General features: G+C 39.9%; 1 protein-coding gene across 1 annotated transcript; it reads left to right on the top strand.

Moving 5' to 3' along the window:
- Positions 1-10,892: 10,892 nt before the first annotated feature.
- On the top strand, positions 10,893-190,126 carry ANO2 (anoctamin 2). The gene is made up of 25 exons (XM_072335289.1): positions 10,893-11,064; positions 22,615-22,802; positions 25,667-26,041; positions 33,659-33,757; positions 35,706-35,854; positions 37,483-37,537; positions 38,337-38,385; positions 52,654-52,709; positions 53,508-53,549; positions 59,580-59,644; positions 78,353-78,487; positions 82,094-82,254; positions 85,350-85,432; positions 103,733-103,816; positions 137,704-137,778; positions 142,795-142,996; positions 144,955-145,066; positions 146,394-146,451; positions 147,287-147,387; positions 163,630-163,778; positions 178,721-178,873; positions 178,991-179,043; positions 180,609-180,790; positions 188,675-188,780; positions 189,845-190,126. The coding sequence occupies exons 1-25, from the start codon at positions 10,893-10,895 to the stop codon at positions 190,124-190,126; spliced, it is 3,186 nt and encodes a 1,061-aa protein (XP_072191390.1).
- The last annotated feature ends 43,888 nt before the right edge of the window (positions 190,127-234,014 follow it).

Genomic DNA, 234,014 nt, shown 5'->3' with positions numbered 1-234,014 from the left:
TGAAATTGTCAGGTGGCAGGTTTAACTTACTTCTTGCTCCCCAGGGAAAAATTTAACAAGATTTAAATTTCATTTGATCTAGTCAGGTCACAGAATTAAAAATATTTTCCAGAGAGTGGTTTTTGATAGAATCTAGTGCCAGTGAAGCACTTTTATTGAGAAATACTAAAAAATAAAAGTATAGAAGAGAGAACTCTTCATTTCAGTTGCATTTTTTGAAAGACAAGAAGTATTACAACTTCTTATTGAACCAAGTTAACTTCTTTATAAATTAGCTGGGAGGCTGGAGATATGTTTTGTGTTTTTTAAAAAAGAAAGCAAAGCCAAAATATCCTTATTTTTGTGATGACATTAGTAAAGCCTGTAAATAGACTATGGGTTCAAAAGCATTGTTTCTCCAGTTCAACAAGTAGTGTTCTTGAAATGATGGAAAGTTTATACAGAAGTCCTTAAGGATAAGAGTGTTCCTGAGAAGTCTAGCTGAAATGGTTAGGAAATGGTTGTGTGCCTCCGGTGGCGCAGTGGTAGAATTGCTGCTTGCAACACCAGAGGCCCGGGGTTCGAATCCCCCCTGTGGTGCAAGTGGCAGAAATGCTGCTCTGCTACTCAGAAGGGCTCGAATCCCGGGAGCTGGACTCGATGATCTCTAAGGTCCCTTCCAACTCGCACGATACTATGATACTATGAAATCAGGTTGTCCCCGTGTAGTTTTATGTTGTCATCTATAGAAGGCATTTCAGAGGACATAGACACTCTTATCTCACAGATAACCAGGAGGAAAATTCTGTGATAAAGAACCATTCCTCTTCATATGAATATTAATTTCTCATGATTATATAGGTGAAATCTCACCTTATTTGCATAATTGTCTCTCTTTATGCACATCTGTTTTGAGAGCATCCTCTTTTGTCAATCTCATTCTGTGCTTAGGCAAGTTATGCTCCTTTTAGAGAGGAAACAGATTGATCCCTGCTTTTTTTCTTTTGCTATTCATCTGTGAATTCAGTGCATACAACATGCATGCCCTTTCTTTCCTTGTTATTCATTACAGATATCCTCTATTGCTTTCAAACCTCTGTTTCTTCTGCTATAAGACCAAAATGCACATAGAACGCATAAAATAACATCCTTATTAGGAAGCTTAGAAAGTGTGGTATGATGCGTGACATGGGATGAGAACTGGCTGACTTGTAATGAGTAGCACGGAGTCTGACTGGGAGCCTGTAACACTGGTGTTCCCCAGAGGTCAGTGCTGGGTCCACTCTTGTTTGGCATCTTCATTAATGACCTGGATGAAGGGATAGAATCTACCCTCAGGGAGTGTGTGGAAGATATAAAGCTGTGAGGAGCTGTGCTGCCTTTTAACAAGACTTAAGCTGGAGAGTTGGATGGAGAGGTACCTGATAATATTCAATAAGAGCAATTGTGGATTCTTGCACCTGGGGAGGAATAGCTGCATGCATCAATACAGGTGGAGAGGAGCTCTGCAGAGAAGGACCTAGGGGTCCTAGTGGACAATGGGATGGCCAGCAGTGTGCCCCTGCCAGTGATAAAAACAGTGTGGCTAGCGTGTTCAGGGAGGTGATCCTCCTCATCTACTCTTCCCTGGCAAGGCCGCATGTGGAATACTGTGCCCAGTCCTGGGCGACCCAGTTCAATGAAGATGAACATCATCCAGAAGGAGTGAAGTGGAAGGCCAAAGGGATGATTCAGATCCTATAGCCTCTCTCTAATGAGGAAAGGCTGAGTCTGGGTTTCTTCAGTGTGGAGAAGAGAAAGCTGGGAGTGGATCTCATCAATTTTTATGAACACCTGAAGTGTGGGAGTCTAGTGAATGGGGGGAGACTCATCTCAGTGGCAAGCACCAGTAGATAAGGAGCAATGGGCAAAAACTGGAACACAACACAAAGAAGATTTTCTTCTCCGTCAGAGTGATGGAGCACTGAAGCAGGCTGCCCAGAGAGGTTGTGGGGTCTCTTTGGAAATATTCAACACACATGTGGATGCCTACCTCTGTGACCTGCTGTAGGAAACCTGCTGTAGTAGAGGGGTTGGACCCTAGAAGTCCCATCCAACTCCTACATTTTTGTGATTTGGTGAAATGTACAATAACCCCAGAGATAAAAACAAACAAACAAAAAACAAAAAAGAAACAACAAGAAAACAAAACACAAAAAACATGTCCTTATTAGTACCATCCTCACTTATTGCAGTAGATCTGTCACCACTTTTCCTCCTTCCAATGTAGCTGTCTCTGGATGTTGACCATCCTGACAGAAGGATTTGAGTCCCCAAGGTAATGAGGTGCACAGAAGCTCATCTGAAACTGTAAACAAGTAAATGTCAAACATCAGAGCCTGTAACAGAGAGGTCCAGAGCAAAGGAGTACATAGATGGTGAAAGGCAATACCTTCATCTTTCTTTTCCCATTACTTCATTTCCGTTAGGACTTTCACCCAGACTGACCTTTTTTAGCTTGCAAGAACTGGAAGGATTGCAGTCGAGGGCTTCATGGATTGAGACAGATCTAATCACATAATTGTGTAAGTCAAGCACAGGCTTGTTGACATGGGAAGGACAAGGACACACAAGGCCATCCACAGGACAAAAACGGAGCTACTGTCTTCTGCAATCTTTGAAATATCAGATGAGCATAGCTAGTATTTGCGGGCAGAGAAACACCACCAAACTAAGCACGGGGAAGCAGGTAGCTGACTCAATATGAGTGATAAAGAAGCTTCAACTTTATTGCCCCAAAAGCCATATTTTAATAGCAGACCGACGAGGGTGTTTGAATATCACACACTAATTGGAAGAAAGCTACTGCAATAACAACCCTAAAACCCCCCTTCAAAGCCGTGAGCCACATTCTTTTCCTAGAGATGTCCTTGGTTCTCATACTGTTTATCCTGCTCCACAGCGTCTGTTCTGTGAAGTCCTTATCTTGATCCATAGCTGCTGCTCTGTAAAATACTTCTTGTACTGCAACAATTCCTCCCCGCCCCCCCCCCCTTTTTTTATTAATTAGCAAGCTACTACCTATAGAATAACAACACTACTTATATTAATAACATAACCATTATAACTCAATCAAGGCCTTGATTGTCTATACTCTAAACGTGAGAAAAGAGACAAGTCAAACACAGCATAACAACAATACTATTAAACCCACTAAAAAGAACAAACACATTTGCTCTGCAGCCTAACTTTCTGCAATCTGGAAATAAATCCCTAAGGGTCCCGTTCAGTGTTAATCTGTAATTGGTTAGAGAAAAATCTTCAACCTTCATAAACTCTGATATATTGATTTTGAATGATCACTAAAATTTATGCAACAAATGCTTTTAGGGTGCTCATAACCATGCCTTTGGCCTAATAAATGATTAATGGTTATGCAACTTTATGAAGTTGCATGTCAAATAGAACCAATATTAGAAAACAAGTGTGCTAGAGTATCATTAGGGGCATAATTACTTATTGACCCTTGAGAAACAGCAAACTGTGTTGGTGGTAGATGCGATAGGTAGTGCCAGCAGGGCGCCTCCTGCTTCAAAGTGCATTTTTCCTCTCTCACCCACCACAGATTCTCTCCTGCTTTCAGGAACTGAAGGGTTTTTTCCATTTGTACACCATATCCGCATGACCAGTGGGTGATACAGTGCCCAAGTGGAACACCTGCTTGGAAAACAGAATAAACTATCAAATTTAGCTCTCTTAGCATGCACCTTTGTCTCAAGTGATGAATGATCATATTTTAAGAATTCTGGGATGTAAGAGAGGTAATCATTCTATGATACAAGATCATCCCTTTGCCTGGGATTCCATTCCAGGTTTTGTCTTTGCAAATTAAGAAAAAAGCCAATTAATAGGCTAATAGAAGGTAAGAAACACACAATCCCAGTTACTATAAAGGCTGGATGCTATTTTCTGCCTTGAGATGAGGCTGAAATTCCATCATGCTGGAACCCATGTAGGGCCAGTCCCTGTGGAGGTACAAGCATATCTACAACTTCCAAGTTATCAGTGGTAAGGGACCTTCCCAAAGTCCTGTGGCCATATTCCAAACATGAACCATAAGTTGTTCCTTGAGCACTGGGGAGGCCCCAAAATGACAATCCATATGAACTGTATCTGAATGATCATGATTCAAAAAATTCAGCACAAGCAAAACCTTACATAATCTTTCTTGTGATGTGTCTTCCATATTCCCCCTTTTTCGTTTACTAAGAATGGATTTCAGTGTTTAATGAGTGTGTTCAATGATAGCTTGTCCAGTGGGAGAATGAGCAATGCCTGTAATATGTTTAACACCCCATTCCTGGAGGAAAGTTCGACTAGCCGGTCCATTCTTTTCTTCAGCGAAGTTATGTGCAAGCTGCAGAGATGCAGCAGCAGACGACGTAGACGCAGCGGAAAGAGACAGCGCCACTGCGAGTGATGTGGGCGGGGAGGAAGGCGGTAGTGGCACCGCCCGTGCCGGGGCGGGAGCGGAGGGCGGGGGCATGCGGGTGTTCTCGACTTCCCCCTAGCCCGGGGACGGGTCAGAGCCGTGAATCTAAACCGGGTAGAGGCAGCCCCAGGCACCGAGGGGCAGCAGCGAGGGTGGGAGGGAGGACAATGGGGAACAGTCAGAAGAATCCCCTCCTTGTCTAATTTGTTCAAGCCCTTCTGTCCATTCCAGAATAAACAACAAATGTTCTGTGTTAGTAATAATCACGCAAGATTATGAGAGTTTGGCAGCATTTGCACATCCACAGTGAAAATCCATTGAATAATTTGCTTAGAAGCTTTGGATTTTATACCATAGTCAGTCACAGTCATACAAGCTTGTTGTGACAGTTTCCAGTCATGTACTTCCCACTGAGCAGCTCTCTGCTGATCTTACATTGCCAGGCAAGCAAGCTGAGACACAGGTTGACACTGTCCCTCCAATATTGCATCTCTGGTAGCCCCAGACCAATGCAAAGATGGCGGACTGCTATGTGGTGGGGGAAGTGGCATAGGCAGGGGCTGTAAAGACATCGGTGGAGCACTCAGAGAAATCAGTGCCTCCTTTGTACGCAGTTCCAAGTCCTGCATCTTCTCAGTTAATGTTTTAATATCTTCCTCTAACACTTACCCATTCCCACCACCATCCAAGTCGCTTTCTCTCTCAGGAGCTTCTTGCTGTTTGGCACACCCCTCAGCCCACCCCTCAGCCCACCCCACCCCACCCCCTCGCCATACCTTCCTCACTTGCCACCACTGTACTTGCCAGGGACCTCAAAGAGGTCAAGGTCAGGGGAGTATTCGGGGCTCCTGTGGCAGCCCTAACTTGTGATGCTGATGAGCAAATGGAGTATGAGACTCCTGGTAACAGGGAATCAAATTCTGGCCTTGGCCAAGCACTGTGTCTGGAGAGGGCTTGTACTGCAGCAGCAACGACCTTGCTTGCATATTCTTCAATATATTTATAATCAGCCTCCACGTAGAATCCAAGCCTCACAAGTGCTGATGTTCCTTATTTTCCAAGATAACAGAGTCCCGTGGCTGTCCACTTAACTGCTGCGTGGCTACCACTGCTACTTGCTGTTCTACCTTATATTTTTTCAAACTATTTATGACCTCTTGCCACAGCTTCATCAGTTTCTTTATTGTCTTATCATCGTTGATTACTAAATTCCACAAACAGTCCCCGAAATTCCTCCATTCATCTACCTCGGAATACAATTCAATGTTCTTAAAAAACCCCTTTGCAGCACCAAAGGCTATAAGCCCTGGTGCATGCTTAACCCCTTCAACTCCCCACTTTTCTAAAAAGCATTTTAATAAGGTGAGGGCTACCTCCTTATCCATGGCACCATTTTACCCCCTTTATCCATGTCTATCTGTGAATTGCAGCTCCGTGTTTATCTTCGCTGGTAGCCCTCCAGACTGTGCATACCCTTCTTGGTCGGTCTAGGCTGGTTGATCAGACAACTTCACTCTCTGGCATGCTGATAGCCGGTGCTTGTCTCCTCCGTGCTTCTCAGTTTCAGGTGGTCCCTGTTTGAGCACCACTGTGGGTGGAGAAATGCTCCAGGCTAAGCATGGGGAAGCACGTAGCCTACACAATATGAGTGATAAACAAGTTTCAACTTTATTGCCCCAAAAGCTATATTTTAATAGCAGACCGACGAGGGTGTTTGAATATCACAGACACTAATTGGAAGAAAGCTACTGCAATAACAACCCTAAAACCCCCCTTCAAAGCCAGGAGCCATTCATTCTTTTCCTAGAGGTGTCCTTGGTTCTCATGCTGTTTCTCTTGCTCCACAGCGTCTGCTCTGTGAAGTCCTTATCTTGATCCATAGCTGCTGCTCTGTAAAATCCTTCTTGTAATGCAACAAGTATTTTCATTAACTGCAAAGTGGATAGATAATAATTAATTAAAGATCTGTCCAATGAACAAGCAAACATTCCATTTTTTGTTAATTCTAGTTCATTTAACAAGAAGTCTAATGAATCTAATATTTTAGAGGGAAAACCAACTAAAATAAAAACATCAGCCTTCTAACTAGAGCAATTTTTATTTTTCTTCAAGGAGAGACAAGAGATTAATTGAAAAAATATATTTAGATTCAAACTCGCAGTAGCTGTACTTCAATATAATTGTAACAACAGAGCTGTATTAAAATGCTATACCCATTCAAAAATGACCATACTACGTGGCTTCTCTTTACCTTCCTCTGCTGCAAGTTTATTTTCATGTGTATGAAGGTTGTCACCTCCCAATCCAGCAACAAATTAAGGCTGCCAAGTGAAAGTACAATGCCTCCACACATGGGGAACAGATGGGACTCACACAGTGTGTAATGCCGAAAGTCTGTTTTAATGCTGCACAACAAACCTTATATACTGGTACAAGTGACCACCCCAGATACTCATGACCTCCCTGACTCCATCCCTGGTGCACACAGGCACCTCCTACCCAATACCCCACATCTCCCCCCTCTTTATCATCTGCAAGTCCCTGTAAAGGTTCCCCCGCATACTCCCTCTTACCCCAAAGGTGGTTTGCACATCTAAGGCTCCTCTGCAAACAAATCAAACATTAAACATACGCAAAAACAATTAAGCTGGCATAATAACATATCAAAGAGATGAGGCTGTGGTGCCTACAAACTTGAAAACACACAACAACAGCTACCTGCCTTACTTTTGAAATGATGTATGGCAACACTTAGTCAGCTTGGAGAGAACAGTGCATTCAAGTTCAAGATAACAGCACAGTACACAATGGAGTTATAATTTTTCCAAGTTCAATATAACACAGAACATGTACAGAATCCTTGTGGCATTTCAGTTCAGTCCAGTGTACATTATAAATGTCACACTCCATAACCAAATGACAAGACAAAAACATATTCATTGTGCAGAATCGTTCCTACTGTCCGCCACTGGGGGATTATCCAGGAACAAGGTCTCCACTGCTCATGAACTATCAGTCCGGCATGAAGGCTAGATTCACACTTTGTACCTTCAGGCACATCAGGAGCAACACTGTCCCATGTGCTGCTACCAGCAAGCCACTGGCCAGTACTGACATCACAGACAGATGTCCAAATCACTGGCTGCACTGGAGACATTAACCAAGGAGGTGCTGACTGGAACTGGTGCTGAAATGTTCGGCTCCTCACAGCGCACAGGATGGCTCATCATTTGGTGCCGGTTTAAAACAATGTCCTGGCAATCAATGGGGCCCTCTTGGGGTCCTGACACAGATGTATCCCCTGCCCATGACGAGGAGTGGCATAGGGTCTGGGAGCCATGGCCCTCCATTACGTCTGATCAGGACCTGTCCTATTGGTGTTTGTTCGATCAGCTGATGGTCTCCCATCCAATTCTCTAGATGATTTAAACTAAACAGTGCACGCAGGAGAGCGTGCGGGCACAGCTCAGGCCCCTCCAGTCCCTCCTTCCCCCCCCCCCCCCTCTTTAAGCACACAAAGATGCCCCTTCAATGTCTGATGTGCATGCTCCACAATAGCTTGGCTGGTGCTGTTGCCAGGGATGCTGAAGGTATGCTTAATACACAAGCTGTACACCAGCGTCCAAAACATACACTTCTTTATCCTGGGCCATTGTCAGTCTTTAACTCCTGAGGTGCACCCATGACAGTGACAGCCATGCGCAACGCTTTTATGCAATGCATGGCAGTCTGTCCAGATTGTGCCACAGCCCAGAGAAAACCACTGCATGTGTCAATTGTGACATGCAAGTGACAGAAGCACCCAGACTCCAGGAAATCCATGACATCCATCTGTCAAACCTCATTTGGTCTCAAACTTCTGGGGTTCACCCCTACAGAAAATGGGTTAGCTGAATGGCAACCTGGTAAATTCTGTACAATGTCACACGCGACAGCAATTGGAATGTGAAACATCCTGTGTAGTGACAATGCTGACTGACGGAACTGCTTATGTGACATTTTGCATAGACCAACTGTAGTCACATAGCAAGCGGCATCAGCATACTGATTCCATTCAACAGTCCCGGATGTTGTTCCGCCCACCCCTCCCATAAGCTGCACTGTTGGTTCCAGCGGCCATTTTCCTGGCCAAGACCGCAATGGGAGTGTGCATGGGGAATAGATGGGATTCACACACAGTGTGTAATGCTGAAAGTCTGAATTTAATGCCACGCAACAAACCTTATATACAGGTACATGTGACCACCCCAAATACTCTTGACCTCCCTGACTCCACCCCTGGTGCACGCAGGCACTACCTACCCAATACCCCACAAAAGTAAAGTATGTGCTAGTATATGAACTAAAGTGGGCATACAATGATGAGAACCTGGTGTTTTTGTCATGTAGAATGGAATTCTGTGGACTTTTGTATAGTCAATACTTTTATTTATGATGACTAGCTAATGCCAGTGCATTCCAAACAAAGCCAAGGTACTGTTGCACTTCATGTACAATGCTAGAAGAAGCATCTCCCTTGAAAACTGCTTCACAGAAACAGACAAGTGCGAAAGAGCATGAGGAAGAAAATGAAATAGCATCTCACAATAGACTGAGAAGGCACACAAATTTTTTATGCTGAACTGGTGACATAAGAAACTACTTTTTTTCAGTCAGCCTATTCCAGAAGAGCTGTCTTTCTTGATGAGATCACATGGCACATGCAAAACAACAGGGATCAGTCCCAGCCAGCATGGGTTTGTGAAAATCCTGCTTAACCAACCTGATCTTCTATGGCTGTGTGACCTACCTGGTGGATGAGGGAAAGGTTGTTGATGTAGTCTACCTAGAATTCAGCAAAGCCTTTGGCACTGTCTCCCACAGTAGTCTCCTGGAAAATCCAGCAGCCCATGGCTTGGACAGGTACATTCTTTGATGGATAAAGAACTGACTGGAGGGCTTGGCCCAGAGAATGGTGGTGGATGGAGTTTAATTCACTTGGTGATTGATCATGAATGGTATTCCCCAGCAGTCTTGTTTAATATCTTTATTGATGACCTGAACAAGGGAATTAAGTACACCTTCAGGAAGTTTGCAGAACACACAAAATTGGGAGGAAACATTGATCTGTCTGAGGGTAGGAAGGCCCTAGACAAGCTGTATTGCCAGGCTGAGTCCAAAGGAATGAACAAGCAACATGACCACATGCTGGGTGCACTTTGGCCACAACAACCTCATGCAATGCTACAGGTATGGATCAGAGTGACTGGAAGGTTGTGTGGAGAAAATGGTCCTGGGGGTATTGGTTAGCATTCATCTGAACATGAGCCAGCAGTGTTCCCAGGTAGCAAAAAGGCCAGTGGCATTCTGGATGGTATTAGAAATACAGGACCAGGGAAATGATCATCCTGCTGTACTCAGCTCTAGTGAGGCCACACCTTGTGTATTGTGTTCAGTTTTGGGCCCTTCACTACAAGAAAGACACTGTGACCCTGGAGGGTGCCCACTGAAGGGCAACAAAGCTGATGAAGGATCTGAAGCATAAGTCTTATGAGAAATGGCTGAGGGAACTGGAATCATTTAGTCTGGAGAAGAGGAGGTTCCAGGGAGACCATACCTGAAGGGAGGTTGTGGTGAAGTGGGAGTCAGCTTCTTCTCCCATGTAACTAGTGAGGGACTAGAAGAAATAGCTTCAGGTTGTGCCATGGGAGGTTCAGGGTGGATATTAGGAAATAAATCTTCTCTGGAAGAGTGGTCAGGCACTGGAACAGGTAGAGTCACCATCCTTTGGAGGCATTCAAGAAACATTTAGATGTGGTCATGTTTTAATTGTGAAATATTGGTGGTGGGTAGACAGTTGGACTAGATGATCTCGGAGACCTTTTTCAACCTTGGGGATTCTATTATTCTATGAAACAGATTTGGATTCCCACCCTGCAGGTTACAAGTGTCTTTTGCACAGCCCAGTTTCAATGTAAAACTAACACTTACCTACAGAATACAGGCTTTGAGGAATATGGTCTTTAACTTGCAGATACATCTTGCAAGTCTTGTCTTGAGCTATCTTTGGCTTTCCACCACTGTTTCACCTCTGATTGCTTCAGAAGACCAGTTAGATTAGTGGACACACAACAAGACAGATTTACATGAACAGTAAATGGATTTGGGGAGGAGTCTTTATTATTAAAAGCATGTAATCAGCTGTCTCATCCCAATTTACAGGAATCAAGGTTCATTTGATATATTATGCCTGGTGTGAGATTAAGAAATAATAGTTCAAATGTTGTTCCGACCAGTTTATTAGAAATAATAGTCAGCTGAGAAGATGAGGAAGGGAGAGCGGCGACTACCAAAAATTAGGGTGACGGGGACAGAAAAGCGGGTGATAGGAAAAGGTAGAGAAAGGACAAAAATTGCATAAAGTGTGGATAGTCACCACCTGGAAGCAGCAGCATCCTGTCACATGTCGTTTCGTTGGTCTGAAGCAAAAAGGCGGAGGGGAGAGCAGCAGCAGAGTGGCAGGCCACAAGCAACAGACCGGTGCAGCACAGAGCAGGTGGTGGAAGAAGCAGAAGCAGCAAGGTCTACCAGAGCAGGGTCTCGAGCAACTAGCCCAAGAGAGTCTGTTGGCAACAGTAGGGCGACAGTAGAGGAATCTGAAGCCAGATACCTATCTCGTTTTTCAGCATGCAAGCATCTTAAGCATGCAGGCATCTTCTTCAGCATGCAGTTGTCACGTAGTGAGGCATCTAATGTCAGAAAACCTCCTTCTTCACATAGTGAGGCATCTGATGTCAGAAAAACTAACTTCATGGTTTGTCTATGCCCTTTTTATCCTACTTCTTTCCTGCCTACGTGACATTCCTGGGGGCTTGGGTCAGAGTCATGTGAGTACCCCTGAGATGGCCATCTTCCTTGAGATAAGCCCACACAAAAGATGACTTCAGGGCCATTCATCTGCAGCTTATCTCTCTCTCCTTGCCCCTGGACTTGTCCATCTGTGTCTCTCAGACAAAGGATTTCTCAATCCCTGACCAGGGCTTGCCTGGACTTGTCCATCTTCAGCAAACTTTGAGGCACTAGTGTAAAATGCATGGCCTCTGACATCTGCCTGGTAATTTTTACAAACTTCCAAGATCCTCTACAGCAGGTGAAACAATCTGGTTCATTGCAGTTATTTTTTTGCAGTTTTGCACTGTCAATCAACACCATACTCACCTACCATAGGAAACAAGGTTGTTTAGATATCATTGTCCTAAAACAAACAACAAAAAGCAAAACTCAAACCCATCATCATTTTAACCAACTAGATATTGTTTTCTATCATACTGCCTTCTTTGTATATTATTTATTATTTGTACTGGATGTATTATAATATGTAATATATATGTACATACACATGCATATATAATACATATTATATATTACATTATATTATAAGCATGTATGAAATACATACTTGGAGCACTTTGCCCAAGAGGAGTGGCTGAGAGAGTGTGAGCTATTCAGCCTGGGGAAATCTCTGGGGAGACCTGATAGCAGCCTTTCAATATCTAAAGGGGGCCTGTATGAAAGAAGGAGATAGACTTTGTAACAGGGTCTGTTGTGATAGGATAAGGAAAACTGGTTTCAAACTAAAAGAGGGGAGATTCAGGCTGGACATAAGAAAAAAGTTTTATATGATAAGGGTAGTGAAGCACCGCAAAGGTGGTGGATACCCTCTTCCTGCAGACATTCAAGGAAGGCTGGACAGGGCTCTGAGTAACCTGATCTAGCTCTAGGTGTCCCTCTACATTGCAGGGGAGCTGGACAAGATGACCTTTGCAGATCCCTTCCAGTTCAAATGATTTTACAGTTTTATGAAGTACAGCTGTACAGTTCTGGTCATTTGATCAAAGTGATCAAGCAAAGAGGGATTCATTTGTTCAAATGGATGGGGTACTCATGTAATTAAAAAACAACAGAACAGCAACAACAAAATTACAGGCATCATCTCAAAACTAGTGGGCATTTGTTTGTATGCAAAGAAGCATCCCACCTGGTAGAGCAAATCACAGAGCAAAACTTTTTATTTTTATTTTTTATTTTTTTTATTTCTGCAATCTAATACTTTCAAGAATAATCAGTTCAGAAGCTCTGGCAGTAAGTATGCCTACTTCTTTATAACTGAATTTAGTCTCTAAGTTGAAGCTCTGATTTTATTAATATAAAATACTAGCAGGGTAAGAAGGACAAATATTTGATATCTGTTGATATTAAGAGAATTAAGAAATGCCATTCCAAATGAAGAAATGAAGAAGAGTGGCATGATTTTTTTTTTTTTTTTTTTTTGCATCTGAAGACATTATTTTACGTGAATACTAAAGCAAGTATTAAAAAGTTATCGTAACGTCTAATGTACTCCTCTTACTTGCTGAGAGATAAACTAATTGTTATTTCTCTGCTTTTGTCAAGTGTTAAAATGTAGCACAGAATAGCTTTACTAACCTGTTAAAATATAGTCAAAAATCCTGACTCCCATGACTTTTAGGTAAAATCTGGAATGTGGTTTGTGTCTAGGTTACAAATAAAACTGTTAAAGTGGCACTTCAGATGAAGTAAACAAATTAACTGGATGTAATTGTTGTCTCAGTCTCTTCAGTCTTCCTGAAACTTTCACTAGAAAGACAAACACCAGATTTCAGCCAGCATATGTATTTCTCCAGCTTTCTAAGAAAGTTTTACAGCACCTGGGCCAAGTACTTGCACTGCTGTCCATATAAATGCACTGCTGTGGTATATATATATAACTTGCATCACATTTTGCTCTGTAATATAAATGAATATGAAGCTAATGACACAGTATGCAATCCCAATTTGCATGCCACTGGAAATACTGAACTTTATTGTCATTTAACAAATCCACTTCCCCCTTACGCTAAAACCAACAAATCAAACAAAACCTGTTGTAATATCATATATAAATATGAAAGGAGAAAAAGATTTGAATGCCATGTAATTACACCTTCTTCCAATTATCATTAAAAAATGTATGTCTTTTCTCAGAAGGTCAGTAACAACTTTATACCCAACAAATAGTTTATATCAAAAGACTGAAGCAAGCTTGATCACCTGGTCTGACTATATACTTAATTACAAAATAATCCCCTGACTTTTTCCATGCATGAATTTAGGCAGTGTGGCATCCAGGCAGTAAGGTAACTTAAGTACAGCTGAGATACAGCTATATTAAAAGCTTGCCACACTTACCTCCTCTATGGAAGCACTGGAAGGCTGTGGAGATACAGAAACTCTTACTCACAGAAACCACTCCCAGGAAATTTTTATCCTTGAAATAATGGCTTTCTGGTAGCATTGTGGAGTCCCATTTTCTTTTCTTCCTTCTCTTCTTTACTCTATTCATCTACCTTCTGAGGAGCTAGGATGAGGAGCTAGGACAAAATAAATAGTTAAGTTTCTTGTTGAAGAGAAACTTTTTTTTTTTTTTCTTTTTTCTTTTTTCTTTTTTCCTGTGATGGTAATAATCAAAACAGAAGGGCTAGCTAATTAGTTTCAATCTGCGGTTTGCTTAAAGCAGGATCAGGCAAGAATGGAAATAGCTGCTAGCTTGTCACAGCTTAAGCCAGTGCAGAAACAGATTGTGCACATGATCAGCATAGCTACATCCTATTAGTGCTGTTGCAACTTCTAGCCAAACCTCTCAATGACATGGAAATTCATGTACCTGGTAAGTTTGTTCTCTACTTCACTGTTAATTGCTATCTATGAATATGAATAGATAAACGGGGAAGAGAGACAGGATTGCTCTGAAAGGTCAGTGTCTTCTTTCAGGGCATTTTCAAAAAAAAGAAAAAAACTATATATTAAAAAAGAAAGGTTTGTGGCCCAAGTTGCATACAGACAGCTCAGAGACAAAACGTGCAGAATTTGTTTCTTTTAAAGGTCCAGGACTACAGCTGTGGGGAAACATCATGATCCATTTGGAAAAGGCAGTAAAGAGGGAAATGCTAGACTTCTGCTCCTTTTCTCTGAATTTACCTTATGGCAGTGAAACTTGGGCAAAGGGCAATATCCTTTTATTAGAAAACAGTGTGCAAAAGTGAGATTTTAGTTCCTAGAAGCAAGGAATAAATCTGCCCAGTGTGTAAAACGTTTTTCTGTTCGAGTTCCTAGAATAAAAGTTTAGAATGAGGTTCCATGATAACATTGTGGCATTCTATTGCTACAGGTCAGAGCTCTGTAATTGTTCTCAGGTTAGCTTATTGTTTCTGGGACCTGTAGCTCTACTGTGAATTCTGAACTATCTTGGAGTTCTGCTGTGTCTCTGTTCTTCCACCCGATCCTCTTCATAAAATTGTGTACCAAGTCACAGAGTACAAACAATTATTAGAAACAAGGCTTGTCTTTGTAATGTCACTTCAGTGCCCGTTTGCTATCCCTGATCCTTGACTGTTTGAGTTAACCCTGATACACATTTTATGTGGGAAAAAATCAGGTGCTTTCTGTAACCTCTATATTTAAAGAAGCATTAAGAAAAATAAAAATAATAAAAATAAATAAATAAATCAGAGCCTGTGAATCTATTATAAAAATACAGCTCAATTAGCTCTTCAGTTAATGCTACTACTCAGAAAGTGGCTCAGGTTTTTAGTTTGTACTTTTGTTTCCCACATCTTTCTTCTCTGGTCTGCTCTGTTTCCTACATGCTTTGTGACTGATGTTCATATTCTCCTATCCCTTAAAAGACTCTCATAGTATGTGCCAGAGGCGAGTATTTACCTTAACTCAGGTGTGTTCTCTTCCTGCTCCTAATACCAGAGATGAGATACGAGTGTCAACCAAAGGTGTGCAACCACACGCTTTTACATTTGTGTCTGTGACTAGAGTTATTTGGGCAGGTCCATGACAGCTAGGATGTGTATTCCTACTTTTCTGCTACTGTCTGTCTGAGGTGCTTCTATGTCAGACCCTGTTAACTCTGGCTCTGAATCTGATCAAGTCTTGCTGCTCTGCACCATGTTGATGGTGTCACACACTTTGCTCCATCACAGACTGCTCTTTGCTCACCTCACCCTTCTGGAGCAAGTGTAATTCACTGCTCTCTGCCTCATTTTTTTTTCCCCCAAGATGTCTTTATAGGTATTGTTATCATTTGCATCAGTAACACTTCAGAGAATCAGTGCTCTCCTTCTATGACCAGGTGACCAGACTAGTGGATGAGGAAAAGGCTGTCAACATAGTCCAGCTAGAGTTTAATATATATTATACATAATACCCTTTGTCTCCCACAGTATTCTGCCAGAGAAGCTGGCAGCCAATGGCTTAGACAGGAGTACTCTCTGCTGGGTAAAGAATTGAATGGGCAGCTGGGACCTGAGTGTGGTTGTTAATGGAATTAAATTCAACTGGCAACCAGTCACTAGTGGTGTTTCTCAGGGGTCAGTATAGAGGCCAGCAATGCTTAGTATCTTTACTGATGATCCAAATAAGGGGACTGAGTGCAACCTCAGTAAGTTTGCAGATGACACCAAGACAGCTGGAAGAGTTGATCTGTCTGAGTGCAGGAAAGACTTATGGAGGAATCTATGTAAGCTGGATTGTTGGGCTGAGGTCAGATGTATGAGCTTCTCCACTTTGGTCGCAATAACTTCATGCAATGCTACAGGCTTGGGGCAAAGTGGCTGGAAAATCAGTCTATGATGATTCTGTGAAAAAGGTCTGGAGGAGCTGGTTGACAGCTGTCTGGACATGAGCAAATAGTGTGCCCAGATCACAGAATCATGGAATGGCCTGGGTTGAAAAGAACCATGATGATCATCTAGTTTCAACCCCCCTGCCATGGGAAGGGTTGCCAACCACCAGACCAGGCTGACCAGAGCCACATCCAGCCTGGCCTTGAATGCCTCCAGGGGTGGGGCATCCACAGCTTCCTTGGGCAAACTGCTCCAGTGCTTCACCACCCTCTGGGTTCAAAACTTCCTCCTAATACCTAACCTAAACCTCCCCTGAGATAGTTTAAAACCATTGTCCTATCACTACCCACCCATGTCAGCAGTCACACCCCGTTCCTGTTTATATGCTCCCTTCAAGTGCTGGAAGGCCACAATGAGGTCTTCCCAGAGCCTTCTTTTCTCCAAGCTAAATAAGCCCAGTTTCCTCAACCTTTCTTCATAGGAGAGGTGCTCAAACCCTCTAATCATCTTAATGGCCCTTCTCTGGACCCTCTCCAAAAGCTCCACATCTTTCTTATGCTGGGGACGCCAGGCCTGGATTCAGTACTCCAGATAGGGCCTCACAAGAGCTGAGTAAAGGGGAAAAATCACCTCCTCCCTGCTATCCACTTCACTTTTAATGCAGCCCAGAACATAGTTGGCCTTCTGGGCTGCAGACGCACACTGCTGGCTCATGTCCAGCTTCTCACCCACCAGGACAACCAAGTCCTTCTACGCAGGGCTGCTCTCAAGGAAATCTTCCCCCAGTTTGTATAAATAGCATTGGCTTGTATAAGAAAAAGTGTAGTCAGCAAGACTAGAGCTGATTGTCCCTCTGTACTCACCACAGCTGAGGCCACATCTCAAGTACTATGTTCACGACAAGAAGGACCTGGGGCATGCCCAAAGAAGCGCAGCAATGCTGGTAAAGGGTCTGGAGAACAAGTTTTATGAAGAGTGGCTGAGAGAACTGGAACTACTTAGTCTGGAGAAGAGGAGGTTCAGGGTAGGCCTTATGCTTTCTACAACTATTTGAAAGGAGGTTGTAATGAGCTGATAAGACAAGATGAAATGAGGTTTTCAAGAAATGAGAAAATGTGGCACTTAGGAGCATGGTTTTCATGGTTTTGTAATTTTTGCTATTGGTATTCCACATCATAACATCATGTGGAGCACAGAGAAGAATGTCCCAGAGGACCTCACAGTCGGAGAGGAAAATGCATTGTGAAAGTGACGCTCTCTCTCTCTCTCACTGCCTGGCAGTGGGTGTGGGTTTGCTTCCAAGCCATGTGCCTTCAGTTTCAAAGTAGGCTTCTAGGTCTTAGGAAACCTCTCTCTCTCTCTTATTGTACTTGATTTATTAGCTCAATTTCAATTAGATTGTATTATAGTGTGTTATCTTGCACTCCAGTATCAGAGTAAAATAAGTTTTCCTCCATAGATCCCTTAGATCGTTGCTGCTGCTCTGTTTGCTTCCTTGAGCCTAGCTCCCATCTCCCTACCCCTTTTCCCTTTTTCTCTTCACATTTTTTTTCCAGTGTAAGCCTCAAGTTAAATCTGATAATCCTTGTGGGTCTCTCCCAACTCAGGATATTCTGTGATTCTGTTTTTGAGGTAACCCTGATGTATTTGGAGCATTTTTTTTTTTTTTTTTCCCCCTTGAAGTTCAAGTTATATATAGCTGTACATACTCTCTTTTTTGCTACTCTTTCTTTTCCTCCATTGTGATATCACAACACATATCTCTGTGGAGTTGATGAGGTGACATTATTACTTGTCTTGCATGTTTTCTGAAAGTCTCTTTGTAGGCTTGATCACTTACGTGCAGATAACTGCATTCTATGTTTACATACATTATGCATGGTCAAGTGGTGCTCAAGTGTTGAACCAGGTGTCCTCCCTCATTTATTACAGCACCTTGCTTGATCCGGTATTGTGGTCACTATCTATCAAGAGTAAGACCTTGAGTGTAACTTAGTACTGAGCTCATTATCAAAATGATCTGGGCCTGGAGAGCAACAGCCAGACCAAAGGAGGAAACAATGTCACAGGTAGGAGGAAGAGGCAGGAACTAGAGATTGTTTTTCAGGTTCGCCACTTCAGGTTTCAACCAAAAGACAAGATATGTAGCTTTGCAGCATGCAGATCAGGTATTTATGCAGAACCTCTCTAACTGTAGGTGGCAAGTGCAAAGAATGTATTTTAGGGAAAAGGCAGAGTTGGGAAAATATAGGTCTGCTGTGGAGTTTGATGGAGTGTGTTGAGAAGGCACAGTTACTGAACGTCTTCTTTGCTGTAGTCTCTACATCTATGACTGTCCCTTGGGAATCGCAGGCCCTGGAGGTAAGAGAGAGAGTCTGGAAAAAGTAAGACTTCCCCTTGTTTGCGGAGGATTTGATTAGAGAGTGTACAGCCAAAATGAATGCACTTAACTCCATGGGTTCCTGTAGGATGCACCTTTGTGTTCTGAGAGGGCTGGCAGAAGTGATTGCTAAAACTCTATCATCAGTAGAGGTGTCTGAAGATTGGATGGATAGCCATTGTTACTCCAGCCTTCAAAAAGGGCAAGAAGGCCAGTCTGCCTCACCCCTGCCCTTGGGAAGGTAATGGAACATGTTCTGGATGCTACCTTCAGAAAATTATTGGAAAATAAGGTAATCAGGAGAACTCAATGTGGATTCACCATGGGGAAATCATATTTGGTCAACCCTGTAGACTTCTATGATATCATGCCCAGCTGGCTAGATAAGAGGAGAGCAGTGGATGTTGTGTACCTTGACTTCAGGAAAGGCGTTTGACACTGTTTCCAATAACATCCTTGTAAGTAAGTGTCATGGGTTAACTTAAAATCTACCTTCACCCATGACAAGGGGGCAGTCGGCTTGCAGGCCACTGGCCCAGAAGGAAAAGAAAACAGGGAAAAAGGAAATAAATACAGCGGCAACGATCTAAGGAGGCACACTTATTTACTAAATACTATATCGGAATACAGAATAACACAATATAATACAATATAATTGGAATTAAGGCTAATGAATCAAGTAAAATAAGAGAGAGAGTGAGTCCTGAAACCGAGAGGCCTACTGTAATTCTAGGCGAAACGCCTGGAACGCTCCCACACGGCTCTCCCCCCGGCTGGCAAGGTCCAAGAGAGCGAGTCCAGCACTGAAGTGAGATTATATAGAGTCCGTGTCATATGACTGACCGTGGTGTTCCCTAGGACATTCAGTCTTCTTTCTGTGAGCAGCAGATTCATCAAAATTATCTATGCTTAACATGATGTTATGATGTGGAATACTGATAGCAAAATTACAAAATTGCAAAACCATGACAGTAAGCTTAGTGTTTGTGTGATAGATGAGTGAATGGTGAAGTGGATCTGTCTGACTAGCAGAGCTTGGAGAGTTATGATCAGTGGCACAGTGTCTGATTAGAGGCCTGTAACTAGTGGTTCTCCTGAGGGGTCTGTACTAAGTCCAGTTCATTTTCAGTGTCTTCATCAATGACCTGAATGAGGGGATAGAGTCTACTGCTAACAGTGTTTCCTGGGAGGAGTAGCTGACACACCAGAAGGCTGTGCAGCCTTTCAGCAAGACATAGACAGACTGGAGAGCTGGGCAGGGAGAAACCTAATGAGGTTCAACAGGAGCAACTGTTGATAGTCTTGCACCTGGGGAGGAATAACTGCATGCATCAATACAGGTGAAAAGGAGCTCTGCAAAGAAGGACCTAGTTGTCTTGATCTACAACAGGGTGGCTATGGGCCAGACCAGGATTTTTTCTGAGGTGTGCAGTGACAGGACAAGGGGAAATGACAAAAACTGCAACATACAAAATAACATTTTTTACTGTGAGGGTAACAGAGCACTGGAACAGACTGCCCGGTAAGGCTGTGGAGTCTTCTTCTCTGGAAATGTGCAAGACTCACCTGTACTCTTTCCTGTTCAACCTACTGTTGTCCTTGAAGATACCCTCCTCAGCCCTTCCACTTCTGGTGGTGTTCTTAATTATTACACTTTAGACAAGGAACTGGGAATTGAAATTGTGAAGCCAATTGGCACACATGTGGCCAACCCCTACATTTGCAAAAAACATAAGAAACTGAGTGCAAAGAGACTAACTGGGCAAAGAAATGATTACTGGCTATGACATGGTGGTTCTGAGAAACATGCTCAAAATCAAAGATTTCTAGTCAGGCAAAGATCTTTGAGAAAACAGCAGATTATTCATTATTGCAAAAGTGGGTGCACACCCCCTACTGACAAGGGAGAAATTGCATGCCTAATCATGAAATCCACTCTGTTGTATGCCCTGGGTTTAATGCAGGTAATACCTCTCCTGGCACTTACTGATTGAGCACTACAAGCTCACAATCTTCTCGACACTGTTGCTATGATAGTTTTCCCTATAAAGTCTGTTACCAACCTATTGTTTAAAGGTATGTTCTATACTTTTCTGTGGAAATAGGAGGACAGTGCTGCATGATGTCACACAGTATGGAATATCCCTTTTGACTCTTCAGGTCAGCTGTCCTGGTTCTGACACCTCCCAGCTCCTTGTGTGTCCCAGACTCCCTGCTGGCAAGGCAATATGAGAAGCTGGGAGACTGAAATGTCTTTGGCTCTGTAAGGCACTACTCAACAACACCTAAAACACTGATGTGTTACCAACATTGTTTTGCTTCTAAATCTACAGAGCATCACACCAGACATCATAACTGAGGCTGTACCAGCTAAAATCACAATAAATCTGTATTGCAGGTATAGAAGATTAACAGTAATACACAGTGCCTGCCTTGGACTGTTGAAAAACTGAAGAAATTCAGAAATTAAGACAATAAATCTGACTTTTTTTTTTTTTTTTTTTTTTTTTTTTTTTTTTTAAGCAATTCTTCCTCCTCCACCGCAAAGAAGAGGAATATGCAGATTTAGTTATCATCACCTTCAAGAATGATGCTCTTAGATTTTCCTTTAATTATTTTAATTTAATGAACTCTGTACAACTCCGTTGGTTTACTGCATACTGTTATCTCCCCAGTTCTTTCTCTTTTGATATGTAGTATAGGTTCACTGATTTTGACACCAGTTGGATGTTTCAGCCATGTAGAAGAAAGACTATTCTGTCTCATGAGAACTAAATGAGAGTGAGAATTGTTCCTGCCTTCAGACGTGCCTAATCTCCAACACCATGAGGAAGGTCTGGAGAAAACTGCTGGAATTTCCCAGCATTTTCTTACGGCACACAAGGATTCTGACACAGCTCCTGACACAGAGCAGCAAATCTCATTGGACATTTCCTCTTAGACTGCAAAGTCTAACATTAGTTTTTATAGTGTATATGTATATGGGTATATGGATGGGAGTTGATGATTGTTGACTATTCAGTTATTTCCTCTTTGTAGGGAAGACAAAGTCCTTAATAGAGAGACATAGTGATTCATCTCTTTAAACACAGTGGGGCCAGACATATGAGGAAGAGAGGAAGGTGGATCATCGCTTTGTTAGAATATACTAACAAACTTGAAAGACCAAGCTATAATTCCTCAGTCCAATAAGCATCTCAAATAAAATATTGGTAAAATTCAGACAATTTTCATTTACAGCTACGGTACCACTAGAGGGGGAAAGAATATGAAACATCTGTAAATTGCACAGGTTTCTGTACCCATTACTTTTTACCTTTATCCTTGCATTGTGTTATTGATTCTGCTGACTATCTACCTTTGTTGCTTGTGATCAAAAATTGTGTCTACATTGTTATTGTACAATGCTGTACAGCAAAGAAGAAGTTACTGATTGAACTGGTAGTGAATAGGGAATGGTATGCAACTACTGCCTCCCTTCAATTATGCTGCCTTGTGGCCATGACATTTTTTTATACTGGAGATGGGGTCTAAAACTAAAATTCTCATGTCACTAGACCCCCAGAATAAAATATTTAATGTTGAACTTTGATGTACTTTATAAGAATTTCACACTCTTACTTGTCCAGAGGTTGAGTTCTTAGAAGAGAATTACTGTTAGCCAGAAGCTTCTACCTGAATGCACTAGATTTTGATCTTGTTATACTAGAACTGAAACACATTCCCTTCAAGTCTAGTTGGAAGTCACAAGCAAATTTGACTCACTTCAGTTCTAGTAATTTAATTTCCATGCAGCACGAATGATTCACCCAGAGAGCCCTGATGCAATCACAACACACAACATACAGCTTCCTCATGTTCAGGAGGGAGGTCTATGGGTAGCTGCAATGCACTTAATTTCCAAATCCTAGTTTTCTGACTAAAGGGAATACAAATGGTACTGAACAATGAGGCTAAGTATAGTACCTGATATTCCTCTGCAGATGTAGGTATCCTTCTCCAAATACTCTAGTTCAGTATCTGAAGTCTGATAGTGTCCATTAATTATCCTACTTCCTATTCCTTTAGGAAACTACCTGAACAAAAAACCATATTTATATAACACTAATCAACTTTCGTTCCTCTAGCCTCCTCACACTCAAGTCTGAAGAGGCAGAAGGCAGCAACATCATCAAGAGAGTATTTCTTGGGATGTAACAGCAAATACCTAACAGTTCCTCAAAACATGCCTTCCTTACACAGCAGAAGGATCAGTGGATCTTTAGAAGCACCTAGCTGTGTGGGTACCAACTGCAGTTCTGTAAGTAGGATTTTATGTTCACTAACATAACTCTAATAACTTCAGGATGAAGAAAAGATATGGAGTCGGATGAACAGAGTATGATGCATTCGTTCTTTGTTAAACAAATCCAAGCTGTACTGAGAAAAGTAACAGTACAAGTAGACATATCCTACAACTTTAGATAGTTCAGTAGGTTCTTGCATTGTAATTTCTGTCCTAATAAAGGGTGTTCTTGTGGTATCAGCAAGATTCTATTGATCATTTACTTGAGTCAAAATTATTTGAAAAAGAGTACAGAGGTTGCTATTACCTTGGTGAAGAAATAGATCTACAGGTTGATGACAGAATTGGCTAACCCTCTTTGAACTGTGGGCCAGCACATATCCAGGTGTTAATGTGAACAAGATTGGAAGTGGAAGTGGGGTGGCTACAGTCTTCCTAGCAAAGCCAACACTAGAAGAGAGATCTCCTGGGGTATATATGTAGTGACGTTTTCTATTAGAGGATTAGAATTAATTGAATGTTGATACTACTGTCCCATATTCTTATTGCTTGGTGTGCTTGTTACTTATCTTGGAAATATTATGAAGCAGTGAATCTGGGACTGAAAATGGTGGTTTAGAACACTCTAACTTCTAGAAGAAGTGAGGGAGGAAAGATATTGATGGCTCTTCCAGAAACTTTGCAAATTGCAATTCACTTGATAGGCTTTACTCTCCAATAATGTCTTCTTGTTCCAAAATGTGAAAGTGGTGCAAATTTAGGGAAAAAAAAAAAAATCTCACAAAAATTTATGGGAATTTTGTCCTGTTCTCTCAGAAATAGAAACTCACTGTAATTGGAATGGCATTTTGCCACCAAAAGTCTGTGGAGAGGAAAAAGCGGGAGAGGGAAAAAGGGAGAAGGACACAATGGTATCTCTTCATCCTTTTATTTTGTGTAGCTCCAGCAACACATAATGTTGCTATGGTGATCTGTCAGGTGACTGGGATGTGGCAGCTGGCTGCACGCAGGTAATAAACAAGAAAACCTATTAGCAACTTTCCATGTTCTCCAACTTCCTTGTTCCTTCTCCTGTGATGTTTTTTTTTTTTGGGTGAATCTCATTTCGGCCTGCACTTGCCTATAAGGGAGGAGAGAATGCTTAGAGTTCATGTTCTCTAGATACATCTAAGCATTGCATTGTGCCAGTAAGCAGGTGGTAGTGGCATCATTACTTCTGTGTTGTACTGTGTGAAACCCTCTGAAAGGGAACATATTTTTCTTCACTGTGGCAGAAATGGATCCAGAAGGCTTGCATGGACTGCCTGTGAGTACTTTATGAAATAGAACCTACCTAGGACATGGGGAATTGCAATAAAATGCTATCTATCTCTCAAATAGATTTATATTCCATCAGAATGCATTGTTAAGTGTAGGTTTATAAGTGCCTAGAGGGACTGCAATAATGCCCTACACATAAGTTTAAGGCAAGTGTAATATGTGGAACAGATTATCTGGTGATAATTTCAGGAAATTGGATGGAGTGTGCATATTAAAATAAATATTTAGAGATATAGTGACTGAAAGCTGCTTTATGGGAAACTGAGATGTAAAGCAAAACAATGAAAATCAGGATTTGGGGCAATATTAGTAATATACGCATTTATATAATGTCTTGAAGTATTCATGTTATATTAACAAATGAGAAAACTGAAAAAAAGTACATTTGGTTAACTTTGAAGTGCTACCAGTACATGTAATAGAAAGGCAGGTAGGAAAGAGAAAGACATTTTTAACAGTACTTGGCTAAATGTTACTTGTGTAGACACCTATGGGAGCCATAAATAGCTGGATTTATGGGTTGATTGATTTGAATTAGTGTGACTATTTATTTGCTTTCATGTAGTTTCCCAGTCCCTGGAGGGCTGGTATCACAGTAATGAATGACACTGTAGAGAGTTAGGTGAAGGTTTATAAGATACAGCATTGAGCAGGATGTGGTGGTTGTTAAAAATTTTGGAAAATATACAAGCTACCTCAGTGAAAGAATCAGAAGTTAATGCCTAAAATTTAATTTCAGTGCTCAACAAATGTACTGCAGATTTGCTGTCCCCACAAGTGCAGGGTGGCAGTGGTTAGAACAGAAGTAGTTCTGTGCCGGGATTTGAATAGTGGGGACAAGGTAGCAGAGACGGTCCACAAGGGAAGTTGAATAGAACATAGGTGATCTTAATGGTTTTAGTCATTAATTTCTTTTTGTAGTGCTACTGTTCAGTCACATACTCTTCTCTTATTAAAATACACATTAACTGTATTTTCTCCCTAATCCCTATTATTTGACAAATAATCTGTGTCCAGCTCTGCCCTTCTTGACCTTGTACTACTTGGAGGGATATTTTCCTGTTCTACCTTGAATCAGTTTTTTCCTTCCTGTACAAATTTGTCTGATTCACTTCCCTGTCCAACTTTTCTCCACAGTTCATCCTTTTCCATGTCATGAACTGTAATGTGATCCTTTTTTCTTAAACTTCAAGCCCATTTTAAAATGCTGATGTGGTCTCTTATGTCCTGTTTATACAGAGGCCAAAGAGACAATGCAGACATGCTTAACCATACCATATCAGAGAGGATGTTTTTGTGATACACTATCTATCTTGTACATTTCAAGGAGCAAGATGAAGCTGCTATATTTAGGTACTCTTGTCTGCTTGCAGTCAAAGAATCTCAACATGACCTAATTTGAACTATATAGTCCAAATGTATAGCTCATTTGTAATCTCAGTTAATCTCAAATTTTTACTCTGCTCAACTAGTGCTTTTAAATACCTGTGTAAATTCAGACCCCAGGTCTAGCTTCTCCTTGGACTTTCTGATTTTCCATCCATGTATTTCCCTCCCAGATTATAAACAATTACCTGGATGGGACTGAAAGAGAGTCCATGGACTCCATGAGTGGCATGCACTTCAGAGATAGCAACAGAAAGGTTGACTATGTTTTAGTCTATCACTACCGGAAACTCCTCACCCAGCACCAGCCTGGGGCTGGATCTCAAGGACCAATGCACAGGGCAGCCTCCATGACCATTGCTTCGAGTGGAGAGACCAAGAAGGGCTGTCTCAAGCTGCAGCGAGACAATGGCCAGCATGCCCCTCAGGAGGCTCAAGTGATTGAGCTGGACCCACTGGACACCCTGGAGGAGGAAAAACGGCAGCAGAGGGAAGAGTATGAATGCAATCTAGTGGCAGCAGGACTGGAGATCGAGAAGGATGTTGAGGTAAGAGGGTGAAAATTGTGCATTCTGCATGGTGCTCGATGGGTAATGGCCACCAGGTTGCATAACATGGTCATGCAGGAAGCATAAAGACTGGTGAGCAGGAGCATGGCTGTAGCCCTGCACCAGGGCCAGGTCTATCTTTATACTTTCTCTGGTTTAATGTTAACCAATAGGAGAATCACAAGCGTTATGTGTACTATTCCTGACTTACCTCAGAGCCAGTTTAAGAAGCTAATCCTAAACCTTGTCACTGCTGTTCACTGCTGAACATCTCAGTATTTAAAGCTGTTGCTGTAACCCCAAATTAGGAATCATCAGAAATAAATTATCTGAGCTATTTTATACATGCCTGTCAATGGTTTATGGGTTGGTTTGGACCAGTTCCATGACTAGTGATTTGGGGGGACCCACACCCCAGGAAAAGAAAAAGATGGAGAGAAGGGCCTAAAAACATAACAGCAGCAACAATCTGAGGAGAAACTAAACTATTTCACTAAGTATGATATCAGAATGCAAGATAACACATTATAATACAATATAATACAATTGAAGCTAATAAATTAAATAAAATGGGAGAGAGTGTCTGAAAAACCAAAGGCCTTACTCTAATGCTGAGATGTGACTCCTAGTAGGGCTGAGCAGAAGAGAAAAGAGAGGGCATTTCATGATATGCTAACAGTTTTATTTTTCTCTCTGAATGGAAAACAGAAACAGAATGCAAAGTCTTCTGGAGTAGTATGTAGTTCTCTTCTGAGAACCAGGTACCCAGAACCATCCACAATCCATGGAACCGGAGCTTTAACGTTATAATTCCCAGTGCACTACACAATGTTATGAGGTGGAGTACCTTTAACAGAAAACATAAAACCATGACAGTTCCTAAAATATGGAGTGAAACCAAAAAGATGATGGAGAAGGACTGGTTAAGTCTTTTCTCCTGAGAAATATTTGTTTGTATAATGTGGTATTGAGTAGAAATTTCAGTTCTACTTCAGTGGAAAAGATATTTCTATATCTTAATATCCTTAGGGCACTAATTATTAATTATGCACTAAATAAGTGCATTTTTCTTGCAAAGAAATGATTTTACATTTTACTTATTTGTTTATTTAATTTTTAATGAAAATATCTATCTTAAGTAATTTCCTGAAATAAAGAATTTTGTCAGGAATTTCATGTTTCTTTTTCAGTGTGACCCTTAACTTTTATCCCAACAATACATTAGATTTGTGTCATTTTCTTCATTCCATCTATAGAATCATAGAAACATAGAATGGCCTGGGTTGAAAAGGACCACAGTGATTATCTAGGTTCAACCCCCCTGCTATGTGCAGGGTTGCCAACCACTATACCAGGCTGCCCAGAGCCACATCCAGCCTGGCTTTGAATGCCTCCAGGGATGGGGCATCCACAACCTCTTTGGGCAACCTTCTCCAGTGCCTCAGCACCCTCAGTGTGAAAAACGTCCTCCTAACACCTAACCTAAATCTCCCCTGTCTCAATTTCAGATCATTCCCCCTTGTCCTATCACTGTCCACTCTTGTAAACAGCTGTTCTCCCTCCTGTTTGTACACTCCCTTCACTTACTGGAAGGCTGCAATGAAGTCTCCCTGGAGCCTTCTTTTCTCCAGGTTAATCAAGCTCAGTTTCCTCAACCTTTCTTCATAGGAGAGGTGCTCCAGCCCTCTAATCATCATAATGGCCCTCCTCTGGACCCACTCCAAGAGCTCTACATCTTTCCTGTACTGGGGGCACTAGACAATACTCCAGATAGGGCCTCACAAGAGCTGAGTAGGGGACAATCACCTTCCTCTCCCTGCTGGCCATCCCTTTTTTAATGCAGCCCACCACACAGTTGGTCTTCTGGGCTGCAAGTTCATACTGCTGGCTCATGTTCAGCTTCTTGTCCACCAGGACCCTGGTCCTTCTCCACAGGGCTGCTCACAAGGAGTTCTTCCACTGCAATAGGAGAACCTCACATCCTTTATTGTATTTCTCACTGCCCATGACATATTGTAAAGCACTATAATCATATCTGTTTGTAGTTTTGGTTAAGTCACTTCATGACAATGATGCAGACTGCAGTACATCAGTGAGCATAGGTCTTCCAAACCCCTTGCTGATGAACTGAGCTTTTACCATCCCTTTGGAAAGTAATTGATGTATATTTGAAATCCACGAGTATTTCCTTCTGTTGAAGAAAAGTCCCTTCTGGTTTCAAGTTTTAGGTACTCCATGATTTTGTCAAAAAACTGTAAACTGTTTAGACTAGTGGTGGCTGAACAGCAGTTTCACAAAAGTAATGTAGTTAAATATAAGACAGTTTGGGGATTTGGGTCCTGGAATTTGTTGCTTTTCTGATCCTTTAAGGACAGAAACCATACTGCTGCTTACTGGGTTGAGGGAGAAACTCCCACAGTTACTGGATGAAAACTTCTCCAGCAGCAATACCTGCTGCTTGATGTGTCTCAGCTTGTTCTTTGGCAGAAAAATTTTGAATTTTGGATATTTGGTATTAGAAAGAACAGGACTATCCTCAGATAACTGCCTTCTTTGTAGTAATAAGCAGCCCTACTATAATTTCCATACCAAGTAAGCAATCACTTCCATACGCTTGTTGACTGAGTATCTATCGTTTGAACTCTAATATTTGGAGATATCTCTTCCTAGTCTTGGTTTCATGCCACACATGAAGGAAACAGAAGAGACCTTATACAACTCCCTTGTGTAAGTGATAGACATTGGAAATTTGTGTGGGAGTGAATACAGCACTGCAGAGAAGTGCTCCCTGATTTTAATGTTGCTATTGTAAATATGTACATTAGTTTATATATCTTTGTGTATTTTATGTTGTTGCTGTACAAGACAAAGATTAGATGACTGATCTTCATTCAGAGTTTTTTATCTGTATGAAAACAAATTAAAAGGCAGTCTAAGTCTGAAAATTCTGTTTCTCATTGACCAAAACAGCTAGAAGGGCAACGGTGGTGCAGTGGTAGAATTGCTGCTTGCAACACTGGTGGCCTGGGGTTCGAATCCCCCCTGTGGTGCAGGGGGTAGAAGTGCCGCTTCGCTACACAGAGGGCTCGAAACCCGGGAGTTGGACTCGATGATCTCTAAGGTCCCTTCCAACTCGCACGATACTGTGATACTGTGAAAAAGGAACAAACTTATTTTGACATAGAATCACAAGGTTGGAAAGAATCTACAAGATCATCTAGTCCAACCATCCTCCTATCACATTTCAATGACAATATTTAATCAATAATTCTTGTAAAAATGTAATAATATTAATAATAAAAAGTCTGATATTTCAGCTGTCAATATAGAATCATTGCTATCCACAAGCTACTAAACCATATCTCATAGCTCCTCATCCAGATGCCTCTTGAACACTGCCAAGGATGGCAGCTCCACCACCTCCCTGGGCAACCCATTCCAGTGCCTGACCATGCTGTGAGAGAAATAGTGTTTTTTTATGTCTAATCTAAACTTCTTCTGGTACGACTTGTGGCCATTTCCTCAGGTCCTGTTTGTTGCCTGGGAGAAGAGACCAATCCCCTCCTCATCACAACTTCCCCTCAGGAAGATGTAGAGTGCAATTATGTCTCCCCTGAGTCTCCTCTTCTCTAGACTAAATAACCCTAGCTCCCTCAGCCACTCCTCATAAGATTTATGTTCCAGACCCCTCTCCGGTTTTGTTGCCAGTTTGTTCTCTAGACACGTTCCATGGCCTTGATGTCTTTCTTGTAGTGAGGAGTCCAAAACTGAACACAGTACTCGAGGTGTGGCCTCACCAGAGCTGAGTACAGGGGGATTATTACCTCCCTGCTCCTGTCAACCACACTATTTCTATTGCAGGCCAGGATGGCACTGGACCTCTTTGCCACCTGGGCACACTGTCAGCTCATGTTAACCTGTGCATGTACCAACATCCCCAGGTCCCTTTCCTCTTCACAGTCATCCAGCCACTCAGCCCCAAGTCTATAGCGCTGCATGGGGTTACTGTGGCCAAAGTGCAGGACGCAGCACTTGGCCTTGTTGAACCTCATCCCATTCACCTCAGCCCAGTGATCCAGTTTATCTAGATCCCTATGAAGGGCCTCCCTACCCTCAGGCAGATAGACACCACCTCCCAGACCCTCTGCAACCCTGCAACCCTCTGCAAACTTACTGAGGGTACGCTCAATCCCCTCATCTAGGTCATTGATAAAGATATTAAACAAGATGAGCCCCAGTACCAACAAATCAGACTTTTCTGTTCCATCTGAGCTACTGTCTGCATTCCTCTTCCAGCACAGTATCCTCAGAGGGGTGGGGGTAGAGAGGCTGCCTGGTCCCCAGTGCCCCCAGCTCATGAGGCAGTGGTGGATGCCATGTTAGTGCCAGCAGGCTCCATGGTGATGACTGTGTTGCCAGCCCTGCAGCATGTCTGCTCCAGCGGCACTAGCATGCTCTCCGCTCATTCCTATTTTATGTTGATGAAGAAAAGTAGGAAATATATAATAAGATCAGTTTTACTGTGAGACAGAAAGAATTTGAATCAATATGTGTGTGCATATACTATATGTATGGAATACATGTATATAGATAAATATAAACATATCTAGAGAGCAATAAATATACAACACAGTTCATATATATACTCCAATCTGGCACTTCTGAAGTGCATGTTCTAACAGGTGTTATTTTTCTCTAATCCCTTCCAAATGAGTGAAAAACATTTCTGTTCAGATTCTATGGTTAGGGTGTTTCTTGAAATCAGAGTGTAGACTCTGCTCCCACTGAAACTGGTCATAGTTTGTGGAGAACTACTAATCTTTCATGATTCTGTGAAGAATAGTTTATATTCTAGTGCAGTTTAAGATTCAGTTTTTCTGGATTTGTGTGTGATTCTTTATATAGATTTTTGCCTTTCTCATCTGCTGTTGTTCTCACTTTTTTTTTTTTTTCCAAATGATATTCTTCTATGGCTGTTTTAAAAACTGTTGACATTCACACTCTCTTTTCAGTTCTCATGTTGCACGCAATTTAGAGACTTTAAATAATCATTCTTTGTCTTTTTTTTTTAACATTGACATGTTCAATTGCCACGGGACCCAATTAGGAAATCATGATAAGTAGCATCCTGAAGATCCTGCTCAGCTTTCACATGTCAGTGCACACTGCTTCACCTAATCAGTGATTGACCTGCTTACCTGTCTCAGGCCTCTGAGTATTTGCTAATGTATCTTCACATCAGCCTTTCTTAGTACTCTTGACACAGGACTGCTCTGTCCAGAGTGTTGTCATCAGTGGTGCAAATTCTTGTTGGAGGCCTGTAAATAGTGGTATTGCCCAGTAGTCAGTTCTGGGTCCAACTTTGCTCAACATCTTCATCAGTGACTTGGATGGAGGAACAGGGTCCACCCTCTGCAAGTTTGTTGATGGCACAAAGCTGGGGGAATTGACTGACACACCTGAAGGTTGTGCTACCATTCAACAGGACCAGGACAGACAGGAGATTTGGGCAGAAAAGAACCTAATGAGGTTTAACAAAAGCAGGTATAGAGTCTTGCACCTGGAGAGGAATCACTACATGCATCAGTACAGGTTAGTGGATGACTTGCTGGAGAGGAGCTATGCAGAGAAGGACTTGGGGGTCCTGATGAACAATGGATTGGCTGTGAGCCAGCAGTGTGACCTTCTAACCAAGAAGGCCAGTTGTGTCCTGCAGTGTATTAAAAAGAGCATGGCCAGCAGGTCAAAGGAGGGTATCCTACTCCTCTACTCTGACCTGGTAAGGTCGCATTTAGTCTACTGTGTCCAACTCTGGACTTTCCATTTCAAAAAATATTGAGTTTTCCTAGAAGGAGTCCAGAGGAGGGCCAAAAGATGATTAAGGGTCTGAAGCATCTCCCTTGCAAGGAAAGGCTGAATAACCTCAGTCTGTTCAGCCTGGGAAAAGAAGACAGAGAGAGGATGTGAGAAATGTTTATACATCTCAAAAAGGCAGTGGGAGTCAGATGGATCAGGCCAAGATCTTCTTAGTGTTGTGTAGTGATAGGACAAGGAGTAATGGCTAAAACCTGAATATAGAAAGATCCATACTAACATTTAGAAGGGCTTGTGTATGGTAAGTGTGATGGAGCATTGGAACAGTGTTATGGTTTTATGATTTTTTTATTGTCGATATTCCACATTGTAACATCATGTAGTGCACTGGGAGTTAAAGAGTTATTCCTCCAGTTTCATGGATCGTGGTTTTTTTTTTTTTTTAGGTTTACTGTCATTCCCCTTCTTAATTTTTTTCTTAAAGTTTTGCAAAAGAGTACTTGAACTGAATTTCCAACAGAACACATTGAGTCTCTATAGATAAGGCCTATGTTCCCAGCTTTCTAGAGTCTGACTACTTAATGATTAGTGGGCAGTTTTCTAGTTATCTTCAATTGCTTACACTTGTAATTGTCACCTGCTTCCAAGGGGGCCACACAAGTTTCACATTTTAAACCAGCACATAACATAGCTGTGTCCTCTATCAATGTGGAAAACTTGCTTCAGTTTTCTTGCATCCCTGCTAGATTTCAGAATATATGAGGGATTAAAAATAGACTTCCAGGGTATTAGAAGATTTGGCTTTTAGAGCATCAGATCAGACATGTCCAACCTGTGGCCCATGGGACACCTTGTACAGTGGCCCACCCCCTGTCCCGTACTATCACAGCAGTGTCCCTTTCCTGACAAGAAGCCTGGCATGTCCTGGCCCTGAGAGTGCACCCATTCCTCAGCAACAACCAAACTACTGGCATGCAAATGGCAGTGACTGGAGGGAAACCAGGACACAGAATGGGCAAAGTGCAGTGTTAATTCAAGTTATGAAAAATAGTTTTTATGTATTTTGATATATTAATTAAACAGTCTTGTGAACAGAAAAAAAAAAAAAATCCTTTCTGTTCTGATAAATTAATTTGAGAATAGGTTTCAAGATAGCCAAAATAATAGACAACTTTTTTTTTTTTTTTTTTTTGTGTATTTGCAACTCCACTTCCAGTTGACATAAATATATTTTCTGCAAATTTTCAAACTGAATGTATAGAGTTGCAATTAGATATTCAACTCAAAAATTTCATCTTGTCTCTATTATACTTTTATCCTACGAGATACCTATGTTACCAGAGAAAAATATCCCTCACTTCACAGTCACACATTACTCATTTTATCAAATTTTTTGCAGAAGAATTGCAGCCACTTCCACTGAACAAGACTGATGCATTAGTTTCACAAAGATGTCAAATGTCTTAGTAGTTCTAAGTTCTTTTTTTAAGTTGTAATTAAAAATGTATGTATAATAAACTTTTTTACTTATATACATTAACTATGCTACATATTTTATCTGTGGTCAAAGACAGTTCCTCTTCTCTCATTGTGGACCAAGCAAGCCAAACGGTTGGACACCCAAGCATTAAATAGTCCAGCTTTTAAAGAAAAAGTCACATTTAATCTTTGTTGTAATTGAAGTTGGTTATTCACTATGATTGCTCTCTGTCACAAGATTTAGTTATACGTGCCATCTTGAAACTTGATTACTATATTCTGTTCAGTAATGCTGAAATTTGTTATTTTCACTACATATTTCAGAATAAGAGCCAAGGACTAAATTTTGTTCGTATTCATGCAACTTGGCAAGTACTTAGCCGAGAAGCGGAACTCCTTAAAATAAAAATGCCCACTAAAAAGGTAAACTTCTTCTGTTCTATATCAACTAGTTTTATGCCTGGAGGAAGACTGATCAGAAATATAAATGTTTTGTAGCTTTTAGAAATACATTATTCTAAATCACTCCACATAACATGTAATGCTTATTCTTTCATCTTACCATTTTGTGATGATATAGTTTTCAGAGTTGAATTTAAGATGGAAATTTCTGATGGGATTTCAAAGGCCCCAGGGGCAGCTTACTGGTAGACCATGTTCTGTTGAGTAACAACAGAGGAGAGTTTTGAGGAGGGATTTGAAACTGAGAAGGCAGAATTTTGTCAAGGAACTTACTTCAAAGGTAAGTTGCAGTACATTATGATAGTGAAGGCAAGTCCATAGTGTTTTGATTTTAACCGATCAGTTATTTTCACCCAGTAAAGGATGTCCACACCTTAGAATTTTACTGTCTATCAGCGTCAGAGATTTGGCCAAGCTAGTCTTGCACATTCTTACTCTGTGTAAAGTAAGATTAAAAAGTCTCCCTCAACTGTTTACCTGTTATCAGCCTCTGAAAATGAATAGGCTTTGGAAAGCTACTGTAAGTTGTCCTTTCTGGTTTTATCCTATTTTTTTTTTTTTTTTTTTTTTCTCAGTTGAAGAAATTGAATGTTAACAGTTGAATTCAACAGGCATGGCATGAAAATTCTGTTACTGTCATAAAACTTTTGCAAAGACAGTCAAGAGATGAACTTCCTGTGGGGGCAAAGACCCACTTTGAAATACTGAAACCTTGAATTTCAGAGATTTAGCAATAAAAACTGGAAAAAAAAAAAAAAATCAGCCAGTAACAACAAAAAGAACATAATTTTTTTTTTATTTTATTTTAATAGCATTTTTTTTTCTGTGATGTTATCTTTATTTATCCAAACAACCAATAAAAACATAAAAAAGGATTTTCATTGGAAATTATTCATTTCTAAACATGATAACTTGGTTGTAAAAAAGTCTTTTGAATCATTCAATTTTAAAATATCGTTCAGGTACATTCTGGTAAAAGTTGCCTTCTGAGCAAATTCGTCTACATTTATAATTCTGTATAGGACTGAATTGATACTTTTGATGAATGAGAATGCACCACACTGAAACAAATTAGATACATCAAATATAATCAGGTGTATAACAACTTCAAACAAGAAAATAATTCCCAAAAAATACTTTAGGTTAAAGGATGTCCAAGTTTTCAAGGAACCTAACTGCAGACCTTGAGAAAAGTTAATAATGTGCTGAAGGTAGAGGACGAGATGATCTAAAAACTATGAAGCATTGAGGTACTTAATTAAGGTACTTAATATCATTTCAATTTGAAATGATAATAAAAATACTTTGTCATAGGCTCATGCAGGTGTTACATAAAGTTTATTTATTTAATTTGATTAATCAGATTGCAAATAAACACGATTGGTAAGTTTGTTTGTATTTCAAGAAAAATGTTACTTCTATATTTCTGAGAGGCACTGTTACTCAACATGTCAATCTGAATCAACAAAACCTACATCCTTGGAATTGCCATAAAGCCACGAGCCAGGCATCCTCACTTTTAATGGCGTATGTATGTGTGTGTGTGTCATTAGACACAACTAGCAATTATTATCCAAAAATAACATACTTACTCTTAGCAGTATTAATGACAGCGAGTAAAGTTTTTTCTTGCTTTGTCTGCCCCCTTATTTCCAGTTACAGTTACAAAGTCAAAATCATTGCTCTACCTGAGATGAATTACTAAGGATTTTTCTTGTACTATGTGTTTTCTTCTGGAAGAAGCTTGCGTCCTTGGAACTGAAACCTTTGCAGATTCTGGCATTACATTACACTAGAATTTATATTAAGGCGTTTATTTTAAACATGGAATGTGCATAAAAATTGTGGGTTTTTTCATTTTAGTGTATTTTCGGAAGTCATGTTCATGTGTGAAATTTTATTTACTCAGATGTATAAAATCAAAGAAGAAGGGGGAATACTCAAAAAGTTAAATGAAATATGGTGCAAATTGTCTGAACCCCTACAACCCCAGGTGCCACAAGAAGATACCAAGATGAAAAGCCTGTCTTACCCATTTTCCAGGGAGAAAATATATTTGTGAGTACTTTAAATTCTAAAGAGCAGTTAACAAAGCTAGGAAAAAATGACATAAAAAAATTATAAGTGATTTTCAATCAAAAAGCAGAAATCTGTTAAGCTTGCACCATTTCTGGAATTTCTGAGGAAATATGTATTGACAGTGAATTCAGTTTCAGATCATTAACAGAAGTCTAAGTTGAAAAGAATTTTGTCAATGTTCTTCTTTCTGCTAGGTAAGGCACCTGAAGTAGTGCAAAAAATAAATTCACTATGTTCTTATAATGAACTGTAAAAATGTAGCAACAAATTTGTTGTTAACAGGATAGCAATATTACTGCTTGTTTTGAGACAAGAAAGATTAAATAGGGATTTGGTAATATATTTCCTCTTGCAAGATTTATTGTACCATGAGAGCTCTTCCAAAAGTAATACCTCCTATTTTACTATGTTGGCTCAAAGCATCAGAGGCAGATATTGGTGGTAAGTAGGTAGAGGTTGAAATTTCCCAACAATATTCCATTACATTTTGTTGCTGTAAGATAGATGGTATTGGAGGTGCAGTCTGACAAAATAGTGTCTGTTGTGTAAGTGTGTATGAAGCAAAAGTGTGGAAATGAATTCCTCCACATGGAAAAAAATTAAACACATTGACATTTATTGACACTTGCTGAACAGTTATGGAGATGAGACAGTGGATATGAGCACAGTGAGGTTATAGGTTGCGTGTTTCAGCAGAGGCAACAGCAACAAGAATCAAAAAACATCTGAGTAGCCAAATAATTTTTTACGAGCACGGCATGCAGGCTCTTGTTCATTGTTGGCAAAAATACACAGTTAATGGTGGTGACTATGTTGAAAAATTATGTTTTGTATCTAAGAATTTATTCTATGAAATAGTGTTGTTGTGCTTTTCATAACTTTTGTAGCTTCCACATAAATAAATAGGAGGCGTTGTTTCCAGGGTGACTACATAAATAAAACTTGGCTAGAAGATAAGAAATTCTTAACACTTCCTCCCTCACTCAGAATAATATCTGGGACCAGTTTGATGCTAAATATTTCCCCAGCTCTTTTTTTTTTTTTTTTTTTTTTCCCCCTATATTTAAGTTTATATTAAATTCAGTAAAAAATCAAACATATCCCCATATCATCTATTGTCCTCTTTGAAATTTTATTAATACAAAATACACCAAAAGTGACTGAGGGGAATGAACTGTGAAGACTAATTTCACAAATGATGATTCCAGTGGAACTGTTATTTTCAAGCAAGTGAAATGTTGGCTGGTTAGACACCTGGAGAAGAGTAATAAGCATCTGCATTAGGCAAATTAAAACAGTCACATAATTGTGTAGGATTGAGAGTATTTTATAAAGAAAAGATTGAAATGTCAGTTTGTGTAAAAAATAAACATTCTCCTTGAAAGAAAGGAACTTTACATTAGTTAATATTTATGTATCTTTTGTGCCCACCATTACTGCCATACCCAGTAGAATTCTGAATGAAGGGGCACAGTATGCAGTACTATTTCATCTTCATTTCCTTAAAACATTTGTTTATCTTACTCGTTTGTAAGTTAGTTCTAAATCAAATTGTCTCACTCACTTCCAAAAACATACCTGATTTTTTTTTCTATTAATATTTTCAGGTACAACATCAGAGATAAAGACACATTTTTTGACAATGCTACGCGCAGTCGAATAGTAAGTAAGCAAAAATAACTTCTTGTGCTGAATGAGATTTAATAGTGTTGACTACTTTGCTAATCCTGTTATTTCTCTTTTTCTATAAAGCACTAAACAGTCGTATGTGTGTAAGTACATATATGTAGGAAATGCTCTGCTGTAGCTGCACAGTACTCCATAAATCTTGGAGGGAGTAGGTGCTATGGAAAAATATACTGCCGACTCAAGTCCACTGGTAAAAGTTGTCAATAAAAGTCTTACTTCATGCTGTTTAGCCAGATCTTCTTCCATGAACATACCTCTTCTGAATCCTATAGTAATTTACCTGCTCTGGTAGTCTTTGATGAGAAGCTTTTATCATGCTCCTGACATTCTGTTTAGTCTCCAGTGTGTTAGCAAGGCAGGATTTCTCTTTATGGATGCTATGCAACTCCTCTCCAGCATACTATGTTTGCCATATACACTTTGGCTTCATAGATACAGTGTATGTACTATACAGCTTAATATTACAGTACTGTGCAGCTTAATATTATGCTTCCAAACATGATTGCTTTTTTATTATTATTATTATTTTTTTTTTTTTTAATCTTGTTTAAAACACTCATTATACCTGAACTCCTTACACTTCTGATAGTTTTATAAGGATGAGACATAGCAGAACACAGACTCTACAGTAGCGTCAAAAAATCAAGTAGTATGAATTACTGTATCATTGTCAGATTTTAATTTTTAAAGTTCCATTCTATTTCTCCCTCTACGAGGAAGATAATTTTAACAAACAATTTTCAGGTTATATCCCTGTTATTCTTTTCCATAGGTATATGAAATTTTGAAGCGCACTTCTACAAAGACAAGAAACAGCATGGGTAAGAAGGGAAGATAACTATAAATGTTCTATTGAAAGGAATTGCTTAAGTATCTCATTGAATAATTTGTGAAGAACAGGTAAGTGAGGATGCTGAAGAATGTCCTTCTAGAGGGTTTTAAACACTGAGTCAGACACTCTCATGCCTCAAGATTGCCTCTGCCAAAAGCAAGGTAGTTGTCATAGGTGACTCCCTTCTGAGGGGAACAGAGAGCTCAGTATGCTGTCAGGACCCTACTCACAGGAAAGTCTACTGCCTCTCTTGGGCCTGGCTTAGGGACATTACTAGTGTTGATCCTAGGAAGCAGCAAAACTAGTTCTGAAAGTTCTTTGTGATACCAAAGTATCATTGGGGAAACCAATGATCAGATATAGGAAAAGGTTGACTGATTCAGCTGGTGGTGAGATTCCCTGGTTGTAGACCTTCCTTCTCAGGAAGTGACATTTGTCCAGAAGACATTCTTCCTCTAGAGGCTAACCCTCAGCTGAGCCCAGGACCCCTTCCAGTCTCAGGGAAAGTGCAGGTAAACTGTTTGCACATGATCTTCCCAGCCTAGGCACTCCCTTCACAAGGTATTCAATCATCAGTTCAGGCCATGATGTAACAGTTCCCTTACATTCCACCCCTTCACAGCTTGAAAAGTGATTAAACATATTCATACATTTCAGTGACAATATTTAATCAATAATTCTTGTAAAAATGTAATAATAATAAAAAGTCTGATATTTCAGCTGTCTATATAGAATCATAGAATCACAAGGTTGGAAAGAATCTACAAGATCATCTAGTCCAACCATCCTCCTATCACCATTACTATCCACAAGCTACCAAACCATATCTCATAGCTCCTCATCCAGGTGCCTCTTGAACACTGCCACACAGTACCAACCCCTGGGGGCACCACTTGTAGTGGGTCACTAGCTGGACTTAACTCCATTAACCACTACCCAGTGGCATGACCCTCTAGCCAGTTCCCTACCCAAAGAAGGGTATACCTACCTAGGTCATGGGCACCCAGTTTTTCCAAGAGAATACTGTGAGAGACCATGTTAAATGCTTTGCTGAAGATTAGGTAGACTACATCAACAGCCTTTCCCCCATCTACCAGTGTGGTCACCCAGTTGTAGAAGGAGGTGAGGTTTGTTAAGCATGACCTGCATTTCATGAACCTGTGCTGACTGGGCCTGATTCCCTGAATGCCACACACATGCCTGTTCTTGTGTCTTTAAGATTTCCACTTTGAGGAGCATCCAGACTTCCTGGACTTTACCCTTAAGGAGTGACTCCCAAGAGAGCCCTGCAACAAGTGTCCTGAACAGATCAAATTCCACCCTCTGGAAGTTCAAGATAGCAGTTTTGGTAGTCACCCTACTGAAATTTCCAAGAATTGAGAATTTCTCAATTTCGTGGTTCCTCTGCCCAAGACAGTCCCCAACCTTCACATCTCCCACCAGTCCTTCTCTGTTAGTGAAGAGCAGGTCTAGCAAGGCACCACCCCTGGTAGGCTCTCATACCAGCTGGGTAAGGAAGCAATCTTCCACGCACTGCATCTTCTATGCTGTGTTATATTTCCAACATATATCAGGGAAGTTGAAGTCTCCCAAGAGAATGAGTGCTGGTGATTATATGACTTCCTGAAGCTGTTCATAGAATGCCTCATCCATCTCTTCATCCTGATTGGGCGGCCTATAACAGACCCCCACCAAGATGTCAACCCTACAGGCCTTACCCCTGATCCCTACCCACAGACACTTAGCTTTATCATTCCCAATCCCAACCTCTTCAGCATCAAAATACTCATTACTATAAAGGGCTATACCATCTCCCTTCCTTCCTTGTCCATCTTTTCTGAAGTGCTTGTAACCATCCCGAACAGCTACATTTCTGGACAGGCCCTCCATCTTGGTTGCTGGAATAAGCCCACTGTCTGGTGGAGACCATGTTTAGGCCAGCAATGTCAGAGACTGTCAAGAGGAAAGCCGGAAGATTATTTACTGTTCCAACCTGGGGTTTTAGAAATGCTTTAATTTGAATCCTAAGTGGGGAAGCCCAAGTAGTTTATAATAGAAACAGGGCACTGGATTGACCATCTCTGGGTCCTTCATTTAAATCTCTCAGTGTCTCATGCACTCTCTTGGTCCACCACTGCAGGAGCTGGGAGTCAGTCATCAGAAAGGCCTTTAGAATGCCATTGTACTGCTCTAACAGGTGTGCTCCCAGTGAATTACAGGGCAGGTGAAATTACCATTCATTGTTTTTTTCAGCAATTTCTGTATTGTCACACCTGTGAAATGCATTCCCTACTTGTTCTCAATAACCTGAAGAGTACCATATGTCTTTAGTTTGGTGAGTACTTTGGTGGTATAGGATTTATTTGCCTGTAGTATTGGATAGGCCTGTATTAATTTGCTTGCTGAATCACACAGGTCAAGGCTTCTTCCTTCAGGCTGAGGGAGGAGACCTGTGTGGTTGATTTGCCATCTCTGCAGGTTGTTTTGTCCTCTGATGTGGTGGACGGTTGTCTCTGGTAGAGGTTTCAGTCACATTCTGGAGCAGGCTTCGCATTCATAACATGCCTGGATGATATCTGACGTTTGAACAGGCAGCCCTCATGCTTTTACTGCTGTCCACATTGTCTTTTGTTCAGCATGCTGTAACTTCTTATGTAACCATTAGGCAACGTTCTCTGCTGACAAATCTTTCAGCCACCTAATCTAAGCCAGTCTGTTGGCTTCATCATTTCTCAGTGACTGCATGTGCTGATGTCTGTATACATGGTAGGCACATACTGTACTATGCTTAACCAGGTTCCATATACTCAGACACATGTTTCTGGGCATGGATAGTCCAGTCCTGAGAAGCCCACTGGGCAATCTAAAGTGTAAGTCAGGACACAGCCCAGCTATCCAAGCTGAAATTCAGTGCACTGTTGCCTGGTTCCTAGGTTATGACCATCCACTCTGCTCATAGCTCAGCCCACTAACTACTTTGTCCATCATCTTCTTCAAACCAGATTATCTTGATTGAGGGATGATATGTAGCCGCACATCATTTACTTGGATTCCCCTTGCAAGACCCATCACTGTACCAGGCATCTTCTGAAATTGTTATTTTCCCTCCTGTACAGGACTCCTCTCAGGTGGAATGACAGTGTTTTCTCTAGGTGCATCACTGTGATACGCCACTGGGCCAAGTATGTTCTGTAATTCTTCTTTTAAAGATGAAGAGGACAAGTAACTGTGTTGTCCCACATAGCACTTGCCACTGTTTGAAATTGGGCCACCTCATCTTAGAAACACACATCAGATCTTTCATTTGCTCTTTAGTAGATAGTATTGTTTTTACTACTACTTTTGCTGTTTGTGTTATTGGCTCACATGTTATGCAAAATAGGTAGCCAATAATTGCTTTCCAGTCATTCTGTATCTTTTTACTGCACCATGCTACACCTGAGACTAGAACCCAATTGGAGTCCAAATGGAACCTTACCACTGCTGTAGTACCCAACCAAACCCTTCTTGGGTCACATATACATCTAGCTCAGTGGGGAGAGCGTGATCAAATACACTGAACACCTGAGGTTGTTTGACAACTATCTTTGCTCGATCTATTTGTCTATCTTTTTGTTCCATTTGTCCCAAGTCCCAGAACTGGCCTTTCTTTGTTTATGCAAGGGCCTCAGGTTCTGTGCAAGAGGGAGTATAAATGTCCTCCAGTATTCCAAGACATCTAAGAATTCTTGTAAATGTTTTGTGGGGTTAATACTGGACATCCTTGTATTTGTCAATAGTGGCATTAGTTAATACTAAGTCTTCTCTGACCACTCAAAATCTTGGCTGATAATCTGGGCCCTTGTACTTTTTGTGTTAACAGCCACCCTTGGAGGCAGGCCAGGAATGAGCCTGCCGTCTTTTCAAGCATTTCCAAAGAAGCTGACATTAACATTAGGTCATTGATATAGCAATATAATTTGACATATCAGGCTTATTGCACCTCACCAAATAATCAAATTGTGGCAAAAGGCTGGCAAATGAATGTACCCTTGGAGTATGAATCATAGAATCATAGAATCACAAGGTTGGAAAGGTCCAATAAGATCATCTAGTCCAACCGTCCTCCCTTTACTATACCTACAGAAAACCACTAAACCATATCTCCTAGCCCCCTATCCAGATGCCTCTTGAACACTGCCAGTGATGGTGACTCCACCACCTCCCTGGACAGGCTATTCCAGTGCCTGACCACTCTCTGAGAAAAAAAGTTCCTTCTTATGTCCATACAACTTGTGGCCATTTCCTCGGGTCTTGTTTGTAGCCTGGCAGAAGAGGCCAAGCCCTTCCTCATTACAGCCTCCCTTCAGGAAGTTGTAAAGTGCAATGAGGTCTCCCCTGAGCCTCCTCTTCTCCAGGCTAGACAAACCCTGCTCCCTGAGCCGCTCCTCATAAGACTTGTGCTCCAGACCCCTCACCAGTTATGTTGCCCTTCTCTGGGCATGTTCCAGGGCCTCAATGTCTTTCTAGTAGTGAGGAGCCCAAAACTCTACACAGTACTCATGGTGTGGCCTCACCAGAGCTGAGTACAGAGGAATGATCACCTCTCTGCTCCTCCTGGCCACACTATTTCTTATGCTGTTGGCCTTCTTGGCCACCTGGGCACACTGTCAGCTCATGTTCAGCCAAGCATCGTCCAACACCCCCAGGTCCCTTTCACAGTCATCCAGCCACTCAGCCCCAAGCCTATAGCACTACATGGGGTTATTGTGGCCAAAGTGCAGGACCCAGCACTTGGCCTTGTTGAACATCATCTCATTAACCTTAGCCCAGCGATTCAGCCTATTCCCTTTGGAGGGCCTCCCAACCCTCACGCAGATCAACACCACCTCCCAGCTTGGTGTCATCTGCAGACTTACTTAGTGTGCACTCAATTCCCTCTTCCAGGTCATCAATGAAGATGTTAAACAAGATGGGCCCTAGTACAGACCCCTGGGGGACACCACTTGTAATGTGTCACCAGCCGGACTTAATTCCATTAACCACTACCCTCTGGGCACAACCCTCCAGCCAGTTCCTTACCCAAAGAATGGTATACCTGTCTAGGCCACGGGCAGCCAGTTTCCCCAGGAGAATACTGTGAGAAACCATGTCAATGGCCTTGCTGAAGTCCAGGTAGACTACATCAACTGCCTTACCCTCATATACTAGCCTGGTCACCCAATCATAGAAGGAGATGAGATTGGTTAAGCACAACCTGCCTTTCATGAACCCAAGCTGTCTAGGCCTGATCCCCTGGATGCCACGCATGTGCCGTGTGATCTCACCCAAGATGATTTGCTCCATAATTTTACCTGGTACCAAGGTCAGGATGACAGGCCTGTAGTTCCCCTGATCCTCCTTACTACCCTTCTTGCAGATGGGAATCACATTGGCCTCCAATCCTCTGAGACCACTCCAGTTAACCAGGAGAACTGGTGGATGGTGGAGAGCAGCTCAGCAATCACCCCCACCAACTCCCTCAGCACCTGAGGGTGGAGTCCGTCTGGTCCCATGGACTTGTGACATTCCAGGTGGAAGAGGAGCTCTTTAACTGTCTCCACCTGAATCACTGGGGATGTATTCTGCATTCCATCCCAGACTTTCAGATCCGGGTATAAAGTGCCCTGAGGACAACTGTTCTGCCCATTGAAGGCATTGAGGACCTCAGCCTTCCCCTTATCCTCAGATAATGATCCTCAGAATGATCCACTGCCTGCCCTCCCATGTAAGTGCAAATTCATCTTGTGATTCTTTGACAGTCAGAATAGTAAAGAATGCATTGACTAAATCAAGTACACACTGGTAGTTTTCTAACAACTCCTTATTCAGTGTGTTCAGGTGAGTGGCAATGCTGGGTACCACTGCATGAACTGGTGGGGTGAATTTTTTAGTTCTCTACAATCTTACACACTATGTCCCATCCCTTTATGTCATTAGTGCAGCTAGACCTAGATCTTCTTTCAACAGGAGACCCAGTAGTAGCCAGTTGGACTATGTAGGGAAATTGCCTTCCCGTGGCAGGTTCTAGAATGTCCTCCAAATTCCCTTAAACCCTCCTTCCTCATAGGGTAGGGCTTAAAACATTTATTGTTATTAAGTTGTCACCATAGGTTTAGTGAGAAGTGATTTGGTTATTTATTAATTTTTTTATATTGGACACATTTTTGTTAGGTCATTCCACATTTCCTGGCAACTCTTACCAGCCCTGATTGTGGAGCCCTTCAGACTAGTTTACAAGGGCAAATTTCTCTGGATTCTACAAGATGTACATTTCCCCTAGATCTTAAGCATTCCGTCTCTCCTAAGTCAGACAATGAAAATACTTGCATGCTTTTACAGGTCTGACAGACTGCACTGAAATCAGTCTTTCTTGATGTGCACCTGCAGAGCTGAGTTCAGTGGGAACCTAAAGAACACACGTATCACCATACTATACCCGCTTATTTATACATATGAGGACTGTACCTAAAGTAATGCCTCTTTTTAATATTGGCCCACAATGTCAGAGGTGAATGTTGGTGGTAAAGAGGTAGAGGATCAAGCTTCCCAACAATATTTCATTCATTTTTGTTGCTGTGTGACAGATGGTAACAGGGGGGGTTGTTTTTGGGATAGGAAAGGGGTGATCCTTTTGGATTTCCTGGAACCAGGACAAAGCATCATTTATGACCTCTACATTGTGATACTGACTAAGCTGAAGGCTCAAACTTCCAGATTCAAGCTGGTGAAGAAGACAGCCTTTTACTTGCAACACAGTAACAGTTAGGACCTATATTAGTTTGAAGACTCTGGAGCATATTGCCTGTCTTGGCTGCTCTGTCCTACTCCGTGCACTGTGCATTCTGTGTTTACGCCTTCTGACTTCCATCTGTTGAGACTAATAGAAGACTGGCTGTGCATGTAAGATTACCCTAACAACACTTTCACATCAGCTGTGGAGCAGAGGTTCACCTTCACTGGTGCAGTTTTATGAGGGAAGTATAAAGGCTCTTGTTTATCCTAGCAGAAAGACATAGCTAATGGTGGTGACAAATAGCATTCTGTAGCTGGGGATTTGCTCTATCAAATAGTGTTATTGTGTATTTTGTTGTAGTTTCCATGGAAATAAACAGGAGGCATTACATTCTGAGTGACCTATACACTTGCAAAGAATAGCTGTGCTGGGTATAGTGTTTTCCTGCATAGTCTTGGTATAACTGTATGGTGAAGCTGCTGTAACAGATTTTTTTGTTACAGCTGCTGGAGTGGAAAATAGATTTATTTCTACAACCTGAAACAGAAATTTTATGTGGCTTTCTTGTTTGTTTGTTTGTATGTTTTGTTTTGTTTTTAATCATATGAGAGGGGGAAAAAGAACACACCAAAAACCTTTGCCATTTTCAGTTGAGTGGGTGCTTTCAGAATACAGAATTTTGGGGACAAGTATGTTCAAGGCAGATTAGACAAGAAGCCTTGACTGCAGCAGGGACACAAAGTTTGTTGAAATAAAAGCCACTTCTCAAAGGTGACACTTTGCTATGGGATAAGAAAGTGGTATAAGAACACTTAATAAGTGCTTTCATTTTAGCCTCTTATTCAAAGTTCTGTATTTAATAGCTTGTTCTAGTTTTCTAGTTTATGATGTAATAAATGCTGCCTTTAGAGATCAAAATATTATTAAAGAGTTTTTTATGCTTCTTTATGCATGATCAACTTCAAGCTTAGGTCAACTCGAGGTTCCATTTAACAACAAGGAAATGTTTTACCCTTTCTAGACTATAGCCTGAACATGATTGTACATCACATTTGAACTATATTCAGTAATTGTTCTGGTCCTTTGAGATTGTCCCCCAAAAGTTCTTTGCTTCATGCATCACTAAGATTCTCTGTTTTCACTAGTGTTAGGAATACTCATCTTGAGTAGCTCAAAAGATTTCTTCAAGCATTCACAGAACCATAGATCCATAGAATGGCTTAGATTGGAGGGGATCTTACAGATCACCAATTTCCAATGCCACTGCCATGGGCAGTGTTGCTGACCAGGATGCCCAGGGCCTCTTCCAACCTGGTCTTTGGCAGCTTGAGGGATGACTCATCCACAGTTTCTCTGGGCAACTTGTTCCAGTGCCTCACCGCATTCTAAGTAAATAAATTCTTCCTTATATCTTATGTAAATTTTCCCTCTTTTACTTTAAAGACAGTCCTCCTTGTCCAATCACTATCAGACAGTGTAAAAAGTCAGTCCTTCTGCTTATAAGCTTTCTTCAAGTGCTGGGAGCACAAACTGAGATATCCCCAAAGCCTTTCCCCGAAGCTAAACAACCACAATTCCTTCAACCTTTCTTAATAGGAGAGGTGCTCCAGCCCTCTGACCATCTTAGTGGCCCTCTGGACCCATTCTGAGAGCTCCAAATCCTTCTGGTACTGGAAGCCCCAGGCCTGGACTCATTACTCCAGATGGGGACTTACGGGGACAGGGTAGGAGGGGACAAACACTTCTCTCAACCTGCTGGCTTATCCCCTTTTGATGCAGTTGGGGATACTGTTGGCCTTCTGGGCTGCAAGGGCACACTGTTAGCTCATGTCCTGCTTTTTGTTCACCAGAACCCCTAAGTCCTTCACTGCAGAGCTGCATTCAGTGTGTTTTCCTCCCAGTCTGCACTCATATCTGGGATCGTCCCATCTCGAGTGCATGTAGTGTCCACTTTTTGAGCCTGTCCAGGTCCCTCTGGATGGCATTCCTTTCTCATATTTTCAGCTGCACCACTCAGCCATGTGTCATCAGCAAACCTGTTGAGAGTACACTTGATATCACTGTCAACATCATTAATAAAGATGTGAAAGACAGACGCTGGGGGGTATCACTCATCACTGGCCTCTACCTGGACAGAAAACTGTTGACAACAACCCTTTTGACTATGACCTCCTACCTATCTAGATGTAAACGTTCCTGTTCATTGCAGGGGGATTGGACTAGATGACCTTTAAAGGTCCATCTAGTCCCTTCCAACTCTAGGGATTCTATGATTCTATGAATTATTTTTCTAGCTAGTAGTCCAGCCTTCAAATTAATCTCTCTCTAATTTGGTGATAAGAATGTGGTGCAAGACCAGATCAAAGGCCTGACACAGTTCCAGGTAGATGACATCTGTTGACCTTCTTTTGTCCACCAATGCCATCAGTCCATCATAGAAGACCACCAGATTTGTGAGGCATAATCTTTCCTCAGTGAAGCTGTTCTGGCTGTCTTGGATCACGTTCTTTGTTTTGTGTCTTAACATCTCTTCCAGGAGGATTCACTGCCTGAACTTCCACAGACCAGAGGTGAAGCTCACAGGCCTGTAATTCCCTGGGTTTCAATTTTTCAAATATGATGGAGAGTTACTTGGCAACAACATTGGCCATTTTTTTCCAGAACCCTGGGATGAATATCTTCTGGCCCCATAAACTTGTACACATTCAGCCCATGATGTGGTCTCAGACTTGCTATACTCTTATACTGAGAAAGATTTTGTTCCCTTGGTTTCCAGGGACATGAGAGGCATGGGAAACCTGAATAACAGTGAAGGCTGAGACAAATAACTTGTTAAGTAAAGTGTCTCATCTTTCTCCATGCCTGAGGAAGCCAGTTCTTTCTTTTCAGTTATCAGAGGGGGTACACTCTCTTTTGCCCATCTGTTCTGCACAATGGATCTAAAGAATCCCTTTGTTTTTGTTTTTTTTTTTTATATCCCTCTTCAATTTCATCTGCACCTTGGCTTTCCTGATCCCACCCATACATACCCAGACAGCATCCCCATATTCTTCCCAGGCCACCCATCCCTGATTCCATTGCTTATACTTTTTTTTCCCCTCAGACTGACCAGCAGGCCCTTGTTGTCTTGTTTGCCTGATTTCTTATTCTGGATGATGGGATTTCTTTCTGGGTTCTCAGAAAGGTACTCTCAGAAAGTCTCCTTGAAGTGCTGCCATATCTGTTCTGTATGTTTTTCCCTAAGAACAGTTTCCCAGGGTATTTCATCCAACAATTCCTGAAACAGTCTGAAGCTTGCTCTCCCGAAGCTTGGGGTCCTGACTCCACTCTAAGCCAGGCCTGCATTCCTCAAGATCAGTGACCACCAGGGCATGGTCACTGCAGCCCAGGCTGCCTCCAGTCTTAACATCTTTAACAGCCCATGTTAGTGATCATCAGATCCAACAGTGTTTCATCTCTGGTGGATTTGTCTAATGCCCAAACCAGCAAGTTACAGTGAACCCAGGAGTCTCATGGATTGCTTGCAGCTCTCTGTGTTGTTTTCCCAGCAGATGTCTGGGTGGATGAAATTTTCCATCAGGATAGAGCTTATGAATGCACCATCTTTTGTAACTGAAGGAAGAATGCCTTGTCAACAGGTTCCCCATTGATCAGACACCCCCAACAACTAGATGACTGTTACTGGTCTGGCCCCTAATTTTAACCCACAAGCTCTCAACCTGTTCATGACTTTCTCAGAGGCAGTTCTTCACAGTCTGTCAATTTCTTAACATAGAGTGCAACACCTCCTACCATGCTTATACATTCTAAGAAGTTCATAGCTCTCAGTCATAATGCTCCAGTTATGTGAGTTATCTCACAGTGTTTCCATGACAGCAATAACATGGTAGTTTTCCAATTGCACCATGGTTTTCAATTCTTCCTGCCTTATTCCCATACTGTGTACATTGGTATAGAGGCACTTCAGCTGGGCTTTCGGCCACATTACTTTCTTGTTAAGAGACCCTCCCAAAAACCTCTAGTCAAATCTAAGGTTTTCCCTTACTGCTTCCTAAAGTGACAGTGTTCCCTGACTCTTCTATTACTCATCAGTACAAACCCTTCCCTCATGAAATCTAGTTTGAAGCCATGGTGATAAACCCAGCCAGCTTGCTTCCTAGAATATTCTTGACCCTCCCATGTCAACATTCCCTGTTTATTGAAGTTGTGCCCTTCACAGAAGTCAAAGCCATGGATATGACACCACCCATTCAGCCATTCATTCAGCTGGTCTGTTCTCTTCCTTCTGCCCTAATGCCAGCCTCCAGCTTGGGAGGGTTGTGGAGAGCACTACCTGCACTCCTGATCCCTTCAGCGTATCCCCAAGGAATGTAAAGTCCATTCTGATTTTTTTTTAATTTCCTAGTTGCAGCCTCATGTGAACCAGCTTGAAAGACCAAGTGTAGTCCTCAGTCTGTCTTTATGATACCTGATATCCTCTTACTGATGTTCTGAATGTAGACCCCTGTCAGGCAGCAAACCTTTCTAGAGAAAATATCTGGGCAGTACATGGGTGCCTCAGTGACTCAGCACAGACCTTTCACCTTTTTTTAGTGGCACTAGTTGTGACTTGGGTTCTTGTTTGGATCTTCTCAACATGGTTGCCCTTTTTGTGGTTCTAAATCACTGTCAATACTTTCTTCTCTTTCCATCTCTGCAGCTTCATGCCTGTTGGTTAGGGAGACTTAAAGGGCAAGGGGAAGGCTTCTCTTTCTGCCCTGAACAGGGAAAGGGGTCCAAACTCTCTCTTCCTGCATGTTTTCTCTCTGTCAGGTTGGAAGCCTGCTTACTTTCTTCCCCTTGCTGGGACCTAAGGCAAGGCTTTATTCTGTTCTCTGATTTTGTTACTTATTTTGCATAGGAAGTAGGATCATAGAATCACAGAATCACAGAATTGTAGGAGTTGGAAGGGACCTCCAGAGATCATCTAGTCCAACCGCCCTGCCAAAGCAGGTTCCCTACACCAGGTCACACAGGTAGGCATCCAGGCGGGTTTTGAATATCTCCAGAGAAGGAGACTCCACAACCCCCCTGGGCAGCCTGTTCCAGTGCTCTGTCACCCTCACTGTAAAGAAGTTCTTGCACACATTCGTGCGGAACTTCCTATGCTCCAGTTTCTGCCCCTTTCCCCTTGTCCTGTCTCCACACACTGCTGATAAGAATCCGGCCTCGCCACTTTGCCCCCCACACCTTAGACATTTATAGACCTGGATCAAGTCCCCTCTCAGCCTTTTTTTCTCAAAACTAAACAGACCCAGTTCACTTAGCCTTTCTTCATAGGAGAGATGCTCCAGGTCCTTCATCATCTTTGTGATCACCAAGTGATCCCTGACTTTTTTGTACTGGGGAGCCCAGAACTGGATACAGTACTCCAGATGAGGCCTTACCAGGGCAGAATAGAGGGGGGGATCACCTTCCTCGACCTGCTGGTCACAATCTTTTTAATGCACCCCAGAATGCCATTGACCTTTTTGGCCAAGAGGGCACACTGCTGGCTCATGGCCAACCTGTCATCCACCAGGACACCCAGGATCCTCTCTGCAGAGCTCCTCTCTAGCAGCTCATCCCCCAGCCTCTACTGGTGCATGCACTTATTCCTCCCTAGGTGCAAGACTCTACACTTGATTTTTTTAAACCTAATCCAGTTTCTTACCGCCTAGCTCTCCAGACTGTCCAGGTCTCACTGAATGACAGCACAGCTTTCAGGCATGTCAGCCAATCCTCCCAACTTTGTACCATCAGCAAACTTGCTGAGGGTGGCCACTATCCCCTCATCAAAGTCATTGATGAAGATGTTGAACAAGACTGGACCCAGCATCAACCCCTGGGGAACACCGCTAGTAACAGACTCTACTCTGCCAGTGATGACCCCCTGTTCCCTGCCAGTCAACCAGTTCTCAACCCACCTCACTGTCCACTCATCTATTACACACTTCCTCAGTTTTTTTATAAGAAAGTCATGGGAGACACTATCAAATGCCTTGCTGAAATCAAGGTTGACTACATCCACTGCTTTACCCTCATCCACCCAGCCAGCAGAAGACTACCAGGTTGGTCAAGCATGACCTCCCCTTGGTGAACCTATGCTGACTACTCCTGATAACGTCCCTTTCTTCCAATTGTCTGGAGATGGCATCCAGCACAAGATGTTCCATCACCTTTCCAGGGACAGAGGTGAGGCTGACTGTCCTGTTATTACCTGGATCTTCCTTCTTGCCCTTTTTGAAGACTGGAGTGACACTGGCTATCCTCAGTCTTCAGGCACCCCCCTATTCTCCAAGACCTCTCAAAGATGATAGAGAGTGGTTCAGCAATCACCTCTGCCAGCTCCCTCAGCACCCATGGATGCACCCCATCAGGACCTGTGGATTTATGAACACTGGTGTTGCCCAGGTGCTCACAGATCACCTCTTCTCTGACTATAGGGAAGTCTTCCATTCCCCAGACTCTCTCAGTAACCTCCAGGGTCTGGGATTCCCAAGGGAGAGCTTTTTCACTTAAGGCAGAAGCAAAGAAGGCATTCAGTATCTCTGCCTTCTCAGTATCCCCCATTACCAGAACACCCTTCTCATTTAGTAGCCTTTTTTATTATCCTTTATCACTTTTGCCATATTCAATACCAGGTGAGCTTTAGCCTTCCTTGTCACATCCCTGCAGGCCCTGACAACATTTCTATATTTTTCCCAAATGTTCAGACCCTTTTTCCACATTTCATGGACATTCTTCTTCCCTTTGAGTTTGTGTATGAGCTCCTTGCTCATCCACACAGGTCTCCTGCCACCCTTTCCTGACTTCTTGCTCACAGGGGATGCACTCATCCTGAGCTTGGATGAAGAGCTGTTTAAACACAGATCAGCTCTCACAGGCTCCTTTACCTTCTAACACCCTAGCCCATGGGATAGTTCCTAGTAGATTGTGGAAGAGATCAAAGTTGTCTGTCCTAAAGACATGACAAAAAAAACCCCATGACACCAGGGTAGCAATCCTACTTTTTGCTTTGCTTCTTCCACTCAGGATCGTCCATGAAAATATTCAGTTCCATGAAAAATAAACGCAATGTAATATTAGTCAGTGGAGAGAAGGAAACCGGAAACTTTTGTAAATATTTTTTGTGTGTTTGTGTATTAGTAGGGATCTATGATTCTGATCATTATCAAGCTTCAGAAAGGACTTCCCAGATACTTCCCTTCTTATTCACATGCTACTTTTATATTAGAATGATAAAGTAATCAAAACTGACTTTATATCATACTAGTTCATTCAAGAAAAAGCACCATAGAAAAATGAGTTTTTCTATGAAAATGTTTACCATAGCTGGATACCTCTATGTTAGTAGATACTAATTTACATGATTTTGATCATTTTCAGTAAAATGTAAATGTGTCAGTCTTTTATGTGATGTCATCAAACATCAAATGAAATCAATAATCTTTTCTCCTTTTTTTTTTATTTTTTTTTTTTTAGGTATTAGCACATTAATAGCAAACAACGTTTATGATGCAGCATACCCACTTCACGATGTATGTATATCCTATTAAAAATCTAGTTCTCTCATGGTATCACTCAATAGCATGAAAGATGTTCCAAAATGAATACCTCCTGTTTTATTATATTGGCCCACTACATCAGAGACAGATGTTAGTTGTATGGCAGTAGAGACTGAACACTTCTTCCAACATTCCATTAAATTTTGTTGCCTTGTGGCAGAAGGCAGAAGAGGGGCAATCTGACAAAATGATGTCTGGAATGGTACATATATGAAGAAAGCATGTGGAACTGAATTCCTCCATATGGAAAAAACTGCACCCACTGTCATTTATTGACACTTGCTGAACATTTAATGGAGATGCGGATGTCAGCACAGTGAGGAGGTGGGAGGTGCATTTCCACACTGACGATAACAACGTGAAAGACAAACCATTTTACAGATGGCCGTGCAGATAAGTGTGGAATTCAGGCTCTTGTTCATTGCTGGCAAAAATGCATAGCTAGTTGTGGTGACTATATTTAAAAACAATGTTCTGCAGCTCAGAATTTGCTCTATTGAACAATGTTATTGTGCTCTTTGTATCTTTTGTAGTTTCTGTAGAAATAAATAGAAGGCTTATGGACTGACCTACGTACCTTAAAGATTATTTCCTGTGACAATGAAAATATATTCTATTATTTTTAGTGCACAATTCTAGCATTAAAACCTTCGTAGAAATGTGTTTCAGACTGTGACTTAAAATTAGAATCTACACTGTAATAACAGCTGAACAATCTATTATTGAATTTACAGCTTTTACTTTGGCTATTGAAACATTTTCTTTTTCTAGGGTGAATATGAATACCAAAATGATGGCATGAATGAAAGAAAGGTACAGTACATTACAAAATTAGTGTAATGTTAGTTTTAATTTTCTATGTTAATTAATGTCTGAAATGTTATCATAGAATAGCAGCCAACATTTAGTCAAACAAATGCCTTTTCAATGCATTTATTTATTATTATTTATTAATTATTATTATTAATATTTATTTTCAGTGCATTTATTACACTGCTTACTTTTCTGTCCTTTTGCACATTACATTTGCTTGTAAGACTTTCTACCATATTTCATTGTGTTTCAGTGAATTTTATGTATATGACATGAACTGCTTCAAGTTTTGCTCCACATGCACAGAGAATGTTTTTCAATCTATTGAAATGCAAAATTAGTTCAATCATTTACCTAATTATTCTCCTTCCATAACCAAATGATGGTATAGATGAATAACTATGAAACTATAACATAATTGTGTTATTCATTTTACTGTACATTTACCTAAATTACATACAATTTCTAAAAATCTGCTTCCAGTTAATTTGTAAAGAAAATGGTTCTAGTTGTCAAATGACTTTTGAAAATGCATCACCCACTGTCTGCACAAGAGAAATGGATACATGATCTATTCAGACTACATTTAGTACATATGCTTACTAGTAGGAATGAATTAAAAACATTTAATTAATTGAATCCACTAAGAGGCATACCATTCTTTACTGTTTGCATTTTTTCCTCGACATTCAATCAAGAAGAATGTAGGTAAGGAGGGACAGTCATGGGGAAATGGAAAAGGGAAGGATAAAGATAATGAGAATATCTGGATGCCTGACGTATTTGCTATAATAGAAGTTAAGTTACATGTACCCATGATAACTTTTAAACAATTTCATAAGTGCTTTTGAATCTTTGATATTACATGTTGGCAGTTGTTATGTGAAGGAGAGTTAAGAAAATGCCATTTACTTGGATAAATACTCAGTGTAGTTTCTGGGTGTAATTGCCACAAGTAATGATCATTTGAACTCTGGAAATTAAGAACGAGTTCATACAGGTAAATTTATCTCTCCAATATCAGTTAGGTAAAAATCTGAAACCATGATCTTTATTGTTTTTGTTAAACAGTGTTAATATTCAGCCACAAGATGTCTTCATGAAACCTATACAATTTCATTTACTATTTAGACAAAATTTGATAGCAAACTGTGCAAAAGCTTGTGTACTTATGTCTACAATTTTGAACCTTTTGTTTGTGAAGGAATTGTCTTTGAGTAAGTGTAGTGGTTTTATGCATGACAGGAGGGGAGAAGGGAGGAGGAGGCCCCCCTTGCACCTTTAACTCTCCCACCCCCTTTTTGGTGAGAAGAAAATAAAAAAATGACCCAACTAAAATAGGGAGAGATATGAATTTACTACAAGTGGTAAAAGAATGTAAGATAATGATATAAAAAAAAGAGTTACAGCTAATAAATCAAACAAATGGAGATAAAGGTGTTTCAACCATACTGCGACTCTACTGCCCAGATGTGAAAAGAGGTTAGTTCACCTCCATCAGAGATCATGCAGGGTGTACTGGAAACTCCTGGGAACTGTAGTATGTCTCTTCTCAGTGTATCTTCCTCTTGGAGAGACAGATCTCATGTAAGAATAGCTGACACTGCCAGTAGCTGAGACACAGAAAATGCAGCTTCCTGCACCATATTCCAGCACTAAGCAGCTTCCTGCATGATGACACGATATAAAATACTGATAAAACCAGGATGGTGATACGTTGATGGACTCTGAAAGTCAGATGCATAGCTTACTTCTAAGATTAGTAAATTTTTTAGAGAGAAGTAAGGTAAATGACTAGTAGTCAATGTAGGAAGATTGGGTAATGAGAGAGGAGGGAAAAGAGGGCCTAAAAGCACCAATACCTAGAAAAGTATTCACCATACTACTTGTATTTTGTGCTGCCTTCTTTTTATCCCGCCAATTAACTCAGGTATGAAGTGTTAAGTATTAAAATGTAAAAGGGTCTTTCCAGAAATAATTATTCACGTATGTTTCTGCTGCCTATACACTGAATCAGCTGTAGTATTTCTATGCATAAAATTGTATATTTTCTATCTGAATCTCATAGTCTCAGTGTTTAATTTCCTGAAAGGTCTTGATCAGATTTAAAGGATTTAAAGGAAAGGGGGGAAATCTGTGCTTTATTCCTCTCTCTCTCTCTCTCTCTTTTTTTTTTTTTTTTTTTTTTTTCTCCATTTTAACTTATCTGGATCTTTTGTTTCACTTGTCTGTAGCGTAAGCCCAAAGAATGATGAACAGAGCCTGTCTGGAATATATATGCCAGTAGAGCAGCAGTAATTAACACTTATATAACCCTCTTCAACATTTCCTTGGAGAAAATGCACTATTTTCATGTGACTGTTTATGTCACATCCTACGAGAATTAGAACTGTCAGTGAAACATTTTCACTTCCTAACACTACCATAATCTTTTCCTAAGACTACGGTAAAGAAATTTCTCTGCTTCAGTGTGATTTCTGCTGTAGGAAAAAAAAAAAAAAATCCTTTCAAGAAACATATTGCACAGCAACATGGTAATAACATGCAATGATAATAAACACTGACTTTTTTTTTTTTTTTTTTTTTTTTAAGCTTCTAACTCAGCAGTAACTTTTAACTTTTCAATGCTAGCAATATGTTTGACACTGAGAAATACACACGGGGTTCATTACCTGTCTGGGAATTACATAATTGTCATATATTATAGCATTTAATATAACAACATCCACAGATTATTAGAAGCAGATGGAAAAAATGTTATCATAAATCTACACAAAGTTCTGCTTTAAGTGAAATTGATAAAATACAACAGACTATATTAGGAAACACATTTTAGAATTCATTTCAATTTAATAAAAATCAGGAAAAGAAGCCCATTCCATCTTTGATACTAGTATTAATCTTATAAAATTGTATTGCCAAGTCTAAGGGTTAGTGTGTGTGACACATGAGTAGAAAATATCCATACCATAAACTCACCTTCTGTCTCTTAGAATCAAAATAACCACCGTGATTCTGCTGCCTGATAAAATGCTGATAAAATTTCTTAGACTGTCTATGGTCCTTTCACAGCATATAAATGTGAAAGAATATAAAGAAATCAGGTGTTTCCATAGAAAATGTTGTTTTGTTTTGTGTTTTTTAGTTAGTTTTTGTTGTTGTGGTTTTGTTGTTGTTGTTTGTTTTGCCTGGAACTGCCCTGTTCTTTATTTCCTCTGAAGTTAAAATATGATGAACAGTCATCTAAATTTGTTAAATCCTTCTGATACGTCCTCTAAACTTCCATTAGTCTTCACCTAATTCTGAAAATCTTGATGAAAGTCCTTTCTGAATTATTAATAAACATGTACACAGTTATAAAATGCACTTCTATAATATGAAATCTTTTGCCAAATTATTAATCGGATGGTGATTTCTATCCAGCAGCTGTCATTGGTTTCAGAACAATGTAATTCCTTTCATACCATAATTACTGATTTCTTTTCCAGGAAGTCCTTCTGAAAGACTGTCACAGGTTTCTTTTCTAAAGTCCAACAAATTTGTATCATATAGATCACAGCAACAAAACAGAGAGTGCGGAAGTCTATCACAAGTACCTACCTTGCCTATGGTAGCTGAGTGTATTGGGGTTAATACGGGGTTCTGAAACGTTTCCTCTTATCCCTGACTCAACAGTCAGGGGATAGAAGTTTTGTTCCTCTTTTTGTAAGAGGTTTCTGGAGGATCTGCACCTCCCTTTCATAGAATCATAGAACAGCTTGTGTTGGACAGGACCCCAGGGATCATGAAGTTCCAAGCCACCTGCCACAGGCGGGGCCACCAGATCTGGTACTAGACCAGATTGCCCAGAGCCCCATCCAACCAGGGATGGAGCATCCAGAACCTCTCTGGGCAGCCTATTCCACCTCACCACTCTCTCTGTGCTTGAGCTTGAAACCATTCCCCCTTGTCTTATCACTGTCTGCCCAAGTAAAAGGTTGAATCCCCTTTTAAATACTGGAAGGCTGCAATGATGTCTCCTTGCAGCCTTCTCTTCTCCAGGCTGAACAAGCCAGTCTCCTTCAGCTTGTCTTTGCAGGGGAGTTGCTCCAGCCCTCTGATCATCTTAGTGGTCCTCCAGTGGCCTGTTCCAAGAGTTTCACATCTTTTCTGTATTTGGAGCCCCAGACCAGGGTGCAGTACTCCAGGTGGTGCTTCAAGAGAGCAGAGCAGTGAGAGACAATCGCCTCCCTCTTCTGATGGTGCCTTGGATGCCATTGGCCTTCTAAGCTGAAAGAGCACACTACTGCATCATATTAAGTTTTTCATCCACCAGGACTCACACGATCTTCTCTACAGGGCTACTCTCAAGGAGTTCTTCTTCCAGTCTGTATATATACCTGGGGTTATTCTGACTAAAGTGCAGCACCTTGTGCTTTGCAATATTGAACCTCATTAGGTTCACACGAGGCCACCTTTCATGTTTGTTGATCTCTCTCTGGATTGCGTCCTTCTAACTTATTAACCACACCACACAGTTGGTGTCATCAGCAAACTTGCTGAGGTTGCACTCAAGACTGTAATCAATGCCATTGATGAAGACATTGAGGAGCACCAGCCCCCAGGCAGATCTCTGGGGTACACTGCTTGTCATCAGTCTCCGCCTGGATATAGTGCCATTCACCACAACCCTCTGTCTACAGCCTTCCAACCAATTCCTCATCCACCAAATAGTCCACCCCTCAAAACTGTGTCTCTCCAATTTAGAGATAATGTATGTGGTGGGGGACCATGTCAAAGTCCTTGTACAAGTCCAGGCAGTCTAGATACCTTCCCTTTGTCCACCAATGTTGTCACCCCATCACAGAAGGCTACCAGAAACTGGTCAGGCATGACCTTCCCTTCATAAAGCCATGCTGGCTGCCTCAGTTCACCTGCTGATCTGCTCCATTATATGCTTTAACATGCCTTCTAGGAGGACCTGTTCCATGATTTTCCCAGACAGAGGTGAAGCTCACTAGCCTGTAGTTCCCCAGGTCCTTCGTCCTCCCTTTCTTGTTACTGGGAGTGATATTTTCTTTATTCCAGTCCCAAGGGACTTCACCCAACAGCCACAACTTCTCAAATATGATGGAGAGCAGCTCAGCAACCACATCAGCCAGCTCCTTTAGGACCTTCCCTTGGCTTTCTTAATCCCCTCTCTGCAATTCTGTACAGCATCCCTGTATTCTCCCCAGGTGATATGCCCTTATTTCCAACAGACAGTCAAATCCCTTCTTCTCACTCAGTCTGACCAGCAGGTCCTTGCCCAGCCATGCCTATTTCCTGACTCCCCTGACTGCCTTCTTATTCTGAGGGACTAAGATCTCTTGTGCTCTCAGAAAGGCATCTTTTTGTGCTGCTTGAAAGTGGTGGGTGAATTTGGAGTTCCAACACTAAATGTTTAAAGTTGTGTGTGCATGAGCAGCATGGGCAGAGAAGGAGCTGTTATCTAGTGTCAACTGGACACAGTAGTCTCAATAGTTGAAGAAAAAACTTGCCACTTCTCTTACATCTTGTTATGTTTTTACTTATCAGCTTACCAGTTTTGAACTCTTCTTGGATCACTTCACCTTTTAGCTGAAAATGCTGTACCATACTTACTTGTGGTATAATTCTGGACACTAAATAAATTATATTAAAGAACAATTTTAGTCTAGGAGTAGAATTGTTTCTTTCTGAAGATTTTCATAAGGCTATGGCAATTTTTTTTTCTTCTCTTTAAACACTTGTTTTTAACATCACAGTCCCATAAATATGATGTCAAGGAAGTAGGTGTATGGAGAAAAAGCTTCTGTACCCCATACTTGAATTTCTGGCATGGCTGAAGTCTTCTACAGCTGTTCAAAAAATATATTTGGAAGTTTGTACTGAATAACAGAAAATGGTGTGTATTTTTTTTTCTTTTTTTTGCTCTATTTATTTATCTTTTTGACAATGTCTGTAAAAACAAACAAGAACAGTTATCTCAACTTAATTTTTGTTTTGTTTTGTTTTTATTTTATTATTTAGTTGCTGTATCGAGAATGGGCAAGATATGGAGTATTTTACAAGTTTCAGCCTATTGATCTCATAAGGTAATATGGACTTATAAGAACACCAGGGGACCCTGTTGCTCTCTGATACAGATTAATGGAGTTCCTGTAGTTACTTCAGCAAATGAAATCTTGGATTGATTGATACATAAGTAAAATTTCTCACTGCTTTTCTATAGTTCTGACGATACTTTTCTTTACATATACTGGGTTATCCTGGAGAAGTATAATATTTCTGATTAGTTTCATGACTTTTTGTTGGATTGTGATCAAAGCTGTCAATAACAAGAAGCAGGTTTCCACATGTTGTCAAAGTATTTGCCAGTTTTGAAATTGATTTGTTATGCTTTAGTTCTGATTTAACAAATTTTATTTACATGAAACCACCCGTGTATTCACAGTGTTTTTTCTATTGTTTAAATTTTAAAATTTATGTCACGCTTCAAACAGAGAAGTTGGACTTATACATAGGCAAAGCAAAAGCACCATGCTTCTTGGGAACTTCCACAATACCTATTAAAGCATAAATAAAAGGAAAAAAATTCCACGATACTTGTTGTATATGAGAAATATTAGATTATTAAAAAGTAAATGTACTGTGATATTAGAAAACAAAAAATGGAAAAAAAAATGCTATTTGATTAAATTCCTTAAATTACTTGATATTGTTTATACTTAAGAAAAAAGTATTTATTTCTGAATTATCATACTATAACTGGTCTTTATTACACAATCTACCCCAAAGTGATTAGCTGCAAGAGCTAGTGTTAGTAATATTGAGAAGCAACAACATTTACAAAATATAATAATTAAGTTTTGAAAAGTTGGAGTCCTGCATATAATTTATCACAGACTGAAGTATTAAATTTATAATAAGCAGAACTGATCTTTACTGTCTGTGAGATGTTTCAAATTGGCAAATGGAAGGGAGGCTGTTAGATCTTAATGAAGTTCTGCTAAACCAAAATTTCCCTTTGTGCCATAATATTTCCATGCAGGATTTACATACTTTTTGACAACCAATCAGTCTAAGCCAGGATACTGGATGAACTATCTAAATTCAAAACTAGATTACAGTACCTGCTACATTCTTAGTAAATATTAAAAAACTTACCTTAAACCATGACTGACGAAATTCTTTAAGTTTTACCAGGCTCAGCAGCCTAGCTGAATTAAAAACAGAGTCACGTCTGTTTCATCTTCATTTGCATCTTGCTGTCCTCATTATGATGTTATATTATATGATTTCATAAAAATTCTGTGGGAAAGAAAAAGAAGTCCAGACAAAAAATTGAATTCTCTGTTCTCAGTGATGATTATTCCTTCTTTTATCTTTTCTTTGCTTGATCGCAAGTTTGACAATTACCTGTAAAATAAATATTTTTATTTTCTGGGTAAAATTAGAGCTTTATACACATGAGAAATTACCACACTTTTCTTTCTGCAGCCGGACTAGGTATTTTACATCTCTGTATTGTGGCAGGGAGGAGGAAAATGATTACTGTTACAACATGTCTAAAAATTGCCTATTGACCTCATATTTAAAAAAAATCTTGTAATTCTTCTTTTTCAGACTGATTGGACTATACTTTTTTTTAATTTTTATTTTTTTTCTTGTTATGAAACACTGTGTAAATTCACAAATTTAAATTCAGAATCTGATGAACAGAAACAGCATTTATTTTACCTTCTATCAAAGATCAGTTTAGTCTTATATTTTCCAGTCCATTAAATCTTTTGGAGTATGTTGTTTAATCAGTATTCACATCCTCAAATTAACTGGCCTTTTTAAGTCTGAATTATCTGTTTTAAGTAGAATTATCTGTTCCTTTGGTTCCTTGCTACTGTTCAAGTTTACTGGTTTACTGGTTTCCAAGCAACTGTATACCAACACTAGAAATTGTGTATTTGTTATGGTCACTCTTGGCACAGGCTGGGATTCTTTGAGGTCCTTGCTAAGGATGATATTCTAAAGGAGTGATAATTGTATGATTGGTGTTAGAATGTTTTCACATTCTTAAAAATGTAAAATTAAACAATAATAATAATAATAAAAAAGAATGATAAAGAGAGGCACTGCAATATTTGCTGACAGTTCAGTTGATTCCTATGTTCTTATCATTAGAAGTGTTTTGCTCTGGCTAATATGCATTTCTTGGGGGGTACAGGAGACAAGTCATTTTTAATTATAAATTAAGAAATCCAGTGATGAATGGGGAGAGCTTCACCAAATGAGGATACAGTAAAAGTTCTACGTTTTTATGCAGAACAATTCCAAGTAAAAATTTTAAGGGGGGTATATAGAACAGGTTGTGTAGATAGTAAAGTGTAAAGTGAGGCTTGAATTATATCAGTTTTTGCTTATTATTTTTAACTAAGATGGATTGAATGAGACTTTTTTTGAGAAGGAGTTTTTTAATTATTTTCTAACTGATATTCCTGGCTTAAAAAGTAGAAAACACAAGTTGAAATTCTAACATGTGCAGAATCCTAGAGATTTGTCTGTAATAATTTAAGTATTGATTTATAGTTATCCAGTGTAGGTGTCTTGTAGGAGTGCCATTATCAATTCTAGTTCCCCTTAATCCTTGTAATGTAATTTAAAAAGAGCTATACAATATACCTGTGTTTATTTATTTATTTCTAATGTATGCTTGGTGCTCTTTTCTTAGTTAAACATATGCCCAGAGTTTTACTAATTTTTGTAGTTAATGATAATAAATTTGTCATTTTCCTAAGAAAACCAGTGTTGATCTGGAGATAGGATAGGACACTCCCTAGAAGTTCTATGAACCTTTTTTATGAAGACTATAGTATGTTAAGCAGACTTTTGTTTTAATTATGTGCTTCTAATATGAGTAAGTTTTGCATAGGGACCTCTGGATGTCCCTGACCTTAATCCATGATCAAAGCAGGGCTGATTTGAAAGCTAGATCAAATGACTTGCAAGTTTGAAAATTGTGTGAAAGGATATTCAATAGTTCCATCTCCAGCACTGCAGCCCTCTCAAGGGGGAGAAAGATTTGCCTTTGAATAACATCCAGTCTTGTCCTTTAGCAGGGTACCTCTGATGCAAGCAAGAAAGCAAATTGAAGTTATAATGAATTATATCACAGTACCACAGTATCGTGCGAGTTGGAAGGGACCTTAGAGATCATCGAGTCCAACTCCCGGGTTTCGAGCCCTCTGTGTAGTGAAGCGGCACTTCTACCCCTTGTGCCACAGGGGACATGTCTGGTTCAATGTAACCTTCATCACTAAATGACGGATGAAGTGACTATGCCGAGGTTACTGATATCACAAAGAGGTGGCTATCTTTCTGAGACAAAAACATACTTAATGAGTATCTCGAAACACCTGCAGATAAGTGTCTGTTTATGAACTGAAATACTGGATAGGAGATCATCCCTGTTTTGTTGTATTGTTATTAATGTAAAATTACCTCACCCTGAGTAAGTACTGGAGTCATAGAATATTCTAAGTTGGAAAGAACCCAAAGGAATCAAGTCCAGCTCCTGGCTCTACACAGGACTACTCAAGATCCAAACAGTGTTTCTAAGTGCTTTTTGAACTTCAGCAAGCTCAGTGCCATGACCACTGTTTGGGTGCCCTCAGGTCCTGTTGCTGTCACCAAAGAGCAGAGATCAGCACCTGTCTCTCCACTCATCTTGTGAGGAAGCTGTAGGACACCACAGTCTCTTCTTGACTATGCTGAACAAACCAAAGTATCTCAGTTTCTCCTCATATATTTTCCTTTCCAGTTCTTTCACCATCTTTGTTGTCCTCTGGGTGCTCTCTAATAGCCTAATCTATAGAATTATTACTTATTTGCATCAGAGAAAAGCTGAAAGAGTATCAATAGGTGCTAAGGGCCATAAATAATTAAATAAATATGAATATATAAAGAAGGAAGAAAAAAGTAGTTAAACTTTCTTCCAGTCTGAAAGAAAGGCTGATTCACTGTGTCACTTTAAATAGGTTACTCAATTTTAGAGTTTCTTATGAGTGAAGAAGGATGATATGTGTAACCGAATGAATTACTTATTCCTTTTATACAACTTCATATAGTGAGCTGGAATGTTTCTGTTGTGAAACTGTACTCCCTGCCCCATAGGTAACGTTTGTTGATTCAGAGTGTTGACTCCGCCTCATGTATCTGAGGTACCTGTTGTGAATTCTAAGTTTGCCAGATTTAGAGTGCCATTTTTGATTGGCAGTGTTTGATTTATGTATCAAGAGAGACAATGAATGTTTATAGGCTGTATTGCATTAGTTCTCAAAGCTAAGTGATAGGACACACATTGCTTTCCTCGTCTTGCTAAAAGTGTCCGTCTTTAGTAAGTGCCTTGTTACTGCATGGATTCATGGGTATGTAGAGTTTTTGTAGGCAAAAAATGTGACATCCAAATCCAGATATCAACTGAATAATGCAATCAGCATCTTAATCCTTTCAAACACTGTGTAAAGTTAAATATTGCTGCTACTGCATCTAAAAAACCATACGGATTATCATTTTTATAGTTCTGCACATCACATCCACTTTGTGCCTAGCTTTCCAGTAAGAGATCTCTTCATCCATGAAGAACATTCTACTAAGTATTTGCACAAATCCAAAGATGCTCTGTGGAAGCCCTTAAAGATTAGTATTTTTCCATAGGAAAGTAGCAAATTTGATTACAGTGTTTTTGACTAACCAGCATCCCATTGTTTACTTGCTTCTATTGTTCCTTTGTAAGCAGTCCAATAGAATTTTTAGTTTATAATCCACCACCACCTCATAATCTCCTCTCTAACCTGCATTCTGAAAACTTCCTGGAATGCAAACAATAACATTAGTAAAGCTGTGAAGTTCAGTGAACAGTTTATTTTCATTTTGTTTCTTTACAGGAAGAAGTTTATAATTTGCTATTTTAAATTATTGTTAAAACTAGAATCCTTTGTTTTTATTCAAAACATTTTTTGCCAGGTTTTTGAATACATTAAGATTTGGGAACTGGATGATGACCTCTCCTCCACACAGATTATCTCCTTAAACAATGCCATTTTACTTTTAGCTATTATTTCTAAAGAGTCAAGAAACTGGAGGAAAAAGTCTTACAGCTATTCTCTAAGGGATTCTGGTCTTCATTAAGAGGTTTTTTCATCCTATCACAGATACACACACACAAGAAAAAACAAAACAAAACAAACAAGCAAACAAAAAAAAAACATTCATGACATCCTTTTCCATGCTACTTTCTGGCTAAAAGAGTCACATTTGTAAGTTCTCTCTTGGTCTTTTGTGAACAGTCTCCCTCAGAGTCACTGAAGATGATTCAGTGCATTACTTCTTAGAAGACATACACAGGACAGGAAATTTTTTGTAGAAATAAATGCCCTGTCTTGGCTCTGAACTTATTTCTACATCTTACCAGTGTTGTCAAGTGTTACAAAATGGTTGAGGAACATTTGCAGATGCGTGTACAAACATTAAGGTTAGAGATAGCTTTCAGTATTAGGAGTTTGATTCAGGGCTCTAGCGCTGGTTTATCCAATCTCTTGACAAGCACTCTCATATTCATTTTATATTGGATAGTCTTGAGCTTTATCTTCAGCCTAAGCAGCACTTTGGGCAAACTCCTTTCATTGCTTTCTATATACAGAATCATTTGGAATTTTTTTCTGAGAATCATCTGCAGCATAGCCGAGGTTCTCTCACAGTTCTGAAAACCTTAATTAAAGAATTTCTCAGTCTGATGTCAAAGTGGGGCTGCTTTCTGCCAGGAGCCTTACTTGGCTTGCATTATGCTCCATTTTGTGTACTCTCTGTAGATCTGGATTTAGCAATAATCCTGGGACTGTCTAGACAGAGTATGTGCATATAGGCTGTCAGGCACTTACATGTTAGAAATCTTTAGGATCTTTGGATGCACAGCAGCCCTGGTGCTGCTGCTGAGCAATAATTCTACCCAGATGTCCCAGATAGTTTCAATAAGTGATTGAATCCTGCCCTGAAAAATCTTTCAAGTGGGGAAAATATGTTAAGTCCAGAAAAATCTGGACACAAGTAACTACCTGGGATGAAATAATGAGGTACACAGAAATGTTTTGTCTTATTCTTGATTCTATTATGGAATTTTATCTATACTCCAGCAGTGTTTCTGAAATAACTGTACAGTTCTCAGAACTTCAAGTGGAAATATCAATGTGCTGGAAACTATTACCTGAGTAATAATGAAACTCTTGTGTTCTGAGATAATTAAATTATTGTTTTCTGAGATAAAAAATATATGAGAAATTAGTATTTATGTGGATAATCATATATGGGTAAGCCTTGTTTATGGACAGATTTTCTTCACTTGACCTAGTCTGTTGTTCCTGACTCTGGCACCATTTTCTCCAATGATCTGTCACTGCTGTACATAGGTGGCACACGGTGGAAGAACTGCCGCTTGCAACACCGGAGGCCCGGGTTTGAATCCCCCCTGTGGCACAAGTGGTAGAAGCGCTGCGCTGCTACACAGAGGGCTCGAATCCTGGAGGTTGGACTCAATGATCTCTAAGGTCCCTTCCAACTCGCACGATACTATGATACTATGATACTACACTATAAGCTGGCTTACTGAGGAGGTGGATATGTCCCTTTGGGGGTTTAATTATATATTTTTAATAGCACTCAGGTTTATGCTTCATCAGTACAACTAGGGAGATAGATTAGAGAGAAAGTAGGTCAGAGAGAGCATGAAGCTGGGGATGGGAAGTAAGCTTTTAAACTAGCTCTGGTAACAGATATTTTTACATGAAATCATACCTCGAGAGCACTACTTGTTTATAACAGAGATAAAAACCTATAATCCTTTTTTTTATTTGTTTTTTGTTTTTTGTTTGTATGTTTGTTTTTGGTTTTTTTTTGTGAGTAAATTCATTTGAAGACATACAACTTTTGATCATTTGCCTACTGTAATGCAGTTCAAGTTTTGCGTAGAAAATATTGACTTATTTGAGATTATTCTGTGGGAAATGAATTGTGGCATGAATGAAATAACAACTGGCTTACAGTAGAGTACAGAAAATAAAAAACTGAAATTTTTTGAGCAGATTTCCCAATTCTTGATGTCTAAAACATATATATTTTCATATATTTATATGTATATATTATTTATATTTATGAGGAGAGGTTGAGGGAATGGGGCTTATTTAGCCTGGAGAAAAGAAGGCTCCAGGGAGAGCTCATTGTGGCCTTCCAGTATTTGAAAGGAGCATATAAACAGAAGGGGGGATGACAGTTTTTTGAGGATGGATAGTGATAGGTCAAGGGGGAATGGTTTTAAACTAGGACAGGGTAGGTTTAGGTTAGATATTAGGAGGAAGTTTTTCATACAGAAGGTGGTGACACACTGAAACACGTTGCTCAAAGATGTTGTGGATGCTCCATCCCTGGAGGTATTCAGCACTAGGCTGGATGTAGCTCTGGGCAGCCTGGTCTAGTGGCTGATGGCCCTGCACATAGTAGGGGGGTTGAAACTAGATGATCATTATGGTCCTTTTCAACCCAGGCCATCCTATGATTCTAGGATTATTTTTGTTTCCTTTCTTCTTTTTTTCTTTTTTAACATTGTTCTTGAATGCTTCCAGTTTTTTTGTTTGTTTGTTTGTTTGTTTGTTTTTTGTTTTGTATTTCCAAAACGTGTATTCACTTTTCCAGTATATCACATTCATTTTTGGAAAGTCAAAACCATATAAAAAGCATATAATTTAAATATTAGTTATTTTTTTTATATTGGTTTAGCAACCAGACAGACAGAATCACACTGCAGATACATGGATTCAAATATTACATGAGCTAAGCAGGGGGAATTAAGTAAACATTTTCACTGTACCCTTCCCAACATTTCTTATTCTAACTTTGATGGTAGAGAAAATACAGTTTTTGCAGAATTTTTATTTCTTTATTTTTATTTTTATTTTTTTTTTTTTTTTTTATATTTTTAGAACATTGTTTAGATTTACTCAACCTAGGGCTGTTAGGAGAAACTGCAATTTTAGTTTATCTCCTGAAGGAGTTATGGAGGATCTGATTGAATCTTTCTTTAGGTACATGACTCTTAAAAAAAACAAAAACAAAAACAAAACAGTGCTTGGTAGGTGAGCTGGCCATTTGAATAGCAATCAAAACATTTTCCAGATTGAACTCAAAAATTCAACTCAGAATGTAACAAGGTACAGAAAAAAATGTTTGATTGCTGCTTCTGATAGAAGAGGTACACACTCATTATCAAAATCATTTGCTTTGAATGAGAACTGCTGTCTTTATTGAGCATAAGTATATAAAAAAGGACACATCTTAGATCATGACTAAAGAGAAAGCAAAATACATGTAACACAGCAGGCATATTCCTTCTGTTCAGTGGGCCATCTATTCTCAAACTCTGAAAAGGATTAGTGGATACATATGGGCTGGATGCAAGTTAGTTACTAAGGCAGGGCAAACTCTGGTCTCGATGCTCCTCCTTTACCAGATCAGTGTAGATCATGAGTAGTGTCTTGCCTGTAAGAGAAAAATTCTAGTCTGACCCCAGTGTAGATGAGAGAAGATACAAAAACTTCTGCAGATTCCTTTTCTTATCATGTTTCTTACCTTTTGAAGAATGTGGGTTTTTTGTTGTTGTTGTTGTTTTGTTTTGTTTTTTTGTTTGTTTTTGGTTTTTTTGGTTGTTGTTGTTTTTTTTTTTTTTTCTCTTAATTATCATAGCATCTTAGGATATCCCAAGTTGGAAAGGACCCATGAGGATCATCTAGTCCAACTTCTGGCTTCACACAAGATCATCAAAAAATAAGACCACATATCTGAGAGTGTTGTCCAGTTGCTTTTTGAACTCCAGGAAACTTGGTACCATGACCACTTCCCTGGGGATCCTGTTTCAATCAGATCACCTTCTCACTGAAGAATCTTTCCTGACTTGCATCTCAAACCTTCCTTGTCAATCTTCATACCACTCCCTTGGGATATGGCATGGGATAACAGAGAGAGGTGATTAGCATATTCCCCTCCACTACCTCTCATGATGAAGCCATAGCTTTGATTGAGGTCTCCCCTCAGTCTCCTCTTGTCTAGGCTGAAACCAAGGTATCTCAGCTGTTCCTCACGTCTTTCCCCGTAGAACCTTCACCATCTTCAAAGCTCTCCTTTGGACACTCTGTAATAGTTTTATAACCTTTTTGTACTCTGGCACCCAAAACTGTGCATAGTACTCAAGGTGGGGTGACACTGCACTGTAGAATTTGACAGTCACTTCCCTTGACTGGCTAACAGTACTGTGCCTGGTTGCACACTGTTGACTCATGTTCAGCTTGCTATTGAGCAGTACCCCCAAATCCCTTACAGCAGGGCTGCTCTCCAGCTTCTCATCCCCCAGACTTTATGTATAGCCAAGAAGCAGAATATGGCATTTCTTACTCTTACTACATTTCATATGGGTGGTGATTGCCCAGCTAATTTTTCCAGATCTCTCTGCAAGGCCTTTCCGCCCTCAAGGTAGTCAACAGCTCTGCTCACTTAGCATCACCAACAAACTTTCTCAAAACACCCCTAGTCCTACATCTATGTAATTCATGAAAATGTTAACAAGAACTGTCACTAAAATGAAGCACTTGACTTCTGATGTCTGGCTGCCAACCTGATATAACCCCATTAATGTATAAACCCTTAGGGTGTTATATCTAACCCTTTGGACCTGACTTGCCAGCCAGTTGCTTACATTATGTTTTTGTCTAGCTGTATGCTGGACATTTTGGCTAGAAGATTACTGTGGTAAACAGCATCAAAAACTTCATTGAAATCCAAAAAGATAACTTCAAATGGCTTCCCTTGATCAACTAGATGGGCAACCTTGTCATAAAAGGAAACTGAGCTAGTGAAAAAAGACCTTCCCTAATGAATTCGTGTTGGCTGTGACCAGTGATCACATTGTCATACAGGTGTTTTTCAGTAACTCTCAGCATAATTTTCTCTGTAATTTTGCCAGGCAAGTAAGACTGCCAGGCACTGAAGAGAGGCTTGTAATTACCAGGGTCTTCTTTCTTGATCTTCCTGAAAACTGGAACATTTGCCAGCTTCCAATCAACTGAGATATCTCCAGATTTACAAGACCAAGTCCCAGTTATTGAAAAATAATTGTAAGGGATCTTGCATGGCATTGGCCAGCTCCCTGAGTGCCCTGGGATGAATTACTTTGGGTCCCATGTGCATCCAGGTGAAGCAGCAAATCCTGCAGAAGTTTTGAATTGGCTGAGAGTTGATTCTTACTGCGGCTGCGGTCCTCCAAGGTGGGGCACATGAGCCAGAGCCTATCACCAATGTTGAAGACAGAGGCAAAGAAGGCATTAAATGTTTTGTTTATGATGTTCCAGTTTGTAAGATGACCATCCTCATCACATAGTGAATCCATCTTCTCTGCTCCTCCCTTTTTTATTAACAAATTTAAAAATAATAATAATTAACTAAAAAACCAACTTTGTATGGTCCCACACAATATTTGCCCTTCACCACAATTCTCTTTTTCTCTTCTAGTACTACAGTATAGAATCATAGGATGGTTTGGATTGGAAGGGACCATAAAGATCATCTAGTTCCAACTCCTTATCATAGGCAGGAACACATTTCACCAGACCAGGTCATCCAAAGCCTCATCCAAACTAGTCTTAGACACGCTGAAGGTTGGAACAACCTGTTCTGGTACTTCTCTACTGCTGTTGTGAAGAATTTATTCCTTATACCTAATCTATCCTTTTAAAATTCCTCCCCCCTGTCCTCTGTCTGCAATCCCTGATAGGGATTTTCTTCTGACTTTCTTGTAGGCACCATTTAAGTATTAAAAGACTGCTATAAATTCTCTCAGGAACCTTATCTTCTCTAGGCTAAATAATCCTGCCTTTCATAATCCTGTTTTTCTCAGTCTTTCTTCATAGGAGAGATGCTTCAGCCCTCTGATCTTCATTTTCAGCCAATCTCTGGACCTGCTGCAAGCAGGTCCAGGTCCTTCTTATGTTGGGGCCCTGGAGCTGAACACAGTACAGCAGATGGGGTCCCACAAGAGCAGAGAAGTGTGTGGGAGTCACCTCCTTCAATCTGCCAGCTACAAGTATGTAAGAATGTAACATATTCACACCTGAGAAAACATAGCATCCTGCTATTCATAGAATCAGAATTACAGAATCACTCAAGTTGGAAAAGACCTTAAAGATCAAGCAGTCCAATCTCAGCCTAACCATAGTCCCCTAACTCTAACAACCCTCTGCTAAATCATACCTCTGAGCACCACATCCAAATGGCTCTTAAACACGTCCAGGGATGGTGACCCAACCACCTCCCTGGGGAGCCTATTCCAGTGTTTAACTACCCTTCCTGTAAAGAAGTGTTTCCTAACGTCCAACCTAAACTTACCCTGGTGCAACTTGAGGCCATTTCCTCTCGTCCTGTCACCTGTCACCAGTGAGAAGAGACCAGCCCTGATCTCAATGTAAGCACCTTTCAAGTATTTGAAGAGAGTGATAAGGTCTCCCCTCAGCCTTCTTTTCCCCAGTCTGTACAGCCCCAGCTCCCTCAGTCTCTCCTCATAGGGTTGATTTTTCAAGCCCTTCACAAGCCTCATTGCTCTTCTCTGGACCTGCTTCAGTACCTCCATGTTCTTTTTGTACTGAGATAACAAAAACTGAACGGAGTACTCAAGGTGAGGCCTCACCAATGCTGAGTACAGGGGCAGGATTACTTTCCTAGTGCAAATGTGATAGACTTATCTTCCAAGTGGTTTAAAAGCAATGTAATGATGTGAATATGGTGTATATACTGGTATTTGCTGATTGTCACTGAGACAGGAAGGGGATCTTAAAACTGAAGGATTTGAAGTGTGGAATACAAAATAGAAATTCTCTTGCAATTCCAATCAATTGTGGATTGTGCCAGGCCAATAGAAACTTCAGCAAATGCTCTTTAGCTGCCTTCCATGATGTGAGTCATAAAGCCAGCTTGCTCAACAGTGATTATAGCTATGAGGAATATTTTTGCTTTTCCCTATGGATACACAGTCTGTTCTATTTTCTTAAAATTCCTGTACATCAGTGTATGCAATATAGGAAATGAACAGGAAGAACTAGAGACTTGAAGGGGCCTACTGGAAAGATGGGGAGAGATAATACGGATGAGAGGAAAAGGTTTTAAAGTGGATATTAGGAAGAAGTTCTTTACTGTGTGGGTGGTGAGAAACTGGAACAGGTTTTCCAGTGAGGTTGTGAATACCACCCCTGGAAGTATTCAAGGCCAGGATGGATATGGCTTTGAGCTACCTGGTCTAGAGGGTTATGTTCTTGCCATATATAGCAGGGAGGCTGGAACTAGATGATCATAATTGTCCCTTCCAACCTAAACCATTTTATGAGTGGTATCTGTGTGCAGTCAAAGATACTGTGGGACAGCTTGCATGACCAGAGTGCTATCATGGATGGTTATGCCTTTAGTAAAGACAGGCCAGCAAGGCAGTGTAATAGACTTGTTCTTCATGTGACGATACAATTGGAATTTATTGAGCTCTGCCTGGGGATTAACATCAAATGAGTAGAGAGTTCGTGAGTGAGAAGTAAGGGGACACAAATACAGTGATACTGCTGTGGGTATTTACTACAGGCCACCTGATCAAGAGGAGGAAGTTGATGAAGACTTATAAAGACAGCTGAACATAGTCTAATGATCTCAGGCACTCATTCTTGTGGACACGCTGAAAGAACTATGCTCTTAGGCACTCATGGTCCAACAGGTACCTGCGATGTACTGAGAATAACTTTTTGATGCAAGTGGTAGAAGAGACAATGAAAAGAGTTGTGTTGGTGAACCTCGTTCTTACTAACAAGTAAAAGCTGGGTGGGGATGTGAAACCGGTTTAAGTCATCTGTCCTAACATTATTTCCTCCTAGCTCCTTAAGGCCTTTTCTGAGAGCGGTCTTGGCTCTGTACAATACTTTGTAGCAGCAACTGTAAACATTGGTATGTTATCAACATTATTTTTCTCCTACAACCAAAATCAGACATCATACCAGACACTCTGAAGAAAACAATTCAATTCCAGATGAAATAAAGACGTGAAGAAACACTGAGAGAGCCGGAACTGTTCAGCCTGGAAAAAATAAGACTGAGAGGGGATCTCATAGCTGAAGTGAAGGAGTCAAAATGGTGGGACTTGTCTTTTTTCAGTGCTGTGCAGCAACAAGACAAGGGAGAAAAGGTAAAAACTTAAATACAGGAAGTTCCATACAAAAATGAAGAAGAAATTTACTGTGAGATTTACAGGGCACTAGAACAGGCTGCCCAGAGAGGTTGTGGAGTTTCCTTCTCTGGAGAAATTCAAGACCCACTTGAATGCTTTTCTGTGCAACCTGCTGTAGAGAACCTACCAGAGCAAGAGGTTGGACTTGATGATCCCCAGAGGTCTCTTCCAATAGATATGAATCTGTGATATTTACATCCCTTGTTTAAAATTCTTCACTTTCTCTGATCTTTTCATAAATGAAGGAACTTGGTTTTCTTGGATTGCAGATGTGAATAGTTATGAAACCTGAACTAATGCATAATAGAATATTAATTATCTACTGGACTATAGAATGTATAGATTGTCTATCCTGGAAAGAAAACTAAGCCAACCAGGGTAAGAAGTTGAAGCCGGTGAGGTGGTATTAACATTAATATAAAAATGAGTAGTCTAATGGATAGTACTCTGGATTTCACTTTCAAACACTGGGAATGCCTGTTTTTCATCACTTATAGAAGTCTAGATTTTATGCCAGTCATCACAGAATCACAGAATCACAGAATTATAGGGGTTGGAAGGGACCTCTAGAGATCATCGAGTCCAACCCCCCTGCCAAAGCAGGCTCCCTACACCACGTCGCACAGGTAGGCGTCCAGGCGAGTCTTGAATATCTCCAGAGAAGGAGACTCCACCACCTCCCTGGGCAGCCTGTTCCAGTGCTCCGTCACCCTCACTGTAAAGAAGTTCTTGCGCACATTCGTGCGGAACTTCCTATGCTGGAGTTTCAGCCCATTGCCCCTAGTCCTGTCCCCACGCACTACTGAAAAGAGACCAGCCTCGCCACTATAGCTCCCACACCTCAGGTATTTATAAACCTGGATCAAGTCCCCTCTCAGCCTTCTTTTCTCAAGGCTAAACAGACCCAGTTCCCTAAGTCTCTCCTCGTAGGGGAGATGGTCCAGGCCCTTCACCATCTTTGTGGCCCTCCGCTGGACTCTTTCCAAGAGATCCCTGTCTTTTTTGTACTGGGGAGCCCAGAACTGGACACAGTATTCCAGATGAGGCCTCACCAGGGCAGAGTAGAGGGGGAGGATCACCTCCCTCGACCTGCTGGCTACGCTCTTTTTAATGCACCCCAGAATGCCATTGGCCTTTTTGGCTACAAGGGCACACTGCTGGCTCATGGCCAACCTGTCGTCCACCAGGACGCCCAGGTCCCTCTCAGCAGAGCTCCTCTCCAGCAGGTCTTCCCCCAACCTGTACTGGTGTATGCAATTATTTCTACCGAGATGCAAGACTCTACACTTGCTTATGTTAAACCTCATCCGGTTTCTTACTGCCCAGCTCTCCAGTCTGTCCAGGTCTCTCTGAATGGCCGCACAGCCTTCAGGCGTGTCAGCCAATCCTCCCAGCTTCGTGTCATCAGCAAACTTGCTGAGGGTGGCCACTATCCCCTCATCAAGGTCGTTGATGAAGATGTTGAACAAGACTGGACCCAGCACAGACCCCTGGGGGACACCACTAGTCACAGGCCTCCAGCCAGACACCGCACCGCCAAGGACAACCCTCTGCACTCTGCCAGTCAGCCAATTCTCGATCCACTTCACCGTCCACTCATCTATCCCATACTTCCTCAGCTTTGTTATAAGGATGTCATGGGGGACCGTATCAAAAGCCTTACTGAAATCAAGGTAGACTACATCTACCGCTCTCCCCCCGTCCACCCAGCTAGTGACATCTTCATAAAAGGCCACCAGGTTGGTCGAGCACGACCTCCCCTTGGTGAACCCATGCTGAGTCATTAGTTTTTGTGGCATGATATTTAAGCTTATTCTTGGAGTCTTACAAGAAAAGTAGAGCAAGTGCTTTAGAAGGCACTAGTTGTTCATTTTCCTAACTAGTCTGTCATTCTGCTCATAAAGTTTATAATGTTTTGTTCAAAGAGTGTATGTTTTTTTTTTTTTGTTTTGTTTTGGTTTGGTTTGGTTTTTTGGCAATATGTACATAAGAGAGGGAAAGTATTGAAGAATGTGATGATTTTATGAATTTTCAATGATGACCTTTGTAGTATATGGAACTTCTAGTCTTGATTTCTTTTTTTTTTTTCTAAATTTTTCTTGCTTTGAGTTCTATCAACTAAAATTAAATATGGCTCCTCTGTTTCTTCTAAATTCACTGAGAGTCTGCAATTTTCTGACAAACAATTAGTGTAACAATTTATTTAGGGAGAAAACAAAATGTTCAGAAGTATTTTTTCTGGAAAACTACTTTTAAACTAAATGGTGAAGTAATGGACCTGAGAGGCAAGGTGATAAAACAATACTGAGTAATTATGGTAAGGTTTGCACATTTAAGAACCATCAGTATCTACAGGTTCATACAATTGATAATTCATTATTCATAGCTAATTTTTATTTTAACAAGCACATTTGCAAAGATGAAAAGTGTTGCATATGCTGTTTGTTTGAAATAGGACTGATGAGGCTAATGTTGCTGAAGAAAGATCTGCAAGAGGCATGATGTTTTTACTAGCACCTTTTTTTGTACACCTCATTCTCTGCAAAAACAAAAATCAAGGACAAGAAGAAAAACAAAAAAGGAGCTGCATGCAGTAGATGCTGAAGATCACTCCTGAGAGGTTGATCACTCCCAATTGTATTTATCTAAAAAGATTTATCTAAAAAGATGCTGGTAGTAACCAGCAACGTGTGCATTTGGAAAAATATGTATTAGTAGCTAACAGAGAAATACAAGTTTTTAAAAACAAAACAAAAAAATCACCATTGCTTAGTGATATATTATTTATTCAGTAGCAGCACTTCTGTTTACCACAGAGGGTTAACATCTGTACTGCCCCTAGCAGTACATTAATAATACATTTAAAATTACTGGTATTTCTATAACTGTTAGCAGTGTACTATGCTGTAATGGAAGTGTTGATATGAGCCTATGTGAAGACAATAACAGACCTTTTCCTGGGTGCATGTGTGTGTGTAATTGTGTACACACATGCATATTCCTGCACCACTTTGGGACCTGGGGCAGTTCCTGGAGTCTGCAGGAAACAGCAGCACCTTTCCTGCTTCAGCATCTTTCCCAGAGAACTCAGTGGGGCTGTGTTTCACCTCCCTTGCCTGCCTCTGTTGCCTGTACAACAGCATTAAGCTATGTGAGGAACTGTAACGTCACTCATCTTGTTAATTTCTCCCCTCTGGAGGCAAGAGACTGGCTCCCCTGCACTCCATTCATCATTTCTGAAGGCAAAAATGGGTTTCACACTTCCATGGAAGCCTGGGGCTGGGACTTTTCTTTAGTCGATCCAATCCATCATCAAGAAATGAATGATGTGCCTTTGCCTTCACTGCAGCTTTACGATAATGTTATCTGAAATACTGGAACAGTTACCTAGAGAGGTGTTGAATACCCTATCCCAGGGCCCATTCAGGATCAGGCTGGACTGGTATCTGAGTAACTTGATCTAACTATAGATGATCCTGTTTATAGCAGAGGATCTGGCCTAGATGACTTTTAAAGGTCCCTTCCAATTCAAATGATTCTATGATTTTTAAATGAGGCATTCAAGCCAAAGGTGAATTAGACAGATAACTATACTTGTGGAAACTGTTATTTGGACTGAAAAACATACCTAGTTACCCTGGTGCCACTGGAGTCATTCTGTCATGACAATTCATGATAATTCACACAGTCCGTCGCTTACTACAATCTTGCAAATTTCAGGTGTAATGGCTATATGTCTTTCATGGAAATGAAATTTGCCTTGCTTTTGCACATGTTTTCCAAACTACGGCATTCTCTCATGCTGAAGATGAACACTGTCTATGCACCACCTTTAAGTCCTTTTATTTGGTTCTCCCTTTTAGGATTGTGTATTTCCTCCCTTAGTGATAAGCTAGATCTGTTGAAACAAATAAAATATAGACATTCATGTACGGCCACACTGAAATAAGTATGACAGCACTGCCCTCTCTCCTACTGTGAGAGTGAATGGGAATTTAGCTGCAGCTGTGATGGTATGAGAACAGCAGCAGGAACAGTAGTAAAGAAAACAGTAGTAAAGAAAAACATCCACTGTTACAAGCATTAGTCCTTTCATGGGAGCAGTTAATTTGACTGCAGGAACAGGCTTGCCGTAAGAGTTAGTTTCTGGAATAGAATATTTCAGCATAGAAAATTTCAGCATCACCTATGTTGTTGAAAGGCATTTACCTTGTCTCCATATGCATGAATTTTTGGTATTAATTTCTGTCAGAATAGAGTTTTTTTTCTGCAGACTCATTCTCAGACCTGCAAATATCTCATTTTCTGTTAGGAGTAACTTAAATAAGGAATACAAAGTCTGAATAAAATTTTCCAAGTGTCAGGAAATTTAGAGTCAGTTTACAAGTGGGATTAAACTTAGTGCTTCTCAGGAGCAAGTCTTGTCTATTTTTTAATTAGACATATTATGTAAAAAATATTTTTGTTCATTCCACCCCACTTGATGAATGCATGTTTTTCTGGCTAAATGCAATGACATGCCCTGTGTACATAACTGTCTTCTGACCAGCACTCTTCCATCTTATTATCTGGCTTGTCATATGTTTTAAACCAGGATGTATTTTGTGTAAATTTAGTCTCATTTTAATGTTGTTATTGTCATTGATGAGTTCTTGAGCTCTTTGAATTTCTTGGTGTTTTGAAATGTTTGTAATCAGTCCTAGCAGTATTTTGGTAAGACCAGTGATTTTCATCCATGATTACTTTGCTGCTTTCAGTGTGAGTCATGAAGATGTTGAATTGAGTAACAACATATTTATCAGTATCAACAATAATCTGTTCCTCAGAGCAGTAGGTTTTTTGTTTGTTTGTTTGTTTGTTTGTTTTTAAACTAACTGTATGGTCTGCACATTTGTAAAAAATATTTATCCTTTATAAAAAGAAAATGACAGATATGCAAGTAAACCTTCCTGTTTTAATTGAAATTCAAGTTTATTAATCTATAAAGGTATCAGAGGATGTTGTCAGTATAGTCCTAGAGATCTTATTTCCACATTAGTCTCCAAATGAATCCAGGATTTATAGAGGCAAAAAATGATGGCTCAGCTGGATGTGCTTTTGGAGAACTGAATCCTTTCCAACATTTTCTGCCAAACATTTGGGTGAAATACTGTTATTTTTTATGGAAGTAAGGAATATTTCACTGATGTTGAAGATGTAAGAAGTACTTTTTCCAAGCAGATCTTGAGTACACATTATACAGAAACAGAATTCTCTTTAACTTCTCAGAGCTAAGTGCTTCAAACTACTCAAATCATCCACTTCATTTGGTGGTACTAACTTCAAGATACTCTGAGTTTTCATTTGTGTCTTTGGCAGTTCTTGTTTTAAATTTTGGAGATTGTTAAGAAATTAAAATACATTTCAAAAATGTATTGGCATATGTTTTTTGTCCTTCTGTTTGTTTCTCTTTCAGGAAGTATTTTGGAGAAAAAATAGGACTTTATTTTGCATGGCTGGGCTTATATACAGAATTCCTCATTCCATCTTCAGTCGTTGGGATTATTGTATTTCTTTACGGATGTATAACCATTGAGAGTGACATTCCTAGGTAAGCTTCTCTATGAAAAGATTTTGTTACTTGAAAGTTATGACTACACTTTTTTTTCTATTGTAAACCTTAGTGAGAAGAGTTGCTTTTAACAGGTCTGAAGTACAGTCATGCAGCATCAGCAACACTTAGCATTAGCACATAAGCAACTGGAAATGCACATCCATTGAGTAGATATTTGAATGATTAACATTCATTTGTCTGTTCAGTATTGCAGATTCTGGTGTAAAAATGATTAGTAAGTCCACAGCATTGTTATAAGAAACATGTATCAAAATATCAGACTACTTGTAAGTTCTTTTTTATGCCACCCAATTGTTTTCTGTGAATGCATATTTATGTACAATTGGGAAAGTTCAGAACTCACAGAAGCTAATGGAAATACCATGTCTTGGACAGGTTTGTTCATCTTAGTAAAACCAAGTTATTTGCACAAGACAGATGAATGTTATTTAGCAGATCAGATATCCACAGAATTGATCTTGACAATTAGAAAAAATAAAAATAAATAAAAATAATAAATAAAAAAAGTTTAGTGTTGGTCTTTGTGTCAAGATACAACACTACAAGGTGATAGAAAGAGTAACAAGATGGAAGCAAAGTGTTAGTTAGGCTGGTAACGAGTGGTGTCCCCCAAGGGTCTGTCTTGGGCCCGGTGCTCTTTAACATCTTTATTAATGACATCGATGAGGGAATTGCGTTCACCCTCAGCAAATTTGCTGATGACACTAAGCTGAGTGGTGCGGTTGATACAGTGGAAGGAAGGGATGCCATCAAGAGGGACCTCGACAGGCTGGAAAGCTGGTCTCAGGTGAACCTAATGAGGTTCAACACAGCAAAGTGCAAGGTTTTGCACTTGGGCCAGAAGAACCCCAGGCACCTGTACAGGCTGGGAGGAGTAGTCCTTGAGAGCAGCTCGGCAGAGAAGGACCTGGGGGTCCTGGTGGACGAGAGACTCAACATGAGCCAGCAGTGTGCTCTGGCGGCTCGGAAGGCAAATGGGATCCTGGGCTCCATCAGGAGAGGGGTGGTCAGCAGGGATAGGGAGGTGATTGTCCCTCTCTACTCGGCTCTTGTGAGGCCCCATCTGGAGTACTGTGTCCAGATGTGGAGCCCTCAGTACAAGAAAGACATAGAGATTTTGGAAAGGGTCCAGAGGAGGGCCATGAAGATGATCAGGGGGCTGGAGCATTACTGCATGCAGTTTTAGGCACCATATTACAAGACATTAAACTACTACAGAGTGTCTAAAGGAGGGGTACGAGAATCTAGAGAGCAAGACCTATGAGAGGGGATGAGGTCCATTTGTTTGGCCAGCCTAGAGAAGATGAGATTGACAGGAGGCCTCATAGCTGTCTACAGCTTCCTCATGGGAGGAGAAGGGTGATAGATGCTTGTATCTTCTGTCTGGTAACAGCAACAGTACATGGTGTTTTCTCAGGAGAAAAAGGCTGGGTATTAGAAAAAGGTTCATCATTGTGAGTGTGGTCAGGCACTGATAGAGGCTCCCCAGGACAGTCCTGCTGAAGTTCAAGAAGCTTTTAAACAGCTCTCTTGGACATAATGCTTCAGTTCTGGGTGGTCCTGTGTGGGGAGTGGGAGTTGGACTCAACAATCCTTTGATTTCCTTCAAGTCAGGAATTCTATGATTCTATGAAAATTGATAAAGTTATGTCTGCTTCACAGTAAAAAAAAATAAAAAAAATACACTAGCTTAATAGAGCTGTTGGTCACATTTATTGGGGTAGTTCTTGCATTCATTCAAGTGAATTAGCAACCTTAGAAGCAAATCACTCTGCAGTAGGACATTATGGCTAATAGGTAATGGATGAATGACAGTACATCTAAGTTAGGTTGTATTTTCTCATTCTACATAAATAATGATGAGCTATGTTTGTCTATGGGAAAGCTTGTGGTAACATTAAAAATGAAGTGAGATTTATCTCAAAGATGTATCTGAAGTACCCTCTAATGCCTTTCAAATTAGAGCAGTATTTTAATTATATGATAACTGCTAACAGCTGTATACATTCAAATTATATGATAGAAAACATACTGATGCTACAATTTGAGTAGCTCTTTTTCATTTAAGGTAATAGAAACAGTACTATCTAATGCTGGTTGATTTAGAAGTAGCTATTATCACAACATACCAGCCACCACTGAAAATGCTGCAAGTTTTACCTTAGGTCACAGTCTGGGGTAAGAACACTTGTAGTTTTCATTAGTCAATTTATTTGAGTGAGACTGTGCAGGTAGTTCTTTCACATATAAACCTTATAAAAAAAATTGAAAGCATATTCAGGAGTGTCAAGTAAGGTTTGGTGTATTAAAGAAATAGTGATAATGATTTTTAAATTATTTGTAGACACTGAGGAAATGCATAGTAAATAAGGCTAGAAATTAAAATGGCTTTAAAGAAAAGTTTTTTCCTTATTTTTAGTCTCTTATTTCATGTTTTTTGGAAGGCAGATGAACAAATATTGTAAAGTAAGGAGGGAAAGGAAATGCTCCTTAGCAAATGAATAAATAGGGCAGAAATGAAATACGGTTTTACGAGATTTACAACTTTTATTTATTTATTTAAATTTGAAAATTAGATTAGCATTCTACACTAGAAAAACAAGGAGCTATTCAGCCCAAGAGCTCTGTAACTGTGGGGAAATTGTGTTGAGGACCCTTAAAAGTGAAGGAACCTCATTTTCTGAAACCACTGTGGACACACTATCTGAATACCTTTAAAACATATTTGTTTAGGTGCACTTTAAGAACTTAGCCAAAACCTTATGGTAAATGGCAGTACAGTCCAGAATTTGTGTTAAATCCTATCTCAGGTGAACACCCACTGCTTTTATAAATATCCTTCAAGATAAAAAGCAGAATGTAGACAAATTTTAAAGCAAATGGAAAATATCATTCCTAAAAAATGAGACTCTTGAACTGTGTACAATGCCTGTCACTTCTACAACCTAGTGTATATTTCTTGCAAAAGATATTGTAGATGTAATCTATACTCATGACATAGAACAACTAAAATGCCTGTATGTTGGATCTGGCTTTTATGCAGAATAATGTGGCCAGTAATATGCACAAACATGCATGTAGTAATATGACATTTAATGTGGATTTTTGTGCCATCATATGAAAATGTATTTTGTCAGGGGGAAATGAGATAAGAACCCATAGAATTTCCATTCCAGCCACTAAAAAATTCTTTTTCTTTAATTCAAATCTGGTCTATGTAAAATCATGTAGCTGAACACAGAGATGGCAAATTCCACTTTAACTGTATTTTAATTATTTTCTTCTAGTATTGTTAATCCCAATTTTTAGTGCTGTCTTAAGAGAATCACTAATAAAAGATATGTTGATTCATTAGACTGGATGCTGATTTAATTTCTGTTGGTAAGGTGTTCATCAGTATTTTGATATTACAGAGGTTGGGAATGTGCTGTTAAGAGACACAGTGCTGATGGGCTTTTCCTCCCTGAAAGCCACATATCAAAAATATCTTGTAATTGCTATGAATTGTTTCTTGATATCACTACTGTACAATGCTTTCCTGAACAGTAATATTCTAAGAACTCATGCACTTATCATTCACAGTAAGGAAATGTGTGACCAGCATAATACCTTCACCATGTGCCCTCTCTGTGACAAGTTCTGTGATTACTGGAACCTCAGCTCTGCATGTTCTACAGCTCGAGCTAGCCACTTATTTGACAACCCTGCCACAGTCTTCTTCTCCATCTTTATGGCTCTCTGGGGTGAGTATGATTTCCAAAGCTTGACTGTTGGACTCTGTCTCGCTCCAATTTATATGAAGGAGGTTCTTTTAGTATCATATCATAGTATCATAGTATCATAGTATTGTGCGAGTTGGAAGGGACCTTAGAGATCATCGAGTCCAACTCCCGGGATTCGAGCCCTCTGTGTAGCAGAGCGGCACTTCTACCCCCTGCTCCACAGGGGGGATTCGAACCTGGGCCCCCTGGTGTTGCAGACGGGAATACCCGATTATGAGATGAAGACACAATGGGTCAAGTGCTAGCCTGACTAGCTTGTTACAAATCCTCGTTGCTTAGGGATATGGGGATGGGAAGATAGGTGACAGAAAAGAGATGGGAAATAAAAACAAAGAGTCTTTCTAGAAAGCAAGAGGGAGATAGTCATCACCATGGGTCCAACATGGTCTGTAGTGCATTTGATCTCAGGAACTCATCCAGTCACCATGGGGGATGGGAAAAAGCCAGGAAGATTTTCAGAAAGCAGGCCCTGGGAGGTTCTTCCAAAGAGTTTTTTTTCCCTCATGAAATTCTTCCATCAAAGGCTTCTTTGGCAGTTCTTCTCTGAAGTCCTCAGTTCAGTGAGGGCCTTTTATTACCCATGTCTCTGGTTGTTTTATTTTATTTTTTTTCTACTCCTACTTTTTTTCTGTTAGTGTGACATACCTGGTTCAACAGATAAGCCAGCAGGGAGTGGTGCCTTCATTGCCATGCACAAACTTTACTGCCTTTTGCAGTGGTTCAGCTCCTCCAAGCCACCCCTGATAAGACTGCTTGTTTGCTTCTGCTTATCTTTACAATCCTAAGAAGTACTGCGGCATGGTGACAGCCACCACTTGCCCCCCTAGATAATTCACAGATGTCATTTAGAGTCTTATCACCAGAAAGGCCTCACAAAGCAAGCTTTGAGACAAAAAAAAAGAATAATAGTTTTGTCTTTCACAGAATCTTCAATGAAATTAAAGCTGACAAATGGCAGTAGAAAGCAGTATCCTTACACAGGATAGAGTGATACTAGAGTGAGTGTAATGCATATAGCTTACTGAAGTCGGCAAGCCTCAGAAGGCAAATGATAGAATCTCTGTGCTGAAACTGGAGAAAGAATTATTACAATACTTTCTTTAGTCAACTGAAAGGTTTGAAATAAATGAAGAACAGCTGGGTAGTCCAGGGAGGAAAACTGCATCTTTTATCCCTTTATTTCCTTGTTTGATTTCACTACTAATCTCTGGCACGCTTTCCCTCATTTTCTATTGAAATGGCAAGTCCTATTCAGCTCTTCTGCATTTGGGACTGGAGTGTATTTCAGTTTCCCTATGTGGTATGCAACTAAAAGGGTTTAATTTAAGCCCTCCCACTTCCGTGTGGGAAAACTTAGTGACACAATTGTATCAAAACTGTATTGGATTCTGAGAACAATGGAACTATTATTATTTTTGTATTTATAATATATTATTAATGCAGGCTTGGTTTTTTTAATGACAAAAATTCTCTGCCTCACTGAGGGGTCAAAACACTTCATAAACACCATTGAATATATTCTAGTATTATTGAGTCTGACCTCACCTCAGCCACGTGTCTCACTGCTGGTGCTATGCTCTCATTCACATTAGATCTTGTTATTGTGAGACTTAGAGGCGTAGTTGCTACTGTAAAATGATTTTTTTAATTTTCTTATTCATTTTTCATATAAGGAAATTTTAATTCTTAATAGGTAATTGAGCAAACATATTGCTCTGAAGCTATCACTCAGCAGTGTGCAACTCTATTTAGATTTCATAGCTTGTTTTAGAAAAGACTATTATCTTGGGACTGAGCAAAATCAGCATAGGATTTTTTTTGTTTTGTAAGACTCGGACTGCTTTAATAGCAATGCAACTTCTCCCACTGTTACCATGTAGCTCACACCAAGTGTAGATGCAAATGAAGGAAGCTAAATCTGAATTTCTTCTGTGTCTTAGGGAGTTATCTACAAAGTAGTCAAAGTGATTTAAATACTGCTGTGATCAAACAACCTCTTTGAAACAACTGAAAAGAGGACAAGAACCATAAGGAAATGGAAAACAGTGTCCATAATTGTTTATTAATATAGTTTTTATTTATACACATATATATTTATTTGACATATTCTGGAATAACATTGCTATAATTTTCTGGAAATGGGTATCCACAAGTCAACAGTAAGAAATGCTATTTCTAATAAATCCAGAAGTACACAAATTATGACAAACTAGGCAAAGGAGTATCTAGAGGAAACAGCACTCATAAGAAGAAGGTCAAGAGACTAAATACAAGACAAGCACTACATGATCGGTTATTTCAACTTAATGAAAAAGGAAAAGCAGGAGACTGAACTACTGGTCCACGCCTTAGTGCAAAACCCTAAGGTCACGTGCTTACACAGTGCAAAACCATTCAACCATCCCTTTATAATGTATTTCAAAGAGATTATTTTCTACACATCAGTACAATAATGGGTCATAATTTACATGTATGTATCAGTGACTGATTTCAGAAGCAGGTGATACTGCTTTCTTCTCATGTTTCTGACTGAAAGACTGTTTGGATAGTTATAGTGTTAATATTAATATTTAGACCTAAGTTTTGTTTCATGATATGCTTTGTGACTCACAATAAATTAAGAGAGATGATGTTCTTGGGGTGGATATCAGGGTTCAGTTCCAATTCCTGACAAGAACTATCCAGTGCTTTTGGCCAATCTGTGGAGTCTCTTTTCTGTATTTTGTTTGTAAAAATACAGTAATTACTGTTTCTGTACTTGTACTGTGGCCTTCTTTTAGAATTGGAATGGATCTCTTTCTTATTTTTAAAGGGTCTAGAATAATGGGCATTAAATATCAAATCATCATCATAGTATCATAGTATCGTGTGAGTTGGAAGGGACCTTAGAGATCATTGAGTCCAACTCCCAGGATTCGAGCCCTCTAGTGTAGCAGAGCGGCACTTCTACCACCAGATGGTGCTTCCAAGAAACAAAAACATTCACAATAGTAAATTTTTATTTTTTTTTTTAATTATTATTACTTATTTATTTATTTATTTATTTATTTTTAAAGCCACTATGTTCCTAGAGCAGTGGAAGCGTTTACAGATGAGACTGAGTTACTTCTGGGATCTGACTGGACTGGATGAAGAAGAAGTAAGTTTCTTCTCCCTGAATTAATTCACTGTATAAATTATTCTCAGTCTGAGGGTACTTTCTCAGGACTGTTCTCTTAGTGCTATAACTGGCACAATTTTGAATGTCAATGTGTCCTTCAGGAAATGGTCACATATGTACTAGCACGCTAATTTTAACAATCAGTGTTGAAAAGGACTTCAAGATGCCAGCAGGTGATTCTTTGTTGAAAATGCCATATGCCATTTTACAGAGTATGATAACAGAACAAGGTTAATACCTTGCCATACACATGCCACATCATTAACAAAAATTCTCTGTGATGTCAACTGTAACATGTTAAGATAACATAAAGAATATCTGCATCTAGGTCTGTCCTGTATCTATGATGACATATTTAAAACATCCTGAGCTTCGTGTACTCTCTCACAAAGCCCTTTAAAGCAAGCAATATGTTTGATTACTCAAAAAAATTTTTGAAATGCCTTGCAATAAACTGATAGGTCTTCAAACTGTACCTGAGTTGTCTGAAAAGTGAGAGATTGTAGTTTATTACTATTCACAACATCCCTAGTACATTTTTAGTTTTATTTCTCAGATATTGTTTTATGTGCCATAGTGTATTGTCTGTTTAAATTGCTGAATGTCATCACAGGATTAATTTCAAACTCTGACAAAAAAGAGAGGAGTTACTATCCCTAAATATCCCTTAATATCCTCTACTGTAACTATGTATGTGCATTACATATGCCATACTGATATATATTGCCATGGCATTGAAATAGGGTCAGATTCAGCATCATGCTGATCAAAATGCAAAGTAGTTTAGAACTAGAGCAATTAAATTATCTTTTAGCATTTCTAGCAAGCTGTGTACCTACAAATAATAATTTGTTGTTGATTGCTCTCTTCATTGGCTTCAAGAAATGAATTCAAATTCTCCTATCAGATAAAGGCAATCCTACAACTCCCATTCCAGAAATCTAATCACATTTTGTTGTGTTCCATCACAGTTCCTCTAATATCAGACCACATACAAAGCTAGAATAGGGCCACTTTCCAGTTCTGTTTCTTAAACTCGGCTCAAATAGAAAGTAGAGTTCAAATAAATGAGAAGGAAACTAAGCTTTACTAATGAACCTTACTCTGTAGTATGGTTCTATTTTGCACTCTGCAGCGTGCTTGATGAACCCTGTAGATTTACTGAATTTCAAGTTAATCCCTTGCACTAAAAAATACTGAGGCTATACTCAGTATTTGCAAAATGCAGTGAAAAAATCTATAGATTTGTGAGCCCTGTGATGAAGAGTTCTGAAGTGTTAAAATCTTGTGTACAGGAACCATAAGATCACAAGAATCCTTTGTTTATTACAAATAAAGGAGTTCTAGATACATCTCAACACAGCTGAAGAACTAGGAGTGCAAAACCATAAAAAATAAAAAGGCTGGAGAGGACTGTGAGGGGCTGCCCCTTGTGTATGGTAGAATCAGCTCTACTTAAATCACTATAAAAAGTTGTTTGTCTTATTTATTCTTAAAGAAATCTTTAAGTGAAGATTTCACATCCTCCCTAGGCAATCCATTCTGATACTACTGATTCTCGTTGTTCTCTTACTGCTGATAAGCTTTTCCTAATGCGTAATTTAAACATACTTCCTTGTTCATTATCTCCTTTCATTCATGCAAAGATAAAAAGCTTACCCCATCCTCAGCAAAATTCAACATAATTCTCTCTCTCTCTCTTTTTTTTTTTTTTAAATTATTTTTTTTTTAATTTTTATGAACTTAAGAAAAACAATTCTGCTTTTTCAGTCTTTACCCCTAGATCTTATTTTCTAGATGTCTTTTTGTTCTTGTTCTCTTCTGGACTTTTTCTACATGACCCAGATCTTTTGTAAAAAGTAATGCTCAAAATGGACATTTGAACTGACATCTTACTTAAACAGGAAGTCAGAATATCATTTTGTCATTCTCTTGGTATAAATGAAGAAATGAAAAGGATAAGATTTTCTCACCTTTTATCCTTTAAATTAATGGAGATGAAGATAAATTTATCCACAAGACAGATCTTGAAATGATGTTACATCAGCGTGCTAATCACTTCAGGCAGTGAAGTGTTTACAGATGACTTGATATACTGATGAAAATAATGTTGAAATATGGAAAATTGTGTCTGATCAGGTTAGGCTAGAGGGAAGTAACAGGACCCTGAGGAACACTCGGGATCACTTAACAGAGCATGAAGGAAAGGGACAAGATGTTCAGGAGTGTTAACAGTTTTAAGACAAGCTAGGATTAAATTACTTGTTATTGAAAGTCTCATGGTAAAGGGAAGTAATGGAACCAAAACATGAAAGAAAATGATCATAAGAGTTGATGAGTTTAGAAGGGCATTTTGAAAATTATATTGAAATAAATGTGTTCTGTGTAATTTTTGTGGACTCTTGACTACAAAAAATTCAGTAAAATTACTTTATTTAAACATGCTAGGCCAAATCTTTTTCTTCAAAAGAGTAACACAACAGATTCATTTAGCAATAGACATTTGAGGAAGCAGACTCCCCAAGGCTTACGTGCATACGTGCATTTGGCAGCTATACAGGCTTAGAGGATTTGAGATATAGAAACATCATAAATGAATAACATAAATAGTAGATGTCATTGAGTATTGGACTGCTAAATGGGTAATTGTCTTGAAAAGCAGTTGAATGATTAATAACTATATGGGTGAGGAAAAGAAGAAAGGAAGGAAGGAAGGAAGGAAGGAAGGAAGGAAGGAAGGAAGGAAGGAAGGAAGGAAGGAAGGAAGGAAGGAAGGAAGGAAGGAAGGAAGGAAGGAAGGAAGGAAGGAAGGAAGGAAGGAAGGAAGGAAGGAAGGAAGGAAGGAAGGAAGGAAGGAAGGAAGGAAGGAAGGAAGGAAGGAAGGAAGGAAGGAAGGAAGGAAGGAAGGAAGGAAGGAAGGAAGGAAGGAAGGAAGGAAGGAAGGAAGGAAGGAAGGAAGGAAGGAAGGAAGGAAGGAAGGAAGGAAGGAAGGAAGGAAATTTTAGAACTCGGAACAGAGGTTGGAATAACAAATGGACAGACAGAAAAGTCCACACTGATTGAAGTGCAAATTAGAGAACACATTATTACTCAAATAATCAAGCTGTTATACTGTTTCAGTACATGTCTTTGTTAGAAATATATCTGGTGAGTGACAATTTTAAGTTTAGATCCTCTGTTCTGTAAAATAATGGTTTTTTGTTTGTTTGTTTTTTGTTTTTGTGTGTATGCATGAGTGTGTGCGTGTGTATTTCAATTCCCAAGTTTCTTTTCTCTTTTTCTATTTGATGATTTTTAACAGATATTTATTGAATACTTACGGAAAACTTTAAGATACTCTGTGGATTCTGAGTTTATATAAAACAATAAGGAAGGCAGACTGGATAATAGAATTAAATATTGAACAACCTTGTGGATATTAATTATGTTTACAGATATATCCTATTTTCCCCTCATTTTGGGTCATGTTTTAATTTGAATTACTCTACTAAATTTTTGTAAATTCTCATAAGCTGATTGATATGAAGTTTTCATCTTGTCTTCCACATTGCGAAGTATGGAGGCAGACTCTTTTTAAGTTCTAACAATGTCTACTAAAAAAACCTTCATATTTTATTTGTTTAAAATGAGGAGTGAAACAGACTCTAATGAAATAACTAATAACTAATATAATAATTTGCAGTATAGGCCTCTTGGGAAAAATGATCAATGATGTCAAAGAAGAAATATGTAGCTAGAGTAATTTGTACTGCCTAAAATTTCTCCCTTTCAACTTCACTACTTTTCAGGTCTTTTTGTACTGATAAGATCTATGTTTTGGGTTACTTTCCTCATATGTTTTCTTACACTTTTTCTCATACCTATTCTGTAACTGGAATAAGGTTGGAAGACCTGAAGTCATTGTTGATCAGGGCATGGTGATTGCATGGATGATGGGAAATAAGAGATACTGCTAGAAGAGAGGGTGACGAGGAAGAAAATCTTCCTTTCCAACAGTTCTCTGTCTTGGCCTACTACATCTTCTATTCGACACTGAACACCATTAGGAAAAGGGAGCATTTCCATGCTCTTCCTTCCTCCTCTTTTACAGTGACTCAAAAGATCCAGGTAGTTTAGCAGTTTGTCAGCAATGTGTTTCTTGCAGAGCAGAGAAACAGGTTAGAGGCAGCTGGCTTTTTGGAAGAAAGGTGTGGAATGAGGGGGGAGGATCTTGAGCTGCCAGGGAGTACGTAATATGTGGGAGACAGGTCTGAGGAGCAGGAGAGTGAATCTTCTCCATTCCCAGAGTGTCACAAGTTCTGCCTGCACTTTTCAGGTCCCACAGTGAAGTATTACTCTCTCTCCCAGAACTACCCTCAATCAAGATCTCTTAGGCACCATTTGCAATTTTTTAATTTTTTTTTTTTCTCAGTCCCATTATTCCTCCTTTCTGTTCTCCTCTGTTGCACCTAAGAAGGTCAGTTTTATTGTATACTAAGGATACTATATATACTATACTACTATTGTGTGCCTCCGGTGGCGCAGCGGTAGAATTCCCGTCTGCAACACCAGGGGGCCCGGGTTCGAATCCCCCCCTGTGGAGCAGGGGGTAGAAGTGCCGCTCTGCTACACAGAGGGCTCGAATCCCGGGAGTTGGACTCGATGATCTCTAAGGTCCCTTCCAACTCGCACGATACTATGATACTATGATGATACTATGAAAGGCTTATTCACTGTTAAATAAATTAGCCACACTGGCAGCTTGCAAGAGTAATATTTTGGCAGTTCACAAGGTTAACCTATTGACGTTAACGGGGCAGTCAGTCTAGTCCTGACTCAGGAACCTCAGCACTGTATTGCTCTAGTCCTTGTATTTGAACAGAGGTTGCTATTTTTTAACACCAAATGAATATGCAAATCACGTGGATGAAACTCTTGTTTTAATGAACTGGAATAAAGAGGTGTAAATTTCAATCTTTTGTAAAGTCTTCTATTTTACTGTTATTTATCTTATGATTTTTATTTCCATAAAGTCACAGAAAGAATAAGCCAGACAAAAACAAGATGGGAGGAGAAATAGCTTTTCTCTCAATCTGCACAAATTACTAACCTCAGTGGAAGCTATTTGTAGAAGTGCTTGTGAAGTTGAAAAAGAAAAGATTTTAAAACTTTGTGATATTGTTTACTGACATCCAAAATTTATAATTGCTTATATGTTTAAAATTGATATAGTTTCAAAACCCATATTTTGGATGTCAAAATGGATTCATATTGCTTAGTTTTTCTTTAGACTCAAATTATGTGATTATGTGGTGTGAGATATTCTCTTTATTGATGCAAGTTCCAAATTATTCATTATTTTCAACAATATATACTGTATCTTTTCTATTAGATACATCCACAGTTCTCTGGGTCAGAGCTAAGAAAATAGTTAAAACTTGAAAAACATAAAGGCTTTTCCTAAACCCACATTTTCAAGCCAATAAAACATCACTGGCTTTTTAGATCTCTCCTTACTGCTTCCATTTTATGTAGACTGCTCTACAAGTAATGCCACTTATTTATTTCCATGGAAACTACAACGGGTACAAAGACTACAATAACACTGTTTGATAGAGCAAATTCTGTGCTACTATTTTTTAACAAATTCACAGTGCACTGGAATTACTGGTAGGTGAACGCCTGCAAACCTGAGCAGGGGAGCCTACATCCACCACTTCTCTCTCTCCTTTCTGGCCATGCTTCCAGAAGCATATATGTAGAGTCATAGAATAGCTCAGATTGGAAAAGACCTTGAAGATCATCAATTCTAACAACAACTTAACCAAACCACCTTAACTCTAACAGCCCTCATGTCCCTGAGCACCACATCCAAACAGTTTTTAAACACATTCAGGGGTTGAGATTCAACCACCTCCCTGGGGAGCATATTCCAGTGATTAACAACCCTTTTTGTAAAGAAGTGTTTCCTGATATCCAATCTAAACTTACCCTGGCACAACTTGAGGCCATTTCCCCTTGTCCTGTCACCTGTCACCAGTGAGAAGAGACCTGCCCTGCTCTCGCTGTAAGCATCTGTCAAGTATTTGAAGAGAGCAATAAGGTCTCCCTTCAGCCTTCTTTTCCCCAGACTAAGCAGCCCCAGTTCCTTCAGTCACTCCTCGTAGGGCATATTCTCCAAGCCTTTCACAGGCCTTGTTGCCCTTTCTTGGACCTCCTCCCGCACCTCAATGTCCTTTGTATATTGTGCCCAAAACTGAACACAGTTCTAGAGTTGAGGATTCACCAGTGCTGAGTACAGGGGCAGGATTACTTCCCTAGTCCTTCTCACCATACCATTCCTGATACAAGCCAGGATGCCATTGGCCTTCTTGGCCACCTGGGCATGCTTCTGGCTCATATTCAGCTGACTATCCATCAGTACATCAAGGTCCCTTTCCACCAGGCAGCTTTACAGCCATTCCTCCCCAAGCCTGTAGGGTTGCTTGGGGTTGTTGTGACCAAAATGCAAGACCTGATACTTGGCCCTACTGAAACTCATACAGCTTACCCTGGCCCAACTGGATTTAACTCCATTGACCACAACTCTTTGAGCCCAGACATCCAGCCAGTGTTTCACCCAGCAGAGCATATGCTCATCCAAACCATGGACAGCCAGCTTCTCCATAAGGATGGTGTGGGGGACAATGTCAAAGGCTTTACTGAAGTCCAGGTAGGCCACATCCTTCATCCACTAAGTGGGTCACCTTGTCATTGAACAAAATCAGGTTTGTCAAACAGGATCTACCATTCATAAGCCCATGCTGACTGGGCCTGATCCCCTGGCTGACCTGTAGTTGGTCCTTGATGGTTTCTGAGATTATCCATTCCATAAATTTCCCTGGCACCAAGGTGAGACTGATAAGGTCTCTAGCTACCAGGATCATCTTTCTTTTGAAGATAGGCATCACATTTGCCAGTATCCAGTCCACCGGGACATTCCTGTTTAGCCAGGACTGTTGAAGGATGATGGAGAGTGGCTTGGCAACCCCATCTGCCAACTTCCTCAGCACTCTAGGGTACAGTCCACCTGGCCCCATGGACTTGCAAGTGTCCAGCTTTCAGAGCAGGTCCAAAACCATCTCCTCATGGATTATGCAGGGCCTATTTCTTTAACCATCTCTGTCTACCAGCTGAAGTAGCTGTGTGCCCTGGAAGGAACTAGTCTTACTATTAAAGACATGAACTTCCACATCAGATGCTATTTTGTTAGACCTTCTCTTTGCTACCATCTCTTGCATAGCAAAAAAATGCAACAGAATATTGTTTGGAAAGTTTAACCTCTACCACCAACATCTGCCTCTGATGTTGCGGGCCAACATAGTAAAATAGGAAGCATTAATTCTGGAGCCATTGAAGTCTGAAGAATTATACAATAGCCCTCCCTCCCCTTGGAAAAGAAAGGGGGGGGGGAGGGGGGGGGGGGGGGGGGGGGGGACGACAACGACACGGGACGTGGGGAAGGGTGGGAGGGGTGTGGATGGAGGACTCAAAAACCTGATTGAGATAGGAGATACTGATTTATTAAAAGGACTCTGGGACGATACAGAATGATTAAGAGTAATAAATTTAAACAAACAGAAAATAAAACAGGAGGAGAGAGAGAAAATCAATCCAAATATTTATCATCAGGGTCTCCACCACTCACCTCCTGGAAAGAGACCAGAGAACTCTTCCCCTGTCACTCAGAATCAGAAATCTTGTGAAGGCTCCCAGAAAATGCAGTACATCCTAGTATATTTTCCATTTGGAGAGTCAGATGTATCTTCTCTTTGGAAACTCAGAACTCATGTGAGACTGCTAGAAGAAACACAGCTCCACAGTGCATTGTATTTTCTGCACCCATCAGCCTGAAATATGATATTATGATACAGAATACTGATAAAACCAGACCTTATACTCTGCAGTACAGAACTGATTTGGCATTTTTGTGTGTAGGTTTATGTAAAAAACCTGTGATCTGTACCTTGTTAACTAATAATCCTTTATAAAATAATGGAATTCTCAACATCTTTGATTGTATGCTTACCATAGCATGTTCAAATATGAGTGTGTTAAGGTAGATGTCTTGAACAGAGACTTTCAAAGGAATCTGAGAATTAGATATTCAGATTCCATTGTACCTTCTACATAAAAAGGGGAAGGAGCTTTCTTAGACCTCAACAGATCAACAGTTATCTGGTATCTGTGGACAAAAATGCCATCTGTACATTCTTGGTATCAATTCTGATGTCTCATCTGTGATCTGAATCTACTGACTAAAGATGCAGAAAAGTAATTCCAGAAATAAACTGGGTGATCTTTGTAGTGAGACAACCAATTAATGACATGAATTTTCAAAGGGCATTGAGAAGGAGGGAAAAACCACAAATGCACAAGGGCTGGAAGAGACCTCTGGAGATCACCTAGTAGACACCCATGCTAAAGTGTACTCTCTACAGCATGTTACACAGTAACTTCCTGTATTACAGACAGTGCGCATTACCCCCTTTTTTCTGATCTTGAGCACCACTGAAAAAAAAAATGAGGCACTATTTCTTGACACCTTCCCTTTAGATATTTATAAGGAATTTTGGTAAGGTCCCCTCTCAGCCTTTTCTTCAGTCTCAACAGTCCAAGGTCCATTAACCTTTCCTCATAAGAGAGATGCTCCAGGCCCCTAATTATCTTTGTAATCTTTGTCTGGACTCTCTCCAGCAGTTCTCTGCCTTTCTTGAACCAGGAAATCCAGAACTGGACACACTCCAGATGTGGCCTCAGAGGCAGAGTAGATGAGGAGGTTAACCTCCCTTTAGGCCATGCTCTTTTTAGAAGAGGCATCGATACAGCAGAAACAAATTAATAAAACCTGAAATTTAATTTTTTTTTGTTGTTGTTCAAAAATGGATTTTCAGTTCAGATTAGTTGTAGTATCTGAACTTCTTTATATTAGATATGAGCCAGTGCTCCAAATTGGATCATAGTTCAACTTGAAAAGTTCATGGGGGTTTAGAAATGCAGTGATTGATTGGTCAGGTTGGTCACCTTCTAGAACCAATTAATTCTGAATACTGAAAAGTCTTAGTTGGCATGATTCTAATGTGCATGATTTAGGTTGTTCTATAAAGTGTTCTTTAAAATGCTATATGTGACAGACAGGTTGTCAGTAAGTCATGGCTTCAAGATGAATAGGCTGAAAGGAAGAATACTCATGGCAAACGAAAATTTCAGAAATATAAACAGTCAGTGCTGAGACAATACTATTTCATAAAGAAAAATCCAGACCTGTTGCTACCTGGTAGAGAACTTAATGGATAACAGAAAAAAACAGGCTACTTGAGAGGCATTCTTATTAATATGTGAAAAACTGACAGGTACTTAGGGATCTGGCATGCTAAAAACATTCTTACTTTATATTCACTTATCTAACTCTGATAAGGGAACAACAGGTAAAGTAATGACATGTTCAATAGTCATATGCATCAGATTATTATCTTGCAAGTTTGATTTATCAGTCAACTTGGACAGGTGTTTGCCCAGGCAATAATAAATCTTAAGTATATAAACTCTTGAGTAGCCTTCATAGAAGGAAACTATAAAACATTTACCTCTTTCATGCATCAATTACCTTCTGTTTTAACTTTCTTTAAAAATTTTTGAGACCTCTGTGGTGTGTAATGTGCCTTGGACCAATTACAAGTTCAAGGCCCAGTTTATCATGAATTTGATCTTGCTTAGAAGAAAAATACTTTCTCCTAGTTAGAGGTAACTGTTCCTAAGCTTGTTAATTTGTAGGATATTTGATCTGAAGGTCATAATGCTATGATTAGTGAAACGGCTATTTCAGATCAATTCTAAAGGACTTTGCAGAGTTTACTGTATCACTCTTTGAAAGAGCTGCAAAACTGTAATCCATCCAAAAAGTACTTGTTCTTAAATAATGACAAAAATAAAAATAATAATTAAAAAAATCCATAAAAAAGCTTTCCTAAACAATGCCTCTGCAGTCAAGAATTCACACTGTTAAACTTAATCAGACAAGGAAACAGTAAACAAATAAAGAAACAATCCATTCATTAAAAACATTTGTTTCGAGAAGGAGTTCTATGCTGATACATTGGCTAAAAGAATAGAATCCTAACTCTGTAACTGTATCAACTTAATACTCCTGTAGGACAAATGAAAACACAGCAGTGATATCCGCAGATCTTTTAAATTTTATAGGATCGAGGTAATTTTATTTATTTATTTTTTAAATCAAAGTTAGTTCAACACAATGAACAGAAAATTCCACAGACAAATTGGTTGATACGACATTGTGTTATGACCCAACTTTGTGGCTTTTTTTCCTTTATGATATATTCACAGTGTTTGTTTTCATGGTGGTTTCTCATGCGTAAGTTCCCATAGCACTATTTGAGGGACATTTGACTTCAGACTTAAAATTCTTGTTACAAACATAGAAGTATTTCAGTGGGTTGCATGTGAATCAATTTTGATAGTGAAAAATAAATGGTGCTGTATGCTACCACGATTTCCTACAAAGCATGGTATTTTGATATTGCAGTGGCAGCATATGTTTGTTTGGTTTCAGTTTAAGGGCACTTAAAAATCCGAGGGTACTTTTCAAAATGTATGCAGTACAAAATACATGGAATACTCTGAAAGTATTGCCTCCTCTTTATTTCCATGGAAATTACAACAGATACTAAGAGCACAATGACAAATTCTCAGCTACAAAACTATTTTTCAACATAGGCACCACCATTAGCTGTGCACCAGTGGATGCTAAGAAAATTTTGCCCCTGCAGTCTTCCTATCTCAAAAGACAATGCACATCATTTTACCCACTGAAGGCAGCATCTTGTGCTATTTCTGTTCCTGTGCGAGCAATTGTGGGGCCCACCTGGTCCAACACTGTCAAAGTCATTTCCAGTGCACTGAAGCTGATATTCAGCTCTACACAGCTCCATGGTCATAAAGTTGCTGATTTGCATGGATTAGCTGATTGAGACATTCTTCATTTTGTAATGGTATCTGTGCATGGCCATCTGGGACATGGCTTGTCTTTCATATCGTTGTTGCCACTGCTGAAATGCACCATCCACTGCCTCACTATGCTCATGTCCACTCTTTGGTCTCCATGAACAATCATCAAAGTACTGCTGAATGTCTGTGGGCCCTTTTCAGTAGGAGAAATTCAGTTCTACATCTTTGCTTCAGACATACTCCCATATCAGACACCAGTTTATCAGACTACCCCTCTGCTGGTATCTACTGCATGGCAACAAAATGCAACAGAATATCAGCCTCATTAGCATCTACAACAGGTGGGAAGATTCAGCCTCTACTGCCATACCATCAAAATCCATCTGTGACTTTGTGGGACAAAATAATAAAATAGGATACATTACTTTTGAAGCAAGCCTTATAGTCATATACATGGCTCTAAAACACTACTGGTCTTGATTTACAATGCATTGTATCTGTCTATCTATACAGAATACAAATTTCCATAATATGCATAATGAATTTTTTTTTTTTTTTTTATTTTGATTGCTTCATTTTTGAAAGAACCACTGTCTGGAGAGGTGCTGGCAACACTGCAGCACATATGAAGCCTTAAGATGATGAGGCTGCAGGGGAAATAGGAAAAGGCAATGGGGAAAATAATGGGAAATATTTAAAAGGAAATAATGAGTTGTTCTTTAAGGAGGTGACAAGACCAGCTACCCAGCTGAAGCGCCTCTACACCAATGAATACAGCTTGGGAAATAAACAAGAGGAGCTGGAAGCTACTGTACTACTAGAAAACCAGGGTATAGTTGCCATCACTGAAACCTGGTGGGATGATTCCCATGAGCATAGGGTGGCTAAACAGTTACAAACTGTTTAGAAGGGACAGACAAGGAAGGAGGGGAGGAGGTATTGCTATCTTCATCAGGAAAGGCAGAGGATGTGAAGAGCTGTCTCTAAAGAACTGTCATGAGCAAGTATGCTATGGGTCACTGTTAGAGACTGAGGCGGCAAAGGAAGCCTTGTAATTGATGTCTAATACAGGACACCAGATTGGTCAGAGCTTGCTGATGAGGCCTTCTACCTCCAGGTACAGGAGGCACAGTGACTGCAAGTGCTTGTCCTTCTGGTGGACTTAAATCACCCAGATATCTGCTGAAAAAGTAGCATGGAGACCTGTAGGCAACCCAAGAGGCTCCCAGAATACACTGAGGATTACTTCTTGAGTCAAGTAATTGAAAACCCCACCAGGGGGGATGGAATACTGAACCTGCTGCTCACCAAAGCAAATTAATTGATTTGACATCAGAATTGGAGGCTGTCTGGGCTGCAGTGACCATGCTATAACTGAGTTCAAGATCCTGAAGAACATGAGACTGGCAAAGAGTAGAATTAGGATGCTAAATTTCAGGGAAGCTAACTTCCAGATCTTCAGGGAGTTAGTCAACAAAGCCCCCTAGAAACTGTCCTCATGCAAAAAGGTGCAGACTGGAGATGGCAGATCTTTAAAGACACTTTCCTCAGCATGCAAGAGCTCTCCATTTCCAGGTGTAGCAAGTCAGAACAGGAAGGCAAGAGACTGGTGTAGATAAGCTGGAACCTGCTGGTCAAGCTGGAGAGCAAAAAAAAAAAAAAAAAAAAAAAAAAAAGCACAGGCAGTGAAAACAAGAACAGGTACTGTGGGAAGACTATGAGGAAGGTGTATAGGGATGGGATCAGGAGAACCAAGGCTCAGCTTGAACTGTATTTGGCAAGGGATGCCAAGAAGAACAAGAAAGGCTCCTACAGTTACCCCAATCAGAAAAGAACAGTCCAGTAGGGCATAATCTGCCCAGTGAGTGACACAGGCAACCTGGTAACAACGGATAAGGAGAGGGCTGAGGTACTTAACTAAAAAAGCAAAAAGCTTCAGTCTTCTCTGATAATTGCTTGCCACACAGCCTTAAAATGTTTGGTTTTGTAGGAGGGGATCAGGTAACCAATGTTCCTCCCACTGTAAGAGAAGATCAGGTTCATGACCACATGAGGAACCTGAACATCAACAAGTCAATGGGTCCCAGTAAGATGCATCCCAGAGTCCTGAGGAAATTAGCTGATGTAGTCATCAAGCCACTCTCAATGATATTAGAAAAGTCATGGCAATAGGTGAAGTCCCTGGTGAGTGGAAAAAAGGAAACTACAGACCCATTTTTAAGAAGGGTGAAAAGGATGATCCTGAGAACTACCATCCTATCAGTCTCACCTCTGTGCCAGGAAAAATCATGGAGCAGATCCTCCTGGAATTTGTAAGGCACATGGAAGATAGTGAGGTGATAAGGGAGAACCAGCATGGCTTCACCAGGGTCAAATCCTATCTGACCAATCTAGTGGCCTTTTATGATGATGTCACTGCATCAGTGGACAAGGGAAGAGCCATTATCTAGACTTCAGTAAGGCCTTTGATACAGTACCCCACAACATCTTTCCCTCCATATTGGAATGATATTGATTTGCTTGGTGGACTATTCAATGGACGAAGAACTGATGGCAGAACTGAGTCTAAAAAGCAGAGGTCAATAGCTCAATGTGTGGATGGAGATCAGTGATGAGTGGTGTCCCCCAGGGGTCAGAGCTACTAATAATCTTCAATATCTTCATTGATGACATTGACGACAGTGTGGTTGAGTGCAGCCTCAGCAAGTTTACTGATGACACCAAGCAGTGGGTTGCGGTCAACACACCAGCGAGATGGAATCCCATTTAGAGGGGCCTAGACAGACTTGAGCAGTGAGCCCAGGTGGACCTCATGAGGTTCAACAAATCTAAATGAAAGATCTTGCACCTGGGTTGAGGCAACCTTTACTACCAGTACAATCTATAGGATGAAAGAATTGAGTGCAACCTTGCTGAAAAGGACCTGGGGGTACTGATGGATGGGAAGCTGTACAAGAGCCAGCAATGTGTCCTTGCAGCCCAGAAAGCCCAGGAAAGTATCCTTGTCTGCATCAAAAGAAGCATGGCCAGCAGGTCAAGGGAGGTGATCCTGCCTCTCTACTTTGCACTGGTGAAGCCTCACCTGGAGTACTGTGGAGTCCTCAGTACAGGAGGTATATGGAGCTGTTGGAGCATGTTCAGAGAAGAGCCACAAAAATGATCCAGGAGATAGAACACCTCTCCTTTGAGGACAGGCTGAAATATCTGGTGCTGTTCAGCCTGGAGAAGGAGAAGTACCTGAAGGGGAAATACCAAAAAGGACGGATTCTTTACTGTGGTGACAGAACAATAGGAAATGATTTCAAACTCAAATAGGGTGGATTTACGTTGGCTATAAGGAAAAAGTCTTTTTACAGTGAAGATAGTGAGGCACTGGAACAGGTTGCCTAGAGATATGGTTGATGCCCTGTCCCTGGAGACTGTCAAGACAAGGCTGAGTCAAGCCCTGAACAACCCGATTTAGCAGTGCATGTCTCTGTTCATTGCAGGGGAGCTGCACTAGATAACCTTCAAATGTCCTTTCTAACTCTAAAAATTCTATTCTTTATGTTAGTTTAGAAGACCAAGCTTCTATGTGCTGTGCATTAACTTTCATCTTTTAACAATGGTATTCAAGCTTATTTAAACTTCTGCATTAATTTTTCAAAAATGAGTTTATTGGACTAGTGATTTGGTCTAAAAAGTCAGTGAGCATCTACAAATGATCCATTCACACATGTTGAGATAAAAAAATAAATCTTCCTTGGATGAGCATCCCATTACTAAGACAGCCTAAATGGGTCTTTGGTATAAGAGATCATCTTTTCTTTATATCCCCCCCTGACTCCCCAATATGTCATAATCAGAAGAAATCTCTGTTCTACTCACTCCAAGTTTCCATCCTGGGGCATCAGCTGTGTAATTTCAGCAATTTTTTTCAGTGAATATTTGTGAATACCTTCCTTTTAATCGATGTTCACTACTCTGCTGCTCTGCTTGCATTCAACAAATTAGGACAAGGTTGTTGAATGTGTTCTCAGTTCTTCGACTTTTCTTAAGGAGTAAGACCAAAGCAATGTGTTGACTTTTTTTGTTTTGTTTTGTTTTGTTTTGTTTTTTGTTTTGGCTTGTTAATCTGGGATGGTTTTCTCCTTTTAATTAGCTGCTCAGATGTGTTTTTCATGAACATTTTGTAGAATTTCTAAACCAAGGAGAAATACAGAAAATGCACATTTTCTTTAGATATTTTTGTACTGGATCATTATATACATAACTTTAATCAGCAGCTTATAGTGGACACACGTATTGTATGTTTGAGGCAAATGCTGGAGAATATTCTCAAGGAAAGTTCTTACTGACATCAATATGAGTTTTGTCTAAGTAAAAATTTTGTAATTTGGCTTTTTGTTTTACAGGATGGGAATTATCTTTTTTTACTCTGATCACTCATTTGGCCTCCAAGTACCTTAGCTAGCTTTATTTTCAAAAACTGTTTGGCAGCTGCAATGGCACACTTCCAGCATTCATAGGATTCATACTTATCCATATGGATATTTGGACTTCTTTAAGTCATCACAACTATTTCTAGCTCATTGTCCTGTCTGTAGAACTCTTCCTATTTTCAGACAAAGAATTGATTCTGAATACCACTATTTTTACAGCAGAGAGTTGAACTTTTCCTTTACATCCATGTATGTATGATAAAAATTTAGTTCAAATATCCCTAGATCTGTATTACAAAGGATTGTTTCATGAGGTATTCTCATAAAAAATATACACCTGCATTTCAGGAGGTTCTGTGGTCTCTTTATTCAAGGGTAAGATAACTTGCCAGATTCAGAGAAAACAGATAAACTGTTCTGATCCAGATGTAGGTATGTGAAATGCAGTTAAAGGACATCGAAACGGGTACTAGGAAAATTAAACATAACTTGACCAAATCTGAACACTTAAAGAAAAACTGACAATAGAAAAGAATTGCTATAGAGATTCCTGAACTTCATGAGTTAGTGTGCAACAGAGAATGCTCAAGATGGTAGTGATGATCATAGAATCATAGAATCACCAAGGTTGGAAAAGACCTAAAAGATCATCCAGTCCAACCATTCACATGTTACCAATAGCTCCCATTAAACCATGTCTCTCAACACAGGGTCAGTGACTCTGCTGGTGACTCTGGGCAGTCCATTCCAGTACCTGACCACTCTTTCTGAGAAGTAATATTTCATAATGTCCAGCCTGAATCTCCCCTGCCGCAGCTTGAAACCATTCAAAATGTTGCAGTTAGGAGAGAACAAATAGTGCATTTATCCCCGCATTATGACCAATGATACAGTATGCAACTGCAGTAGTCACACTCAGAAAGGGGATACAGGATTGTATGCTTTCTTAGTCATGATACACTGGCATTTCAAAAAAGGTTCTGAACAGTGGGTATTTTTCCCAGCATCATCTCTGAAGTCATTCAGCACACTTCAGCTTTCCTCACTTAGATCCCAGACTTTAGCTTTCAACATTTAGATATGATTATATGATTAAGACTATATTTTTTGCTAGTTTGAATAGCACAAGGCAGACACAATAAAAACTGCTCAGATGTGGTCCTTTCCCCAAAAGATAGCTTAAGAGAGGTGAGACTGCTTCACCTTCGTGCCCCCAAGTCCATCCTGTAGTGAAGCTGATCATGTATTCCCAGTAGGCACGTACACACAGAGCACCTTTGATCAGCGTGCACCATGAGTGTACATATATATATATATATATGGCTGGCTGTACAGATCACACAGATCAGACACACAAACACAGACAACAGTGACCTCATTCTACGCCTCTATGTGTCTGAGCAAGAGCAATGTCTGCTTGCACGTATGTGTATATATACACATATGTACACATAGATACATATCTACAATGTGGATCCCCCAGGTCCTGGGCTCTGACACTTGATCTGTCTGGTAGCTGCCACTGAACAATATTCTCCTCAGTTGTTGATATCCAGATGTTTAAGCCCATTAAACTACAGCCCTACTCTGATGGTTTGCTTGCATGTACATCCCTCAGTCCCTTAGATTCATCTAGGACTCCCTAGGACTCCTTTGATTCCCCAGCAGCAAATTATGGTTTCACCACTAAAATCATATGCAGTACCTAAATGCTATTCCTCCTATTAGTAAAATTTCTGGTCCAAAAAGCTTGGTCAAACATCTTTATCCCCAAAAGAGACAGAGGAGAATCTTCAGCTTTCTTTATTCAAATAAAGGGAGAGTTGACAGGCATATCCCTGTGGGAGCTCACAAAGTACTGGGGGACACAGCCCCTCTTTTATCCTTGTTCTAACACTAGTTAACTGTACTAGTTAACTGTAACACTAGTTAGCCCTTCCCACTTCTCTCATTGGCTGAGCTAATCAGGCTTCACATTCTTCTCAACTCACCTATCAGCCATCCCTGCAGTAGGTACACTCCTACATTTCCTCTGTTTATACATACTTCGTAATATGGGTTCAGAGTCTGTCATTCAGTACAGCTGAAACTATCTTTGTGATCTGTGAAGTCTACCGCTCTTTGTTCAGCCCTGCAAAAAAGATTTACACACAAAAAATAAACTACCATCATCTGCCACATACTTGCAAAAGAAATTTGCTTTGCCAGATCTGAGTGACTGAAATTCTTCTTCTCACCTTTATCTTGTTTTGTACAGATCCCCCATACTTCCCTCCATTCTTCTTAATTTTATATTGCAATGACACTGTCCTTGTTTTTCCTTCACTCTTCATCCCATAACATATTCCACAGCAGGTAGCTGTGATTTCAAGTGCTGATGTTCAGTAGTGATGGGTTGTAGGAGGTTTTGTTGTTCAGATGACAATAACTACAACAGTACAAGCTCTTACTTATAGTCTGAAGTGGCTGAGCCAGTACTTCTATAGTGAAAGCTTCCAGCTTCAGGATTTCAGCAAGCCCTACTTTGTTCCTGCTTTCTAGGTCTTTCAAATCAAGGTCAGCAAATGAGAAGAAGCAGGAAAACACCAGCTTGTACCTTGTCTTCTCAGGATGCAAAAGCATCGTATTTATATTTCCTGTATCAAGATGGTTTGATATTCTCCCTGGCCAAGTTTTCAGCCAATAGACATCCCCGGGCCCTCCCTTTTGAAGGCAAACAACTCCAAAGAGATGTTTCCAAATGTAAGATTGTCTACATAGTGGTGTTGATTGCCTCATGTTGATTTGAGTTACTTCTTACCAATCTTAAGCATCATGATCAGGAAATGTCTATTTTCTTTTCTTATTTATTTTTATTATTATCATTTTTTAGGAACATCCCAGACCAGAGTATGAAACCAAGCTGCTGCAGAAAAAGCTGAAAAAGAAAAACATGAAAACAGAAAACATGAATAAAGTAAGTTGCAGTTTACCTTTTCTCTTACTCTATAGCTAGGCTGCCTCTGATCTCAGCTTCTTCAATGAGCTACTCTGCATTGGTTAACACCACATCTACTAACACCTCACCTCTTGCTGGTCTGTCCAGTATCTGGACAAGAAAGCTATCCTCAACATGGATTGCTTACAGCTTGCCATGTTGCTTTCCTACCAAATATCTGTACACTTGAAAACACACGTCAGGATGTGAGCCTGTGAGTGTAATGCCTCTTGCAGCAGAAATCCTTCGATTTGTCAACAAACTCCCCTTGACCAGACAGTCTGTAGAAGACAATTACCACCAGATGTCCTTTATTGGTCTGGTCCCTAACTTTAACCCACAAATGCACCAGTGCTTTTCACTTCAGAAGACCCTGAAGAGTTAAATATTAAATATGATGAGTACAGAATACTAGAATAGCCATTCCACCTGATTTTTTATTATTTTTTTCTTTTTTGATGGTTTAATCATTTCTTTCTCTGCCTTTGAATAGTTGTACGTGTTAATCATTGCAAAACTCAGCTTATGCATGGTTTCTTGATATTAAGGCATAGGCTTCCATGAGATCTCTGGCTCAGTACTTTTAGCTTTTTAGTAAAAGCTAGAGTGCAAGTCTCCATCATATTAATAATGCACATCCTCTAGTATTGGGCTTTTCATCAAAGTAGAGGTCTCTTTGCAGTTAGATTTCATTTTATGCAAATACACAGATGCCTGTGAAGTTTGTTTCATTGCATCTTCACTGACTGTCATACCATGACAGATCCTTCTGAATTTCTTGCCTGGATATTTTTTGATAGCTAATATAATTAAGTCATTTATTTTGCAAGTAGCTGGTGAACAGCTGTAATTTTCTGTATTCTCTGTCAACAGTTTATGGGTTGGTTTGGCCCAGTTCTGTAACTAGTGGGATTGGGGAAATGAATGGATCCACACCCCGGGAAAGGGAAAAGGGTAGGAAGGTGGGCCTAAAATACAAAACAGCAGCAACCATCTGTGGAGAAACAAATTAATTTACTAAATATGATATCAAAATGCAGGATAATACACCATAATACTACATAATAAGAATTGAAGCTAACAAATAAAAGAGTGCCTGAAAACCAAAGGCCTTACTCCAAGTAAGCTGAGATGATACAGCTAGGAGCACAGACAAGCTGGAAGGTTGGAAAAAAAAGAGGGATGTCTCATGATCTACAGTTTTATCTTTTCCTCTGAAGAGAAAACAAACAGAGCAATGCAAAGTCCTCTGGAGTACGTAGTATGTAGTACTTCTCTTCCAAGAACCAGGTACCTGGAGCTATCCACAGAACTGGAGCACTAATTCTTTTAACTCCCAGTGCACAATATGATGTTGTGATGTGGTATACAGATAAAAATCATAAAGCCATGACAGCTCTGAAACTAGTGGTTAAAACTTCTAATTACTTATCTGAAATGAATTCAGAAGTCTGCAGTTTATCAGCTGATGATTTCCAGGCTAGAAATGATGCTAAAATTATGCTCTTGAGAATACTGAATTAGAGTTTGCTTAGATGTGTATTTTCATAACACTACTCGTGTTTTTCCAGTATGCTAGTTCCTCTGTTCTTGTGAAGACAAGACTAGTTTACAGCAAGAAATTGAGCTTTTAATGTGGAAATCTTGTGTTCCCTCAGTACAATTTCATTCAGTGTCCTATGTGTGGATACAATTTTGAGCTTCATCCAACTGAAGCCCAAGCTGCTTATTGCAGAAGTGATACAGATCTCCTTCCTAAACTGAGTGGATGGCTTGCTTCAGTTGTTGCAAGAGATGGTTCAACATATATACCCAGAACAAGATTAAAACACCAAATGAAGCCAAATGTTGACCATCTGGTTTATTACAAGTTCCAAGCAGTTAAGGAATGCAGGGAAGATGAGGAAGTCAGCAATACAAGAGAGAAGAATCCTAGTAAATAGGTTATAAAGTAAAGACAGTCAACACTGGGGATCCAGTGATATCTTGCTAGTCTGCAGGGGGTTGCAGACTGATCAGTGATGTCTTATTCACCTGCACAGCTGCAGTTTAGTGGAGGGACACACACTACCTCTGAACTTTTTTTTTTTTTTTTTTATTCTTCATTCTGCTTGAATGCACCTCTGGTTGCTCAAGGCAATGGCACCTGCTCCCCTCTCCCCCGACTGGAGGAGGGAAGTCAGCAGTTGATCATGCAGAAATCACACTAGCTACCTGGTGGGCTGTTGGGCACATGTACTAACTCCATAGCAATCATTTTCTCCAAGATGCCCCAGAAATCAGCCTGACCTGAAAACATCAACCAGGAGCAAATCCTTTCTGAGCCCATAGAATACTGAAGAATGCATTTGCTAAATCTAGGACACAGTGGTATGTTTTAATTTCTCTACTTAGTGGGTCCATTAGGGAGGCAATATTGGGTATGGCTGCATGAATAGGCGGCGTGACCTTATTCAGTTCTCTCAGTGCCTGAGTCGCACAGACTAGTAAACAAGCTGGTACACTCTCCCATGGCCTTTGTCTGAAACACTGGACTAAGTCCATTAATTCAGTGGCTGTATATGGGCAGGACATCACATGGAAGCGTGTTTTGGCAGGGGGACATTGATCAGGAAGCACCCCTGCTTTTCGTTTTTTGCATTATAATAGGATGAGCTTGTAATGTGTCTGTCCCAGGAGGCTCTTCTAAATTGGCTTTAGTAACTTCATTCTCAACCAGATCTGTTGTTTCAGGTACCTGGTCATCATTTATTGAGATGTAACAAATTTGGGGGTTTGGAGAAAAAAAATAAAGTTTTTGTTTGTTTGTTTGTTTTTTCCCACTAACAGACTAAGTTCATGCTCCAGTTGTTGAATTTGACCTTTTAATAATTGATTCTTGTGCTCAATAGTGTTTGACCTGATTTCTGCCTGATTTAAGGCAGTTAATAGAGGCCATGCCACTGTGGATGCAGCCAGTTGTCTTTCTTTAGTGGTCAACACATCCTATACAGGCCCTGAAAATATTCAGATAGGCGGAATGGAGAGGTACTGTCTGCCACTCATAATGGGCCCCATTGCTCAGTAATAGTGGCAATTTGAAAATAGGGGGTCCCCATAAACCCTGGAATTTGTCCAGGGAGCATCTTCACTACGGGGGTAACTTTCTCACCCTTGATCCAATTGTATATTTTCCACAGGAAAATCATTACAGCCACAACCACAGGCTCCTGCCTGTCTTGCCAAATCTAAGGTGAAATGATACAAAGATGGTAACAAAGATGGTTACAAATATTCAATAGGTTATTTATAAGGAAAAATTCACCAATATGGATGCCTTCACTGGGAAATGCCGAGGCAGTCTCCACCAGAGAGCAGTCTCCAAGAGATGCTGCCTTAGTGGTGGTCAGCCCTTAAATGAGGTCTAGAGGAGGTGGAGTCAAGCTCCACCCCTTCCGGGAGTGCAGCTAAATTACTCTCACCTGTGCTCCCACAGCTGACCTGAAACTTGCCTCAGCGGATTAATCAGAGGTTCAGGCTGTGATTACCAATTTCCCATACAGAGTTATCGTGCTGGATATTATGAAGGAAAACAATAAAATTCTAAAGGAATTGCTTCACATGTATTTCTTGAAATGGTCTGCTATTCTCAAAACAGTATTGACAGCAAATATGCTGCATGGGAAAAATAAAATAGTAACCTATAAAAATTGTTTCTTACTGAAATAAGAAGGGAATCAATTAGTAAATTATGCTGGACTGAAGAACTTGGAGAGTTGAAGTGTGTTTTCTGTGTTTTCCCCGTCTTTTAAAAGAGAGACAGAATTGTTTCCTGTAGTTTATAACAACTACAAAGGAGCAAATTGAGTTTAGGATTTTTCTAAAAATGAGTTCTAGCTTAATCCATTGATGGAACATGAAGATATTATTGTAATTTTGTAATTTCAACCAAGTCATTTTGACCAGTTTCTGGTTCCTAAGGTATTACGAAATGTTAAGTGATACACTGTGTCCTCTTACTCTGCTAGATTCTGATATGGCAATTTAGTACAAATAAGAGTCTTATAACAGTTTGTGTAGTTCTTGAATTGTTAGAACAGAGCTTTTAATTCTTTGGCAAATATTAAAATTGCTGACGTTCTATTTACATTATTACCATTTTGTGCAAAAATCTAATTCTAGTCTAATTCTAGTTGCTTGAGGTGGCTAAATAAAGATTTTTTTTAAATTTATTTATTTATTTTTTTTTTTATGGAATGAAGCAGTTTCACTGTGTTAACTTAGGGCTAGATTCTGTAATTTTTAGACAAATTGTTTATAGTTTTTTGTATAAAACTTAAGTTAAATCCTTGCTCCAGAACCATTCTTAAAGTCCTGCTATAACTCCAGAATCAACTTAGGGCTGAGTTTTGGGGAAGCTGTGGTAGGGAAAAAACAAAAAACAAAACAAAACAAAAAAACAATGGATGTGTTGAATACATTCCAGTTGCATGTGTAGCTGCAGTGCCTAAAGTCACTAAATGTTGCAGCTGCAGCTGTCAATCCAATAAGTCAGTTCCATTATTCTGAATATTTATCTTTATAGAAGAAGGAGTTAGACAAATCAGAAGAATTCAAGGCTGAAAGAGAATCAAAGTGCTAGAGGAACACAGTTCTTCTATCTAATATCCACCTGAAGGCATTTATTGAAAGAACTCCTCACTTTCATGATTTGTAGTTCCTCAATAGACCCACAAAGATTTTGAGAAAACAGTCCAACTGCTGGCTGTTTTTAAGGAGAGCTGTAAATTTTCATATAATGCTTAATAGCTAGATTGAATTCTGAGTGGAAGTGAATCTGCCAGCTGCAATCAGAACTGCTTGGTAGGGAAAATGATCATTCTGATGTTAAGAGATTTCTTTAAATCTCTAGATGAGTTTTGGTGAAAGTACTGGAAGCAGAAATTTTAGGCAAGCAAAAATAAAACTCAGCCAGCCAGATGAAATTTAAACAATGAACCTTGGCAAGTCAGCTCTGAAAATCTGCAGGGTTCCAAGCTTATGACAGTCAAGTTTTTTTGTTTTTTTTTTTTCAGGTTTCCTGTTTTGCTCCTGGAGGTTTATACAGACAGAATGATGTTTTGCTAGCACTCAAGATGAAGTGAAACAGTCCTTAGGAGTGGCCCAGTACAATAATGTAGCAGTATGCAATTGAAATTCACCAAGAATTTTCTCTGTTTCAGAGTAAAAATAATTTGAGTCCATACAGCAAGTCAAAACATTTCACTGTCAAGCCAACCAAATATTTTGATTGAAATATTACAAGGAAGAGAAACTTTGAGTCATAACTAGGTACACTGTGCTGCTGTTGGTGGAACCCAGGTATATAGCAGAGGTAGCTGCTTACTAGATCAGCTGTTGTAGAGCCCATTCCTACTAAAGTCCCAGAGGGCCTATATTTAGACTGTTCTCAGGGAGGGAAGCTGCTGATTGATCCACAAGCTTGAGGTGGAACTGTCTGATCACATCTGTCAGGACTGCAGGCCAAAGAATACACTGAATTCAATTCATTTTAATTTTATATATTACTATGTTGCCCACTGAGAATCATAAAACCTTTTGGGAGCTGAGAGCTCTTGAAAGTCTGGCCAGATGTGCTTTAAAAAAAAAAAAAAATAAAAAAAAAATCTCTAAAGTTTCTCTTTTTAAGTACTGAAAGAATGAACTCTCCTCAAATAAGCAATTTTTAAGATGCCTTCACCTTTTTTTTTGTCTGGCCGGTGCTCCTCTCAGTAGAAACTAAAGAATGAGGGAAATCTGTGTTGTGTCACTGCCTTAGATACCTCATAAAAATAAGAGAAAAATATTTCCAACCAAGAGAGATCCAACCTAGGGGGCAATGCCTGCTATTCTTTGGCGATAGGTAATTTAGGGAGTAAGCAGCAAGTAGGCATACTAACACTCCACTTGAATGTGCAGAAGTCTATGAAAGATGATGTGAAATGCTGTCCTCCAGCATTACCAGTCATGCTACTTTTTTTTTTTTTTTTTTTTTTTTTTCCTCTTTTCAGCTCTTGCTTTGAGTGTTTGGTGGACTGAAATTGTGAATGACTGAAGTGGCTGCTGTTATAAATACTGCCACAAGGTTAATGTCCCATTATTTTCAAAATGAGTATAGTTACCAGTTGACAGTAGAGTTAAAGAAAGAAAGCTGCGATGAAGCTGGCTGGGTCCTATGTAAAGGATTCTGGTGAGACAGAGCAGTAAAATGCCAAGCAGGAGGCAGGTATGATGGAAGAGTAAGCTATCAGTGGGAAATACTAAGGCTTTAACACATTCCGATCAAAACTGCACTAATGGTGCATTGGTTACATGACGTTCTATGCTTAAGAAGGGTAATTGTCGTAGGCAACTCCCTTCTGAGAAGAACAGAGGGTCCAATATGTTGATCAGATTCTACTTGTAGACAATTGTGCTGCCCCTCCAGGATCTTGGTGAAATACATTACTAAAAAGCTTTGTGTTCTGGTTTGACTGATTTTTCTTCAGGGGATGAAGGTGGTTAGCTGATGGAGCAGAAGTGGTGTTTTCCTCTATGCCTTTAGTGACAGCAAGAGATATTGAGAGAACCAGGATAACCCATGTGATAAAATGTGGCTAAGAGGCTGGTGCCACTACAGGAATTTTGGCTTTTCTGACCATGGCACCAGGCCTGATGCCTGCAGATGCAGAGAGCCTCATCTCTCTCAAAGGAGGAAATGATCCTAGCTGAGGAGCTGGCAGGGCTATTTGAGCGGACTTTAAACTAGGTATGAAGGGAGAAGGGGATAAAATGAGGCTTTCTAGAGAAGAGTCTGAGGGAGTAAGGCTAGGGCTGGAGGTGAGGTAAGGTAAGTATGTCAGCTGAGGTACATTTATGCTAATGCATGTAGCGTGGGCATCAAAATGAAGGAGCTGGAAGGTACTGCATGTCAGGCAAACTATAACTTAGTTACCTTTACTGAAACATGTTAGGATCACTCCCAAACTGGAATGCTGTGATAGATAGCTGTAAGCTGTTCAGAAGAGATTAAGTAAGGAAGGAGGGGTGTTGGTGTAGCTTTCTAAGCTAGAAAGTGCTTAGATGTTACTGAGTTTGGGAATGGCAATGATAAGGTTGAGTCTTGATGGGTAAGAACTGGGAGAAGGCCAATAGGGCTGACATCCTGAAGGTGTCTGTTATAGACTGCCTAATCAGGATGAAAGAATGGATGAGGCATTCTATGATTAGCTGGCAGAAGTTGCATGATTGTTCCCTTGTTGCCCTTGTTCTCATGGATTTCAGTTTCCCTGATGAATGCTGGAAATATAATACAGTGCAGAGGAAGCAGTCTAGTTGGTTTCTAGAGTTTGTGGAAGGTAACTCCCTGACACAACTGGTAAGAAAGCTGTCTGGGGAGGTGCCCCACTGGACCTGATGTTCACAAGCAGAGAAGGACTTGTGGGAGATTTGGAGGTCAGGAGCTTTCTTGCACAGAATGACCATGAAATAGAGTTCTCAGTTCATGGTGAATTCCCAGTGAAGTTGGGAGGGAGGGGCATCAAAACCTCTTCTTTGGACTTCTGGAGGGCAGACTTTGAACAGTTCATGACACTGGTAGGGAGAATTCCTTGGAAGTCAGACCTGATAGGTAAAGTGGTTCAGGAATAGTGGACATCTTCGGAAAGAAGTCTTAAAGGCACAGAGAGAAGACTGTCCATGAGTGCTGTAAAATAAGCCACAGGGGAAAAAGACACAGGGAACCTTTACAGAGATTCCAGGAGAAAAAGAGAGTCTGCCTCCTGTGGAAGAAGGGATGGGAAAACTGGGGAACGTGACCACTGAGGATAAGGAAAAGGCTGAGGATCTCAGTACCTTCTTTACCTTCTTTACATCTGTCTTTAATAGTCAGACCAGTTATCCTCAGGATAATTGCTTCCTGATCTGGAAATCTAGAATGAGGAACAGAATAAAATCTCCCACAATTCAGGTGGAGACAGTTAAAGACCTTCTACTCCATTTAGACTGCCATAAGTCCATGGGACAAGATGGGGTCCACCCAAGGATGCTGAGGGTGAGGTTTCCACTTTCCACCTGATCAACTGGAGAGGTCCCAGAGGATGGGAGGCTTGCCAATAGGACTCTCATCTATAAGAAGGGTCATAAGAAAGATTTGGGGAACTCCAGGTGTGTTAGCCTTACCTTGGTGCTGGGGAAGGTCATGGAATGGGTCATCTTGAGTGAGATCATGAGGCATGTGCAGGACAATCAGGTGATCAGGCTCAGCCAGAATGGGTTCATGAAAGGCAGGTTCTGCTTGACCAACCTGATCTCTTTCTAAAACAGGGTGACTAGACTGATGGATGAGGGAAAGGCTGTTGACATATTCTACATAGATTTCAGCAAAACCTTTGACACTGTCTTTCACAATATTCTCCTGAGGAAGCTGGCAGCTCATTGCTTGGACAAGTTATGCTCTTTACTGGATAAAGAACTGTCTGGAGGGCCAGGCTCAGAGGGTGGTGATGAACGAGATTAAATCTAGCTGGTGTCCAGTCGTGAGCGATGTTCCCCAGAGGTCTGTGTTGGGGCCAGTCCTGTTTAATAACTTTATTGATGATCTGGATGAAGGGATTGAGTGCACCCTCAGAAAGTTTGCAGATGAAAGTTTGCAGATGAAAGTTGCAGATCCACTTCCTATCAAGTTGGTAGGAAGTGCTGATCTGTGTGAAGGTAGAAGGACCCTTCAGAGAAATTTGGTAGGCTGGAATAGTAGGCTGAGGCCAGAAGCTTCAACAAGATCAAGTGCTGGTCCTTAAACTTTGGTCACAGCAACCCCCGGCTTCACCTGTGCAGCCCCAGGATCCACCTGTGGGGTGGATCCTAGCCCCAACCCCTCTTAGACCTCCTATAAAAGTTCACTGCCACTGGGGATTTATCTCTGGGTGGAGATTCTTTCCCTGTGGTGTCTTTCCTGCAAGCCTAGATCTTTGGAGACAGTTGATCACTTTTCCTTTGTAACACCATTCTATCTGCACTACTCCCTTTGCTGTTGTGCTCCTCTATCACCTTTCCACTGTGCTGTAACACAAATACATAATACATTATTATTACAATAACAATTATAGTAATTGGCTGACAAATTCAGCTCAAGGGGGATTAAATTGGCTGGTGGCCTGTCACAGCTGGGATTCCCCATGGTTCTATTTTGGAGCCAATTCTCTTCAATGGTTTTATAAAATTAATGAGTAACTTGTGTCAGGTTGGATGTTAGAAAGACATTATTCTCTGAGAGTGTGGTTGGGCATTGGAGCATGCTCCTTAGTACAGTGATCTAGCAGCAAGTAGGCTGCAGTTTGAGAAGTTTTTGGACAATGCTCTCAGGCAGAGTTTGAATTTTGAGTGGTCCTGTGGGTGGGCTTGATGGTCCTTTTGTGTTCCTTCTAACTCTGGCTATTCTATGCTTCTATGAATATAAGTATGATAAATACACACAAGGTCTTTTTTTACTATAGCATGAAGTTGACTTTTTAATGGGTTTCTCAAACTTCTCTATGCAAATACAGACAAATTCTCTGAGGTGGTGCAGAGGCTATGTTTTTATTCTGATAAAAAAATATTAACATTTTCTGAGAAAATATGACTATTTCCAAAAGCTGGATTTTTGCTCAGTACATACTTGATTCTGGGGGAAAGGTTTTAGTTTTCCACACCTTCTTTTTTCTCACTTTATGATACAGTCTCAAGGCAAACAGACATTGTGAAACAATTGACACATCTGAACAGCATTACCTAATGCCTCATATTTTCATCCAGTCAATAACATCAAAATTAATGTTGTTCAGGGCCATGCTGTATCCACCTTTGTAAGACCTTGTCAAAGGCAAGAAAGTCTTCTACAAATCTGCAGGGAATGCAAAGATATGGTACTACACCAGTGAGATTCAACCAGGGTTTCACATACGAAACTAGTTTTCAACTAATTTCTTCATCTCTTCTTGAACTACTTGTTTTACCAGCAGCTGTTGGTTAGGTGGAAAGCATTCAATGCAGTACACAATAAAGCACTGACAGTAATTATTTCAAACCTTATTTGCAGAACCAGATAAACTGAAATACTTTTTTGTGTGTTCAATGCCAATGGGTAGGTACTATGAGGAAGCTTCTATTACCCATTGAAGCCATTTTCCATAGCACTGTATGGCACAAATAATCATTAATAGTAGGGTATTCACAGAGCATGAAAATCCAGAGTTTTACCTACAGCATATCCCTACTGCAGACACCTGTTGCTGGAAGAACAATGAGAATAGATCTTTTCCAAAAAATAATAGAACTGAAGTCCAGCTGGAAAATGTGGTTTAATTATATATATAGTAATTATATATATAATTATATATATATATATAGTTTTGATTTTAGTGAAATGTATTAGTTCAACTTCTAAAGGGTAAGGAGTTTCCAAGTTCTGTTATTAAATGCCTTTTTTAAAAAAAAAGGTTTTTAAATAATTGAATAAACAAAAAATATCTTAAGTGGTTGGCATAGGTTCATAGTAATTAAAAACACTGGAAAACAAACATTCTAACTTCATGTTCTAATTTCTGTCATGTCTCCCTTTACTTGTTTTTCCTGAGATATTATGTTTTTCACTGGAAAAAGCAAAAGTAATGTTTTGCTATTCTTAAACTTTAAGTGCCTATGATGCCTAGCTTTTCATCTGCACCTCTTCAGAACAGACTCTCTGACCACTTTTTTTAGACTGAAATTAACACCTTAGTCTTTCTTCTTTGTTGTTCATACTACTATGAGCTTAACTGAGAAGAAAAGTAGTAGTTTTGGTACCATCACTAATTGTTTTTAACAGACTTTGGAAGCAAACCAAACATTTTAATGAAATGCAAGTCAAAATACCATCCCTATCACTGAGAGATTCCAGTCTAAGGTGAATACTTGAAGAGAGATGGTGAATAACATGGCAATGTGAAGAGGCGAGTGAGAAGTATGACTGTATGTCATAGTGAAATGAATGGTTCTGTGAATAGACTAGGAATAATGGACAAAAGACAGAGAAAACACAGACACTTTCCAGGCAGAAAGTGATGTCACAAAAGTAGGATTTGACTAGAATTACGTGAATACTGTATGTTCTTTAAGATGAAGGCATACACACAGTGTGCTTGAAGAAACAGGGCCAGAAGAAGAATGCTATGAATGAGGTAACTGAAGTTAATAGATTTTTCTGAGAGCATCGATCAATGCATGGATGTCATCTTCTCACTCTAGAGAATTCTTCATGTGAGAGAGCAAATGACATATTTGCAGTTGCCTTAACTCTCTAGAAATTAAAACAAGAATGGAAAAATATGGATTCTAGAGATTTTGTGCTAATGATGCCTTAATATTTCTGTGATATTTCTAGAGTAGCAGAAGTCCACAGGGTTAGAAATCATGTTAGAGTTTCTTTTTAACTTACCACCCACTCATTGTCCCCAGAGGACATTTTATATTTAAAGGTTAGCAATTTATACTAAGTAGCATCTTTGAATACCTTGTTTAGCATGTAGAATAGGATAATTCAGCAAAAGAGAAAGGGGTAGATGCAGATGATGCTAGTATAATTTCTCTGAAGAGCATCTACTTTAAATGTGTCAGGTTCCACATTTCAGGTCAGTAGTAGGAAAGTGAGAGCTAAATAATTTAGTGGGCCTCTGAAGTTTTCAGTTCCCTGGAAAGTCTGAGTTCACTGAGCGCACTGGTCTCCCATTGAACCTGACAGACCCTTATAAGCAATATTTCAGGGTTCAGTTGACCAACCACATGCAGGACATGCCTGGTAGGATTAGCACAATGCTAATTTTCACCTTCCTTAAAATACAGAATGAATAGTTTAAAGTCAGTAGTGCAAAGAAGCAAATTGTTTCCCTTTGGCCATTTTTCCTGCTGCCCAATGAAGCTCTTCTGTGCTGAAATAAATATTAAACAGAAATCCCAATAAAAGAAAACACATTTTCTTGATAAAACTGCACATTTAGTCAAATTTTGTAAAAGGACTCCTGATGCTTAAATCTGTTGCTAATTCATTCATTCTTAGTAAGACTTAAATGACGTTGCTTTATTACTGAAAGAATAGAATGATAAATATTTAATACTTCCATCTCTTTGCAGATGGTGGATTTTAGCAGTTTCAAACCCACAAGCTATGTATATATTAAAAAAAAAAAAAAAAAAAAAAGAAAAAAGTAGCATAATTGAACACAGGAAAAAAGAAAAGAGGATAGAGATTGTCTGTCTTTTTGTGGGCCTTAATGAAAATCTTTGTGTTCATAAATCCTCAAGGTGAATATAATCTTCCTCAGCAGCTCTCTCCAGTGGTTCTTGGGGAGTCATGAGCTAGTGAAAACCTGTAGAATTATGGGAGAATTCAGCTCCACCAGAGGGCAAAAATAAATCAGAAGCTTACTCGGCAAACACATCTCCTTAAACTGGAGCATTTAACTGAGATATCAGACACTGTCAGATAACACATTTTTGTGAGCTTGCTCATGTGGGTAGACTGTTTTGGGTTGATATTACTAGCTCCAAACTTCTGGGTTGTCATATTTGTGCAGCAGGTTTGAAGATCTAAGGTCTCTGAGCAATCATTTCATTGGTGGAGTGGTGTCAAGGCTGTAAGTATTTTTAGAATTAGCACTTGTGTTTTTTGGTGTGACACTAACAAGATTCTTTAGATCAGTTTGATTTGGAACCTCAATTTATTTGAAGGTATTTTTACTTGAAATTAACATCCACAGGTCAACTTTTCCTGCTTTCTTCTTGTTTCATACATCTGTTGGCTCTGAAAGCCACATTTTCCAAACATAGAGAGGTTAAGGGGCAGGCCACTATTGTGTTTCCTATGTCTTCCTGTGAGAAAAGATTTCCCTGGGAATGTACTGGCTAGCAGCACTGTTGGGTTGCCTTGACATGGAAAAGTGAGCCTATATTTGTGAGTGGTACTTCAGCTTGGTCTCTAGCTCCTTGGCCTCATTCCAGAGCTCTGGCTGCTGTGAAGTTACTGGTCTGGTGTATCTCATTTTCCTGGCTATATTCTGGGTATAGATTTCCATGAGGAAATTTTTCATTTTATAAGGAGCATCTCTTCAGTGGACAGGACTCCCGCAAAACTATTTGTAACAACAGTTTGAAAATGAACAAATAGAAAGATTATAGAAAAGTACACAGCCTTGAATCCAGCAATGCAAGTAATGGAGAATTTCAAGGTTCCAAATAATCTTTTTCCCTTCTTCTCTTGTCTCTGTAGGTGTATCAGTGAGTAATGCATATACTCACAAGGGTAAAAACCAAACAAATACACCTTTTGACTTGTGAAAGAGGGTGGGTGTGTATAAAGAAACATTAGTGAGAGGTCTCTACACCAGCTCTCTCTCTCTCTCCCCAAACTGTCTTTCCTCCTACTAACTCATGGCTGAGTGAAAAGTTTATTCAGTCTCAAAAGAGATCGGCTGTATTACACTGTTTGACAATTTGAAAGGTCTGTTTATTTTGACACTATTATATCTTGTTGCAGAATGCAACTGTTATGTGTGTGTGCATATGATGATAATATGACACTTCTGCATTTCTGTCAGAGGTATGGTTGCCCAAATTACAGGTCACTTAGCTCAAACTTTACTGAAACAGAAACCAGTAATGTAGGCAGCCTAGTCCATATCCATCACCTTCATTTCAGTCATGTACAGTATGCTAGTTAGATGAACAGGATCTGTAATAGAATTCTTTATATCAGATATGTTTCAACAGAGGATTCCCAACAAATCCCTGCAATTTTCTGTTGGACAGTGTAGCTTGAAAATCTTCCAAAAGACCCATCCAAAGTTGTTCCAGCAAATGAGGGGGTCAGTCTGCATATTTCTGGGAAGGCTGCGGACATGTTACATTGATGACTTCATGCTGCAAGCTGTTCTCCAGAAGAAGCTCTTTTTCTTAACTTGTGTTGAAATTTGGTTATACAATGGGACGTAAATGCAAGATTATCTATTGATGTAAATGGGATCCCACTTAAGGATCTTTGGAATGTATCTGAGACAGTATCAAGATATCAAATGATGTAGGTAAACACTGCCTACATAGCAATGTTACATTTTTCTACGCTCTGTAGCAGGATCTCTGAATCCTCTGAGTCTTCTGCATAGGCCAGTGATGTCCCAGGATGCAAAATATACATCAGATTAAAACTGCAGAAAGTGCATAGCAAAAAAATGCTGCATGAGAGTCTTGAAAGGACCACTGCTTCCCTTGTAGTCTTGCCTCTATCAGGTGATATATTTCTCCGAAGTATTCCTGTCTCCATTCCCAATTTATGAATGTTCCAGTTTATGAATTACAAGATCTTTTTCATTTTCTGTGACCATACTGAAAGCTCAGAACATTTGCAGCTTGGCATGGGAAAGGTCCTCTCAGTAACATGACTTTCAGAATTATTATGTTAAATATAGGACAAACTGCTTACTGATCTTTATCTAGATACTACATGCCAGTATTGTGCATAGATGGCCACTGCTTCCAACTTTCATTTTTCTGTTACAGGACTACAGAAATTTACTTTGTTGATATACCTACTCTATTTTTGTCAACTTTGAAGACTAGTGATAAACAATGAATACTTAACACTACAGTTATAAACCTACTCTTTGTCTTTTTACAGTATTTTTCTGGTAATCTGGTTGTCTTCTGTTTTCATTAATCCTTATAAAGCCATATGTTAAACTGTCATTGTAGAGGGAAAAAAAAGTTCTGTCAGTTCTCTCTCAAACCATATGTAAATAACTAAAGTTGATTTTAAACAGTGATATAAACACTGAGCATCTTAATGCTATTTATACAATAATGATCACAATATGCTGCAATTACATAATTGCTCAGGTTGGAAAAGACCTTCAAGATTATCAAATTCAACTGCAAACTAAACATACTTCTGTAACTCTAACAACCCTCTGATAACTCATGTTGCCCTTTGGTGTCAATTGTTTACGGGCTGGTTCCAGATGGCTCTGTGACTAGTGGGGTGGGTGAACACATGCCCCAGGAAAGGGGGAAAAGGATAGAGAGATGGACCTAAAAACAAAACAGTGGCAACAATCTGAGGAGAAACAAACCAATTTACTAAATAAGATATCAGAATGCAAGATAGCACACTACAATACAATCTAATTAGAACTGAAGCTAATAAAACAAATTGAGTGTTTGAAAGCTGAAGGCCTTACTCTAATACTGTGATGAGATGGCACCTGCAACAGAGATGAGACAGATGATCGAGAACAGGGGTTCTCATGACTTTGTTAGGAGTTTTATCTCCTCTCTGAAACCAAAGTCCTCTGGGGTATATAGTTCTTCTCTTCTGGGGCAGGTACTGGGAACCGAAACATTAGCTCTTTTACTCCCAGTTCACTACATGATGTTATGATGTGAAATACTGATAACCAAAAATCATAAAACCATGACATTTGGACCTGCCCCAGTACCTCAATGTCATTTATGTATTGAGGTGCCCAAAACTGAACACAGTACTCAAGATGGGGCCTCACCAGTGCCGAGTACAAGGGCAGGATTATTTCCCTTGTCCTGCTCACCACACCATTCCTGATACAAGCCAGGATGCCATTGGCCTTCTTGGCCACCTGGGCATGCTGCTGGCTCATATTCAGCTGACTATCCATCAGTACACCAAGGTCCCTTTCCACCAGGCAGCTTTACAGCCACTCCTCCCCAAGCCTGTAGGGTTGCCTGGGGTTGTTGTGACCAAAATGCAAGGCCTGATGCTTGGCCCTATTGAAATTCATGCAGCTTATCCTGGCGCATTGATACCAAAGGCAACATACACATTAAATACAGCATATCAAGGAAACATTTCTATCTCTGAATAAACTACAGTGAATTAAATTAAACAAGTTTAGCCTTACAAACTTAAATTACATTGATCATAGACCTTTGGCTTTTTGTTATTTCTGAGTGAGTGAAACAACTTGAAATACTTCCCTGAAATTAGTCCAGGGAACGCTGACTTCTTATATTTGAAACCAAGGTAAAGTTTTCAATAACATTTCTATATGGGAATGCAATTTGGAGGACTTCTCACTCTAGTTATCATATCCGATAGCTAGTATGTATCTCCTGGCAAAGCCTAGGTATGCGCTATTGCTGCAGAGGAAAAAAAACAAAAAACAAAAAACAAACAAACAAACAACAACAACAGAAAGAGAGCTTGTTAGAATGTTGCAGACTGCCTTTGAGAAGAACTAGCATAGCTGGATGTATGTCCACATTTCACAACTTGGAGAAGAAGACTGATAATATATTTTATCTATGAACTGTTGCTCGTATCTTTGTCCTAAATTTAAAAAAGAGTTAGTTTTCTCCAAGTACTCATTGTATACTTGTGATATATATGCATACGCCAAAACGCCTACACTTATCTACATGTATCTCTGTGTCTATTTATATATATATACACACTACTTGGCAATTTTGAGAATGAAGAAAGTTGTTAAGTTGGATAAGAACTAGACACTTTTAAAATTATCTTGTCCTTCATTCTGCCAGTTTCTCTGCAGTATTGGCAAAAAATAAAATAAAATAAAATAAAATAAAATAAAATAAAATAAAATAAAATAAAATAAAATAAAATAAAATAAAAATTAAAAAAAAATAGAGGCTGCTGTTTTTCACCAGGCTTCTTTGTGCTCCATGACCCTCATCTAACATAGTAACCATTGCATTGTCTGTTATTGTGGAAGGAATATAAGTATCTTGAGGCAAAGGACCTTGGCAGCTGACACATACTTCTCTATTTCAAGGCAAATCTGTAGCCTGTAGAAGAATTGTTTCCAATTACACTGCAGCTGTGTTCTTGGCTGATGCATTCTGCTCTAACTGGCTGAAGCTAGAATAATAGCCAAGAAACACCGTGGTCACTATCTGTAAAGAATCATAGCATAACAAGGTTGGAAAGGACCTACAAGATCATCTAGTCCAACTGTCCTTCCATTACCATTGTTACCACAAGCCACAAAGCCATATCTTGTAGCTCCTTATCCAGATGCCTCTTGAACACTGCCAGGGATGGTGACTCCACCACCTCCCTGGACAGCCCATTCCAGTGCCTGACCACTTTCTAAGAAAAAAAGTTTTTTCTTATGTCTAATCTAAACTTCTTCTGGTACAACTTGTGGCCATTTCCTCAGGTCCTGTTCATTGCCTGGGAGAAGAGGCCAGTCCCCTCCTCATCACAATCTCCCTTCAGGAAGCTGTAGAGTGCAATGAGGTCTCCCCTGAGCCTCCTTTTCTCCAGACTAAACAATCCAAGCTCCCTCAGCCACTCCTCATAAGACTTGTGCTCAACACCCCTCGCCAGTTTTGTTGCCCTTTTCTGGCACACTCCAGGGCCTCAATGTCTTTCCTGTAGTGAGGGGCCCAAAACTGAACACAGTACCGGACATGGGCCTCACCAATGCTGAGCATCAGAGGAAGATTACCTCACTATTTCTAATGCAGGCCAGGATGCCATTGGCCCTCTTGGCCACCTGGGCACACTGTCAGCTCATGTTCAGCTGAGCATCGACCAACATCCCAAGGTCCCTTACCTCTTCACAGTTCCTAAAGCGCTGCATGGGGTTATTGTGGCCAATGTGCAGGTCCCAGCACTTGGCCTTGTTGAACCTCATCCAATTCACCTCAGCCCAGTGATCCAGCTTATCTAGATCCCTCTGAAGGGCCTCCCTACCCTCAGGCAGATCGACACTACGTCCCAACTTGGTGTCATCTGCAAACCTACTGAGGGTACACTCAATCCCCTCATCTAGGTCATCAATAAAGATGGGCCCCAGAACCGACCCCTGGGGGACACCACTTGTAACGGGTCACCAGCTGGTCTTAACTCTATTAACCACTACCCACTGGGCATGGCCCTCTAGCCAGTTCCTTACCCAAAGAAGGGTATACCTGTCCAGGTCACAGGCCTGTCCAGTTTCCCCAGGAGAATACTGTGAGAGACCGTGTCAAAGGCTTTGCTGAAGTCTAGGTAGACTACATCAACAGCCTTTCCCTTGTCTACCAGTCTGGTTACCCAGTCATAGAAGGAGATGAGGTTGGTCAAGCACGACCTGCTTTTCATGAACCTATGCTGGTTTGGCCTGGTCCCCTAGGTGCCATGCACATGCCACATGATCTCACCCAAGACGATTTGCTCCATAACTTTCCCCAGTACCAAGGTCAGGCTGAAAGGCCTGTAGCTCCCCCGATCCTCCTTATGGACCTTCTTGTAGGTGGGAGTCACATCGGCAAGCCTCCAATCCTCTGGGACCTCTCCAGATAATCCAGTGCCCTGACGATAACTGATCTGCCTATTAAAGGCAGATGTAAAGAAGGCACTGAGAACCACAGCAACCTTATCCTCAGTGGTCACATTCCCATTTGCATCAAGTAAAGGATAGACATTTTCCCTGGTTCTTCTCTTACCAATGATAATTTGATTATCTGTAAAAGGTTTTCTTATTCTCTTTTAATACAGTGGCCAATCTGAGTTCAAGTTGGGCTTTTGCCTTCCTAACTTCCTCCCTGTACACCTTAGCAACTTCCTTGTAATCTCCCCAAGTAGCCTGTCCCTTCTTCCATAGGACTCTCTTTTTCTTCCAGAGTCTCAATAATAGTTCCCAGTACATCCACACTGGTCTTCTTCTCCTACAGATCGCTTTACAGCATTCAAGGACAGACTCTTCTTGTGCCTTTAAGATTTTCATCTTGAGAAGCATCTAGGCGTCCTGGACCCCTTTACCCGTAAGGAGTGACTTCCAAGAGACCCCTGCAACAAGCATCCTGAACAGATCAAAGTCCGCCCTCTGGAAGCTCAAGATAGCAGTTTTGGTAGTCACCCTACTGACATTTCCAAGAAGTGAGAATTTCTCAATTTTGTGGTTTCTCTGCCCGAGGCAGTCCCCAACCTTCACATCTCCCACCAGTCCTTCTCTGTTAGTGAAGAGCAGGTCTAGCAAGGCACCACCCCTGGTAGGCTCTCTTACCAGCTGGGTAAGGAAGCAATTTTCCACACACTCCAGAAAACTCTTGGATTGCTTCCTCTGTGTTGTATTATACTCCCAACATATATCAGGGAAGATGAAGTCTCCCAAGAGAATGAGTGCTAGTGATTGTGCAGCTTCCACAAGCTGTTCATAGAATGGCTCATCCATCTCTTCATCCTGATTGTGCGGCCTATAACAGACCCCCACTGAGATGTCACCTCTCCAGGCCTTACCCCTGATCCCTACCCACAGACACTCAGCTTCATCATTCCCAACACCAAGTTCTTCAATATCAAATCATTCTTTAATATTAAGGGCTACACCACCACTTCCTTCCACGTCTATCCCTTCTGAAGAGCTTGTAACCATCCATCACAGCATTCCAGTCATGGGAGTGGTCTCACCATGTTTCAGTAATAGCAATTAGGCCGTAGTTCACCTGATGCACAATCACTTCCAGCTCCTCCTGCTTGTTGCCCATGCTGCATGCATTGGTGTAGATGCACTTCAGCAGAGTCATCTGCCTCACCCCCAGCTCAAGCATTGTTCCCCTAGGCTCATCTCTTGTGAGCCCTGTTTTGTCCCCTTCCCCGTCTTAGCTAGCTTAAAGCTCTTTCGATAAGCCCTGCTAGCTTCTGTGCTAGGATTCATTGCCCCCTTTGATAGGCAGGTTCCATGGATGGACAGCAGGCCAGGGGCAGAGTAAACTGCCCCATGATCAAAGAACCCAAAGTTTCTGCCTTGACACCAGCCTCTGAGCCAATTATTCATTGCTTGTGCTTTCCAAGCCCACTCCATGTCCCTCACTTCCCCTCAAGGTATAGAACAAATGACTTGAGCTCCCACTCCTTCAACTAAAAGCCCTAAGGCCCTGAAATCTCATTTCATGGTTCTTAGGCAATTCATCACTGCCTACCTGTACTATGAGTAACAGAAAATAATCAGTGGGCCTAACCAGCTTTGGAAGTTTTCTGGTTATGTCCCTGACCTGGGCCCGAGGAAGGCAGTATACTTACTGATGGCTCAGATCTGGTCTGTCCTCAGTTACTGCAGCCCTAAAACCTGCTCAGAACCTACAGCCCAAACAAGAAATCTGATGGTAGTTTTTCTTAACTAAGTTACAGCCAAGACTGAAAGATGAAGATAGGCAATTTCAGCCTGGAAATAAGCCACATATTTTCAACAGCAAGGATAATTTAAATTGTTATGACCTAATGAGGCTTGTGACTTCACCCTAGAAATACTTGAGTTGTGATTATAGGTTTTTCTAACAAGAATATTAGTTAAACCAGATTTATTATCCTTATAGCCAAAAAAAAGGCACAGGTACAGGCATTGGCATATGGTCAGGGTGGCAGTAATTTTATCTTTCCCCTTAGACAGTTTGGGGGCCCTAGTACAGACTTGCTCAAATTCCTGGAATTTGCTTTAACAGTTTTCTACCTGTAGTTGTCACTGTGGGCCACTGTACAGTTCCAGAAATGTTCATGTGTCTTATTTGTACCTCCTTTTTAAAGATTATTCTGGCACATATTGTCTTCAAAAATTGTCTGCACTGCAGGCTCTTAGCTTCTTTTACCCTCTCAATAGCACTGAAGTATCCGTTTCTTCTTGCCTTCTGTCATGGTTTTGTGGTGTTGCTGTCAATATTCAACATCATAACATCATGTGCAGTATGGATCATTCATGCTCCAGTTCCGTAGCATGGCGGCATCCCGAGTACTCAGCTCTTGGAGGAGAACTACATATCCCAGAGGACGTCGCGGCCAGAGATAAGTCACGGGAGGAGGACATATATAATCTCGCTCCCAGGCTGGAGTTCTCTCTCTCTCGGACTAAAGGAGAGTGGGAAGCGTTCCAGCTGTGTCACCTAGAGTTCACAGTAGGCCTCTCAGTTTTCAGGAACTCTCTCTCTCTGTTTTGTTCAATTTATTAGCCTCAATCATATTGTATTATATTGTGTTTTCTTGTATTCTGATATCATATTTAGTAAAATAAGTTTTCCTTCTTAGATTGCTGATGCTGTTCTTTTTCCCATTCTCCTTTTCCCTTCCTTTCTGGGCCGGGGGCCCTATGGGGCAGCTGCCCCTGTTACAGGCACAGGTAGATCTAGGTAACCATGACACCTTAATCTGATGTCATGCTTAAAGTTACAGTGACACTTTTTTTCAGAATAAGCTTATTTCATTCCTTGCTTGAGCCTGTAAAACACATATAATTTTTGGTGTGTTATTCACTATATGTGATGCCACCATTATTACTATGGGATGTTTATTTTGACATCAGTTTTTTTGCACATTTTAAGGCTTTTTTTCTGCTCTGAAAAATGTAGATATAAAAATGGCATTAGCTTGTTTGATATTTTTTTCTGTGTACTTACAGATGAACTGTATTTTGTTATTGGAAATATAATTCTTCAGCTTTTTCCTACTGACTGCTGTGCAAAAACTTAGGAAGCCAAGAGAAAGAGATCCTAGATTCTATTCTTCCCTGATCATCTTTTACTAAATTCCAGTCAATTATTGCAGTTCTATGTTTCAGTTTAGCCTAGTTCAATGACAAGGAAGTGAAGGGACCCACAGACCCATATTCTGGGAAAGGGGATATGGGGGGGGGGGAAGGTAAGGAGATGGGCCTGGACAAAGGATAACGGCAACTAAGGAAAACTTAATTTACTAAATATTTTAGTAGAATGTGAGATAATAAAACATAATACATTTTTACTATCCTTGAAGCTAATGAATCAAATAAAAATGTGAGAGTTTCTGAAATCAAAGTCCTTACTCTAATGCTGTAGGCAAAACAGCAGGGGAGCAAAGAAAGAAGAGGACAGACTCGTGACTCCCAGTCAGTTTTATCTTTCCCTCTGAATGAAAAACAGAAACGGAAAAATGGAGTTTTCCGGGAGTTGTAGTTCATTCTTTTCTTCTGAGGCCAGGAGACCAGAAGTGTCAACAGTACACGAAACTGCAACATTAACTGCTTAACTCCCAGTACACTGCATGATGATGATGTGGAGTTTCAATTAAAACAACAACCACAACAAAAAACAACAAAACAAACAAACAACAAAAAAAAGCCAATCACAATACCATGACATACGTAAAATCTAGGGATGTCATTCAGGGTAATCATATGCAAACTGCAAAACTAGAGTTACAAACCAGGAAACAGAAGAAACAAAATATGTTGTTTATTCCTTGAGAGCAGGTTAAGCTGGCATTATTGATAGTTAGGAACACTTCCTTTGAGATTTTCTCTTCTGGGAAAATATGAATAAATAACTGTAACACTTGGGATCTGAGCAAACTGACTGTGATTTAATTCATTCAGAAAGACAGAACTTTCACAAAGCTACTTGCTTCTGTCCAAGCATGGTCTATTTTCATGCTTCCAAATCTAAAAGGCTCACGTGAAGATGCAGATACACTGTGCAGATGGACTGGATCTTTATCAAGTTAGGTAACACCTGATGTTATAAACTGAATAAAAACATCCAGCAAAATCTTGATCGTGGGTGTCTAACATTCTGGCTTGCCCATGCCACACTGAGTGAAGAGGAATTGTCTCAGTTGCATAGGTCACTCCAAATGTATAGCTTCCAGTTTATTTCAATCAAAATTAAAATGAATACAGCACTAGTTGCTAGAGCAAATTTTCAGCTACAAAACAACATTTTTCAACAGTCACCACCATTAGCTTTGCATTTTCATTAGTGATGAACAAGAGCTGCATGTCATGAACGTAAAAATCTGTTCCAGCATAAGTGATACACTCACTGTCACTACAATAGCTCTCTGTGCTCATATCCACTGTTTGGTTTCCATAAACGTGCAGCAAGTGTCAGTGAATTTCAGTGGCTAGCTTTTTATACACAAAAGAATTCAGTTTCACACCTTTGCTTGCATATGCACTTTGATGTCAGAAGGCATTTTGTCAGATTTACCCTCTGCTACATCTATTACAAAACAATAAACTATAAGTGAATATTGGTGGGAATGTCTAACCACTACTGCCATACCATCAACACCTGCCTCTGATGTTGTAGGCCTACATAACAAAATAGGAGGCATTATTTTCAGAGCAGACCTTATAAAACATATAATGCTGTTAATGTATAGAAGTAATACTTAAAAAAAAAAAAGAAGTATATTTTATTAAAACATGAAAAGGGAAAGCAAGAAAATCATAAAACTAGTGGTATATTCAACCTTTTTTCAATTGAAGTAGCTGCAATTCTTAGTGACTTCTCAAGGTGTTTGTCAGTGATTTTTGATGAAATTTTACTGTTTCTGCGCTTCATCCTTGAAAACAGTTGTTCACAAATGTACATACTGCCAAAATAAGGCATACTTGTGAAGTGAGGGGATACTTCCTTCTGTTAAGATAAGGTGCATAGAAGTCCAGTAGAGAGCCATGGTAAAATTTTTGAATTCAATGTCTGATTACAACTCAGTGCATTCCATTCAAACATCTACATGTTATGTATTTATGTTAACTGAAATTGAAGTGGCAAATATGCTTTTTTTGCTTTTTTTTTTTTTTTTTCCCCAGTGTTCGCAAGACTGTGTTTAGCCAGTTTATCAAAATGAATAAACTTATTTGTTGTAACTTGAGCCTCCACTGCACTGTGCCCCATGCTCTGTTTTTAGTGCAGACAGGGTTTATAGCACAACCTTGGCTGGCTCTTGCTGAGTTGTGCCCAAGGATGAGCCAGGCTAATCAGTGGTTTAGAACCCACCACCATGATGAAACAAGACAGGTGTCTGGCTGTAGTGTGAACTGTGTCAGGATGCACATAGCCCTTGGGCTCAAGGTTGGATGTGCCTGGCCTAGATAGTGTTTGGTTTAATTTTATTTTCTTTTCTGATTTTTTTGTATTATGTTTTTTAAATTTTAATGGAGAAAAAAAAAATCTAGAAAGTAACATATTCAACATCACATTAAATCAGGAATACATGACTACATCGAAAACCTGATCCAGGTCTATAAATACATGAGGTTTGGGGGACAAAGTGGTGAGGCCAGACTCTTTTCAGCAGTGTGTGGAGACAGGACAAGGGGAAAGGGGCAGAAACTGGAGCATAGAAAGTTCTGCACGAATGGGTGCAAGAACTTCTTTATGGCGAGGGTGATGGCGCACTGGAACAGGCTGCCCAGGGGGGTTGTGGAGTCTCCTTCTCTGGAGATATTCAAGACCTGCCTGGACGCCTACCTGTGCGACCTGGTGTAGGGAACCTGCTTTGGCAGGGGGGTTGGACTCAATGAACTCTGGAGGTCCCTTCCAACCCCTACGATTCTGTGATTCTGTGAAAACAGCTACATGCTCAGTACCTTTTTCTTCTAATTCAACTGTGAAAACAAAATTGTGTTTAAAGAATTTAAAAAAAGATCCATTATCTTGTCTTGTTTACTACAGAAACATAATCTCTGTTAAGAACTTTTTTCTCTTCATGTAAACATTTCTATGAAATGTGGTTTCCTTTGGGGAACATACCAGAGCGTGACATATTTGCCACTGTGACTGTTATTCAGATGATCAGTTTTAGTCTACTATGTCAGTAATTGTATACATTTCTTGAACTTCTTCAAACAGATTCCTTACTTATCTGGCTGAGTTTTCATTAATGTCCGAGAAAGCTACTTCTAAAATCCAAGAAATATTCAGTCATGAATGTTATTTATTAAAATGAGATGAGTTTCATAAGAAATCTTCTGACAAATTCAACTGATTTAAAATAAAACACCATTACTATCTGCAATGCTCCAGTTTAACACTTTCCAGACAAGGCATTCTTGCTGTCTCACAGTACAGACTTTTAACGGCTAGATGGCACTATGGACAGCAAATTGAGTGCAATGCGAAATACCAAGTGAAGTTCTAGATCTGGATTTCTTACCAAGAGCCATAACAGAAAATAGCATTTTCTGTTAGCATTTGCCAACTATACCAACTATATTGATAAAAATTTCAAGATTTGGTACTTAAATTATTGCCATGAATGATAAGTAACTTAATTATATATATATATAATTATATAATAATAATAATTATATATATATATATATATATATATATATATATATTTTTTTTTTTCCTGACTTCTGATTCCATCATATGTTCATTTTTTTCTTTGGCTTAAAGAAAGCACATCCAATAGAGAGAAAGCTGACCAGATGGCATTCTAACCTTTTCCTTCCTTTATCCAGATGTTCTTTGCCTTGCATGACCTCCCTTCTTTTGTCAAGACTTTTGTGTCCTCCATTACAAGAGACTGGGAAAACACTTTCAGGGACTTTCATTCCACTGAGTTCTCTTCAACCTGCATTTTCTTGCTCAGTATTCCAAAACAGATATAATGTGTTGGGCATTGGCGTCATGGCACTGAGGGGCTCTGTGACTGGAGATGACCTATGCTGACCATGGTCAGTTCCAGCTTCTCTATTAGACCCATTATTATGGGGACATCAGCAAAGCTCTCTGTGGCTCTGGAAGAATGTATTTAGGAAGGAGAAAAATGCCATTGAGGCAGAGAGAAGAGAGGGAAAACGTGTGAGAAAGAGGCCTGAGAACAGAAAAGGGAGAGAAGAAAGAGGAGAAAAAGGTGCTCCAGCCAAAGGTACAGAGATTTCTCTGGGGTCTATAACAGACAGTGGTCCCATTATTGAATCCCCTTGTAAGATGGCTGAATTCTTGTATAAACTAGAACAATCTTCCTTTTGACAGCTGAGGAAAGAGTAATAGCAGTATCCCCTGTAGCATGGCTGCTGCTGCTACAATTAATGTGTATCACTCCTCTGAGAAAGGATTGAAAGATGAGAATACGCTTTTAAAAGCCCATGTCAGACAACTGGAAAATAAAATCACACTTCAGACAGGGCAAACTGTCTCATCTTCAAATGCCATTTCCCCTCTGAAATTAATGACTGTATCATTTGAAGGGGTAAAGGTCTTAGATTAACAGGATCTTTGGATTGTGGTTGAATCTAAGAATAAAAGAGAAATCAAGCAGACTAAAATCCACCTAGAGGATCCGGGAACCTCAGATCCTCCAGAAATAAGACCAGTAATAACCCAAAACAAAGAAAGTCCAAGATAGACTAGCAGGGTTGTTACCTGGGGAGTGGTCCCCTGCACACCACCTTATGTGTGACAGTGTTCCTGTGCACAGCTGCCAAACTCAGGGATTAATTTATTAGGATGACTTTAACATGAGAGAGAGAGTCTTTTACATAACTTTAACATGAGAGAGCATACCAGCTAGGCTTTTAAGATTAAGGGACGTAAGGGGCTGAAAGTGTGGTTATTAATGGACATGAGATTTCTAAACTTGCATCCATTACCACACATTTAGACCACATGTGACTGTGTTGCATATCAAGGAAAATCATTATCTGATTCAAGAGATAATGGCTGCATGTAGGATCATGTGGCCAAATAAAAGCAGTATCCCAGTAAAAACTGGTCTGTGGACTTCAATGGAGAAACTTCAAAATGAACTGGGAATGAAGGGGGTTATTCCTGATGATGCTTTTGAGAGTCCAGACCTCATTAAGTTCTCAGACGGGATGAAGGACCTTATCTTACAAGAAGCTCCCCCATGCAAGTATGATGCACTGCCCATTAGTAGCCTCAGAGGCTGTTGTTCAACAAGCCACCCAGTTGGTGGCTGATTCAGAAAAAACAGAGTGCCTTAGAACCAGGCGCAATATCTGGGAATTGGAAGTGAAAGAGGTCTTCCCTATAACTATAACTAGGAGAAGCCCCATGGACTTCTCAACTGGGACCTGGTATCCTGAAAACAGAATTTTCATGATTTAATCTGGGCTGGGGTTCAATTTGAAAAAACTGAGCACCAGCACAATTATGCCCCCCTCCAGCTATGAAGGCAGCTGTAGGAAAATCTAAAGTTTCAAAATATCCCCCAGAAAGCAGGGGTAAGAAATACTGAAAAAAGTACCAATGAGAACATGGAACTTGAAAGATTTCATAGCTCCTAACAAAAGGAAAAAGCCTCCTCGAGTGACCTGGGCACCTATGCCTGAGCCAAGTGAGAAAAAAGAATTGTTCATTGTGCAGTTACTTGCATGACAGGGGATGCCAGCTCCCTTGCACCTAGGGCCTCCAGAAGAGACTAAATGCTCTATATTGAACTATTTTTTTGGTCCTGGAAGAACATACAGTAAGTTAGTTACGGCATTAGTAGACACGAGCGCAGAAACCTCAATTATTTATGGTGATCTGACTAAATTTCATGGAGATAGGTTGATGCTTGGTGGGTCTGGGGGACAGACCAGCCTTGTAACCCAGACATGGTTGAAGCTGGGTGTTGGGCATCTCTCACCCTGGGAGTATAAGGTGTCTATTCCCCCAGTCCTTGTGTATGTACTGGGCATAGATACACTATGGAGTCTCTCTCTCCAGATGACTGTGGGAGAGTTCAGACTAAGAGAGGGATGCATTAGTATCTGGACAGTGCAGGTGATGTTTAGGGACCATGTGAAACATAACTCTGACAGATTCGCGCTGGATTACAGTATAGACTCCCGGGGCAGCAATAGGGAAGTCTCCAGAACAGTGCAGGAACTAGAAAAATTAGGAGCTGTAATACCTTGTATGTATTCTCTCATACAGCCAGTATGGAAGTCAGACAGTATGTGGAGAATGATAGTGGATTACAGAGAATTAAATAAAGAAATGCTGCCCATTCATGCAGACATACCCAATTTTGCCTCTCTGATGAACATATTGAGTAGGGACACAGAAACCTACCATTGTGTCCTAGACTTGGGAAATGCATTCTTCAGTATTCCCATCCATGAAGAACTGCAAGAACCAGTTTGCATTTATGGGGTCCTGCTGCAAGGGTGTGTGCACTCTCCTACTTATTGTCATAACTTAGTGGCATGTGACCTAGAAGACTGGAATAAACCCAGTAACATCAAACTGTAACACTATATTGATGATCTCATGTTGATGTCTGATTTACTGCAGACACTAGGAAAAGCAGTAGATTCATTGACTACCTATTTACAAGAGTAAAGGTGGGATGTAAACCCACAGAAGGTGCAAGAACCAGGCCTGTTGGTGAGATTCTAGATACATCTTGGTCAGGGAAGAACAAAGTACAACCCAGTGAGATAACAGACAAGGTTCAAGTGCTCCTAGCCCCTGCTGCACCAAACCAGCTGCAAGAGTTTCTGGGTATACTGGCTTTACTTCATAACTCACTTAATGCAGCTGCTGAGGCCTTTATACCTACTCACAAAGAAAGGCCAAAAACGGGACTGGAGAAGAATGGAACAAGAGGAATTCCAGCAAGCAAAACTAGCTATAGAACTAGCCCAGGCACTGGGTATATTCAATCCCACTCTTTCAGCAAAACTAAATGGTCATGTAACTTGGGATGGGTTTGGCTGGGGCCTATGTATGTCAGAGCCAAAACTCCATTTGAACCACCACTTGGGTTCTGGTCTTAGGTCTATCATGGAGCAGAAGAGAGATGTAATATGATTGGAAAAGCAGTTATTGGCTACCTTCATTACAGGCAGTAGAGCCAATAATGCAAACAGAGAAGTCATAGTTAAGATGACCTTGCCAGTTCAAGGGCAGGTGAAAGATCTGAACCACCTCCCTAAGACAGGGGTGACCCAATCACAGACTGTGGCAGAATGGGTTGCCTATCTCAGCCAGAGGAGTAGTCTGTCTTTGTCACCATTGAAAGAAGTGCTCCAGAAGATCTTTGGTTCAGTGACATATCACAGTGATGGGCCAGAAGTTACGACGGTCACTCCCCAGGTGAAAAGTCCTGTTCAGGAAGGGAAATATCCCATTCCTGAGGATGGCTGGTATACACATGGGTCCAGCAACAGTAACCTGAGCAAGTGGAGAGCAGTGGCCTGCCATCCTTCCACTGAAACAATTAGGTTTGAAGAGCAGGGTGGTCAGAGTAGCCAATGGGAAGAACTGTGAGCCACGTGGATAGTTATAACCAAGGAACCTGGTGATAGTATCCTGAATATTTGCACAGGTAGCTGTGCAGTGTACCAGGGGTTCACTCTTTGGATTGTGCAGTGGGCCACCCAGGATACATATTCATGCCTCATCAATCTGGGGCAGAGATATTTGGTTAGACATATGGAGACATATGGAATGTGGTTAAACACAGGAGCATGCATGTCTACCACGTTTGTGGCCACCAGCCTCTACGGTCACTGAAAAACAATGAAGTTGACATGTTGGCATGAGTTTGATAAATTGAGTCCAAAGTGGTTTGGCCTACTTGTACCTTGGGGGAGATTATTGGAGGCTGAGGGACTGGTAGTCCCCCTGGTAAGAGGTATGTGACCTGCAGACATTGTGGTCAACCATCTGGTTTTCATCACTAAGGGGACCTTAATCATGTCCCTGTGGAAAATCAGGACTCCTCCTTTGGTACCTGATATAATTATGCTGCCTGAAACATGCCCCAGTGCAAGCTGAAGTGTTGATCCAAGACAGGAACACGGCCTCTGTCTTGCTGTGGAGGGTGGACCTACCCCTTGCTTGCATGTCTGAAATATCTATGCTAGTCCCCATGAGTCTCTGAGTCTACAAGATCACCAGGAGGAGTAACGTTACATCAAGATGTTCCAGTGTCACTATAAGGAAGATCTGTGTGACAGCTGGGCGTGGTCAGTATGAGATTAACAAACCATCCCTGGGCCAAGTAACTATGTGCCCCTAGGAGAACCGCTGAGTACTGGCTCACAAAAGAAAATAATCTTCAACCATGAACCAATCATCATCTCATTTTTTGTCAAGCTACATAATGATGGGAAAACTGTACAAGTGTTGTGGTGTAATGCATCACCATAATGGAAAGGGTTTACCTTTAACTTGCTCAGTCATTGGTTCACGTCATGAAGGGGTGGAGTGTAGTGGAAATACTAAATCGCAACTTCAAACAGTGACTGAGTACCTGGTGGCAGGGCCAACCCAAGATAGACCTGAGTGACTGGAAGGGGTGAGTCAGGATCCACCCATTCCCAAATCTCATTTAAGGGCTGGCAGCAGAGGCATGGTGTTTCTCTGGAGGTCCCTATGTACCTGAGTCCTTCTGAAGGTAAGTAGATACGTTCCTTTCTTTCTGCACCCTTGGCTGTTTGAACAAGTCCTCACTTGCTTCAGCCTGCTCTGCTATCATTGTGCATCAGTGTTACAGTGCTACAATGTGGGTTTTGGTTTTTTAACTGCTCTGGCTAGCTGTCATGTTTGTATGGTTTGTTGTTGGTATTCCACAGTATAGTATCGTGCAGTGCACTGGGAGTTAGAGAGTTAATGCTGCAGTTCTGGTCCCAGAAGAGAAGATTTTATTTATTTATTTTCTCCATCTTCTGGGGAGGGAAAAAGATAAAACTAACTGGAAGTCACAAAACTATGTCTTTTCTTACTCTGATTTGCCAGGGAGCACTTTAGTTTTCAGGAAACTCTCTCATTTGTTTCATTAGCTTCCCAATTAACTTGAGTTTCCACTATTGCAATGAGTAAACTAAGTTTGTTTTTCTCCTCAGATTGTTCCCTTTCCCCCCTTCTTGGGCCAGCAGGCCTGGCATCGCCCTGTCACAGACACAGACCTAGAGATAACTGTGACACTACCTGTTTTGCTTCTTTAAATGTTTCTTTCCTAATGAAAATATTAGGCATGGTCTATTTCAGCCTTTCTTGAAGCATAGCAATTTAGAACTTGCCTATATCTTTTCTAGTTGCGGACTGGTATGTGCCAAAATGAACTGAGATAAGCTTTTCCTGATTATTATTATTATTATTTTTTTTTTTTAAAAGCAGCCTTCCAGCTAAATGGTGGTTCATACATTGTTGCTAAGATCTTATCCTTACAGTATCCTCCCATGTAAGACATTTAATTTCTCTGAGAAGACGGAATGCTTTATAACACTATTTCTGACAGTGACTGAGGTACCAGTGGAGTGCCAATGGTTGTGTAACTAGGTCCTGGTCGATGTAAAACTTAATGTGAGCCAGAAGCTTGTGACTGCAGACTGAAAGGCCAGTGGGCTACATCAGAAGAGGGGTGGCAACCAGGGCAAATTAGGTGCTTGTCCTCCTCTGTTCTGCCCTTGTGAGACCCCATCTGAAGAACTACATCCAGGTTTGGGGTTCCCAGCACAGGAAAAATGTCAAGCTTTTGGAGAAAGCCCAGAGGAGGGCCACAAAGATGATCAGGGGGTTGGAGCGCCTCTCCCAAGAAGACAGGCTGAAGGAGCAAGGCTTGGTTCATTCTGGAGAAGGCTTTGGGGTGATCTCATTATGGCCTTCTAAAAATAAAAAAGGAGATTAAACAGGAGGAAAATAAATCTTTTATGCAGGTAAATAGTGGTAGGAAAAAGGGGAATGGTTTAAAATGAAGGGAGAGAAGATTTAGATTAGATGTCAGGGGTAAGTTTTTTCACTAAGGTGAGTGGAGAGGTTCTGGAACAGGTTGGCTGGAGGGGTTGTGGATGCCCTGTCCCTGGAGGCGTTCAAAGCCAGTTTGAATGAGGGCCTGGTATACTAGTTCCAGTTGAAAGGGAGATGTTTTCTTCAGAGTGTCTGATACGATGCCAGGTGTTTCGATTCTAGAAGAAAAACAATGCTGATAACACATTGATGTTTCTAGTTACTGCTAAGCAGTGTTGTACAGAACCAAGGCCATTCTCAGCAAAGGGCCTAAGGAGCTGGGAAGGAACAGCATTGGGATAGCTGACTTAAAATGGCCAAAGGTACATTCTGTACCATAAAATATCATGCTGAAGGAGTTTTGAAAGGGGTGGGAGTTCATCTTGCTCTGCTTCCACTGAGGAAAATCATATCTTAAAAATGGTTTATTTGAAACATTTGAACATAGTTCTAATCCAATATAAGTTCATTTACATTCCAAACAAACTCTGGGCAAACTCCAGTGTAAGTGAAGTACTCATCCACACAACTGTAGTGCTGGTTCATTGAAATGCAAACATCAGCAGGCTCTGAATCTTTAGTTAACCTGTTTTGTTAAGTTTTAGTTTATCTTAAAATAACTACCTTATTATTTTATGTAGGAAATAAAATTTCCTCCTCTCTTAAATCTATTTTCATACATCTTCTTTACATGAGATGGACTTGAGTTTGGGAAAAGTGAAAGCATGCAACATTTTACTGATCACAGTTACTTTAAATTATTCTACAATGAGAGAAAAGAAGAAAATGAAATAGGCTGAAAAAAGTTAAAGAGGAGGTTTACCTTTGTAATTCCTCTGTTCTATAACCCAAGTACTCAAAGAACAATTATGATATCATTTCAAGAATTAACTTACTGGCCACATATAGTTAGTAAAGCCATTAGACACAAAATCTGGGATCAGTGATATTAATAGCATTCTTTTCCTGATTTCTCCTGAAGCATTTCAAAAAGCAATTTAAAGTGAGTGGTTGTAATCGGGTTATCTAGATTTACCCGTGATAGCTGATAGTAGCTAGCAGGCCCTGTGAAAGTCAGAGCTAACTAGCTGTGCTCTGAGAGAGCAAGAAATCTCTTTGTTTTCTTTACAAAAGCAAGATAGTAATGCTCAGAGTGAGCAGCTAGCTCAGACTGTTGACAGTTCATCTGGAATTTCAAGGTCACGCTCTCAGTGAGCAGCTATGAAAAAATAACACTCCTGTAACAAAGCTTTTAGAGAGCAAAAAGAGAGTTGTTCTGAAAGCTAAAAAAGCAGCAGATCTAATCTAATCAGATTGCCCGCATTCTCCACCAAGATAATGTAATCGGATTATCTAGATTTACCCGTGATAGAGGCTGCTGCCCCTAGAAGGGGGGAAATGAACAAAAACAATGGCAGCAATCTAAGGAAAGAACTTATTTTACTAAATACGAATAATATTGGAATACAAGGTGACACAATATGATACAATATAACTACAACTACTATATCAAACAAGGCAGAGAAAAAGAAAGAGAGAAAAAGAGTCCCCGAGAACTGGGGGCCTACTGCGATCTCTAGGCGACAGGCTGGAACATTGCTGATAGAGGGAGACGGCAGGGATGGAGCGCTCCAAAGCGATAGACAGAGCGAAAAAGAAGGACGTTCCAGCCTGAGAGCGAGATTATATGGGTGTCCTCCTCCTCTGGTGATTCGTCTCTGGCCGCGTTGTCCCCTGGGATATGTAGTTTCCTCCAAGAGCTGAGTACTCGGGATGCTGCCATTCCACAGATCTGGAGCATGAACCTTCCACACTTCCGCATACCCTCTGTTACACTTCCACATACCCTCTGTTACACTTCCACATACCCTCTGTTACACTTCCACATACCCTCTGTTACACTTTCTTATACCACCAAAGCAGTTTACCACTATTGACAGCACAAAACCATGACAGTGGTTGAACCTTACTGTGACTAAAAGTAAATTAAAGTGAATTTTAGGTCCTAATCCTGAAATGATGAAATGTAGAAATACCTGGATATGTTTTTTTTTTTTTTTTTTTTTTTTTTTTTGTGTGTGTGTGTGTGTGTGTGTGTGTGTGTGTGTGTGTGAATATTATAAACCTGGTTGAGTATTACTTTTTTTTTTTTTTTTTCCTGATTTCTCAAGTATAGCCTTTCTTAAACTTCTACCACCTTTTCTTCCTCAACATAACATCTGCTTTAAAATACCAGACTAAATCTTCTAAGTCTTATAATCAACTTCAGTTCTAGAACAGGAGAAGGAAAAGTAAGAATGTTTTTCACTGATCAATCTTATGGACTCAGTATTTGCTTTTGCACAGTTTTGTAACATTTATTTTGTGTTTTGCCACAGGATGAAGAAGACAAGTTAACTTGTAATGACCGTATGCCTGGATATGCAGCAAATTTTGGATTGATTTTATTTATGGTAATATAATCTATTTCTCCAAACTTATTAGGTGTGTTAAATTTAGTGATGAGTATCTTGGATGGAAACCTGAGTAATACTCTCAGAGAAAGCTAAAATATGCAGACAGCTAGGGTAATGACCTACAGTTGTTGAGAAATACATGTCCTACTGGGAGAACTCATAGAGCTTAAAACATGTCTCCAGCTTTATCCTCTCTTTTCCAAATACTGCTCATGAGAGGACAACACACTGTAATAACAGCAGTTTGTTGCTAGGTGCCATCTCTCTACAGGGTTTCTGCTTTCCTCCACTGTTTGAAAAAATGAAATCCACTGTGTAGTTCCTTGAATGCACAGAATTAAGTGTGCTCTAATATGAAGAAACTTGAAGCTTATGTAACAGGTGAAGTATAGGATTAAAAAAATATGCTGATGAGAAATATTTGTCCAATACACATGCTGATGGACTACACTGTAGTTGTGGAAGACCATGGTATAAAATCCTAACATGGGAACAAGAATAAGATGTACAGGTCTGATAACTGCAAAGTATGGACACTACATGTATGATCAGTAAGTATACAGATCTTGTATACAATATAGAGAAGTTAGGCCAGTAAGATTATTATGTTGGAAAAGATAATCAGAGATAAATGAAAGTGCTCACCAGTGTTGTAGGCTCACAGGAAACTCCACAAGGAACAATCTCCAGAGAGAGATCCTTCCTTAGTGGTGGTCAGCCCTTAAGTGGGGTTTAGGAGAGCTGCAGCCAGGCTCCACCCCTTCCAGTCACACAGCTGAATTGCCTTTGCCTGTGCTCCCATGGCTGACTCAGTGCTTGCCTTAGGTGATCAATCAGAGGTTCAGGCTGTGATTCAACAGTTCCCATACACAATGATTCTAAAGAAATTTTGTAGCAGATCATGAGATGAAACTGCTAGATTTTGTGAAAGGAAATATGAAAGACTGGCTAATAAGCCTTACATTTCGTTGTCAAGAGCCCATTTTCATCCACATCTAACAATGAAACATGCCAGCTTGCACCACACGAGCCTCTAACCTGGGAAATTTACCCAAAAACCAAGTTATTTTAAAATACATAAAAGGTTGTATTTCTAATTTACTACAAATTGCATATGTTGCATAGGATGTTATGCGAAGGTTTAATTTCTTTTTCTAATACTAGAAGACATTTCATGATCATATTCAAGTCATCCATGTTTATGTGTTTATAAATGTGTGTATATCTAGTTAAAAATATAGCTATATTATGCTAGGTATATTTTATATGAATGTGAATATTAGGTGTGCCATTCATAAATAACTGCATATGTTTATAAATTTTTGAATGACTGTTGTTTTCCTGAGGTCACAGGAAACATTTACTTTTAACACAGGACTTCTGACTGACATTATCTAGGACTTAGCTACACCAGAGTAGTTTTCGTCTCTGCACCAAAATAAATAAATAAATAAATAATAATAATTGAAAGTCATTTCCATTTTAATAAGCAAATTGATTTTTGTACGCTTTCACTAAGCTGGATTAGAATTAATGGAACATCATGCTTATGCTTAAAATAATGGGTTTTTTTTTTTTTGGCCACGGAATAGAATGGAACAGAAGAAATAACAATTGAAAAGTAAAGAGAACTGCATTCTCAAAGCTAGCTCAGATGTCACTGGTCACATGCTAATAGTGGTTATGACTAAGCACAAAGACCTGATTAAATTGCTCTCAAGTTAGTTTACTTCATGTTTAGATGTCTGCTAAGCATGAGTGGTTTCCCAAGTCATAGCCTATGTATTACGGCTTCTGCTTATGATTTGTAAAAGTAAATCCTGTTCTTCAGTTCCTCCTGGTGACTAGAGGAACTCTGCTGTCTTTCACCACTAGGAAAGGTGACCACAATTATTTTTCTGGTATATTTTGAGCATTAGTAAAGCATTAGCACCGACAGAAGACAACTTACAAACTGTGTGTAAAATTCAAGTTACTTCTTGGTGAAGAGCCATCTCCACTCTTTCATATGAAGGTTTTAATCTTTATTATATGCTACTTTTATTTATTTTTCCTGCTCATTAGTTATACAGTAATTGAAAACACCAGATTGAAATTCTACTGTCAGAATCTACAATAGAATTGCACTAAGGAAAGTAAATGTTTCATCAGTCTCTGTTATTATTCACACAGGCTAATGTTTCTATCTGTGAAAACTACATAGATATAAATGATGAAATTGAGAATGCTCAGGTGCAGTTACAAAGATACATACACACACTCTACAATTTCCAGTGATACAGAAGAGAGTACAGAAAAGTGGTGTTTAAGATCATCTTTTCCAGGACCAAAGGTCAGGCAGACAAACTCATTAGTTAATTAGTTAATGCTTAAAGTTACTCGCCATAGCCCGAGTTACCACCACACTGTGACATTTATGCGTCCTGTCATGATCAGCTTGTACAATGCTGATCACACACCAGTTGTTTTTTTGTTTTTTTGTTTTTTTTTTTTTTTTTTGCTGACAGATGGTAGTATGCCTCCTCTCAGCAGGGTGGTGTCATTGCCACGATAACATAGTGCAGGGGGGCTGGCCACAGTACAGCAGTACAGGCTGTGCTGGCCTCTTGCAGCCTGCAGGCCAAGGGTTCTGTTCTTCCCTTTCCCAACTTTATATTGTGGAGTTTCCCTGAAAATTCTAATCCCTGAAGCTGCTAACGCTTTTCTTATTGCAAGCTTTTTTTTTCTTACTTGCAAGCAAAATCTCCTTTCAATCAGAACGGCATTTGTTTTTCTTTCCTGGCCTTTCTCTTCTTAACTAAGTGTACTGGTTTTCTTGCTCAGTCAGTCTCTACACCCAGTTTATAGTTTAATGCCACCATATAATTACAGTGTTTCAAATTCCAGTATTACAGGTGTTTTAAAATCTCATTATAGCTCTTCTGTTTATATAAAGCCTCTCTGGACTATAGAGGGCTCAAGATTCTAACTTGATGTAAGCAGTCTCTTTTGAAAGGATTTTTGAAATAAGTTCACAAATCTTATTTTTGCTCAATAAGACTAGTGGTAGGAAGAGCTCTAGCCACAGCTCCCCATATACCATTTTTGCTTGTATGTCATTAGTAATAACATGTCACAATTCATAAACTTTACACTTAGAAAGTATATGTTGCAGCAAAGATTTCTGAGAATGTAATAAAAACATTAGTAGCTGCTGCAAAGGTGATCTGGCATCACCTTTCTTTCTGTTACTTGTGCTTGACTCAGTCAGGAGAAAATCAATTATTGTAATGGCAGAAGATTTCAGTCTGCTCTTTCTTGTGAGCCCTAATGCCCTATTCCTGCTCACATGGCATAATACGTGATCTGGAATAGTTCCACTGGAGAACTGTTTGGACATTAAAATGTTATCGTGCTTGGAGGAAGGTATCAGTTTAGCCCAGAAAGTGTTGTGCCAGGATAATATCTCATCCCCTAATAATGTTCTCTTTAAATCTTTTGTTCGGGTTTAAGATTCTGGCATTTGTCTTCCATCAGCTGAAATTTCCACTTTCTCTGTTTAATGATGACTAATCTTATGATGACTCTTCTTCCTGAACTGTAAAGCTATTATTTTTAAGTGGGTGCTTGTGATGGAGGTAGAACCTCCACAGACAACCAATTACTCATTGGCTCCAGAATGATGCATGCAAACTGGCTTTGCTTGTCCATCAAAAAAGTAAAAATGTCTAAGAAATAAAGAAATCCACCTGGAAAAGAGGAAGAAAAAAGAATACTTGGAAGATGATGAAGGGGAAGGAGACTGTGATCCTAAATAAGAAAAATAAAAGCTTCAAGTGACTCTAGAGATGCAAGATGAATTAGATTACTACAGTGTAGTTCTGTTTTATTTTCTCCTGTTATCGAGGATAATCTTTCTGTGTTGCAATTGGTAGTGGGCAAGTCCAATGTCCAAGTTAGATACTAGTTCTGATCTTTGTGTTCCTGAACCACTTCTGTCATAATAAGAGCTGTGCATATTGTGTTTTTGCATGCTTGGCAGAAAAATCAAATGAACAACAACAAAGACAACATAATGAAAACTAAAAAAAAAAGGAAAGAAAGGAGACTTTCATTCAGAATATTGTGTATTGAGATTCTTTAGACTAAGATTTGAATGAAAATTATTGTCAGGAAGCGAAAAGTGCAAGTCATCTGCATTCAATTTAACATTAATTCCTTTAAAGAGATAAAATATGACTTATTATTATTTTTTACATTTTATTACAGTTTTCTCAGAAATATTGTTTGTGAATTCTGTCTGATATCTACTGGATTTTTTCCAGTTCATAATGAATGCTATCAGACAAAATTTGCCTAGCTTTTCTTTGCAAACTGTAAAAACTAGCTGTTCTGGTTATTTTGATCTAGTACCATTCATTAGACAATCTTCCTCTGTATGTAGAGAATCACTGAATCATAGAATTGCTCAGGTTGATCATCAAGTCCAATCGCAAGCTAACCATACTACCCTAACAGCCCTCTGCTAAATCATGTCACTGAGCACCACATCCAAATGGTTTTTAGACACATCCAGGGATGGTGACTCAACCACCTCCCTGGGAGCCTATTCCAGTGCAATTCAGATTCAATAAAGTTTTACTGAGTCAAAATTAATAGTTAAATTTTGCTAATTTTCCTGTATTCCAAAACATCAGAACCTATTGCCAGATTTGTTAATACCTGCATTTGAACCTGAACCATCTGAGTTTCACCAGAACTGAATGGATAATTTCTAGAGCTTTCAACTCAGAGGAAATGCACTTTTTAAAGGAATCGTTGTGTTATCTCACAATTCTGCATCCATCTTCTTTATTATGTCCCTGTTAGTTTTGAATTCTCAAATTTTAGCTTAATTATCCCATTATTATTGTATTGCTTGAAGAAATAACCACAGAGTTCCAAGTCATAGCACAAAGTGAACATTTAATTCAGTGCTTCTGCTTAAAAGCCAATATCGTAATTAAACTAACCTATATGTATATTTCTTTGCAGATTACACTGACATTTTCTGCAGTATTTGGTGTGATCGTGTACCGCATTACTACATCAGCAGCTTTGTCATTCAGCACAAATGAGACAACCAGGTCAAATGTTCGAGTGACTGTGACTGCAACTGCTGTCATCATTAATCTCGTTGTGATACTTATACTTGATGAAATTTATGGAGCTGTTGCCAAATGGCTGACAGAAATTGGTAAAGCTAACTCACCACATTCCTCATTAGTACATTACACATGTTGGCATGAGAGTATTCAAGGAGGTTCTAATAGGAATGTTTCTCATGGAAGAGTGTCAGTGGCCTATGGGGCAAGATGCTCAGACATGCCTTTGTAAACTGGGGGTTTGAGCCACAACTTGCAGTATATATATATATATATATATATATATATATATATAAATAAAATTTGTTAATGGTGGTAAGTGTTTACATTATGAGATTTCACTGTTCTGGTACAGAGCAAGACATGCATATTTTTCTTTTTACAATGGAGTTAATATAAAAGCTGAGGAGCTTGCTTGCTGGGTAAGAGGAACAGCTCTTGACAAAATAGGGTTCTATTCCAACATCAAACACTCTCAGTGTTTTGGGTGAAAAATTAAGTACATCAGTTAGCACAAGAATAGTTCCACCAATACTGATTGCATTCTTCATAGGATCAAAGTAATGCATCTGCTTCTATACACAGCAAAGCAAGGTAATGATACCCCTTTTTTCCAGATCACAACAGCAGAAGTGCAGATTATATCCTGGTATTGAAAAGATGAACATGTCACCTTCAGTAATCACATAATGACAGACTTGATTTAGAACTCATTATCTCACTCTGAATTTCACCAAGATTAAAGAAGGATCAGTCAAACAGAGACAAATTTAAAGCTTCTTGTGTTTGTGTCTTACAAAGGCAGCAATGTATTTGTTGAACTAAGACCCACACCAGATTTCTGTGCTCACTCTCCACTTCTCCACCTGGAATGTTTCAGATACTTTTTTTTTTTTTTTTTTTTTTTTTTTTTTTTTGCGTGTGTGTGTGTGTGTGTGCATGTGTGTGTAACATGCTGCATAAACAACCATTTATTATGAGTTTATTGGGTTTATTTGGAGAGTTTTCTCTCTTTCTAATGTATCTATTCCAGCTGAACCGATTTATTGCATAATGGACTCTTCTAACTATTGGGTGAATTCTGTGCATACTTCTGTTGGTATTAGCATAGTAGGGAGTAGGGAGGGAGTGAGGAGCTGAATGAGTCTCTGGAACCATATATGGTGAGCAAATTTTTGTCCAGTGTCTGATTTCAAATTTGTGGGAGTTCTGCACAAGGCAAAAACCAAAGTTTCTCTCCCTCAGTATAAGAACTGCTGTGCTGTTACTGGATGTTCCTGTTGCTCAGAGCTGTTCTATGGATCTGTCCGGCATATGGGGCCATCTACAGTTTTTTTCAAATTGTTTGAAGATTTGGGTTTTCTATACAAATATATAAGTATTATCATCAGAGTACATGTTGTTTTTATGAGAATTGTATCTTTATCATCTTTTTATCATCTTTATCATTTTCTCCTCCCTCCCTCCCCTCATTCCTTCCTCCATTTTATTGCTATTTATTACCAATATACACTTTATATTAATAAAATATATTTATTACTATTATATATATTTAATCATAAATGTCAGAGTACTTGGAGATTTGAGCTAAGATTTTACAGACATGGCTTGAAGCAGAGGAAGCTGGTGTGATCTGCCTCGTTTTATCAGCAGCACAGTGAAAAAGATGAGAATAGAGATGAGGTATTGTCAGATTCAGGCAAGCTATCAGGATTTGTTGGTCCTTTATACTACCATACTGCATAGACAACCATAAGCAACTTGAAATCTAGTTCATTTCTGTTGTCATTATTAATGTTTCTACCGAAGTGTCTTGAATTTCCATCTAGAAGTTTGGAAAGAGACTATGAAAATTCAGAGTCAGATGGTGAAGGAGCTAATGTGCTTCGATAGAAATTAAAAGTATGAAATAAAAAACAGTATGAACCTGAAGTTTGTAGTTTAATATCATATTTGGGGGATATAATGGATGTTTACATATTTACTAATTGATTTCTCTGTTTTTGTTTGTTTGTTTGTTTTGTTTTTGTTTTTTAATAAACTTCTCCAGAGGTACCAAAAACAGAGAAAACTTTTGAGGAGAGACTGATTTTGAAGGCATTCCTTTTGAAGTTTGTGAATTCATATGCACCAATTTTTTACGTTGCCTTTTTTAAAGGAAGGTGGGACAAATCTTTTATGTATTTATGTATGTCTTTTATGTATTTACATAAAGATAGATGGATAGAAATATATGCATATAGATATGAACAGAGATATGGATCTGTGTTCAGAAATACAGGCAAAAAGCTGTCTAATTCTGATTTGGGCCACCTTTATCAGTTATGACAAAAATTGTCTAACTCTTGAATGAGGGGGCCTGACATTGAATGCTGCTTTGAGTGCTGTTCTTTCTCTCTTCAGAGTAGAGCATTATTCTGAAATTCAATTTTCTTAGTTTTCTTACTAAAAATAATCCACAGCTTAGAAACTAAATTCTTTCAGTGTAAAAATGAAGGTCCACAGATGAATACTAATTCTCACATGTGTTCACTTTTCAGCTTTTAGTAATTTTTTCTTGAAGCACTACTTTCCAGTTTGGTTTAAAACTGTGGAACTATTTTCCCTATCACTTTCTTCACATTTTGCACTATTTACCCAAGTTAAATTACAACACATTTACTCAATTGGAAGTTGAATATTTTGGCAAACAAACTGATCAACCAAAAAACTAATTCAGCTGTTCTGCTAAATAAAGTGTTACTTCCTATGGGTCCAGGATCATTGTCCTTTGGGACCCAATTATCCACAGCATTTCACATGGTTTTGAATGGAAAACTTAAAATAACTGTTTGCTAAAACTTCAGAAAAAATATTTAAAGCATCTTCTGAATTCTGCTTCATATCAGTTTACGTTCCTTTTGGGGGCTGTAAAGTTAGCTAATCTTTGTTGTTCACTAATCCTATGCAGTGTCATTGATTTGAGAATCAATGATAAAAATTACCAGGTGTAACTATTATAAGACATTAATGAAAAATATCTCTGACTTCTTTATTTTCTAACCATTTTTTGGTGTCATATGATCATAATAAAGTTGATTTCACTATTTCTCTCAATTTAGTGAGAAGAACATCGACCCAATTTAGTCAGGAAAACCTTAATTATGCATAGCTGTGTAATTATGCCCTCAATTCAGGGCATTACTGAGATGCCAAGAGCATGGATTTAGACTACATGTTGCCAGTTTTGTCTGTGATCACTTATCAGGAGAGAGATTTTTGCTCTTAGCACAGAAAAGTATTTTAATAAAATTATTTTGTCAATACGTAGTGTGAAAGTGTATAGGCATAATATTTAAAAAAATAATAATAATAAATTGAAGTTTTCAGTCTTTTATATTTCATTAGTTGAAGCATCTAGTTCTGCAGTGTTTAAACTAGTATGAAAGAAGAATTATGTTGCTGAAGTTAACCTTTTATTTCTTCATCTTATATTGTGATTACTTTCAGATTTGTTGGCCGTCCTGGTCATTATGTATATGTGTTTGAAGGTTACCGAATGGAAGAAGTAAGTACACAAGAACCTGAAAAAAGAAATCATTGAAACGGTTACATGTATGGTTTTTCAGTGGAATCTAGACAATGAGGGAAAAATAGAATATTAAGAACCAGTTTACCAGTTTGTTAAAACTTCAACATAAATGAATATACTCCCAATTTTCTCTCTGGCAATTGTATGTTCTGCTTGCAATTTTGACAGTCCTTCTTAGATGAAGCTTTACAATTTCTCTGTTTTACAAACAGCCACTAAGATACAAATGTTACATGATTTGATGAAAACCCTTTGGAAGCTTGTGGTAGAACTGAAGTACTAGCCTGGGCTCTTATTCTATAAATTACTAGAAACCTAGTGATTTTAATAGCCTAAAACTGTGGCCATTTTGTGCAAATCCATGAACCTTTTTTCCCCAGCATTCCTTTAAAACTGCTGTGAGTATCCTCTCAAAAAACAACAGACTTACCCAAGGTTTTATTGCAGAGTTTATGTATAAGCCTTTGAAGGATTGAAAATTTTCTCTTCCCTTGGGTGACATCAGGTTGGAAGAGTATTGGCAATACTGCATTATGGTTATTACATTGATTATACAGTAGATATTTGAAAAGCAAATATGTAGCCCAGGGGCACAATTAACTGTTTCACTGCTTTCTATATTTTCTGTAATGTGGTTTTATGAGTAGAGTTAAAATACCTTGTTAAGGATGGAACTGCATTGATGAATGAGTTCTGCACTTCGGCATAAATTTGTGCAGGTTTGGAGAGGCTCATATGGACTCTTCTAAGTGGATACTTTTAAATTAATTATCTTATTTCCTTCACACTCTACATTTTTGTTTAATTACAGTGTGCCCCAGGAGGCTGTTTGATGGAACTCTGTATTCAGCTGAGCATCATTATGCTTGGAAAACAATTGATTCAAAACAATCTGTTTGAAATTGGAATCCCGTATGTATCCCAGCCTTATCTGTTGCCACATTTTATTCCTATGACACAGTAAATTACAGGCTTGATCTTTATTCAGCTGAATGGGTGTTTTATCACTGACTTCAGTGGGTTCTAATTGAATGTGCTGATAAATCATATTTTTGATTGTGATGGAATGGCTGTATTTTATGTTGACTGATTGGCTATATCTGCAGTAAATGTCTGGAAAAAAAAATGATTGAGTATGTGAAATAATTGATCTAAATTAATATTAGAAACCTGGAAAAACAGGGAAGGCATGATAGATCACTAGGGAGTTCTTAGAAAAGATTTGAGGGTAGCAGCACTGAATACAAATTAGTATAAGGTAGAGGAAAAATGGTCTGGAGAAAAGCAATAGTTCCTGAAAGGTATTAAAATATATTACTTGATCTATGACTGTTTTAAAAGTTTACATATGAAGTTCATACATTTCTAATTTGCCTCTATATTCCTGTGAATGACAGAGGAGGTAGAGAATAGGGGAGATGATTCTGTGCTGTTTAGCAGTTGACTGACACAGGGTGCTCCCTGCAGAGTATCCAGTGCTCCAAACACAATGAGAAATCTCTTTGTGTGTTTACAGTGACAAGGGGATCTTAAGGTAGGAAAATTTACTGAGAATGTCCTGCTCCTGCCTCTTAAGAGGTTTTGTTTCTGTAAAGTGAATCATCCCTATTGGTGGCAGTGCTCTGTGAATTGCATTAGGTGAAAAGTCTGGCTTAGGCACATGTCTCACCCCCACTGAAGTTAGAATATTTTCACTACTTTATGTAACTTTTGAATCACACCACTATTGAAGGCCTTGATGACACTAACAATAAACCAAAATGAGTGATACTTAGAAGATTATGAACTATTTAAAAAATGAGGGGTAATCCCCTTTCCTGGCAAGATATTTTAACAGTAATTTAAATATAGAGAAAAACTTCCCAAACAAATCAAATATGGATTGTGGATGGTTTAATTATTCTTGCATCACAGTTCACAAGGGAGGCCTGTTTTCTGTCTACATCTCATTGAGTTTGTAGTTTATTTTGAGAAAAGTGTGGCAAGTTGTTTGCAAAATATCTGACATGTTGAAGGCTTAAAACTTTCTCAGTGTAAATCTGGTGTAATGTTTTTTTTTCCCTATCTTCCCAAGACATACTATGACTGGACTTTTCTAATGACTTTTCTGTTAGCAGATATAACAGACATGTAGATTAACACAAACCACTCTCTAGCCTATGGTTTTCTTGCATGCTCTCCCATTGTATTCTTTTTTTTTTTTTTTTTTTTTTTTTCTGCTCAGCTACCTCTTCTGGTTGATCATGAGCTTCCTGTCTAACCTCATCTTCCATGTTAGAGAATTCTTAATCTACCATTAAGGGTTTTCTGTTTTTGTTTTCTTCCCAAGGTATCACTGTCATAACTGGGTTCTTTTTCTATTTCCCAGTGTCTACTTTCACTCAGATAACACTGATAAGCACTGTAACAAATTGTCCTGTAGCAGAAAGATGGATCACTCTTTCTATCTCCAGTTTTAGAAGCTGTGATTTTTATCCCTTACTTATTGTCTGTTTGGAAGTGACTGAGAGACACTTTAAATAAGATTAATTCTTCCTTTGCCTCCCTGCATTTTCACTGAGGTCAGAGTGTAAGTGCTGCAATCAGCCTTACTCATATGGAGAGGTGGAAGGGATATCATAAATGGTGATTTATTCTTCACAATCTGGAACTGTCCTCTAGGTGTCTATAACATAGAATTACCTCTCTGCTAAATTATATAATGACCCAGATGAAAAAGGCTTTCTTTTTTATCAAAATCTGAAGATTTCTGGAGCTATTTCCAAAAAATCTTCATATTTTACTGGTCATAAAACCCAGCACAGTTTAATTGGTTTGTGGAACATCACAAAGCCTTACTCCCATTTTCTACTTCTTTCACTAGGAAAAAAACAAAACAAAACAAACAAACAAAAAACAGCAACAACAACAAAAAAAAACACAACAAAAACACAAGTAGGCAGACTATAGACTGAGTTAATTAGCAGTAGCCATCTGTTATATCTCTAGCACATCAAATGGTCAAGCAGCAGTTTGAAGCCATCATTTGAAGTGTTCCTTATGGCTTATCGGTGCTGACTGAAAAGCTATGGAATTAAACTTCAGATAGCAGTTCTGCATTGCTCAGGGTTGCTGGAATACATACTTCCCCTTTCTTGTTATGTTTATGGAGAAATTACCCCATAGCTATGAAAGATGTGACTTGCTGGTATTCTAAACCTTTCTGCAATTTCTCTTCCCATTTCTGCTCTGAAGAATACCAAAACAGCTAGATTAACATAACAGTGTTAGAATTACTGGGGCTGGAATTCGGAACTCAGATTTGTCACATATCATAATTCTTTTTCTGTTTCCATGGAAGTTGACCAGAAAAGGCTGCAGGTCTGAAAAGCTTTAACCTAAAGTACTTTTCTTTTGTTCTGAATTTCTGAAGTTGATGAGGGGGGAAAAAAAAACAAAACAAACAAACTAATAAAAAAACCTTCAACAAAACACAAGATAAAATAAAATAACATACAAAATAATGTATTTTATTATTCTCTGTCCTTGACCTTGATGATATATTCTCTAGGTGAAATCCTGACCTTATTGAAGTCAATCACAAAATTCCCATTTAATTCAATGAAACAGCAGTTTTGGACTTTTATTCTATGTTAGTCTCTGTCATTTATTTCAGAAAGCTGTTAACTGTGCTGGATGAGAATGCCAAGAGATAATGAAATCAATTTAAAGCCACACCATAGCTGCCACATTCTATGCTGCACTTCATAAAACGTTATCCCGTTATTCTTAATTAATGGGGTAGCTGGAACTCCCACAGAACTCAGAAGGTTTTAGTGGACTAGCAAAGAATGACTTAATTTTGTAGATGAGGATGTGAAATTTAAGAACTTCAATTCTCTCCTTGCTTTCTTCTTGTACCCTCTTCCCATTAATATGAGAAGTTCTTTCATTATGCAAACATAATGCAGGAATATGACTGAAGAAAAGATCAAACTTTCAGTGCTCTTTCCCCAAAGCAGTTAACAGGAAAATCTGAGTCACTGAACTTTCTTCCTCTTCCCTAAATATAGGTGTTCCAGGTACTTAATTCCTATCTAGTTTTCTCCCTCCAAAGTTTACTATCTTTCTACAAAAGAAAAAGTATTAACAGAAAGAATAACCTTAAAACCATCTGATAGAAATAGACATTCATCTGCGGTATCTGGATTCTGGGGATTTTCTGTCTTTTCTTGCATTCGAGTTCATGTGGATTCCTCATCTGCACCTCTTCTCCATAAGGTATCATCACACAGTGCTTGAATTTAGGTTCTAGGTGACTGTCACAGGTGATCTTCACAGTGCCCGAGAGCATTTACTGAGTAAGTATCTTGAAAAATAGACAAGTTCATATTCAGTTCCCATCTTCCCAGAAACTTCTGGAGGACATACACTATGGGTACTTTTTTTTTTTTTTATTATTTTTTTTTTTTAAAGGCATTGTGGCATTGTGTAAGTGAGCCATGTGCTTGTAGCTCAGTTAGGAGCATGTGAGGCTCTTCATGAATTGACTGTTTTCCTGTAGTGATTTTATGTGCTCTACAAAAACTGATTACCTTGCATAATGGAATGCTTATTTATTACAAGCAGTATCATCCAAACTCCAGGAAGAGAACAATCCAATTCCAACGTGGTGTTAGAAAATGGCATTCCTTTATTCCTTACAATACATACCAGCTGACTTATAGAATCATAGAATCACAAGGTTGGAAAGGACCTCTGTACAGTTGTAATTGTACAATTGTAAAGTTGACAGATAACTGGAGGTTATGCAGAAAAGAAGATAAACAACAAATGCTCAGCAACACTGAGGCTTGCAGTAAGGATAGCTGCTTGCTGATGCCAAGGCTCACTGCAAAACTCCATGCAGGAGCAATCTCCAGAAAGAGATCCTGCCTTAATGGTGGTCAGCCCTTAAAGGAGATCTAGAAGAGGTGGAGCCAAGCTCCACTCCTCCTGGGAGCACAGCTGAATTACCTTCACCTGTGCTCCTGCAGCTGACCCGTCGCTTGCCTCAGATGGTTAATCAGAGGTTCAGGCTGTGATCAGCAGTTTCCCATACAACCTCCAAGAACATCTAGTCCAACTGTCCTCCCATTATCACTGATACCACAAGCTACTAAACCGTATCTTGTAGCTCCTCATCTAGCCACCTCTTGAACACTGCCAGGGACAGCAACTCCACCACCTCCACCATCTCCCTGGACAGCCCATTCCAGTGCCTGACAATCTTTGAGAGAATTTTTTTTCCTTATGTCTAATCTAAACCTCTTCTGGTGCAACTTGTGGTCATTTCCTCACATCCTGTTCATTGCCTGGGAGAAGAAGTCAAGCCCCTCCTCATCACAACTTCCCTTCAGGAAGCTGTACAGGAACAGGAACAATCCCAGTTCCCTCAGCTACTCCTCATAAGATTTGTGTTCCAGACCCCTTACCAGTTTCGTTGCCCTTCTCTGGGCATGTTCCAGAGCCTCGATGTCTTTTTTGCAGTGAGGGGCCCAAAACTGAACATAGTACTTGATGTGCGGCCTCACCAGAGCTGAGTACAGGGGGATGACTACCTCTCTGCTCCTTCTGGCCACCCTATTTCTAATGCAGTCCAGGATGCCATTGGCCCTCTTAGCCACCAGGGCACACTGTTGGCTCATGTTCAGTCGAGCATCAACCAAGACCACTAGGTCCCTTTCTTTTTCACTTGACAAGCAATCCCACCCTCTCAGAGTTCAGGTTCTGCATCTGAACAGTGAGGACATTCACATGCAGTACATTGGCATACATATTCATTCTTTTTCAAGGACTCATAGATATGTGCTAATATCCCTTTGGACATGCTCAGCGGTATCTAGGGTGGTTGAGTGCTCACCTACTTCTTCCTGTTTTTTCACCATCACTGTTTGACCCACTTCCATCCAGTTTTACCTAGTTTGAAGATTTCCACTGCTTATTAGGCCATAGTAAGCCACTTTCAAAAAAAAAAAAAACAAACATTGTATGTGGAACGTGAGGAAAATGTCCTTGCATGTTTTGAGGTGAAAGATTAAAGTATTCTATTATGTTCCCAGTGCAAATTTTTTTAGGGAAAAAAGACTATTCACCCACTAAAGCTGAAATGGAAAGGTTTTAAACTATCACGTATGGATTTGTTTTGTTAAACTAATATGTTGGTTCTGAAACTAATCCCATTTGCTAAACAAATCAACCTATATCAATCCTTCATTTTCTTTTAAAGGATATCTTTCATGATTTATATCTTAATTTCATATTTAGAGATACATTTCCCACATTGAATCATGCAACAAGCAAGAATATATACAGTGATTACACACTATATCCCCAAGAGTAACTTCTTCAACCAGTCCAGTTTGGGAAGCCAGGAAGTCATTTTGGTTAAAATGTCAGTTAAAATCTAGCTTATATAATCCTGGTTTACTTTATGAAGTATTTCAATTTTGTGTCATATCTAATATAATTCTTCCACTCTGATATACATAAACATAACAACTAACATTTACTACTATGCAAACTCCTCCTTGTGCAGCTAACAACATATGTAAAGCCATTCTATTTTGCAGTACTACCCTGGCTAAGCTTTGGACTTCTTAAGGGCAGTAATAGCATCTAATGCTTCATTTTTTACGTGTTCCATGACGGCTGAGATGTTGTTTCAGCCTTTTCCAATTCAGCAGCTCCTAAAGAGGGAATTAACCACCTAATGAATGAGTGAAAACTACTAACGGATTGAAAACTTCTCTCTTAATCTTTGAAAGTATTCAGTCCTGTGTTATTGCAGTTAACAGATCTGTCACTATCACCTTTGGCATTACTGTTCCTAGGGACCTGTTTTGGTCCATCCTTGTAATACCTTTGTGTGGGAACTGGTGAATTGTGGCCTGTACCTCTGATTGACCACCTGAGGCACACAATGAATCAGCTGTGGGAGCACAGGTGAAGGCAACGCAGCTGTGTGACCAAAAAGGGTGGAGCCAGGCTCCACCTCTCCTAGACCCCATTTAAAGGATGACTGCCACTAGGAAGGGATCACTTTTTGGATATCACTCTTCTTGGAGTTTTTCCCTGTGAGTCTACACAGGTGAGCATTTTTAATTTATTTTCAATTATCTCCTTCTAACCATACCACTCTATTTTTGTTGATTACACAACCTTCCAAGCTCAGTCTGCACATTCTCTGCCCTTTTTCTTTAGTTGATACCCGTTATTTGTGCCTGCTTTTCAAAAATGCTTATCTGTCATTTGTACTATTCATTTACAATGTGTTTATTTTTCTACTGAAGCAAAGAATTCTCTATTTGATTAGTCCCTTCATCTGTCAGACAGTATTCATAGATTTATTTGATTCAGTTTTTCTGTCTTTCAACTAGACTGCGGCCAATACAGGGTACATAACTCATTCTATTCTAGTGATATTTTCTAGGTTTTGAACAATTACAAAATGTGAACCTCTACCTGATTTTATCCTTTTTGGTACTCCAAATCTAGGTATTACTTCTTTTAGCAAGGCTTTTAATACTTCCCTTGATTTGTCAGCATGACAGGGATAAGCCTCTGGCTATCCTAAGTATCAACCAATACCACAAAGCACCTGTAACTAGCTTGAGTGGAAGTTCAGAGAAGTCTACCTGCCCATAGTTTCCTGGGCTGTCCCCTCTCCTTGTAACTCTAGAAGGTAGTCTCTTTGCAGTGTGTTATATTTCAGGTATTCTTCAGTCTTGCTCACCATGCTTTTCACAGTTCTTTCCATCTGCAAGCTTAAAACTTGAGTCTAGATTTGAGTTAAATTGTTGATGATGGCATCTAATTTCCAGTGTATGTCCCAGTAATTTTATTCTGGTAGAACTATTTCTTGGCTGTTTGAAGCTACCCACCATCCTGTTTCATTTTTCTTAGCTTTAAGCAAGGAAGCCAATCCAGACACTGACACTTTTCCCTTTTGTCTAGTACTCTTGAGGCCATGAGTTCTACTTTCTCTGCTGAGGTGGTAGTGCCAGAGTTCCAGCTTGTTACTTCATCTCTGGTTGTTAGAGCATACCCAGCCTTTTTAAGCCATCTCACAGAAAAGTGATACCATCCACAAACATTTTCATATCTCTAATTTCATATCCTGTTGTTCCACCAGGATCAATGGATCACTTGGTACTTCATGATCCTGCTCAGAGATAACCAATAACTTCCCTTTTTATTGATTCAATACTGCTGTAACCACATGGGGGATATATGAAGTCATTTTATTTCCCAAAGTCAACTTTCTGTTTTTCTGTTGTCCTGTGTAAGCAAGATCGTAGTTTCAACAGCTTTTAAGCTGGGGCTTTCCAACTTGAGATCTCTGAAAGACTACCACATTCTAGAGTCCACACCAGGCTTTCTGCTTTTCCTTTTAAGACTTCATACAACAGTTAACAAGCTAAAATATTCTACTAAAGACTCTAGTCTCTATAGTTCCAAAAATATTTTGTCTTACTGATGCTGCTCCCATCTTCAGCTGGGTAGTTACTGTTGTTGGTTCAGCTTGTCTCAATTGTCCACGTGTCTCTGATGCATCGATCCACAGTGTCATTGCATTTTACAAGTCCTCTGTCTGGTCAGGAGGGAATGATTTCTGTAACATAAGAATTTGAGCCTCCAGAGTTTTATTTTCTGGAGTATATCTTTGGACTTGTTCTTTACCAAATGTGAATTGGGCTTGAAGTTTAAGATATCTGTCTCCTTTAGTGGCACTGGATAATCAGGTACATATAGAAATCTAAGTGTATACATTTTTCCAGTGGTTGGAGGAATGGCTGCACTTCAGCTTTCCTGGTGGCACTTATTATTGGTGTTGTTTGATCGCTTATTTGTCCCTTACATGTTTTTATAACTAAATATTGCACCTGTATCTATTAGAAACTTTGTCTTTATTCCCCAACCTGTTGTAACCAGGGACTTGGCTGGGGTCTCACCCTCCCATCCTGTTCTTTTTGTATTTATTGCCGTTATACCTATGGCCTTTGAGAGGTCTGACTCTGATCTTCTGGATCTCTGCTGCTGTTTCTTTGTGAGCAATCCCCTTGTCAATGCCCAGATCTCAAACACTGTCTGCACTGATCAGGTTTCAGGTTTCAGTACTGAGCTCTCTGGCCTCATATTTCTCTTCTTGGTTCCAGCATTTGTTATACCTTAGCATAAATTGTCTTGTATGTTTTCCCTCATCCCCCTTTCAATTTCCTGTACTATGACCAATGCCAGTAATTTCCTGTCTCCATCCTCTTCCTTTCTTTCCTTTGCTGTCTGTTTCCTCCTGTTTCCTCCTGTGCCTTCCTCTGCCTGTACTTCTATACTTTTTTTTTTTTTCCTTCCCCTGGCCATCATTACAAACTGGCTCAGCTCTCTCACTCTCTTTGATCTTCCAGGCACCACTCCTGCTCCTGCCTAGGAAATATCCCATTTTAAAATTTTATTTTCCCTTCAACTAATCTTGACCAATCAAGAATTTTGGTGCCCCAAGTGAATAAAAATAATAATAATAATAAAAAAAACTGGTTGCGTCTACCAAATCTCCAGCCCTGGAGGCTTTCAGCGCTAATGCTGGGATATTGGGTTTCCCAGACCTCTGCAGATAAGGACGTTCTCATTTGCAGTGTATTCCTTCCCACCCCATCCAGGTAACACTGTTTCAGCAGTAGTTTTCAAGTGTCTCTTACCCAGGTTCTTTCTTTTCGTGTGTTCTGCTTGCGAGCTTCCAGGGGATGGTGCTGGGGTTTCTTACATTACTCATCTGTCTTGGCAAGCTGCAACCAAACACAACAACCAAAATACACAATAATCTAAATACACCTTATACTGGGCAATTGTCCCTCTTCAAATTGCTAGGTAATGGAGTCTGCTGACTCCCTCAAGGCATGATTGTACACCAAATTCCTTCAAGGAGAAGCCATAACCAATATCCTCTAGCAAGATGGGAACTTTACTCTTTTGTTGTGCGTGTGGTGTTTTGTTTTCTCTCTCCTCACAGATCCCAGATTTCTACAAATAATTTTAATGATTTCTCCAATTCATCAATTATTACAATTTTCAACTATTTTCCTCTGCATTTTCCACAACCCTCTTCACTATGTCTGGAATGTGCATGTTGCCTTCATGCACTGTAACACATGCATGCTGCAGCTACAAAGAGCAAAGCTTAACAGACTTTGCAGATCCACCACAGAGACACAAAAAATGAAAAGTTCAGTTCTGTTACAGTAATGCTCACATACAAAATCACAATTCCAACAACCCTAGTGAAACACAGTTATTGATAAATGACCAATAAATGATGGTTTTGGTTTCTCTTGGGTGTCTTGAATCTCTCAAGTGCCACTTCACAACATTACTTTTGGGGAGTCATAGAGTCTGGGTCATCCTTTTCTCAGGATTTACCCCCCCCCCTTAGCAGGGGCTAGCACCCTGTTTCTCTTGAGGGGCGTCTCTCAAGCACCCCCTCACTATGTTACTTCTGGCAAATGTGAAACCTGTCCTGCCACACTTAGGATGTCTCCCTATTGGCATGTGGGGTACATATTCAGGGATTCCCCCTTTACCATTCCTCTCCATACATGATACAGATTTCTGTAACGCTTTACCAGAGGCAATAAAAAAAGGAGTGTTTTACCATATTCCAGGGAACCTGCAGCCAGACCCAACAGAGCCAGAATAAGGGAGAGCTCCTCAGTAATCACTTGGTGTGCATGCTGAACAGAGATCCCCCACCAGTCCATGGGTCCTCAGTTGTGAGTGCCCCATTTGCATGCCAAGAGTGTCATCTAAAATCAGATGATTTGGATACCTAATAGCAGTATTGTGAGACTTCCTTATGCTTCTTGAGCAAAAATCTGCTGAGACTGATCCTGAAAAAGAAATCTACCTCTTTCTCACTGAGGGGGCTTCTTGGCATGCAGAAATCAGAAGCTAGAATAGTTCTTGATTATTACTAGATGACAACTTTGTTTACAGCTTCATTTAAAGATGTCATAATGTTCACAAACAAGTGAAACTGCTTTTGGCAGGTTCTTGGAGGTTCTAGGCAAAGTATTTACAGATAGGCCAATAGTCATGTACAGAAAGAAGAGCAGAACATACAGAAGTGTATAAATTGATTCACTTGTGCATGCAAGTTTTGTAGTTGTTGCAGGATCATACACAAGGTTCATAGTTGTCATTAAGATCATAGATGTTGCAGGATTTATTCAAGAGATGTTTCCAGAATGTCCATTTTTTTTCTTCAAGAAAATCCACCACCAGGTACCACTGAAGCATGGAATGAATTCTTCATTAACATTGAAGCATATCAGAGTTCAGTGTTATTCCTCCTGCTGGTGGTCTGGTGGGCCACAGATTATAGGGGGAGTAAAATAAGAGCTTAACTGGTACCAGAGCATGCAGGTCCACCCTTCAAGGTAAAATACATGAAGTATTACAGTCCTGGGTCAATATTTCTGCCTGAGCAGGGATCTCATCCACTTGGCCTTCTTGATCAGATGGTTTGTAGCAGATTCCCACTACAATTTCTCCTTCCCCTGCTTTTCCTTTAATCCTAATCCATGAACTCTGTCAGCTCCTGATCCATCCCCAGGTGAGGCTCCATGGACTCCAACTGGTTGTTTATGTAGCGGGCACCACCCTCTACCCTTCTTCCCTGCCTGTCTTTCATGAAGAGTTTATACCTGTCTATTCCTACACTCCAGTTGTGAGAGCTATCCCACCTCACCACAGCAATGCCAATGACATCATAGCCCTGTAGGTACGTGCACATCTGTAACTCTTCCTGCTTGTTCCTCATGCTCTGTGCGTTTGTGTACAGGTGTTTGAACTGAACTCTCATTGAGGCTAATTTACCAGTTTGCTTCATCCTGCACTTTGGGCACTGTCTTCCTTGCCTGTGATCCAACTCCAGGCCTAGGGCATTCATTGATGTCATCTGTCTCAAAGCAGGATGGGTTGAGGACACCCTTCCTCAGCAACTCTAGTTTAAAACTCTCCTGACTAAATTGGATAGCTTGTTGCCCCTTCTCTGAAAGATGAACCACATCCTCTCTCAGGATACCAGATTTATCAAAACTAGTCTCATGGCCTAAATAGTCAAAGCCCTGTTCAAGACACCACTCCTTTAACTGTTGATTGATTTTCTCAATTCTTTCAGTCTTTTCCCACCCTATGCCTTTAACTGGGAGGATTCATGAAAAGACTACCTGTGCTCCTGAGTCCTTAACTGCTGCTCCCAGCTCCTTGCCGTTCCTCTTCATATTCTTCAGGTTACTCACAGCTATGTCAGCAGCGCCTGTGTGAAACAGCAACTGCAGGTAGTAGTTAGTAGGACATACAAAGTCAGGCAACCTCTCTGTTACATCCTTGATGCAGCAGCAGACCTCTCTAGATAGTAGGCCATGCTGGCAGATGGGTACTTCTGTACTTCTAAGAAGAGAATCACCCACTACTCCCACCTGTCACTTTTTCTTGGTTGCAGTAGATACTATGCAAGTGGGAGCTGGTCTGGCTGCCTTAGTCAGTTTTGAGGACTCATTACAGTTTGTAATGGTTCTGCAGAAGCTTCTCAGGCTTTGAGGCAGGCTTCTTCATCATATTACTCTTTGTCCTGGTGGTTTGCCATTTCTCTCTGACTGGATGAGTTTCTGGAGGAGTCTGGGGCTGTTTGGCTCCAGACTGTGGATTCAATACAGGTTGTGTGTGAATCCAGCTGTATATCTCCATTTCTGCCTCCCAGATGGTACAAAGCCATAAAAAGCATAAAAGCTTTTATAAGCATTTTATAAAAAGCATAAAAGCTCTAAAGCATAGTCACATGTTGCAGGAGGTCCTCCACCTGGGTATATGTTATGCAGGTGAGTTTACCACCCACCTCTGCTCCAGGAGCAAGGCCTAGGCACTTCCCATAGATCAGTCTACACAGCTGCTTCTGCCTTCAAGAGCTCGGTTTGGGTGGAGACACTGATCATGTCCAGGGTGGTTCTGTGAATGGTGTATACCACCTTTGCTAGACCTGCAGTCTTAGCTCAGAAACAAATTCTACCTCAAGGGTCAGTTGGAATGAGCACCCTTCACTTCTGCAGCTGGCAGAATTTCAGTTTTGTGCTGTTTGAGCTACTATTCCAGCTGCTGCCCACCCTACTGTGTCTTTTAGGGGCATGGGTTTGGCCTCTGTATGCCCTGGCAACAGCTGTGCCATGTCAGCCTCTCTTACAAGAGCTGCCAATTGCTGTAGGTTTACTTCTCTCTTGGTGTTTCCCCAGCAAAGGAAACCCCTAAAACATCCTTATACTTTGAGATCTGTTGTTCCAGTTCTGATTGGGCTGTATCTGAAGCAGCTGCTCTTGGCAACTGAGTCTAAAATGGCTGATACTGTTGAAAAACATGGTCAAAAGGAGAAACTAAGATGCCAGCTCATCTGATCTACGGGATGTGGGAAGCAGAACTGACCTGTGTTTACCTAAGAACTGTTAGCAAACTGTTCTACTGGCCACAAGTAGCCCCAGACATGTGCTTTAAAGGCAGCTGCTCTTCTCTGTCAAGAAGCCCAGCCCATGTATGCACCCATCTCTCAGCAACAACTGAACATCAGTGTCCCATTAATGCTGTCTGGGCTGAAACCAGGACATAGGGAGAATGCAGTTCAGTGGTAACTCAAGTCATGGCAAATAATTTTATGTGTTTTGATATATTAGGTAAACACAGTACTATGAACAGTAAAAAATAAGCAACCTTTCCATTCTAATACATTAACTTAAGAACAGGTTTCAAGATTGCTGAAATTTTTTTTTTTCATATATTTGTAAATCCATTTTCAGTTGACACATTACCTGAGAATTTTCAAATGTAATGTATAATTGCAATCAGATATTCAACTCAAAAATTTGATAATGTCTCTTTTCTAGCCTTGTATAAGAACTATCTTACCAAAGAAAAATATCCCTCAATTCAAACTCACACTTTATGTCTTTCCTATTTAGCAGTATGTATATTTGTGAACAACTAAAAGAAGAGAAAGTGTAAAATCTCATAAAAAATCACAAACACTTTGAGAACTCACTATTTGCACCCACTTCAGTCAAATCAGATTGATGCATTAGTTTCACAAAAACAAGGTCAAATATCCCACCAGTGTTGTGGTTTTATTGCTCTCTTTTTTGTTTTAATAAAAATATTAATAGCTATTTTTTTATTTTTTTTACTTATATACATTAATTATATTACATATTTTATGAGGGTTGTCCTGAAAGTAATGCCTCCTTTTTTGCTATATAGGGCCCACAGTTTTGTGGGCAGATGTTGGTGGTGTGGCAGTAGATACTGAGCTTTCCCAGGCACCTATACAGGCTGGGAGGAGTGGTCCTTGAGAGCAGCTTGGCAGAGAAGGACCTGGGGGTCCTGATGGACGAGAGACTTAACATGAGCCAGCAGTGCGCTCTGGCAGCTCGGAAAGCAAATGGGATCCTGGGCTCCATCAGGAGAGGGGTGGTCAGCAGGGATAGGGAGGTGATTGTCCCTCTCCACTCGGCTCTTGTGAGGCCCCATCTGGAGTACTGTGTACAGGTGTGGAGCCCTTAGTACAAGAAAGACATAGAGATTTTGGAAAGGGTCCAGAGGAGGGCCACGAAGATGATCAGGGGCCTGGAGCACCTCCCCTATGAGGACAGACTGAAGGAGTTAGGCTTGTTCATGCTGGAGAAGAAAAGGCTTCGGGGTGACCTCATTGCAGCCTTTCAATACCTGAAGGGAACCTACGCCCAGGAGGGGAGTAAACTCTTTGAAAGAGCAGACAATAGCAGGACTAGGGGAAATGGATCCAAGTTGAAGGAGGGAAGAGTTAGGTTGGATGTTAGGGGGAAGTTCTTTACTAGGAGAGTGGTTAGGCCCTGGAACAGGCTGCCCAGGGAGGTTGTGGATGTCCCGTCCTTGGAGGTGTTCAAGGCCAGGTTGGATGGGGCCCTGGGCAACCTGATCTAGTAAATGTGTATGTTTGGTGGCCCTGCTAGGCAGGGAGGTTGGAACTACATGATCCTTGAGGTCCCTTCCAACCCGGGTCATTATGTGATTCTGTGATTCTGTGTGTAGTGGAATTCCAAGCTCACAGCCTGAACCAATGGGTGAGCTTGGGGAGTACGTGAGTGCCTGGAGTGGCGTTGGGGATTTGGGGCCACCCTACTTCCATGCAGTCTGAGTCTGCATGGGTTCCCCCCCTTATGCCTGCCCTTTTCTCCTGCAGCGTGACTGTACAAACAGGGGAGGGTTACATTCCTCAGTTCACCCCTTTCTCCAAGCTGTTACTGGGAGGTTTGAGTTAATTCCTTTTGATATCTTTTCCTATAGTGCCTATTTTTCAAATAAAGTCTCTATAATTGCCCTCATTTGCCCTACACCCATGAATATTCCATTATATTTTGTTGCTTTGTGACAGATGTCAGCAGAAGGTCAGTCTGACAAAATAGTTTCTGACACAGAAGTGTGTCTGCAAGCAAAGGTGTAGAACTGAATTCTCCCATGAAGAAAATGTTGCACCCATTGACATTCATTGACGCTTGCTGCAAACTGGAGACCAAACAGTGGATGTGAGCACAGTTAGTTGGTGGGTGATGTGTATCAATGGTAGCAACAGGGACTGTGAGTCACCTTCACAAGTACAGGTTTTAACAAGCATGGCACACAGGCTGTTGTTCATCACTGGTGAAAATGCAGAGCTAATGGTGATGACTATGCTCAAAAATATTTATAGCTGATAATTTGCTCTATCAGAATTACAATGCTCATTGTAGCCATTGTAGTTTCTCTGAAAACAAATAGGAATTACTTTCATTGTGGCCCATGTATATGTAGCCCAAAACAATTCCTTTTCATTCAGTGCATTCTAGGCAAGCCTAAAGGCATAACTTAAGGACAATTCAGAACTTCCAAATCTCATATGAGAAATCTGAAAAGGATAGTGATACAGTTGTGCAAGTACACAGAATATCTAACTTCTTGTGAAATTAGTTTTTCAGGGTCTACAGGGGTCTGCATACTTTGTCTTGTATATTGTCAGTTAACTCTCAAAAGAGAACAGCAATTTCAGAAATATGTATTTTCTCATGTAAAAATTTAAACAAATCTCTCAAATTCCATAGCCATAAGGGAATTAAGACTTTCCAGGAGCAAAGGAGCAAAAGATATTGTTTAAACTTGACATTTTGTAAGTATATGTTTCATTATTTTTATTAATTGTAGCCCCATTATTATTTTTATTTTTTTGAATCGAGACAAGTGCTTTCTATTTAAGATTCTACAAGCAGTAGATATGTATACATACACATATCCATTTGCTGATTTAAATACACTACAACATATGCTTGAGATCAGAAATGACTGGAATCCAAGCATCTTTGTTTTCTGTTGGTTATGGGGCTGACTGAAAGTCAGTGAAGTCCTATGTAACTGCACACCTATCAGTAAGTTAGATACAGTTTTTTTTTTATTTTTTAGTGCTGCAGGTTTATCAGCAGAAGCAATCATTTGGCGTTGACAGTGGGAAGTCTTCATGCTTAAACTGCATAAGTCTACCAGGTTTATGAATGAGTATATTCTAGTATTCTCGTTGATTGGCAATATATACGTTGTCATTTTGACTACAAAATATACTATATGGAAGTTTCCAAATTTCATGTTGAGAGAAAAGTACATCTGTGCAACATATGAAGTACGAGCATTTTACTTCCAGGTCTTTGTTTGCTTGTTTTTCCTTCTTGAAGGAGATGCATATTAGTAACTACTATTATTTAAGTCCAATGTGCTTAAGCTTCAGAAATATGCTTGTTCATTTTTTTTCATTATACATATTATGTGTCTAGAGACAAGTAATTACTATGAAGTACTGGGTCCAATTTTATCATAGCATATTGTGGTGTTGTAACACTCTTCTAATGCAGGAACACAGGAACTACTTCATTCAGCAGCCTGTTAACTGTCAATAAGTAGCAGCTTAGGAGAAGCTGCAAAGCAAACCTTTGTGGCACCAAAGCAACTTGATATTCATTTTATGTTCTAGTACAAAGATTTAGGCCGTGTCCTATTGGGAATAAAAAAAAAACAACATAGGTCTTACCTTTTGTTCCTCAGGAAATTAAAGAAGCTTATCAGGAAGATGAAGGATGAAGGAACTGAACCAAAGAAAATGGACACCAGGCAACCAAAGGACCCTCAGCAGTGGTATCTTGACTACACCCTGGAACCTTTCACTGGGCTGACTCCAGAATACATGGAAATGAGTAAGACTTCTGAATTCCTTTTCTGCAACAATAGTTTTTTCATAGGACTAACAAACATATGTTGTATGACATGAAACATGTTGCATTAGTTGAAAAACTAATGCATGGATTCAATGCAGCATGTCTATATCATTCTCTATGTCATAGGTTACCCTAAAATCTACCGGCACCCATGACAGGGGTATAGACGATCTGCAGGGCCGCTATCCCAAAAGGAAAAGAAAACAGGGAAAGAGAAAATAAATACAGCGGCAACGATCTAAGGAGGCACACTTATTTACTAAATACTATATCGGAATACAGAATAACACAATATAATGCAATATAATTGGAATTAAGGCTAACAAATCAAGTAAAATAAGAGAGAGTGAGTCCCGAAAACCGAGAGGCCTACTGTAACTCTAGGAGAAACGGCTGGAATGCTTCCACACACTCTCCCATGGCTGGCAGGATGCAAGAGAGCGAGTCCAGCACTGAAGTGAGATTATATAGTCCTGGTCATATGACTGACCGTGGTGTTCCCTGGGACATTCAGTCTTCCTTCTGTGAGCAGCTGATTCGTCAAAATTATCTCTGCTTAACATGATGTTATGATGTGGAATACTGATAGCAAAATTACAAAATTGCAAAACCATGACACTCTACAAGGGAGCACATAAAAGAAAACAACACTTCAAGTGGGTTCATAGTTGCGCTGAAGAAGAGGATTCTTTCTTTTGATCAGCTAGCAATGCTCTTCCTAATGCATCCCAGGAGTCTGTGAGCTTTCTCTGTAGTTGTGGCACATCACTAGCTCAAGTGCACCTTGTCATTCACCAGAACCCCCAGTTCTTTGCAGAGTTGCTTTTAAAAACAAGTCACTTCTCTGTATCAATGCCTAGAGTTATTCTTCTTGGGTGCTAGAATGCATTTTCCTTTGCAATACTTTGTGAGATTCCTCTTCATCCATTTCTCCAGCCTGTTGAAGTCATTCTCAATAGCAGCAAAATCTGTGTTGCAGGTTCTCTCAGCTTTATTACAATTTCTCATTACCTCTTCCAATGTGGAAAAAATCAAACAAGCCAACAAACAAATACACACATCAGTTCTAAAATATACATAGGTATTTCCTCACAGAAGCGTACTACCCTTTACAGAAGAAAACTGTAGGAATACCTTTTTTTTGATTTCTTAGTTATGTCTGACAGTTGCGTGAGGTTAAATCATGCAAACAGCATTCCAAGCTATGTTTAATAGGTAAAGCCTGTAAGAGTTTCTCATGTAGCTAAAAGAGACTTAGAATGGAGAGCTGTTATTCTCATGGTACTCATAGAGTGCTTAGGCCTGCAGATATTGAGTTGACCACACTTTCTAATAAAGTCCTAGGCAAATCTGACAATTATGGCTGTCTCCCAACTTTCATATTTTAGCCAGCAGATTCTCCACCTTTGGAACATCCCATACGTATTATCTCTGTTTGCATTGCTGTAAGTATAAGCAGCAAATATAGCTGCTTTAAAGCAATCTTGAGGCACACAAGAAAGATAATGGTCATAATCCAGTAATAAAGAAGGGATCACATAACCCTTTCAGACGATCAGTGCTCACTGAACACTCCAAATGAAGAGTCCCCAAATAGAGACACTTCCTTTGCACCTGCCAGCCCTCAAATGAAGTTAAGGAGGTGTCACGGGTTACCTAGATCTACTTGTGGCCATGACAGGGGGCAGCTGTCCCGTAGGGCCCCCAGCCTGGAAGGGAAGGGAAAAAGGGGAATGGGAAAAGAGAACAGTGGCAGCAATCTAAGGAGGAAAACTTATTTTACTAAATATGATGTCAGAATACAAGATAACACAATATAATACAATATGATCGAGGCTAATAAATAGAACAAAACAGAGAGAGAGTCCCCAGAAACCGAGAGGCCTACTGTGAACTCTAAGCGACACGGCTAGAACACTTCCCACTCTCTGAGAGTCTGAGACAGAGAGAACTCCAGCCTGGGAGTGAGATTACACATGTCCTTCTCCCATGACCTATCTCTGACTGCGAAGTCCTCTGTTATAAGTAGTTTTCTTCTGAGAGCTGAGTATTCGGGACTTTGTTATTCCGCAGAACTGGAGTATGAGCTTTTTAATTATCCATACTGCACATGATGTTAAGTGGATGATGTGGAATATTGACATGCATGATGATGTGGAATATTGACAGCAACAATACAAAACCATGACAGAAGGGGTGGAGCCAGGATCCACTCCTTCTCATCACACAGGCGTACTGTTTCCACCTGTGTTCCCAGAGCAGGCTGCACCCCTTCAGCAGGTGCTTAATCACTAATTCAGGCCATGACCTAGCAGTTCCCATATGATTGTTCTGACAGATGTCACATTTGATCATCTTTCAAGACATTTTATAATAGGATAAACCCTATTTAATTCAACAGAATTTAAATTTGTAAGGACCACCATATGAGGTGGTTGCATTTCACAATTACTTGAGTTGATGGAAACTGTGTCAGAGATCAGTACTTTTTCAAGGTTGGTGTGCTAGTCCACAGTTTGTTTTTGCCTATTAGAGAGGTTAAGTACATTGGTGGAAAACCAGACAGAGCTGGCAACAATCCTTTCTTGAAATGGCAAGATGTAACTATTTACTACTGGGGTAAAACAGTCCAAGAGACAGCCATTTATAATTTACACTTGGTAGGATCTGGAGCTGCGTCTGCTACTTCACAAAAATGCCTCAGTCAAAATTCAATACCTATCAGAGAGGAGCTGGATAGCTAGCATCTTTCTGATCTGGTACACTATTTGCATATCATTAAAAGACTCTTTGATCTGAGATCAGTGTGGGCATTTTACATCATTTGAGATGCAGCATGAGTGTTTTCTGCTCTCTCAAAGTCAACAGAACCCATGAGGACAGAGTTTTGAAAAAGAACTGAACAACTCAATTTTGCAGCCCTGGTAAACAATACAACTTCAGCTGTCCTCAGGGAAATGAACCTGATAAGCAGCAGCAGAGAGAGATACTAGGGAGCACGTAAGAAGCCATACTTTTCACTCTAGATGCAAAGCAAACTTTTACTGTACCACAGCCCTGCACCTGTCTCAGGAGTAGATGGTATAGAAGCAGTGAAGTACAAAATGGGTGTGGTGTGAGTGGGGAAAAAGAGAAATACTCTAAACAAACCTAAGCTGCCTGCTGCTCAGGTGTCTGTCAGAGTGATGACAGGTCGGTCTGCTAGCTGGGTGTTGTCTAGTGAGCAGTTGTAATGTTGACTGTGTGTCAGTTGTCTGGTGGCAAGTAATTGCATTGTGGATATAACATGGAAACAAAAATGTGACAATAACAATCTTTTTTTTTTTTTTTTTTTTTTTTTTTTTCTGTCTTACTAAAAAGTCTACCTCAACCCATGAGTTCTGTTTGGTTTCCAGTTCTCTACCTCATTCCATTTTGGAGGGAGTGAACACATAGCTGTTCTGTGCTTAGCTACCTGCCCTGTTAAAGAACTCATCTTAGGATCTAAGTGTTCCAACTCCTATTACCGTAGTCTTCTCTGTCCATGACCATATTTTGTTGATTTTCCTTTAGGATTTAATTATTCTGTGAATTATTTCAGCACAAGATTATTTTGATTCACGGAAACTCTATTGCAAATTTTAAAAATTAATCAATGATAAAAAATATAGATGTTATATAACTTCTAAAAATTTCCATGTGTTCCTATGCTCAGACATAACTCAAATGTCTGCACTTCAACTTCCAAAATGCCTTGATTAATAAGTAGTCTCTAAGAACAATGACCTTTAGTTGTGATGAAACAATAAATAAACTGTTCATAAATATTTAAGTCTTGTCCTCACATATCTGCTGTATCTAATATTCATTCTAGGAGCTGCGTTGCATGACTAGTTGCAGTGAGAACAGCTAATTACAGCAAAAGCCCCTGGCAGGGTAAAGAGGAGCCAGACTTCTTCCCAATAGAGCTGGGGAAGCAGACTGGGGTGCAAATTCCCTCTTGGGACTGGAGACAGCTGTGATAATTAAGGTGTGACTGACAGACACAAGAACAGCATAGACTTGAGTGTTAAGAACCAGTCTCCTGCTACTGAGAAAGTTACATACTGGTGACCTCTCCTGGCTGTAGCTGGGGACTCCCACACATGGAGATGTGGGAGAAGCTCTTTCCACTCCCTATTAACTGTGACAAATTTCCATAGCATCTGGTAGCAACAGTACTGAAAACTTGATGTGAAATGCCCATATAAGAGACTACCCTTGATTCACTGATGAGGATATCACTTAGAAGCAGAGACCTGTCTTGGTGGATTAACTTGTAACATAAGGGTTTGAACTACTGATGGTCTGAATCACTGCCTATTAAACTTGTCCATCACACCTAGATGATAAATAACATAGAGTCGCTTATTCAGGGCTAATTTCACAGATGCTCAGTATAGCAATTGGACAAATCAGTACTATGGGAAAGGCATTACAACAAAGCTGCAATGACAGAAGGACAAGCATGATAAAAAGGTACTATAAAGGAAGGGAAGACTACTCATCCATACAAGAAAATTCCAGGTTTAGCAAAGAAAAGCTTCACCAAGAACAAACCTCCAGAAAGAAGATTCTTCCTTAATGACAATCAGTGCTTAAATGAGGTCTATGAGTTGTGGAGCCAGACTCAACTCCTTCTGATCATACAGCTGAATTGCCTTCACCTGTGCTCTCAGGGCTGACTAGGTCTTTTCCCCAGGTGCTCAGTCATGTGGTTCATGCTGTGACTCAGCAGTTTCCACACACTCTGCAAATGAAAGGATTATTTATGAATCTAAATATTTGTTTACAAAAGAACTAGTTTATTAAGCAAAAAGAACAAACAAGCTCATGGTACCTTGTGTGCCACTGAAAGCTATGCCTTGTCCATGGAATCTGAGATGAATGCTTAGCAATGAAACCCAAGCTGCACCTCCCTGGCCCACTTGCTAGCCTGCAACCACATCACTGCACTCAGCTGTCAGGTTCACTACCAAGTGGCTCAGATCACCCAAATGCCAAGGAAGCACATGGTGTGGCTCCTGCCCTGAGCTGGTCATCTGAGGTTACTCTGAAGTGAATTTACCTATTTTTCTAAATTTTATTTGAGCAGGGAAGAGAAACAAGACAGCAAGTCAGGACAAAGGACTTTATTTTTTTGACTTGTTTATAAAGACAATGACTGGGACATTAGAAATACATTGTTGTATAAGAGATTAATTGTTAAAGAGAGGAAGAGGAAAATCTGTCTGCTGCTTCAGAGCTTAGACTTTGCAAGACTTTACTGAGAGAAACTTCCTCTTATATCAGTGGTTGTCTGTTCAATCATGAATGAATAAGCTAAGTAAGAGACTTCAGGCTGGGCTTTTCAGTTCTCCTATTCAAATGACAAAAGTTTTTCATTCAGACAATTACAGCCAGAATACATATCCCTGCAGATAGTCACTCCATTCAGGTTTGCTGATGCTCTGGATTTTGAGGATGGATGGCATCCTTAAGACTGCAAAAGCTTCTGACCAAGGAAAGTCTCTGGAATTCATATCTGCCATTCAATAGGCTGTACCACCCTAAGCACCCAACAGTCATGGCCTTTTCATAGAATCATGAGTTGGGTTGGAAGACGCCTCAGAGATCATCTAGTTTCAACCCCCTTGCCATGGGCAGGGCTGCAGTCCACTAGATGAGACTGCCCAGGAAACCATCAAGCATGGTCTTGAATGTCACCAGGGCCAGGGTGGGGCATCTACAGCTTCTCTGGGCAGCCTGTTTCAGTGCCTTCACCTTCCAAGTAAAGAATTTCTTCCTAATATCTAACCTAAGTGTTCTCTCTTTCAGTTTAAATTAATTCCCCCTCCTCCTATTCCTATTGCTATCTACCTGTGTAAAAAGTTGGTCTCCTCCTGCTTCTAAGTTCCTTTCAAGAACTGGAAAATCACAATGATTTCTCCCTGGAGCCTGCTCTTCAAGCTAAAGAAGACAGAGTCCCTCAACCATTTTTCATAGGAGCAGAGCTCCAACCCTCTGATCATCTTCATGGCCCTCCTCTGGATTCACTCTGCATCCTTCCTTTACTTGACAAAACACTCTAGATGGAGCCTCATAAGAGCAAAGGGGGACAATCACCTCCCTCTCCCTGCTACCTACCCCTCTTTTGATCCAATCCAGGATATCACTGACCTTCTGGGCTGCAAGAACACACTGCTGGCTCATGTTCAGCTTTTCATCCATCAGGACTGCCAAGTCCTTTTCAGCAGGTCTGCTTTCTAGGAGTTATTTCCCAGTCTGTGCTCATATCTAGGACTGTCCCAACCCAAGTGCAACACCTCGGACTTTGCCTTATTGAACCTCATTAAGTCCTTGTGGGCTCACTTTCAAGTCTGTCCAGATCCTTCTGGTTGGCTTCCTTTCTATTGTACTGTCTACACCGCTCAGCTTGGTGTCATCACCAAACTTACTAAGAGTACACTCAATCCCACAGTCTAAGTCATTGAAAGAAATGTTGAAGAGCACCAATTCCAAGATGGACCCCTGAGGGACACTGCTTGGGACCAGCCTCCACCCAGAAGCAAAGCCACTGGCAACAACTCTCTGGCTATGACCATCCAGCCAATTCATTCATTATCCACTGAACAGTCCACTCTTCAAATCTGTATGTCTGCAATTTAGAAGTAAGGAGGTGGTGTGGCACTATGTCAAAGGCCTTGTGCATGTTCAGATACAGGATGCCAGTTGCCCTTCCATGGTCCACTGATGCTGTCACTCCATCATAGAAAGTCACCAGACTTGAGGCATGATCTGCCCTTGATGAAGTCTTTCTGGTTGTCTCAGATCACTTCTTCATCTCTCATGTGCCTTAGCATCTCTTTCAGGAGGATCTGCTACATGAAGTCCTCAGGCACAGACATGGGGTTCACCAGCCTGTAGTTCCCCAGGTCCTCTTTTCTCCTTTTCTTAAAAAAGGGAGTGATATTTCCCTTTTTGCAGTCACCAGGGGCTTCACCAGCCAACCACAACTTTTTAGTTTTTGAAGTAAAAGTCATAAATAAATTCAAAAAACAAATAAGAAGTAAACCCTGAAGCCTACAAGTTAAGTAAATTTCCATTGCCTTCACTGGCATTTTACATACGCTACTATTGTGGGAGGAAGAGGCCAATGTTTAATGGCAGATAAACTACTTTTCTTGGAAAATGCTCATTTCTTCAGTACACTGAATCTGATTTCACCCAGCAGACTGTACTGAGCTTCTTTCTTAAATAGGCCTTATTGATAATAGTTTTGATGCACACTAGTGAAATTTCTGATGATTGTTTGTTTTGGTACTATTAACTGATATATAAATATATCTTTTTTACCAGACACTCTTGAGCAGAAACACTCTGAATGTTTGAGTGATCTGAAAATCTTGCACAATGAGTCCTGAAATGTAAATTGTCACTGTTAATGTGTCAGATTTTTTATGGGTACTTTCCATTGCTGAAACTCTGAAATGACTTTTGACACAGTCCAATATACCAGACTGTGCTCCCAAAGTATGCAGCATGTATAGCAATTTTCCCTTTCAGCTGGCAGTAAGTTCACAACAAGCAGCCTACAATATTAGGAGCTGGCAAGAAGTTGAAATTTAGAGGAGCAATGAGAACTGCTAATGAAAAGACATTAGAAAGTCCTGTCTAAAACCATCTGAATGATGCATGTGAATGTGTGAAGTTTATGCCACTTCTGACTTTCCTCTTGAGAAGAAACTGACATGAGCAATGATTTTCAGATTCTTAATTCTTATTTACTCTTCACCAGTCTCTAAAAGCTCAGGGTTTACGAGACAATTGAATGAAAACATATATATTTATATATATACACACACACACACATATATATATATATATATATTTTTTTTTTTTTTTTCCTCAGAGATATAATAAAGAGTTTAATCATCTGATTGCTGTTAAAAAGCAGTTGGGCAAAACTCTTTTTTGGATTCTAAGAAGCAAATGATCAGATCCAGTGTCTGTAGCGAATGACTACCATAAGGAAGATTTGGAAGGATTTCCCCTACAGCAGGAAAAGCCATCAAACAGGCAATATGTGAAGCAGCAAAAGGGGAATAAATAAAAAAATAAATAAATGAACAATTGAAGAGAGACTTACATTTTTGTATGATCTCTATAATGAGTATGGATTTGAAAATACCAGCTCAGTCTGTTATGTGTAGACTTGCTATATATATTTACTAAAGAGTGGTGACAACTATTTCTTGATTTCTCAGCCAGGCTTGGTTGTTGAAAAAATTTTGCTTAGAAACTTATTCCGTTCTTTACTTAGTGTAGCACATAGTTCTATGACATATTATTGAGAAAGAAATGAGGAAAGGGGAAAACGATTATAAACAATTACCTTCATTCAGGTTACGTTTTGATACAAAAAAAATGCAAGGGTTACCTATGCTACTCCATGTGCCCCAGTGGCGCAGTGGTCGAAGTGCCGCTTGCAACACTGGAGGCCTGGGTTTGAATCCCCCCTGTGGTGCAAGTGGTAGAAGTGTTGCTCTGCTACACAGAAGGCTCGAATCCCGGGAGCTGGACTTGATGATCTCTAAGGTCCCTTCCAACTCGCACGAGACTGTGATACTGTGATACTCTGTGTAAATCAGGTAGAACCTGAGTGATATTCACTGTGAAAGATTTTATACTGGGGACTGATTCTTACACAAGAACTATGACCACCACTCTATGCTCTTAGTCTCATCTTGGAAGTCACTTTAGAGAAACAGTGTTTGCTTTATCTTTCTTTGTTGGGATTCAGTTCTGTGTACAGGTCCTGTGTACAGGTTCTTAGTTTCCACAAAAAGTGGTCTTAGAGTTGCTGTGATTTGGGAGTCTTCTGCCATTTGTCTCAGGGTCCAATTAGCCTAAGCCTAAATGAAATATTGTATATATACGTGGCATCAGGTGCTGGGAATGGTGTTCCACGTGTGCTGGCTCTAAAGCCTTTACTTATTTCCTGAGTAAGACTGACAGTGCAAGTGACTTGTCCTTGACACTAGCAGTCTGGATATTTTCTCTCATCAGAAATAAAGTCCATGTCATTTGACCACACATCTAGTGCCCTGTTTTGAGGAGATGGTTTTATTTCCCTTGTCCTCAAGTTTCCCTGTATACAACTCTCAGTTTGCTCACTAGGCTTTGACATGAAATGGGATCTTATTCATCTCTGTAGTCCTTCGATCTGGCATAAAAGTAGGAAATCCATGGAAAAAAAGCTGGATGTATATGTGAATACTAGAAGAGCTCTGCATGGAGCCCTTGTGTTAGGTATAAAGATGAATGTAATATGGATATTCCAGGGTTGCCATTGTGTAATCTGGCCAAAAATAGGATGTGTTGACATCAGCAGTCATAGGTGGAAATCTTCATGAGTGTGGTAGAAGTGATGTAAATGGTTCTATTCTAACTGAGCAGGTGTCTGCAGAATTCCAGAATGCTACTATTAGGAGGCTGGAACACTCAAGAGATTTTTCAGTGACTATGTTTTTAAGCAGTTACACAGCTTACACACCACTCCTTTTCTGTTCGTAACCAGCAGGTCTAAAAGGGTGCTTACCCTGGTAGGTTTTCTCACCAACTGTGTCAAGAAGTTGTCTTCTGCACACTCCAGGAACCTCCTAGACCACTTCAATAGGAGGTATCAGTTAAGATGAAGAGCCTTTCATGAACTTGGAAAAAAAAAAAAGAATTTTCCCAGTCACTGAATAAAAGGGGCTGGAAGCATCGTCAAAGCAAATGTATGTAGCTTATACTTGAAGCATTGTAAATGCCTTTTTTTGTTGTTGTTGTTTTTAAGTTAATCCTTCCAGTTCTATTCCAGCTAAATTCACATAAAACCAAATAAGGCATACTTTAGCACTGTGTGCTAAATTTCACAGGTTTTTTGGGGACATTACTCTAACATATTTTTATTTCCTTGATAATTCATTTTCCTGACTATGAATATAAGATATTCAGGAAAGTAGATTTCAAGGATATTGTGCACAGAATCACAGAATCATTAAGGTTGGAAAAGACCACTAAGATCACCTAGTCCAACAATGAACTGATCACAGCTGTGCCCACTGAACTGTGTCAGTCAGTGCCAGATCTACCCTTTTCTCAAACATCTTCAGGGATGGTGACCCTACTGCCTCTATGGACAGCCCATTCCAATACCTTATCACTTTTTCTGAGAATAGATTTTTCCTGTTATCCAACACGAATCTACCTTGGTGCAACTTAAAGCCCTTAGTGCTCAATGTATTGCTAGGGAAAAGAGGCTGACCCCACCTTGTTACAATCTCCTTTTTTGTTGTTGTAGAGAGCTACGTCTCCCCTGAGTTTCCTCTTCTTCAAACTAAACAATCCCAGTTCCCTCACCTCCTCCTCATTAGACTTGTGTTCCAGACCCTTCACCAACTTCATTGTCCTTCTTTGGATAATGGGTAATCTTCAGGGCCTCAATATCTTTTGTGTGCCAAGAGACACAAAACAGAACACAGTACTTGAATCTTCCTAACTTCATTGAGAATAGATAACTCAATCATTTAATGGTTGCTGTGTTCAAGTCAACTACCGACTACTATGTCTCCCACCATTCCTTTTCTGTTCATAACCAGCAGGTCTAAAAGGGTGTTTCCCCTGCTAGGTTTTCTCACCGTGTCAAGAAGTTATCTTCTGCACACTCCAGGAACATCCTAGACCACTTCAACAGGAGATATCAGTTAAGGTGAATTCTCAGACAAGAGCAAGGGCTACCAATCACCTGACATGCCAGCTGCTTGTAGAATTCTTTGTCTCTTCATACTGGTTGGACTCCCACCAGGATGTCAGCCCCATTGGTCTTCTTCCTGATCCTCATCTATAAAGGTCAAACTTTATAATTCCCAGTATTGATCTCTACAGAATTGAAATGCTTCCTAACATAACCCATTACCCCTCCTTCCTTGCCTATCCCTGCTGAAGAGCTTATAGCCCTCCATTGCAGCATTTTAGTCGTGGGAATAATCCCATCCCACCATGTTTCTGTGACAGCAGCTAAGTCATAGCTTTCTTACCACGCAATGGCTTTCTCTTGCTAGTTGCCCATTTTGCAGACATTGGTGGTGATGCATTTCAGTTGGTCTATTGGTATCACTTCTGATACTGAAATGTTTCCTATAGGCTCATCCCTAATGAGGCTGGTCTTAACCTCTTCCTCCTTCAAATGCAGTTCAAAGCCTAATCAATGAGCCATGCCAAATCCTGGCTGGAATCCTTTTCCCTCTTTTCTCCCAGATGGACCCCATTTGTCACTAGCAGACCTGTTGCCTAATAAACTGCCCTATGACCAAAAGAAACAAAGAGGCACCAGCCTTTTAACCACGTTGATCAGATGGGCTTTCCTGCTCCTCTCAGTATTTTTCCCCTGCTACCAAAGAGATCAAGTAAAATGCCACCTGAGCTCCTGCACCCATAAACTAACCATCTGAATGCCTGAGATTCCCACTTATTAGCTTTCAGGCTTTTCCACTTGACTTCATCACTGCTTACCTGAAATACAAAGAGTGGGTAATGATTTGAGGCCTGTACTAGGCAAAGGATCTTCCTTATGATTTCTCTGACCTGGGCACAAGGGACAAAGCAGACTTCCCTGTGAGTAAAGTCCAGTTGCATAGTAGACCCTTGGTTCCCCTCAGAAGGGAGTCATCTATTACAGTCACCTTTCTTTTGTTCTTGGAAGGGACTGTCTTTTGGTGTGGGGTTGACTGCTTCAAACTGGAAAATCCTCACTTGTCCTTTGAATTGTTCATACCTTTTATGCAAGGGAACTTGGGATGGTGAGGCACACTGGAAGGGGGTCACCTCCCACCCCAAGCAAGAGACAGTTTCTCTTCTGCCTGGTGGCAAGAGATTAGGGTATTCATCACTACTTTCAAAGTGTACATTTGGTCCCTCTTCTTGTGGGAATGCTGAGGAATGGCTCTACCAGACTATCTCACTTTCTAATGCTCCTTAATTATTCTATGTCCTCCCTTAGTTGTCCTACCATGAGGATCATCCACCTGTTCATATTGTATGAAGGTGATATAGCTGCTACCTCCCAATACCTGTGCCAGGCTCAGCCACTCCCTTCAGCCAGAAACCTGGATGGCCACGTTTGCATGGGTACTCAGTCTGGATTGCTACAGCCTTCTTGGCAATGGCTTTTGCCCAAGTGGAGAACATAGCTTGTCTACTTCCACCAAGAAAGTGATGAAAGAAATGGACTGGCTTCTTCACTAGGGAGGAGGACTGTGCCCACCCTACATTAGCTGTAGCTCAAATTGCTGCACCACACCCTACTGACACATCATGTCCTGTTTGCATGTCCTCTTCACAGCACTCCTGGTAATCCCACTCCCTACAGCTGCCTTTTTATGTATAGAGGTTTGGCTGCCATCACTCATGTCTCTACCTACACAGCATCAGAGTTGCTTCTTGTCAGTAACTCTTCTCTTCCCACTTTGAGAGGACTGGGTCTCCCTTGTGCACCCTGTGCTTCATAGTACTTTGTCAGTTTAATCACAGTTTTGCCTCTGCATAGGGTCCCTTGATATGACCCTCTGCTCAGAAACCAATCCACTGAAGTTCTCTCATGTTAGGATATATTCTATCTCAAAGCAAAGCAATGAGAATGAAAATCAAAAGGACATATATAAGACAGAGATAATACTTCACCATGCGTATATATTGTCACTTGCAAGAGAAATACAGGAAAGTAAATCAGAACACTTGCAGCCTGCACACACAAAAGAGAAAGCATGTAAGAGAAGATCTAGAAGAAAGCTTTTTTTTTTTTTTTTTAAATCAGTTTCAGGCTGCTACTACCATGCCTAAGAGAAAGATTTTAATTTAAACACTTCAGCTATGAGAAGGCATGACTTTTACAAAAAGTGGAACAGATTTCTCCTACAGCGGAGAGAGAACTTACACAGGGATTTGATGAAAAAAATGCCACAGTGCATAGTGCCTTGTACACACTAAGCCCTATTTCATAATGCTATTTAATTCCATGGTGTATGTTACTGTTAGATTTCTTTGTTTAATTTTATTCAAATTACTTTGCAGCGTATTTTTGGTCCCCTTCCTCTTCTACTCTTCATTAGTTTTCTGGGGTAATAAAAACCTCTCTCACTTCCCTGAAGTACTGCATTAAAATAGTGTATCATTTTTACAACCCAGTGATCCAGTCTCAGAAGTAACTGCTCGCACCTCCTGCTTTTCACTAAAGAAGAGTCTTTTAGGCAGCTTGTTGTCTCAGTGTCTTGGAGACAAAGACTGATGGCCCTTTCTAGGCTCTAGTAAGGGATAAATAAAATTCCTTCAGATGGATTTGACTTTATGTGCCCAAATGTGCCACTGAAAGACAAGTAAGTTAATGATACTCTACCCACCCAAAAACCTGAAGAAGCTTTATTGAAAGAACTTTTTTTAACCATACTATTCTCACAGTATCTCTAGACTACTGCGAGGTTTCAGAAAAACACTGCTTTGTCAGCATTGTGCTTTGGTCAGCATTGGTTCCCCAGCTACTTAGAAGACAGTTTGCATAAGGACAAGTTACCCTATGTCCTAGAAAACAGGTTTAATTCACTCAGAAAGCTGTAGTTTTATATATATATATATATATATAATTGTATATATGTATGTGTATATATATATATATATATATACACATACATATATACAATTATGCAGTTGGTGGCGAGCTGAAATCTATGCTACAGGTAGCTAAGCAAAGGAAATAACTCACTCCAAAGTGAGAGGGGTTTTAATTTTGTTCACTTATTTTCAACCTATGGAAGAAGCCAGACTTATTAGTTGCACGTCTGTTTTGGTAAGCACAGAGAACTCAGGATCGTTCCACTTGTTGCAATACTATTTGTTTTTTTTTTTAGGGCCAGCAGATGAGTGCTTTTTTTTTTTTTTAATCCCTAGTTACTTTACCTGAAATTGCAAATCTAGAAAAAAGTAATACTGTAATAGAATTCTCTTTGGCTAAAACTTTGAGCAGAACTTTATCTTTGGTGGATATCAACACAATTAGGGAGGAAAATGCTTTATGGCACCACAGTCTCATGCACCCACAGAAATGTTTTCTTGCTCTTATCATATTGCCACCAAATTCTCTAAAGAAGGCTGTGAAGAAATAAGGACACGTTAGATTTCCTCCTCTAATGTATCATTCCTCAGTGATATTCACTGAAGTATTATTTTCCTACAGGCACAAACTGGGGATGAATAGTAGTAGCACATTCAGTCAATTATAAAGAAAAGTCAGAATATGCTGCAAACTCATTGTTCTTTAACAAATTTATTATTTATTTGGCTTGTGTTGATATAATACCAGAGGATTATTAGAACTACTCTTAAAACACAGTGACAAACCTTCATCTCTTTCTAGCTTTGCTTTCCAATATATACTGCTGACTTCAAACTGCAAAGTGAAGCATTGCAGGTTTTATCACTGTACAGTTTACAGTCAATAGGTAAATGGAGACTAAACAGATGTTTTGTATGAAAAATTATTGTGATAGAAAAATAATCTATGATGAATTGAAAATACTCACAAATGTTGAAGGTTCACAGTAAACTCCACAAAAGAGTAATCTCCAGAAAATGAGATCCTGCCTTAGTGGTAGTCAGCCTTTAAATGAGATCTGGGAGAGGTGGAGTCAAGCTTCATCCCATCTGGTAGCACAGCTGAATTATCTTCACCTGTGCTCCTGTAGCTGACTTATTGTTTGCCTCAGGTAGTTAATCAGAGGTTCAGACTGTGATCAACAGTTTCCCATACAGTCACCCACAAAGTTCACCAACAATTTACTGTCATTTATGTTTGCCAGTTCTTTTCAAAATACATGTTTCTCTTCCAGTTATCCAGTTTGGTTTTGTCACGCTCTTCGTTGCTTCCTTTCCTCTGGCACCACTCTTTGCTCTTCTGAACAATATAATAGAAGTCCGGCTTGATGCAAAAAAGTTTGTTACTGAACTAAGGAGGCCAGACACAGTAAGAGCAAAAGATATAGGTAAGTAATGGAAAAACATTAAAATGATGAGAATACCAAGTATTTAATTGTTTGGGAGGGGCAGGGGAATTAAAAAAACTATGAAACCCCTTAATAAATTCTGTTTTTCACTTATAGGGATTTGGTATAACATTTTGAGTGGTATTGGAAAGCTTTCGGTTATCATTAATGTAAGTATATGATCTTAGGAGCTTATGTTATACCTCTAACATAATGTAAAAGTGATTCCTAAATAATATAAAATATCATAAAACAGGATCTGAATTATGAAGGAGATGTCCATTCACTCACCTCGTTTTCTGTATACTTCTGTTAGGTAGGAAAGAAGAGTAATTAAAATAAAAATAATTTTAATGAATGGAATATAAACAGACAACAATCCAGAGAGTTGATAAAGATCTACTCATTTTCTGCCATAATTTAATGTATATAATAGTGTAGAATACCTATATGTTTGGTATACAGATTTATTATGCTTAATGTTCTACACGTACTTCTTAAGAAAAAAATTATTATGTATACTTTAAGGTTAAAAAACTCTCACAAAGGAGTTTAGTTTTAACACTATGGCTTTTTGACCCATAGATTTCAGAGAACTTTAGAAATGTATCTGATTGTCACTACTAAAAGGATGTGTGTGCAGAGGTGCTGTGTAGTTTATTTAATAAAATAGCTTCCAGCACAGCAGTGTTCTGTATCAATTTCTAAACTATCATCACAACTTGGGCAACTCCAGAGAAGCAGACTTGTTTGATGTGAGTCGAAGATTGTTCACTTAGGGCATTAGCAGCTTGCAGGATTTAAGGCAGGATATCTGTGCAGCCTTGAACGTACCCATGTAGTTGCTGTCAGGCATAGGTTTCAGGTTTTCCAGAACTGATCTGTGCAGGATGAGCAAAGTTTTGCAGCTTCTTGGTTTTATCTGAATACGCTTTGCCAGTTTACGATCCTTGACTATTTACTGTCTCAAACAAATTCTGAAAAATTTAATTATTAAATTTAATTAAAATATCAGTTAATTACTGCTTGCTGAGAAATTTAAATATGTCTGTGCCCAATATGAAAAAAAAAAAAAAAAAAAAAATTGAATGCCCAGGTCTGCTTCTTTACTGCATCTGTATAATATTGATGCAGAACTATTCAGCAACATGTAGCTCTGAACAAATCTGATGAATTCTTGTTAATATGATCTAGATACTCGTTTGTCTGATGCACTCAGTTTTACTAGTTTTATTCCAGCATGAGATTCACTGATACCAAATGTTTAAGTCCTGCTTCAGAATGGAGAGTAGAGGATGACTACTTTACATTCAGATAGTTTAACAGAGATGATACTGTGTAATAATACCAAGTTATACTTCAGGATATACCAACCAGCTATTATGTCTTGCACTTTAAAGCTATACTATAAAGAGCTTCTATTGGCTTGAAGGAGAAAAAAAGTTGGAAAAATGTACAAGGTATTAACTGTTTTTGCTACTGTATGATCTGAGGTAAATATCACCTCTCTAACTATGGTCTTCTCCTGGAGACACAAAGCAAATCATGTGTGTTTATAAACACCCATTCTGTACGTCTGTCCATTTAACTTGCACTACATCACTGTTCCAAATTTATTTGAACATGAAAATTATCACCTAAATTAATTTAATCTGAGACACATTAGATATAGATTCACCATGTTGTCTTTTTTTTTTTTTTTTTTTTGTCATCTATTTTTGTGTGTGTATATCAGGCTTTTGTAATTGCTGTCACATCTGATTTCATTCCACGCCTTATGTATCAATATGCATATAGTCAAAATGGAAGCATGCATGGCTTCATCAATCACACGCTCTCGTACTTCAATGTCAGTCATCTCAAGGCTGGAACACAACCAGAAAACTCTCCATTTGCACAGGACATTTTATTCTGCAGGTAAAGTGCTTCTGTTGACAGTTTTCTATTCCTTTTGATAGACAAAAGTTTCCCCAAGTGGGAACTGAGAATATTTGTGTTTTTAAAAAGGCGGTTTTAAGAATACTGCTTTTAGACTTTTCTCACAATGTTAGGAGGTGCTTAGAATGGATTTTTCCACACATTAAAAGGCAAAATATACAATTTTGTAGACTTAATCAAATAAAAAACTCTTTCCATATGTGTGCAAGATACAATTTTCATTAAGGACAAAATTCAGCTTTTAAACTAGATTCCCACTAATTAGAACCAGACTTTCCTTCTCTTTGTTAAGTTCAGTGTTTACTTTATGAGATTTGAGTTTTCAGTATGCTCTGTCTATCTTTAAAACATGCAGTGTTCCCTATATACAGATCTTATGCTTAAATTTCAGCTTTTCAGGCTGGGAAACAAGGGTCAACTTCTAATAAATATGTTGAAAATATCTAGTCCACTACTCCTCAAGAAAAGCAGAAAACCTTACTGTGGAGATACTTATGGAGCAATTACAGTTTATAAGAGAAATCACTATAGTAGTTCCAACACTGAGTGTAACCTTGCTTTTCCATAAAAATATCCGTGAATTCAGGGAACTGCTTCAAGGCAATGCAGTTGAAAGCTATCCAGAATTGAGCCCCATGGTCAGTGTTGTAGTCAACAGCCTGGCACACCTTCCTTTTGGATGCACTTGGAACACTGTATTAACTTCTGCAGTTGCAAGAAATCATTGCAGAATTTCCTCTTTCGTTTCCCTTAGAAGGAGAGCTTTAATTTGTATAGTTTTTACTACGCAGATGTCTTAAATTTGTATCCTTTGTTGTGACACACAGATTAGTTTTTGTGCATCCTCTCTTTTTCCTGATATATGCCATGGTTTTTGAATTTGATATTCCTGGCAGAAAACATCTGTAACTCTCCTAGTCCCCAAACTAGTTTCACCTCTATGTTTCCCAACCTTTCTCCGACTCAGATTTTGGGTCTCCTGCTTTAATTGCACAGTCTTATTCAGAGATCAGATTTTGACTACAGTGCAAAGCGGGTGGGATTCTGAAAATCTGTCAGTGTATTCTCTCAAATCAGTGGCAAAGCAGGGTTGAAAAACTAACTAGCAAGAAAAGCAGAATGATGAGACAAATGTTACAGGTGAAATTCACGACAGATGCACCTTTCCTTGCAATATACGTTAATTGAATCCTGAGATACTAGTAGAAAATACTGCTAGTTACTGAAGATATAATTGAGTGTTTTCTTAATAAAACTTCAGAATTCTCCATGTCATTCACTTTACTTTGTTCTCACTGACAAATCTGTTTTCAATATACAGATAGATTTCTCCCATTATTACTTCCAGTGATCCATATATTTCTGCATCCATAACTTTTAAAATAAATTATATTTAGAGAGTAGATATGGATCTCTAAGGCAGACAGATATTTTAATAGTATTGCAGTTATGACTATTTATCTCTTCTACAAATCTTCAAGAGACACTCTCAGTGTGATGTGGAAAGCTTGTAACTGAAGCTAGTTAGAGTGCACTTTTCTGTCTTGCCAAGACTTTTTCTTCTTACAGTTCTTGAGGGAAAAAATCTGGGAAAAAAAACAAAACAAAACAAACAAACAAAAAAAAACCACAACAAAACAACATACATTTCAATTCAACAACTAAATAAATAATGAAATTGGTCTTACTTGTTGAGTTTACTCTTCTAAAATTAGACAGAAACAAGCAGCCATCTGAAAACAAAGAGAGAAACTTACTTTGTAATTAGGCTTCCAGCTTTGGTTCTGTAAATTGCTCTCCAGAGCAGTCTACCTCTCTTTTCATTGATTATTTAAGGGATCATATTCTAACTAGATTACTGAAGTAGACAAAAACGTTCTCTTGCTCCTTTATGATTGCACATTTCTGAATTAAGACAACATATCTAATTGCTACTAGATCAATTTTTACCATTCTATTCTTTCTGATTGAAAACAGCCCTGCAGTGAGGGACCTGGTGGATGAACAGCTGGACATGGGCCAGCATTGTGCTCTTGCAGCCCAGAAGGTCAACATTATCCTGGACTACGTAGAAAGAAGAGTGGCTTACAAGGAAAGGGACATGATTGTCCCCTCTGCTCTGTCCTTGTGAGGCCTCATCTGAGTACTGGGTTTAGGCCTGGGGCCCCCTGTAAAGGAAGGATGTGCAGCTGTTGGATTGGGTCCAGAGGAGAGCCATGAAGGTGTTAAGAGGGCTGTAGCACCTCTCCTATGAGGCAAGGTTGAGGGAGCTGGGCTTGTTTAGCCTGGTTTAGAAAAAAACTCCAGGGACACCTTATTGTGGTCTTCCAGTACTTTTACACTGCCCAGTAGTAAAAGGACAAAGGGCAAAGGGTTTAAACTAAAAGACAGGATATTTAGATTAGATGTTAGGAAGAAATTCTTTACTCAGAGTGTGGTGAGGCATGGGAGCAGGTTATGGAGAAGTTATGGAGAGGTTTTTTAATGAGGCCTACAATTCAATACCCATCTTACATAAAATATTAAATATTTCAATGAAATGATTTGTGAGAAGGAAATCTAGAAGTTGGTGTAGTCTGCACACGCTTATCTTCCACTCCTGCACATATAAACATGCTTAGGATCACACTGATATTAAGCAGTGGTATTTGTCTCACTTGGCTGTAATTCACATAAAATATTATTTTCCATTACCTCCGTGGTCAGTGGAGGCAGAGGAAAAAATCTCTCCAGCAGATAATAGTACTTGTGGTAGACAAGGTAAAACATCTTAAGCTTCAGGGCTCTCCTCTTTTTGTTTACTCATTTTTCTGTTCCCATGAGCTCTGCTATTTCCTGTGTTAGTATTTGCTATGAGTTACTGCTTAGCATTGCATTAAGCATGAAAGTGTGCAGCATCTCTATACTTGTCTCACCCACTTGTAAGACTGTATAGCTCTTTATTTCTCTCACTTCTTAGCACATTTTAATTTGTATTACAGAATTAGTGTGTATTTTTCTTCAGCAAATATCTCCATCCATTTGAACCTCTTACTTTGTTGTGACTTCACTGTATTAACTTTGCAACTGCTTACCTGGTCTCAGTCACTGGGCTCTCCTTCTGGAGTATGACTCTACCAGTGTATCTAGAAATTCACTTGTTGGATTACTGTGTGTTTAATGGAGGAGGTGAAATATGGGGAGAAAGGAATAATGCACACTGGGTATAAAAGTAGTCACTACCTGGGAATACCAGGTCTGTGCTACCATTTAATGAATAAATAAATAGATTGCAAATATGCCTGCATACTACTCTGAATGAGAAACAACTACCAGAGTATTTCTGTTTCCTTACCGGGAAACAGTTATGAAAAGATATCCACTCATTGTTTTGCATTATCAGCCACCTCATTCGCATCTTACCAAAGTCACAACTTCATATGGAACTATGACTGTGATAAATCATGAGGTATATCACTTGTGTGCCAGGAGACAGGCAACACCCTCTGTCCCATGAGCAAGAAATCTGTTTTTCTGCTTCTGGCAAGTGTGTTGGGACCTCTTAGATTTCTGTGTTATCTAGAGATAAACATGGTCAAAATAAGGCTGAATTTTGCTCTTTACTGGCAATGCCTGAGATTAAGATCTTAAAAATACAAACAGCAAACCAAAAACAACTCTCTCATCAAACATCCAGAATACATTCTTGAATATTTTGAGCAGCATTTTATACAGTGCTGTGAACTCTTTAACTCTGCTTCCAAATAAACATTACTGTAGCACCAATCTGACACACTGTATTGTGGGTTTTGTTTTGTTTTTTTTTTTTGTTGTTGTTGTTGGGTTTTTTTTTTTTTTTTTTTTTTTCAGAGTAAACTGGCATTTGTGTAGCTGGGGGCAAATTAAAAGCAAACCTTGCTATGTTATGTGATATAACTCTAGTCCTTTTAATCTTTCTAATTAGGTATGATAATGGAGTACATAAAAACATTCTGGTTACATTGAAAAGAAAAATGCAGAAGATAGGGTCATTACAAGGACTTTTCCCTTAACATAACTCTGTTTCCATATTGAGCAAATTTATTAAATATCTTTGAAATAATTACTTTCCTTAATGTTCTGGGATTCATCTCACCTACACCCAGTGATCAGTACTGGCTTCTGGTGTTTTCCCTGAACAATTCTTACATACCTCTGCACTGATGAAACACTATTTCCTATTGATCCAGTAATGCTGTCTTCAGTGTCTTGTTAAACACTGGCTTAAAAAGGAAACTAAACAGATCAGCTTATTTAGATTAGATTCACTTCCTGTTCCAACTACCTACCCACACTTCTGATTATTTCTGTCTTTCTTTTTTGACTATCTACTTGTTAACTATTTCTTTCTTTCTCTGCATATTTCTTTTACCTCTGGCTGCAGATCAGTTTTGTCTAAGTGATGCCTGATTTCTTCATCTGTCTTCACTTAACTTCCCCAGCATCTCTCTACTTTCAGTGTGCATTTCACAGAATCACAGAATCGTAGCGGTTGGAAGGGACCTCCAGAGATCATTGAGTCCAACTGCCCTGCCAAAGCAGGTTCTCTACACCAGGTTGCACAGGTAGGCATCCAGGCAGGTCTTGAATATCTCCAGAGAAGGAGACTCCACAACCCCCCTGGGCAGCCTGTTCCAGTGCGCCATCACCCTCGCTGTAAAGAAGTTCTTGCGCACATTCGTGTGTAATTTCCTATGCTCCAGTTTCTGTCTGTTTCCCCTTGTCCTGTATCCACACACTGCTGAAAAGAATGTAGCCTCACCACTTTGCCCCCCATACCCTAGGTATTTATAGACCTGGATCAGGTCCCCTCTCAGACTTATTTTCTCAAGGCTAAACAGACCCAGTTCACTTAGCCTTTCTTCTTAAGGGAGATGCTCCAGGCCCTTCACCATCTTTGTGGCCCTCCACTGGACTCCTTCCAAGACATCCCTGTCTTTTTTGTACTGGGGAGCCCAGAACTGGACACAGTATTCCAGATGAGGCCTCACCAGGGCAGAGTAGAGGGGGAGGATCACCACCCCCGACCTGCTGGCCACACTCTTTTTAATGCACCCCAGAATGCCACTGGCTTTTTTGGCCACGAGGGCACATTGCTGGCTCATGGCCAACCTGTCTATCACCAGGACACCCTGGTCCCTCTCTGCAGAGCTTCTCTCCAGCTGGTCATCCCACAGCCTGTACTGGTGCATGCAATTATTCCTCCCTAGGTGCAAGACTCTATACTTGCTTTTGTTAAACCTCATTCAGTTTCTTATTGCCCAGCTCTCCAGCCTGTCCAGGTCTCACTGAATGACAGCACAGCCTTCAGGTGTGTCAGCCAATCCTCTCAATGTTACATCCTCAGCAAACTTGCTGAGGGTGGCCACTATCCCCCATCAAGGTAATTGATGAAGATGTTGAACAAGACAACTGTCTTTATTCTGCAATCTATTCTTAAACCATATTAACCATATTGATTACTTTTTTTTTTTTTTTTTTTTTTTTTTTTTTTTTTTTTAAGTGTAGTTTGGAGTTCTTTACTCTGTAAAATGCAATAGTCTTTGGAGCATCAGCTGTTTGCTCCCTATAGCGTACATTTTGAATGAAATATTTTAAAAGCAAAGAATTGAAGACCTAGGTTATTAAACTTTAAAGTTTCTCATGCTATAAAATAATTAAAAAGGTAAATGTGTAGCCAGGGCCCACATACTTTGTCTGTAGTTCTGACAACACCTCCTTTCACCATTAATCATTTGCTAGTGTTCTGCTGACTGTTGATTCAGCATCAGAAGCAGCAGAATTTCCCATTTGGCCAGGTTACATTTTCACGGGATCTGATGTCCTGCAGTAGTTGTATGGTTTGTGAATCTCCAAATACATTAAATGGAAAACCCACCACAGCTGGTGACATTTCCAGGTGAAGCTTTGCTCAGTTCCAAGACTGGAATTGGTTTATAGTGCTAGACCAATACCACAACAAACTTGGTAGCATTCCTTGGCTTTGTTATTCAAGCAGATTAAGTTCAATAAATTAAATTCAGTACTGCTAGCCCTCACTGCAACCCTGTTGCACTGGTTTGAGCAGCAAATGGGATTACATGTACAAAAGATTGCATGGGGAAATCTCACAGTGTAGGCATAGAATAGGGCCAAATACAAACCCAATATAAGATAAGAATGAAAGCTGGGATACTTTGTATGCTGGGATACTGTGTATACATGGAGTAGTACTACACTCTAACCCAAGCCAGGTACTGCTTCCATAAATTAAAAACAAACATCTTCTAAATTTTATTCCTCCTCTCCTTCCTCCTTTTCTGCATCACTGGTTGTAACCTAGGTACCTTCTGCAAAAGGTGAAACCCAGAATTACATCCAGCATTTTGCACTGAATTACTTATGAGTTTTTGTTGTTGTTGTTGTTTTGTTGTTGTTGTTGTTGTTTTGTTTATTGTTTGTAAAGGTATAATTTAATATGTAAAAATACTTGTGGATAGAATCTGAAGGTAATTTTGGTAAGCACACCTGCAAAGTGAATCTGACATATTTTATATGTGAACTTTCTTCATTATCCTCTAATGGAGGCATTTCTACAATCTAATGAATCCTGCTGTCAGGAAGAGTTCTGTGGTATTCATTCCATCACTCCTAGCCAAACTCTTGTGAACAGCATTCAGTTGTCTCTGTCAGTCCTAAGGACACAATTTCTGTGTAGTTATAATTTTCAACTGTGACTTTTACTTACCAATGTGGAGCAATACATATGCCCTTCTTTAATCTTTTCTGGTGAACTGGTCTTCTTAGCCTCTCCATTTTTTATTTTTATTTTTTATTTGTTTATTTATTTTATTTTTTTTTCTGAACTCCTATCAGTTTGTTCCTTTTATCTCTGTTATTCAGATTTCTTTCTTTCTTTTTCCTTTGAAGTCCTCACAGCTGAATGGCTAAATGTGGAATTCTAGATGTGGCTTTACCTGAACTAGTCGGAGAAGGGATAATACCTCACAACACTATCATGCCTTCTGTTTATACATTCTCAAATAATACTGACCTGTTGCCATACTTTGCTATATTTCAAACTTTTGCCAACCAGCTGACCACTACAAACTATTTTTATTGCATTTACTTTCAACATTTATGCTTTCAAAGATCCTTCAGTTTTATTTTTATTTATGTTTTCCCAGAATATGCTTACTGTGTTTTCTGTCTGTATTTCTTATTGCTTTCTATATTTCCTGCTATTTGCAAAACTTTTCAGTTTAGAAGCATATGTGATTTCTATTAGTCTATTTATTTCCAAATTATTCATACATGGTGATACTAAAAGCATCACTCTTTGCACTAGACCATTAAGACTCTGTTTTATCTTGTCTAAGGTGAGTCAGATATTTTAGGAAGTGCCTTTCTTGTGACTTGCCCTGTCATTTATGCTGAGGCAGGAACCACAAGAATGTGAGTTGGATATTACGTTGGATAATTTACTCCCAAATTGATCTCAGTTGTGATGAATGCAAGCTTGTCTCCTTTCCTCTAAGAATGCCTTGGTCTGTCTTTCTGCTTAAGTTTCAGCACTTTATTCCCTGCATACTGAGATCAATTTACAAAATAAATGACACATTTTGAACACAGAAAAATCTGCAAATGTCTGACACTAGAATACTGTTCTGCTCTTGATTACATTCAGTGGCAATAGCCCATCTCTAATTCTAGAGTTGTACTTCATACAGTATACAGTTTAAAGCGGGAACTTCTGGAAGATTTCATTTGTTAGATTTTGTGATTGGAAAACTGTGCTAATCAAAGTAGTTGGTACAGTACAATATTGCTGGAATTGTGAGGCAAATGAATTGTTTTCATTGACAGGTTTAAAGATTACAGAGAACCACCTTGGTCCCAAAATCAGTATGAGTTTTCTAAACAGTACTGGGCAGTCTTATCTGCTCGCTTGGCATTTGTTATTCTATTTCAGGTAAGTCTGTTAAGCTATGCAATTTTCTTCACAGGAATATTATGATAAATAGATTGAAAGGCACATACCAAATAAGCCCCTTTTCAATAGAGTTTCTCTGCTTGCATATACTCAAAATATTTTGCTTGTACTCAGTTCACTGGTCTTTCTGCAGTGCTGTTAGGCTGCAGCAAATATTCTCCCTTTGGAGCAGCGTGGCACAGTTCCTTAATTTTCTCTCCCTTCATGGAAGGGCAGTTAGACAGCCCACACAGGATCTTGAACATTTCAGGTAAGTGGACTGTCTCAGAGTCAACACAAATACTATCTAGGCTTGTGAAACATTGTTCTTTACACATAGCAAGAAATAAACACAAGTAATGAATACTCTGAGATCTTTTGTTACTTTCTAAAATTCAATGGAATACATTCTCCCCCACTGTGGAAAGTTCATTGGTTCATTAATTTGCTTTCATGGCTTATATTCTGTACCTTCTGTACTCCTTCTTTACCTGGGATCTCTCGACAGTTTAATCAGTGTCATTCCTGACACTGAAATCTGCCTGACTTTTCACCTGTCAGATATCCCTAAGTGTGTCTGAGAGTCTTACCTGGTTTACATTGCCATCTTCTGCTTCTTTACTCTGACTTCAGTAGTTTTCCATCATGGCCTGCCAGACATTTAAAGCCAAATGGGTATGATGGTGTAGGAAGATGCTTCCAGTAATCCTGCTCTTCAGTAATGGATTCTGAACCATCCTCAACAAACTTGATGTTGAGAACCTTTGAACTTCTGTAAGAAATAAGACTATTTTAACTATTTAGGCCATTTATTTAATGAATCCAAGTCAAAGCCTTTTTCATTCTGACTGAAACATGTTTAAATTAATCTTACCACCAAGATGGAGCTCCATAAAATTTGTGAGTGATTTTCTGAAAGAAGGCCATCATCAACCATATAATACTATGTGACTTCAGGAAAGTGTGGTTGATATGTGCATCATACCTATAGCTCAGGTTTGGTTTTGCTTTAGGGGAAGTGTTTTGTATTATACCTTCTTTCACGTATGTTTCTCTGTTTGCAGAACTTGGTGATGTTTCTCAGTATTTTGGTTGACTGGATGATTCCTGACATCCCCAAGGACATCAGTGAGCAAATAAAAAAGGAGAAAAGTGTGCTTGTTGACTTTTTCTTGAAGGAAGAACATGAAAAACTGAAACTGGTTGAAAGCTTTATCACACATGACAAGCGCAAACACAAAAGTGGGGCCAAAGACCAAAGAATCCGAGCTGCAAGCTTCTCTCAGTTTAATCAGAGTCAGAAAGGCAGCATTGCCTCATTCAGCTCACAGCACACAGAAGTATAACTCCATAAGGAGGATAACCACTGAAGTAACTTTTTACTGTGTATGTGATTCTGAAAAAAGCAAGGGAGGGAGAGACAGTTAAGGAAGAAATTGAGCAAAAAAAGAATACTTCTTTTTCTTTATTAGAAACTCCATATATAAGTGTCTCTATTACATTTTATATGTTATCTGAGCTTCTACATTTTCAGAGTTTACCAGTACAGGATATCGGCTATGTTGAGTCTATATCTGGTCCCCATGGTGATGCTTGTTAACTGAGTAGGTCAACAGGAATGCTCCTCACTTACTCAGTCCTTGAATACATTCCCTGTGGGGAATGGGGGATGGAAGGGATACTTCTGCCCTGATTTCTGTCTTTTGGCAGATCTGACTAACCATAATGAAATGTGCACAAGACATGGTCTCATGACTTTTAGCTGTCACTATATGGCTGTAAAAACTCTATGACTCTAAACACGTAGAGTCTTGGGGGATGATGTGCCTTCTTATCTTGTACTGCCACTTAGTGATGTCATGGTAGAGCATTCAGGGCCACTGGTAAGTGCACCGAGCTTTGAGAACAGAAGGAACTGAAAATAACTGAGGACTTCCTATATATTTCCACGTATACCATGTTTGCTTTGCAGGAGACTGAACGTGCGTGATAATAAGCAGAAGCCATAGTGTATGCATCAGAATTAAGTAAAGCTGCTAGAACTAGAAAGCTCATTGTTATTCATCATCCTGAGCAAAACAAACAAACAAACAAACAAAAAAACAACCCTGCATGTTTGATTCTTCTACCACATAAACTTAACTCAGACAGTATATATATATATATATACTTGGTGCAGTACTGTATTACTTCTTCTTATATGCATTTTTCAAAACAAGTGTTTTGAAGCCCTCCTGAAACATTGTAATAAATAGAAACTATTGACAGTGTGTATATTTGGTATTTGTGATTCCAATAGATAGGAAAATTATAGCAAACTGTTATTTTTAAATATAATTTTTGTCCTATTATGAATACTTCTCAGTCACCTGCAGACAGATGAACAGTCACCTGCAGACAGATCAAAGTAAAACAGTCAAGCAAAACTTTAGAATGTTTTAATCTCCATTTCTTTTTCCAGATAGGTGGAAGTACAAGCATTGTTTAGAATGAGTTTTACAAGTTACATTCTTTTTCCAGTGACAAACTAGATGCAACACAGTCAAAGTTAAGGCTCTTCGTAAAACTATTTCTGCACACTTTCTCTCAACCCAGGAAATACCCTCCTGCCTTTCTAAAAATTCTGAGCCACTTAAAAAAAAAAAAAAAAAAAAAAAAGCAATCCCAAAGTTGAATGTATAAGGCACAGAATTTCCCTAATGAGGAACTGAAGTGGAACTGAAGTGCTTTCTGTGATAATGTGTTTCTAGATTTCCTACCGAAAGGAACTAGAGAAGCAGGCAGATGTACCCTGATGCTCTGAAATTTCTCCTGAGATTTATATATCTCATATATATCAGCAAACAAGGCTGGGAAAGAGGCATTGCAGCAAGCACAGCTGATGTCCAGATTTGGACCTACTACGATACCACAAGCAGGACATATAGCTCAGTTATCTTTACCTGTGATATGCTTTCTATGTTTCTATTAACTTGAGAGTTTCTTTCACTGAAAATTCCTACACATTTGCTGCTTGACCTCAGTCCCTGAGGACTGCATTCATTGTTACCCTTCTGTGGTAGCCTTTGGATTCTTCTGATACTAGTTTCCATCAGCTCCTGTAATTGTAGATCACTGATTGATCCTTTATTCATTCCCAGTTTCTAACTTTTCTCCTTTGAACAAAGAAAGACTTTATCTGATCCCTTTTCTTTAGCATACTTGTAAGTCCAGACACAAAGCATCCCCTTACTATATGCATATTTCAGAAGCAGACAATCACTACTTCAAGAGACATGCATGGAAAGCTCTCTCTAGGGAAGAAGAGAACAGGGATGCGAGTAGAAATGCAAACCAGTTACAAAACCTCCGAGTTTTGTGATTCCTTGCAATGAAAATGAGTTAAAATCTCTGTAAAAGAAAGGAAAAAAGGAAGTAGAGAAGAAATTTGTGCAGATACCTCTGAACATTTTGTTCAGATTTTGATAGATCTGTCCAATAGTTCCAACTCTAATGTAAGAAAAAAAAAAACAAAACACAACAGTAAGTACAAACAAATGAAAACCAACATCCCTTTGTGTGTGAATACTTAATGCCACTCAGACACAGTCACAGAATTATGAGCCCACATTCTAGGCTTCCTGTATAGTGGCATCTAATCAGAACAGTGAGAAGAAGAAGTAAAAAAAAAAAAAAAAAAAAAAAAAAAAGGAATAATGACCCTAAATATAAAGCCTTAACTGGACCTGATGTAATTATCAGGCAATGTAAGGAGTCTCTACCTCTTAGTCTCTCTACTGCTAGCAGAATCTTCTGGTAACTAACAGAGATGGTTGCTCCATGTACCACAGCTTCTCCTTTATTATTATAATAAATTGACTCAGATTGAAGGCGTCTTTGCTCTTTGCTCCTGAGACACACTGTGATCTTAAACACCATTCAGTTAGAGAATCCAGATCCATACAGACAGATTAACCTCTCCACAGTGGCTATCTCCAGTTTTAAAGAGGGCTTCCAAGAATTAAATGAAGCTACAGGGGGATGCTAGACCTTTCCATCATGCCTTTTTAAAGGAGAGTTGCCCTCTTTTTAGACCATCATCACTAGTAGAGGTATCACTGTAATTTACTTCAGCATCCTCAGAAAGCAGAAAAATGTTGTTATCTAGACCTCTCCTGCAATTTGATCTTTCATTACACTAAAAACTAGTGAAACATAGTCCAGGGAAGAAAAAGGTAGCCTATGTGGAAGTATATCTATTAAATTATTGCTTGGAAATATCTACTTCAATATGCATGATATTTACCACTGTTACTAATAAACACTACAGAAAGACTACAGAAGAGTCTGTTACTGATCTGTTCTGTTGCTGTTACACACTTCTATCCTTTAATTAGACATAGATGGCCTTATATCCCACCTGGTAAAATTATTTTGCTTTTGAGAAGAAATTACAAACAATTGGTGTTGTCTTGTTTTGTTTTGTTTTTAATGACCCATAATTGTAGGTAACACACCATATATATCTCTCATGTCTAGTAACATGAGTTTTTCAGATGTAGCTGCAGGAACTGTTTCTATTGCATTTAGAAGAGAAAGGAAAAAGATATAAGTGGGTCACTCTGAAAGTAACACCTCCTATTTATTTTCCTGGAAACTACAACAGAAACACACAATAGCACTATTTGACAAAGCAAATTCTCAGCTACAAAACACTTTTTTTCAACACAGTCAAACCCATTAGCTATGCATTTTTTCCAGTCATGTCCAAGAACCTGCATGTCACACTTGTCAAAATCTGCATGGACATCTGGGATCTGCCTTGTCTTTCATTTTGATATTGTCACTGTGTCATGGTTTTATGATTTTGAGCTATTGGTATTCCACATCATAACATCATGTGGTGCACTGAGAGTTAAAGAGTTAGTTCTCCAGGTCCGGATACCTGTCCCAGAAGAGAAGAATAACTACATACCCCAGTGGACTTTGCATTCAGAAAGGAGATAAAGCCCCTGGCATGGTTACAAGACGAGGCTCTCCTCCCTTCTGCTTGTCCCAACCACATGTCTTGCCTCAGTATTAGAGTAAGGCCTTTGGCTTTCGCACACTCTCTCACTCATTTTGATTTTTTAGCTCAAGTTCTAATTATACTGTATCATATTGTATTATAGTGTGTTATCTAGCATTCTGATATCTTATTTAGTCATTTACTTTGTTTCTCCTCAGATCATTGCCATTGTATGGTTTTAGGCCCATCTCTCTATTCTTTTTCCCTCATCCCTTTCTGGGGCATGGATCCATGGGTCCCCCCACCCTGCTAGTCATGGAACCGGTCCAAACAGCTCATAAACTGCTGACACACTGCTGAATCACACTACTCACCAGTTCACTGTGCTATCATCCACTGCTTGGTCTCCATAAACACCCAGCATGAGTTGATGTATGTCAACAGGTGCAACCTTTTCTGCATGGAGGAATTCAGTTCCACTCCTTTGTTTAATATGCACTTCTACATCAGATACCATTATGTCAGACTATCCCTCTGCTGCCATGAATTGCACAGCAATAAAATGTTACAGAATACTGTAAGGAAGGTTCAACATCTTCTGCCATTCCACTAACACCTGCCTGTGGGCCAGTATAGTAAAATAGGAGGCATTACTTTCAGAGCAGCCCTCAGACATCCAGTCATAACTCTTGACTAGGAAAGGACATTGATACGTTTCATCTAAAAGGTCCACTGACAATGGATGAGTTATATTTCTAGCAAGAAAATGAGTACGCATTCTGTATGTCTTATGTGTAATTTAACATTTATTTTAAAGGAAATATTTTTTTTTTAAATCTTTTAAAATCCTTCTTAAGTCCCCCAGTACTATCAAAACTCTGAATATTTCCTATAGTTCCCATAATCCAGAAATGTACTCAATAATTATTAATTGGTTGTTGAACTATGAATCATTTCATTAATCAATTAGCTGCCTTACTACCTTCTTGACAGTGTCAATTAAATTGTTAAAAGTAAGAAGACTCCATAGCAACTCCTGAGACAGCCCAGCAATACAATTTGTTCATACAAAGTCATCTAATTAAAACTTTATTTCTATGGAATTTTAGTCAGCTCGTTAGCACACTCCTGCAGGCTTACTTTTTTCCAATTCTTCATACAGTCATTAACAGCATTTATTCTACTCTCACACTACGTTTTCTAAGCTGTTTTCTCTGATTTCCTAGTTCTACACAGTTTTAAAATCTTGAGATTATGTCTGTCTCTAGCATGAACACCCAAGTCATGATCTTCTGGTTCAAACCTCACTAGAATCAATGGAAGTCTTCTTTCTTTTGTCTTTAGTGTGCTCTTGATCAAAGAGTTTCTTCTATGCAATTTTGTATTCTGCTTGAATTGAAGTATATAAGAAATTAAAGAGGAACTGTGTCATCAAAGCTATTCTGATTAAAGACGTGGTAGTATATGATGCTGGTATTAATAACCATAAATAAATAAATAAAATTGGGAAGAATCTAAGAACACTGTTCTGCAACGTAGTTATATCTATATATGAAATGTATACAACTTCTGGTAAGAGAGAGTCTATTATCATGTGTTGCAGTGGTTGAATTCAGTAAATTCAATAAATAGGAAAGCAATGTGATCCATTATTGTGGAAAGGCATTTACTGCCTTGCATATGAGCCACACATTTTAGGGAAAGACTGTTCTAAGACTGCAAGTTGCACTTTTAAAATTAGAAAGAAACTGACTAAGGAGGTTGGACCAAGGAAGCTGAGATTCATCAGGTAAGCCAAGATATAATAATTATGCTGTTCTTGTTTGAATAAAGATCTCTGTATAGTTTTAGTAGTAGACACAAACCTTTTAGAAGTTGCCAGTATAAGATTCAAGTCCACAGACTCATCCCTTAGTGGAGTTCCAACTATCATAACTGGATCAGTGGAAAACTGTTACTAGTGCTAGCGTTTCTAAATTCTGCAATGTAAAATGCCTTGGTCCATTCACTGTAAGTTGTTATTCTTGCATTGACTGCTGTTACTAGTGTGAGATGATCCTTGACAGAAATGCTGATACTGATAAAGTCTCAAATAGTTTCACTTGAAATTTTTACATCAGGGAACAAACTACTTTCTTCTTAAAGAGAAATTAAAGGAAGAAATTAGTCTGATCTGAATCTGACCCATAAGGTAAAGTCTGTTTCATGAGTGATTTCTGGCTACTCTTCTGAATTTAATGCACAAAAGACAGCAGCAATTAAAAGGAAAACAAACAAACAAACAAACAAACAACAGCAAAGAGCAATGGAGGCTTTAACTACACAGGGAGAGAGCTTCTTGTGTTTTCTACCATGGAATTTAACAGAAAGCTATCCTTCTCCTAAGAAGCCAATTCTCTAATGGGATTTTCCAAAAATATTTTCAGTAGACACTTCTTTAAGTGATAAACACAAGTAGGAAGACATTTTGACCTTTCCAGGTATGATGTAAACTTGTCTGCTGGATTCTAGTTTGTTTTCCATGTGTTCTGACACATATTAAAAAAAAAAAAAAAAAAAAAAAAAAAAAAAAAAGTGGGAAAAATAAGGAAGATAGTTATATATGTCTAATAAAGTACAAATTAGAAACTAAGAGGAAATTAACCCTTTGCTTTTACCTTATAGTATATATGCAAATTATGAATTTTATAGCAATTTTCAAAGTACAATTCAAATCTCAGCCAACTAATTCCCAAAATATCCTTCTGTTGATGCTGGGAGAGTTTTTGATTACTTATTTATTTGTACTTTACCACATCTAATCTTCTGGGAAACAACAACATAATTTCATAAGAATTTGGAAACACTGAAGGTTGGTAGGGAGATAAACCTATAGGGACTTCTAAATACAGAAGAACATTCTTACTGTCAGAGTTCTGATTAAAAAAAAAAAAAAAGAAAAAAGTGAGTGAAGAATACAGTCTTCATTGTAAGACAAAGATATACCAACTGTAAAGATTAGATAAGGTGGCTTGTTTTTTGTTTTTTTTTGTTTGTTTGTTTGTTTTTCATTTATTAACAAAAAATGTTTCTAAAATAAATATACAGACATATGTGTAGCACATACAGTGAGCCCAATTGCACAGTCATGTTACACAAAGTATGGAGGAAGGGAAATAGATGGAGAAAATATAACTGAATTTATTGGAGATTATTGTTCAGAGGGGGAAAAAGAAAAGAGCCTGATGGCAGCTCCCTCTTATCAGCCCCTCTGCTTCCCAGTACATCCTTTCTCAGCATTTGCTCTGTATTCTACTGTCCATCCCTGCTTCCCCCTTACAAACATGTTAGAAGCACTAAATGCAGGAGAAGACAACTGGTGAAGCACTAACAGCTCAGATCATTTGGAATACCATGTATGAAGAAGAAGGTATAATCCATAGGGTAACTTAGTTTGAACTTTCTGCTGTCTTACCTGACTAAACTACATTCCTCCAAACTGTATGATATTTCAAAAACTTCGATGTTGTAATACAAGAAGAATTTTACAGAGCAGAGGCCATGGATCAAGATAAGGACTTCACAGAGCAGCAGCCGTGGAGCAGGATAAACAGCATGAGAACCAAGGACACCTCTAGGAAAAGAGTGAATAGCTCACGGCTTTGAAAGGGTGTTTTAGGATTGTTATTGCAGTAGCTTTCCTCCAATTAGTGTGTGTGATTTTTGAAAGCCCTTGTCTGTCTGCTATGAAAGTATGGCTTTTCGGGCAATAAACGGACACAGCTATATTTAACCATATTGGTGTGTGGCTGTTTGTCCTAGCATGCTGACCTTTTGCCTTCAGGTTCACCAACAATTGGTGCCCAACGTGGGGCACACTTTTATGGTTGGACCTCAACACTTCACTGAAGCGATGGGAGAGTGAAGTCGGGGGAATTGGTAGGATCTGAAAGCACCGTCTGGGGCATAGACAGTGGGTGAACTGTGAGAGGACAGCATTGCAGCAGACAGTTGTCTCTGCGTAACATAAAGCTGTAAGTGTTGCGGTAGCTGGAATCGTGGTCGCTTCCCGCCCTCTGCAAGCCACAATGTGGGAAGCTGAGGAGAAACTGCTCTTATGCATTCTCTCTAAGAGAGGGGAGCAGGTATCTCCTAAATGCATATTCGAGCTGGTAAAATGGGCTCGGAAGAATGCATACATTCAGGAGGTGGCATTGATGTTCAGTGTAGCCAAATGGCAAGAAATAGGGAACCAGATGTGGGACTCTGTTCTCTTGGAAAATAAGGAACACAAGCACTTGTTTTGCTTGGGTCCTATGTGGAAGCTGACTATAAATACACTGAAGAATATGCAAGCCGAGAGGCAGATCACTGCTGCTGCAGTTTAAGTACTATCCAGACCTAGTGCTCAGCCAAGGTCAGAACTTGACTCCCTGTTACCAGGAGTTTCGTACTCCATTTGCTCATCAGCCTCACAAGTTAGGGCTGCTGCAGAAGCTCCAAATACTCTCCCGTCCTTGACCTCTTCAACGTCTCTGGCAGATCCAGTGGCGGCTAGTGAGGAAGGTGCGGTGGAGGGGCTGAGGGGTGTGCAGAGCAGCAAGAAGCTCTCGAGAGTGAAAGAGACTCGGATGATGGTGAGAATGAGAAAATGTTAGAGGAAGATATTAAAACATCAGCTGAGAAGCTGCGGGACTTGGAACTGCATACGAAGGAGGCATTGGTCTCTCCGAGTGTTACATAGATGTCTTTGCAGCCCCTGCCTATGCCGCTTCCCCCCCCCCGCCTCCCCCCCCCCACGTAGCAATCCACCTTCGCGTTGGTCTGGGGTTATTAGAGACGCGATATTGGAGGGACAGTGGCAAGCTGTATTTCAGCCCGCTTGCCCGGTGATATACGATCATCAGGGAGCTGCTCGGTGGGAAGTGCATGACTGGAAATTGTTACAACAGGCTCGTAAGACTGTGACTGACTGTGGGATAAAATCTGAAGCTTCTAAGAAAATCATTCGATGGATTTTCACCAAGGATGTTCAAATGCCACTAGACGCTTGTAATCTTGTGCGGTTGTTACTAACACCGTCAGAATACGTGTTTGTTCAGGAATGGATGGAAGGGCTTAAACAAATTTCTCAAGGAGGGGATTCTTCTGACTGTTCCCCACTACCTTCTCTCCCACCCTCGCCACTGCCCCTCGTTGCCGAAAACGGGCCCTCCCAGGATTCGATCTGCGGCGCCAACACCTCCCCCCCCCCCCCCCCCCCCCCCTCCAAGCTGGGGAGAAGGGAAGTCGTGCCCCCCCCGCACGCCCCCTGCCCTTCGCTCCGGCCTCGACGTCAGCTGAGCCCTTCGCTGCCACTCCGGCCTCGACGCTGGCGGTGCTGCTGCCGCCTTCCACCCCGCCCACGTCGCTCGCCGTGACGCTGCCTCTCTCCGCTGCATCTACATCTCTGCAGCTTGCACATAACTTCGCTAAAGACAAGGATGGACCGTCCACTCGAACTTTCCTCCAAGAATGGGGGGTTAAACATATTACAGGCATTGCTCATTCTCCCACTGGACAAGCTATCATTGAGCACACTCATCAAACATTGAAATACATTCTTATTAAACAAAAAAGGGGGAATATGGGAGACACACTACAAGAAAAAAATGTAAGGCTTTGCTTGTGCTGAATTTTTTGATTCATGATCATACATATGCAGCTCATGTGGTTCGTCATTTTGGGGTCTCCCCAATGCTCAAGGAACGGCCTATGATTAATGTTTGGAATATGGCCACAGGACTTTGGGAAAGTCCCTTACCACTGATAACTTGGAAGTTGTGGATGTGCTTGTATTTCCACAGGAACTGGCCCTACCTGGGTTCCAGCATGATATGCTCAGCCTCATCTCAAGGCAGAAAATTGCATCCAGCCTTTATAGTAACTGAAATTGTGTATTTCTTACCTAGTGGTATTGCTTTGTAACTTGCTGTGTTATAGATAATATTTGTAATGGTTTGACATAGTGTATGACTTTTTGTGTTAGCAATGCAGTCTCAAGAATTAGAATTTTAGGCATTATCCAGGTTGTTGTGTGCTTCTTCTATTTGAGTAACAGATAAAATGTGTATTAAACAGGATTTGATGTAATCAATGCTAGGATCTACAGGAATAGCTCTTTTAATGTATTAGTACTGCTCAGATATGATTTTATTAGCCTATTAATTAGCTTTTCTTAACTTGCAAAGACAAAACCTGGAAAGGAATCCCAGGCAAAGGGATGACCCTGTATCACAGAATGGATACCTCTCTTTTACCCCACTAATCAGAAGTTTTAAAATATGACCATGCATCACTTTAGACAAAGGCGCATGCTAATAGAGCTAACCTTGATAGTTTATTCTGTTTTCCATGCAGGTGTTCCACCTGGGCTCTGTATCACCCACTGGTCACGCAGATATGGTGTACAAATGGAAAAAACCCTCCAGACCTTGAAAGCAGGAGAAAATCTGTGGTGGGTGAGAGGAAAAATGCACTTTGAAGCAGGGGATGCCCTGCTGGCACTGCCTATCATATCCACCGCCAACACAGTTTGCTATTTCTCAAGGGTCAATAATCAATAATGCCCCTTGTGATACTCTAGCACATTTGTCCTCTAATATTGGTTCTATTTGACATGCTACTTCATCAAGTTGCACAACCATTAATCAGTTATTAGCCCAAAGGCATGGTTATCAGCATCGTAAAAGCATTTGTTGCACAAATTTTAGTGATCATTCAAAAACATTATATCAGAGTATATGAAAGTTGAAGACTTTTCCTAACCAGTTACGGACTAACACACAGTGGGACCCTCAGGGATTTATTTCCAGGTTGCAGATACTTGGGTTGCAGGGTAAACACGTGATTGTTCTTTTTAGTAGGTTTAACAGTATTGTTGTTATGCTGTGTTTGACTTGTCTCTTTACTCACATTTAGAGTACTGTCAATCGAGGCCTTGATTGAGTTACAATGGTTATGTTATTAATATAAGTAGTGTTGTTATTCTATGGGCAGTAGTTTGCTAATTAATAAAAAAGGGGGAATTGTAATACAAGAATTTTACAGAGCAGAGGCCATGGATCAAGATAATGACTTCACAGAGCAGCAGCTGCGGAGCAGGATAAACAGCATGAGAACCAAAGACACCTCTAGGAAAAGAATGAATGGCTCACGGCTTTGAAAGGGTGTTTTAGGATTGTTATTGCAGTAGCTTTCCTCCAATTAGTGTGTGTGATTTTTGAAAGCCCTTGTCTGTCTGCTATGAAAGTATGGCTTTTCAGGCAATAAACGGACACAGCTATATTTAACCATATTGGTGTGTGGCTGTTTGTCCTAGATGTCTCACTCCAATTTATAGGAGGGAGGCAAGGTTCCTTGATATGTGTATACCCGGCGTGAGCAACGGTTCAAATGTTGGTCCAACCAGTTTATTAAAGTCCTAACCGTTTTAGGGAGATGGGGAAGGGAAGGTGGGCGATAGGAAAAGTAGGAAATATAAGCAAGGAGTCTGTAGAGAGCAAAAGGGATATGGTCACCACCGTGGGTCCAGCGAGGTACACCGTAGGTCCGTTGATCTCAGGAACTCGTCTGATCACTGTGGGGGATGGGAGAAAACCAGGAAGCTCTGCAGCAAGCCGGCCTTCCAAAGAGGTTTTCCCCTCAGGAAATTCTCCGTCAAAGGTGTCTTTGGGAGTTCGTCTCCAAAGTCCGCAGTTTAGTGAGGGCCTTTTATCCCCCATTTCTGTGGGGTTGTTCTTTCTTCTTCTTTGAAGTCTGAGGATTACAAAAATGCTCAGCATTTTTGGGAATGTATCTAGAACAAACACTAAACATCTAAACCAGCATCTTCTGAAGGCAAACACTCTTTGTAAAATAGTTTAAAACCAGTGTTTCTGACATTCCTGGTCCACAGTTAAGCCAGTAGGGGTTGGTGGTGCCTCTTTTGCCAGACACAAGCATTATTGCCTTCTGCAGTGGTCAGCTCCTTCAAGCTGCACCCCTGAAAAAGACTGCTTGTCCTGTCTCTGCTTATCTTTGCAATCATAAGCAGGGATGGCACAATAACACCCACCATTCACCCTCCTAGATAGTTAGCAGTCACCAGTCAGAGTCTTATCATCAGAAAGGCCTCACCAAGCAAGCTTTGAGACAACAAAAGAAAACCAGTTCTGTCTTTCACACTAGCGTGCGACCTTTTGCCTTCAGGTTCACCAACACTTTGACACACTATTCATGATTCTCATCCTGCTCCTTTGACAAGTCAAAAGTTTCGTTGTCCTCAAGTTGAAAGAGCATCACAAAGAACACCTTTCAGAAGACTCCTATGTCATCACAATCAAAGCTCACTCCTAACATTACTGGAAGAGATTCCCATTGTAAGACTGTGAGGTGAAAGCACTTCTCAAACATGAAAGAACAGCATAAAAAAAATGGCAAAATATTAAAGAAGACATCTAGAACTTTCTCTTTTGGCAAGGGTAGTGAATTCCTTCATGCTGACAATACAAATGACTTTTCTTCCCTATGAATCCAAATTTATATCTCCACAGGGGATATCCCAACCCATGCAACCTAATCAACATGATGCCATTCCTGTGAGCACAGGTGAATCTCAAGTGATATTTGGAAAAGATAAACAATAAAGACTTTTGAAATGCTGTCTGTGACCAGAAACTGTGCTTTTGTATTTCACAGATATGTATTTTTCCTCCTAGAGGGAAACTAATTACAGCCCTATTATCAGACTGATTTTCTTAAAGATTAATGGTTGTGCACTCTCCTCAACTCTCTGTTGTAGCAAAATGGGGATTGTCTTCTTCTCCCAAATGGCAAACAATAGGAAGAGATGTAACAGCCTTAAGTTGTGCCAGGGAAGGTTCAGGTGGATATTAGTTAAAATTTAGTCTCAGAAAGTGTTGAGGTATTGGAACAGGCTGCTCAGAGAGGCAGTGGAGTCACTGATCCTGAAGTTGTTCAGGTAGATGTGGCACTGAGGGACATGGGATAGTGGGCATGGTGGTGATGAGTTCATTGTTGGACTAGAAGATCTGTTTTTTTCCAATATTAGTGATTCTATTACTCTATGATTCTGTAACTATCATATGATTTATTCATTCAAATGCCATGAAAAACTCACTGCAGAAGGTGGAGCAAGAAAGCAGAAGGAAACAGTGCCACATTCAAAGGGTAGGCAAAGTAGAGAGGTTCAGGGAACACACCTCAAACCATCAGAGAACAAGTACTTCAAAAGCTACTTTGTGAATTCTAGTTCAGTCAGTAATACTTTTCACAAAACCGACATAGATGGAATTTTCCTTGGAATAGGCATAGTAGATGAAGAAAAATAACCACTTGGGATTTTCTCTGAAACAAAGAAAATAAATGAATTGTAACTTGCCTTTTATTCTCTTGGCTTTAGTGGAGATTAGGATCACTTAATCTTTTAACAAAAGTAAATGTTTCTAGGAAGTACTGAATGAAAAAAAAAAGATTTAAATCCCCCATATGATCCTTAGCCTTTTATATTTGCTGCCATTCTCTTTAAGCTAGGCACAGACCCTGTTTCTCTGTTTACAACTGAGTCCTGCACACACAGTGTGCTGGAGGAAATCTGGCTGAAGGCCCTGCACAGGTGCAAGCCAGCTGAGCTGAAGCTCCTTAGGAACACCACAGAACCTTTGCAGCCAAAGTAATGTCAGATCTTCACTGGTGATAAAATAGCTTTTCCTTCCTTTTTACTTTGTTTTTCTTCTTTTCTCTTTTATTTTTCTCTTTCTCTTTTTAATATATTTTCTAGAACGCTATAATAAAACTTCCTATTTTATTTTTTTTTAATTTTTATTTTTTTTTCAGTGAAAATGAATCAAAAGAGCTCCTACTCTCATCAGCAAGGTTTCTTAACCATGCCTATTTATCTTGGAAGCCTCTGGCTGTTGGCCAGTAACATCCATGAAGCCTGTATCTTGTCACCAACCCAGGAAATCTGTGACACTGAGTGGCAGGGAGAAAGGAATATTTACAAGCACAGCTCCAAGCCTTCTAACAGTAAGGAGGATCTCCTTCCCCACCTTGGCTATGGGAATACCAGCCCTGTTCCTCTTGTTGTTTCCCAACCTCCCTACAAGCCCTACATTGTCTTAAATCCAACATCATTGTCCCCAGCCAGCAGATATTGTCATAGAGTCATGGAATGTTTGGGGTTGGAAGGACCTTTAAGATCATCTAGTTCCAACACCCATGCTATAGTCAGAGACACCTCCCACTAGATAGGTTTCTCAAAGCCCCATCCAGCCTGGCCTTGAATGCTTCCAGGGAAGGGGCAGCTGCAGCCCCTCTGGGCAAGCAGTTCTTGTGTCTCAGCACCCTCACAGTAAAGCATTTCTTCCTAATATCTAGTCTAAGTTTACCCTCTTCCAGTTTAAAGCAATTTCCCCTCATCCTGTCACCTCATGCCATTCTAAAAAGTCCTTCCCCAGCTTCTCTGGAGGACTCTTTCAGATACTATAAGGTTGCTATAAGATCCTCCTGGAGCATTCTTTTCTCCAGGCTTAAGAGCACCAACTCTCTCAGACTGTTCTTGTAGAGCAAGTGCTCCAGCCCTCTGGTTGTGTTCATGGCTCTTCACTGGGCCTGCTTCAATATCTTGATGTCCTCCCAGTGATGGGGGCCCAGAATTGGATGCAGTAATCCAGGTGGGGTCTCATGAGGGCAGAGTCGAGGAGCAAAATAACCTCCCTCAACCTGCTGGTCACTCTTCTCCTGATGCAACCCAGGGTACAGTTGGACTTCTGGGCTGCAAGCACACATTGCCAGCTCATGTTCATTCTTTCATAAACCAACATTCTGAAATCTTTCTCCTCAGGGCTGCTTTCAAGACATTCTACACCCAGCCTTTATTATCCTTACACATCTTTTGACAGCAGTGGTCGTCTTGACCTCACCTTCAATATTCATTGCCCTTCAGTTTCCTGGACTCTTCCCTTTTTATTCCCCAAATAGAATTAAACCAGCCATCTTTAACTTAAAAAATTGTGGTTCACTTCTTTAGGAAATAAGGAAAAAGAAAATTCAGGAAAAAATAGTACAAAGATGCTAACAGCCAATAAGGCTACCTCTACCAAACAGTAGGGTGTGAGGAAGTGCCTCATGTCAGAACTGCGAAAAACTACTTCAGTTCTGTAAATCACACAAAATTAAACTCCAAGTGAATGTGAGATACACATGCAAGATATCTACATAATGCTTCCTGTTATTTAACTTCCTAATACTACTGTTCAGGAAAGATGTCTATTAGAGTGTGCTTGTACATTTGTTTAGCATGATTTCCAGACACAAAACTGTATGAAGCTGTGGGATTTGGGAGCCCATACCAGCAAATATCCATATGAAAGGTGTTATGAAAACACTGTAACAATCAAAAAAGCCTACTTGTTCAAGTCCAGGAAATTTTGAAAAATACAGCTATACATAATCCAAATCCAAGAACATTAATTAAAAAATACCTTGGAAATCAGAACTGTTTTGGAGAAGTATGTTTAAGACCTATCGAATTTTTAGACCATTTCTTTTAATGTGAGTACAGAGTGTGTTAATGGCAATCATATGACTATTGGATAAAACTCTAACTGCAAAAACTTGCAAATCCTCAAAAAAAGTCACTCTGTACTTAAAACAAGAGTGAGAACAGATCTTCTGCTGTGGCTTATTGAAGCATCCAGCTATGAGAGTGATGTACCACACTCTGTGAGCAAAGACAGAAGAAATTTGCTTTAAAAGTGAAGATGAAACATAAAAAATATAACAAAATGTTCTAGAAACATGGGAACAGAATATGAGCAATGTAAGATGACTTCTACCTCTACACAGAAGGACAAAGCTCAAAAGGGCATTTTGTGTCAAGTTCCTTGCCACAGAAGCTAAAACAGACCTGAGCATTCTGGTGGACGAGAAGCTGATCGTGAGCCAGCGATGTGCCCTTGCAGATCAGAAAGCCAACTGTATCCTGGGCTGCATCCAAAGAAGTGTGGCCAGCAGGGTGAGGGAGGTGATCCTGTCCCTCTATTCTGTGCTGGTGAGGCCTCACCTGGAATACTGCATCCAGATGTGAAGTCCTCAGTGCAGGAAAGACATGGACCTGTTGAAGAGCATCCAGAGAAGGGCCACAAAAATGATCCAAGGAATGGAACACGTCTTCGAGTACAGGCTGAAAGACCTGGGGCTCTTCAGCCTGGAGAAGATAAGGCTTTGGGGTGACCTGATAGTGGCCTTTCAGTATTTAAAGGGGAGCTACAGGAAAGAAGGGGACAGACAGAGTCTGTGGTTATGGAACAAGGGGAAATGGTTTCAAGCTCAAATAGGTTGGATTTAGGTTGAATATAATACAAAAATCCTTTACTGCGACAGTGGTGAGGTACTGGAACAGGTTGCCCAGTGGTGTGGTTGATGTCCCTTCCCTGGAGACTTTCAAAGCAAGTCTGGATAAGGCCCTGGGAAACCCAATCTGGACATGCATCTGAACCCTTCTTTGTTTTTGGATCAGAGCTTGCTTTCTGAGGCATTTCATGCAATTACATTCTGACTTATCTAGGAGAGGAGGGGTGGGTGTTGCTGAGTGGCAATCAACATCTCTTTGTGGACAATTTTACATTTGAGTCAGCTGCGGGAGCACAAGTGAAGGTAGTTCAGCTGTGCTCCCAGAAGGGGTGGAGCTTGGCTCCACCTCTCCTAGATCCCATTTAAGGGCTGACCACAACTAAGGCAGCATCTCTTTTTGGAGATTGCTCCTTTGTGTAGTTCTTGTGGTGAGCCTTGATATTGGCAGGCACCTGTCTTGACTGAAGGCCTCAAAGTTGATGAGTCTTTTCCTTAGATATCCTCCGGCTTTCTATTTCCAACTGTACCATAACTATACTTGTATTGTTTCAAGAGCACAATATGTGAGGGGAGATGGGAGGTAAATGGATGAGGTCAGGCCCTTTTCAGCGACGTGTAGCAACAGGACAAGGAGCAATGGCCTAACATTTGAACATAAGAAGTTCTATAAAAACGTGTGGAAGAACTTCTTTAGGGTGAGGTTTACAGAGTACTAAAACAGCTTGCCCAGAGAGGTTGTGGAGTCTCCTTCTATGGAGATATTCAAGACCCACCTGGACACCTACCATTGAGATCTACTTTAGCTGGGGAGGTGACTCAATAGTCTCTTGAGATCCCTTTCAATCCCTGTGATTCTGTGATACTCTTTGCGGGAAGTGCCCTGAGCTTGGGACAACTGAAAGAAGCCTACATTTGTAAATGTGTCAGTGAAGATTTAAACCAAATGAAGATCTCTTCTCTATAATAGACCCTTTAGCTTGACTTGTTTCTGTTCTTTCCCCTTCTGTTTCTCCCACCTCCAAAAAATAAATACAAATCACAGAGAAATATAGAGTGAATTTTCTTATTTTTTTTCTAAAAAATTTCTCTGTAAGAATTTACATATCCCACAAAAATGATTCCAAAATATGGTTGAGCATTATACTTAGGGAAGCAGACTATTCCAGCCAGCCAGGATAATTTTTCAATATTAGCACAATTTGATGCAAAAATTGGGACCAACTGTTGTGGTATCAATGAAATGAATCTGCTAAACCTACTTCTATGTGTCAAGAAAACAAACATTTTAATAATGGCTAAATACATCATATTGAATGATAATTAGCTATATGTGATTGTAGTATAGGTTAAAGGATGGGGTAAGTAATTTATTTTTTTATTGTGCACCATAGTTATTATATGTATTTGAACCTTATATTTATCTTCTTACATTTCCTGTTCCTGTCCTCTTTTGAGTATTTCTCTTAGGATTTCAAATAAATCAATAATAGAGACTGGTTAAGCCTTCACATGATGGTATAACTCCCTCCTAAATCTGTTATGTGTTCTGGAAACATTAATTACAGTCATAAATTAGAGTATGACAGGTATCTCACTTTCCTGTCCCCCTCCCCCAAGCCCCATTGTCTATTTTGGACACATTTCAGTCCTTTAAAACTATGGTAGAGCTGAATTTCCAGATGTAAGTAAGTGCATTGCCTCCATCATATGTTACTACTGATGTTCAGTACTGCTTTCATCTCTTCATCTTTAAAATACTGCCATCTGTTGTTTCCAGACAGTTCAGTCTTCTGCTCATCCTATGCTCATTCCAGCCCATATGGTAAAAACATTTATTTTCAATTAACCATCATATTTTCTTAAAATATACTGAAGACATGAGGAAAAAATAGGCATCACTTACTAATTTATGTTCATGATGGGGATGATAATTGATTATGAACTGTATTGTCAAGACTTAGATTATGTGGTAATAAAGTTCACTTATGTTTCACAAAAGCTGGCGAGTTCTGTGATAGTGAAAACATTTTTAAAGCATTTAAATGCCACTATTGATCTGAAGCTTTAATGGAAAATAGCATATATGCATATTAATTTTCACTGGAAACATTTCTATCTGGGCTGGCCTCAGCTTTACTTTTTCTGTGTTTTGAGATCTTATAATTTGAATCTTATCTCTTAAGCTACTGATTAAATTTTGAAAACATTTAGGTTTAGTAATGTAACAAATGCTAAAATGTTATTTCCCATAAAGCTGGAATGAGCGGGCTATGGGTAGGTTGTCACACTGCCTATGACTACATGAGCAACCAGATTAGCAGGGGGAAGCAGAGAGTTCTGTAAGTCAGATGTCCACCTCACATATGTTTGAGAAGTGGATTACTTCATGCTCATTCCAGACTGCTTCTGTGGGTTGATTGTATACTCACAGCTAGAGCACTTCAAGTGTAGTCCTGGTTGTCTCTTTTAGGTTAGATCCTCCAAAAGAAATTTTTATCTGTGTGCTCTGAGATCATACTGCAGTGTGGACCAAACAGCAGTAGAGATAATGGTAGAGATAATGGGGGCACCATCTTCAAAGGTGATCCAATCTAAAACACAGAGCTGGAATGAAAGAGATAAATTAAGCTAGTAGAGTTATTCACCTACCAATCAATTTCAGAGAGACCAATTCCCTTTTGTTTTTTTTTGTTTGTTTGTTTGTTTGTTTGTTTTTGTTTTTGTTTTTGTTTCCTGAAAGTGAGGGAGCTACCATGCTTGGGCAAAAATATAGTTTTTTGGGGGGACTGAAAGTAAATAAAAATAGACAGGGTGCTGTTCTTAGGAATCGGCTATTGGTGTCATTCCCCATTTCAAAGGAATATTCAAAATGAGAAGTTGAATTTCCATTCAAAGCCATCCTCTTTGTTGTAGGATGAAGGTCTGTCCATTCATCCTTCAAACAACTGCAAGATTTTTTCCTTTGAGTTACAGTCTTGTTCTCTCAGAAACCGACATGAAGCATTCTGTTCCAGACACACACAAATTATGAGTTGTGTAAAGTGCCCCAAGTTGAAACCAAGGAGGAAAACAATTGCTAGGTGGCTAGGATATGGGAAAAATCACTGGAAAAAAATCACTGAAGAAAGATGAAGTGTATAAAAATAGGAAAAGGATGCATCAGGGCCTAGTGCAGAACTTTTAAATGAAGCATGCTTTTGATTGTCCATCTGCGTCAGAAAATAGGAAAAGAAAAGAATAAGAAAAAGGCTTTGGTTTCTGATTCAGTAAAATACTGCATAGCAGTAGGAAGGAAAGACACCTCTGTGGACTTCGAGATAAATTAGTAGGAAGGTGAAAGGTAGGATGAAAGGTGGCGCACAGTGTTAGAACCGCCGCTTGCAACACCAGAGGGCCCGGGTTTGAATCCCCTTTGTGGCACAAGGGGTAAAACTGCTGCTCTGCTACACTAGAGGGCTCAAATCCCGGGAGTTGGACTCGATGATCTCTAAGGTCCCTTCCAACTCGCATGATACTAGGAAACTATGATGCTATGATATATAACTTGCTTATATCTTTTGAGCTTCTGAATTTCATAATCCTCACTTTTCATTTTACCAGCTATCAGTGAAACTGTGGGCAGCCAGCTGATAAAAAAATAAACAAAGACGGTGCCACAGTTCTGGTAAGAATTATTTTTATACTGCTTAGCTGAGTAACAACTATCTTCCTTTTTTAGTGTCTTTTTTTTTTTTTTTTTTTTTTTTTTTTTTTTTTTCCTGCCCCGGTGGCTTTGAGGATTTTGAAGATAAAGACTGTCTCTACTCACCACTGTAATTGGTTCAATAATTCTCAAATATAGTAATGTTTTTGTTAAAAAGTAGAATATCTGGAAGCTGAAACCTTCCTGGGAAATGTCTTTGAATGAAATAAACCAAGTTTTGGCAGGGAAGTAAAGAGATGTGGCGCTGGAGCAGGTCTTAGAGGAGGTAAGAACACCCAGGCCATTCTCCTCTGAAGTGAAACCCAGGCTTATGACTCTGCAATGGCTCTTCATAACTGACTGTCTCTTTCATCCAGAAAGAGTGTTTGGTTAGCCCTACAGTCTAAAAAGAGCAATTAACTTCTTAGTTTGGTGGCAGAACATCCATACAGAGATTAGGAAAACCAGCATTTGAACAAGGATAACCTCATGTTCTGACTGAGCAAATCAAGTGCGGCAAGGAATTCAAACCCAGAGAAACAGCCACTACCAGCCTTATTGGCAAGGTATTGAGCTCTGGAGTGGACTCATTCCACATGAGAGCAGGGAATTGCCTAAGCTGGTTGAGGGGTAGCCCTGTCAGGGAGCAGCTTCTGGGTGCTGCTGTCCTCCATGTGGCAGCAGCATTCTGATATCACAGAGACAGAGCAAAGAGCAGTGGAGGGATCACCCCATTCATGTATAAAACTTTTCTCTAAAGATCATGGTGACCTAGGAACATAGCACATGGGGTGGCAAAGCATTTTCCCTAGACTGTTTGAGTAGGGAAAGTGAGGAGGAGAGTATCTCTGCCCATCGAGGAGACCAGCTCACCCACTGGCTGTCTCCCAGACAACAAATCTAGTCATAGTTTCTACTAGTTAGAAAACTCTGATAAGAAAAAATGTGGTGACTCAGACAGAGTATCTGCCTAAAAATGTGGCAGTTCAAGACTCTGGCTGCTGCAAATGCCTGAGCCTGTTGCTGTTGGTAAAGGGTGACAGGAATTCCACCTACATAAGGTGTAAATGGGTGGATGCTCTGCTCAGTAAGATGATGGAGCTTAACTTAGAGGTGGAGAGATTAAAGAATATCAGAGAGTGTGAGCAGGAGATAGATTGGTGGAGTAACACTCTGTTGAGCTTGCGAGAAAGGCAATGGTATGATACCCTGCAAACAGCAAAGCAACCAAGATTTTTTTTTTTTTTAATTATTTTTTATTTTTTTTTTACCATGGGACAATTTACTCAGCACCTGGCCTGATGTCTGTTGATGGGTCTCATCTGTTTCAAACATGGAAACAGAACCCACCCCAGCTAGCAGGGCTCATTGAGAGGGCTTTAAACTGGATATGAAAGGAAAGGGTGTTAAAACCAGGCCTGCTAGAGATGAGCCAGGGAGAATGATGTTGGGACTGGGGTGAGGCAAGGGGCTCACTGAAGTGCATCTACACCAATGCACACAGCATGGGCAACAAACAGGAGGAGCTGGAAGCCACTGTGCATCAGGCAAACTATGACTTAGTTTCAGTTATTGAAACATGGTGTGATTGCTGCCATGACTGAAGTGCTGCAATAGACAGCTATAAGCTCTTCAGAAAGGACAGGCAAGGGAGGAGTGTCAGAGTGACTATGTTAGAGACTCATTTGATTTTGTTGAGCTTGAGATTGAATCTCAATGGGTAATGGTCAGGGGGAGGGCCAACAGGGCTTCATCCTGGTGGGGGTCTGTTGTAGACCACCTGACTAGGACGAAGAGACAGATGAGCCATTCAATGGACAGCTGGCAGAATTTGTGCAATTGCCAGCTCTTGTTCTCACGGGGGACTTCAACTTCCCTGTTATATGCTGGAAATATAATACAGTGCAGTCTGGGAGGTTTCTAGAGTGTATGGAAGAAAACTTCCTGAAGCTGCTTATAGGAGAGCCTACCCGGGGAGGTGCCCTGTTGGACTTGCTGTTCACAAACAGAGAAGGACTGGTGGGAGATGTGGAGGTTCAGAACTGTCTTGAACAGAGTGACTGTGAAATGGTAGAGTTCTCAATTCTTGGTGAAGCTGGGGGAGGGAAGAGGGCAGCAAAACTGCTACCTTGAACTTCAGAGGAAGAACTTTGAATCGTTCAGAATTCTAGTATGGAGAGTCCCTTGGGATTCAGTTGTGAAGGATAAAGGGGTCCAGGAGGTCTGGACACTACTCAAAAAGGAAGTCTTAAAGGTACAGGAGCAGGCTATCCCCCTGTGTCACAAGATGAGCTGTTAGGGAAGAAGGTAGGCATGGATGAACAGGGAGCTTTTCCAGAGGATTCAGGAGAAAAAGAGAATCTACTTCCTACGGAAGAAAGGACAATTTGGTGAGAATAAAGATAAGCTGCATTAGGATGTGCAGGGAAAAAATTAGAAAGGAAAATACTGAGCTTGAACTCAGTTTGGCCGTAGGGGTAAAGGAGAACAAAAAAATGTTTACAATTTTTACTTTTTTTTTTTTTTTTAATCAGTATGAGTAGGGCTAACGAGAATCTCCATCCTTTACTAGACATGGCAGGGAATGTGACCACTGTGGTTAAGGAAAAAACTGAGGTTCCCAATGACTTCTTTCTTATGTCTTTAAAAGTCAGACTAGTTATCCTCAAGGTGCTCTACACCCTGACCTGAATATCTCCGATGGGGAGCATAATAAAACCCCCATGATTCAGGTGGAAGTAGTTGGAGACCTACAACTTGACCTAGGCTACCAGAAGTCCACTGGGCTGGATGGGATCCACCCAAGGGTGCTAAGGGATCTGGTGGAGGTAATAGCCAAGCTGCTTTACATCATGTATCGGTTTTTCTGGTCAACCAGAGAGGTCCCAGAGGATTGAAGGCTTGCCAGTGTGACTCCCATCTACAAAGGCTTCAAGGAGGATCCAGGGAACTATGGTAGGCCTGTCATCCTAACCTCTGTGCCAGGTAAGGCTATGGAGCAGATCATCTTGAGGGAGATCACATGGCACATGCAGGATGAGTGGGGGATTATGCCCAGCCAGCATGGGTTCATGAAAGGCAGGTCTTGCTTGACCTGCTTGATCTCCTTCTATGACTGAGTCATCTGCTTAGTGGAAGGAAAAGAGGGAAAGGCTGTTGACATAGTCTGCCTAGAATTCAGCAAAGTCTTCAACTCTGTCTCGCACAGTATTCTCCTAGTGAAGCTGGCATCCCATAGCTTGAACAGATATACTCTTTTCTGGGTTGAAGAACTGGCTAGATTGCAGGGCCCAGGGAGAAGTGGTGAATGGAGTTAAAACCAGATGGTGACTGGTCATAAGTGTTCCGTAGGGGCTTGTACTGCAGCCTGTCTTGTTCAGTGTCTTTTCTGATGACCTGGGTGAGGGCACTGAGTGCCCTCAGTAAGCTTGCAGGTGACACCAAGTTGGCAAGAAGTGTTGATTTGCCTGGGGGCCCTACACAGTGATCTGAACAGACTTGGCACTTAGTCTTGTTGACTTGCACTTTGGCAACAAAGGCTACCACAGGCTTGTGGCAGAGTGGCTGGAAGACTGTGTAGACAAAAGAGAGAGGAGGATATTGGTCAGTGCTCATCTGAATGTGAGCCAGCAATGTGTCCAGGTGGCTAAAAAAGACAACGGCATCCTGGATTGTATCAAAGATTGAGTTACCAGCAGGAGCAGGGAAGTGACCACCCTTCTGTGCTCTATACTGGTGAGGTATCTGGAGTGCAAGCTTTATGAGTGGCTGAGGGAGCTGTGATTGTTTAGCCTGGAGAAGAGAAGGCTCAGAAGTGACCTTATTGCTTTCTACAACTACCTGAAAGAAGGTCGTGGCAAGGTGGGAGTTGGCCTTCTGTGAGAGCCCTTCTTTGTTTTCTGGCTTTTTCTGGCTTCCTGAGGTATTTCTTGTGATTAGACTCTCACTGATTTATGGAGGAGGCAAGTGATGGGTGCTACCATGTGACAATCAACATCACTTTGTGAAAATTTGAAATCACCTTCCTTCAGAGCTGTTTGCCTCTGGAAGAGAGTGCTCAGGAGTGTTTACAGGTGGAAGATCTGGCCTGGGACTAAATATCTCCAGCTTGGTATGGGAAAGCTGGGGAATGATACCATCGTGTCCTGTGAAAAACATGATGCAGGTGGGCATCCCTGCTCCCTCTTATCTGCTGGCAAGGCCTGGAAGACGGGAACAAAGGAGTTTCTGCTGAGATTCCAGAGCCAGAAGTTTCCACTCCAAGGAGAGCTGACTCAACTACTTTGGATTCGAGCTGTCACTCCAAAGAGAGCTGACTCAGCCACTTTGGACTTATTTATAAGTTGGTACTACCATTGGAAACTGTCGCCGTGGTCACCGTCATCATCAACAGAACAACAATGCCTGATGACCCACCACTACTGAAGATCAATGACTGAACTACAAACCTCACTGGATCCATGGTGGTGACTATTTCCCTCTTGCTCCCTACAAAACTCCTTGCTTCTATTACCTATCTTTACTATTGCCTGCCTTCCCTTCCACATCACCCTACATCATAATAGTGTGTGTCCTCCCCTTCCCTATCTCTCTGATTAAGATTTGTAATAAACTGGTCAGACCAACATTTGAAACATTGTTTCTTAATCTCATGCTGGGTATACATATATCAAAGAACCTCCCCACCCTCCTATATCCCTATATCCCTCTCTCTTGTATATTGGAGTGAAACACCTTCTCTCCCTCATAACTAGCAACAGGATTACAGGGAATGGCCTCAAGGTACACCAAGAAATATTTAGTTTGGATGTCAGGAAATACTTCTTTTCTGAGAGTCATCAGGCGCTGGAATGGGCTGTCCAGGAAGGTGGTGGAGTCATTGTCCCCGGAGGTGTTCAAGAAATGTTTAGATGGTGCACTGAGGGACATAGTTTAGTGGAAAATATTGGTGATAGGTGGACAGTTGGACTAGATGATCTTGAGGTCTTTTCCAACCTTGGTGATCCCATGATTCTAAGAAAGCCCATTATTCAAAACCTGGCCTTTACTCAAAAGACTGAACTTTGCTCCACCTCTCCTAGACCCCTATTTTCATGGGCTAAGCAAAGATATACTGGTTACAAAAGAATGGCAGCTAGCTGCCTCTATGGTGGCATGCTAAATGTTAAATGCTTTAAACCAGGCCAAAATGAGGTCCAATACCTTAGAAAATGAAAACCAATTTTTGCGAGGCCACACTGAAAAATTAGAGCAAGAACTCTTTATATTAACAGGGAAAAAAACAGCCTTGAATTTTCCAATAAGGCAGATCTGAAATATTTCAACAGATAATAACCCAGTTCCTGAGTCAATGGACCTGGTTGATCTGGAAAATAAAAATTCTAAATTGGATCTATATGTTCTGCTTGCAATGGATCCCTTGGAGATCCACCCTTTAATAGCTAAAAATTGTGTGCCCCCTGGCCAATCTCACTTACTTGTAATGGCCTGTCGATATACAATAACAGAGTTAATGGGCCTAGAACAATGATTCAGACAGAAGGCTAGAGAAAGTGTGCCAACTTGGCTATTAAGATTATGGGGCTCGGGGGGCAGAAAGTATTGTGGTCAAAAAGACAAAAACATCTAAATTGGCAACTATGAATGAGCACCCTGTCCTTAGGCAGAGACTATACACTGGTGCTCAATATACCAAGAAAACCATTCCATAATAGTTTGGTTAATGGCTGCATGCTGTATGGTCTGGCCTAATAAATCAGAAATACCATTACATACAGCGTAATGGTCCTCCATGGAGGACCTTCAAAATTGCATTTGCGAATTGGGTATAAGAGAGGCGATCTATGAAGATACATTTGACAGCCCAGATATGGTAACATTTTCAGTGTGCATGAGAGATTTGATCTTGCAGCAGGCCACTTCTCATCTATATGGAACTCTAGATTCTATAATGAACTGCCTGGTGGCCTCAGAGTCTGTAGTCCAACAGACTGCCCAAACAGTAGCCAATGTGGGGGAGACAGAGTGCCTGCAGAGCAGGCAAAATATTTAAACATTGGAAGAAGCAGAAGGTTTTCCAGTAACTAAAACTAGGAGACCAACCATAAGAACTCCTCAGTTGGGACCCATATGGGTATCCCAAAAGCAAATGTTTAATGACTTAATCTGGGCTGGGATCCAATCTGAGATAATTGATTGCCAGCCCAATCATGTCCTACTTCAGCTATGTAGAAATGATGATTCTGGTCCTGAAAGAATATCCAGAGTGTGATGGCCATGGTTGACACAGGCACAGAAATGTTGATAATTTATGGGGATCTGACAAAATTCAATGGTGATAGAGTGATGATTAGTGGCTTTGGAGGACAGACCATTCCAGTCACCCAAACATGGTTGAATTTAGGGGTTGGGCATCTCCTACCCTGGAAGTATCAAGTGTCTATTGCCCCAGTCTAAGAGTGTATCTTGGACATAGATATTTTATGGGGTCTGGCTCTCCAGATGACTGTGGGAGAGTTCAGACTTCAACAAAGGTGCACTAGTGTCTGGGCAGTACAGGCAATACTGAGAAGCCATGTGAATAATGAGCCTATTTTCCTGCCAAAACAGTGCTGGATTACTAATGTGAGAAAGTACAGATTCCTGGGTGGACAAGATGAAATATCAAGAATGGTGCGGGAATTAGAAAGAGTTGTCATGATAAGACCTGCACACAGCCCATATAATTCCCCCATATGACCAGGGCAAAAATCAGATGGAACATGGAGAATGACGTTGGATTATAGAGAATTAAATAAGGTCATGCCACATATTATTGCAGCTGTACCCAATATTGCCTCCCTAATGGACACATTGAGTAGGGAGATAGAAACCTACAATTTTGTCCTAGAATTAGCAAATATGTTCTTTAGTATTCCAATTGCTGAAGAATCGCGAGATCAGTTTGCATTTACATGGGGAGGCAGGCAGTGGACCTTTCAGGTCCTGCCACAGGGGTACATGCATTTGTCAACATATTGCCATAATCTAGGGGCGTGTGACCTGGCTAATTGGAGAAAAGCTAATAATATTACCTTGTATCATTATACTGATGATCTCCTGTTGACATCTGACTCACTGGAAGTGGTGGGACAGGCAGCAGATTCATTGATTACCTATCTGCAGGAAAGAGGATGGACTATAAATCCACAGGAGGTGCAAGAACCAGGCCTGTTGGTGAAATTCTTGGTCAGGAAAGACCAAAGTACTACCCAGTGCTGTCATAGATGTGTGCCCCAGTGGTGCAGTGGTAGAATTGCCGCTTGCAACACCGGAGGCCCGGGTTCGAATCCCCCCTGTGGTGCAAGTGGTAGAAGTGCCGCTCTGTTACACAGAAGGCTCGAATCCCGGGAGTTGGACTCGATGATCTCTAAGGTCCCTTCCAACTCGCATGATACTGTGACTGTGATAGATAAGGTTCAGGCATTCCCTGTCCTCACAACACCAAAGCACCTGCAGGCATTTCCAGGTATACTGGGATACTGGTGCTCCTTTATACCTCATTTAGCACAGCTGCTGAGACCACTGTATAGACTCACAAAAAAAGGGGCAACTATGCGACTGGGGGAGAATAGAACAGGATGTTTTTCAACAGGTGAATCTGGAAGTTGAACAAGCCCAGGCACTAGGTACATTTGATCCTACACTCCCAGCCAAGTTGAGCATTCACGTCACTCAGGATGGCTTTGGCTGGGGCCTGTAGCAGTGCCAGAGTTCTGTTTGGATCTCCATTGGATTCTGGTCTCAGGTCTGGCACAGAGCAGAAGAAAGATACAATATGATTGAAAGACAGTCTTTGAGCCTGTAGGATCACCAAAAGGAACAAAATGCCATCAAAGCAATCCAGTGTTGCTGTGAGATCATGTGTGACACCCAGTGATGGTCTGCATGGGACTGATGGAGCACAGGATGGGCCCGAACCTCACGACTGTGTGCGTGCAGTAACAACACTGAGCACTGGCCTGTGGAAGAACATGAGCTTTAACTATGCACTGATCATCACTCATCTTAAATTGTGTCAACATACACCATAACGGGAAACTGTATAAGTGTCACAATGTGTTGGATTTCTGTATTAGGGAAGACTCACCCTCTTGTTAACTCAATCATTTGAGTGAAGGGGTGGAGTGTATGGGAACTGTTGAATCAAGGCCTGAACCTCTGATTGATCACCTGAGGCAAGCCACAGGTGAACACAATTCACCTGTGTGACAAGAAGGGGTGGAGCCTGTTTCCACCTCTCCTAGGCTCCATTTAAGAGCTGACTGCCACTGAGGAGGGATCTCTTCCTGGAGATTGCTACCTTAGTAGTTTTTCTGTGAGCCCAAGATGTTGTTAAGCATTTTCATTTATTTTTTTATTATCCTTTTCTGCTGTGACAATCTTTCTAGTTGTGTGATCTGTAGATACTAGCCTAACTACAACACTGTGTATATTTGTTGATTATATGCTATCCAAACTGTTTTCTGTCTGTTGATGTAGTCTAGTAAGAGAAAAATTCCTTTCACAACCATGACGTGCTTCACCTAATACCCTTCCTAAATATCCACTCTGCCTCCTGAAGGACTTCCTGATGCTCTTGAATATCGTTGCTAATGATATCCCAGATGCCACTGAAATGCTAGTAAGCATTTTGCTGTTCATGGGTGGGAAAGCTATCACACACTTTCAGAGTGTACAGTCATACACAGGAAAGCCTTGTGAAAGAGCACAAGGGAATACTTTCTATTTTAAGAATGTGTTCCCTGGAGGTCAGGAAACAGTAAGGTCTGTGTCATCTTCAGTCCTTTAAAATTGATTGTATTTACTATTCACCATTTTTTAGGTAAAGATAGCTCATATGTACATATGCAGGACTGTTAAAAAAAAAAATAAAAATACTGTTGTTGAATCCTGATCCTACCAAATATATAAATGTTAATTTTTTTCCTTTATTCTTTTGTTTTCCTTTATGTTCTCTCATGATACAACTTCTTCTGTTGTCAGTTGTTTCTGCCTTGGCCATCCCTCTTGATGTTTTAGTCATCTGTTTCTATTATCAACCTGGCATAGGTAAATCACCTCTTCAAATTGACCCTTTCTTCAGGGTTCTTGTCAGTAGCTTATGCTGACATAGGAATTACAGACTGCCTAGTGGATCTCAGTAAGAACAGAAAATGTGTGTGTTCAAAGAAGGTCAACAAAGCTGGTGAGGGGTCTGGGGCACAGGCCATATGAGGAGAGGCTGAAGAAGCTGGGAATGTTCAGTCTGGAGAAGCTCAGCAGAGACCTTGTTGCTCTCTGTAACTTCCTGAAGGGAGGTTGTAGTGAGCTGGGGATCAGCCTATTCTCTTGTGTCATTAGTGATGGGACTAGAGGGAATGGTTTCAAGCTGTGGCAGGGGAGATTCAGGCTGGACATTAGAACATACTACTTCTCTGAAAGGGTGGTCAGGCACTGGAATGGACTGCTCAAGGAGGTAGTGGAGTCACTGACCCTGGGGGTGTTCAAGGAGCAACTGGATGTTGTGTTGAGGTACATGGTTTAGTGGGAGCTATTGGTTATAGGTGAAAGGTAGGACTGGATGATCTTTTAGGTCTTTTTCAACCTTGGTGATTCTATGAGCATCAATTCAGTTACCCCCATGTAGACACATCCTTTTCTACCCAGAGGTGCTATCGTAAATATCCCAGTGGATCTGCCTGATTTAACAGAAGTCCTATGAGAGACCTGTGACTTTCTGTAAAGACAGATAAGAGTGAGCTGAATTATGCTTAGAGAATGTATAGGGCATACATAATGCAACTTCTTCTGTCTAGTTTCCAATCTGCGCAGTGTTATAAATAACATTTACATTCTGCAGCCTGAGCCAGCTGAGGTCTTCTTAGCAACATCACACAAAACTGAGTTTTACTGCCTTACAGGTGAGAAACTACAGAATATCTGCTTCTGCCATAGGCATAGAGAGAGTGAAGGAAAAAAGGGATCTAGAAGTGAGCAAAAAAAAAAAAAAAAAAAAAAAAAAGAGAAGCCTTGGAAAACTTGATGTCCCAGATCAGATGCCAAAGGAAATGTGAAATGTATGAGGGTGGCTAGTGTTGTTTTCATATGGGGCTGATACTCCTGGAACAGATACTGTTTTGCAATAGAGATTGAAGGGGGTAGTCAAAAGGATTGCTTAAGTGCATGGCCTCATCTAATAGCTGCTCCACCAGGAGAATAAGTAATTGAGGAACTTCAGCATGGATGTGAGCTGGGTGGTCCACAGACATTGTAAAATGTTCAGGGAAAGAATAAGGGAAGATCATAGCCAAGTACTTCATAAACAGGAGAAAGCTATGAGATTAAAGTTACTGTAAGTGTGTGTTCCTTTTACTGAAATCAAATACTACTTAGGACTTATATAGTTTTACCCTCTCAATTTTTATCTTTTCTTCCAAGTCAATTTTTTTCCACGTTGGAGTAACTCAGAGACAGAGGGATATGTTTTTCACATCACTATATCTTACATAACTTGGTAGTTTTGGCTAATTCTACCTGTATCTTCAGGCATCCAAACATTTTTAGAGACCTACAGTAATATGATAGAAAGCATAACAAGATAGCAAAGCAGCAAAGTCTCAGGCTATAGCAAGTGAGAATCTACTTAGATGTGATAGCAATAGGTGCAGAAATAAATTTAAAAACAAACAATAAAACAAAAATCCCCACAACTGATTACCTACAGAAGTCCTGGATGATCCTCAGGAGGCAGGGATCTCCAGAAAAGTCACCCTCATGTCCCCCCTACCAAACCTTTATTTAAAGTCTGAGAAGGGGTGGATCCTGGGTCCACCTCTTCTGATCACTGAAGTGTGTTTGCTTGCACCTGAGCTCCCCTGGGTGGGCTCTGCCTTCCTAGCCAGGGGCTCAATCCCAGGTTCAGGCTGTAATTAGTATTTCCACTATAACTACCATCCATTATTACAAGGTATTACTGTGGTCATGAGGTAACTGTTAAAATGGATATCTAATCACCCCACAAAACTTCAAACCTAAAGTACTGGATTTCTAGTGTCCTCGTTGCAATGAGTCTAGTTGGGGGGAGATAAGAAAATCTTGAGATTTTGGGAAATCTGAGAATCAGTCTTCTGCAACTGAGGATGGTCCTGGCTTACTGCCTATCTTGTAGCATTGTCTCAAAGCCTACTTGAGGTATCAAAGTTGCAATTCAACTCTCCTGTAAGCTATATAAAAATAACATGTTCATATGTCTTTGAGCTTATTGCTACTGGATGTGTGCTGAAATTATTTAGGAACCTAAGAGTCACTGAAATCTTCTTATATTAAATGCCGTGTGCATTTGAACACAATTGCATTTGAGCTTCACAATTGAAGCTCGTTTCTGTGGATATTGCTGAGACAAACATAAAGATAGAGGAACAGAGACAAATGTATTAAACTGAACTAGATTGCACTGACTGGTGCATTCTTTGCAGAATTTTAATTCATATACGGAGCAGTTTTCACCGCAGTTTGAATGATAATACATACAAAAATAATAAAACAATAACAAAACACATGCATGCTAATCAGCTTTTTTTTTTTTTCCTCAGGACTCATTAAAATTTTTCATATTTCTAAAGCCAGTTATATTTATCTTTCATAGTGTCAATATAACAGGGGAAGTTTTTATGTTAATACTTGCCATCTCTCAGATTCCAACTCAATATTCTTGTTAATGTTATTGTACTTGAAGAATACAAATTTGTGCTGAAAGTGATAAATACTGTGGAAATCAAATTGGTAAGTAAGACTGGCAGATATGTAGACACTTTTTACGGCAAATACTGAATGTGTGAATGCGACAGAAAGAGGGTGACTATGACTTATAAATAAGCAGTGATTGTAGAATATGTGAACACCTGACAGAGAAGTTAATTATTTGCCTTATTATTTCTTCTGTGCCCTGTTATAAAATGTTTGGTATGGTCACTTCACAGTAAAATCCCCACTGAGGCAGATTCCTCTAGTGCAGAGCCTGCACTAGGATGAACCCAAAGATGGAAGGAGACACAGGCAGCCCTGCTGAGCTTGTTTTTGCTGAATAATTTTATGTCTTTATCTTCATAACCCCACCCCATTTTCTTTCTTTGGCCTTCACCTTATCCACTGACCTCTCTGTTCTGTGTGAAATTAGAGTGCCAGCTTCTCATGGCACTGACCACATCGCCATATTTCTCTGGATCTGTATGTGAACTTGACATCAATTAGTGGAAAACAATGACCTCTGTCACATTGTTGCTCTTGAAGATTTTAATGATTTCTTCTTTCTGATCTAGAGTACATTTAATCATGTAATAAGCTCTCAGCTGATTTGTATATCCTGAATGTGATGCTAAAATGGCAAGGTTTTGTACAGAGCTGCATTTCATATAAAGGCTTTGTAAGCTTTAATGGACTGATTAAAATGGATATAACCTTTCTCCCTATTTTAATTACAGTGAAATTCAGTGGAATTTTCCTTGTTAAAATTAATAACCTTCAACACTGACTCCTCTTTACTAAAGGAAAATATACAAAGCAGTGAGGTGTGGGTGGTGCAAGTTGTGTTCCTAATCTGGTCATTGATTCCTATGTGTCCCTGAGGAAGTTTCTTCACAAAAGTAGCTCTCATCCTGTATACTTTGTATCCTGGAAATTTGAAATGCTTTTTAAGGCAATAATTTTTATATTTTTTATTTTTTCTGCATGCATATGAAATGACTCACCAGCCCTAGTCTTGGTTGGGATTTAAGGCTCTGTTGTGGCATGTGGCACTCCTAAAATATAATTTACTGACAGAACAGCTTCTACTGACAAGAGAAGTAAGTTCTGACACAGATACAGAAATGAAGGGACAAACACAAGAGTAGCAAAACTGTAGAGCAAAGCCTGTTAGTTACCATTAGCAAATGTACAGAAAGTATAAAAAAAGGAAAACTCACCAGTGGTGGTGCCTTGGCTGAAGAAGCTGGGGCAGTCCTCACTGGTGAGCAATCTCCAAGAGATACTGCTTCAGTGGGAGACAGCCCTTAAATGAGGTCTCAGAGGGGATGGAGTCGAGCTCCACCCCTTCCGGGAGCACAGCTACATCACTCTCACCTGTGCTCCCACAGCTGACCCCATACTTGCCTCAGCTGATTAATCAGAGGTTCAGGCTGTGATTACCAATCTCCCATACACTCCACCCCTTCACAGCGTGAACCAATGATTAGGTGAGTTTTCTCTTATTACAGATACCCAACGCGATGCTGATACAATTTCCCGTTGCACCGAATGCTGATGTTATTCAAATGATGATTGGATGGGTATTCACGATCTTCCGTGGGCCAGTGCTTGATAGATGTTACTGGAGACAAGCCATCTCGAGGTGCAAGTCCATTTGCATTTCATCAGTCCACACAAATCGTTCTCTGATGGTCCTAGAGGCTTAGAATCTTAGGGAGAGTAATACAGATGTTTCAAGGGTACCAGGAGAGGAAGGTCTGCCCTCCAGGGCAAGATACAGGCCGTATTCTTATCTTGGGTCAGTACTTCTGCTCATACCGGATTATGTCCTGGCCTCCGATACCATACCCTCTGGCCAGATATCTGTGGCTGTATAACTATATCTGGCATCAGAGGAGGAGTCTTGATCTGCCATAGGGACATGATAGGTGTCCCTTTAGCAATAAAGACCGGAGTATTGACCACGATGTCAGTAGGCCATGTACCTATCACCGAGGGGGTAACTGAACCTCCCACCTCCAATAGTCTCCCCCAAGGTGCAAGTAGGCCACACCACTTGGGTCCTACCTGCACCTTCCAGGGCCAATTTATCTTATGGATTCCTGGTTTTAGATTCTCAGGGGCAGGGAGCAGAAGATTATTTTCATTACCAACCTGCGGTTTTACCTCATTATCAGTACCTGTAATTTGGATCCTAAGAGGGGAGGCCCATATAGTGTGTAACATTTTCAGGGCACTGGGTCTGCCATCCCGAGGTCTTTCGTTCAAGTCCCGCAGGGTTTCGTATAATCTTTTTGTCCACCCCTGCAGGGACTGGGAGTCTGTCTTCAGGGCAGCCTTAAGGATACCATTGTAGCGTTCAATAAGGCCTGCCCCTGTTGGATTATATGGCAGATGGAATCGCGATTCAATGTTGTTCTCTTCTGCCCAGCGCTGTATCATCGCTCCAGTAAAGTGAGTCCCGTGGTCACTCTCGATGACTTGAGGTGTCCCATATGCAGACATCAGTTTAGTGAGTGCCTTAATTGTATATGCTTGATTTGCCTTTGGTACGGGGTAGGCTTGCAGCAGTCCACTTACAATATCAACGCAGGTCAGGGCATATCTCGCCCCCTCAGACCGAGGGAGGGGCCCAATGTAATCAACCTGCCATCTCTGAAGAGGACTATATCCTCTAGCAATGTGGGATGTTGTTTCAGGCAAAACATATCTATCTAACTTGAAGTAAACCTTAAAGTCACTGTGGAGCTAGGAAAGAGAGGGAATCACAAATTCTGATATATCCTCCACATGCAAATACCCAGAGCAATCATGCAGACAAAATAGATAGAAGAAAGCACTGTGCAGTTTGCCTTCAAAGGTTTTGCCAAAGGCAGATTTTGGCATCTGAGGAGGGGAGGCTTCTAGCATCATAGGCCACCATAAATTCATTTATTACTTTGCTGGCTCATTCAAGCAGCTTTATCCATAGCAAATATTCTTCTGTTAATGCAATAGACTTTTTAATAGAATTCTCCAAAAGACTGGTATTTTGTTCCTGAGCATAGCAAATGTACAGAAAAAAATGCACTTCTACAGTCCATTAAATATTAAGCAAATTCAGGCAGTGTTCACAGGACCACTGAGAATTCATACTAAATTAAGAAGAGAAGCAGTATTTTCAGTCCACTGCCCCTCCCTTTTCATTACCATGTAGCCTAATGAGTGTGAACATTCCCATGAGATCCTTTGGGAATGGAAAGAGAGCTACTGAACCCTTAGATTTTACATCCTGATTGAAAGATACATGTACCTTTTGAAGTACTGGATGAAAACCAAAGCAAATGCATATCTTCCCATGGAGGATTTGTGGGTCTGGTTCTTCACTGTCTTTTCCCAGTCCCCCATACCTCCCACTAGGATGATTCAGTAAGGTAGCCAAATGAGAATGATCAGTTGTTCACAAAAGATTTCCAAAGACCTGGATGCATTCATGGGCCTTTGAATGATGATAGACATTAAAAAACAAACAAAACTAAAACCAACCAACCAACCAAACAAACACTAAAAACAAAGCAGTAATTCTTCAGATAGATCTGCTACTAAGCTTCCTTTTGTCTTCAAATAAATCACTTTGTAAATGTGACCACTCTTAAAAGACAATTAAAACCAACAGCATAAAAACAAAAATAAATAGCAAGATGAAGAGCTATCCAGACCTGATGCCAATAAGAACTTTTGGCTACAACATAATAGTCACAAAAATGAAATACAGAACATTTCAAGCACTTCTGTGCACAGTTTCTTTCAAAATCTGCTTTAGGAGTGACATTCTTCATTAAAAACGATCTGTCATCCTTTCTTAGATTATAGTTAATCCTGCAAGAAGTTTGGCTACATACATACAAGCATGGTTTGGGAAAAGAAAGGAGCATGGCATATTCTCAAGGCAAACCCTTTGTCCACACAGATTCCTGTCTGCTTACAGCTTGTCTGTATGTTCTACAATGTACCACCTTGCCTTACGGAAAACGCCCCATGAAACTGTATTGAGACATGGAATTCTATGTCCTTCAGGGGTGGCCTATGCCTGCCTGGGCATATGCTTCGCTTTGCTGACTACTAATCTGATCTTGGTATATCAGGTAAGCTATTCACATTAGCGTAGAGACATGCAAATTAAAACTGCTTATAGAGTATGACTGCTTCTCAAAGGTGAATTAAAGCAGTTGTCTGGCACTAAACTTAAAATTAGATAACTTCTTGTCTCTTGAACTGAACATAACATTGTTGCTGATAATTATAGGTAGTGGAAAAAATCTCTTCTAACTACCACTGTTTACAGGATGCACTAAATAGGGCTATTTTCCATTTCCAAATATGGAGAGTTTAATTGAGTAGAAAAGCAGAAAGCTTAGCTATCAAAAGTCAGAAAATGTTATGTCTAAACAATGTCTTTCTTGTCTTGAGGCTTTACTCAAACCTCAGGGAAAGTAAAGGTAGTTTTTCTAATGACTTTCGTATTATCTAGAACTGGAATAGTGATTGAAGACGTGTATAATCAGTTGTTTCTTTTCAGGCCTATAGAGTTGCTTTTATTTCCAAGAAGTAGTATACACTGGATGCCAAGCAGATCATTACTGAAAGCCTTTACAAAATATCTTCTCCTTAAGAGTACAGCATGTACAGATGCTTATGATCTCATTTATTTCTGAAATTTTATTTATGGCAGTTATGTGTGCAATAAGGAAGAGCTGAATACTCTCTCTCAATATGTTAAATAAATAAATAAATCTGCCCACCACGATGTTACATGGGAGTCATTCCTATTAAACTGCAGTATCTACCAAACAGTGTCCTGGCTTGGAAACGGCGATGACCCAAACCAATATTAGTATTTGATTATTGTCATGATTGTTTTATAAGTCCCCCAGGGAAATTGGGAAAGAAATCAATCTGAAGTGGAAACTTATTTTCTGTTCTGGTAACTGTGTGCATGCTGATGAGACAGGAATGTGATCTTCTGAGGCATGGTGAGGCAGCAGTTCATATGCCCTGATCCACCCCTTTCTCTGTCCAGTAGAGTTTTCACACAATGTGGTAGGTATACTTCAAAATTTAAGAAGTCCAGGTGAATTCCTATCCTCCTCAGTATAAATTTAAAAAAGCTTTCATAAGCTTCCACTTTTAAAGAAAGCTGCACTAGTTAGATCTCATATTTGGAAATAAATAAATAAATAAATTCATAGAAATGGATGATGCCAAGAGACAAAAGCAAAACAAAAAACCAGAAATAAAACAAAAATACTAGCTTAAAATTGAGAATGAATATCACTATCACATATATCTGTGAAAGTTACCATGCATACTAAATAATATTTGTTTTTTGTCCATCCATTTTGAAGATACATTTACTCATTGGGGTGCAGTAGGATTCACAACAATTTCAAACAATTTTACAATTTTAAAAGTGTATTTTATTTTTATACAGCTAAATAGGAAGTACTTCTACAAAAGTTCTATTTCAAGTAGAATATGAGCAGTCTAATATTACAACATCTCCTGACATCTTTTTACACACAAACACATTGTTGCCATTTACTGTTTTGACATTATGTGAAAATAAGCATATGTATAATTTTTCATATAAGTACTGCTTGAACTGGGTTCAGATGAATCATTTTTTCCACTTATGTTCTTGAAATCTATTTAGGCACTGGCTTAAATAGAAAACGTAAATCTGACATTCAGTCTATTTCTGTTAATGGGTAAGGCATTCTAGAAATTGTTTCTGATGGCTTCCATCATTTATATAAAATGTATAAGAATGTTTGAGTGACTCTAAAACTAGGACTTCTTGCCAACTTGGACCTGACAGAAGGGAGACTAGTGATAAACTGTCAACTAGTAATTCAGGTTTTGACTGGAATTGAATTTCTTGTCTGTGCTCCTGGTAGCTGAGAAACAAGGACATAAACAGCTGTGTGCCAGCCATTAATTTCCTCTCACAAGCCACTGTGCCCCCTGAGACTTTCCATTTCTATCAGATCATCGCCCTGCAAGGAATGGATTTAAAATGCAATCATCCAGGAACTTTGATGCGTGTTCTTCCTCCAAATATCAGATACAGAAAAAGAGACAGGAACATTTCCTGCAAGCAACCTCTAATTCTTCACTCAGTGCTTTCTCACAGGAAAGCAGACAAAAAGAAGAATGTGCAGTGGTAGACCTGTCTTCTTATTTCAAAGATGTAGGGATTTGAGATCAGTCCTGCAGATATAAGAGTAGGATTTTCCCTTCAGTCTTTGCATCTTGGCTGAATTATTGCTAAGCTATTTGGCCTGTATATAAGAACCTGACCTTCTGCTGCATAGCAGGCAGCCTAATGTTTCTTCTCCATAGAGCTTTTAATTACTAAGTTTGTTAGAACAAACGTCTAAATCAGAATCAACCTTGCCTTATCTAACTGATTTCATTTGGAAAGGCTTCATGCTTCACAGTGCTTTACAGATGCTTCTTTAGAGAGTTCAAGCAAAAGACAGCTACCAGAGGATAAGCTCTTTCTGAAGACATTTGGCTCTTGTAGCTAGTTTATTTGCCAAAGAAAACTCTGTGTCCCAATTCTGCAAGAATCACTGGAAAAATTTAACCTGCTGCTGCCTATTCTGCTCCACTTTCATAAGTGAGTGTCTATTGTCTTCACTAGACAGGAATTTTTTTCTATAGTTTTTTGTTGTTGTTTCCCCTTCCTCCCCCCCCATCAAAGCTACTTCTTTTGCTTACATGCTATTTCTATAACAAATTTTTCAGGTTTCTGCTACCATTAACTTTATCTCTTTTACTACCATTCTGCATTTCAGCCAAGCATGTTCAAAAAACCTTTTTCACCTGTGGAAATTATGACAGTGAAGAATTTCACACAGCTAAATGGATGCTAATTAGCACTTCTGTTTTTGTATAGAGAGCACTGACTGATACATCCTTGGCTGCTGAAAGCTACACACCAGACATGAGTATATATGTGTAGAATAAAAATCTAATACAGGATGTGGTAGCATTTGATAAGGCAAAATATGAATTTTTACGCTCTCATACTGAAAAAACTTGACATGTTTGCTTAGCCAAATTCTTGCATCTACATGTATTCAAGGAAGCTTTTAAACAATTTTACCAAGCTCTATAGCAAGCTATAGCTTAAAGCGATTTGTTTTATCAAAGCATAGTTCTGTCATGGAAGAATATTCTGTCTTCATGTCTAGAGGCACACACTCTCTGAACTGCTTCAAGTTAAAGCAATGAAAAAAAATATTTTAAAGCTTTTTCCCTCTCCAGTTAATAAATCTTTTGATACCTAATTTTTTAGGAGTATGCAGCTGGAAAGAGCAGTCTGGCTCAGTAAGGAAACGACTTCAAACTCTCAGAAGTTCCTTAGTCCTATTTATCTGCTACCTCACCCAGATATTTAACATAAGCATTGAAACATTTCCTGTCCAGTTTTCTTATCCCTGTATGGTAAATTCTTCCTACCTGTGTTAATGCCTCAGAAGGAACTTTTGTTTCAGTGGCAGGCTAGAAGAAACTCCTCTAATTGATTGCCTTTGGATTTCTATTATTAAAAAGTCTTGAGATAATAACCTTCATCCCATTAATTGATTACAGGATACACAAAGTCTTAACACATTAGCAGAGTTTACACTGTGCAATAGTAAACATTAAATTCAGGTTCCAATTCCCACATGTTTATTATTTTCAGAGTTGCTCCTTTGGTGTACAGTCTGACACATGAACCAATGCCCATTGCCTTTAGAGCTGCTACTCTGCTCTGACTCAAGTATAAGAAAATGCAAATTCAGGACCAGATCTTCATTAAGAATCCAATTTTAAGTTACATTAACAACATTTCATGACATACTAATAACATGTAACCAATCATATTAATAGTACAAAATAAAAAATGCTACAAGCCACATAGCTGTACAAAAAGTGACGTGTAAACTATAGGGACTGAGTATAAGGAACTGAAGTCTGGTATTACCCTCATTGAGCTGGCTGTGAAATAATGCAAGTTAGTGTTGTAAGAACAAAATAAGTCTCAGCATTTCAGGACATTTCAATTAGGGAGGAAAATTCACCATATTTCCTGAAATATGCTCTAACAAATAATTTTAAAATAATTCCCCTGGTGCTAAGATGTCTAAGGAAGTCATAGCCTCTTAGTCTGGGAGCAAACACAGATGGGCAGTTTATTTACTAACTCTGAGGGCTCTAAAGTTGATTTACTATTTGTGGGAACCTGAGGAAAGTACAGAGTAAATTCAAGAATAAAATGAAAATGATAGCAGTGGGGAAAGTGCTAACATTAGATTCTAATCATAGAGGAAAAAAACCCAAAAATTTAGGGATTAAATTCTCTCAGTGCTTAGCTGTTTACATTATTTAATATAGGCAAATCAATCCCACTAGGAAGCCAATGGCTGTATCATTGTTCCTGCACAGAACAGCCAGTTCCGAGCAAGTCTGACTCTAATTTTGTTTCATATTCCAACAACATAACAACAGAAATACCCTAATGACTCTCCCAGTAGTGATATCTGGTACTCCCAAAAGGCAATATCAGACATATTGTTTAGGGTATCCTTGCAGTGTACTAAGGACTGGGTACACTTCACAGGCTCTAACTTTCCTATGCACCCTGGCTGGCATGATCTCAGGCAGCAGGGATTTTAGATGGTCCTCCTTTTAATCCCTCTGCACAGGTAGAGTGAGTGTTTAAATGTGTGTGAAAGGCACTGAATTCTGCAAGTAAGGAAAACTTTGTGATTTGTTTAATAAAGAACAAAAAACGGAAGCAGAGAATAGATATATATAAAATCACTTTAACAACGGCTTGCTACAAAAATACATGTATAATTGGTGTGATTCTAGTCTCCTTTCTAAAATACTGATACCCCTTGAGTGCATGTCTGTGACTCATTAATAAGGGAGAAACAGATGGGTGCTACAAATCAGTAAACGATGTCACTTTCACTTAATTTGATTAGGACAAAATGCTCTTGAATTCCTTCAGTGAGATCAGGAGCCTACCACAAACATTATGTTGAATAAATTAGAAATATTAGAATTATTAATTAAGCAATTTTTGTTGCAACAATTTGAGACTTCCGTTGAGTAATTCTTAACTACTTTCTTTTTTTCTCTTTTTTGCCTGGACTGCTAATGTCTTCTAACACTACACAGTGTTCAGAGTATAACACATTAGAGGGGGGATGTAACTGTGACCTTACCACACTCCTGTTACAATAAAGCTGTAACAAGCACCATGTCAGAGAATTTGTCTTTCTTGGTAACATCTTCTATTTCAGTAAATATAGTCCTATGGAACTTTATGCATATGCTTAATTGTTTGTACAGGAATACACTTACTGTAGTCAGTAGGAATACTCATACTTACAGTTTAGAACATATGTAAGAATTTCCAGGACTGGGGCCTGCTGTTCCCAGTGGAGAACTATGCTCTTACACATGCATCTCCCCTGATGTGCTTAAATAAATCTGGTCCTTTATGTTGTACAGAGCCAAACTTCTCCAGTCTTACTGTACCCATTTTGCAACTGCTGACTGCTTGGTGCTTGTTCTGTGTCCTGACTGGTTAGTACATGTTATGCTTTCCTGAAAAAGTTTCATCCAGTGATAAGTCTGACTTTCCTTTTATGTTGCAACACATAATTTACTAGTATTAAAAGAATGTCCACATCCTTGAAAACTTCTCTTTATCCTTTAGCCAATAGTGAGGAACAGAGTCTGTTCCAGTATGCAGCATGTTTCCAGATTACATTGAATAAATACTCTTCCGCAGGCCTTTTTTCTTGCAATTTTAAATAGTATTATTGTTTTTCTCTGTAAGGCTCAATGCTTCTCTACCACATTTGACTGAAGTGAACCATGGTAAATACCTAAAACAAATGCAAGACAGGTGCCCTATTCATAACATAAGTAAATGTCACAAATTTCTAACTGTTTTCCAATGTTCTTGGATTTAAAAACAAACTGTAGAAGTAACAACTGAAGGTGACAATAGACGGGGTAGCTAAAAGATACATATCAAGCTACATATCAAGCAGATGCCAACAGATGTCATTTTGAGATCTGTATCATGTTAATTCACTAAATAAGTAGTGAATCATAAAATCACGGAACTGTAGGGATGAGAAGGGACTTCTAAGGATCATCAGTCCAACCTCTCTGCTAAAGAGAGTTCTTTACAGTAGGTTGCAAAGGTGGGCATCCACATAAGTCTTGAATACCTCCAAAGACAGAGACTCCACAACCTCTCTGGGCAGCCTATTCCATGCTCTGTCACCTTCACTGTAAAGAAGTTTTTATGTATATTTATGTGGAACTCCCTGTGTTCCAGTTTTTGGCCTTTGCTCCTTGTCTTATTTCTACACACCACTGGCCTCTACCTCAGATAACATAATATTACATGAATCAGAAATCAGGAAGTCATAAAATATTTTGAATTAATTTCTGAAGACTAATATAGAATAACACTAGAATAATAAGAATATTGCAGTAACAATGTAATAAGAACAGTATTTGAAAAGATTAGGAACTAAAATTGGAGGCTTGATTTCCATCATCAAACAGAACTTTTAATAGAAAAATTGACAGGCTTGTCTACTAATTAGTGTTTAATGAAGCAGGAAGCGATCTAAACAAGATTTCTGTATGAATCATAGAAGGCCTAAGGTTGGAGGGCACCTTAAAAATCATCTAGTTTCAATGCCCCTGCCATGGGCATCATTACTAACCACCACTAGATCAGGCTGCCCAGGATCCCATCCAACCTGGCCTTGAATGCCTCTGGAGATGGGACATTTTTTCAAGGTACATTTGGATCTGAAAGACAGGATATTTCAGGAGCAGAAGCAAGCGAAATGCACAGAGCAGCACAGAGGGTTATGAATTTTAGTTAACATGCACACTCATATGCACACAGGCATCCATTTTTAGATAATCCCCATAAGTGGGAAGCAGAAATGCCCTAAGCAAGTGCACTATTACTTACCAACCCTTGAGAGATGGCAAACTCCTGAAAAGGAGAGAGAAGGAACATGCCGGTGGTAGATTCAATAGGTAGTGCTAGCAGGGTGTTCCCTGCTTCAAAGTGCAGTCTTCCTCTCTCCCACACCACAGCCTCTGTCCTGCTTTTATTCTTCCCAGGTTCTGTGGATTTCTTTCACTTGCATGTTGTACCTGCATGGCCAATGCAGTGGAACACCTTCTTGTAAAACACAAGTCCTTGCAAAAACAAAATAAACTACCGAGGTCAGGTCTTCTTACAATACAAGATATTTACAGCTACAGCTACAAATATCAGTTCCCTTAAAAATGCCAGAACACTTTGTTCCATCCTAGGATCATTCTTCAGTCAGGAGCCTTTAGGTCCTCAGAACAGGCATACACAGCTTCTCTGGGCATGTGTTCCAGCTTCTCACTACCCTCTGAGTAAAAAATTTCTTCCTAACATCTAACCTAAATCTCCCCTCTTTTAGTTTAAAGTCATTCTCCCTTGTCCTGTCACTATCAGACCATATAAAAATTGATCCTCTCCTGCTTGTAAGCTCACTTCAAGCACAGGAAGGCCACAGTGAGACCTCCTCAGAACCTTCTCTTCTCCAGACTAAACAAGCCAAACTTCCTCAACCTCTCTTCATAGGAGAGATGCTCCAACCCTTTGATTAGATTCATGGCCCTTCTCTGGACCCTCTTCAGCTCCACATTTTTCCTTTGCAGGGGACCCCAGGCTTGGACACAGTTCCCAAGATGGAGTGTCACAAGGAGGACAAATCACCTCCCTCTCCCTGCTGACAACCCCTCTTTTGATGTAGCCCAGGATATTGTAGGCCTTGTGGGCAGCAAGTGCAAACTGCTGGCTTTTTTTTCTATTCTGTCAACTGAACCTCTCAACTTGATGTCATCACCAAACTTGCAAAGAGTATGCTCAATCCAACTGTCTATGTCATTGACAAAGATGTTGAAAAGCACCAGTTCCAAGACAGATCTCTGGGAGACACTGCTCATGACCAGCCTCCACCTGGCTACAGAACCATTGAGAAGAAACCTCTGGCTACAACTATCCATCCAATTCTTTATCCATTGAACAGTTTGCCCTTCAAATCTATCTCTCTCCAATTTAGAGAAAAGGATATACAAATCCAGGTAGATAACATCAGCTGTGCTTCCTTTATCCACTGATGATGTCATTCCATCATAGAAGGCTACCAGATTGGTTAGGCATGATCTGATCTTAGTGAATCCTTTCTGGCTGATGAGATCACCTCCACATCTTGCACGTGCTTTAACATCTCTTCTAGGAGGATCTTCTCCATGATCTTCCCAAGCTGAGAAGTGAGGTTCACTGACCTGTAGTTGCCCAGGTCTT

The sequence above is a fragment of the Excalfactoria chinensis genome, chromosome 1, assembly GCF_039878825.1.
Source record: "Excalfactoria chinensis isolate bCotChi1 chromosome 1, bCotChi1.hap2, whole genome shotgun sequence".
Taxonomy (NCBI): Eukaryota; Metazoa; Chordata; class Aves; order Galliformes; family Phasianidae; genus Excalfactoria; species Excalfactoria chinensis.
This window is presented reverse-complemented; position numbering and strand designations above follow the sequence as displayed.

What these genes read in the sequence shown, in the direction of transcription:
- ANO2 (XM_072335289.1), top strand. Translation starts at nt 10,893, where the DNA reads ATGTCGTTTCGTTGGTCTGAAGCAAAAAGGCGGAGGGGAGAGCAGCAG. An exon ending in ATTGAGAGTGACATTCCTAG is followed by an intron (nt 78,488 to 82,093) that starts GTAAGCTTCTCT and finishes TATCATTCACAG; the next exon opens with TAAGGAAATGTGTGACCAGC. An exon ending in GTTGCCTTTTTTAAAGGAAG is followed by an intron (nt 145,067 to 146,393) that starts GTGGGACAAATC and finishes GATTACTTTCAG; the next exon opens with ATTTGTTGGCCGTCCTGGTC.